Below are 288,358 nucleotides of genomic sequence, written 5' to 3' on the forward strand. Positions count from 1 at the left end.
GCAAATTAATAAATAAAGCATTACCTTCACCATTCTTTTCCCTTTCCTCTGGCACAGGAATGCCAGACACAACTGGACGATGTTTTGCTGGTAAAAATTTTGCAGGATAATACACAAACAGAAGTGGTGGCTTTCAGCAATACATCTGGTATAACATGAAATTTCCAGATTATACAGGGCATAACCACAAGGCCTTATCTGAGGTCTAAACCAACACAAAAATTGAAATCCATTTCTAAGGAAAATGGGTTGATACCAGCTCAACGTTAAAAAAGCAGTGGTGGACAGTCTGGAAGAAAAAGTTCACAGTGGGGGAAAAAAAAGCATCTGACAGCAGGATGACAAAAACTACCCTGTGTTCTGCTGGAAAATTTAAGAACTGTCAAGGAATGCTCTTCTGTGGCAGTGTGATTGGTGTCTGGATGATTCATGCTATTTGACAACTTGAAGGCAGAAGATGACTCTAATGCATAGAGAAAAAGGTAAAAAATTGTTAAGGATAGACCACACCCTTGACAGCTGGTGATACCATCCTGCTGAAGAGAAATTGGTATATCAGGTGTATAATGTGTGTGTGTTTAGTAGGACAAAATCAGGAGCCTCTGAGATTCACATGCCAGCTGATTATATATTGCCTGCTAAATAAAATAGTATTTATTGCCAGTTGATTAAAAAAACCCCTACAACCAAAACCTGAACACTTTCAGGAAAACTCGTGATAATGCAACTTTGTTGCATTAAACCGACATACTAAAATATAGTAAGTTTACAATGTTAGGATAAAAATCAGGGAGTAAGAGTATATTTCATTGATCAAGATTAGCAGTCACAAGAGTGGCCACTTGTGCTACCACAGAACATATTTTAATGGTGCCTTGGACTGTGAAAAATGCCACAGAATGGAACAAAATTTAGTGCCTGCAGTGGCCCCTGCCTGACCAGCAGGCGATGTCTATGGCACCAGGCTGGGCACCTAAAAGGATGCTGACAATTCAATGCTTCCTTTGAAAACTCCTGCTTGAAGTAGCATTCTAAGTGATGAAATTTGGGAAGAACCAACATCTTGATATCTGGGGGACTGTGATCTCACATGCCACATGCTGCCACACAAGATCAGACTCAGTTTTCTGTTTGGTTTCTGCATTCCTTTAACACATATATGACCTAAAAGCAGTTGTAAATTTTGTGTTCACTTCTTATTACCATCTTCTCTTGTGAAGGATCCAAAAGATCTCAGCTCACTGGGGCCACGTTTATGGTATCTACATCAGCCAAAGAGAACAGTGACTCTCTCTCTATTGCACTTATTGCACCCAGGAAGTTTTCCCCAAGACCCCACATAATTTCCTCTTCCACCTGACTTTGGAACCTTTAATTTTTCCTTCACTTCATCAGTGTTTACAGGGAGAAATAGCTGCTGAATTGAGCCCCACATGAATGGAGAACTGTCATTCATTGCGCAATTCAGAATATGCCTTTTATCCAGGGAAATTTCTTCAGACTATTTATCTCTAAAGGTATTTTTAAGAAACAATTAAGATCACAAAGGTAGTATATAAAATGTCACAGAATTTTTCTATTGCTTGAAAAATAATTATCAGCTTATTTGCATTGTTAAACGTTAATTAGTTATGAATGGTAATTTTTTCTCAACACTGCAATACTTCAATTTCTCATTACAAAATAGTTTCAGCTCTATTAATTAGTTCTAACAGTAACTCATAGTAATGGATGACACCTTAAGTGAGCTATTAAATGCACTTTACCACTGATTAGGAAGAAGACAACTAAAAACCTGGCTAGGTTTACATAAAGGCAGAATCTGAAACAATACATTGCAGATTGATTGACTTTTGTGAAAGCAACACACTCCCTCTAAGTCAGGCAGGCTCGGCAGAACCAGAGGTTTTGTCACACTTCTGTGAGGTTCACGGGATGGCCACATACCAAATGGCCCAGTATTTAACCACTGTTTCCATTATTTCATGTATGACATTGTTCTTCACAGAGATCTACACCTCTATGCATACACACGTGTTTGTTTGTGTAGACTCACGCAGGCAAATAATTTTCTCAATTACACAGTAAACTCCTTTTTTTTTTTTAATTTTTTTTTTCAATTTTGCTTTGTTTGATTTACCTGGTCCAAACACAGCAAAGGGATGGGGTTCTGGCCAAAAGTATTCAAAGATCCACTACCCTGGATGGTGACAAAAACCGTAACAGAATATTTCTCTTGCCAATACTTCTCTTGCAACCTTTTTGTCATGGGCCAGTATAATTAAGTCATGTAGTGATTTCTTTCTCAAACCACTGCCTAAAAATCTGCATGTATAACCAATCCTGCATTGAAGCGCATGAACCTCTCAGATGGCTGGTGAGATGGCAGCCTGTGCCTGGAACAAAATCCCACAGCAGTGGTTACAAACTCCCCGATCACCACGACCCTTCTGGGAAGCCCAAACCTGTACTTACATTCATTTACCAGGACATTACTGCTAACTCAGAATGCTTTCAGAAACAGAGATGTGCCGACCCTTCCTTAAACCTGCAGTGAAATTTGCCTTGGATGCTGTTCTTCATAGGACATTCCAACAATTCCAAAAGAAGCTAAGGAGTAAGAATGTGTTGTCCAAAACACACTTTATTGAGCTGATGCTCCTTGCTGTGTACTTGGAGCCTCTAGACCTGCCCAGTCAGCAGCTCCCCAGCAGGAAGCCTGGCCATCCCTGCCTCCCCAGCCTCCCCAAACGCATCTTCCTGAGCTGGAAGCATGGAAACTGCTGTAAGGGCAGCCTCCAATGATTGACCCATACTAGAACTACAAAAGCCACAAGGTGATTTCAGGTTTTGCAGTTCTGTGCTCTGTGGTGGGGAGCATTCAAGTTTGGAGAGACACTGGAAGACCTTCTCTACAGGGCCTGAATCCAGACGATTTCAGGGGCCTCAAACTGTCAAGGCTTCCAGGTTCTTTCATCTTCCAGAAGGGAGACTGTACCTGAGCCTATGGAGAAGGACTAGTAACGCAGAACTAGGTAATTTAGTTTCTGACTAACCCATGGAATACACTGTGTCTTGGCTGCAGTTTATTAGAAAATTTCACAGACCACTAGATTTTGCTGAATAAACATTATCTGGCACAAAAATTTTTACTTTTTTTTTGAAGAATATAGATGTAGATCTCATATAAGAATACCCTTATCCTAAGGAGCAGATCTTTTTCCTCTGAAGTCACAGATTTGGCTGATCATAGTGCAAATTCAGGTTTTATTCTATTGAAGGAAAGCCCAAGAGGAAGGCAGCACCTGAGGCACCCTACCCATTGCAAAGTGCCTCTATTGTCCTGGAGTGGTGTCCATTCACAGCCCTGCATGTTTGAGAGGGAACCCAGCTGCGGGAGGAACACTTCTAATGTTAGCAGTAACAGTGAAACAGGTATCAAATTCTGAGACTCCAGGTTGCAGGTCTTACTCCTGACACCATTACACTGTGAACCTTTACTAAGGAAGACCCAATGCTTACTGGGAAAACTGCAGGTAGGTACACTGTTGAGGTTGAAAAGTGATCTCTATTCCAACACTTTTGCCAGTGCTATCATTCCTGTCCATATCTGTGTTCTATAAAATTCCTGGTCAAGAGCTACTGTTTAGCAGCTGACCTATCTTCACGGGCAATGGATAGAAATTGCCTAAATTCAGTTAGTAAGAAATGTAATTCACATGCTCACTGACAACAGAAGATGAAAAATATATCAGCTTACACACCACAGTAAGTATAAAGGCAACTAGGTAATTGTGTTACTTATTATTTACATCACATTATGAAAACCCTTAAAATCATTACTAGTTCACTCTCAAAATCTCCTATTACAGTAATAAGGCATATAAAAAAGAAATCTGTAAACTGTTCTTCCAGACAGTGGAACTGTTTGAGTTTAATCCAAATTAACATACTGAGTATCACGGGCATTTTCATTAAACATTTTTTTGCATCTTGTATTTACATATGTATGGTTCATGTTGCAGATCATACTTGATACTAGGGGAAAAGTGAGCCAGTGCCACATTTACTGAGAATCTGGCATCTAGAAAATTTTAGATAAACATTACACTTTCTTCACAATAGGTAGAACATCTGGATAACCTGGAACTTTTGGGGAAAAAAAAAAAAAAGCAACATGTGGAATTCAAACTTAGTTCTGAGGACTTGAAACAAAAGGCACGAAATTGAAAATCTGCATACTTGCAAATGCAATCAGAAAAATTCTTGTACTCCACTACAATATTCTGTAAGAAAACAATCAAGTTTGAGCAAGAGAGAAAGAATTTGTGAATAGCAGTAGAAGTCTTCAAAGACATAAAAAAAAAGCAGAAACATTTTATGGGAGGAAAAACTAGAACCCATTTGTGCTGATTCTTCAAAGAATCTCCTTGAACTACTCAAATCTACCTTGTAGGATAGTGAGTTAAAACAACATTATAGGCAACTTCCAAGTAAGAGGATTAAAAAAATCACACCTCATTAAAAAAAGAAAACAAAACTCATGGGAATGGACATGCAGCGAGCAATCTGAGGTCCAGCACAAACAATAAAGCAGCTTGAGAAGATGGAGAAAGATTGAGTGTGGACAGGTGTAGAATAAGCTGACTTGCAGAGAAAGTTTGTAGGATTCAAAGTAGCAGATGCATGAGAAGTTTACCTCACCTCAGGCATTGAAACCTCCAGCATTCTTCAGTCGTGGGTCAAAATGTTGAGCCTGTTTTGCCAAACACTAACACCTTGTTTGTAAATTAAAGAAAATATTACTAGGAACATTAACGTTTTCTTTCTCTGTGTATCTGATGCATGACTTCCTTTACTCATCTGCCCCCAAATTTAAGAAATTTCAAACTTCTCACTGTATCACAGCTTCAGAAGTGATTTTTGTTCCCTTCCATTATCTGCAACTCTTACTTTCCTGCTACACTCTTTTTGAATTGACAAAAAAGACCCCATCACACCTACAAAATCATCTCCTGAATACTAAACTGACAACCCTATATGACTGGCTTGCTGTGCCTGATTTTGAACTCTGCAAAATTAAGCTATTCCAGGCTGACATGGCAGCCCGACTCCCCACAATGCTGGAATGTATTGCTGTGGACACTGCAAGGATAGACAGACTGACATTACCCACCAGCTAACCTGTACATTACCACAGCCAAAGAGCAGCTCTAGAAGAGCTCAGTGCTGAAGATGGGCCAGCACAATCCTGCAAACAGGCAGCTGGGACCTGAGGGAACTCTGATGCCATGGAAAATTTAGGACCTGTATCTTTTACAAGGAAGAAAGTCACAGCCACAGTCTGCAAATTCTCCCATGCTGCTTATTTTTAGACAGTACTTCACATTTGGAAGCCAATGGCAGATACATGCACAAAGTATTACAAATCTTTCACTGACTTGGGGACAGGAAGGAGAGGGACCAACACAACAGCCTTGTCAAGGACAAAGAAATCCCAAGTTCTCAGTGTAAAAATCTCTTAAAACTGATGAAGGCAGCAGGTGGCCCTTCAGGAAACTGGCTTAGGAAGGGGCTGGAAAAGCAACTTCTGTAGAGTAGCAGAAATGATAGAAAATCTTGAGTGGCATCACCTGCCACATACAAGAGATTATGCTTCAAGAGAGGAAACACTGAGTATTATCACTTAAAAACACACACAGGGCTGCAGTTTTTCAGAAAAACAGACAAGTATTAAGAAGGAAAGACAACATTATGGACAAGGCACAACTGAAATGAGCATATCTATGATGAAATATTCTGAATGACATTTTAATAAGCTCATATATTTACAACAACACATACATACCTCAGAGGCTAATGACTTATATTCACAGCTTCAGAAGTCAAAGTCCCCAATACTTAAATTCATCATAGCAATGACATCAACAGGCCAAAATAACAACCTTCTATAGATGGAATACCTCATATTAATTTAAACCACTTTTCATAGCTGTTATAAACCAGGTCTCATTGGTGAGGGAGATCAAGCTTACATAATCTATTACTTAATGACTGAATATTCAAATACAAGCAACATGGTCAAAATAGCAGCAATAGCTGTTTTGTTGTAGGACAGAAGAGAATCATGAGAAGCCCAAACAACTTAATGTGCTCAGTTGCAAGTAAATGTGTGCTAACCCTTTTGCAGCTACTCCACTGGTCCTGAAAACTCTGCTAGGGATGGAAGTCTAATTAGAAAGTTTCTTGATTAAGAGGGGAGGGATTCCCATTTCTGATATGCCTTTACTGAAAGTGCTCTGGGAGCAGGGGACAGGGAAAATAAAAGAAGGGTTGTGAGAGTTTTCCTTGGACGAACAATTCTGGAGAACTGTTTGAAGAGAAAGCACAAGGCCCTGTCACGGTTATCAAAGTATACACATACCTAAGGAGTGAAGGGAACTTGTACTTAGAAGTCTTAGAAGAATATGATAACAAAAGTACTGCAAACATCTTAAACGAGGCATTTCCTGATATTGTGGTGTAACCTCTTCAGCAGGATAATAATAACCTAGGAAAGAAGTAGTAGTAAAAAGGTACATAAAAGGCAGTGTAATAGCTTAACATAGTATGCATTTACTTGGTACATGATATTAGCCACTTTAATTATATTTCCAGAAACAGCATGTTTTTGTACTCACCCGTGCAATAACAACACTACTGAAAAGGGTAGTTTAGACAAAAGAACATACAAAGCCCATGAAGAATCGAGTATATTTATTTTATTCCATCTTGCATTTGTGTTGTTAAAGCAAAGCGTTCTATACATATTATTTAGCTACTTACTGCTGTTCTACACCCATTATTGACCTAACTGCAGAAAGACAAATGCAGGGACAAACTTGTTAAAACAAGCATATTGATAATGCTTCTCTGACTTTGACAAATATTCATTTAGAAATAAGATACTGCTCATGGGTTTCTTTTATTAACAGTTAATGGCTCAATTCACAGAACTTTGAGACACCATGGAACATGTAGCAAAATGTAGTGCTGATAATAGGCAATGTCTCTTCTCTTCACTACACATTCTTCAGAGGAAGAATATTATGGTAACAGCTGAGCTAATGATTCAAATACTTAAATGGAAAGAATCTGGCAAGTGATGGATGACAACTTTTAGATACAAGATGACCTCATATTTATTTATGTAGGCAAAAAACTTCAGTGTCACAGGCATAAAGAATTATTATTTGAAAAAACGGTATATGCATTTTAAAATAATGTGTTCCAGCTTTATAGCAGGTGCCATAGTATGATTACAGGTCAGATATAGGAAAGATCTCAAGAAAACGAACAGTAAATCCAAGTATTTTGACCTGTTTCAAAGCCAGGTAACATTGCAATGGCTTTAAAAAAAAACAAACCCGCAATTAATTTTTGTTTTGTTTCTTAACACTAGCTTTAACTGTATGAAATCACACTGCAGGAGTATCTTTAAAACCACTCCTGTGACATGTGGAAAAATGAAATCACACTGTGAGCCAGAATGGGAATTTTCCTGCACAACAAATATCTGAAAACACTACATTAAAACATTTTAATAAATCACTTTGTTCTACAGCTTCTAACAGATAAAGTGTACTGTCAGCTGTGCCTGGGGAAAACAAAGTGTATCTATCACTATATCAAAACCAGTTTAATCTTAATGTCTAATAGATGCTCACTAAAAGGCTGATTTAGAACAAAAAATTTTAAGATTTTCAATCTGATTACATAGTTCTTCCACTGTGACAGGCTACTAGGCTGTCTGCTTCACTGCACCTGTAGGAATGCATGAAAAAAGAGTTGAATGAACTAAAGATGTTTTTCCTCAACATTTATGCATTATTTCCCTCTTATCTTATAAAAACAGGAAACAGTTTCAAGTACTTTGGGGCTCTACACTTATTCCTTGAGAAACTACTGTTATGGTAAATGGCACAGAAATACTTCAAAGAAGTGTTATAGGTGCCATACTTCCAGTCCAAGACATGCAGGTGCTGGAACTAAAGCAAAACAGTGGAATTTTAACAGACTGAGTATTCTTTCACAGTTTTGCAGATAGAGCTACAACAAACCGAGCTTAAAAGATGCACTTTTGCAATTCACATGTTTTAATTATTTTAAGGGATTTCTGATTGCAATGTGCAAAACAAAGAGGCTGTCAGAGTTCACTTGCTCTCAGGAGCACATGGCACTGACAGAACAGGTGCAGGGCACAGAAATGCATTATTTGGAATAACACACAAGTGGGCACCTCTGCCAGCAGCAGAATTCCAGGCTCTTGGCCCTTTGTAACTATGTGGCCTTGAAATTCTTTGGATATGGAATGTATTTAACCAAGTTCAGTTGTGCAAGAGACATCTGAAGTGGCAAACTCACATTATGCTATGCCCCAAAACCTTACAATAAAAAGTATCTTTTGCTATATAAATCCCAATTCTGTTTAAAATTTCTTATAATTTTAAAAAGTAAAACCACACAATCATACAAAGTATTTAAACAGCAATAAATAGTCTTCCTGAAACTCAAAGAACATGTGCATTCAACTATTACACAAACAACATCAGGTACTAATCTGTAATCTCTACACTATGGTGGTATGCTGGAACAACATCCCCAAACTGACAGTAATCACACTAGAAAATATGAACATTTCTTTCAAGCAAATTTAATGCTATAATGCTGCTGGTTTTCCTCTTCCTGCTACTATTTTCCTGTAAAAATGGGTGAATCTGAGAGAAAAAGGAAAGTAATAAAAACACGTCTTAAAATTAATCACTATATTTCACAGCTGCATGAACAAAGCTGTGCTCTTTTTATCCTAAATAAATATCTTTGCAAGCATCTGGAACTAAATATTTTTCTCTGCAGCCTGGGAGCTGCGGAAGGGAGATACTCCTCTTGAAGAAAAAAAAGACTGGAGAATCAAATCCTGTTGCCTCTGCAATGAGGGTAAATATTGCCAGCTACTAGAGGCAAGGGTGGTGAGAGGGGAGATTTTCTCCTTAGTCCCTCTGAAAAACAGTTTCCTTCAGCCCTATCATTTAATTTTAAAGTGGAATTTGTTTTATCCTGCAGACTAATAAGTACCCTAGGAGCTTGATTGGTTGGTGCTTAATGAAATTGCTTCTGCTGACATTAGATACATTAGGATACTGATTAAAACACTTAATGATCTCTCTTGATTTTAAATTGCTAGCTTAGATTTGTGAGATGCCATCAAAGTATCTTTTTCCTTTCTCTCCTCCATCCTAATCCTGCTTCTCCTTCCCTTTTTCTGTTCATGATCCTTAAAGGTTGTGGCTCATTGGCAACAGCTCGGTCACAAACCAAACGTTAACACCATGTTGAACACTGCATTGTTTAAAATGTGCCAAACCCCAGAATAAACACTGAAACACAGTCATCTCTGAAATACAATTTCCTGTCTCAAAGCTCAAACTATTCTTAAATGTGGCAACACTGAGGAATATTAATATGAAGGGAAAGCCAAAGTTAGAGTAAACTTTAACTCTGTAAAATATTTGCTGAGGAAAAATAATTTTGTAAACGTAAAAACAAGTATAAAAGCATTACTTTTCAGCTTGAATGTGGAAGACAGCAATAAATTGCCAGAAAATGGTGTTGGAATGGGATTCCTATGACAACAAAGCTGCTTTTCATGTTCTTAGACAAAACTGCATACCATATCACCTTCCAGTGGGAAACATGTATGTATTATGGCCATAATGACAACTTATATCTAAATATCGTTAAACGCTATAAATACCAGGTTTGGAAACTTTGCCTGGAAAGGGGGAAGCCACAATAACTGTAAAAAGTTCCATTTTCCTCAACAAATCTTATCAGGGCTCTTGAGATGAAATTATACCTACAAAACAAAATTTACTTATATACTAAAACCTGCTGTGTCAGAAGCCTTTATCAAAAAAGGTGAGTATACTGAATTTTATGCTTAATACAAACATTAAGACCACAGAAAATAAAAAAGTAGAAGTTTTTGTACATTTTAGCACCATTATGAAGTTAGACTCGAATGCCGGTTGTGTCACTGTGGCTGTACCTTGCAGCTGGTGGAGCTTGTGTGAAGCTTGTTGACTTCAGCCAACTTTAAAAGAAGAAAAACTGGTTTGCCGATCACAACAAATAATATGTTTGCCATTTTTTCCTTTTTCTTTTTCTCTTTTTAAATTAATTTTGAGCTTTATTTTTATCTCTGTCAGCTAAATCCAAGTCCAAGTCCTTTGGGTCTCTGGATGGCTCGTATGGGCTCTGCTATCCCTTTGCCGTCTGGTCCGAGACCCGTGCCTGGGGTCCAGCCCATACTCTGAAGCATTCTGTTTCCAATGTTGTTTTCTGGGATTGGTTGGGTGTTTTCACCTACAAACCCTGAGATTAAAGAAATACACAGCATTAATCAGCACTGCCTGCCATGTGGAGAAGAGCAGGATTATCTCTCATAAAGCTTTAAACTGTCTTATTCTCCTAATTCATCTAACAGGTTTCTAGAACAGGCTGTCTTTGCACATGTTGACCTCTTGACTGCATATGATTCTAAATAACACAGTCTAATGCTTTTGTTTTTAATGCTTTTGAAGATTCATTCTGGTTTTATATATGACAAATAGTATCATATTATATTCCAATATGGTGGATTTCACATCAGCCTCAAAGAATATAAATCACCTGCAGATTGTCAAGATCACATTAATTTCTAGTCCTATGCAGTTACTAAGAAGAGACACATCATAGTAACACGACCATCACTCTGTTCTTAGCAATATTTATCATTGACCTTCCTCAAGAAAACCCAATAAAAACGTTCTGAATAAATAATTATAGCTCTTACAGAAACAGTACAGATAGGTGGTCAACCACTCTGAAATTCAGCTATACCTTTACTTACCGAGTAAGTATGTTCACAATGTTCTTTTATTGAACATTGTGAAATTTGATATGTCCAAGGTTACTTTTGGTGTTTTCAATTTTACTAAGTGTTGTTTACACTCTCTTCTCCTTAGCATTGAGATCTTTGAGAAATGCTGCATACATACCACAGAAAAGAGCACCAACATTGCAAGTATTAGTATATATTTGTTACAATAACAGATTAATTTTTAATAAGAAAGTGTTTTTTTTTTTCCTATGAATACGTCATTAAAAAAATAGTGAAGTCAAAATAATAAAGCTGTTTTTTCCCCTTCATCAACCAGATTCCCCAAGCCAGAGTTTAGAGACAATGCATGGATAAGCCTTCTAAATATAAGTATCTTGCACAAGGGATATTTATTTCAAGAATCTGTGTTAAAATTTATCAACTTCCAGCATGCAAACAATTTTAAAAAGGGCTGAAGGTTTTGAACACAAGCAGTTGCATGTAGACAGCTGGATATTGTTTTCAGCATTATTCAACATCCCCCTGCCCAACAACAACAACAACAACAAAAACCCCTCAATGTGCCCAGCTTCAAAACTGTTTGATTTTCTACCTACTTATTCTGCCTGCTACTTTTTCAAAAATACTGTAGTAGAAGCCTCTGATTTTGAGTTCTTGGAGACTATAAAATCTTTAGCCAAGAATTTACCATTGACAAGCAGCTGTCTTATCATTATATTAACTTACTAAATAAGAACACAAAAAAGTTGAATGTGAGCTTCTAAAAAGCCTAATTTATCACACACACACACACAAAAAAGCAAGGTTTCACAGTGGAAACTGCATACACAGACAGAAATTCCAAATGAGAGGTGCTCATTAAAAACTTCATGATGATTGTGATGATGAATTTATAGTACTCCAGCATTATCCACTACAGATTTGTTCATATTCAGTAAAACACAGGCTACATAAAAGGCAGAGTGCTTTCTAGTATCTCAGTTCCTGAGTCAAAGAAAAAAAGGAGTGCATTGAGGGAAGGCATCCTTTAATACTGGTTTGAAGTTATGCTTAATGCGAGGCTTAAAATAAAGGCTTTTAAGTCAGCAGTCTCCAGTCCCTGAGAGGGTTCTTCTTGAACTGACCAGCACAAAATTCAATGTCCAAGACTTCCTTTCTTTTCAGACCCCCACAGGCAGAGGCAATTTTCATACAAATGAGTCTCTGGCACTACCTGGCACATACAACACAGGCTTTGTAACCTTCCCATTTATACTTTTTAGCTCAAAAAAAAAAAAAAAAAAAAAAAAAAAAAAAAAAAAAAAAAAAAAAAAAAGGGAAAGAAGAAGGGGTACTGCTCAAGAAAAATTCTGTTAAGCCTCATAGGTAAAACCTTGGAACTGTGTTTTGGTCCACTTTTTGTAAAAAGTGATGGCAAAAAAATGAAGAATCATTCCAGTAAATGTTTGTGGAACAATTAAGGGGAAAACTTCAAGGGGAAGAGAGATCCAACAGACCTGCCAAGCAGGAAAGAGCAAGCACAAGGGTGTCTTTTATGACACCTAAAAACTGGAAACATGAAACCATTAATAATGCTGCCCAGGCAGAGGCAGCAATGCTGCTGGAACAGTATGCAAGGCATAGCCTGAGACAACATAAACAGCTTTTTTGTTTTAGTCTATTGAGGGTAAAAACCCACAGAGCTCTTCCTGTTACAGATGTACCTTTCTACATGAATTTCAATTCCTGAGACAGCCAGAGGAACCTCACAAAGAAGATATATGAAAGAACATTCTGTACCTTGACATGTTATTTAGTAAACTGGTGCTTCTATTTTTGATACCTTTTGAAGCAATTAAATGCTGTTTTTCCATGACAAGATAATTTGAATTGTTTTTAAAGACATATAAAAACTGCTAGATTGTGTACACAATACCTATTTTTCCCTCCAATGTACATACTTTTATATCTGCTATTAAAACACAAGCTCTCCTAAGAGTCCTGTTTTACTCTTAAAAAAAAAAAAGGAAAAAAAAGAAAAAGAAAGAAAAGAGAAGCCACCATAAACTTGGTTTCACAACCTACTTTTGGGCAAACAATCAAACATACACTGTCCAAAGGATAACGTGTTTGAAGGCTTTGTATTGCAGCAAGAATAAAGCAAAACCAAAACCACATCCATCTTGCCTATATTACTAATTGACTAATTACTCATTCTCATAAATGAGTAGAATACAGATTACTTTTATTTGAAATGTAAAAAATATTTAATATACCCATGTCATTCCATTGCTGTATAGTTAGTTTTTATATGAATACTATCTATGTCTGCCTTTAACATTCCTGCAATTTTTCACCCATCACTAGAAAAATTTATCTGTAATGCAACATATTTTACTTGAATCCAAAGAATGTGGATAGTGGTATTGCCCTCTTCCTCCATTTCATGTGCAATCAGCAGGTTGGAAAAAATCCCAACATTTGCATTGCTGATAGACTGCATGATGGGAGAGAGCTCTTAAAAATCATGCTACACTGTGTGCTATTCCCCTGACCCCCATTCCTGTGCTTTGGGCTTTTATTTTCTAATTAAAAGCAGCAATTGTCCTTGTAATATTCATCTTCAAGTTCAGTTTTTAATTCATGCCTATGGCACTTCTTGGACTAGCCAGTAGGGCCTGTTAGAGAGAATGGTCCAAGCACATGGCCTTGAAAAGGGCTGTGCTACCTCTGGGACGTGTTCAGTCTTGATCCACCCAGGAGCAAGAGCAAAAACAACCCATTGTGCTGTCCCACAAAAAAATAACTATGCAGAATCAGATTAAAAAAAAAAAAATTGGGGATACATTTTTCTAATTTTAATGCTGTATGAAGTTTCCAGGAGTTACAAGGAGTCTCTGCACTAATAATTTGTAGCAATCTTCTGTGCAGTACACCTTTTTTTCCACAGACAGAAAATGTTTTTAGCAACCCTAACAATGATTCCTGATCTACCAGATGAGTAGTCTGCATGTAAAAGTGGCTGCCGTTATATGAGGGAGGAGAAAACATTAAGGTATGTAACTTGTTTGGAAAGACAGCTCTGTAAAGTATCCTCAGCTTATGTTCCTTCTCTCTGCAGTACTGCCAGCTGAAAGAATGAAGGACAATTCTCAAATCTTTGTGTATATGAATAGATACACTTCAAGGTCTACATTTTTTATGCATATGACCTTACATACATGGAATATGAAATCAGTGAGAAGTAAGTGACAAAATTGGGAAGTGGAAAGCAAAAAACTCATCACATTTGTTTAATTTTGGTATGATACTTATGATGGCATTAAAGGCAGGCTTCAGTGAAAAATAAAAGTATGTAATTTTTTCTTAACAGCTGTTGAGACAGGTATGTCCTGGTTAAACAGTACACTAGCATTCAGTGCCATACCCTTGATTTTACAGTGATTGCCATGAATTAATTTAATTCCATCTGTAAGCTAAAATCAGATCAGAGGTCTAATGCTGCTGCAGGCTTCACATCTGTTTAATCATTTTTGGATACAGCAGCTTGCAAAAGTTCAGCTTTTAAATTTGCTTCATATTTAAGAAACAATGTTACACCAGTGTACAACACTGTCAGCAGGAAACAAATGAGCCTATGAACAGTTTTGATCTGACAGACCTATTTTATTTGCAAAATGCTTCTACAAATTCAAAGCTCAACACTGGAGTTATTGTTTATTAAAGAATAATAAAGGAGCTATGACCTCATAAACTACTATTGTCACAATATTTATTTGTATGGTCCAATTGCTGGATAAGACTAACATCAAGCATGTTTGGCTTATACTGGGCTGAATAAAACCAGAATACAGCTAGGATCAAGCTCTCAGATAACCCTTATTTAAGAAAATGTGTGGGTTTTTTATTGTGTTTCTTTTTTTTTCCTCTCAACCCCCCTCCCCCAAGCTGTAAGAAACAAATGAAGGCATAGTGAAGTAATTTCATCTGTGGCCACCACACTATTTCTGATGTTAAGAAAATGGGGTTTTAAACAGTTTTGAGAAAATGACACTGTACATAAATATAGTCTTGCCCTTTCATCTTTCTTTTGTGTGATTAAGACTTGTGAGCAGAACAGCAATGCCTTCACAGAGCACACCACAACTATTATTTCCTCTTCTATCGCTCCCAGCAGCCTTAAATCCTTTAAATCCTTTCCTAGAAGGATCTCTCTTTGCTTGGGTAATTTTTGCAATACATGGCCTGCTAACCCTTACCCCCTACCCTGGATCTCACTTATGTCTATCACAGCAGAGTCAGTCTTTCTACCTCAAATCTTCCAAGGAGCATTGTGGATGGTAATTCACTTGCGTAATTGGCTCAAGAGATGAAAATCTTGTATCTGCCTCTCTTAGCCACTAATCTATCCAGCTGACTGCAAGCCTAATTGGCAGCTTGTTTAGTAATTTGGCTCCTAAAGTGTTGTATTGATGTTGGATAAACAGCCAATGGAAGCAGAAATGATACATGCTGATTCTCTTTAAAAGCTGGTGCACTTTCCCCCTCATTTTCTGAAAGCATTTAATATTTCATCTATTCTTTTTCTTTTCTGACTCCTCACCAGACAGATGAGCTCAGAACAGTAGGGACAGATCCTGATACACAAGGAAACCAATCAGAAGAATACACTGCTGTATAGTCTGTCTTTTTATGCCAGCTCTCTCTAACTAGCAAAACGGGAATCAGACTGCCTAGATGTTTATGTTCTTAAAATTGTTTTGGGTAATTGCACAAACACAGCTTCAGAAGCACAGCTACCAGCTGCATGGTGATTTTAAAACTCAGTACCTGCAGTGATTTTCAAAATTCAGTACATATGGCTGTGTATCTACTAAAAAAACCACAAAACACCAAACCAAAACTAAAACAACTCAGCTATGAGAATGCTATGAAAATTATTTAGCTAATATTTGAGACTGCTTTATTTCACCAGACTTTAAAACATCCCTCACACTGAGCTATCTGAGATTGTCTAAAGAATTAAGAATTATTATGTTCAGGTAAGTCTGCTTGCATTGAATTTTATTCTAACACAGAGATCAGAACAGCAGAGAGGACATAGCTATGACTTTGGTAGGTGCTGGATGCCTCTGTATTTATCCCGTATCCACCGCAGAGTTTTTTTTTGATTTCTGCACTGTCATACTTTCATTCCTACTACTCCATCTCAAGGGGTATTAAATGTGGCCTGGGTAAACACACCCTATCTTGAAGCATAGACTCTAGATTTAAATCTATTTTCAACTGTCCTGAATATATAAACATAAATTCACACACCAATGAAGATTGTGACACTGAATTTTAGGTACAACTGGTTGTCCAGAAACACAGATCACTTGGAATCGGATTTGCAGGTGCTCTTCTCCTTCCATTCTTTACTGGATTACACTGTATGAGGAGTAAAACTTCATGCCCATTCAGTCTTTGCTGCTATAAAATTGGTTGGAAGAACTGGTATTTTTGTTTCTTTTATCCCTCTGTAAGGGGAATCTCTTGAATACCCAAGACTGTCTTTTCACTTCAGTCCAAAGAAGGTCTTTGTTTAATGCTTCGTCTTTGATGACAGAAACACTGTCACTGCATGGCACTTTGGAAGAAGCATTCTCTCTGGGGGATGTTGCAAAGTTCTGTTTAGCGCACCCCCCCCCCCCCCCCAAATTCAGCAAAATGAATCCCATCTGATAAGCATTCCTTCACTTTTACAGAAAGACTTGGAGCCTTACAATGAAACCCAGTGGAAATCCAAAGCAAAAATTGTCTTCGTGAAATCCAGAGTATGTACAACAGATTTTATTAGGAACTCTTCCACCAATTGCAAGGCTTTTACAAAAAGACAGAAATCTTGCCTGCATTGGAAACCTGATCAATGAATTTTATTTCTTCATATGGTAAACAGGTATTTTTATTCTTCCGTAGTGATAAAACTTTCTGCATAAAGCTATCAGGTTTATGCACAGACCTCCTTCCTTATTCAAAAAGTGAATCATATGCTGAAAAACATTTAAGAAAAGTGGTTTTCACATAATCTCTACCAGGGACTGTTTGCAGCAGTGCTCCCTATTCCCTCAGGAGAAAGAAAAACTAGTCACCAGCAACTGAGAGGTTGCTGTGGAGAGCTGGGATAAGAAATTATGCTGACCAAGGCAAAACTACACATTTTAACTGCCAAACCGTCTGTGTTTTAACAAAAATCCTTTGCAATTACCACCCTAAAACTGACTGACAGAAATATCAGGTACTTCTTTTATTGGTTGAGTTCTAGGAAAACTACAGGACATCCATTTGCCCATCTGAGAAAGGTGATGGTTCTAACAAACTGCACATAAAAAGGAGGTGGCTCCTCTCTGTGGGGAACCACTTTAATATGATATCTAGCAGAGAATGTGCAGAACTTGCAGAGCACATAACTGCCCTTGAGGATGAGTCTCCCTACTAACATCTCTGTTCATTGAAAGCCAGTCCTCAAGCGTACAACTGTTTAATGAAACATACCTTTGAAACTTGAAAATAATGGCTGGTTTAGCCTTCCCCCCCGCCCCGCCCCAGATTTCCACTATATTAAGGGTACTCTCTTTGGTTATATTCTCCAGTAAGCTGGTTTATGGTTCTTGAAGCCAAAAAATCCATGGAATCACAGAACATCTCAAGTTGGAAGGGACCCATAAGGACCAGAAACTTCAGCTCCCAGAAGAGGCAATTTGAATGGTTTCCATAACCAGAAACAGCTATCTTATGAAAGACTCCCAGAGTAATTCCGGGAATTATTCTAGAAGCTTCCACATTTCAGAAGATACAGCACTTAAAAAGACAGGTACATTCATCTTCTATGAATCTGAATGTTTCTTCTTGACTTTATAGTGGTAGTTTATACAGCCTGCAGAATATTTGTCTTCTCCCTAGATCACAAGAAACCCACCAGCAATTTTCCAGGATAAGCTTGTCCTGGTTGAATTGCAGGACTTCTGAAGTTTGTTACTGAACTTTCTGAACTTTGGTGCTTGTATGTAAGATGTCTTGCCTGAACCAGCCACCTCAAGCTCAACACAGAAAGCCTTTTGCTTTCAATACTGGATGGCACTCTGCAGTCTTTTAACTTCTAGTTTGGTCAGGCAATATGGCAGAAGAAACAAAGAAACAGAAAGAAGTCCCTAAAATTTAACTAGCTGCCAAGTTAGATACCAACCAAAGAAAAACGAGAGTCCATGGGATGCACAACCAAGCAGGCATGAAGTGCACGCCAGGAAGGATGTTGGCAGACTGAGGGTAACAAATGGTGCAATGCAATAAGGGAAAGGATTCACAACATGCCAATGTTGTATCGCCCTGTGATAAGGGATTTCTGCCTATAGAGTTGTACATTTGGTAGACAGAAAAGCCGTGAATCAAGTTAAAAGAAAATAGGCTTATTGTCTAGAGTTTTGGAAATTTATGGTCAGTTCATCCAAGTACCCCAAAGTTTACCTTTCCCCTGAAACTATCGCACTAAGTTGACCTTCACCACAAATTCAGCCTCAGCCACCTCTGCTTTCACACTGTAATCACAATCTTTTTCAAATCATCGTTTTGGTTCTGCAGATATTCAGGTCTGATTTTTAATCACTGACATATTAAGCATCAGCAAAATAGTTTGCTTAGCTGTTCCACTGGCAATTTTTAAAAAGGAATGAAAACATGTACCCTTTTGATTACCTTGTTAAAGTGAGTCAGAATGGCATTATATCAGTGCGCAGTATTTCTGCTGTAATTAAGAAACTGTCATATTTTTCATTAGAACACATTCTTTAAAAGGAAACTTTTAACTTGGTCATTTCAATCAGGACCAGCCTGAAGTGTAGCATGTGCATGCAACATGCCAACTAGAAAAAAAATATGACATCTGAATTGTTTTTGCAAAAGGTAAGTATTAAAGTGCCCATTACATGCATAAAAATTTACCTTTTTATATAAACATTTTCTATATTTTAAAAAATATTTTAAAAAATATTTTCTATATTTTAAAAAATAGCTTTCTCTTCTTATAATTAGTTTTTGCAGGTTTTTAACACTGCTCCAAACTGTAAACCACACTATGCAATATCAGAGTAAAAAGACTGTTTTGAAATAGAAATAAATGACTATTTACAAGGCATACAAATATGAGATGTGAAGCCGAATTTGATGATTTTTTCCCCAACATTTAAGACTTAAGAGGTTTGTTATTTTAAAAAAAAATATAAAATATCTCAGAGATTTAACAGGAGATGACAAAAATAAAAAATCTTGTACATAAGACACAATTAGAAAGAAACTGAGATAAATGCATATTCAGTGCATGGTATCTAAAATTCTGTAGCACCTATTGATTTGATATGAGACTTTACCTAGATAATCTAAGACTGAAATTGCTGCAAATATTCCCAGTGCATGTGTTTCAAGTAGTAACACTACCTTGCAAAGAATGTTCTTTCCCTGGCAAATTTTTGTTGTTGTTGTTGTTGCTATTTTATCATCACTTTCATTAAACTGGACCCAGTATTAGAAGGGCTATTTTCATGACAATGGATTAGTTTCTCTAAGGGTCCTTTTACAAACTTGAGAGTGCTGTATTGCTGCAGTGAAATATGTCAGGGTGTCACATGAAATAGCTCTACCACTCAGGTAGTCAGAGGGGAGAGAAGGTCATTGAGAATGACCTGTTCTCACATGAGAACAGAATCACTGGAATATTACTGGTTTCATGGAAGAAGTCATCCAAAAGAGTATTTAAAAGGTACAACACCTCATACTTCAGTTGTGGGATGTAATCAATTTTTACTAGTACCAGTTTTTTCTTGATTAATTAACTATCTAGGTTCAACAATACACATATGGGATATATGAAGCATCTACAAAATAGAAAATTTATCCTAGGAAAAAAGACAGAATATGATATTCCTATATCAGTACTGTCAGTTCCTAACCATCCATGCCTATATTATCTCCCATTTTCTTCACTGCTATTCAACACATCTTTTCTTCACCTTTACAAATGTCATTTTTGAAACTATAAAATGCTCTGTGCTGCTCACAAACTTTCTTGCTTCAATAGTTTCTCAATGCTGTACAAGTAAAGCTACATCCTTTGTTACTAATATACACAAACCTATTGGTATATGACTTTGCAGGCTGAGAACGGGCTATAAATTTAGAAATCAATATCTAACTCTATCAATATTCATTTTACTTTTTCAATACAAAATACAAAGGTGAAAGAGCAGTAAATAAGCTGGAGTACTGAAATAAATTGGGTGTTCTTGTCACAATTAATAAATGTTTAACCAATCACACTGCTTGCTACAGAAGTCTGTGGCTTTGTAAGGCATCTGAAAGTAGCAGGTGCTACCCTTGTGAGACTCAAACCCAGGGAATGCATTGCAATACCTCCTTAGGATCGTTCTCATCAGTACTACTGGACCTAAAGGCATAAATGACCATTTTCAGCACTGTGCAGATTTTTACAAGAGTTAATTTACCAATGTATTTTTTCCCAAATGCAAATGAGAATTTAGAAAACACTCTTACCAACACATGGACTCAGACCAAAGTTTGTCAATTTGCAGTCCATATAAAAACACTTGCAGCAAAGGAGTCATTTACAGACAGCCTTTCAAGTTTCACTATCATATTAAATGCAAACAATTAATAGGAGAATGTTCTTTTCATTTCATTTCAACTTCTGCTCATGTGAACAACTTCCATGATTTTTCATTCAAGAAAGAAGCTCACAAAATCTTCTACATAAAATCAAGCCCTCCTATTGCCGTATCTTAGCTAACTAAAACTACTGAAAGAAGAATAATCAAATAAGCAATCTCTTATTTTAATCCCAATTTCCAAACGTACATTCATTCTAAAAGAAAACCCCATTTCTTTCATAAAATCTTATGGAACACTGACAAAAAACAAGGCCTGTGACAGATTAACAATTATGTAGCTGTAGAAAGGTTAGCCTTTAAGAAAACGGTAATAATCTCTAGCATGCTATACATTACCTGTACACAGGTACAAGCTTATTCAATGTTTACCAAAGATTCTATTTGCTTAAAAACTTACAAGGATGAAGTGTAGAAAAACAACAACTTTTCTAAGACCATAAAAAAAATTTCTCAACCCTCCTGATACAAGAAAATTGAAAAGATTACCTTGAACTTGAAAAGACGGCACATCAGTTAAAAATTATCTCATATGATACCTTTACCACCCTTTATTCTCTGTCTGTCTTCATACAAAGGCAAAATTTGGGGCAAAACAATTTCTAAAATGGTGAGTTCATGGACACATAACATTGAATGACCACATATTTGCCTTAGTATAAAAATATTGGATTTGTAAAGTTACGCAGAGGACCCAGCTTGTAAAATAAAATTCTGAACACTGAAAGCCCAAAGTAAAGTGAATAATAAAATTAATTTCATGATACTTGATAACCTCTCAGTACAAAATGACATCCTCTAGTACTTGAAAGTTGTGAAGTGAAAATCACCTTGTAGAAATAATTACATTATTCTCTCTTCAGCCATTAAGTATTTTTCTTTCTTGGTTCACATATGTTCAGAGTCTTAGAAGCTGACCCACAGATTCTCTTTTTTTCATACTGCTGCCACTAAGGTGCTTTTATAACATTGTTAATATTATTCCTGGTCTGCTTCTGCCACTGAGGTTTGAAACAAAGAAGTTTCAGGAGGGGGAATTCAGTTAGAATACAAGTATTAGGCTTCTCTAAAGACATCTACTTAAAACATATTTGAAAATTCTATGTGTTGCAAATGTTGAAAATGTTGATGCTATAGTTTATGTATGACTAGGACATGCAGTCCAGATTTTTTGTATTAGAAATATATATATGAAGGCTCACATGGGCTTACATACAACCTAATCTTTCCAGTATGCACATATATAATTAATACAACAAACTGATGAGAGTCCTATAAATCACTGCAAAGTATTGAAAAAGTAATTTCACAGCTGTGACATCAGCAAAAGACATCCAATGGCTGTGACCCCACATCTGTAAAAATCTTTCAGAAATGTGCTTGCAAGCACTTCCTGTTTAATCTACAGCACTAATTTTAAAGCTGTGTTTCACAGCTTTATCACCACATTTTCGATTGTTTACCCAAGAATTCACATCCCAACTTTATGGTGCCGGGTATTTAGAGCATTCATATGCAGAAAACAAGAAGCCTCAGGTCTCTTCCCTCGTCATGTTTGAAGGGACATAAGCAGTAATCTTTGCTGTCTCAGTATATAAAAAAAGACTTATTGTCTTTAAAGAAATGCTGTGCTAAAAAGGACAGGAAACTGGCAATGATTGCAGGAGAGTGGAGGGAGCCTATTTATTTCTTAATCTTTATTAATAAATAAGAATAGAACATATCTGAAGTTATACAGGAAGTTATTGAATTTATCAAGCTTTTCCCCAGGTCACTGACCTACTGCTTTGTGTTTAGAGATTTAACATCTTGTGGTTTGTGCTCTGTCCCAGGGAAATTGCTTACCTGTGGGTCCTGGCAGGGGAGCAGCTTTCCTTCTCCGCTTGATGTCTCCCATGCACAATGATCCTAAATGCACACTGGTTTGCCTGCAAGTAATTATAGGAGAAAATTATTAACAGAGGAAGAAAACTGCCACATAAATACACAGCTTGTATAATCTGAACCTATATCAAAACATTCTCAACCAAGATGAAGCTGCACAGTCAAGCCACCAATCTTGTTTATATCGAAACATAATTATGTCTGTTGACAAGCGCTCAGTATCTAAATGCAGCATCATAAATTGTTACTGGAATGAATAAATATAAATATAAAGGGAATGCTTTTTAATTTTCAAAACTGGCAATCTGTCTAGCTCAACATAAAACAAAAACACTGTTGCTCCTGACAGGAAAATAGCTAAGATTAATTATCTAAAGAGATCACAATGCTGTTTGTAGGTTAGCAATTGGCTGGTAATGCTTTACTGTCAGAGAAGCATTTATTACATGGAAAATATTATAAATTTTTTTAAGGTAAGATGAAGAATGAATGAGAAAACATGAAACAGTAAACTCTTCAAAGGTGCATGAAATAAACTTGCAGCATAGTAATTTATCCTCTTCTAATTCACTGGCAAGTTGTGAGAATACCACGGAAGCACAATATCTGGTAGGCTTCTTGAACAATTATGAGCTTGCACTTGGAGACTGGAAAATTGATGGAGATGCAGAGGACGGCAAACAAGCAAATGCTATCGCATTAAACGCAGCTATTAGAAGTCAGTACCACAGAAAATGGTAAACTGGGAATTTTCAAGTGTTGACTTTTAGAATAGAATATCAAAGGACAGTTACAGTTATTATTTTTCTTAAAGTAATATAGAATGCCTGCAGAATTGGATATATGTAGCTTTTTTTTTTAAAAGAACAGAATGGGGGGGGTGGGGGGCATGTAGTAATTTCTGAACTGCACAATTTTAATATGTATCTATAAATGTTACTGAGAAATGTGTTTCTTACCACATAAGTGTAGTGAATTTTGATAAAGTTACAAGCTGAAAATTGCATCTTACAATCCACAGCAGCACAGTAGCACTCTATCACTCATGGGATCTGGTTTCAGTGTGGATATATGACTTACGCTTTATGGCATTTATAAACATTTTAAAGCTGGGCTACTTCTAAATGAATAACAAATGGTCATATAGTGTGGAGAGACCTCAGATCTGCTCAATAATGTAAAAGAATGACAACAAGGCCTTGATGAGTAAGATGACAATGTACAATCCTCTGCATATTTCTTCTAAGAAGATACAGTGGATTAACAAGTAGCACAGTGGTTGTATTTAAATAATAAAATATTCCAAGAAATTTATGTTTCACAGAGAAGTGCACTCTAGCTTCACCTAGTGAACCCTTATTTCAACACTTTTTTCCCTTTGTTTTAGGACATATTTTCCTTGCAATTCCAACATGAAATTTTATCCTATTTTAATATCCAGAAACTCAGCACAGTTGAACTAGTAAACTAACAGGATGGTAATTTTCAGTTCTGAATTTAGAAAGAAATCAAGAAATGTAAACCTTTCATAATTGATTGCATGATAAAGAAAATGAATGTTTAAATACAATATGGGGTAAAGGTAACTAAAGAAAATATATTTGGGATGTTTGATCACCAATGGATGAGTATTTATCAATGGTATCAAACATGAAGAATAAGTTGTGTGATAGTCGTAAATTATATGTTCTGCAATGTGAAACTCTTGTATTCTGAATGAAAAAGGGAGAAAGTCTGCAGGAATACAAGTAGGATGAAAGATAAAAATTAATAAAGTCAGGCAATTAAACCTGAAGACCTGAGCCACAGCAGTAACAGTGAGCAGCATTTGAGTTATTTTACCAGAATTGATTATCTGTTACACTACATTGAGATATCTAGATTATTGATTGGTAAGATTATGGTACTGGGGTCTCCCCACTCTTCCTCCAGGCACAGGGAATGGAGTTGCAACAAATAACACTAAGTAAGGACTACTTTGTTATTGTTGTCACCCTTCATGTAGAACACAGCAGTTACTTTTTAATTTAAAATCAATGAACGCCTGAAAGGCAGCCTTGTTCTTTCAGCATAAATGAATCATTTGCCTTTGCCGATCACAACAACCCCATCACCAGCCAAGGTGAGTGTGGGTATTTCGTGGTTGTTGTCAAAAATTCCCTACACCGCAAATAAATATCAATATGCTGGGGCACCAATTAAGCTTTGTCAAACCATATTTGATGGCCACAACCATCAAATGTTCAGCCAACTTGTGATTGTAAAGCTGCATTCGCCTTCACCAGGGCTTAACATTTGATATGCTCTGCCAGTGTAAAACACAGCAAAACAAAAAGCTCATATTTATTTATTAATTTATTTATTTAGAGAGGATCAGACAATAACTATTACTGCTCTGGAACTGGCAGGTTAGACAAAAAAGAAGCAGAGATGTGAAGCTGCACAGTACATTTTGAAATGGCTGTAATGGGGATATTATAAAGTAGGGAGAACTCTGACCCTCAATCAGGCTAGGTTCAGCATTATGTTTCTTAGCATTAAATCAGAAGAGCATGGATTACAGAAAGGAAGAAAGCTATTTGCCTGCCTTCTTTCTACTTACCCCTAGCTTGCTTTCAGCTATCATTTATAAATAGTGCTCTGGAGGGAAGCTAGGCATTTTATTAGGGAAAAAATAAAACTTGTTAAGACCACCTTGCCTGAAAACCTGGCTTTTGACGTGCTGGTGACAGGGACTGGAGCAAGCAGTGTCAAATGGAATAATTTTAAAGGAAAGACAACAGGAACTTGTCGCCTCATAGTATGCATTTACAAATAGAGGTTTTTCAGAGTATTAGGCCTAGTTAAAGCTGCCCTCTGGATAAAAAGTGTTCCCAAGCAGCCTCAGACAAGCTTGGGAGACAAACAGATGTGACTATGGTCCCTGGCGTTTGGCAAGAACACTCACTGTCAATAGGAAAAATATGAGCATGGACAGGGCATCAGCTGCACCACGGCCGAGCAGGCCTGCAAGTGTCATAGCAGCGGCAAAGTTGTAGCAGAGGGAAATAAGAGGGCTGCAAAAGCCAGGCTGGTGTGAACTTACACTAGCATGCCAAGAACTTTTGTTGTTTTTGTTGTGCCATGCCTCAACGTATTAAGCAAAACACTGGAAAAGCTGCTGTCAATTATTTTTCATTTTTCATTTTGCACACAGCATTTACATTCTCCTTTCTACAAAAATGAAGACAGACTGGGAAGGCAGCAATAACAAAAATAACTGAAAAAAGCTACTGAAATAGTAAATAAACCCCACAAAGTTTAGTTATTAAATCCCATAAATAAATCCCACAGATTTGATACAGCAAACATTTTATAGAAGCAATGACATGCAAAGAAATTCACAAGCATTTAGGCATTTTTGGGAAACATTCCCTCTGATGGAAATTTTGCTATTTCCTCCTTAACTAGCGGCAGTCTCTTTATAATTTCTTTTTCTCAAGGTAATTAAGGTAATTGCCCTTACCATGGTAACATATCTAGAACCGTCTCTTTAAGCTCCCCAAACATATCTGTGCCTACACAACACAATCCTTTTTTCCATAATTTTCATAGCTCCACAGGCAAATATTTTTGACGAATGCCTTTTCAGCAGTTACACACATTCACCTCTCCGAGACATTTGCAACAGGTCATGTCAGATTTTTGTCTACCCTGACCTCTGCAGTCCATGGACCATGTGGTTACATTTTCCAAATAAACATCTTGTTCTGTGGGGGAGCCTACAGTGAAGGTGCTTTAAATGCAATAAACCTATTGAGCAACTGAGGACCCAACCGAGTTCTTCACTCTTTGACTGGTAGTTTTCACTCTTGCCACTATCAGAGTTAAAAGTTCACCACTCACTAAGAACAGCACAATAAAATGGCTATAGGACAGCAGATACTCCTGAACACGTGTGTTCTAGTTCTCTGATTTATTACCTGCTTCTGTACTCACTATCATATCAGGTGTCAAAAAACAAAGCAAAATTTACTAATGAAGGCAGGTGTGGAAGAGTGTTTTTTATTTAACAGCATTTATCAAATTTCTGTACACTAACTTGGAAAATCTGATACAGCACATTATTATGATGTAATAATGTTTTCAGGAAGACTGACTTCTATTCCATAATTAGATGAATTGGTAAAGATCAATACATGCCTATCCATTATAATACTATTGACATCTCACACCTGAGGAAGAAACTCACAGTAAACAGTGACACCCCGTTCTGCCACAGTATCAGTGCATTCCTGCAGATGGCTGTAGAACTCTGCAAGTTTATCACCACTGGATGCTTCAGCTAATGGAGAGGCTTGATCAAAGTTTTTAAGCAAACTTTTTCACAAGACATCACAAAAAGGAAAAAGTTAACTGGTTTGTATTTTAGAAGGGACTTGAGAGAATTATTTTGAAGAGGAAAACTAACTGAAACTCTCAGTTTTCAGTCTTAAAATACGGATAAAAAATAGATATTCATATGGATATGATTGCAGAGAGAATGCAGTAGGGACAACTTAACTCACTTTAAGCTTGAAATTACCTGACAATTTCTTACAAGCCAAAACGAGCAGGGAGAGTGTGAAGCAATGTTCACAGCAGCAGTTAAGGATGGAGAAAACAGAACTCAATTGTGGAACCCAGAGAAATAAGCTAATAAAATGATTAAAAAAAAGGAATTTGTGGAACAGCTCAACTTTATGAAAATACAAAAATACCCTGAGCAATCCTCCCCTTATTTAAGTACCTTTCACGCAAAAATAACACATAAATTATTCTCCTTACACAGAATGGATCTGTAGTACAGCCTATCTTGTTTTTACATGGCTTAAAATGCAGGCACTGCTGTATCTGGTGGCCAGTGGAACACATACATTAGTGCTGCTTAAATAAGGGAGTCTGGAGGAACTTTAACTCTTACTGATCATTCTTAAATTATCACAAGTGGCAGACAATGCCTTCAAGAGCATGGGAGTCAATGGAACTGTTTATGGTAAGTTTAGAGGTAAACACCATTAAAGCCCTATTATATATGTCTTTCTAAACATCTCATAACACTAATACCTAATAAAAATAAGACTAACATAAAATTCTACATTTCCCTTTGACTGAGTCTCCAGAAGTATGGATTAAATTAAAATGTATCACTCAAAATACACGCACTAAGCAACTGGGGATGAAAATTTGGGAAGACTATTATGTATTATCCAGGTAAAATGAATACTTAATCTTTGCCTCTGGCATGTGTATCAATACAGCCACAGAAAAGATGCATGATGATTTCATAATATTACATTGAAATATGCAAGGCACATTTGTTTCTAAGGAAAAATATATGAAAAACAATGGCTAAGTAAATTTATAAGGAAAGATATCCTCTTTCCTTTGTGGTACAGAGCTTGTCAAAGCATGAATGCAGCCCCTGGTGTCTACTTGAACACCCAGAGAAGGGTGGCATGTTCAGTGATGCATGTGTCCCATGGACAGTTGGAGAGGGATGGTTCCTTCTTTTGCACTTTTGCTTTCTTTTTACTTTTCTCAGACAACATTCAGGTGAAATCAGTTCCATGCTTGATTCCTCCTCATCCTTTACAAACAGTAAAGCTTTTCCTCAAACTTGTCTAAAGAATGACATTATCTATATAATAGATTGCTTCACCTACTTCTGCAAGAATGAAAACCATTACATTAACCAGAAGAGCTATGCACTTTATTTCCCTTTTATTACATCTTAAAAAGATGGGATAAGCCCATGCAACTCTATCAAACACCTTTCATACAATGCCAATCTGTCCACAGCATAACTTCAAGCATAAGGGTGACATACCTGTATTATTGAAGGTCCTGGTGCAATTCCATTATGACCAGACTACAATCTTTCTCTGGCCCATGAGATTACCTCATCGCTTAATAAATACTATATCCTAACACACTCCTTGCTGTTATCTTTAGCAGCACTTTTGTCTTCAGACACAGTAGCTGTCCAAAATTTATCTGAACACTACAAATCAACACATTAAACTCCACACTGGCATAATTTTAATGCACATGATGGAAAATAAAAACCTGCATCACTCCACATGATTTGACACATACTCAAGTCACTTAAGCACTTTATTTGTGAAAAAATATGTAAAAATTTGTAAAAAAATAGTTCAGTAGTAGAGGCCTACTGCCCTCAGAAAGGATAATGCATTGTTTTTTCTTGGTTCTAATTAGTAATTTAAGCATATGTTCAGCATTTAACTCTAAATGTTTGCCTTTTCCCCAAGCTCTAAGACAGCTGTCCAAGATGTGAATGCCAGAAAACATTTAAATATCAACATCTGTTGAATTATGTTAATTTAGTGTAATATAATTGGGCATGAGTTGGAATTGATCAAAAGTATATGAATTACACAAAGGCAAATCCAAACCAATATCCTGGTGTACAAACAAGTCACCAAGGAACACTGAGGGAACAAACCCAAAAAATACACTTCTGTCAATAATTAGATAGCAAAAACTTTCAGTTTTCTTCAACAAATGACATGATTTCATATTTTCAATACAAGAAATTAATATTTACACTAGCTCAGAACATAAATTTCATATTAATTTAGAATATTTACAAATATTTTTGATAACAAGTTCCATTATTGTTTTGTGTGAAGAAATACATGATAACAACAAAACTCATATTCATGCAATGGTGAAATGTAGTTTGAAAATAGGTCTCGGTTACAGAGAGTCAACCTGTTACAGGACATCATTGTTTCACAAATTCTAAAGCAAATATTCTTTAATTTCTTCTTCATCTTGCAACAACATTGTTGCTGTTTGAAAGATATGGGCGTCAGTCCAGCTCTGAAGTGATTTAGAAAATATCTTTATGACTTGAGCAGCAAACATGGATCTGAACAGATACTTTAATGGAAGCACTTGCTAATGTACTCAGCTATGCTATTTCTTCCAGATATTTTTGGATACATATTTGTTTATCAAGAATGAAATTCCCTAAATAAACTAAGTATGGAACAAATGTATTTTTCCAGAAAGATTTAAAAATACACATTTTAAAGTTCTGGGTTACAGTAATATAGAGTTAGGTTAAATTATTGCAAGCATTAGTGTTGCATTCAACACATTTTAAAATAGGTAGGGAATAAGAAGCAACACTAAAAATTCAAGTATGTAATACAGTAGCACAAAAACGGAAGATGAAACATGGAAGTTTTATGTAATTTGAAGCAAACTATCTAAATTTTCTCCTAAACTCTTTCACTACTCAAAATCACAGTCTAAAAATAGAAGTCAGTGGGCTTATGCCCCAGAATTTTAGTTGACATGCACCAGGGGATACTGATTTACACATATGATATTCAAGGATCCTTTCAAGATTAGTAGGAACCTGATGTAAAAATTGCAGAACTTAATGTGTGATAAAACCAGAAAGAGGGAAACACACCCTTCCTTCATGCACCCATCCTTCAGGCTACTCATCTTCATCCTTACAATATCCAGCTTCCATGTGCCTTTCTGGAGAAATGCAGAGAGACAAAACCAAGTTTCTTGTGGTAGGGGAGACGATGGGACAAATGAGTGGTACAAAACCAGAGTGCAAAACAACCTCCTTCACTGCAGAGCTGCTTAACCACAAGTTAAACAGTTTGTGGAATGACAGTGCAAGCCCTTGTGCACAGCTCCTCCTCAGACCTTACACAGCAGGAAGAGTCTTTCAGACGTCTGAAGCACAAATTAACTTCATCCTTATGCCATTAATATTTTAACAGGTAAGATGAGAAAAACAAAGTTTGAGCCGCAGATCACAAACTTGTGCAACAGGAGAGCAAGACACAGCACTTAATGCAGCTGAACAAGAGAAACAAGCACACCATGTGCTAAAATTTGGTTACTTCAAAGTGAGAGATTTGCTATCAGTTAATTTAGGTGAAAAATTCAATCCAGATGGTACATCAGGAGGATCCAGAGGAATATAATTTCTAGAGGTTATCAGATTTTTCCTTTTATTTTACATGCTTTTAAAATCAGGAAAACATAACTTCCTATTAGTCAACGTACTCATATACCTGGAACTCCATTTTAAATGACAAATTTTCAGTACCATTTAGCAGCTTGTTTATGTACCTTATAATAAAGTATATTAGATTTTAGTGCAAGAACAACAAAATTCAGCTTGTAGTTTTATGTTAAAGATGGAAAAAAATCCGCTCAGATGACATGGAAAAATGCATTTGCAAAACAGAGCACAGTTCAGAATTTCTGCTATTTTTACAAAAGTTCTCATTATGTGAGTTAAAAGGTGATGCTTTCAAGACATTAGATGACTAATCAACATTTATGCAATAGATACTTTAAATCTATCCATGAACCACAACTGAAGCTTGAAGATTTCCATAAAATTAAAGCATCACACACTGGCTACATTTTGAAACAACAATTAAACTGTCATGGTTCTGTTCTCTTCTCCCATGTGAAAATCTTTTCAGCACCTTAAAAATAAGGCTACAGTAGAGAAAACTCAATCAGGAATTGCCCTCTCCCAAAACAGCACCATCCTTTATCCTTTCCAGGGAAGAAAAATACCAAACTGATGGAATAATGTTGTCCCTGAGGGTGACAGCAAGGGAGGGAAGCAATGTGTCCTCAAACATTCACATAATTTAATTTGGAACTGCAAATATTATTAAGCAGCAATCATAACAGCACAGTTACTGCTTCATGGCACTCCAAAGAGGAGATAAAACTGCTTAGTTGTTAATTTCTAATGATGTAAACACATTTGGATTTTAATGTTGTATCTGAATCTCCTGCATTATTAGCTCTGGGGTTATAAGACATTAACTTACTACCTTTGATAATTTTACACTTGAATTAAAAGGCATGTTTAAATATGACTTTAAAATAAAGTATTTTTGTTGAGAAAATGATGGCATAATATTCATGTAATGGCAGAAGCAAATCACCCAATAAAACAGCTATGCATTCCTTTGCTCTTCTGCAGTGTAAGTATGTGCAAATCTTGGTGTATAATTTCCAAAAACTGGCTGAATTTACCTCCTCTGGTATTGTAATTTCATTCCGCAAAAGCCACATTAAACAATTACAGTTCTTGTAATTAACCAGTAGTCTAATGTACAGTTTTCTTATCCCAATCCATTAACAGCTGCTCAAAAAACGTAGTAATTAATGGTTTCATTTATTTTTGGCAAACCTGCACCTTGACAAATAGTTTTGTATCTGCTGCAAATTAGGACTCTTTCCCGAACAACAGATGACACGATGGGAAAGAGGGAGCAGGCAGAATCCTTGCACATCTTTGTCTCTTTAGAAGATCAAATAAAGAGCAGCTGTAATGTTATTTGTCACATCTGTGTAAAAAAGTACCATGCTCCATATCATCAAATGGAGATGAACAAGTGCTGTACAAATGCACAAACAGAGTGTATTCTTTAAAACCAGGAAAGACAGAAAGTTGCAATTTTAACCAAAACAATGACACACTTTTGAAAAGCTCTCCTCAAGTTTGGTGCCATTTTTTCTCTTAGAAGCTTTCTTTAAATACTAATTCACAGAGAACACAGTTATAAGAAGTGAAATAATGTGAGAGTCATCCTCTTGTATCCGCACGAGGCACAAATTCAAACTGGACTGAGAACAACTAGGAAAAGGAGGGAAAGTGAGGGTTGCAAAAAATGTGGGGAATTTCAGACTGTGCTGTTCACCTTGGCAGGAGAAGATTTCAAAGACTTCTAGCCAGCTCAGGTAATCACTGCTGGACTGGCACACATTGATTAAATTCTCAAAACAGCCTCAGTTAGGTAGGTGAAACCTGACATGTAAAATTCTACTCCACCTTGAAACATTTCATGAGTATGACTTAGCCTTCTTTCAAGACAGTACTGAACTGTATAGGAACTAAAAGTTGATTTTTGCTTTCCTCTTTCAGAGGTTTTTTGGGGAACATTGGCATGTGGAAAGCCAATGCAGAATTATCAAGATTCAACCCCAAAAAATTACTAAGTGGTAAGAATTTGGGTGCTATTTTCCTTTCAGTTTCTCAATTCAAGCATGTATCAAATTATAGTTGCAATACAGTAAGAAAAAAATAAATATGTAGATGAAATAACTCATGGTACTTAACAGGAGCACACTACAAAAGAAATATGACACAAGACCTCTGTGTAAAGGAAATAATTACACGAGAGCATCTTATTCAGAGTCCGTGGTTTTCCCAACGTGCAATTCTCTTGCTTCCAGATTACAGCATAAATTACCTAGTTATCGCATCGACTGTATGACCAAAGGCAAAAATTGGTTAAGTAGTCTGGTTATTTTGTCAAATGAGGACAAAGGTACTTCCCCTCTTCATAAAGGTATTGTGAGGAAAAGTACATTATGTATTTAAAGACAGGGAGATAGTTGTGTGATGGAGGTCCACCCCCACAGTTAACAATGCAATCACATGTTCAAAATCATAATACAGCAGTTCAGCAAAATATCCCTGTCCCCACTGCTGATCAAAGGAATCTCTTAGCAATGGAAAAAAATCTCCTTTAAGTAAGTTTTTAGTTTTTTTTTTCTTTTGTAAAATTTTAAGGAAGTGACTTAAGAAAACATATTTTACCTCATGAGGGAAGAAGGCAAAGAGCCCATGACCAACTTTGGCAGTTCAGCTGCCAAGCAGCAACTTGTTAACTCCCCGTAACTCAATCATGCGCAATTGTTTGTTGTTTGCCCACTGCCTCGGGCTACAGACAGACATTTGGTCTGCTAACAACTGCGCCAGATGAAGACATTACTATCCCAAGCTATTTGTTATCACACATCTGCTGGAGATTATCATCTCCACAGCTCTGCTGGAGGAAAAAATCATGTGAGCAGGCCTTAATATGGTTTGTACAAAACCAGCCAATTTAATTTAAATAAGTGAGTTAAGCTAAGCAGGCTGGTTTTGCCCAAAGTGTATTAAAAAAAATCAGAAAAACCCCCCCTTTACTGGCAAAAGAATAGGGGGTAAAAAAAGGAGCCGGAAGAATTATCTATTGCCTTTAAGCAGTGTAGCTGCTTTGGGGAGGAGACTGTTCCCATCCTAATGTAGAGAGATAATGTAAACAGAGAAGTTTTTCAAGGCTCTACAGGAGAAGGAAATGCAGCTTTTAAAAGAGTATTTTTGGTACTGTTAATAACTTAAATAATGAATGGGAAAAGTATGTATTCACAGATTAAATCCTATCAGTACAGGTGCCATAAATAGATAGATATTTTGAATTGTATCAGTGTAATATAATCTATCCTGGTTGTAAGTTTCGTGGTTCAGGACTGTCCCCCTCCTTAACAAACATCTGGTCCATGGGTAGCCATATCACCAGTTCTCTACAACCTGATTATCTTGCCACTAGCGTAAGTTCACGTTAGTTTGTACAGGATTAGACAATTATCATTAATGTTGACAGAAGAAACCTAAGACATTAAAGCCAGTACAGTAAAGCTCATTCCAGGCAGTATGATTCCACCACAACGAGACAGCTGCAGACCACTGCCATGCTTAGAGCTCCGCACCTTTCTGATGTATTTACAGAGTAAATTACTCCACAAGTCACTGATCTAATGGAATAGGGGTATTTAAATATTGTCTACATGCTGACACAAGAGCTGTGTTCAGCTATCCAAAAGGCGTAAGAAAAGTCAAGGAAAGCACAGAAAAATGTGTGTATGTACATATCTGAATACACATATGAAAACCAGAAACAAGCTCTTCCAAAATGGCAAACAAAGAAGAAATACAGATACCTGAAAACTATACAAAAAAGATCCAGAGAAACTCAGTCTTGCTAAAAAAACCAGATTAGACTGTATTCTGTGTAAGTACAATAATTTTACAGAATGTCCAGAACTTTTCCACTGCTGCTGTTTCTCACTGCATTTAGCAACAAAGAGTAAGGCAATATAAGGTCACAGCCACTGCTTTTCGTATGCATCTTTTTAAGGGGATTACTCATCTGAATTAGCTTGAGGTGTTCATATATTTTTATTGTATATCTTGTAAACAAGAGTGCACGCTTTGAGGTTCTAAGACAGCATACAGCCTATTAAAAATAAGATTTTTGTAGTTTGAAATCTTTTTTATTAAGTCACTTCAAGTTTCTATGGCAGACAGAGAGAACTGTGGTTTTCTGAAAGAGCACAAATAATTATTTTTAAATAACCTGACTCATTTGGATGAATCTGGACTGTGGCTTTATGTACATTGTAATATTAGTTTTTTATGTAAGCTCTACTTGAACAATACAGATATTTTTTAGAAAATGCTAATCTTCAGTCTTGAATTTACCATCTATTACTTCTACACAAACCTACCACATATTTATTGGGATAAGAGTCTATTAAGGTACTGTTAACAGGATGTGAAGAGAGGTTGAAGATCACTTCAGGTTTTCAAGGCCATTTTACAAATCTCTATTCTAATTGCTTGTGCAGGTAAACATCAGTTCCCAAGAGCTTCACTGGTCAGGATAACAAACACATAAGTTATGATTCTGAATTCTTCAAACTCTGTTTTATTTTGCTACAGCATAAAAAAGATCCTAAAATGACTCTGAATATAATCTGTTTGTTACTGCTCACTTTATACCCACTTCAAACTCTCAGTTTTGCGTTAGCAGTCTGATAGTAAGACTGCATTTATGGTGAAAATTCTATCTAAAGTTAAGTCATTCTAAAATTCAGAGTGACAATATCATTTAACAAGTAAACTTGCCAGAAAACCTATGCAGAAATTTTCAGAATTTTAATATGAAAGGTTTGATAGACAAAGATAATAAAAATTTCAATAGATGAATGACTGACACTTCTGTAACCTATGTTTGAGTAACCTACTAACCAGGAGTAGTATACAATGAAACAGATTCTTATTTAATACCTATATTAAAAAAAAAAGGTATCCTTTTCCAGGTAATCAGCAAGGTAAGTACCTAAGAATATTAAAAAATTTGGTCTGGGTGACCACATATACACTAAAATTCAACTGCCTGACAGAAAATTGTCTCAGGTGATACCACAGAATTACATGCTGATATAAATTTATTACAACTTTTGACAAAAGTGATTTGATAGCACATTGCCATCTTTACAGGACAACATAAAAATTCTGTAAGGTGTTGTACATAGCAAGAGAAGCATTTCTGTAGTTTCTCATTTGAAAAAAGCTATAATTAAAATAATTATTTGGTAGAATAGATTCAGCAGGTGACTTGTACGCAAAAAAAAACCCCTCTAGAAACAGACTCCTAGACCAGTAAGTTCAGTCTTGAATTTTTTGTCTTTTGAGGGGAAGGAAAGAAGACGGAAAATAGAATTAGATTTGTTTTTATTAAGTCTTCACAATGAAATGTTTATTGTCAAAATAAAAGAACAATTTAAGTGTTATAGTATTTGAGTTATCTTCTTGATTTCAGATATGCATAATAGAATTTTATATCCAGTGCTTAACTTACATGCCAGAAGCACAAACCTTACTTTGGCATCCATTTAATTCTGATGTTCTAAAGCGATTAAGTTTGGTAGGTGCAGTTGCATAGTCAACAAAAAAGGTCGAATACTCATAAACAAGGCAAAGATTATGCCATGCAAAAAATTATTGAAAGTAAGTCACAAAAAACTCCAGAAGACCTTTGAATATACCCCCAAAGAACAGTGTAAGTTTTACATAATTATTTAAGGAATCAACAAATTCTTAAACTGTACTAAAGGCAAATACCACATTAGCTTACCTGCTGGCTGTTTTTACAGAGCTGCTCTTCTTGTGTCCCCTCTCTGAGCGGTTGTCTCGCAAGAGTTGAAGCTGTAAAAAAAAAAAAAAAACCATGTTCAGAAGACTCTCACAAACAATACCTTTATTTGCTTCTTAGAATTTCTATCTTGACAATGCAGTTATTTCCTCTCTTGAGTAATCTGTCAATAGCTTTCACCCATGACTTTTGAGATGAATATTAATAGAATTTTACAATAATAGTTAATATGCAAATATATATATCCACTAATTTAAAATGCCTAAGTAGTTGAAAATGTAAGAATCAAAGAATTTTCAAAGCATAATATAAAGTTACGTGATTCACAATTTCACAATAAACTTATGTATAAAATTTCAAATTTTTCACAATTTCAATTTAAATTTTTGAAGCTGTATAGTTAGAAGTGTTGGAGGACACTTAATTTACAAAAAACGAATCAAGTTAGCACTTGTGTCTAAGCAGTTATGAAACAGTTATAAATTTTTCTAAGCCCCAGGAGCTTTAGTAATTTGCAAGCTGCAGAATAAACAAAAACACCATATTAAAGCTTACTGCAATAGTGAGGAAGTAGGAGTAGCGAAGGATTTGTTTAACTGAAATGATGACTCAGCTTCTGAAACAAACTGTCTTTTATTTTTAGACAAGTAAGACTTTTCATTCAGATTATCTCCAAAACTCAACAGTCTATTTCCAGCATTATGATGTTTGTCAGATGAGTCAAGGTTCACTAAGTAAAAAACAACCATCAGAATACTGTCCTAAAGAAATTAAAACTGCACAGTATAAAACATCCACAAATGTTGCTTGAAATGTCTCATATACTGAAGAAAAAATAGAATGAAAGACTGTTGAGAAACAAAGTAGAGATAAATTGACCTAATATTCACAGCAAAGACACTTCAAAATCACGTGGAAATTAGGAAATTATCAACTTCAAGACTTGGCCAACCACACCTTATTGCTGTAAATGAGCACAGACTCCAAAAAATGCTAGCAATCTGAAAAACTGATTAATTTTTCCCCACTTTCCAGCGCTTCCATCTTGTACAAGGAATGCTTCTTGTCATTTCAACTATCTAGTTCTCAGATGCAGTAAAATAGTTTATTACTTAAATTTAGTGAGAATTTTATTGGTTGTCAAAATTACATTGCACCACCATTACACCATTTCTTTTCTTCATCTGTCTTATAAAAAAGCTCAAACCCCTTACGCACCAGTCACATCTATTATTCATGACATCAGCTTTAGTTCACAAGTCCTTGTTAATCTGCAAGTTACAAATTCAGTTAACTTCCAATAAGCTCTGACAACACAGCTTTTAGGAAAGATGAAAAAACCCCACACAAAATACAAAATTACCTAAAATTTACTATCATCTGAGAAAAATTGATTAATTCATTCTACACCAGCTAAGCAGACATTTCTCATCTTCTAGGCCGAAAATCAGTGCTGGCATGTATGATACACATGAATGTACTTCTCACTGTGTAAATTTCACAGCTTAGAATCTTTTAAGAAAGTAAACAGTACAACTTCAATTAACTCCGTTACATGAGATGATCAAGATTAAAAAAAAAAAAATTAAAATTACTCAAACTCATAGTAATCTAATTCTTTCTTAGGTGTTTCTTCAACTAGGAAAACTATTTCAAAATAACGACCATTAAATATGAATTATATAAAGCTGTCTACTTAGAGGTTAAGTGCCAGTCAGCTTATTGCAACATGCTGGAATCTCACAATTTACAGCTAAAACCATGTTTTATCTACTCTGGCAGTTTTGGGTAAGCAGTATTACTTGCTCTGGAGTTCAAAAGAAAGGGGAGGGAACAGGAAAGATTTAAACTGTGACTTACTGGAGCTACAAGTATTCATGATGGATCATCCTAAAATGAACCTTCCAAGGACTCTTCAGATTTTATTTCCTTTTGAAGTTTTAAATCTATTTAGATTTGTGAAAGTATCAGCAAACTGGGACAGATCTAAAGAAATCAACTGTTATATAGATCTTTTCCAACTTAAAAAATGGAACGTTTGTGTTAAATTTCAATGCATTGATGATATATTCAGTTACTTTTACTGAAAAGATGAAGTTAATTACACATTTATGAAATGAAAACAGATTTATTTTCACATTTGATAGTTTTGGACAGTAAGTTCTGTTTAGACCATTGTACCATTCCTAAGGAACATGTATTCCTCCATGTCTGAAGACAAGCTAATGAACTAAGTGCTATGCTAGCAATCAAGTATTAAATGCGGCTTCACATTCCTGCAACTACATCTCTAGGCTTGGATCTCCCAGGGACTGCACTGCAGGGGCTCAGCAGACAAACTAGTAAGGTATTTTCACCAATATCTGCACCACGATGGAGATTTAACAGCTCCTGGTTTTCTGCTGTAGTCATTGTAACCAATGAAATGCAGAAAAATAGAACTGAGGATCTTCCTGTAGAAGCCTCCTCACTTGTGTAACTGGTTCTGCATTTCTTGATTTTGGGAGCAAAATGTTTTGCTTTCCAGCATTTTGGAAAAGATACCACAATGAACAAAGTTATTTAAAAAATCAGAATTTTCATTTGAATGTTAAAACCTCAAGAATACTTAAGTGAAATTAAGTGACTAATTAAAGAGTTTTAATTAAGAGAATTGTGGAAATACACTGCTGTATATCTGCTCACAAGAAGATATGAAATTATACCTCTTTTGTTTACAATTTCTTAAAATATTAGCCCACTACCTCTGGAGTAGAGGTAGTTAAAGTTCTTCATACATCTCAAGTAAACCATTCTTGATCAAAGCAGTTCTTACCTGGCTATGTTCCTTCCTAGCCCCAGGGCTAAACCAGTGACTGTGGGAGAAAAAGAGAAGACAGGTTTAACAATATAACTAACAAAGCACATGCTGTCATATGACCAGTCTGTGCGTGCTTTTGGGTATTTTATTGCCTGCCAGGAAAATACAGCCTTTGGCAATGGTTTATTTTAATGGACTATTTTTATTGAACTCCCTAAGTTTGTAAGAGTTCTGAAAGAATGCAACACAGATTTCACTTCTGAGTAGCTGCTGGCTTTGTAGGTAATTATATTTTGTCAAATAAGCTAAAATAATACATAAATGATGGTACTTTAATATACTACAATGCACATGTCATAAATTAGAGTAATTCCGTATTTAGTACTGAAGTGGTACTTATTAATGATTATAGTTGAAAAGACTTTAAAGTAGTTTGGACTACCTGCTACCTGTTAATGTATTATTTCTCTGAGGTCTGAGACTGAATGTAAAGTGAAATGCCAAGTCTAAAAACCTAGTGGCTTTGTACCTCCATACAACTGCAAAACTGTGACTATTGGCAGCCTTATTTCACAGAGATGGAAATTCAGAGTAAGATTTTGACACACAGGGCTGCCACAATGTGCCTCTTCCCTCAACAACAGTGAAAGCATAATACTGGTTCACATACACACTGTGGTCACAAAGAATCAAATTACCATCTGAATGGAGCTGTAAGCAAGCATTATACAAACCTGCACATTTGCAAAATGAAAAGAAGACAGAAAAAAACCCCTACAACAAGGGGGATCTCAAGTTACATGTAGCATCTACATACTATTTGTGTTAAGCAAGCAATAGATTTTGGTCAAAGGATGAAATAATTCCATCCATCACAATATTGCACAAAAAAGAACATCCCCATTATCTGCTATTATGCTTGCGCGTTTCTCTAGAAGTGTAACCAAAGATTACAGCTTAACCTAGCCATGCTTCTTCTGAAACAGTTCCATTCAATATAATTTAGTCCAATTTTCTCCTCTAAGCAGCCATATAATGGCACTTAAATTTTTACTTTAATTAGTATACTGATACCAATTCCATGGAATTGTCTGGTTTAAATCTCTTTTCTTTTCAAGTCACAAATCTAAAAATTTTGTGGCTTTTGGTCACTCAGCTTTTCAGAGTTTGATAATGAGCAGTCAACTTTTATGCATTCCTGCATAAAAGACCAGCTGTCACCAGAACATTCATACTGCTTTTTCTACTTCTAAGGTGATTAATGAAAAGGAGTTGGAAATAAAAAAGGAATTACAGCAATAAAGTCAAAAGTATACCTCGAGAACAAGTAGACATCTATATATTTCGGACACAAAACATTCATTAACTGCATTCACTAGTTAAAAATCTGGTGAAAACTGGGAGATTTTATATACACACAACTTTGATGCTGGTAGTGGATGGAAAGTAAAAACATCACATGTGCAAGCGATTCAACAAATAAGGTCACAATTGTCCAGGGGCTGACAAAAATCAGAAATATAATGGGTTAGATTTAAATTCTACATAGACATTTGTCTTGTCTCTGACCAGTGTGAACAGCAAATGCTCAAGGAGGAGCAGCAAACTGGGGTATCCTCCACATAAACTCTTGTGGATTGTGCCAAACCAGTTGATTACAGACCAAATGATCAATAAAAGCATATTTCTAGTGAAAAAGTACATCAAAGTAATTGGAATGCACCTCATATTTAGGTATTAAAAACCCTTCAAAAAGATTAAGACCTTTTTTATAGGGAAAGTGATACATGACACTAATTTTTAATTTTTTGCCCATTCCCTTAATTACAATATTATTTGTCTGCTTGTTTCTTTTAAAATAAGCAAAAGTAAAGCCCAGTTGAATTACTACTTGGTAATAATAACTTATGGTAGAAATAACTTAGGAAATCAAAACTTCTTGAATTTACACACACTTTATCAAGTTATGAGATGAAACAGAGGTGGATTAGTGGTGTAAAACAGATGATACTGAGGAGCTCATGTCTGTAGTATCTCTGCTTCTGCAAGTTTTGTTTCAAACTGTGGATGATGTATTTAGTAGCAGTTAGAACATATAAATGTATCTCCAAATATACTATTTCCTCATGATGTATGTCTGTGTTTTAGAGTTTTGATTTGAAAAATAAAGGAAAATGTAATCCCCAAAATATTAAAAGATGTAATCAATAAACAATGCTGTTAAGTGTTGTCCGCTGAAGAGAATGAGAGTTTACAATAATGACACATTAGAGTAACTAAACGAAGTAAATTACCCTCCCTATTTACAGGTATTTAACCAATGAATTAAATATCTTTTTGTGAAAATTATGATAAACTTCTTCCTCACATGAAAGACTAGAAGATGTGATGCTTATGTATTTTCATACATCCCATTTTTGCTGTCCAGCCTTAAACAAGTTTGTATTTTAGGAAAGGATACTTAGAAAGCTAATTAAAACATACTTACAAAGCACTGAATTTCATGTTTCCTTAAGAAACACAAAAAATGAACTAAAAAGGACTGTAAGTACTCTTATCAAATAAAGACCATAACATAACTGAGCTGAGGCTCTCATCACAAGACATGTTTGTGCAGTTGTAAAATGTGGCTTTGGTGCAGAGGTACCATTGTAAAGCTAATAATAACAAAAAAAATTATAACTCCCATCACTGATACTCACTCATGGTGAAGAGAATCCTGGGACAAGTGAACTGTTTTCCTGCTACCTCCGGGTCCTGTAGTTATCTAATAGAAACATGAATGAAAAAAGAAGTCTTTGAATAATGGGGCAGCATATGCACAAAATTATTGCTTATTAAGAAAATACATCAAAAACATTAAATACAAAATAGAGACAGTATGCTAGATTTGGTAAATGCAATCAGAGATATCTGATTTTTCAGTAAAGCCTGAGTGCAGAAAGTACTAAATGAGATTAAGGAAAATCCTTTATGAACAATTTTGATTGGATGTCAGACATAAAGACATTTACAGATTTCAAGGACCTAAGCTACTTTTCTGTAAAGTCCATGAAGTACTTTACCTCCAAAAAAGGAAAGTTAGATGTTTTGAAAATCATAGGCAATATACTCCTTATTTATGGCTCACACTAAGCAATACACTTATTAAAAAAAACAGCCCTCCCAACACAAAGCTTTTGAAATTCAAGTGTACATGGCAAGGTAAAATAATTTTTACCAAAACGGTGCCGTAGTCCTTGTCTAGTGTTTTATACATACTGTAACCTGAAATATGTGATATCCTCAACTGAAGAATGATCTTCAGAATGCATGAGAGCACGTGCAGACTTTTGCAGGTGATGACATACTGATACTGCTCAAGAAAGGATTCAAACAGCTTTGCTTTTATTTTTGCAAAATGCTTAATTCATGTGCATATGTAGATAAGTAAAAGCAGAAGAATCAGAGACAACTTATGATACACATGCTCAAGGAACTAGAGCAGCAGGCAAACTATTCCTGATGGAAAGAATGAAGGAGCAAACTTTCCATTCCTTGGAGATAATTTTATAGTCAGGAGATAACCAGAGGAGGGAATGAAATCAGATGTTCTTGCAGGTTTGACAGGAGACCACAAAAACTCAATAGTAATACATTTATATGGCTTAGGCTTGCCAAAATTACGTAAGCTGGAGATTCATGGATAAAAGCAGCCCACTCATTATTGTAAGAACAATGAGCTCAACTCTTAAAGTAAAACCTCCCTATTAATCGGGTGTTGTAATGGAGAAAAGGCAGGGCAGCCAGAGCTCCAAATCTGGAAGACTTTCAAAGAATGCTCACTGAATAATCTGAGAGTTTCACATGGTTAAAGTATTTGACCAAAATCTGCTTCTTTGACCTGAAGAATGATGTCACTCTGGGCTGAATTGAGAAACAATAAAGTGCTGTCAACTTTTCTGGCTGAGGGGGATAAAGAAGCATTGGTAATACCTTACCTCTGAAGAATCTATGCAAACATACAAATCACAGTAGAGGAAATCACAACAGCTACACAGGAGAACAGCACCTACTTTTTGTAGGTGCTGCTTTATTCCCTTTTGGAATTTACTGTTTTACTAGACTGATCAAGGCCTTACACAGCCCCAGGATGATAATAAAGTACTGACCAAATGCTACTGTTTCAATGTCATAGTTCATCTAATAATAAAACTGAGAAATGGCCATTCACAAAGACAGACCAGGAAATATAAGCCAGTATTTTAATATGTAATTTCCAAATTTTAAGATTAATAACTAAACTGTTACTTTAAAACTACAGGTACACATGCAGCTCAGCTCTTGACAGTTATATCCTGCATTAATCTCAAAATGAGGTTTTCATGCTATTCCAGTGGGTATCCCTGGAATATAGTAATCCATTTTCTACACTGTGGCTATAAGAAAAGCGGACTGTGCCTATGTCATGCTTTGTTAGAGGTTCATGATCACATTATCTCATGGTGGACCTGACACTTTTATTCAGTTTACAGTATGTTCTGTGTACAGGCAACTTATTTCCTTTGCCAGGGCTGCTGACAACCTTTTCCACACTATATTAATCTTGTTTATGGACTTTATCTTGGTACAAATATCAGAAAACTGAACTTTTTATCTCAGGGAGAAAATAAACAACATGTTGACAGAAGCAAAAGCTATTTTCTGGACTAAAATTGGTTGCTTACCTGCAGCCATAGTTATGGAAACAAGTTTAAGTTTCCAGCTTACTCAAAATACATAATCTGAAATTTAATAAGCATGGAAATTTCAAGAAAATTCACTTGATAAATTGCCAGTTTTAAAATAATACAGAAACCACAGAAGTAGGTTTTTCCACGAATTTATATGAGAATATGAACTTGCTTGGAATACAGTTACAAGTGATCACCAAGTATAGTGTTCAGGTTTCTCCTGCACACTCCAGATGGCTTCAGCTACCCCAGAGCCACAGAATGTTTATAAAACTAAACCTACAATGTACACACATACAGATCTTTGCATAAAACTTGCTGCTAATTACTCTAAGATTCCCAATATGTTAATGCAAATTAATTCCTGTTTGCAAAACGTACCGAGGGTATAAAAAGCCAAAAGAAACCTCATTGCCCACCTTCATCTGCTACCTCACCATTACAAAAATCCTCAATATTAATAATGTTCAGGGTAATTTTTGAAACTTTTATTCTCTTCTGGCTACAAGTCCTTCCACCACTGCTTGAATAAGATGACACAGTGATGGCTGCATTCTGTTCATAAAATCCCTGAGACACAGTACTCCAACTCAGAGACAAAGTACTCCTGATTTGCAAAGATTTCTTTGCCTGAGAAACTATGACCTAAACTAATGGACACAATAAAAAGAAAAAGTATTCAACACTAAGGGGTTATGCCTCAGAATACACAACACCATCTACTGCTGCCCAAAATCACAGTTGGAAAAGTCCCCCAGGACGATCAAGTCCAACCTTCAACTGAGTACCAACATGCCCGCTAAGCTGTATCAAGAAGTGACACGTTTGTTCATTCTTTGAACACCTCTCAGGATGGCAATTCCACCACTTTCCTGGGCAGCCTGCTCTAATTCTTAACCACTATCAGTGAGGAAGTTTTTCCTAACATCCAACCTGATCCTCCCCTGGATTATACTACACATGACAAACTTCAGAAGTGATGTAAGGAAAGATGGTGGGATTAAAAAGGACAAGAAAGTCAGAGGACTTCACTCTGACTAAAATAGTATTAAGCACCTCAACTGTCATTTTAAAAGGCCAACAATAGAGAATAGAGCATTTTGGCTGGAAGGAACCTATAATGAACATCTTGATCAATTCAAGGCTGACCAATTTAGAGTAGGTTGTTAAGTGCATTGTCCAAAACCACTGACTGGTTTGGGGCATCAGCCACATCTCTCAGAATCCTGCTTTAGTGTTTGAACACACCTTTGGTAAAGAAATGCCTCCTGATGTCCAGTCTGAACCTTCCCTGGAGCAGCTCTGCACCAGGAGCAGCTCTGCACCTGGAGCAGCTCTGCACCATACCATATTGTATCACTGGGTCCCAGGGATAAGAGATCAGGCCATCAATACTTCCCCTCCTGAGGAAGCTGTAAGAGGTCACCCCTCAGTCTTCTTTCTTTCAATCCAGACAAGCGTGGAGCCCTCAGCCACAGCCCACAGGACATGCCTTCCAGTGCTGTCAACAGCCTTAGTCTCTCCTCTGGACACATTCAAGGACCTTCACATCCTTCTTCAACTGTGGAGCCCAGAACTGCACCCAGCACTGGAGGGGAGGCTGCACCAGAGCTGGATCCTGCAAGATCATCCCCCCTTGTGAGTGGCTCACACCACTGAGGGACAGAAAGCAAAGTGCCCACAGCTCAGTCACAGGGTGCTTGAACACCACCGCTTACTTTATATGAACAGCTAAGGGGTGTCCAAGATTGGAGAAATAAAAAAAAAATCAATTTAGTGGATCGATTAATGCATCTCCTAATTAAATATGACAGTGCTATTTTAATTTACATGTGCTGGAGTTTAAAGAAAAGCTACTACCATGCACCAAGAAAAACCCACAACACATTAATGCACAACAAAAATGTTATACTATCACTTAATAATTCTGCTTACTTTTCATTTGAAGTATATTTTAATGTTTAGTTACTGAATAGCCCATGAAAAAATCATAACTTATTTTTTAAAGACATCTATGATACAAAGCTCCCAAATAAGGATGTGTTCAAGACTCAATACTTTCTTAATATTTTCAATAGTATAAACAACCCTAATATGCATGCTCATCCATTCTTGTCCCTTATTATTTTGCATGTTACCACACAATCAAGCAAACAAATACATTCCCTCTTCATAATTTATGCTTATTTTAGGGCACAATATTTTTGAAAAAACACAGACTATGTCGTATTTATAATTGTTCCTCAGATACTTTTTCCATTACCGAAAAAGTAAGTTTCTTACAGATTAAGTAGTTTTTAAACACTGAAAGTGGTATTTTTGCCTTTTGAATTAGATTTTATGCCAAGCACTCCATAGCATGTGCAATGAAAAGACACTACTGAGCTCATTTTTTACAGGATGTTATTTCCTTGCCATGATTTGGTGGACTTGGCAGTGTTTGGTTTATGGCTGGACTTGATCTTTCTTACAGGTCCTTTCTAATCTAAATGACTCTATGATGTGCTTTAAAAAGTCACATAAATAATTATGAAAGTATTTGGCTTGAAAGCTTAGCTTAGTTGTCACAATATGTCACATTCATAGCACGCAAAACCAGTAAAATTTCAGTAAAATTTTGCTGGACACTAATTACACAAATAAGCTAGCTGCTTTCCTAAATGAAAGAACAAGTTGCCTTTTCTGCTCTGTAAATTAACTGCTATGATCAACTACAGCTTAAAAAGTTCCATAGCAAACCTAATTTTCTCAGGCAGGATTTTCTGCAAAGAAGGGTTTTTCCAAAATTAAATGCAACTAAAATCAAACTCTGGAGAATGGGATTTTGCAGGAAATTACAGCATGACAATGTCAAATTCATAATTTACATATCTGCAACTGTCACTTTATAGCAAATTAAATCAAACTATATCAAGGGAAGGAATAGAGTAAAACCTATTCTCCACATTTTATTGCACTGATTAAAAGCAATACCTTATTATTTTCAGTACCTATTTAGTATTACTCATTTTTTACCCCTTCTCCAGTAGGACACCTTGGAGAGTACATGCAATAAACAAAGTTCTGGATTTAAAATACATTTTCAAAAATATAGATGCACATTTGACTAGGAGCAATATAGAAAATCATGAAAACAAAAATAGCTTTCACAGTATACATTACTGAACATTGCTAAAATCCTTCCTTGACATTACCATTACACTGTTATTCCCTCTGAAAGCACACTCTTGCTGAAGGGCCCAAACTGACCATTCCAGAGAAGCATCTCTTTAATGTACAGATTACCTTTAAGTGATGCTCACTCAAACTCTATAAAGTCTCCATGAAGACATGGCTCGTCGGCAGAATAGTTCTATACCAGTTTCTTGCTACTCTAGTCATATTTCTTTAAAATTAACCTCTTATTAACACAGTGTTGCAAAAATCAATGGATCATTGCCATTTTGCTTGCAAAATACATGCAAGTGATAGGGAAAGGAAAAAAAAGAAAAAGAGGTCAAAAGACATGGATTTTTATCCTAAAGCAAATAGACACCTCCCTGTATATGTTTTACTGTTTTCTCTTAAGGCATTAAAAAAAAAAAAGTAAGAATTAGTAAGTTTCTTGGCATGACAGAATATGTCCCAGTTCCCCAATCTCTCCAGTGATTTCACACACTGTTTAGAGTTTTCTCTACATTTCTTTTCACACAACTGATCAAACTGCCTCTATCTATTGATATACAGCTTTCAACTGAATAATTAACAGATGGAAAGGAATACCATGAGAATATCAGAGAATAAAAGAAGAAAACTCTACTATTGAACCTAGCTACTTCATAGAAAAACGGGAAATTTAAATCCCATGTATAAAAGCAAAGAATGGAATTTCTTTGTAAACTTTTGCCATTTCACAGTTTTTCTCTACTACTTTTAAGATAGAACCTGAATTTGAAGTTAAATAAATGTAAGTTTAAAACAAAAAAGGTACTTTTTTGAAAATAGACTGGCTTGGGTGTAACATTTCTTGTTTATTTTAAATTGTAACATTAACAGAAAATATCAGACACCGTGTTTTGTCCTAAATCTTTGTCAAATGGACCAGTTTTTACCCACTATAGAATAGGCACAGTAAGTTTAATGATGCACTGTATATATAATGCACAATATATATTAGTGCATTCCTGCTGTCTTTAGGTGTGTAATACAGTAACACTGGAGGAGCTATAAGAGGAAATAATACTAATATATAATGTAACAGAAAAAAACTGGTCTATGAGGAAAGCATCAGGTAAACTGAGAATTGTAGGCCTCCCATCTGCAAGGAAGTCAGTAGGAGAGTTTCTTCTGAGATTCCTAATATTTAATATGACGTATTACTGTGTGGCACTATGCCTCCAATAACAGCTCACAAAACTGCAAAAAATAGACTGACTTAAAAGTCTCAAGAAGAAAATATAAACCAAAAATTTGTAGTTTTTATATTCAAATTAAACCAACTCTTTCTAAAAGGGCAAATGTAAGATTCTCCTGACTGCAAAAACACAATAGACAGCACAACTATTTCAGTATTTTATATCAGGAAAGGGGAAATATTCAGGGCAGCTGTGAAACAAAACAATGGCCAGAAGTTTGTTACTTCAGTACTCTGTAAATAGCTAATATAAACAAATTTAATCTTAAGTAAACCAGATTTACCTTATTTGGGAAATGGACCCGCTAATTAAATGCAGCAATAATATGCTGCAAAAAATATATATATATAAACATATATATACATAAACATATATGTGTATATATATATATATATAAAATCTTTATGGTGATATTCTAGCTGTCTGTTTAGATATAAAACTTATTCTTAGGTGAAATCTTCACTTAATCAACAGGATTTTGATTTCAGTAGTGTTGGGACTGTAACTTTATTAGTTAAGAATAATCTACAATGCTGAAATAATGTTCTACCTTGTAAAATTATCATCAATTAGTAAGTTACCCAAACAGTAATACAGGGAGGAGGAAGTAGCAGAGCAGCAATTAGGCAACTAGCCTTGATCTGGGAGATGCCGGCTACATTTGGAAAAAACAGGAAAAACATTTAAACAAGACCCTCCTTTCCCTTCCCCCAAAAGGGTTCTGTGACATTATTTCCTTACTTTGTTAAAGTGATATAATATAACGACAGTAACGATTGTACCAACAACAAAGGATGTCATCAAAGCATTTGCTTTGAGTCTGCTTGAAGTATAGAAGGTGATTTTTATTCCTGCTGCCATGGAACTTATTAGAGGAAACAGAAAAACATCACTATTTAATGCATTTCCATATCTGAACGGAATTCCTCCTAGCAGAGCCCTTTGCAGGTATCAGTTGTACAAAGCCAGTTCATGGCAGCCTGAGCTGGCTGGGTATGGATTCAAACCCCAAGCACACAACAAAACCCCCAGATCCAAGTGGCCGCCTGGCCTCAGTCGCAAGCTGTGAGTGGCCTCTACTGGCTGACCAAAGGCTACAGGAGTCACCAAGCTTCTGCTCTGAGTTACAGCTGAGGTTATCCAGTGTGGGGAGAAATGGAACAGAAGGAATATGTTCATCAGTGCTACATCATTCACTTAGGCTGGGGCTAAAAATGAATGGCAAACACAAGGTGAGTGATACAACAGACAGTGGGAAAAATGCCTGTAATACCAGTGCTCCCAAATCTGTCCAAATACATGCTGCAAAGAGATACATGCAGTAGTCCAGTTTCCAAAATGACAATGGAATTCAGCAGATGTACTGTGCTATCTCTTAAGGTTTACAAAAACCTGAAACTCAAGTAGTGTATAATTTGTAAGTTACATATTTTGTATGAAGAGCGAATTACTTCAATTGCAGTATCAACAGTTCGATTTAGATGCACAAATAGAAGGCTTGCTGCATCATCTGAAACATATGAAACCAGAGACTACATAATCATTCTCTTAATAAATGTGAAACAGATTTGGCCTTTTCTTTATATATAAAATTAAAATCAGTAAAATACAGCGTAATTAAAAAAAAAAATTAAAGATCTGAAGGATGAAAGTGTGTCAATTGCCACAAAGATGGCCTGCAATTTCCTCCAAGTACATAAAAGTTATATTTTGTGACGAAAAACAGGAGAATAAATGATAACTTTTTTTAAAACCACAATAATTGTGAACAACGCAGCTTGGAGAAAAGCAAGTTTGCCATGCAAAACATGGCAAAAATACTTATTAGATTATTGTGCAATGTCTGTATCAAAATTTTAAAAAACAGACAAATAAACATAGGGCCAGTAGCAAGGAAGTGGGTTTTAAACTTCATTTTCTTTTTCCTAGGAATATGTACCTGATTTGCCATTCTCCCACATTTTAATTGCAGGTTATCAAGGATTATTGTCAAACACAAGTGACTACTGATGCCAAAAGGTGATTGCCTTCACAAGCAGCCACACAGCGCTCACACGCAGCCCTGTATTTCCTGATATTTCCAGCTCCTGTTCTGAATTGTGCCCCAACTCAGAGTTCCACCTCATTTCAGAATTCAGTCCCATTATCTCCACTGCTCCAAATTGTTCACAGGGTTATCTAGCTGACACAGAAGATAACCCTCCATCTCACTAGACACCACTGGGATATGACATGCTGACCCACAGTAAGCCCTGATTATTAGCTTGAAACATACACCATATAAATGGAGCTTTGAGCCAAATAATTTGCTTTAAAGTCTTTTCATTCTACTTACACATTAAAACTCACTTTAAACATGACATGAGTTCCATTAATGTATACACACTCATGAACATATGTACACATAAATGCATTAATATTAGATTCTATCATCAGAAAACAGATGAAAAATACTGGTGGGAATGCAGCCTGCAAGTAACGCCTTTTTATTTACAAAAGAGACAAAGGATTTTGTCTTATAAATGAAATGAAAATCAAATGGCCAATCACTGTAATTGAACAGAACGCCTCACTGCCTGTTTTGAACTGAAGCCCAGTGCTCCAGAAAAAGGACTTGTTCCAAAAAGAAGAACAGTGAGATCCCATCTTTTCCACACCACTATACTTCCTATATTTCCACTGATTGGGAAACAGGTGAGGATTAGTAACCCCTGACAGATCACTAGGATAATTCTCCTCTTCTCTTCAGCCACCAAATCGTCTCCTGTCATAACACCTGCAGTCCTGCATGGGTTTTAAGTCTTGAACTGTTAAAGTTTCATTTGCATGAAAAACTTAATAGCTTTTGTTTTTTCCAAGGGGCACCCAATGAGCTGTATTACAACCTGGACAAGAAAAAACAGGCAGCACCTGAACTACTATCAGGAGAAGAACACGGTAAGAAGACCGAGCATGTGAGAATGTTGATAGCAGTGTGAAAGATTTCCCATGTGAATAAAACAATTCAGAAGATTGTGGATTAACAGGTTACACTTTGCAAAGATTTGGAATAAAACACTTTTCAAAATACATACAGTTTGATCAATAACAGATGTGAAATTTACACATCTAAACTGCAAAAACAAAAGCATGACCTTTTGCCCTTTACGTTAGATGACATTTAAATAATTAGTGCCCACAAAACTATTTTTCTTCATTTCAAGTGAAATTCTCACCAGAAGGGCTCACAACAATGGTAAAACAACAGGAAAAAGGCTGTAGGGGAGCCTCAGTCACAAACATGGACAGTTTCACTGCTCTATGTGGATGACATTTCTCATTATTTTGAACGGATCTGCACATAAATGTTTCACACTGCAAGCTTACATGACAAACAGATTTTAGAAATCCCTCTGTATTTGCCACTTTTTCTGCCATCTGAACTACTAACATACAACTATAACCATTTTTTCAGATTGTTAACGCCAGTAGAGATGAACAGGAGAAGCACACAGAATCTCAGAAATCAACTATTCATTGGGCATTTTTAAGGTCAAGCTAAATTCAGGCTTAAGATATATTTTCAAATTTTCTCTCCAAGCAAAATGACACAGAAATAAAACATTTTAAAACATACTACAATAAATATAATTCTTCTTAGCAAGACATTCTCTAGCTTTTCCACTACCTTGTCTTCAAATATAAACATTCCTAACTTTTACTATAGAAGAAATAGAAATAAGGAGGTTCTAATAGGAAAAAAAATCCAAAGTGGGAATTCCACTCATACATTTTAAAATAAACTCTCAAGCTTTTTAGGTTTAATAGCAGTGCCATACTAGGATATCAACACTTAAATAAAATTGCACTGCATCACTTGATTTCTAACATAATAATAGATCCCAAAAATCTATCCTGCTGATTGCTAAACTCATGAATGGATTGTGCAAAGTAATCATCAACTTTGATTTGAAGACTAAATTTTGTTATCTTACTCTCAAATTCCTCCTTATGAGTAAGAGTGTTCTGAAGTTCTCTTTGCATGGTATCAAGCCCTATATGATGGAAAACATCACACTATGATCTTAAGAGAGCCGAGTTCCTTACAGTAATTTAAACTTGTAATGCATTACGGTGATAACTATTCCAAAACATTAATTCACAAAGCAAGGGAAGTCTGTGTTCCAGGAGCAGAGTGTTGCTTCTATTTGCTATCCTCTCCTCCAGCACGATGAAGCAGCACTGCTGGTTTTGTGCTATCAAGGAAATGGAGTTTTAGACTGTTTCTGTCAGAAAGTTGTGTTCAGTATGTGAAAAACTTTTGCTCTCCTAGAAAATTAAAAAAAAAATGTACAGAAAACAGAATTTAAATACTCCCTAGATGTGTGTCTGTGTGAGTGAGGACAGTGGCTGCCTCCGTTGCAGGACAGAAAATCAGGGCACTGCTCTTATTTACAGGCTCTTCTGTTCCTGGAAATTACATGGGGGAAAGACAACTCTCTCTCCCTGATGACTCTGGCAGCATCACTTTTACTTTTCTGGCCAGATCCATAAAAATAGGTTTTGGTAACTCTACAACACAGCAGTTGCCTTAGGCTTCTGAAATTCCTGACCACATACAGGAAATATGTTCCAACCAAAATCATATCTTCTACTTAAAAAACATCACTGTAGAAACAAGAACAAAAGGAGTACCCAGATTGTTGTGTCCTGATCATATAGAGAATCAAGTAAAGAACATTTTTCTCTCTGTTTCAAGTGTTTAATGTGTTGCAGGGCACAAAGAACAACACTATTTTTCAGATACAAAGCTGTAAAGCACATTTTGCAGGTCCTGGATAGGGCTGCCTTTCTACCCACCTCAGGGCAGACATCATACATCATAGAATTCTGGCCTTTGGTTATCAGCAACTCCTAGCAAAACCTAGGAAAACTTAAATTGCTCTTGAGGAGTTGGAAGATTATTTGCTGTATGGTTAAGATATGAAAAAAGAATGAGAAAAGCCAAAGAGAGAGTCTTTACACAGAGAAGATTTTGAACCAAACCCCAACATTCAATGTTTTTATGGGGATGTTACAGAAACACCTATGTCGCTGTGCCCCTCCGAGTGTCCACTCGGAGTCACTCTGGTTTGCTCTGACACAGCCAGCGGTGGAGGACACTCTCCTCCTCCTCGGGAGGCCGGGAGGGCAGCTAAGGCTTTTGCCTTTCGTGGACAAGACACGAGAGTGACTGTGATAGGAGAAGGAGTGGACTTCTGTTGAGGGTTCAATCTGGGTTTATTGAAGAAAAGCAGCAAATACACCCACAACCCAGGCGGTCCACTCAACAGAAGACGTGGGACCGGCTTGTGTAACATATTATAAAGGAGGGAGTGAACAGGGGAGGGGCTCACCCATCCGCCAATGAGGTTACAGAAGGGCGTGGGGAGCAGGGAGACAGGCATATAGGGAAACCAATGGCGGTGATGCGGGGGAGGGGCCCCAACATCTGAACCAACCACTCGACGCCCCACTTAGAAGTCTCTGGAAGAAGGGGATGGGCTGTCGAGTGACGGGCAGGACACCGGGGGATTGACTAAGAGGAGGGAGACAACAGGGGCAGAACCATTACAACAGGGGGAAGCTGACATAGACCAAGGTGCAAACCATCACAACTGAAACGTACAAAAACACAACACAACACACCTAGAGCTAACTTAGTCCCTAATAAAGACAAATTGTCCTAAAAACTTACAACTTGTAAAACAGTATGACATGACTCACCAAAACAACATCCAAGACAGGGAAATACATTGTGTTCAGCAGCTATTTATGAGTGACAGCCCTGCTGCTTAAAATGCATACATGTCCAGAGGCTTTCATAGAGTATTCACGGTATAATCTGATTATCTCCATGATGCAAACTTTGCTTCCAGTCAAGGGGAAGTATTTTTACTATCACTACAAAAAAATACGCATTCTCCTATGGGATGCTGGAATACATATTTGATTTTAGTTTGGGAGGGAAGGAATAGGAAAACTAGCCAGAATAAAATTTGTGTGCAAATATTACTACGAAAAATGACAGTATGTGGAAAAGAACACATACACAGAAATCTTCAGTATTATAAAAACTAATAGACTGTCTAAAGATAACAATAACTATCTCTTTATAAATGGTGCTTGAGGAATTCTTTGAATCTCTCTGCTTTGTTCAAGGGTCAGAGACATCAGGCCATTATGATCAGATTCATGTTCTCTACCATCCCCAAGATGGCTGAGTAAATAGCACCAAGACAAGCCTTGCTGAATCCACCGCTTGCCATTCAAGTTGGTTGTGGTACAAAATTTTAGAAGTGAGTTATTAAGTTTTCATTTCATTTGCTGCCAAAGCATACTTGTGATGTTTGCTGACTAAATGCAACTTTCAGCATCAGTACCTTTAATTTAGCTAATGAAGCAATACTATCTTGATAGACTATTCCATTTCTTACCAAACACCTAAAAGTTTAAACAGCAGAATAGAGGCTGAATTGAGGTAACTTGGCACATTAGTAAGCCTGGTTTAGTTTGCAGGCAGGCTTAACAATAGAAAACATGGTATGCTCCAAACTATTGATATGATGCTTAGATTTCTCCAAATTAAAAAAAAATCAAAACTGATGGTCAAGATAAAGCTCACCTATTCACTCACGAACTGAACACCAACCATATAAATACTGCATTCCACAAAGCTAACTGGAAACTGTAACATTTACATAGATTTAGAAGAACTGCGAGTTTAAGAAGAATTTATAAACAGCTCAATTCAAGGGAAAAAAAACCCAGGCACATCCACAATTTTGGCTGAATCTCTTAGGAAATTACATTTGATGGCAGCATTCAGTAAATTGTATATATTGGCAGAAAACTATGTTGTATGTATCATATGCCTGATAGCATTAAATTGTGCAGGCTGCCAAGAAGAAAAATTTAGGGAAACAGTAATTTGAATTTGGCATATTTGACCCACAAATATTTAAGCAGCACAAAACAAAATAAACTTTGACATTTTATAAGCTATTATAAAAAATAAAAATACAGTGTTATATTAATTAAGAGGAATGCTGTTGGCAAGAAATAGATGTTCACTGAAAAGGTGCCATAAGCGCTATGAAGTATCTGGGAATATTTTCAACTTCTTCCGGCATATAGCCACGTACTGAGGAAAATACTGAATGAAAAAAAAAATTACAGAAAACTCTGGAAAGTTATCAAAGCTGTTCATATTCATAAGGAATCAAATATCTTCCTACTAAATTAGAGGTCATCTGCCCATCAAAAGATGGTGCATAGTGAGGGAGTGCCTGTTTTGTGGAGTGGGGGAAAATATGGCATTAGTTACATGGTTCAATGCACCTTCCTGAAAAAGCCACTTTAACACACAACAATCTTAAGGAAAAAAAAAATTAAAAAATCTTTCCAATTCTTAAATTGAGGGATGCAGATATACATCCTTTGCCTAGCTTATCATTCATAACATCAACTAAATGAGGTTCAGACATGATGAAGTATCCTGATCCCTGAAAATTTCATATTCATCTAACTCAGTATACAAAGAAATCCTTTGTTTTCTTTTTAAAGACACCATTAAAAATATATGCCTCATCTTACACAGCTAAATAGTTGATCTCTAGTACATGGTAAATTACTATTACCATGACACCTTTCCAGAAATGTATTTGCCTTCAGCCTACTATAGGAATGCAGAGTTATTTCCTGCTTTTACTTGCAGATCTGAGAGACCATGTCTGGAAGCTTCTGCTCTAACCAAATACCTACTTACTTCTATCATAAGATATGGGGATTGTACTATTGTTTTCTTTGATTCAAAGTGAAAGCCTATCAGCTACAGAAGCTTTCATATAAAACTATTAAAGAGACATTTTGTGGCTAAATTAGCAAGCATACATTTTCCAATTTTATCCTACCTTAAAATCTCTGATATTATTCCTATAATTTTGTATGATCCATCATTATAGCACCATTTTACTATGATGAAAAATTCCTCTTTTTTATAGTGGGCTTCTTCCATGCCCATGGAATTCTTTGAATAGGCTTCATCCATTTTCAGGTAAGATTATAGTTTATTATGTGAAAAACATATCTACTGAAATGCATAATAAATAAACAACACAATGCATGGCTCTGGACTGATTAGAAATTCTGTAGCATTGTGGTTTGTTAAACCTGAATATTTGTGTTATTTCTGCCATTTAAAAATATTTAGGAAGAATTCTATCTTCAAGTTTTAGTGTTTGAAGTTAAATGGTAAACACAGGAACAGAATAGCAGGGGAAAAACCCCTTGATTACATATAGACTGACACAGGACATCCTTCCAGAACATCCTCAGACAACTGGAGTATGTTTTTTTTATCATGCCAACAGGCTTACCATTTTACAATTTAAAAGACTAAGGGTTGGGAGGACCAAGGGGTTCTGTTTTGACTCTGTAGGTATATTTGTAGTAACACAGTTTTTCAAACTATGTTTGGAAATCACTGCAGTTTAAATGAAGGAGCCACTTTTAAAAGCCAAACATTTTAGTATTCTTCATCTGACAGAGTCAATCAATGAATGCCTTCATGACAAAATACTCGTCTCTGTATGAACAATATTTTCTCCCAGAATTGCTCTAGGATTCTGATCAACACAGAAATAAACACCCTTTTTTGCATCCTCTCAAAAGGCTATGGTTTCTAATATAAGATATTTATTTTTTAAACCAGGTAAAATACTGTGAGAGATCTATAGCAGAGTTACAAAATCCCTACTGATGAAATTAAGTAAAACATTACAAATATGGGGCCTCAGTAATGAAAGTGGACACTTGGGATAAGTTAGTTTCCCACTGCTCCCAGTCTAACAATTCTGGAAAAGAAGTTCCTAAAAGTTCAAGTTTGCACAGTTCTTCAGGAATCCTTATTAAATAAATGTCTATCAACATTTGAGCAGAATGAAATCTTACCCCTAATACAATGGTGCTTTCCTTTCAACTTTGGAATATATTTCCTCACATAGCAAAAATGTAAACCTGCAGACTATGGTGCAGATAACATGCAGTGTGGTAGACTAAAAAGACCTAGCAAACCCTTAACAAAAACCCCACTAATTTCCTCAAGCCATTTATTTTAATAGAGCACTCAGGCTTTCACTAGATGTCTAAAAGAGAATAGACACTGGAGATGAGAAAATAACCCTCACAATTGTTATTAAAGTTTGCTGAATTCAGAAACCGTAAAACTCGAGGCTGGTTAGGACAGAATGTACCTACAGACCTTTGCATGTATTAAAGCAATCCTCATTATCATTGGATCATCACTCAAATTTGGCTCTTAGAAGTGAAAATCTGAAGTTCAAAACATGAAGTTTTAAAGATGCCATGCAGAAAAAGAATTATAGGGTGGGTAATCTTTAAAGTACTTGAAAGTGGAAAGCCCTAGGAACCCTAAGCAGCAGTGTCACTTTTAGTTAACGTACGATATATGTATCTTAAAAGCTGGATTGTTCCTAATAGATAAAAAATGCAATTCCACTAAGAGTATTTAATTTCTCAGCCATACGACTCAGATCCATAAATAAAAATGCCTCCATTGAACAGTAATTTCCTAACACAGACTTGGTTAGGCAACTTAAACAGATCTGGATGTATTGTTTTAGGAGTGCAACAATTATTAACTTTATTTTCTCAAACCTACCCTTCCTGCTAGTTGTCTGGAGTGACTTTAGTCTAAAGTGTTGCAGCTCACATGTCAAGACAAGCCTCTTTTCATACCAAAAATGGTATTTCATCTCCACTTGTCTCTCCTTTTAACTGAATAGTTTGAAGAGAAAGGTGGGACATCAACATATTCCTGACATACTGAAGTTTCAACTAATGCACTTTCTGGCTAAATAATTGATTATAAAACATAGTTTCCTTAAGATTAAACTAAAAAAAAAAAACCCAAATAATTCCAGTGATTGGCATTATCACTGTGGCAATAATGCATTTATCAGCTTTTGAGTAAAAATGCAAGCATGCAAACAACAAATGTCTTGTTTTACAAACAACCTCATGCGTCATGGCACCCTGTCTGTCACCCGCTGTCACTACCTGATGAACAAGTAAGGACTTGCATTTTATCAAAATTTAATTACTTAAAGTTTACATTAAATATAACAAGTTTATTCCAAACCAGACGGGAGATATCTTTAAGTAGTAAATTATGTTTCTCACACATGAATACTTCAGACTGAGTCCACAAAACTGCCAACTCCAACGTTTTAATGAGTAAATTGCAGTTCTTTGACAAAATCCCCACATTTAGCAGTTCACTTCAGAAAGTGAACACTGCTACAGAGAGTCTGTGTGGATACACGATTTCCAGCTTTGTTAGTTCTAATTTCTTTCACTTATTTAGTTTTCTGAAGGGACTGGCCTTTCAGCTGATATAGATACGCACATTAAATGAGCTACAATTAATTAATTGATAAAGCTACCATCCTTCTACTAGCTGAGGAGTAGATTCTAAAATGTACGCTCATAAATATTTATATTTCCAGGACAGCGAACTTCACAGGGACTTGAAAAATAAAATGCCAAGATCTAGAATGCCACATCTCCTTCCACATTAGCTAGACTGTAGTATTTTTAGTATTTTTAACAGTTAATTCTTTCCTGAGGAGAAAAGGCTTATTGGCTTCCTTTTTTTGAAGCAGTTAAATGTATTTAAACTATAAATATCTGTTTGCTGTTCAGCGAAAACAAACTGCTAGATATTTGAAAAGGCCACATTGTTCCCTGGGTGCAACACAATGGCAGGTCAAACTTTCGTTCCTCTTGTCCTACAAACAATTTTCAAGCCCATGCTCAATAAATAAATTTGGTCTCAGCACTCCCAATCAGGGCTGCACAATCCCCTCAGTAGCAGACCTATGATAAATGGACTTATTTTCCCAAATCAAACACTTGAATTTAAATTCAGATGAGTTAATGCAAAGGTCAACATTGTAATCAGTTCTTTTGATCTTTATAGAATTTCTAGAGTAATACATAATAAATCTGAAACAAGGCAATTTGCAGCTCTGTATGTGTGGCTGGTAATAAAAATCTTAACGATTAGAGCCTTTATGTACTTAGGGAACGTTTTATAGTAATAGCTATAGTGAGAGCCTCAATGCATGGGGAATGATGGCAATAGATAACACTGAAAGACATGATTGCTTGATTCTTTATATAGTTTATACAGTATGTATAGATTATAAATTAAAGCACAACGTATCTGAAGAGTCTCCCAATGTTTTTTGCAACATTCTATTTCAGATTTGTATCCTCCACAAAACATGGCCTTGGTAAAAACTTGTGAATTTAACAACAATCTCATATATTGAGATTTTTATTCTTTCATATACTAGGATGTTACCTCAGTTAACTGTAAAAAAAATAAAATAAATATGTTGTTTGTGCATAAAGTGTGTATGTATGTCTTTGTCAATTTTCTCTAAAAAGGAAGACTGCTTTTTCTGAAGATATGTATTCAGATGTAAAGTATGTCATATTTCTTAGGAACAAAAGATTATTATTAGACAAAAATATTTCAGTTGAAAACTGGAACATGCAATCATAGAAACAAACTAAAATGTCAGCAGTGGTAAGAGGAAATACTTAAGGAACAAAACATTATTTTTTTTCCTGAAATCCCTTAAAGCTGTCTTGATAATAATCAGATAACTACCTAACCACTCAAAGCTGTAAAAACATCTTCCTTTACCACAAACTGAGACATTTAAGAATTGGTGTCAGAGAACACCTTCCATAAACATAAACTCATGTAGCAAAGTGAAAATAAGCTCTAGTTTAGGAACTGAAGAAAGAATACATTTTCAGAGAAACTAAGACTTAGCAGCTCTCAGCAATGACTGTACAGGAAAGACCAAGAATTCATGCATGGAAACTGTGACCAAGGATCTCACTATCAGGATATATCCTTTGTCTACATCCATTCAGTGAAACTGAGAGATAAATAAAACTGATCATTTGTTTACTTCCCCTACTCAGAAGTCTGTTCTCACAGAACACATACACATATCTCTGGAAAAAAACAAACAAACCTCTCCTTTATCCAACTCTGAATTCTCTTAGGTGTTAATTAAACAAATTAAGCAAATACACCATCAGACACAGCATTACTGAAACTAAATGGTATTGGTGGGAAAAAAAGTGAGGCTTATTGTTTAGTTTTGGAGCGAGATCTCATCTCTTAGGTAACAAACAGAGCTGTGACAGTGATCCTCCTGACATGCTTGGACGAATGTCTTAAGTCCCATCAACTGAGATAACGCAACTGTTTTAAGGTGACTACACTTGCTGCATCATATAGAGGTTACGAAGTACAGCTAAGCCTAAAGAATTCTCTAAAGAATCTGACTTGATACTCCATGACAGGTCTATTAAAAGTTATCATTAGTCAAAAATCAATACACCACGTAGTATATATAATGGATTAAAATCACAGATGATCATCTTCAGAAATAATTACAGATGGGGAATCTTTTTCCAATATATATATTCCTTGCAGCACTCCACAAAGAGAGCCTGATTAAGATACTGAAGAGCAAAAAGCTAAGAATGCAAAGCTTTGAAAAAAAACCCCATTAAGTTACAGCAACTAGCACATAGGCAATCTAACTCTGGCAAGTGCAGACAAATCAAGCTTTCACCGCTCTAAAGCTGTCCTTTTCAAAGAGGTTGCTGGGTTTTGCCGACTGAATTATTTTGTTAAACTCCCATCTACCCTCCTGAGAGAATACTGGTTTAACAAAACCCTGTTCAAGGGTATGGACTGACATTTGTAAAACTACCCCCATGAGGGCTTTCTCCAGCCTTTCACCGTTGTTTCTTATAAAAAGCAGTGGAAGCTGTGTGCTATGAAACAACTGATAAATTCACAAAGAGGGCATCATTCTAGGATGACTCTCCTTGAGCTGGGAGGTTGGACCAGATGACCCACTGTGGTCCCTTCCAGTCTGACCCACCCTGTGCTCTGGGAGCACACTGACTGAACCATGGTGAAAGGACTTTGGTTCCTCATATGACAACTTCCTCACACACCATATTGGTGACTCAGAATGAAAGAAACAGAGGGAAATAATGACATATAGGCCTTCAAAGACAGTAAGAAACCATGTATATTTTAATCTTTGACTATGTCCTGGTTTAGGGCAAATTTGGGAGAAAACCTCCAAAAGGGAGCTGCTCCAGAAAGCAAACCCACACAGACCCTCCCCCCAGCTGGTTTGGGAAGGATTCCTCAGAGAGAAGTGGAAAGAACCTGTTTATTTAACAGGCAAAGCACCTCCCAGCATACAAAATGAACAATACCAGATGACAAAATAACAACAAAACTCTTTCACCGCTCTGAAAAGGATGACAAATTCAGAAAGTCTCTCTTGGGAGTGGTCGCTCTGTTGTTGGTCCCTCCGGCACTGGGGATGGCTGCTGCAGGCCACAAGGTGTAAACTCTTGGTGTTTCCAGGTCCCAGTCCGGAGCAGGTTCAAGTATTCCAAAAAAGGGAAAGGAAAAACAGTCCAGGGAAAAATTCGGACTGCTTAGCTAAACTAACTAATGAGCAGAAGCAAAAAGCAAGAGCGAAGCAGGAGCAAAGCAGAAGCAAGAACAAAGCGAAAGGCCAAGCAAAAAGCAAAAGCCATACTATGTACCCCCTGTCTCTGTGTCCCACCAGCCGTGGGGGAGCAGGCTGATAACCTGAAACCAAAACAAAACATTCACTCTTCAGAGCCAGTCCCGAAGGTACAGAACATAATATCCAGCATAAACAGAACACACGACTGGGGATACAAGCATCACAATATCACCCTAGGACAGACTAATAATATAATAATTCAGGATTGCAAGAAGGTAGATTCAGATAATGAAAAACAACTTTCCTAGGATAAGATCATGGACCATGTGGCAAAATGCATAAGGGGACTGCAAGCATGGAAGTTTTTCAGCTTTATAGAAAAACACTCAAGAACTGTTTTATTTTGAAACCGAAGGTAAAGTGACAGTACAAGGAAGTATGACTGATATATCATCATACTGGAGAAATTAGTTTTGCTTTTGCTTTAAGGTGTCAGTTTGACTACATTCATTATTAAGGGTAACTGATGAAAAAAATGCAGGAAAATGAAATTATCATCTTAGTATCTTGTATATCGAGCGACACGGCACAATTGATAAGAAAACAGCAAAAGAAACAAAGCCCATACAAAAGCCCTAAAAGCAAGGTATGAATCGTAAACTACATTTTAAACTCAGAAGCCTTTCCATACTGGAGTGTTGCCTGCAACAAACCAACCTGAAATGATCTTATGAAAAAGAAAAGCACCTTAAATTTGAAAAAAAATTGGGAAAGGGAAAGCAGTGTTAGGATAATACTGGAAAGACATTCACCTAAGAAAACCATCTTTGTCACCACATTCTAAATGGATATAAACAGGCAAAAATGATTTTGTCAAGGCTAGACAAGAAACTATAACAGAAAATACAGAAAGATGGGAGCCTGAGCTAAAGATTAAAATTGTGTAGAAATACTGAAAAAGAAAGGTTGTTTCTTTAGCAAGACAGCCAAATAACATGATTTAGAAAGAAAGCTAAGTCAAGGCTGACACTCACTATTGACTCATATGACAAAGGCTCGGAGCATTCTCCACAGTGATTAAATGAGCAAGTGCCATATATATTAAGAAAAAATAAAATAAAATAATGACAGTAGATGGGATACTGAAATACTAGAGGTGAGAGTGAAGGACTGTGTGATGTGGGTATTGACAGTAGTTACAGATGACTTGTAAAAACTGGTTTTCTTTATTCTTTGCTATAATAATTAAAACACTAAACCAGCATACTAAATTCTTTCTATTATTCCATCTGCTGGTATATCCGTATTCTGTCTTCAGCTATAGAATTATGAATACTTCTCTCAGACAACCATTGGTTATTTCTGTTCAACCAGAGAACACCACAATAGTATACAATCTTTTTTTCCAACATATATTTAATTTAAACAAAACTTTGCTTGCAGTATACAAGCTACAAACTTGTTTTCAGGTGGCAGATTAGTCTCCCCCACGTGCAACTATAATTTAGTAATTAAACATTTTGGTAGCATAATTAGTGCAAATATATAACTTGTTAATTAAGAAATATAATAATTAAGACATGCAATTATACAATTATCCTGTAATTACACAGGCTTTCTAAAAATTTTCCTTGAAATGATGAATGACCATTTTCCAGAGATTCCAGAGTCTTTCAGAATTTATCTTGTGGATTACATCCAAATAATCAGTTCCTATCAAAGATTTAATTGATGGAATGTTTTTTCTCTAGAATAAACTGTCTGCAAATGCAAACAGTAGAAATGGCAGAACAGTTATGGAATAAAAAATATCATCATTGATATCTGAGTAAGGAGTCTGAGCTTTATAATAAAACTAGCTCAGATTTACAAGACAGTTCCCAGTGTAGAGCTATTACTCTACCATATTAAATAAAAGCTAAAGTGAGCTGCAATACATCTGTACAAACTGGGCCAAATGAGGTACTATCATAAGTCTTTCATTTATTCTTTGTTTAGAATTATTAGCTTTCTAAAGACAAACACTACTGGATCAAAGTAAACAAACAAAGCAAGAGTACATCTGTTTGAAATTTCCTGGATTGGCATGATGGTTATCACATTTCAAAACCCTAAGTATTTTTTTTTTTTACAGTATGATGATCATGCAGGGAACAGCTGAAAAAAACTGAGGCAATTGCTACAAGCTTGACAATATTTAAGTGTGTATCTTGTACTAGCAAGAACAGACTAAAAGGACTTTTGCTCCCACTGCAACTTTTGCTACACAGTGGGTGTCTATGAACAAAATTATGAATTCTTAAGGTTTTCTTGTACTAATTCTCTACACAATAAAAGACCTGCTGTGTAAAATGCCAGGTATCTGCAGCTGCAGAAGAGAGAAAAAAGCACCTTTCTAGTACAACAGGTGACAAACACATTGCTATAACCATCAGTATTGGGCTGATCCTGAGAATACTGACACTTTACACACAGGTTCTCAAATCCATCACTGTAGTATCTCAACTCCACTGAATTAACAAGACAATTTCACTACAAACTTAATACACTCACTGATTAAATTAATAAACAGTACTAAAGTTCAGTGCTCTGATGACAAATTAATTACAGTACTTTAGAAGTGCTTTCTCTGCAGGTTTTTGGGGTTTTTTACAGGCCTGTGTAATTGTTTCATTTTTTTAAATGAGAAAACCTAGCCAGATAACAAAAAGGTGCAGGGTTATCAGAGCACTAGCTATAGGAAAGCTTGCAACTCCTTTAAGGGTATTAATCCAGACTACTTTTATTTCTCAAATTTGACATGAAGTGTGCTCAAAGTCTGGTTGGAAAAGAACTTGGGAATTTCTTCCTATCACAAATTTTCATACCTTCATGATCATAAGCCAGATCTTTTGCTGCTACTCAGACCCTTTCCAGTTCTTGAATTAGTGTGCAAAAGTGCAATATTTATAAAAACATATTTCTTTCACCAAAGGATAAATTCAATACAAATTTATGTATATAACTGTACAGTCAGTGCACATTGCAATAAGAGAGTGATTGGAAATAAACACTGAAGTATTCATAGAAAGGAAATCTAAGAGTTTAAAGTTTACATCCTCCTTCGATTTGGTTCTTGCCCACAGGTCCTAATTTCCATTCTGCTCAGTGACACATTAACAGCAAGAGAGAGAACTTGCCTACAATTTTGAAATGTCTAAGCTCAGTACAAATTTTAGCTTTCAAACATCAGCAAATGTACTTGTATATTTGCTAATTCTGTATATTTCTGTATGTAACTTCTTTTTGACCTGGCATTGAAATGCCCAATGACCAACACATGCACTGAATATGACACTAGAGAACAGAAAAAATTATTTAATAGAAAACAGCATCGGTTTTCCTATAGCAAGCAAAAGCCAGTTAAGTTTTTACTGAAGTGTAGTTCATAGGTGTTGACATCTTTGGCTTGATATCCTCTTGGTAAATGAGTCTGTCTTTAGTTAAAAGAAAAATAAACTCATCTTGTTGAGACATACTGTTGATAAAAACCACCCATACTTCATCTTCTAATTAGTACCATTAATATTTACTAGATATGGAAAACAAAGAAGACACCAAGAAAAAAACTGAATGAAGAGAACTACCCTTCTGCAAATATAAGTTATTTTTAATCACAGTTCTTCTGTTTGGTTGGACACAGACTTTAAGAAGCACAAGTGTATGGAGCAAGATTTTTAAACAATTTTTAAAAGACAACTATTAGACAACAACAGTAAGCATTACTTTGTTAGTAGCATTTTTATCACTTCACAGTTCCCAGTTACTGTCAAGTCTCAGTATCAGCCATATCAGTTCCTACATGCAAGAATAGCAAAAGCACTTAAGACCTTCCCTTCTGTCTTTCAATTTATTTATATTCTGTGAGCTGTCTCCAAATTCTTGCCATTCTGTTTTACTGTCCTTCCTTTGTTTTTCCAACACCAATCCTTTACTGTCTTTCCTCCTCCTTTAATTTATGTTGTCCCATCCATAAAGCAATAGAAACCCCCCCCCACCCGTTACAAACACAATATTGTTTCAGTCACAAGGTATCAGTATTTGGAGTTAACATTTTTGCTTCCTGCTTCTACTGTTCTGGGTATTTAAAACAGCAAAGCTCCCTGGGTCTAGGACTGCTTTTGCTTTCTATTTCTGTATTGCCCAACCCAACAAGAACCTGAAGTTTTGGGGTCTCGTGATGCTTATGCTCATCAGGAATTAGCTTATTTGCTAAAAATTCCAAATTTATTGACAATTTGTAGATTAAATACACACAAGAAATTTTCTTACTACTGTTAAAAAGAAAGAGCACAAAACAACCCTGACAGCATGCCAGACACACTGATGAATTCAGCTTACACAAAACTAAATAGTACTCTAAAATACCTGCCTTGGGAGCCTGTGTATGGAGTTGCATCTGTGTCCAACGGAGGATTTCAGCTGGACAATGATGAAAAGTCCATATGTTACAGTGCCACCATAAATTATGTTAGAACGTATGGTCAGGCCACAGAGGGGCTCCAAAAATAGGTTAGAAACAGCTCTCTGACTGAAAACAAATTGCCTAAATTCCAATATGAGAAAACAGTGTTCTTGACATATATTTTCATGCGGCTACCGCTGTTTTGAGCTAAATTTACAGAGATGGAATACAATATGCCACTACTTCAAATTTGGAAGTTGTTATTCTGTCAAGACACTAAAATTCAGGGAAATCTGCATGGGTCTAATGCCTTCAGGCTCCAAGACTTATTACGAAATAAAGAAAAAAAATGAATGATGGTATGTCAGTCAGCCTGGACATCAGTTACTGAACTTGCATTATAGACTTTTAATCATCACAGACATTAAAATGTTTGTAAAACAACCACTATCATGCAGCTGAGGCTGTATAAAATTTAACACTTATGAAATATAAACAAAAACCATACAAGCTTGAAAAACACTTTCCCATCACACTTAATACTTTTAAAATTAAAAGATCACCTGATCTACATATCTATAATGTATCACTTCACAACTCTGAATCTTTTAAAGCCAGGATTAGGCTTTGTAAGAACTATCCTGAATGCAAAATAAGACAGCTTTACAGAACAAACTGATGTTAAGCAGCTTGCAATCTAGATACTATAAAATTTTAACCTCTAGTAAAATCACCTTCATTTTAAAATTATGACATCTGATGGGTTTTTTTCCTTGCAACTAAGTATCTTAAAACAAAAGTACAAAACAAATTTACAAAGTGCAATTATATTGACTTCATAAATTAATATTCAATAAACTAAGTTGTCTTCTGTTGAAGAAGTGTTATACCTCTAAGGCAGGGTGAATCAATCTGGGATTTGCTGATTAACATGTTATGTTGATTAATCCTATGATCTGATTGAAAAGTCTAAAGATCAAATGAATATTAGATTAGCTGCCATGTTAAACTAAGCAGTATTCAGTTTTCACATTTTATTTCTTGTGTACAACATTTTTGGGAATAATCCTTCATGCTTGTCTGATAAATTCATTTGAAAGCTACTCATGTGATGTAAACCCAGCAGAGTTGTACTTAGCAGAGAAAAGTATCAAGTTAAGATGCAGTAAGACAATTAGGATTTATAGTAATTACAAGAAACTTGCCAGGGGCTAAGCAACCCTGCTAGTTCTGTAAAAGCACTCAAGATGATTTTGCATTTCTGCCAGTTTCTATGTTCTATTTTGATATTTTCAGGTACTCTAAAGCATGTGACTGGGAAAACAAAGACAAAAAAAGTCCATTGTGCATGTATTTATAAGTCTTTTTGCATTATCACCTTTATGTTTTCAGTAACTTGGCATTGACTGGTCTCACTTGACTTCCTGAATCAAAGAAATAAAAAACTCTTCTAATGTAAATATCCCTTCTTAGGATCACCTTTGGCTAACATAAAATAAAAGCTTGAAATAAATAAAAAAACTTAGTTATTTTAATTGCCATTGCTGTACCAAACAGCACAAAGCCATATTGTCCCACAGCATGAAGTGATCAGATATCTGCCCAAAATGATGGACAGCTCTGGCCCAGTGAACAGGCAAAAAAATCCCATTTACTCTCTGCCAGATGGGACCTACTGGACGCTTCAGCGCAAACAACTCATCCTTCTTCAGACCTTCTTGTCCGACTTTTGAGCTAGCTCCAGCTGATAATGATGGATATCAAGGCTACAGTAAAGTGGGTGACAACAGCAGCCTTGTTATAACTGCCAGTCTTTCAGTCTTGTCATTATTACACATTGAAGATTTATTTGAGTTTATTGTTGTGCACCGGGTCTAGCCATTTACAATTCATCACCTACTACAGAAGGTTCAAGATAGTGGCCATAGCTATAATTGCCACCTCCACCTGCTTCTGGAAATTATGAGGTCACCAGGGAGGGCAGCCTCACATGCTCAGAGCTCTGCAAGTCCCCACGAGCATCTGCAGAGAGTACCACCAATGTTACTCTTGGTATATTAGGAACTATTATGAATGTTTTGCAACGTCAGACTTAGTTTGTGGTTATGGAATACTTGTGCCTCAGAGCATCCTTGAAGTTCCAGTTCTTTAACAGCATAGCAAAACTTTACACCTGCTTCAGAATCCAGTGAGTCAGTGCTGGAACTTGTCTGTATTTGTAAACTAATATTTACTTTATGTATCTGTAAAGGAATAATTTTATCCTAAGTACAGTGGGAGTGTACCTTTCAGACAGGCTACAAAAGACCACGATGAGTAATGTGTTAACATTAAGCAAATAAAAAATAAGTGGCTTAAGAAAATAAAGCCATACAAAGAATCATGTACTTTTACCACAGGTTCCTTATTACATAAATATTTTAGAAGGGGAAACTGGTTACTTACTGATGATGTTTTCTTCAGTACTGGTAAATATTCAAGTAGACAAATGCTGTCTAAAAATATTTCCCAGTTTTATTATAATACTCTCAATACTCCTTTTCCATTATTAAAACAATTGCCTTTATCTAAAGCGATAATCTTGTGAAGCATGGATATATTTTCTACTGGCAATCATGAATATATTATTAAGAAAATCTGACAATTTGTCTGATGTCCACAGTATTTAAAACCCCCTAGAATTCAATATATGGAAACCAAGAGTAATGCTTCTGCTGTTCATTACAGGCAGAAGGGAAAAATTCAAGCTTTTATTCAAGTGGTTTGATGAAGGAAAAAACCAGAAATTCTTTTCAGGCTTAAACTGGGCACCAGTAAAGAGAGTTAACCAGAAGTTCACAGTAAGTGCTACACAAACACAGCCGAAATGTTTTTACCTTGCAGTCATCCAAAAAGTGAAACTTAAAAAAAAAAAAAAAAAAAAAAAGTCGTTCTGACTTGGTAAATGGTTACTACATATGTTGCCTATACCCAATAAAAACTCAACTTGTCTGGTATTGTTAGACCAGCAGTATCCTTCAGTTCCTATGGTAGCTATACCAGATGAGGGAGAACTGTGCTATATTTATGAAGAATTTAATAAGTATAAATTTACTACACACTGAGATTTATAAAACCATCACATGAACATTGAGGTTATTAAAAAAACAGTTCAGGATTCAAGTCAGTCATTAAAAAGGTATTTTCTGACAAAGTCTCATACAGAAGTGCAAACATACACCAAATGATTAAATTATTCAGAACTCAACATGACCCAGCATTATTAAAATATCACTGATGGATTTGCACATTCCACTTTCAAGTAACTCCTTTCATCCAGGAGAAGCTCCCTGATTTTTTTTTTCCTCCTTTCCCCTGATGTCAGACAAGCAAGAGACAGAATTGTCTTGGAGTAAATTCTTTTTTTGAGCAGCATCATTTAATTTCCAAATGCAGAATGATCTAATAAAGTAAAATGATTTAACGTCTCAGTCATGAGGTTTCCAATAAAGAAGGGTATCTTTCCTATCTGGCAAGATACAAATAATCTGGAAAAGAGTGTCAGTATAAGAAAATATTTTTTTCATCTCAAAGCAAAGTTTTATTCTATTACTGTCTAGTATACAGTAAAATAAATTACTTTAGATAGTTTTGCATAATTATGTCACTTGTTTAAAAGCTAAGTAATGGCTGTACTTCATGTCCAATGAAGAAGTATCTCTACTTAAAACATCCACACCACATCTTTAATAAAAGATCTGAGAATAATAAGTACAGGGCCTTAGCAAATAAGAGAATCTCACATTATTAACCAGTTAGAAGTAACAAGGTTTTATTTTTGAGATTTATTTAATGCAACACAAACTGAGCCTATTTTTATATTTTACAAATTAAAATATTTTCCTGTTCTAAATTTGTTCTTAAATACTATTTAGACTACAAACAACCCCCTGGTAGGAGTCTGACTACTCTGAAACACAAGACAGTCATTACAAGGATATCAAACTTTCCAGGTCCCACCTCAATGCAAGTTGTGTGTACAAGGCAAAAATGAGCGAATATAGTAAAGATGATTTCAGACTCGCCTATTTTTCAGATATGTCATAAATACTTTATAAACAACATTTCCAAAAAATGCAAGAAGTTTGTGAAGGGTTGTGATAATTGTTTATTTTTCAGCACTAGTGCCAGATTTTGAGAGTTTTCTTTTCCCAAGCATGTTCTTAAGGCTCATTTCACATATTGCTTCTGTAGCTCAGCATTCCTGGGCAAGAACATGGAAATCCAGGCTGGTTCCTTTATATTTGTGGAATGCAAACTGTTTCTATTTTAGTTCTTGTGAATGTAGCTAGAGTCAAAAAACTTTACCATCTTGGAAAGAGACTGCACTGGATCTACAGGTAAAGCAGAGACTAAACAAACCAAGAAAAAAAATGCAGGGCAAATGATGTCAGGCTTTCATTCTGCACTGACAAAGTGAAGAGGCCTCTTGATCCTCATGAAGCTTGACCAATTTGATTGTCTTCTATAATGAAAACTACCTGGATGGATGAGGGAAGAGCAATGGATATTATCTACCTTGACCTCAAGGCTTTTAATTTTATCTCTCATATCATCCTTAGAGTCCTGCACATGGGGAGGAATAACTCCAGCACCAGCACAGGCTGGGGGCCGACCTGCTGGAAAGCAGCTCTGCAGAGAGGGACCTGGGGGTCCTGGCAGACAACAAACTATCCCTGAGCTAGCACTGCCCGTCTCCAAGGCCAGTGGCGTCCTGGGGTGCATCAGGAAGAGCATTGCCAGGAGATCAAATGAGGTGATCCTGCCCCTCTGCTAAGCCCTGATGAGGCCTGGAATGCTGTGTCCAGTTCTGGGCTCTTTGGTACATGACGAACATGGAGTGAGTCCAGTGGAGGGCTATGAAGATGATTAAGGGACTGGAGCATCTCTCTTATGAGGAAAGGCTGAGGGAGCTGGGTCTGTTCAGCCTTAGAAAGAGATGACTGAGAGGGGCTCTCACCAATGTCTGTCAGTATCTGAAGGGAGGGTACCAAAAAGATGAAGCCAGGCTCCTATTGATGGTTCCAAGCAACAGGACAAGAGGCAATGGGCAGAAACTGATGCACAGAAGTTCCACCTGAATATTAAGAACTTCCTCACAGTGGGTGACTGAGCACTGGAATAGATTGCCCAGAGAAGCTGTGGAGTCTCCCTCACTAAGGATATTCACGAACCATCTGGACACAATCCTGTGCCCCAGGCTATGGGATGATCCTGCTTAAGCAGGGAGGTTGGACCAGATGACCCACACAGGTCCCTTCCAGCCTGATGCACTCTGTGATTTCGCATCAAGGCAGGTCATGGTGCTGCTATTTGACACAGTATTGTTGGGCTTCTTTGGGCATAAGGAAAAAATATTTGTTAAGTCTGAAATTTTTTAACAAAAATTATTCAGCAGCATTTTCAATCAACAAGAAAACACAACAGAAAAGTTTAGGAAAACTTAATCTATTTGGGATTATGAGGTGCTCCTTCATTCATGATGATGACAAGGCATGAAAAAGTGACTAGCACATGTCCCTCTGCTTTAAATAAAGGGATAGTAAGTAAATGGATGTCAAGAATCTTGAAAGAAGAATTAAGTAATACTGAAAAATATAAATAAAATGGTGACAGAAATGCAATGCTACAAATTACTAAAATAGCTTTAAAAAGTTTTTAATGCCTTAATTTGACATGTGATAAAAATCATCACTTAAAAAAGATAACATTATTTGCAAATTGAGCAAGAGAACCTGATGATAGCTATATATAATCAGTTGTCACCTTGCAGCTCAATTAGCCCTCATGTAAAAATGAGGCATGTAAGGAGAAATGAGGTTTTGACATTATCTCTGCCAGCAAGATAATTACACAGCCTTCATTTAACAGTAGGGCAACACTACTGTAGCAACAAATTAACTCAGCTCCATTTGCAATTCATGGTGTGTTTTCTCATTTAATACCATTTGTCTTACCCCAAGTGAATGTTTCCATTAGTTTTCACCAGCATAGCAAAACAGTCTTTGACTTCATACATTACATCACCAACTACTTTAGTTCCAGTAACTTTCTGAAAGCTGTATAAATTTGATTAAGTGATTTCCCTGCTCCCCTCAGCTTTAACTAAACCATTCTTTTTTTGGTTTACAGCCAAATAATAATACAGCAGGTCCTTTTGAATTTAATGAGCAAGGACCTGATTCCTTTACATGTTCATTTTGCTACTGTAGTTGACACCAGAAGCATGAATTTCCTTTGTTTTATGAAAAATACATGAATTCACATGTATTGGTTTAGTCCAAATGAAACTTCAGCAGCACTAGTAGCTAAAATGTGACATATTACTAAATGGAAGTATTATTAAATATAACAAGTTTGTGCACAAAACTCAGACCCAAACACTTCAATCCAGACTGTCATGTCTATCTTTGGTTACTGTTCAGAAAACATGTACACACAATAATTTTTTTTAATGCATGCAGCTTCTTAATTGGCATTTAAGAAGGAACTGTGGGCCAGAACTAACTTTCCACAAAGTTAAATATGCACTAACTCAATTTCTGAACTTACCTTAATTATTGCCAACCTATAGGAAGGGGTAACATTTGAATGTAGCTCTGAAGAGCTCCTTAGCACACATACTAAACCTTCATGTACAAACCTAATACCCTTTCTGGCAGCAGTTAGCTCTACACGTGGTTTCTGTAAGTCTGGAGAATAATCAACAATCACCTGCTGGTGTCTTCACTGCCAACTAAGCAGAAGGTAGCATAAACGTCTGAAAATTGCCATACTTCACGGCCTAGGAAGGTGTTTACATACTACTACATGCCATTTTGTAAATACTTCAATTGCTAATCATCTTTATAAGGGACACAATTACTAAACTCTTTTCTGAAAGTAACATGAATAGTTTGAAGTATTTTCTAAATTTTCTTAAAAAAAGGTCCAATCTGCATCAGAATGTCAAATACACTGGAACTAGAAAATGCACAGACTGTCTATCCTGTTACTCAGAAGCAAGTGAAGAAATTAATTACACATTTCTAACGCAAATTTCTCAGCATCTTCATTTTCTTCCTCATAACCATGCCTTCATTGTAACAAAAGCTTTTTTATTAGTCATGCAAAACTCTAAAATGATTTGTAACTTCCTGATCTTCCCAAGAATTCTTACTATAAAAGCCTAAAACCTACTACAACTACAATTGTACTGACAAATACATAGAGGAGGTAGTAGAGGATCGTCCATCACAGTGACAATCCATCACAAAAATAACCCACCCAGAACATATAGGCCTAAAAACTTGAAATGGTCACTGCAGCTGGTACAAATTGTGGCAGCTTGGAATGGCCATGTTTCTCAAAAGTAAGGTCCTTCTTTGTCTACTATTCCCATCTGTATCAATAAACAAATTTTGAGAAGATATGCACTGGTTTTAATCACATACTGTAAAAGATTAGCTGTGTTTTGCATTAGTCTTAGGTCTGTTATCATTCCCATCATATTGAAAGCTTATCCAACAGATGCCCTCCTCTTATCCTCCAGTGGTTCTTTGTGTGCTCAAGATTAACACACCAACACAATGTTTTTTTCTGTATTAACCAGCATGAGATATTTGGAGGAGTCTTTGTTGCCATAAAATAAGGGAAGTTGCATTAAAGGCATCCAAATTGTATTCACTTGCAGGGGACAAGAGTAAAAGATGATGCCAGCACTTCAGGCAATGTATTCCATGCAAAAACTAATTAAAGGGGTTGAAAAACTGTATTATATGTAGTCTTTTGAAACTTCATTTAAAATTGGCTACCAATGATATGCTGAATGTCACCTTTTTCTAGTAAGAATGAACAACCTCTCTGATAATAATCTAAACCAATACAAAAAGCATACCCATTTTTAAAAACTATTTAACAAACAAGAACTTTCTGCTTGTCAAAGGAAAGCAACAACTATTTTCCAAATTAATTAAGTAGAATAACAAATAGAACTGACACACAGATGATTTATCTAACTGAAGTTCACAAGATATATTTAGCCTATAGTAAAAGAAAGGGTGTCACTTTTTGTTACATGATTCCAAGGTGACTGCTTATATTTTGAACTGCTAGGCTAATGCTAGCCTGAGCACAAATCTGTCTTTTATTTCATAATTAATTCTCAGTGTCAAAACCAGTAGATGTCTTTTTTTGTATCAACATACTCTGTCTGTTAATTATACCACCATAAAAATCAGGCTTGAAATCAGAAAAATGTTGTGACAGTATGAAAACCCATAAAGGGATTTCTGAAGGAAATACCAAATTCAGGCTCAAGCAAGCAAATAAGTGAACTCCTAAACTCACTTGATTGTAAGACGGCTTCACAGAAAACTGAAGTTTCTTCTAATAGAATAACTGAAAAATACGTGCACAGTGAAACTGCTCATGCTAGTATCTTAATATTGTAAACCAAATAGCATTGCTTCAAAAACCCAAGGGTTGTATTTTATGTCATTACTATCCACTTGTATAGAGAATGTAGAGTCCCTACCAACAGAGGCAAGTTTGTTTGGGGTAGAATGGTGACACAGAAAGGAAATTGCTGGAACATACAGTGCTGTGGGTCACTCTTAGAATCCCACTGCTTACCAAGTGCTTAAGGGTTGAGGTTTCAGAGTTGAATTCTTAAGAGTTAGACCCTATGAAACAGCTTCCCCAGATCCAACTCCTCCACTACTGTTGGATACCATCTCCAGTGCAGTTAAAGCTTGGCTGTGCACATCATACAACAATCTCAACTTCACTGTGATAGAGAGCTCCAAACACCCACTGTCTTTGAACTTCTCCAAAGGCAGAAAGCCTTGGAGAAACACTGTCTTCCCATGATCGGTCCTGTGCTCTGCCTGATTGAAATGGGAGGTAATCTCAACAACACACTCAAAATTCTCTCCAGTGTTCAGCTACTTTCTGTTGCAGTGTAATAAAATAGAGAAGTACTCCAAATACCTGCTGGCTTTACATCAAGCTAGGCCTGCATGCTGGAGGATGTTTAGCTCTGCAGCCTGAAAAACAGAGGAAGCTGAGGTTCTGCAGCACAGAGCATCCAGGTTGATGGTTCTCAAGTGTGCTCATCTTCCAGCTGACAGTTTTCATCTAACGCAGATCCCACCTCCTTTCCTGAAGCCTCACGCTGATGTCTCAGTATCAGTCTAACACTAATAGAGTTCTAAAAGAACAACCCAAACCCCAAATCACCTGCTTCTTGTTCCTGTTTCAGAAAGCTTTTAATAACCCTACAGAACTGTGACTAGCAGCAATAACAATGGCCCAGCTTTGCTTCTTTGCCTGCTATTCTCATCTTAGACAAAAGATTGCAGATGTGAAGATTACAGTATTAGTTGAATTCTACCACCAGTATCAAGAAATCTAATTCAAGCCTTCTGTCATTTTTCATGCCCCTCAGATATATTTATCCATTTTATTTCATGCCATGTCCTCCTTCCTTGTTAGAGAAACCAGATTCCACATTTTTTAAACTATTTTTAAAAATGTTTCTATCATTAGCATTGTCAGTCCTCAGTCAGTCCTCTGACTTCTTCCTGTTTCTTGTGCGCAGAACATTTTTCACAAACTCATCTGAACAGCTTTCACCCTTCCTCCAGTTAATTCCCTTTGGAAGACCCTCATCTGCTGTGCTGCCCATGGGAAATCCAGCTGATTTATACTGACAAGTTAATTAAAACCCCCAACAGAACAGCTTATTCTTATTTACCAGCCAACAGTCACATATCCTGCCATACTACTTCCCTCAATCTCCTTTGCATGTATGTTTTTATCTCCTTGTGGCAGGAACAGTGTTTTTTACATTTGGAAAGTACCTTTTACTTTGGGAGAATAACAGAAAACAAGTGTAAGTATGTGAGACTGAAGTCCATAAGGAACAAAACTCCCCAGTTGTTTATAATGATTTATAAACACCTATTAAAATAGTAAAAATTCAATCTGCCAATGTCTTTGCTATCTTTTATAGACTGTGCTTGGTCTAGTTTTGCAATTTTCAATATTTTTTACAGTGAAATGATTCAACACACCCAAATACTAAGAAGTGGTATGGAATGGTGCAAGCAAGTGGACAAATTCAAGTTGAGAAATTTCAGTGAAATGCTCAACTACTTCATTAGGTGGAAAAGACCAGGATCAACCAAGGACATGCATCCTCTTACCCTTCCCTCCTTTAGGGACTGCAAGCTGTTTTAAGCCAGTTTGGCTGTTCAATTTAACTTAGGATACTGAACAAATTATTAACCCTCAGGGTGCTGGTAGTGGGAGATTACAATATGAGAATGTTTCAAATTCTTTAATGAAACAAATCCTATGCCACTAACTTTACCTACTATTTTACCTCGAACAAAAAAAGATGGAACTAAAATCTAAAAGCCAACAAGCTTAACCACAAGAAAACCTAATATGTATCAGGGAAAAGAATCCAACAAAACATTTCCCCTAAGAATGACATTATAGATCAGTTTAGATGAATCATTATAGTGAAAATTTTAAATTATTTTACACTATTGGCATTAATAATTTGAAACTATATTTCAAAATAAATTTTTAAAGAACCTCATGCACATTAAATAGTTTTATAGAATACACTGACAGAAAGATGGTCATTTTAAGGGAAAACAAAGCTAAACTTTAAAAAATATTAATTTTTGACTTACTTGCAATGAGGAAAGACAAATAAATGATATGCATCAAAGACATGTTTGGTCACTTTATTGAAGCCCCACTTACATTCTCTTGTCCATCTCACAACCGGTTGGATGAAATTAATTTAACAAGGGCACTGAACGTGTATCAAGAAGAGGACAGAGCAAGGATGTGGCACTCGCCAGTACTTCCAAAAAATTTTGAAGTTCCATTTGCTCATACATTAAGAATATATGTTATTACACCTACTGTAGCTTTTCAGGGCGGCCAGGACAAGGGCAGAGACGCAGAATCTTGACTCCATCTTTCAGAAGGCTGGTTTACTATATTATGATATATATTATATTAAAATGCTAAACTAAAACTACATTAAAAGAATAGAGAGAAAGTAATCATCAGAAGGCGAGACAGGAATAGAATGGAATGAATAACAAAGTCTTGTGACTGACCAGAGAGTCTGAGACAGCTGCATCCTTGATTGGTTATTAAATAGAAACACCTAACATGGACCAATCAAAAATGCACCTCTTGCATTCCAAAGCAGCAGATAGTTATTGTTTACATTTTGTTCCTGAGGCCCCTCAGCTTCTCAGGAGAAGAAAATCCTGACAAAAGGATTTTCATAAAATATGTCTGTGACACACATACAACATTATGAAATGAAAATATTTCAGTCCAAGTGTAGGAGCGATGGTGGGTCGGACGGTTGGGATGGACAGAGATGAGAGATCTCTGAAGCCAGGTTGTGGAACTTGCAGTTTATTGCAAAGGGCCTGGGTGCAGGGACCCTGCTTGGAGCTGCCAGCCGCAGCTTGGAGCAGGCCCGAGAGAAGTAAAGAAAGTGGTAAAGAGGATGAGAGAGTGAGGAAGAGTAAAGTGGATAAGAGAGAGGATGAAAGAGTAAATGAGAGAGAAGTTCCTGTTATAATACCATAAATCTTCTTCTGTGTTGAATATTCTAATTCTCACTAACCAATCTAATACAAGGTACAAATCCTATAGCATTTACATACAGCCTATAAGAATCATTACATTACCATACTGTGTTACATTTTAAACCCTAAAAACTACTCTTTGAACCCCTTCTGCCAAGCTAGTAGGGTCTGCTCTGACCCTTGGACCTGCCTGCAAGCAGAGGGTTTTGTTTCATCAAAAGGGGATTACCTTCAGCCATACTGTTGTTTTCCAGTTGTTTAGTAACTAAGGTATCTCAAAGCTTGCTTTCATTTAAATCTCGCTTATAGTTTCTCGCTTATATTCTCAAAATCTTTTGCCAGGCAATCATATTTATAAGGCTTTCCTGTTTCATCTTCCCCAACATACAAGAATTTAGCATAACACAGTACCACTGTTTTTATGAGTTTAGAAATTGATGCAATTCATGTTTTTATAACTACAGATTAGCATCCTAAACTACTGCCTTTTGCTTCAGTTACAGATCAGGGGAAAACTTAATAAAACAAGTAGTTAAGTGTAGATTACTTTTATGTTTTCTGGGCTTTTTTTCCAGAAGCAGCAAATTGATATAATCAAGAATTCAAAAAATAATATGCATTTTTATCTACAGAAAAACACTCTTGTTTTTTTAGACTAAAGGACTATTTCCATAAGCACATTTAATATACTAGACCAGGTTCTTAGAAAGTGTTGTCATTTTGGGATCTTCCTTTACTTTAAAGTGGAAGTCAAACACCTGCACGGCTTGGCAACAAGAAGCCTTATACTGAAGATAACTTCCCTGCTAGACAGGAAATGCTCTGTTTGGGGGTATTTATTATCATCTTTGTTCTTTTCTGCTTTTTACCTATCACTCATACAGAAACATTAAGAGGCCAAACTAATACAACTAGACAGAGCCACTGTTAGTAGATGAGCTCCTTATAATTCATCAACAGCTTTACAGAATAAAGGTTTTGGACAGTGGATAAAAAGAGCAGCTTTGATAAGGCAGTCAAGCCAGGCTGTAGACTGTGGTTAATATTCCTTGCTGATTTAATAGTGGTAATTCCCAAGATAGGCATTGCTTCTGATGTAGGACTACCAAAGCACTTGAATTTAAATGTTTCCCTGTAAAATTTAAGCACTTGGTCAAGTGCATAAATCTCTATCAAGAGACTGCATGCACCCTTTCAATATTGAGTACTCTTCAGTTAGCCAAAAGACTAAGTGAGATTAAGTCTCTGCCAAAACTTGTTCTTAACCACTCAATTAAGTCTGACATGCTTTAAGAGACAAAAGGTGTTTAATCAGTTGTTACGGATTTTTCTGACAGCTTGAGTGTATGCACTCTACTCTGTTCTTACTCAAATCAATCCCCAAAACTTCTGCAATATTACTTCAAGTCCAAGGAAGACAACACAGCATACTTTCCATTTCCACACTGGATACACACTAGTGCCAAAAATAAATATAAAAGTTCAGATAAATAGGAAAGACAACATAAAGCTGGATGATGATGTGAAAGATGGTCATTAGCTGATCAAACCTAGACAGGTTTCCAAATAACTTGACAGTCTTATTCCTCAATTTTAACTTAATCAAAAACTAAAGTTGGAAACAGTTTGTCCTAAATAAGTAATTATGACTAAAATGGGCTGTCCTGCATACCCTCTTCCACATTCACATGCCAAAGGTGATGTTTCTCCCCTTGTCCAGATCACTTCCAGCTCACAAAGATGATGGCAAAATTAACCTCAAAAGAAAAGTCTGTGTTTTTTTAATGTTTGCTATGGTGGATCGAGGCAACTCAGAAGTCAGTTATAATTCAGAACTCTGGTAAAATGTAGGACAGAAATCACATGGCCTAGAGCAGGTAGGTTATGAGATAGGACAATTAAAGAAAGCAAGAAACTAAGCAAGCCTTTGCCTTCCAGTGGCAGGAGGCCACTAGATCAACTCAGCTACCCCAGCGACCTGACATTTCAAATTTTCAGACATGTTTTCCTTAAATATTAGAAAGCCACAGTACCCATTTCAAATCTCATTAACTGAAAGATTGAAATAACTTTGAAAACAAACAAGCAATATTTTGTTTCCTTCAAGCTTCCCATATAATTCAGATAATGCATCACACCTGGAAGAGGCTTACTGAGTTTGTGTGACCCACTACCATTCAGTAAACAATTCACATGCAGAACTGCCTCCTTTTGCATCAAACAAACTGTGTTATAATGGAATGTGTGATACTTGAAAGAATTGCTTACAATTGCACATACAAGAGAAAAAGATAGCTAAGTCTAAATTAAGATGTTGGCTATGAAGTTTCCAATAGGACCTTGACATGACTGTTGACCTACTCATGACATGATCACACCAGTAAGGATTTGGAATTCTATTAGTATTACCAGAGGAAAAAAGTCAAGGAGTCATCAGGAAAATAAATCTATATCTGCTACTCCATCAGCCAATTACTGTTGTTAAAGTGGAATTAGATGAGTATTGACAATGTGAAGGGGATAAGGATTAAGCAGATGACAGAGCATACAGCTAGCATTGCTCTTCTGGCTTTTTTTTTTCCCCTACAGAAAGCCTTAAAAAACCCTCAGATGGGAAAGGAATATAGTATACAGAATCCAGTGCTGCAGCTCTGATCATGTCCTGAAGTAGCAGTTATATACATTAGCCTTCCAGCCAATCACAAAACCAGGCCAAACCCCAAACCCAGTATTGGAGTCCACTAAGGCAAGAGTTTGACATGACATTAACTTGACAACTCACTTCAACCTCAATTATCTGAATGCCACATAGTAATGCAATTAAATTATGTTAGAGGTATTTTTCTTAGTTCTTAAGAACTGTTTCAGTTTAATAAATGAAACCATAAAAATTTCTCAGTTAAATGAAGCAGTCTTCATGAAGTCAGTGGACTTCTGACATTTAAGAAGCTAACTTCACAGCTGTTTTGTTAATCTTTTTAAATACTCCAAGTAATGGGAGAAAGAGCAGACTTGAAATTCACACTGATTACTTATTTTGGCTGATACACCTATCAGGCTGCAATTTGGCTTCAGTGTTGGCTACAATCCCCATTAATTTCTTTTAAAACACAGACACACATGTAAAGAGTGTATTTCTACATGGAACAAATATTACACAAAAACTTGGCAAACAATTTCCTCCTGTGCTCCAGATCGCCCAAATGCTCAATTTTTTAAAGTAATATAAAGGACATAAGTCAATCAGTGTGAATGAACAAACCTGTGTGAAGAGAATAAAAATTTTAGGTGTTTGCAATTCTTACTGAGGATGCTAGTAACACTGAAAAATATAGGGGGGAAAAACCCTCAGATTGTGTCAAGTTTTCTTTTGAGTAAACACCTTATTATCTCTGAATGTCATTACTGTTAAATAATGAAAAGCAATTATTTCCAGCAAAAGTGTTGAATTCCTGCAGAATTACACTGCTATAACATAGTCTTCCTTCACAATCAGAAGCACTGAACCATGAACTTTGTCTCTATGCAAACCAAAGGAAGAAATTTAGCATATTCAAGCAACTTTTTTGCATTTTAATAATTAGTTTGCTTATTTGGTCCAAATAAACATCAAGATAGGCAGCTGACATAGTTCAAGGGAAGAAGAAATTGGAAGGAATGAAATCACCAAACTTCTGAAGATTGAAATTCTAAGTGACACATGCACAGTATTTATTTATTTTATTAGTTATTAGTGCTCTTGGATGTGAATGTGCTTTACATACAGTACAAATTCAAAGAATCAGTCTGCTGTCATTTCTGTTCGTGCTTCACATGGCTAAACCTAGCAGAGACCCAATTCTTATTCTGGGCTACCAGAAAGCAAATGTCTGCTTCCACCTTGACCCATCATTCTTGGAACTCAAGGGACTTACCCTTCTTGAAAATTTGCCAAGAATTTTCTTGGCATTATCTTTTATCAGTACCTCAGGGAAATTTAACCTTAGACACTATTAAAACAGGAAAACACAACATTTTTAGAATATTCAGACAAAAGTTAAAGTAAGTCTTAGAGGTCACTACAGCCATAGCTCAAGACATTAAAAAAAAAAATCAGCACGGTTTCTGTTCAGAACAAAGCTTTGAGTATAATTAAGTGAATATAAATAACATTGTCTAAAATAATTAAGGATAACAGAGGATACTAATTACTAAACATAAATGACCTGGCCAACAAATCAATAAAATTAGTGCTTTTAAGTTTCTATTCTAACTATCTCTACCCGTTCATGATGAATTCTGAAGGTAGATAAAGCAAACTGAAAAAAAATCAACCAACTCTGCCTGGTTTCTTATAGCTTTACACCTGACATTTAAGTGACTTTGAGGGCTAACAAAGGCACAAACACTGATCAAATGTTGAAGCATTTATAAGGTTACTCCCATATGAGTTTCTCTCATGCTAATAACTAAGTTTATGCCAAAAGCCTTTCCCCAGGGAGTTAACAAATTTAGGTTTGTCACTTAAGCTGGCTACATCTTTTCACAAAACTTGAGGTATTTAATACTCATTTACATCTGAACGACTGTCACATTTAAGTGGATTGTCAAATTAACTTGGAATTTCCTGAAGGTATCGAATGAGGCAAGAAGGAAGAAAGAAAAGTCATGACAGCTCAGATCAGTTCCATAGAAAACCCAAGTAAAAAAAGGCAACAAAAAACTGGCTTTCCACTAGAGAATGACAATGGATAACACACCTCTCTCCCTCTTCCTGACAAAACAGATTTATTACACTGGATTAAATAGAGGTACCAACTCCACAGAATGTATCATCAACAACAGAGGTTATACAAATCAAGATGCACATTTCAATTATTAGAGAAAATAGAGGATAAAATGCCCAGAAGTTCAAAGTAATGTCATTTAGAGAGACAAAGAAAGTTGTTGGGGTTTTTTTTTTTTGTTTCGAAGTTATATTAACTCTACTGATATACAGCAGCTCTGGACAAACATTTTTTTTTTTGCCTGTGTACAGCGCAAACACTGGAGACCTCACAGCATGGACCTCACATGTTCCACTGCTATGAGGCTCTGGCAATCACTCTCAATTTAGCCCTAAACTCAGAAATTATATACCAAATTTTCCTAAGTGTCTCTACAACATGGCTGCCCAATGTCACTCAAATCAAGATTTTCTTAACAGTACCTGAAAATGTTTCTAAAACTTTCCTTTTCTTCCTTAACCTACCATTTCCACTTAAACCATCCGCTATCATAATCCATTCTTTCAACTTGCTGCAAGTATTCAGATTAAAAATTAGTACTGCATTTAAATAGGTATTTACTTCCTGAACTATATGCATGTTTAATACCAATAGATACACACCAGCCAGACCACATAGAGAGAATTTTGACCTTTTATAAGTGAGAAGAAAATTACTTCTGATTTCTTTTTCAGCACCCATCTTTTTCAGCAACCCCAAAAACAATCTCTTGGTGAATTCCTAGAGATCAAGCAACTGAAATGACAGTACTTACAACCAAAAAACATCATAACAGTTTTTATGAAACTGGTCAGTTTCCAGGTGGATCTACCTGGCATTAGGAAAGATTTTTATGAACTTAAGTATGAGACAGTCTACAGACAAACAGCCACGCAAATTTACAATGTTTCCTTAATCTGCACCAGACCGATGTTCCACTAGCAAGCTTATGCCCACTAGATGTTATTTCCATTTTTACACCTCAGCTGCTTTTCAGATCAGCAATCAGCAGGATAGGCTAAGCAGACAGAGAAATGGACAAAGTTTTAACGAAGTCGGTCAGAGAATGCTCCTATAGCCTATGAACTACTACACACTTGTCAATTTGCTTACTTAGAACAAATGAATAGTTTCACATTCAGGTGCAAGAGAACTGAGATAAGAGAGCAGCAGCAAGATTGTTTGCATTGGTACACATATTCTAAAAACAAATGACTATTGCACAAGCAGCTGGCTGATGACTAGAAGTGGACAAAAAAGGTGATTATATGGCCTTCTAAAAAAGATACAACTGAAACACTGCACTGAAGAGCACTTACAGTAAAAATAACCATTCTGACAATTCACTACTATTACACTGCCGTTAAGCTTAAGAACTTTGATTCTGTGTTAGGATCTTTTAGGCACTAGAAAAAACCCAACCTCAGGTAGAACCTTCATATTTAAGCACTTGTTAGGAGTTGAAAGCTTAAGAAGGGTCCCATTTAAATGACTGCAACTTTGTATGAATTCAGAGTGCAACTGGCAGCATCTCTTCCCAGTTAAGGGACATTACAAATATTTCTAACAGTGATTGAGAATAAAGGGCAAAAGAGCAAGAACACACAAACAAGTAATATGCAGAAATATAAACTTCAACCAATGCACTAAATGTAACCTGTCTTGCCAGATTTTAACTTATTGGAAAAGTTGTTCTACTTAATATTGACAAAGAGACGTGTAAATCAATACATTTGGAACAAGCAATATATTTTAATTTAAAAATGTTCAAACTGCAGCAGTAAATCTATGCACTTAGCACATACAAATCAGAGGGGTTTGCGTGTTGGGTACTTTTGACAAGATAAGACAAGATGGTATGCAAGGCTCAGATGCAAGTAACATCACAAACATTTTGAAAAATATACTAGCTAAAAGAAAGAACATGTTGAAATGAACTCTATAACTATTGGCTTGAATTTACCTAATGAAGTCAAGGAAAAGACATAATGGAAAAACTCTCAGTTTTCTGTTTCGCAATATATTCCAACTATTTGTTACTGTCACAAAGTTCAGACTCAGGCAGCTCTTAGTAAAATGAGTATCAGACTTAGAAAAGAAGAAGAGTTATAAAAAAAAAATCTAGACGTCTCAAATGTAAATAAAGATGCCTTATTTCCTTCCTATGGTATAATACTGCCCCCACACATTCTCCTCATGCTACTTCAAAATTGCCTCACCACCTTTCCTAATCATTGTCTCTTAGATGTACTAAGTTTAAAAAACTTTCAATACAAATACGCAAATCTAAAACCCATAACTCAATTTCACATTTTTACATGGACCTAAGTATGCCATACCGTGAAAAAAATATCCAGGTATTATTATTATTATTATTATAATCATTATTACAATTAAAAAACATACTACAGAAAATATGAGCTTGTTTTCAAGTCTGCAAAATACACTTTTAGCAAATTTCAAAATAAAAGTTTGGTAGGAAATCCTTAGTAAAAGGGGAAGAGGAAGAATTCTATTAGCTATGCATTGACAGAGTAATTATTTGAGAAGGAGCAGGCAAGCTGGGACACTCTCAAGTTTCCCAAGTTAAAGAAGTGTTAATGAATGTCTTCCATAATAGATATTTATGATTCTCATTTTATGTTCATCACGATGGAAAAGTAATAGTGATAAAGGCAGACAAACCACTCTTAAAAAAAGGAAAAAATTTTGAGATTATCTCAGATTAGTCTTAACTTTATAAAGTTATAATAGCATATATTAGAAACAATGATGTCACCTTCACTGCATACACTTGGACAGACCAAAATTTTCTTGGCAGTGCTACCGCTCTTCTTTGTGTTTGCCCTACTTGCTGTAGCCTAGAATATAATCAAGGTTTCAGCCATTTCTGCAAACGAATTCATCAAGTTGCTAGTAATTTGAAATTGGACTACAACTTTGATCATAACAAATTTGTGCTAATAAGGCCAACTGTTCATTCACCATGGTGATATGCTAAATTTGTGATGAATGGTAAAATACTGGTTATTATTTTACTTGTAACTACAGTCAGAGAAGATTAGAAGCAAGAGCCAACACAAATCATTCAAAGTGAATTTCAACAATTAGGATCTCAAAAAGAATGAGAAAATATTTCTCATTTCTCTTCCTTCCCATTTCCTATAAACACCAACCAGCAATACATGAATGTCTAATAGCTCATCCCTATCAAAATGTAAAATCTAAATTCATAAATGGCTTCTGGGAAATGGTTGTGGATAACAAAATGAAAAGGTGTTTTTAGAATACCTCTTAATTCCACTGGAATATGAGAACCCCCAAATAGACTTGTCAAGTAATAGAATTTCAGATTATTATAACTCCCCAGCAAGCCAGATTGATATTCCTGAGCAAGACAGTGAGAAGGGTGTTTAATATATCATGATTGTTCTTTAAAAAGATTTCTCATGACATTTTAAGTTGAATAGAGGATTAAATAATTCAGACAGAACATTTATCTTATCTTTTTCTTACCACTTGAAGTGAAAAGTACAAAATATAAAAAGTATATTGAAAACAACTGCACTGTTTTCCTGATTCTTTGGATTCTATCTTCAAAACCACATTTCTCTCTCAGCCTACATACCCATCCCACAACAAAGTTTTTGAAGCAATTTGAGTAGTGGGGGAAAAAAACCTGCCTTTTCCTGGAAAACTGCCAAGGATTTTTATCAAAGTATTAAGAATTTTCCCCTTTGAATAAGAGAGGGTTGTTGGTTACAATACTCAATCTCTTGCAATCCAAGTAAATTCCTTCTCCTGGAATGACTGCCTTGAATCAGTCTCTGGAAGGCCAGAGTTCATAATGCTCCCAAGCAGCTGTGGTCCTGTTTTCAGCATTGATGCACTGCCAAGCAAGGCCTGTTACTGCTTTTCGGTCTCTGCTGTCACCACTCTCCAATAGTAATGCAGAAGTAACCATCAGGCTTACTGTGAAAAATAAATTTATTTAAAATGACTACCAAAACCAGTACAAACCATGTGGTAAGGAAGGAAATTATGAATAAAGAATACTGTCAAAAAGATCCAAAGAGAAAATGCTATGATAATGCCAAAGGAAAAAAAAAAACCACAAAGAGAAAATGCCATGAAAAATTTCTGGGAAATGAGAGTCCAGGAAACAATGTATATGGCAATAGCAGGTGGTTTTCTCTGTATCCTTTTCCAGACCTGCCCTGGAAGTAACACTGAGTGGCAGTCCCAGGCAGGATTGATGCAAGAGAGAAGGGAGGTTCTGGTTTATTTTTTGCCTTAAATAAGACAATTACACAAGACATATTTAGCTTATATTTGGACAACACTGAACTCTTAACATTCTCATTAAATATATGAAGCTTAATGGTCTGGGGTGATCACTGCATGCAGTGAGTTACAGGAGGAACCAGACAGAGCACAATGGAGCCAGCAAGCTGCCACTTCATGCAGTGCCCCTGCCAACACTTGCTTCTACTCACACCTGTGTCCCCTGAGTCCTAAAGAATACTACAGACATCTCCTGTGGTATCTGGAATTCACACATCTAAGTCAGATAGAGAGAGGCCTAACTGGCCAAGTCTGGCAATTCAGACAGAACGCCAAGGACGGCAAGAAAGTGTAACAGCATATGTTGCAGTTGAGACAGCCATAATACACAGACAGTCACTATATAATTTGAGAAGGCTTTAAGCATCTCCAAACAGAGTAAAATCAAACCACATTAGAAGGCTTAAGGTATCTGCCTATACAGAGTAACATCACTTCAGAAGGCTGCAAGCATCTGCCCTTTTTGTTCTTTAGCCACACCTCTTATACCCCTCATGTTCATGCATTGCACCTGTGTGCCTTCTGTTCCCTTTGGTAGTTGGTCAGTGCACCTCAGCACTCCGTGTCTCGTTACCTTCAATGCTGTTCACCGGCTTTTCACAGCGGTAGTCCATTAGGGACGAGGCTCAGCCACAGCCCCACTCCCAATTACCACAAACTGTACCAACAAGAAAAGCACGACACCTTGCTAGAAACACAGGTGCTACTGACAGCACAGCACAAAGAACCAGACTCCTAGAAATGAGAGTCTCAGGCATTAAGATTTGAAAATCTCACATTGTTTCATAAAATAAATCTTTTACAATTTTAATTGTTTTAGTAAACCTACATAATAGTTATTTAATAAATACTTAAGCATAGAGAAACACTTAGCATTTATCTTTGGCAATGAACACTATCATCTGACTAGCACATTGGCAAGAACAACCTTTTCTTTTACCATACCCCCATTTAAAAATTCCTTTATTTAATAAATATGCATCTTTCTGCTACATGCTCTACATCAAAGATCCTTCCTTGTTCTTCTTAAAGACCATGCACTATAAACCCTATTCTGCGCCACCGATTTTAAATTTCATCTATAAAAGTCATTTTACATATACTACAAATAACAATACATGCCCCAGTTTGAATATTAAAACTGTAATTCAATTTCAAGGTTCTTCTGACAGTATTCCCGTATCACACTTTTTTTTTCCAAGATGCTACTTGAATCCATTTTAGTAAATTCACAAACTACCGCAAATCAAAGTTTAAAAGCTGATACATTTCATCTAGAACTTCAGCAGAGCTTGTTGCTATCCATGCAAACAGTACTAAAAGGTGGTCCTATAGTATATTACTAGAAATTAACAGAAGTAGTTGAAATTAATAAAAGAAGCTTCATTATTCCATATTTATACTCTATACCCTAACACACATTAATTTCAACTTGCTATGTATTTTCTTCTTGCATTCCTATCAAACAGAAGGGAGGGTGTTACTCGCTAATAAGACAGATATATGAAAAACCCACACAGAGATAAATCCAGATTTAATGAGTGTAAACTCACCCAAATCTCTGTTTCTTAAACTTCATTAGCATTAACTATTTAGGAGATACCTAACTATTAGACAACACTAGGCTTTGACTGTATGAAAAAAAATTAAATTTGGCTTCGATGAATCTGGTAAACAGTCTCAATAGAGTGTAGGTGATGGTCAGGGACTGGCCTGTGCCAGTCACATTTGGTGACCAGTTGGCTGTGTGATGGACAAAATCAACTCACTGTACACCAGAATGGAACCAGGAGTCCCTGCTGCTTCTGTGAAAAGAGTATTTAGGAATGGGAGGCAAAAGCCAAAAGGAGACACACACAAGAGGATGCAGAAAGGAGGTGCCAGAAGGGGACAAATGCTGAACAGAGGAGATGCAAGAGTGAGACCCACCGGTCTGTAGTTCCCCAGATCCTCCTTTCTCCCCTTTTTAAAAACGGGAGCAATGTTTCCCTTTTCCCAGTCATTAGGGACTTTGCCCGACAGCCATGGCTTTTCAAATATGATGGAGAGTGCATTGGCAACAATATCAGTCAGTTCCCACATCCCTGGGATGCATGTCATCAGGTCACTTGTGGCTGCTCAGCTTTATCAAGTGATCCTGAATCTACTCTTTGCTTAGAATGGGAGGGACTTTACTCCCTCCACATCCACACAGAAATAGGCACTTGAACCTGTGTTTTGGGAGAAATCAGCACAAACTCAGCCAACTCACACGTGGAGGCTGGAACAATTCATGTCACACACTGACATGAATTGTTCCCACATGTTCCCTTCTTCAAACAGGCAGTTCAGTTATCATGCTGTATGTATGTATGCAGGCTTAAATAGCTATGAAAAGACAACTGTGCGTATCATCAGAAACAGAAAAAAGACTTGAGTTAGGTAAAAAAAGGAAGGGGGAGTAAAAGTTCCTGCAACTAAAAAATTTTGTCAAAAGGCATAAAAAAAAAATCCTTAAGAAACTAAAGTTCTTTGAGATGGTCAAAAATAGTTGTATTTGCTAACTGCATTTTTGTATATTGCCAACAAGCAAACATGGCACTCAATGCAATCTTCAACCTGTTGAAAATGTCTGTTCAAAGTCTGCCATGTGAAATTTAGCACAGTAAACACTCCAACCCACAAAAACAAACCAGTGCTTCCCAACAGAAACAAAAATACATATGGAATTCAGAGACATCCAAAGCCAGGAGAGCACACAACACCTAGCCAGAACATCTCTTGGAAGACAAAGAAACACAAATATAACAAGCCAAGGATTGGTATAATCCATAGTTCTTATGTCAACCTGCTCCACTTGAAAGAGGCTGAACAAATTATAAAGAAAGCACATGGCAAGACACAGGAAAATCTCAAATGGGCTCTCCCCCGTCTCAACCTTTCACAATCTACCATCCTGCTGCACAAGACTAACTCATGGCAATGCCTGCCAAAACCCCCTCCTTATCTCACCCCTCTTTTGTTTGATACCTTTCAGATCAGCCATTGCTGCACAGTAGGTGAGACTCTGCCAAACATCAGGAGACCCTTGATCAGGAATATGCCTGGGGTTTGCCAGCCTTCTCCAAACTGCTCGTCAGACAAGTTGTGAAGTGTATAGGTGCTGCTGCTCAAACAACAAGTAATACAGCTTTCCAGGCCACACAACATTTAGATCAATACTAAACAACACTGGACACATGGCTCAAGAAGACTGATCTCTATAAATCATACAACCATAAAAACTTTAATGATGCACAAACCCAGACAAGTACCACCAGCTTCCTCAGAATGCTCAGTTAGAAGACGTATGCTAAGGAAAGCACACAAAGCTTTAAAAAGTCTGCTCTGAGAGAATTTGTGCCAGGCATTTTGCCAATGGACAGATCATTAATGGTTTTGATGATCTCCCCTTGGAGAGGGGGCTGCCAAGACAGATCCTCTTAGTTATACTAGAGAGGTTAAGTGAGGTCAAAAAGTCCCACCTCTCCCCAGCTGTGGGCACTTCACCAGTTTGATAATTTTGATAATGAAATAAATGAATGCTTTAGGTGTTTACATTTAATTAGTTTGATGCCAGCAGAGTTTCTAATAACAGTATTATACTTGGGTTTGTGTCTGCTTTGATTAGCTCTCTTAACGGCCAACCAGCTCTGTCACCCTACTGGAATAATCTATTTTGCGCAAGTCAAGGCCATTTGAGACCTCTGGGCTATGTGGAGGCTGACAGCACAACTGGCCACTTCCAGCTCCTCCAGCAAGACAGCAAGAATAAAGGGGACACCAGATGTACCTGAATCTCCAGGCACTCTTCTGTCTCCCTTTAGGTGAGGGTAGACACAAGAGCCTGTTTATTTTCCTCTGAAGGCGAAAGAAATAGTTGCGCTTGGTAACACATTTTGAAAGCCATAGTGTACAATACCTCAAGGATATTATTTACCTTCCAAAGCAAGAGTGTCTAAACATTCACCTGTTCCCTAAACACTTCTATGCACAGGAGGCAAGAATTAATCTCCTTTCAAGAATAATACTTGTACAGTTGATCTCCATGGCAACGAAGGTGAAACTTAAAAGCTGTTGGTGTAACAACACTCAGTATCCTATCAAAACAGTTAGCTACAACAAATACTATTTGTGGCTATTCATTCAAGAACATTCTCTACTATGTTGCTATGTTCCTGTTTCAGTTATTTTGAGATTAAGTTTCTTTGCTTTACTAATTTAATGGAAAAACTGTAGAAGAAACACATCCAAAAGAAACCCAAAGATTTTGAACAGAAAAAAATACACAATAATACTAACTGGAGGGTCACCAATTTCTCTCAAAGAACCAGCAACAAAGAATGTATCAATTGTCAGCAACAATATTGGATGATTTTACTGAAAGCTCCCTTGGGAAATATTTTCTACTCCCTGATCACTACAGGGTAAACTAGCAGACTATAGATACAATGGATGCAATAGACCAAAAATCGACAATCAAAATCTGTAAACAGCAGTTTCATATCTATTAAACTAGAATTAAAAGATCACTAAATAATTAAGGACCTGCTTCTCCAAGGTCCCACAACCACTCAATACATCACCACAACTAGACACAGATAGTCATAATGAAATTTTCTATGCTCATGACAGATTTTGGGCCCACTGCCCTCTAAGACTGCTGAAGAGCTCTGATCATACCACCTGCTGTAGTAACTCCCCTGAAATAAGCAACTGATGTGCAAACCTCCCTCCACAGAAAAAGAATAAAAAAACCCCAAAATAATCCCCCTGACCAAAATCTTGAAAGAACACTCAAGCAGATTGCTTTTTAGAAAGTACCTTTCCCCACCCCATAACATCTAAAAGGAAGAGAAGATTGTCATGGAACATCTGGACAACCACTGGAGTTCACTACTAATGGGTTATTATTGATACTGCTTATGTTTTTTTATTTTGTATTGCTTTACAGTACACATATCTCAATACTTTATTTTTTTTTACAAGTTGTGCTCACTCTTCTAATTCAGAAGAAAATACATTTCTTCTGAAAAGACATGAGCATTCTCTTCCATGCAACATACGCACTTTCTGAAATAACTAAAGCATTCTCAACTATAAACCCTGAGAAATGACAGCATGAATGTAGTTCTGAGAAAATCATGTTTTGAAGCTTGAAAGAGTTTATACAAATTAAAAATAATCACATGATTCTAATTTTACAATTGTTACATATCAGAGTTAATTTACAGCCTTGCATCAGTTTACACTATTAAATATTCACTCTAACAGTTACACTAACTGATGCTTGTTTGCTCATGTGCTTCTTCCAACCACAGAAACATGTGGCACAAAAAGAATTATTCTAATAGATCATGCATCTTCAGTTGCAAATGTTCCTTTCAAAGACCATGTTTTTCTGTATCTTGCCAATTATTAGCACTAGTTAAGTAATTTCCACTTCCCCAAGGCAGTGACAAATACACATTTAAAGCAATTAAAACAGTCAACATTTATAGTGATTGGCTAAAGCACAAAACAAGCATACACAAATCCTCTGTTAAGTTGTTTTTCTAATTCTATGGCAGCTTTCTCTGCCTTTCTCTTGTAGGCTGTAGTCCTACCCACTAAACAGCTCAGAATAAAAAGTCCTAAGGGGAGGTCACACAGATTTACATCACTGCTGGAAACTCTGCTGTGTTGCAAATGTTCTGGCTCTTTTTGTAACACATTATTACAATTAGAAATAGAATAGCACTAGGTGGTTCTGATTTTGACAATTTAAAGAGGCATTTTTCACCCATCTTACTCTTGAAGAATGTTAATATATGATTATGACATATGTATCCCTCGATAAGTACTCTAAATATTAGATTTGTGTTTGTACAAAATTAGAGTAAAGCTTAAAATGGGTAAAAAAATCATACTTCCATATAAAAATAAGAAATTAACTTTGAGAGAGAGACGTGAACATATTGACACTATTTTTAGATAAGCAGGTAAGACCTGTAATTAAAGCCTGATCTTTGCCTATCAAAACATCTGTTTTCTTCACTGTGTAATTAGTAAAATTAATGAATTCCAATCCATCCACACAAATGATTTTTTAAACTTTGAAATCAATCACTTTAAAGCCCAAGATGCTTTCAGCTACACAAATTTGCCAAAAAGTGATACTGTAGATCAAGTTCAAATTATGACTGTAATTTTATGTTTCGAACATTTTCTAGCCTTCTTCCTCTATTCTGCCAATGTTCACATTTCTATTATAAACAAAACATATTTGTGCCTTTAAGAAATTTGAGATGGCTACATACTAATTTAACCTTCTCATACATAATTCTTGTCAGAAATCTGATTAAGATCACATTTTTAACTGGATCGTAACAAGAAATATGCTTATTGGGAGATTTGTAAAAAAAATAAGACTATCTCCCCTGACACATGTTATTATATACAGAGCAGGAAACTGCTGAACAGTGAACACAATTTCACAATGCAGATTAGAATATCGACCATTAGAGAAATTTCTTTAAAAATACATTCTTAAAAATAGTGTTATTTCTGAGAACATTACATGGCAGGTGACCACACTTGTAGAGGTTAGCACTGGATAATTACAGACACTCCAAATAATGGAGCACAGAGCATGCTTTAGCAATCGCCACTATTGCCATTGTATTGCTGCAATAAAGGGACAACAAAAGGAGGCGTCTATCACACCATCTTTGGGTTCTCACTCACAAGGGCAATTCTGATTGCCCATATTAAAAACCTTTGACCAAAACTTATGTATGTATCTGTTCATCTGCTGTAATTGTTTCAATTTTCCTCTTGGACTCAGAGATACATGCAGGAAAAACCCGGCTAACAATCTCATAAGTACTTGTTTTATGAATCTGGCCCTCAGTCAAGAAGTTACAGTGAAAAGTCTTTTAATCACCTTCTGATCAGAATTTACAGGATTGGATCTAAGTTCAAGGGTATTAAAATGTGCAAAGGAGACTATGAAAAAAATGGCTGGGTTATAGATTTTAACTTCTTAACTAGAAAATTGACTCAAAATAGATTTTCTAATTTACAATGAATCAAAAGAAAAAACATTAGACCATAGCAAAAGTGGCACAAATGTATCAAAAAGCAAATGAATAAACATTTGAAAAGATTTATTATTAGAAATCGTAATAAATTTTGGAAAGATAAATCGATTTTAGTTAAAAGGTATAACTGACAATTTATTGGGCGGGAAGATGCATTATTTTCCAATTGTTATCCACCTACAGTAAAACTGATTTGTGTCCTATTGTATTTTATGGAAAAGGAGAGCGCAACTTTCAGTGATTTAGATTAAATGTATTAATCATAACCAGACACTGTGAACTATATATCTACTATTAAAGAAGATTTTTGACATTTAATTCTGTAGCAATATTTTGGCTCTGTACCACTCTTCCTAAATCCAATTCCTGCTACAGTTGGCAGATTTCTCCCTTTTAATTTTATGGGGCTTAAAGTAGCATTTAACCATCCATGCGGTAAATAATGCAGGATTAGAAATATTTAGTGTTTTGTTTCCCTTTGAAGAGAACCAATTCATTAACCCCCAAATATTTTAAAAATATTTTCCACATTCTAGTAATATTTAATATAAGATGCAGTAAAACATCCTATATAAATGAAGCTTTTTCCTGAAACAAAAAATACCCCACATTAAATGCTAAAGAAAAGATGCAGCTGCTTCACTGATATAGGGGAACTAATTTTATAATGATACTGCTTTGGGTACAAAGAAAACTTTAATAAAACCTTCAGAGTTTTTAAACTTTACAGTCACATAATATCTAATACTTACTCTCAATCCAAAAAAATACAGTTAAATGTTCTCCTGAACAAGGCATAACAATATATTTTATAATATTTATGCCCAACTTAACACTGAAATGGTAGCTCCTATTTATGCAAACCCCCCCCCTTCTATTATATGCAGTCATTGCCTTCATTTTGCTTTAATGCTATATTTTGCTGCATAGAAAAGTGAGATTAGAATAACTTTTAAGAAGCAATATTCTTAGAATTCTTTTAGGTAGTGCAAATAGTCTTAAATTGCCTTATAGCTACACCAAAATGCAGATCCAAGGTTTAAAAAAAAATCACAAATGAGGTGCAGTATGGCAACAAAATCTCAATGTGACATGTACAGTGTTTTCTTTTCCATAGCATAACAGTATGACAGAAAACAGGAAAAAGGGTTTTCTCCAGTTTGACCATATTCTTCAGGGAATAAAAATCCAACCTACTGTGAACATACTGTATGTATCTGTTTAGGTCTTTGTAAAAAAGGGCTTTTAGAAGCCTTGTCCAAAGCAAACAGGTCAGGGCAAAGGGAAAATGGGGCACATTTTCTCTAAATAGCTCTTTGAAGTGAACTACATGAGTGTTTAAAGAAATACCCATCTAAAGCAAGACAGTTGAAACAGAGTTTGCCCATCAGCTAACAGTAAGAAAACATGACTCCCTAAATAAACAACTTTCAGTTCTCTGAATTTAGAAGTTTCTTCCTTGACCTTTAAAACCAAGATCTACAGGAATACTTAGTCAAAGCTGAAAAATAACAAATGAGAAAGTCTTCTACTTGTGAATGCAGGTGCTTAAAACCACCTGTCAAATCTCCTAACCAAAGTCAGTAGTGAGAAAAACTATTCTCAGCAAAAATCAGATTAGGAGCAAGTATAAGAGTCTGCTGAGCCTAATTGCAAGGGGCTGAGTGGAACAGATTTTGAGCTGTTATCGAAACTGTTGGACTGGAAGTGTTCACTTGATCAGTTACAAGCATTTACGCTTCACTTCAAAAAGAAGCTAAAAAAGCACCTGTTATGTTGCAGCTGAAGGGACAGTAATTAACAGGCAAGGACTAATACACTCTTGAACCACTCCAGCTGCAACTGCTAATGTTAATAAATCTTTTCTTCTTGTCCTCTTTATTCCTAGATACTCTATGTAAATCAGCAACTGGACAAATGGTGTAAGTACACAAAAATCAATAATTATTATGCTTTTGAAAACATCATACCAATGTTTTATGCAGGGTTTTCCCACAACATCAAGAGCCCACAAAACTCAGGAGCTTTGAGTTTTTCTGTGACTCACCTCACAACTGACAGCTTTTTTAAGTACTGATTATCTGTGGGGAATGACCTTTCCAATCTAGGATTGCTTACCACCATTTTATTTAAAATTAGCACTGCTGTCTCTGATTCTGGAAAAACATGTTTTATTAAGTGCTCACTTCCAACAGGTCTTCGAATTGAACATGTTGCAGAAACATAAACAAAGCCTACATTTCTGTAAAGAAAAGATTCTGCATTCAGTTATGTGCTTACTTGCTGTAAATATCATGTGGCAAGTGTTGGAAGAGTTTTGAGCACTTTTGAGTAATTTTTGCCTCCTCAATATGCACATTTGATTTTCTTATTTCATGAAACCAAACAGTAGCAATCCAGCTGAGTCAAAAGTAAGGTAGGTACAACTTACTTTTGGTACAGGAGCAAACCAGGTACAACTCTGGTTTGCTCCTGTCTTTTCTGTTTGTGTTCAACATGTTACAGAACACTGTTTTTACATCCGACTGAAGTCAGAGCAATCAAAGAGAATGGCAGAGGAGGACCTCTCCATTCCTGTATAATCTCTCACATCAGAAAATAAGCTAAGCAATTTTCTTGGTTGACTCAACTTCAATACAATATATCATATATGTTTCCTACTTTATTTTCTGTCCTGCATTTTGAAGTAATTTAAGTAATTTGATATATGCACTGCCATGATGAATTGCTGGAGAGAATACTACAGATCCAGTTTAATTCACTATTTTTGCAATACTTCTTACTCTGGTTACAAGCCATATGAACTCAAACTGAACATATAACCTCCCCCCCCCCCCCAATTTAAATTGGGGTTTATATTTCTGCTTTTGTTAAAAATCAAACAACATTAAAATATTCTCATCATTGCCTTATAGTAATGATTAGAAAGATAAGCTGCTAATGCTATCTATCACTTCACACAAGATTTTTAGAATATGTATTACATAAACTAATTCTAACAGAATCAGTGAACAAAACAAATAAGTGCTCATATTAGAACAAATCTAGGTAGTCACTTAATAGGCTTAGTCTAGATATCTAACGGAAGTACTCTGCTTACCTCTAGACATCTAAAGTGGCTGTATTCATTACAGATGACCACCATGTAAAAGGCAATATAAAAAAAAAAATATTTTCAAGTTGTTCCATCTATCAGCAACCCTGATGGAAAAACCTATTCATGTGAATGAGTAACTATGGGTTGAATTAGCAAGAAACTTCCAAGTGTTTAGGAACTGTACTTGTTTTCTGTTAAAAAATGTTAAACAACCTGTTAGCTGAAATCACCGTCATGATTTTCATGCTTTACTTGATGTTTATGATGTTATTACAACATAAATGAGATGTTGCTTATCAGGTAAGCCATAGAATCTGTGCAGGTGTTCCTTGCCCATTACACGTGATTTTCTGTCTATTCTCAGCATTAAAGGATCAACTTTCCCCATCAAGCTCAACACAAGGAAGTCCAACTCCTAACTTGACTCTGGATACAAGATGGTGTTCTACCATTAATTGTTCAAAATGCTGCTCTTGAGACATTAAGAAGTTTCTAAAAGAGATACAACAGTAATATTCTTGCAGAAAAGATACTAAGTGTAATTACATTTAAAGGATTCATTTTTCCATTAGAATTGCACAAGAACATAAAACATCAAAGAAGAATCCATAGGCACTTGGGAAGTCAAAATAAGCAAATTCCAAATGTCTAGAGAAGAAACATTTTATGCAGCCACACACTAGAAAGTAGGATTTCTTTTAAAGCTGCAGAAAACAAGAGGAATAATCATGTTGCTTTGTATTTCGAGGTCAGAGGTTTTAAAAATCATTATTATTTGTAAAGACTGCTGTAAAACTGTATTAAATGTATTTTCAAGACAGGCACTAACTGAAGAATGAAAGGGATATCATAATGCTATTTGTCCTCCTTAAAAATAAACCTAAGTGAAATTGTAGATGACAATCATTGGAGCGGTTGGGTTGAGGTGAATTACAAGAAATACTGCTCAGCCTAACAGTTCATAGCACTTGTCACCATGAATAAACCACAGAATGCATCTAAAAAACTAAGCAGCACATTTGGCATTTCTGAGACTAATGCTGGAGGGCAACTGCTTTGCTGAAGTGGGATGCTGGTTCTGACACAATACTTGAGAGTCCAAGGAGAGACTAAGTCACCACATTCACTTCAGCTAGACAGAAGTTAATCTTTGATAGTTTAAGGGTATGCTTTTGATTGTCACTGCAGGTCAACTATACCAATTCAAAAAACATCGTGAGCTTTGTGACACAATATCTTTTTGTGGTTATACCTAAAAGGTACTTAAATTTTGTTGATAAAGTACAATTGTTATCTCCACAAGCTAGTAATTGGCTGATGCATCTGAACTTTTTTTTTTCTTGGTAGTCATGGATTTTGTAAGAATCAAGGCAGGACACAACTCAAGACTCTACACTCTTAATTTACAAGGAAGTGGTACAGAAAAATGAATGAAAAACACATGGCTCACCTTCACCAGTAACTATTTTCTGGCTAATGAACTGCAGCTTCAAGTGAGACAAATGCTGTGGTATTATTTGTGCCTCTTTACTGATTTGATGACACCATGATAATTGAAGATTTATATTAGACAATTTCAGGTGACACAAAAATCACTGTCACTTAATGCGAACAGTTTGTGAGGCAGACTTTATTTAACCACAAATCTCATGATAGGTAGAAATCACAACCCTTCATAACAATGACATCAACACTGACAAACCCGACTTATTAATTGCAGTGCTCTGCCTTGAACAATCACAGACAAACCAACTGTGCAATACATACGGATACCACTGCTGGTGCTATGACAACTGACCTACCATGAAAAATGATACAGGTGCAATTAGGATCCTTTCAATGAGGAAGTACACTAAGCCATTATGAAAGTCACTAAGCAGCTTTAGGCCCTCCATCAGGTGCTTCCCATGGCAGATGGAAGTTACATTAGGCTTGCAGTGGTGTAAGTGAAAGCTTTAGCAAAAATGCACTGGAAAATTAATTTGTGGAAAAAAAGAAGCTCTTGCTATGTGGAATACATGGTGAGGATTAAAGGTGTAAGAACAGTGAGTAGTTCCTCCAAAAATGTATACATACATGAAGTTAAAAACATCACAGATACATCAACATTTTCCACAATATTTACATTTCATTTTGAAAGGTACATTGTTTATGATGAGGTTTTGAAACTTGATTGAAGCTTTTTTTCCCCCTTTGGTTCATAGGTTTGGGTTGGAAAGGAAAGATCATCTAGTCCAACCCTCCTGCCATGGGAAGGGACATCATCTGCTAGGTGTGAAACTATTGTTTTCAATGTGACTAAGTTTTGAAGTCTAGAAGTGTGCTGCTTGACTCATTCCTCAGGAAAATTGTAGTATTTTTGCCAATAGCTACTGAACACTAGAAGAATCGAAGGCAGGGCTTACACTGACATCACAGCTGCATCTCCTCTCCTATCAATCTGAATTTTTCCGCCTGAAAAAAACGTATCTGCAGGAAGCACACAGGTGCAGGAAACCACCCACTCCTTAAGAAAGTTTTACAATGCAGAGGGATAAAACTAAGGTATTGAGTTAAAGAGAGGATTAAAAGAGCATGACATTGACTAGATTTTGGCATAAGTAGGTAAAAATTTAAGGTAATTACAAACAAACAAAAAAAAAAGCAAAAGCATACTGAGAAATGCTTTCAGTAGCTGAGAGTATTTTTGATGACAGGAAATATTAATAAAACCATTACAAAACCAGAAAAAACCTACCTTCTTGCTTGTTTAAAGGTAAATTCATTTGCAGTTTTAGCAGCATAAGGTTTTAAAAACGTTACCCTCAGGCAGAGGCCTACTATTCCTCATCATGAATGAATCAAAGTGTGAAATTCAACAAGAGTTTAGTTTTGTTATAATCCAATACAATCACATTTCCACAGAATTTGATATAGAGACTATCGCTCCAAATGACAGAAAATCATTAACTAAAGAAAATAATTAATACACCACAGATAAATTCCTTCAGGCATCTTGCTGATACTGTATTGTTTTATCCGACTCTATACCACTCATCCAACATAAACAAATTCTCCACACCACCAAATACACTTCAACTTGAGAAGCAGTGTTCTTCCAAAAGTTGCAGAGTATCCACAAAAAGGCTTATGACCAATAGCGTAAAAACAGTGCCCAAATTATTCTTTAAGGAAATATTGCTTGGATCTATAGCAGGGTTTCTTACCCAGTAATATTTCATTTTATTTCCAAAATATTTTGACAAGAAAAAAGCTCCTGAAAACACCTGGCTGTTTCTTCAGTTAGAAAGAACTTAGAAGCAGAAATGTTTGATTTGATTTTACATTTTGAAAGCTGTTTAAAACAGCACAAATGCTCAATGCATCTTTTCTCCTAACGTCAATAGACTGTTAATCTGTCAACAATTTTTTTGAGAAAAGCTTTTATCTTTGAACTTTAAAAAAAAAAAAATCATAGGATTTGAGAGAAATACCCAAACACCTTCAGATAATGGGTCCTGGCAATGTAGCTTTCATCCTTTAAACACATTTTGAATAATTTCAACTGTGTATAGTCAAGCTCAGTAGCACAGCTGTGAAAAAAAATAAATCAATCCAGGAGTACAAGACTTAATACAAGCTGTCTTTAATATAATGAAACCAAGCCCCACAACACAAAGGTGATGGATAGAAAAATTGGCAGAGTCAAAAGAAAGTATCTTTTTTTTATTGGTCATGTTTTTTGCACTTTAGCTCTGTGAAATCACTTACCAGCTTCCAGCCAGACAGGGAATACAGGCAGGAAGAGGCAACACAGAAGAGTCTTAAACAAAACCCTGCAATGTTTCTCTCTGTCTCAGAGAAGAAACAGTGCCTAGAACCACATAAGGAGTAGCTAAAACAACAGCACTCATTTTAAAAACTTATTAAAAGTATTTCCATTTATTTGTATGAAGGAGTTGTGAATGAAAGTCAACATTTTCAGTCAAATACTAAGTTGGGCAAAACATTTTGAAGAAAATGAGAAAATAGTCATGTTATGTTTTTGCTATCTATAATTAACTCTCATTTTCTTTAAAAAGGGTTTTATGCTCTCCCCAGTAATCCATCTGAGAAAAAAATGACAACCTTAACCATTTTAGGTAAAGAGGTATTTATCATAGAAACAAACCTGTACCCTTCCAACACATCTGAAGTGTTAGAATTCGGATTTTATTCTATGAAATACCAAAGCTTCACATACAATTTGCTAGAATAAACACAGATACAGTACTAGAAAAGTGACATGTATATAAACTATATGTCACTAGATAAGTGCCAAGTACACAAACATACAAAGACCAGAAGAAAAAAGCATTCCTTCTAAGAAATCAGTGTTTCATTCATGGAACACTACTTCTAAATTGCAGGATTTCTGCCTTTTCCTAACATAATGCAATGTGAGGCTTGGGGCTACTTCATCAGGTCATATGTAACTTCAGAATTCAACCAATTCAACTCAACCACAATAAGATTTGATGCAATATACACCTTATAAAAGAGTACATTAAATATGAAAGCAAATGTACAATTTTCCTCATTTTAACTACAAAGCTACTACTATCAACTTGGCATGGTATTAGAGAAACCACATGCTTTTCTAATTCTTTTCAAGTATAGTTACAGTTGATGCTATCACAAAACAAAGCAATGAAGACATAAAAAGCCACCATTATAGTTGCAACCTAAAATATATACATGACAAACTACTTAATTACAGATTCCACTAAAAACTTGCCTATCTTAAATGAATTGGACAGTTGAAAGGCTATAAGCCCTAAGTTGTACTGAACATTTTATTTTTTTCCATTTTCTTGCTCAGCCTTTTCAGTTGTCATTGGCTGTTAACTCATTCAACCTGCACATTGGAGTAGTTAAGGATTTTCAAAGTACATGCACGCTAGGATTTTAACTACTCTCTTTCTTGTCCAGTGTTGTGTGATTATTAAAAAAGTGTTTTGACTCAAAGGCAGTACACCTGATAAAAGAAAGACCCATGAGTTTGCTCAAATAAGCAACTCATCCATGAAACACAGGAAGAGCTTCTGGAGAGACTCTTAAGTGCTAGCTGTGGCTACCTCAATTTCAAGTTTACTGCCTGGTCCATAAAGAGCAGCTTTCTTCCTCTGATCCTCAGCTCCCACTGTGCTGTGAACATGATGTGAGCTGTAGCAGGCCCAGGGCCTGCAAGGCCTCCCTGGCATTCAACAGCCTAAGATAGGGAATGCCAAGTCACGATGACTTGACCTTAGAAGCCCCTCTCTTCCGCCTCCAGACCTTTGTTTATCTCTCTGTAAGACTATAGGTCACTTTCCTTTAACCCTTACGAGTGGACAATTTCCAATTCCTCCATACCCTATATAAACCCCTACTTCTGCCCAGTTTGGCAGAAGAGTTGTCCCTGAGACCTTCGCAGAAGATCAATAAAGACATGGCTGCGGAACCTCACATGGCTTTTCTCCTCTGTCACCCTGCGTCTGCCTGTGGCACCTTGCAAGTTAAGAGCTGAAATTACAAATGAACTGATAATCACTAAAGAGCTGATATCACTGAAGCTTGCTAAGGTAGCCTGTGGCTGGGAGCTGCTTGGGAACTTGGACAGGCAGTTCCGTACAGGACTGAGCTATCTGGTTTCTAATGCAGCCTGTCTGGGGATCCCCGTAACCCAAAGAGCAGCGTTAGTGAGGAGGCAGTTTCCTTGGTCCGCAGCAAGCGATACTCACACTCTCAGCCTGTCATTTCTCTTACAAGAAAACACCTAAACAGTTGGGCATGAATCGCTTTCTGAGAGAGGATGAGGGTATATCCAGCCATTATCATAGCTCTTCTCTCTGCCTTCCCCAAACCTGTGATGTCACCCAGGCTTTGCTGGCTGCTACAATTGTGAGCCTTCAACCAAGCTTTTCAAAAAAGCTTAAGCCTTGACTGCATGCAAAAGGCCAACTGTATGTTCACATTCCTTGGATACAAATTACAAACCCTTAGACTAAAGAGAAGATATAATGTGTATCTTTTAGGTAGTGTATCTCTTTTTTTAAACATGTCTCCCTTTCAGGTCCCTGTAAAAGCAGTGATACAGATGTCAGACTCATTGCTGCTAGAAGAAAATTCATTCACCCCACAATTCCGTTCAATAACTTGAGTCTGCAGCGTTCTTTCCTCAGGATATTAATCTTTCTTAAAGCATTCTTCACTGTTACCATCTAATAGCAGTAATTACTTCTTGTTCTGTGTTATCAGATGTCACAGGTATTAAATGACTTTTTTTTGTCATTGAATTTAAGTATCTAAAGACGATTTTCTTTAGGAAGCAATCACTGACAAAAGGAAGCACATGAGCTCTGGTTTATACTTGCAAAGACAGATGCAGCAGATGTGCCCACAAACATAAATAGTCATTAAGGAGGTCAGAAAACTGCATCTGCAGAGCTAACAGCACATCCCCTCTATTTGTGACTCCTGCCTAAACATAGTGACTCAGAAGCCACATTCACATGCCAACCTTCTTCCACAACATCATGCAAATGACATATTTAATAACTGGAAGTAACTGAATTATCAGTCTTTAGTAGATTGGCTTGGATTTTTGTTATAAAGGGAACTACATTACCATCATTATATATGGGATATCATGACTGGAAGACAAAATGGACTCCTAAGGACAATCCAGAAAGCGTAGCAGAAAATAAACATTAGGATTTTTATTATATATATGCATTCACAGTATATCTTCATCAACTGAAATTTAATCACCTTTTTACAATTTAGAGGAAAAGGAAGGTTTTAGGGTAGTTAGGTCATGTATCATCAGTACCATGAAGCTAACCTATCAGTTATAATAGCTCCTATAAAATACCAGAGTGAAATTGCAATAAGCCTAGAAAATGGGCTACAAATCCCAGATATGCTCAAGCAAGCACTGAACCAAAAATAAAAATAGGTAGATAAGAAACCAAGAACTAGATAGCATTCATCTAATTCACGACCACTAACAGCAGAGATCACAGGCCAAGGTTTTAAAGCACCTTATTCAGCTCCAAATGGCAATTATTGGACAGGAACCTCAATTAAAAAACCTTGCTTTTTCCAAATGAATTAAATTTCTAGCAGTTCCTTTCTATTTGCTCCACATATAATAACTCTTACATTTCTCAGAAGCAACTTATGTTGTTTAGGCAGTTTAAATCTGAAAACATTTAATGTTGTCAAATAATAAAGAATATCCATGTTGCAGTATTTATTGTCCTGGCCTATGTTTATTACGCCTGATAAAGGATCTCCCACATCCTCTTACAAACATTTTTCTTATATGAAAGAAATAGACTGGGTTATACTTAATAATTTTAGCATTTAAATTTAAGAAGTCAAATTTCTCTTCTCATCATGCCCTTCTCCAAAGAAAAATTTAAAAAAAAAAAATTAGAAACTTATTTTGGACAAAAGCTGTAGGAAAATCCAAGTATTAGATTGCACAGAAACGCAAAGACAAGTGAATTATTTCCCTCCACTTATAAACATTGCTCCTAGGGCTGTAAAAAGCCCCAAACATCCCATTTGTAGTGCCAGCTTTAGAACAGGCTCAATACAAAGAAATGCACGATCTCTATGGCAGGCACTTTGATAACCTGTTCTAATTTTTTTTGTATATACCCTTTTTGCCTGACCACGCAGGTGTAAACCGAACAAAAGAAAACAGGGACATACTTTTCAAAACAGATTTTTTGGGATAAAAAATGACCCAAATTGTACCACAATGCATCCTGAAAGTTTTTTTATTATCAGAAAAGAAATTGATTTGATTTTCATCACAAAAGTGAAACATGTTTTCATATAGACACAAGATATTTACAGAAAATAGTAACTTATACACAGATACACACACACCTGCACTGAAAACTTTTTCCTTTGCTTAGTTCAAAACAAGTACTGAGAAACAGTATCATACTCTTTCTTCTGCAGCGGGATGTCAGAATATTTAGAAAGAGTAAACATACACTCAGGAAGCAGTGGCACCAAGTCTTTCAGTTCCATTATCCATCCATAATGTCAGGGAACAAGCATAAGAACAATATGCTTTTCTAAAATCCTCTCAGAACAGTGCACATGAGCTTACAAAAACAAAAACACCTACCAGCGCATTCTGGTTTCCTGAAGCCTTTTTTATGTTTCTTGCTGGCATTCCATGAAGATGACTACATCTACTCTGGAAACCTACAAAAAAGTACAAGTACAAGTTTAAGACTATTTTCTCTACCATAGAACCAATAAAATTCACCATTACACACGAACCTATCAATATGAACTCTGTCAAACAAAACCATCTTATTGGCAAACATTTTACTGATGGAAACACAGAGCACAGAATGGGAAAACTAAGAGAAAGAATAAATTGTCATGAAAATTGAAAATTCTGCAGCTATTCTTACTGCCATCCTGGATCTATGCACAGTTGGCAGCACATAGCACAAGCAAAACATAGCAGAACTACAGTAGAAAAGTGATTTCTACACCACTTACAACTTCCTTATCACTAGGAAACATTAAATCTGGCCAATCTGCAGAGAGAAAGTCCTCCAAAGCAATCCAAGCGTCTAGAGAATAATCCTCACAGAAGGAATCAATACATTCAGCGTAGTAGTTTAAAAGTGATTTGACCACTGCTCAGATTTGTATTTGAATGGGAAAGAAGATCCTTGTGGCAAAGGAAGGTACAACAAAATTCTTTGGCAGCAAGCTGAGGCCTGACAACTTCAATCTGTGGACAAGAGTGCGTTCCTAGCTGTAAATACAATCCAACACTGGTAGAGCTTACCGTTGGTTACACTGGATCCACAGTGGTTGGAAGTATTTTAGAAATAAAGAAAAAGGGTATTTTCTAAGTCACAATCTCAATCCATGCTCTAGAAGAACCCTTCCCTCTCCTATACAAACAACATGGCCATAAAGCAAAGCAGATGGTCACATTAGTCTTTCCAGCCTTTAAACTAATGAATTTCTATAGAATTCTATACATTACAGCAGAAGCCAGGAGCAAAATGAAACATCAGGTTTCATATCAAATAATGTTGAAAAATTCTCAATGCAAACATTGAGAGAAATAAAAACAGCAGGCCATCAAAATGAGCCTTCTGACTTTTCTAATAACTGAGTTTGAGTTATTTCTCTCTAATGATATCTTAAAAATTTAACAGTTCAAGGAAACAAACAGGTAACTCCAAGACTTGTCCACATTTTACATATTTAATACAATCCACAGATATCCTTCTACTGTACCCAAGTGATTCTACAGCTTGCATTTGCTTGATTTGCTACTTACCTCTCCTCCCTGAGCGGGACATAAGAGGAAAAGTACCAGTTAAGATACTTTCAAAGACTGGATCAGGCAATTCTCTCTCCAGTTCTGTGGAGTCTTCTTGTTCCCACCATGGAATGACCCCTGTAATTCCACACGCTCCACCAGATTCATTTTCGTGAAACCAATCACTCTGCTCATCATCACCTGTGTGAGGGCAAGGTGCCCAAATCCCCAAAAAAGAGGGAGGAGCAGAGAAGATAAAAATCAGATGTTACCATCAATAAATACTCTGACAGGATTATTATTTCTTTCACTTTATAGCTGTATAACAATTACTCCTATATAGCAGTTTTATTTGGAAAATGTTTCTCAATAGCACGACAAACATTGCCATCAATGAAACATCATAAAATGTAATGCTTTAAAACCAATTTACAATAGTGAAAACAATAATAAACTAGTTAATCCTTTTGGCAATAACTGTGGGGAAATCCATTTAAGTTACTGCACTTTACATATTAACAAAAAAACAAGCCTTAATCTCCTGCAGGGAATTAAAAGGTATAAAACTGAAACTGGTTCTTTGCAGCTGATAATGGTATATAATTAGCTTAATTTCATGATTTGTATGGCTAGTAAAAAGGGAAAACAATCAAGAACAGATGTGACTAAATGAAGTTAATCTGATTAAGTTCATTTAGAAATAAGTTTTGAAAAAGTTGATTTTAAATGAAAACTGACAGCATCACATGATTGAGAATTATACTGCATTATAACACAAAGTTGTTAATTTTTACTGACAATATTTATCTATGTAGAATTTAAATACCTGGATTTAAATTAAGAAATAAGGCAAGACTGAAAATACAAGACTGAAAATTTGATCTTAAAATTAGCTCATAACCACACTGGCAACTAAAAATAAATGTTTACGTTTCTTTTAAAACATGTTCTTTCATACACACCATCTAGTTTCAGAAGAACAGAAAATAGGTTCAAAAGACATGGGAAATTTCCTTTCCTCTACCCAAAACTTAGATTAGGTATGTGCTGTACATGTTATTCTACTTCCAAACCAGGTTTCATTATTTCTGCACATAATTTATTTGTTTGACATTTTCATTTTTATTTGGAAATAAATTAAGCAAGATACAAATGTAAGATTTGTGAGACACAGATTTCAAGAATAAAAATGCATTTGTGCAAAGTTTCATTGTCACTCAATGCCATAGTGGGGAAACACAAATGATGAAAACCAAAGCCAAAATTTAATGAAAAATAAAATCCAACACACTTTCTCCAAATAAACTGTTGCAATGTGAAGAATATTTGAGATCAAGGACAAGTGAAAATGTCTGTAAACATTCAATCAGAACAAGTACTACTAGAAAATATAGAATAATTAACTACTAGAAAATACAGAATAACTAAAGTCCTTCACTGGTTACTTACAGGTGAAATGGGATCTTTACACCTTTAATGATCACTACTAAAAGCAAAATTAGCAGAGGCTACAGAACACGAACTTTTAGATGGAGGAAGGGGAAAACAAAGGTGAGAAGAGATACATAGGTCAAAAAAAGATTTAAATTTCTTTGCATTCCTGAAGCATTTCTGCCTGCTCTCCCTATTCACTCTAATCCTCATTTATAGCTATGACATTTCACAGAGGCATTCACCATCCTCATTTTGTTACAGCCAGGTATGGGCTTTGGAGGAACTCTAAGAACACTTAATAGGGACACTGGTGGTGGTGGAAGGACAACCATACCTTTTAATTAGATTGGTCTGTGGTTCAGAGCTAAGGCTGAAATCCTTTGTTTCAGTTTTCCAAACCTTTATGTTTGGAACCACTTTCCAAACTTTTGTTTGTTAAACTTCGTCTCTATATTTTGTCATGAGAGCTCCAGATGCCTTCACTAACAAGAAATACTGTCAGGAGTTCAAAAGTTGTCTTCTTACACATAATTCATCCATGGAGGTAAACACAGAATTCTGAAATGGGGGTTCCATGATGAGTTCAGGGACAGAGGCTGTAAGAGGCAGGCAGTGCAGTCTTGGAAGAAAGCTACAATTTCAGACTGGGTTGGTGGAATGTGCAATAGGGCAAAGAGCAGTTATGGAAGGAAACTGATATCTTGCTATATACCGAATAGCAGTTCTTGGGGAAAAAAATATCAAATTACTTTTCCTTTTTGTGCAACAGGAATATTAGTATGTCAAGCAATCTTCTGTTAAGATAGCTTAATTTTTATGCCATTATACACTTCCCTAAGCACTTCTGTTGCTTACAGCCAAAGGCGGACTTCAGATCTGAACCTCTTAGTCTTTTTCCACATGACAGCAGCATCCAGATATACTTGGTTTTTAGCTTCCTTGTCTGTGAAATTAAACAACTCTGAATCCTCTGAATATTTTAAATCATATTATCACCTTGAGGCAAATATAAGCCTATTACTACTATTCTTAACCAGGCGACACCACTTACAGGTATTTTGCTTACCAGTTGCTCCACCTTGAAGCAAGGAGACCTCTTCCCTTCAGAGCCAGGGAAGACCACTGCATTTAATTAATTCTCTACCTCATACATGTAGGCAATAAAACACAGAGGCCTCCCCACTCAAAAGTTTGGTAACCAAACACTCAGATTTTATCCTACTTTAATTTGCAGCTCTCAAAGGCAGCACAGTTTTCATAGCAAATGTGATCTTAGGAATACTAAAAGCTGAAAACAATATTGTTGACTTCCACAGATTCACTACATTGTCCTTTCATCCTAGGATGCTGATTCAGCACAGTACTACAGCAAATTATGATGTTTTTCCAAGGTACAGGAAAGGTAGCAAAACCACCAGATCTCCAAAAATAGAGCCCATGCACCCTCCTAAACACATTTTTAAAATACATCAAACTTGTTTATGTGTAAGGTTAATGCTTGAAGGAATTACTTCAAAGTAATTTACATTGAATTATAACTGCGCTGATCAGTACAATAAAGTCAATTTGAGGCTCAGAAATGTCAACTTAAATCCTAAAATTTCCAGGCCAGTTTCTGGCTTAATACATTTTTTTAGTTATTTTTAGGCCATTCCCTCCCTCGAATAACTGTTTACCTAAATTTCACTCCATATTAGTACGTCTACATATTTATCCAACTACTGCTCCCATGTTAAATTCCTTGCCTTCTTCTTTAAAAAGTCTAGAATTTTTTTTTATTTGAGCTTGTGGTGGTTCTTCTATGGACAAAGACACCTTCTGCATCACCATCACTTTCATGTTCAGAAAAGCTATATCTGAATCTTACTTTATCTAAAGCAGTGCAGTTTTACAACAAACTTTCCACCACACACTAAGAGAGAGTTTTACCTCCCTTTCTTTCTTATTACTAAATGGCCAGATCAGGCTCACCAGCAGCCAATATAAGTGCTTGCCTAGAACAATCACAACATACTTGAGAGGTTAGTGTGAGAAGTTTGGCATCAGTGTCCTACAAACACCACGTATACTGCACTGCTCCGTAATCCACCAATCCGCACACAGAGAACAAGAGCACAGGGTCTGTGAATACCCCAGGATTTCAGTTTCGTTTCCAGGACCAGTGTATCTCTTTCTAGGTAAAAAAAAACCCACTGCTAACAGCTGTAATAATCATTTGGAATTAACAGGATATTCACTGTAACACATCCCAGAAGTTTCAGGAAAGCAGAAGTTGAAGTTACCCCTTCCCAGAGGATCACTCCATCTTGCTCTTTGTGCTTCACAGAGCTACCTTGACAAAAGATATACATATAAAAGATACACTATATAAATATTTAGGATTTCAACTATTAGGTCATATGCAACAACTTCATCTTATTTCTTTTCCATCTGCGAAGACTATAAACTTATTTGCCACAGCAGTTCAAACCTGGTGTGATTTCACTTTGCATTGCACACTCCAATTCTTTTCTATATGGAGAAACACACGCTGTCACGTGCAGCTACTGACATGCTGTACAAGGTCCAAATTCGTTCCTCACTAGAATTCTTCTACTGAATCAGTACTGGGTCATCTTCATATAGGACACAGTAATGAATATATGTTTAATGGTAAAATAATGAACAGCTATCTTTAAACGCTTAGCCACATTCACAGTGGAACTCTGACATTTTCTGACCTTCTCCAATTTTAACTGTTTAACACTTTATTAACATACTATTCCTTCCTACTTGCTTATATCTTAAAGGACATTTCAAGTGCTGCATGCCATGACTTAAGAAGTCTTAAGTCAACTTGGAATTTCCCCAAGTGTACAAGTATAGATAAACCAGGAATATACAGTATGTTTTCTTTGCTATACCCAAGCAATAAAGCTCATTAAAGAAAATCCTTGCAATTTAACTATTTCTTCGCACAAAACAGGTTATCATCCCCTAGTGTCTAATAACAATAGTTTTGTTAACATTGTGTTGAAATCTTAACTTGTAAAGTACCTTTGACCTGTGCAGTGCCTTGAAACTGCAGGAGATCCTGCTAGTTGAGCCTATCACAGAGTTGCTATTTTATGCTGCAATGCAAAACTAGACATTTTGGTTCAAGATTTTTGTAAAATTTTCCTACACCAGGCATACCACTGTTTATTGTTAAAGTTTTTAATAATTGCAAAACAGCCAAGAAAATACAACCTGGAACAAAAGGAAAAAAGGAAGAAAAAAAAAGGGAAGTCATGAGGATTTCTCATACATAAGCTTCAGCTGCTGTTCAGGTGTTTCAATTACTTTGTTGGCAGATTTTTCTACCTCCATACTTGAGAGCTTGATAGAATCACAGTATTTTTCCTATCTATTAAATCTTACCCCTAAAATGCCCATTTTGAAAACCTCTGCACAAAATACAACCCATAAAAAGTCACTTGAGGATTGTTAATAGTTCAGCAGCTACTTTCTTCCCTGACAGTACTATCACAAAACATTTTCCATTATCTTTAAGCTTTTGCTGACTAACTCTTCAGGGTTTGCAATGTTTCACAGAATAAAAACATTTGCCACATTGGGCCTGCCAAAACTGAGCATCAATTACTTCTGCCAGAAGGAATTACCACAGTGGACAGAGCACAACAAGAGAGCTGCTTGTGTCCTCTCACATGACCTAATCTAAGCACTTGGGTAACTTGGAAAAGGAGGGCAAACAAGGCTGGGCAAACAAGATGAGGACTCCATGGGAACCAAACAAATCAAACAAAACTGTAAGACTGGAACAGAGAAAGGAAAAGAATACAGAAGTCTTAAAAAATGTTAGATGGTACAGCACATATTTGGAGTTGAAGAGAGGATTTTCAAGTCTTAACAATTTTATCATAGCAACTGATGAGAATTAAAATGTATTTAGAACTATCCCAATTAAAGCTACATCTGGTTTTCCTTAATAAAATTATAAAAATTGGAACTCTTCTGAGATTCTGTCCACAGAAGATTAGGTACTGTAACAAAATTGATTTCCATATAGTTTCTGAAAAAATTTGGAAAATATTAAAGGTCAAAAGATCAGGCACCCCAAAGGTCATAACTAAATACTCAACTATTTATTTAACTGGACAAATGCACCAAGAAATTGCTGCTTTAGTCACCTTCCTAGAATGTGTGTCCCAAACAATGAATTTGGGAATTAATTAAAGTTTTATAGATATTATTTGTCTGCAATAAATGAGATGCGGCTCTTGATCTCAGAAACACAAAACAAACAAATGTTGCCCAGAAGAAAAGGAACCTCTTGTCCTTTGCTACCCAAACTTCTAAGTGATGGCAGGCACATCATTTAAACCAAGTATTTCACCAGGCAACATTAATCAATCTCTGTTTCTCCACTTGACTTAGCAGAAACCTGAAGTCAAGCACAGAAAATTTGAACTACAAATGAGGTCAAGATGCTGATGCTCTGAACACAGATATAGATATTTAGAGATGTTAAAGATTAGATATAGATTAGATACATAGATATCCTGAAGGAGGGACACTGGTTGGACAGAAATTAGAGTCTAGCTTTAAAAGTATAAAATAAAACCAGCAATTTCTTCCCTTAATACATTTTCATCCTGTCCTCTTCTAGCTTTATTTATCACCCCTATGCTTTTCCTTTGCTTCTATCATATTGACTTTCTCCTTCCTTCATTCTTGTCAATTTTGTGTGTCCCAGTTCAGCTACAAATTAACTCACAGAGATAAAATAACCTCACCTCAATTAAGGAGAGTACAAATTACTAGTATTTACTATTGGGGGGAATAAGCATTATTAGAAAATCAATAATTTTGGTTTTGAAGTAGGATCTCTGATAGTACTTTCACAGAAAAGTCTCACAAAACCAAAGCTATAATGCAGATTTAAAAGTGTCTGAGTTCCACGGTGAAGCTAACAGTCTTCTGATCACACTCACAAAATTATTAGTTCAAAGGAGAGATTGAAAAAATAATGCCTTGTCATGACAATATCCTTTTCAGGTTTATTTATTGTTTTTCTTCTTGTTTGTGTTTCAGAATACATTTTCAGGTCTAATGCTTTCTGCTTGAAAATTGAAAACTGAAACAAGATTCAAATATTAGACAAAACTAAGAACTACAACTTTAAAGAACCAACGCTAAAAAAGGTAACACCATACCACTGAAAAAACACAGCTGGTCACTGATCCCTCCTGTTTTCTCTTCCCACAAAATATATAAGAAAACCAGAAAGCAATGTTTTCAGTCATATTATTCAAAGATTTAAATAATATGGTTCAGAATTTAAGGATAAAAATATTTATACAAATATATCAGAAAGGTACTGGAAAACATATGCAACTAGGAAGTGTGATAGATCATCTTACATATAAATGTAGAGAACAAATGCTTTAAAAATTCCAAGTCAGAAGAGAAATTCAAATAGGGAAGTAAAAGCAAATCTGTTTGACTCACCTCATACTTAAAGACTTAATGCATTGTAGCACTGAACATAATCTAAATCAATCTAAATTTTCTAAGAGAACCTAAACTCTTAAAAAAACATGAGTTAGCACAATCCAAATCAGATACCCAGGCTGGGAGGTACAGTTTGTGTAGCACAAGTTACCATTGAACAAGGAAGGTAACACTTCTGTTTTAAGTAGGAAAAATCCTCTCCCTACTGAAGATAAGCCCAACCCCCACAAAACCAAATGGAATTAGAAATTTTAAAAAAAGAAAAAAAAAATCCAAATGTTCCTTTAACCTAGTTTTGTGGAATAGGTCGGGATTTAATTTCTTGCACACATTCAAATAGTCTTTGGCAAACTGTGTAAGAAAATACCGTCTGTTACCACTAACTTAAAATTTCCAACAGAAAAGCATGTCTTAAATACTTGAGAGACTATTTCTTGTCTCATTTTTGTATCTGTCAAAGATAGTGAGTTTCTACTCCATCATAGCATAATATAGGTAAATATGTTGCAATAAAGACTAAAGCTGATAAAAATACCAAGCTTTTACTTCAATCCTCAATAGTTTTATCACAGAAAAACATGTGAAAACATTACATGTACTAAAAGAAAAGTTTCAATCTTCACTGCATTTCAGATTAAAGAATTTTTTTTCAGAGGGAAGATGTTAAACAGCTCAAATCTCAGTATTAGACTGCAGAAAAAGTAGTTTGTTTGAAATTACTTTGAAATTAATTTTCAAACAAACTAGTGAATGAAAAAGAACTATTAAAAACCCTATCAGTTTGGAGGAAAAGAAAGAAAAAAGCCATCTCAAGAATAGCATGAGAAGCAGTCCTGTCAGAAAATTGGAGGAACTAAGCAATTAATATAGATGATTTTTAGGAGATGCTCAAGTTTTTAGTAACTTTATCATATTACAGAGGCTGTTTCTCAACATAGCTTTTGACTAAGTCATGTAGTCAAGACATCCTCTGTTAACATTAAAATAAAAAAACCCAGAAAGCAAGCTATACTTCCACTCAGTAAAACAGTAGTAGAAACTGAAATACAATAATTAACCTATGAAATAACTTGTAATGCTCACAGAATTTCAACTGATGTGGTTTGAGGGGTAGAGAAGGGAAAGATTGTTTCAATACCTTGTCTTCCCTCATCATTGGTAAACAAACCAGCATCACTGCTGCTCAGACTGCTGGATTCACTGTAATAAGAGAAAGAGAGAAACAGATCAAAAGAACAATTGATCTTTCAGTCGTAAAATTTTAAGGAGACAAGGCTGGGCTCAGATTGAACTTAAGCCCAACAGAGATCAGAGAGAAAATAGGATGATTTTTTTTAATCAAACTGCAAATATCCCAGTTCCATTAACTACAAAGTGTATTTATTATTTTTGGCACATAAAACCATGGGAATCTAATGGTATCCTGACAGTAAGCCAGATGTGACTGCAACGAGGTGCTGATACAATTGATGCATTTTATTATCTCCTTCCATCAAATGCTCACTGTTCCCTTCTTACACTGTGCAATTCAGCTTGATCCTGGAACACCACTGCTCAATAAAATAGGGAAAGTCTCAATCAAAAGCAGCCTAAGCCTTCCTTCAGCACATGAAATATAAGAGTCTGAAAATCGAATTACCTTTTGGAACATCATTTGCAAATATGCTGGAAAAGATACTCCTTAAGATTTCATGACGTACTACTCGGGGAGAACAGAAAAAGTTTATAACAAAGGTAGTCAATTAAATCAAAATAAAGGTCACCCTGAAGAAAATAAGTATGATTCAGGATCACAACATCAACAACAAAAAAAACAAGGCACAGTTTACTTTGCTATGACTTCCAGCATGGCCTTAAAATTAGAATGTGTGTATACAACATGCACACACATCTCTAAATTTAAAAGACATGAGTAGGTATTTAGTTCTTTGCTGTATGCACATTGTTACATACAATAATCCATGTGTCCCTAAATAGTAAATCACACTGGTCTTTTAGTAACACAGATAGCACTTCATTGAGTTTCACATGAAAGGATTTTTCTGTAAACCGTTTATTTAACTTTTTATCACAAGAGTAGCTATGTTATGGTGGTAATATTCCCACCTAAATTTTTATCACATTTTACTTAGTTTGAGATGTAGAGCAACTTAAAAAAAACCCCAAACGCTTCAGTTCAGCACAAAAATTCAAGTACATTTTATAAATACTATGGCTATGCTTGATGTGCCCCTACAAGTCAATCACAAGAACTTTATGTCTATTTACCTTTGTATACTCATTCATCTTACAATTTGCATGCTGTCCTAAACTTGAAATCAACTGTTTCCAATTAGTTTAATTTTTTAATACTAAATTATTTTTATATCAAATAACTAGTACATTTGAGGAAATTATTTCCTTTTAAATTCTAATTTCTTACAAAAGCAAGTCTCTGTTTTTTAAATTATATTAATTATTCATATGAACATATGAACTATATAAAATTCATCTAATTCATATTTAATTATAAGCATATATATTTGTTTTTAGTATCTTCCTTTGGGAGGCATCCCAACAGGATTTGAAACACAATATGGTAACAAAGCAGTCAGGGTTTTTTAAAACACATATATATCTATCTATACATACATAGCTCTGTATCTGAAGATAAAGTTGCCTTAATCTTTGCTGTGGCTTATCCAAACTCTTGATGCATAAGCAACACTCACACTGTATCTTATACATAATAGAATCAGAACAGACTTAGCACTTGCACAATTGCCCTAAGCAGAAGTAAGGTGATATTTATGCAAGGAGAATGGAACCATCTTTTTTGAGGGACACCAAGACTTGAACTTTCTAATATTGCAAGTCCTAGTAAATCCCTTTTAGCAAACATCCCAGCCTCACTTTAATTATAACACAGATGGCTTTACTGTCCGTAGATTTCATTGTGCACAATTTTACAACATCCATTTCAAAGGAAACAACATCCCTTCTTCATAGAGTCTTCTTGTGGACTTATTGTTTAATTTCATGTTTTAAAATAAAGTCAGGAAATCTTCCAACCCTGGTATTTCAGCCCAATTCCCAACCAAAATTTCCAGTTTTGAGAACAGTCTATTTCTGAAAAAATTCTTAAAAATTAGGAATTCAAACTAACACTGGCATATCCATGGCAGCCACAGTGTTCACTCTCCTCAGACCACAGTCTCACTGGGCAGGGATTACAGTTGAGATAATTGCTACATGGCAGTCATTTCACTGAATAAATTCAAAACCTCTGGAATTAATACACTAATAGCTAAGTACATGAACCTACTATGATGGAATATATTTCCAGTTTTAATATAATTTTGCAGAGTATACTGCTTATTCCTTTGTTTTGTAATGAGAATTCCACTCCCAGTAAGACTTCAATGAAAACGGAAAAACCCACAGACTCCTTTTAGTCCTAGAAAATAGTGTGTGCAAGCAAAAATTTGGAAGAACAGCTAAGCTATCCAAAAAGCTTTCACACCCTTATTTCTATATTTCTGGAAACAAAGAAGAAATACTTATCATTTGCAGTTCCTATGACTAATGAGCTGTCTGGTGCCTTGGTTATATATGAGACATGGGAGCTTTGTGCAGTCCCCAGGACCTGACCAGCTCCTGTTTTCCCCCTAGCCACAGTGGGTGGTGCCTCCGAGCTTCACTGCTGCTTCTTTTTCAAAACAGGTAATTGAGATTTCACCTCTCTTCAGTCACTTCAAACACAAACAAGTGCCAAAGCCTGTGGGAATTAAATAGCACCCAGAACACCACACACTGCTGAATTTGGCTGAAACTGACCAAAAGTTGTACATTGAGGATAAGGATGGATAAGCTCTGATCACAAAAATCTAATTTCCAGTGCTTAAAACAATCCTCACAGGAATTAATCTTTGGGATCATTTAGATGCTGAGTTTGAAGTTGCTGAAGAACTCTTCAAGAGTTTGAAGACTCCAACTTCAGAATCATGCATTTAAAATCTGGTTATTGGTGTTTGGTGTTTGAACACTCACATACAGAGATAAAAGACTACCAAAGAAGTGTCATTTAACATTTTTAATGTGCACGTCCAAAACACGTTATTTTCAAATAATGTCACATATACACTGAAAACTTCTGACTGGTTTTAGAGCCAAGCAATTTACCTCTCATTAAAAATTATCAGCTTTGTTTCGTTTCTACAAAACAAACTTCTAAAAACTAGTCCTATTTTTAAGAATTACTGAACAATTGCACTGAATACTACTGCACACATTATTGCACACAAAACAAAAGCAACTTTGTATACTTTTTATTCTTCCTCTTCCAGCAACTGCTGCTGAAGTGCAAGTGTTATCCAAGATGCTTTGTTAGCTCTTTGTATCTTGTACAATCGCATTTCCCCTTTTAAAATCTAAGCTTTCATTTTCAGAACAGACTTTTCTTAAAGAGTTTGCTGGTTCTTTCAAATTCTTCTAGCTAAATGATCTCTAATAAAGGCACCATTGCATCTAAGTAAAGTTAGATTAAAACAAGTTAAAATTATGCACGTACAAAATATTCTGATACTGTATCACCTGAGAGCATTAGATATGGCAGATTTCTAATCACACTATGAAATGCAAGTTTTCTAATTCAGTGATTTCAAAACTTTCTGGTACAGCTGACCATTGAAAGAAATTCAATAGAATGACAGACCATCTCAATTATGTGCATGAGCAGAAAACCCTATGAAGATGAGAATGGTTTTAAAGACTATTTACTGGGGCCATATACAAGCACTTGGAATATGACTTGAGCAAAAGCAGCATTTGGGGTAAAAAAACATCAAGCATTTTGAAGAGGAAGATCAACTTTTAAAACAATAATGTTTCTTTTGAGAAGGAAGATTCAGACTGACCTGATTAGTGGTTCTGGGAGTCTACAAGAGAATATCCTTATTGATCACTCTTCTCTCCACTCAAAAATTAGCTACAGAACTTTTGAGTTGAAGAATTGTTACCCTTGTAGCACAACAGAAAGTCTTTCATATATAAGACATCCGTAAATAAAAAATGCAACAAGACTATGGAGATATGCAATGGTTCCTAGTGTGAGAGAAATTTTTAAACATCTATCCCAGACTTGAAGGAACAGACTCCAAGTATTGTCAAAGAAAAGACTAATTTTCTAAAGGCTTCCTGACAACAGACTCCTAACTTGCATGTCAAAGGGAGATGTCTACACTGACCGCCATGAAGGATGAGTTCTGCTCTAGTAATTAACATGTAAGGAAAAATGTTTAAGGTTTGGGATTTATTCAGCTCTTCCAGCTACTTCTTGTTCACAGGTGAGGGACAGAGCTAGTACATAACGAAAAGACTTAGGACTTTTCTGACCATAACTGGAGTTAGGCACTTACCAATGCTGTTATTATTAGAGTAACCAATCTGACTGCTCTGGTCAAAATCACTCTCTGCACCTCAATTCTACCTGTCCAGTAAGAAAAAGGCTCAACAGTTTATAGATAAATCCTACAAACAAAACCAGGGATATCCGTGCCATCAAGGAACTGATCAAAATTATATCTTTCAAGATGTGTCTATCTTGCTGACACTTCTGCATTCAGAATCTGGCATGTGGAATAAACAAAACCAGCCTTACCAGGCCCTGCAATAAACATCCTCTGTGTACAGTGGAAAAATGACTTACACCTTACTGTGTTGTCAAAATAGTACTTTGGAAACAATTACCACTGTAGAATGACTGTTGTCTGAAATGGATGGATGAGGTGTACTGCCAAAGGGTCATCATTCCTTCATTTTTCTAATGGTAAGCTCAGGTGTTTCTGAACTGTAAATTGGTTTTTGCATTTCGTAAATGATGTATATCCTTGGCAACTTGCAGACTTTTTATGCCCATGACACACCAGAACATACTGTCTAAATGGTGACTCTAAACACTGACAACCCTTCTGACAGAGATAACAATCAAAGCACCAATGTCTAGAAATTGGAAAACCACTAAATTCTTATCTGACAACTGTTACCAGTCGAAATATCCAGAAAAACCTGTGTCATTCATATGTGTATTTTGTTATTCTTGATCTTTAAACAATTATAACATTATTTCACTAAACAGTTTTCTTGGTTATTCCTCTGCTACATCACTCTCTATTTTATGATGAATTCCTTAACCTGAACAACTAACACATAAAAATAGTAGATGTAAAAAAAATAAGAGTAACTTGTTAAAACAGATACTAATGATGCTAGAATTTAAACTCTGGAATCAAGAAAAAAAATCTAAAGATTCTCAATACAAGCAACAGTAATAAATGCAAACAAATATTATCCAAGGTTTCTGTAAAAAGAAAAAGGAAGAATAACCTGTCACTCATGTTCTCATCTGAGCCTTTTTGCTCCTCATATTCCATTTTGTCCTTATTTGGTTGATTCACTTCTTCATTTTCTATAACTACTCCTTCATCCAAGATTTCTGGACCTTGTCGAGCTGCAGATACTTTTCTTTTTTTCACTTTGCTCTTGGAAAACTCCTGGTGCTGGTATGATTTATTGTTATTGTCCATTTCTTGATCTCTGCTGTTATCGTGCTGTTGAGTTTTTGTCAGTGCATTAGAGACTTCTGATGGCAGATCTATTGCCATGCGTTTTACCTTTCTCCTCCTGCGCAAAGTTCTGTTTCCCAAACTGTCCACAGCCAAATCTGGTTCATGCCACAGAGGTCTTTTCCCCCTGATGTTATTTAAGTTTGAGGAAGGCCTACGTTTAGCAACCAACAGCTGGTCATCAGAATCACTGTGGTCTTTCTTGGTAGCATGATTGTCCCTGTAGTCTTTGTTTGATTCCTCCAAACTGGAATCGGAGCCTTCACTTAGGCAGTGACCAGTCTCCCAGGGGTGATGGGTGGTAAATGAACGTCTTTTCCGTCCCCTCCTTTTCCTTGCCTGTCTCTTTAGAAGACAAGACACGCTCCGAGAATGATCTCCAGTATCAGCAAAACCTCCTCTGGCTTGCTCTGAACTTTCTTCCAGTGCCGACACCAGATCATGAACCAGCTCCTCCATAGTCCTACTGAAATGCCTATAGATTTCAAAGGAAAAAAACCACACAAGAAAACAGCAAATGAATTAAAAAAGTGCTAAGCATAAACTACAACAACTTCATAGGGCAAAATCATTTTAGACACCTTAGGCAAGGTAAAGTAATCTTTATAGGATGGCCATTGACTCCTTCTGCCAAGAGACAAAACCTTGCCAACCAGTCCTACAGAAGCATACCAGCATAAGTTCCTTTTAAAAGATATCTTCCCAAACATCTGTCTTGGAAAGAAGAGGCAGCCAGGGAGTTCCTCCATTGGTTTGTGGCCTCACTGTTGTTGTTTGGTTTTAATTAATTTCATCACGCTTATATGACTGTCAGGAAGTCCACATGGCAAGAGCATCAACAGTGAGCATTCACTCTAACTGCAGGTAAGGAGCACATTTTAAATTTAAGAATGGGAAATGGAATATATGATATTCTCCTTGATGTATATTAATGAGTTCTGCTTAAGACTTTCATTATGATAAAATATTTTTAAGGACGATTATCTCTTAATGCTGGCTAAATGCTAAAATGAAGTTAAGACAGCAATTCTTGGATAATATGACTTTTTTCCTACTAGCAAATAATAGTCTTTGAAATAGTCTTTCCCAATGGCTGACCTCTGTTTGATTTTTTAAAAATAACAATTCAATGAAGTTATATTGGGTTGAGAGAATACCCAACTACAGATAATTCTAGAGTATTGAATGCAAGGTTTCCTATCACATGTAGGCACTTGCATCCATTGAATCCCATGCTTGCATAAGGAAAAAAATTCTAAACACACAGTGTCAAATTAACTCCTTAATGTTTTGCTTCTTCCTCTTCAAATTTCACTAGCATTTAGCATGTCTTTGCCTCAGTATGCCTCAGTAACTTCACCATGCATTACATGAATGTAATTACAAAAACATTAAATGATTGCTGCTGAACTCTAATCCTTCTCTGAAGGCTTAGAACCTTCTCCATATACACAGCAATCAGACTCTCATGTCAAAATATGAGAAGACCCCTTTCCTCGAGGTAAAGCAAAGAATAATTTTCATGCTTGCTACTACATTGCACAAACTGATATATATGGAAGACATTGTACATTCAGTAAATTATGCAGAGGACATTCAACAGCAAGACTCTCAACTTGTTTTACAATATAAATGGCTGGAGGAACCTATAATAACAAGTTTTTCACACATACTCAGTGGTGCTGTGGAGAAAACCTAGACAGATCACAGACAGCTTCCCTCTGCCACTTAGCACAAACTCCAACATCAAAGGTACTAACATCAAAGGTGATGGCTGAATGAGCAGTGTTAAATATTAGTGGAAGAAATGAAGAACATGTTTAAGAAGAAATCCAAATGCTCATGAAATATCTTACCTAAAGAAGTTACATATTCTCCTTTTAAACCATTTTCAGAAATACTTACTTTAAACATTTCAATTGCAGGAACAATAAAAATACAGAAAGTGGTAGAAATATAAGTTTATTTTGGATTCTTGAAACTGCTGTATCACTTGCATCATTTCCCATACCTCTTTTCCTGTCCTGATGTAACCTCTAGTCATATTACTCCCTCTTAATGTTTTCTTTGGCTCTTAGTACAGCAGAATTATATCATCTTGTAAATGGTGAGACAGCTCTGGAAAAGTGCAACATTTTCTCCTTAATCCATTTGGTTCACAACATGCTTAAACAGATCCACTACCCCATGTTTCTCCATGGCTGTAGCTGCAGTGGGAGGGCACTCACCCCTTTAGCCCTCTTGTTAAATCCCCATGAGGACAGGAAATCCCCAGAGGCGCACGTATCACAAATTACATGCCCTAGAGATGTAAGGGGCTTTTCTGCAGTCATTTTACAGAAGCCATAACACTTCAACAGACAAATGGCAGCACATTTGGGTTAATTTGAGACACCAATTCCCTCAAACACCTGCCCAGCCCTTCCTGCTACACACTTTTGCATCTATGGCAAACTGACAGAAGTGGAGGTGCACTAAAACATGAGCTTATAGTCTTAAACTCAGATTTAACTCTCCAAATGAACAGATTTCTGCTAACCTGCCAGAATATGAACTAGCTTATATAAATCTCTTGCAGCCCATTCTCTTAGTGATCTTGCAGCACAAAGCAAAAAGGAAAGAGAAGACAGGGACACTAATGCCTTGCACCGTAATTTATGATTAATTGCTTCAATTCAGTATCCCTAATCTGTATGGATAACTATGTCACTAAAATCAATGCAGCTCCTACAGTGGACGTACCAATTTACTCCTGTTAATGGCACGAGTATGGTGGTAAAATTGCCTTAGTTCCAAAATACTTCAAGATTAAAAACAATATATCCAGCTCTGAGTTCTATATCTGAATGAAACTTGCCCTGAATTCCTCCCAAAATACTGCAACACAGATGGTTCCAGATCAAAAGACGAAACTCAAGAAAAGTGAACATCCTCAAGTGTTTTGAAGTAAAGGGATAAAAAGATTCTTAAATGACCGGAGTAGTAAAACGACTTAACTTCCATCAGACTTTGACTTTGAATATTATGCATTCTGGCAATTAATCTTTTCTACTAATTTTCTACTGAATATCAAGTATCTTCATTGAAACTCCTGAATGAAGATTTGTACAGAGCAGTGACCTTATTTGCCCTAAAAACTGCAGCCATGGCCCAATGTATAATATAACTTTATCATAACTGCATCATCTCCTACACAGATCAGACAAATTAATATTTTAATTATTTCAACATGCTTCCTTAGGGTGATTACGATAATTACTAGATCGATTTGGGACAGTGCAAGCTTCTTTGCAATAGATTGAGAATGCAAACACAAACCACTTCAGCTTTCTATTCACATTCCACTTTCAACATGCCAGTGGTCCACATTAAAACTCCTTTTCCTAAAAACCCAAAAAATCTTTTTTACTTAATTTTATTGGTGCTCCTGCTATAATTGAAGGAAAAAAACCCCAAACAAATGTAGTTGCAGCCAGATAGATTTTAGAGTAACTGTTCTATCTCCAAAAATTCAGGAGCTCGTTTCTATTATAGCATTATTTATCAGACAAACTCAGTTTTGAAACTTTCTCTATTGTTCACAACCAGCTGTCAAGCCTATGAAGCAATTTTAATCACTGCTGCAGATGGGACTGTAACAAAAATATTTGCATTTGAAAAAAGTTGAAAAATAACTACAAGAAGTATTGAGGACATTACCAGTGAATATCAGCAGTGTTCAGTAAGATAAGAAATTTCAAAGGTTATAACAACGAATGTAGAACAATATATTGAGGTACATAAAATATTAAGATGAGCACGACTCACATAAGGCTATAAAAATGCTGTTACAGCAAGAGCCCACAGCTAGCAATAAACTGTAATGTCCTCACTAGGAGAGGATCCTACTTTACTACAAGAAAATCTAGTTTGTCTACACTGACCTTTACATTTATCTGAAGCAATTTTAATGTAGTTCACCAAAGACTGACCCCTTTCCTCTGTAACCCTTGCCAGAACAGACCATGTAAGTCCTGCTTGCAGGGAACAGCATAACTGCTTTCACCTGCTCCAAAACAGATCACATAGCTTCTGTTCAGTATAAATACTTAAACTGAAAATCCTAATGGAAATAATGGGCACTCACTTCTTCAGTGAAAATTAAGAATCATTTGTGTTCACCTCACACCTAAAGCACATAACAATGGAGAGCTCTGATTGCTCACAAAATATTTAACAAACACACACTAATGGAAAAGTTAATTTAGTTGCACCACTCTTAAGAGGCATTACATCTTGCCAAACCAACAGATGCATTTACATTTACTTTCTAGTTCTATACCTTTTCTGTTAAACATGACTGGGGCTTCTTGCAGCTAAATTCATGCTGCATCTGTGCTTCATCAATTCCAAAAAGAACCATGAGTTTTGCTTCCTTCACAAACCACCTTGATCACAAGCTAAAAGCACAAGAGAAATCAAATAGTTCCTTCAACCTCGGGATTAAAAAACCTGACTTCCAATAATCTTTTCCCACACAGATTTTCTGATGTCTCAGCTGTACCCACAGAGTACCTTTATCTTCAGATAGGTACTAATTTGAATCCCATTTCTCCACCTCAGAAGTTATTTCAAAAAGCCTTAGAAGCACTGATTTTGAGAGCTCTGCTTTATTAATGAATGTGACTGAAATTTGGATTGAAGAGGTGCAAGTATTTGGGAGAGAGCAGCACGTGATAAATCTCACTGCTTTACTTGAAGAATTTACAGATTCAAAAAAGAGAACTATTCATGGTTCTTGGGACACACAAAGGGGAAAGCAACATAATTAAGTAAAAATTATTAAAAAGCTGGCAAGAGACTATGGTAGATTATGAAATCATTGATAAACCTCTGTTACAGAGAAGTTTATGTTTCCCTTCTTCCTAGGTAACAGATGAGGAAATGGGCTCAAGCTGCACCAGGGGAAGCTTAGAAAAATTTAATATTAGGAAAAATTTCTTCATTACACAGAAAAAAAATGGGAAAGAATGGTCAGAGTCTGAGGTAACAGACTCTGCCTCAGAGGTCTTTCCAAACTTAACGATTCTATGAGCACAAAACTGAAGCTGTGCCTAGACTATTTAAACTCCCCGTCATTAAAAAGCCATCACTAAGAGGTGGACAAAGCATCCAGTTCCACATCCACACCTAGTTATATCCTTTGGCACATACCTGGACCAGGTATGCAAAGCTACAGCACAAGCCATGCTTTCCATCCTATATCAACCACCACTGCAGGGCAAAAGAACTACCTGTATTTACTTGCCACACCAGGTGCAGAAGCAAGACGTGGAAAAGTTGGGAGGGTGTGTTTCAAATGCTCCTGGTTGTTAGGAAGGGTTAAGTTAATAATAACTAGAGTTTGTGAAGACAAACTGAGAAATAAGAAGAGGAGGGGTTGAGAGGAAAGCTGATGTCTTTACAAACAATTTCATGGGTGAAGGTGTGGGTGTCAACATCTTTGAAAGGGGGCTTAATGTCTCTTCTTCTAACTGTGGGGAGCAGGTTCCTTGCACAGCCCAGACAGCTTGGCTCCTGAAACAAACAAGTGGCAATCTGCACAAGCCTGAGTTTCTGAACTTCGGGGTAAAATAGTAGGTTCAAGGGGGGACTATGTGGTCGGTAGTTCGGGAAGGCTGTACCTTCCTAGTGCCTCAGACAACGGGGAAAGGAAGGGGGCAAGGGAGTTGAGGATAAAAGGAGGCTGCACCCTCCAAAACCCCTAGAAAATGCCACGGGTGTGTGCCCTGGTGGACACATTTTTTTTCTCTCTCCCTTTAGTCTAATAAAGTTGCAGGACTCCTCTGTCTCCTTTTTGGACATAAGCATTTGTGAATTTTCCAGACACGAGGAAGAACCTCCTTACTGTACAGGGCACCAAGCACTGGAACAGGCTGACCACAGAGAGTGTAGAGTCTTCCTCACTGGGGATACTGAAGAACCATCTGGATGCAATCCTGTGCCCTGTGCTCTGGAATGACCCTGCTTGAGCAGGGAGGTTGGACCAAATGACCCACTGCGGCCCCTTCCAGCCTGACCATTTCTGTAATTCTGTCTTATACAATACCAAGTACTTCAGGAATGATGTAATTTCGTCACCTGTTATACTGCTTATCCCGCTAAAAATTAGGACCAGGCTAATTTGCAGTAAGTCCATCTGACTCTTCTGAAACTGCTGCTTATCTCAGAAGGCACAACAATAAATACTATCAGTCTACCCATATTAACAGTGAGAAAGTGTAAAAGTGTTCAGTACAGAGCAATAGCATACAGTCAGAAAGATGCTGACATGAACTACATTCAACAAGGCTCTAACACAAATGAATTGGTCAGCCAGAAATGAGATTTGGAGCAATTTATCATGAGAAGGAGCAATTCTTGCAATCCCATTGCTGCCATTTACTGATATGCTTGCCCTTTTCAGAAGTATGACTTCATTAATTAATTGCCAAGGTGCCAAATCACATGACCTGTCAAATCATGGTAATAGGCTAAAGCACCACAGTCATTATCAAAAGATTCAGAATGCCCAGCAAGTATCCAAACTGCAAACTATTCTTAAATTGCCACGTGAACTCACAATTAAAAAAACATTCTGCTTTGGAGGAGCTTTACCACCTAAAGTGAAAAATTTTACTCTGTGGCTGTTCTGAACCTGCTCACCTATTCAGGCTCTTTTAATGTTTTTAGAAAGCACAAGTTCTTAATTTTCTACATGAAGTATTAGACACTGTAAAAAGTAATTTCCTGCATCCCACTCAAACAGGCCTCCTTTAGCAGACAGTTTCTGGAATAACTTGTGTAGAAAAATAAGAGAGCAGCTCTGAGGAGTGGTCAGATTTTTAATGGGCAAAATTTCAATCTTTTCCTCTGTATTGAACGCCTCTGAGCAGTGTACTAGCATAAGTAATATCATTACTGTATGATGACAATTACAGAAAAATATGCCTACACCTCATGCTCCTGAGGGCCACTCTAGAAGCCTCTGGAACTAAATTACTAAATGTAGACACAAAATAATAAAATTTGAAGACAAATGACAGGTCAAATAAATAGTGAAGACTTTGACAGAACACACATATGTGTTTGGAATGTCTTGGGCAATGTTTCCATAGTATGCAGCATTAATACTCAAATAAAAATACTTGTGCCACTGGAGTATACCCCGTTCTCTGAAACATTCTGAATTACACCAACAGAAGTTGTTATATTTACACCAGGCAAATTTGGATGCTTAGCAACACCAGAAAACTTGTTCTAGCAAATAATTAGCATCTGGGCAAATAAAATCTCTCTTTGAGTTTTTTCATTTAGAAAAGCATAGAGAAAAAAATACCCACGGGGAAAAAAATGGTGGTATCAGCAAAAGTGGAGGAGAAATGAAGCACTAAACCTTTCCCTTCCCCTTCCTCCCCATCCTCAGAAAAGAACAAAGAAAAAGATGAAAGGAAATCTATTTCAAGTCTATTTCAGCAGGGAAATCTACCAGCAGGTCTCTGTATAGGTAACATAGCCTCAACAAGATGTTATCAACCTTTGGAAAAAAAACCCACAAACAAAACCCCATCACAATCCTCCTTGCTTCCATTAATAAGTGAAACAAGAGAGAAGCTACATACACCAGTTGATACCAAACATATCACAGGATACCAAAGATTTCAGGAAAAAAATGAAATGTTCTCAGCTGGTTGCTTGGAACACCTTGCTTCCATTAAGTCTCTCTACTACCAGTCTTTATATCTGCATGGCCTACTAACAGAACTGAGCTTTTCTATTTTGTTACTCAGCCTTCCCTCCTTACAGTGCTACAATAAAAAAATTATGGCTTTTGAGGTCACTATGCTAGCATAAGGAGTTACATAAAACAGTAAATCTATGAACTTCTTTAGCAGGAGAACTACCCATACTTTCCCTGCTCGATGGCTGTAGCAGCACTTGTTGATTCCTGGTTTGCAGCAGAAAAGCTTTAGAGGAGGAAACACACACCGCACTGGATGCTCAGCTGCAGGCGCTGCAAGGGCTTTAGGCCTTAGAGAGTCTACCACTACTGGAAAAACACAAACAGACAGGAAAACCTAACTAAGCTTGGGACAAAAGTTTTGATTTATCTTTCGCCCACTGTCCTTTTTTCAATAAGGCGGGGAAGTTTCTTCCTCCAGCCCACTGCTCGCTCACAAACACTTCCAGCCGCCGAGACACGGCGGTGGCACTTCTCGGACCTCAGCGCCTCGTCCCCCGGGGGCCTGGGGCGAGCTCCATCAACTTCCCCCCAGCGCAAGGGCCAGCAGCGGGGAGGGGAGGCCCGGCCGCAGCAGGGCCACCACTCGCCCCCACGTTCCCACGCCCCGCCCGTGGCGCGGAGACGGTGTCCGGACCCCCTCCCGCAGAGAGCGGCCCCGCGGCCGGGCAGGGGCGGCGCACACGTGTGTCCCCCCCGGGCTTACCAGCTCTGCCTCGCCGCCTGAGCTCGGGTCGGGGTAGGTTCAGCGACCCGGAACATGAACCCGGCGCCTCCCCCGGCCGCTCCCCGAGGAGGCTGGCGCCGCTTCGCAGAGACTGGGCGAGGGGAGGCGGGGGGGGGGGGGGGGGGGGGGGGGCGAGGGCGGGAGGGCTCGGGCCGGGCCGGGCGGGGAGGACGCGGGCGGCCGGCGCTGCTCCTCAGTCCCCCATGATGAGAGCCCGGAAGCAGCCGCGGTACCGGAGGAAGCCGGACGCGACCACCTCGCCTCTTCCCTTCCCTCGCCCGGCCGCTGCCCAGGGGCGCCGCGTGCCCTCCAGTATCCCCGTCTGGGTTCGGTACAGCTCCGCGGAGCTTTCGCTGTCCCCGGAGCACTGGTCGTGCCGGGCTGCGGGGCCGCCGGGAGCAGCGACACCCCCGCGCCCGAGCGCACTGGGACGGTCCCGTTGCCATGGCGGCAGCGTCTTGCGGACGGGAGGAGGGAGCGAGCATGGCCGCCCTGGCCCGGCTTCAGGAGAGGCTGGCGGGACTCCGGGAGGAGTATTTCCTTACGAACAGGTACTTGGGCCGTGCCGGAGGTGGGGCGGGATACACCGCCTTATGCTGGGCTGGGGCGGACGGGCCCCGCTCTCCGCCGGCAACGAGATGGAGGCAGCCCCCCTGGAAACTGTCCGGTTCTGGGCTCCTCAGTGTGAGGGTGACACGGACCTCCTGCAGAAGATCCAGTGGAAGGCTATGAAGATGATTATAGAACTGGAGCATCCCTCTTACGAGCAAAGGCTGAGAAAGCTGGGCCTACTGAGCTTCGAAAACAGACGAGTGAAAGAGAACCTCATCCCTGTCTCTAAGTATGTGAAGGGAGAGTGTGACGAGGATGGACCAGGCTCTTCTCGGCGGTGCCAAGCAATAGGACAAATGGCAATGGGTAGAAACTGGATGCACTGCAAGTTCAATCTGAGTAAGAACTTTTTTTGAGCTGGTGACCAAGCTCTGGAACAGGTTGACCACAGAGAGTGTGGAGTCTTCCTCACTGGAATTATTCAAGAACCGTCTGGGCACATTCCTGTGCCGTGTGCTCTGGGATGACCCTGCTTGAGCAGGGGGGTTGGACCAGATGACCCACTGTGGTCCCTCCCAGCCTGACCCACTCTGTGATTACACGATTCTGTGAAAATATTTCGCTTTAAAATCCCTCCCGAGAGCACCAACCCATCGCCTTTCCCCCAATATTTCTACAGCGACCTGGTGGCCGCAGCGCAACGTCTTTAAGGGGCCCGTTTATACACAGAAAATACTGAGTGTCCCACTCTTCCCCCTCCCCCTGATAATTTTGAGGGAAAATTAGCATCTGTAAACTCCTGAAACGCGAGGAGCCTCGCAAGTTCCGCCCTCTCCCGCCTCGGGAGCCGACCTCCTTCCCCCGGTCCTGCCTCTGGAGCCTCCTGCCTCTGTCCTGCCCTAGAGGTGCTGTTCTTCCCTGAGCATCCCTCGCGATGATCTGTGACTGTGGCTGAACGTTTGTCCTCTTGCAGACACTGCTTATTTTAATTTTTTTTTTTTAAGTTAATTGAAAGATACCCGATCAGATCTGTTACCCTTGTCCTCACCAACTGGGATGCTTTGTGCCGAGTTTTCTGACTCCCAGAATGGTGGTGGCCAACTTTTTCCAGACCAGATTTTTGGAAATTGACAGTTGTAAGACTCACTTAAACATTGCAGAGATTTGTCTTATAAATCCTTTCATTCAGCTGCGCTATTCCTGTATGTGTAATGAAAAAGCTCAAACATAAAAAAACACCAAACATGTTTAGCACAGTTGAGGTTTTTTTCTTCACTAATTAATGAATAATTTATTTTTGAATCTAATTACAACATCATTAGCATGAATAACAAAGCTCCTGAACATCCCTAAAAGTTACAGAGATCAAGTCCTGCCTGCATGTACAGTGTTGTGTTTTTCTGTTCTTTGCCTGAACTTTCACTCATACTCTTGTGGCTGTACACACAGCAGTTCACTAAACAAACGTCAGTTGCAGGAGGCTATACTTGTATTTCACATATTTCAGGTTAGAAAGAGCAGTCTGAGCCAGACTTGGAAATCCATTGGAGGGCAGCTTGCTTGTTGTTTGGGGATTTCTTTTTTGGCAGAGCTCTCCAAAAATGAATTGTTTCCCTTTTAAGAATAGGCTATTGTCCATTAGTTTCAGAATATTCAGATTTGCAGCTGGGAATGCAAATGAGAGGATTCAAAGAGTCCAGCGCAGCATCAAGTCTTAGTAATGTTTTTCTGATCTTAATAACATTCCTGTTGTGCTTTATGCTGAACTCTGTTTATGTGAGAGATATGAGGTGTCCTAATCTGACTTTTTAGGGAAAGCACCTTTCTAGGGAAGAACTTGCCCAATGATGCCACAGTGCAAGAATACCATGAGCCTGCATTTTGAGAAATACCCTTAGCATAAGGATAAAGATATACAAGATCCATTAATTCATTCCCTTAAATGTTATGCAATTTTACCACTCTACTCATTCAAGAACCTACTTTTATTTACTGTAGTATCTATATGTCAGGTGCTTGAGTAGGCCTTTTTAAGTTTTTAACTTTCAGTACAGCCTTTGTGAATCTGTGACTCTCAAGAGCTTAATTCAAGCGGTATGACAGCTGGACAATCTGATCAAAAGGGCAGATGCAGATACCTGCTTGAGAAACTTACACCTTGAAACACTTCTGCTGGCAAGGGCAGCTGGAAGTGTTTGTGGAACTATCCTGTAAGAAAAACAACTCTGTTGTTGGTTTGCTTCAATAAACTTTACAAGGACCTCTCTCCCATCCTGGCCAGGCAAGGCTGAATGCCAACTAGGAAAAATCTATCAGGGAGTAAGAGAGGAGTCTGCGCTTCCAGAAGACTCTTGTTACTGCCAAGTGGATAGGACTGGGATTGGAGCTGGCACCTCTGACACAGCCAGTCTCATATCCCCCTCATTTCCAAGCTGTAATTGTGGCTGCCTGTCCAGGGCCAAATCACTCATACTCTTTCGATAAAAATAATTTTCCTCTAAGGAAAAGTATTCTGGAGGTGTCTGCTTCCTGTTGAAGACTGGGAAGCTGCACAGGAAAGGAACAAGAAAACTCTCTAGCCATTTTGAAAACGATTCATTTTTAGGTAAAAAAGCTTGTTTCCCAGAGTTTTCCCAGACACTGAGAATGTCTGATGCACATCAGACAGTGAAAATTTGTGCCCATTTAATATGATTTGAGAGCACAGGCTGTACCAGATGATATAAAATGAGTGGAGCTAATGTTTCTTGATCTCTGGTAGTAAATCTGCAATTCATTTCATTTTCAGACATATAATGAGGATAATCCTAATTTATCAGATAAACAATAATCTTGTTGGTATTTACTGAGGCAATTAACGTTGACATGAAACTTTGTTAGGAGAGCTAATTAAGAAAACTAATAGTAACCTACATGTTATTTTTTAATAGGTGTAACAAATTAAAGAATTTGGTGACTGTGTTCGTAATAAAAATGGGAAAGAATAAAAATCAATGAAAATTAAAACTTAATTTTAATTTCAAAGACTTGTCAGTTACTGACATTTTGAAACAAGCAAAAGAAGAATAAAAGCTAGAGGACATCTCATGGCTGAATTCTACCCCTCAGCATTAAATCTCATAATTTCTTCCTGAACTCTCTGAAAAGTCTTCTCCAGACTAACAATATGTTTCTTTAATCTCTTTTAGTTTCATGGTCTTCCTTACATGACTTTTAGCTTTGTCACAAACACTTTAGATTTGCAGTTTTATACAGTTATGTGATTTTTGTTGTAACTCAGGCCTAACTATCATTAAAGCATTATCCACATATTTCACCTACAATGGAAGAAGTCCATGTGACATGCTGACATGTATCTAAGTATTGTATGGGAATAAGAAATACCCACTCCCGAAACACACATCCTCTACGAGCTGCAATATTCTTTGTTACCTGCATACTATGCTGTTGCCACATTCTCTTCATAGAGAAAAGCAAGGCAGAGTTCTTCCCAGGAATATTTCTTGGTTTCACATTCCCTGAACATCAGAGAAAGAGAAAACACAATTCTTATCACTTGCTGTGCCTGTGTTGTGCCAAAGTGGAATGCAATATGGAGATTGTTTACCCAAAGTGAGGATGATTTGTTCCCTTGGCCTATCAGGGCCAGGAGAGTGTGCGTGTGTTCGGTCTGTCACGAGACAGTCACGGGCCAATCAGATGCTGAGTGGAGTTCTGTGCAGTTGTGTGCGTGGCAGATTCAGTTTTAGGTGTATAGAATAATATAGTGTAATAAAGTACTTAATTAGCCTTCTGATAAGATGGAGTCTACCTCATCATTCTCTCCCCTTGTCAGGGCCATTGCAGCATTGCTATACCATGTAACTAATGTAAATTAAATTCTTCTGCTCTAGCACTGAATTATGTAGTATTAAAGGTGAAAAACTTGGTAAAAAGGATCCCAAGCTGCAACAATAAAGTGTATTTAGAATAATATTTTTGCTTTGATTCTACGTTACCATGCTGAGAAATATTACTACTTTTATATTTTTTCAGAGCTATAGATGAAGACAGAAAAACAAACTACAAAGCTGCTGTCAAGATCCAGCGCTGGTTTCGAGCATGTGTTGTCCGAGCCTATCTGAGGTAGTATATCAAGCTTATCTTAATCCATGTTTTAGCACTGAATTTTCCATCTAAATTTCTTGTGGTATTACTTGATGTTAATAAAACTGGAGCATTTTGAAAAAAAAAAGGCAATAACTGTTACCCAGTTTTTTAACAGAATTAAATATATGCTGTGTCATTGTAAGAAATAACAATTTTTGACTTTCAGAACTGTATACAATTAAAAAGTCATGATGCTAGAAAGCATGGAAATTATCTTCAGAATAGATACACAGTATTGTTTAAGAAATCCTGTTATGAGTGGGAGAAAAAGAAATATCTAGATGTCCCTTGGATATGCTGTTTCAAAGACTTTTCATGTAGAAACATAGACTATCCTGAGTTGCAAGGGACTACAAGTGCCTTCAAAGTCCAACTCCTGGCTCTACCCGGGACAATCCCAAGAGTCATACCATGTGCATGAGAGCAGTGTACAAATGCTTTTTGAACTCTGGCAGAATTGGGCTGTGACTGCTTCTCTGGGAAGCCAGTTCCAAAGCCCAACCACCCTCTGAGTGAAAAACTTTTTCTAATATCCAATGTAAATCTTCCCAACACAGCTTCAGCCCACTCCCTCTTTGTCACTGGTCACCAAAGAGAAATTAGTGCCTGCCTCTCTGCTTCCACTTGTGGGGAAGGTGTGGACTGCACTGGTCTCTCCTCAGTCTCCTTCAGGCTGAACAGAAGTGACCTCAGCCATTCCTCATGTGGCTTCCCCTTCAAGACCCTTCAACAGCTTTTTTTCTGGGAAATGCCATATCAACACTGGACTTGATCTTGGAGGTAGTTTCCAACCTCAGTGATTCTATGATTTTATAACATTGTTACAAATTTCCTGGAAACTGTGGTTGGTCCATTCTCCCAGAAAGCCCTCTTCCGTTTTTTAGGTCATAAGCCCAGCTGGCCAAACTCATCTGCTCAAACTTCTGTATCTTCATAAAACTGGGCGGTTGAGGGAGAGGGATTGTTACATCTTCTAGTTTAACCTCTTGCCTGTTGGAATTAATTGTACATCATCCGGATCGACTGTATGAAACCTAAAGAATTATTAGCTTAAATAACATTTGCTACTTAATGGCCAATATTTCCCTCATAGGAAGATAGGCTGCAGTCATTATGTGCACTTAAAAGAAATGTACTTAAGCTGCATCAGAGGAGGTTCAGATGAGATATTAGGAAAAAAAATCAATACAAGAACTATTAGGCATTGGAATGGGTTGCCTGGGAAGATGGCAGAGTCACCATCACCTGAAGTTCAAGATGTGTCTGAATATGGCACTTGGGAATATGATTTAGGGGTGATTATGGTGCTGTTGGGTGGAAAGTTGGACTAGATCATCTTGAAGGTTTCTTCCAACCTTGATTGAGTCTATAATTCTGTGATTGTCTCTGGCTTACTTAGGATCACAGGCTCAATGTAGCCAATTCTCAGTGTTTTGAAATTGTCTTCACTGAGTGGAGTGCAGGCTTATAAGTTTAATGTCCATAGTTAGGTGGTATGAATGATCCCCTGTACAGCTTTTTCTATGTCCCAAAGTAATGATTCAATCATTTTCCGCAAAAATTTATGTGACATCAATTATGAAATTTTTAGTAGCAACATGTATGTCTATATATAAATTAGTTAATTAAGGACAAAGTAAACATTCACAATTAAGCTAGGTGAAATTTTATAAAAGCAAAAAGGTGTCTAAAAGTGAAAAAAGTATCTAAAAATTCAAGTGTCAGTAGGTTTTGTCAAATATGTCAAAAAATGGTGTAGCTGTGAAAATGTTGCATGTGACAGAAAAAAATCTGAACTGGTCAGATTCGTTGGTTAAAACCATGAAAATGAAACAATTTATTATGCAAATTAAATTTGTAAGGCTTTTTCATTAAACTTTTCTAATAGTATACAGGTAAGTTTGCAGTAACCCATGTTTTCCAAAAACAAAAGTATGTGTGTATGAATAAACACACATATATAATGGTCTATATGTGTATGTGCGTGGGTGTGTGTGCATATGTATATATGTATATGTGTATATATACATGTATATGTATAAAGTATGCTTGTAGTGGTCATTTGTATGATGCATAATACACTGTATGTTATTTTTATTATTATGAAAAGTTAATAGGTCTGAAGTCTGAAAAACTAATTACTTTGTTAATATGTTTCATTTTAGACATCTGAGCAAAATGGCGACTTTGATACAGAAGTGGTGGAGAGGTTATCTAAGAAGAAAATACTTCAGAGAAGCAGTGGAGGTAGAAAAGTACTTTTTAAAATTTTGTTTGGTTTTTTGTAGAATGCATATGAATAATTCATTCTCTCATAATGAAATTAAAAAGCTGAAACTCCATCTTTTATACACACAGACACTCTTTACTGAAATGAAAAGCACCATTAATTTCAGCAAGCCTACTCTTAACAGTCAAGTTAAGTCAGTATTTCAGTGTTTGCCGCTCTGGAGTACTGGTCCCCAAACCAGCAATGAGATCTGCTCATGCAGAAGTCTGCCCACATGATGCTAATTGCAAGATTGGAGCTTAACAAGATGCTGCTTTTTTGCCTTTTTTTTTTTTTCCACTGGCAGAACTTTTAATTTTGAAAATAAAATAAGCCAATGTGTCTACACATTGCTATTTTATGTTTTAGTGGTTTAAATTTCTTACTTAATGAACCTAGAAGTATTTGAGGTTTTGCCTTAAGGCACACAGCAGATTGTAGTCAATGTAATTCCTGTGATGGACCCGAAGAGAGCGAATGTGTGTGATAGCACACAAGCTAAAACCTCTGCTATCAAGTTTGGGGGACTAACAAGAAAATAATTTTACATAAAATATGTGATTTACTCCACTAATTTATCAATTTATATTTATGTTTTACAATAGTGTTAAACTTGTTAGTCATTTATTCTTGATTAATTTTGTTAAATTGTTGCTTTTAAGTCAAAACAGATTATTAAAGAAGTAAAAAAAGAGCTAAAATAAACCATATATTACCAAACAAAGTTCATGCTCCCTACTAAACTATGTTTTCAAGGATCAGAACTCGTGTAGCTGAAAGATCATTTATTTTTTCCTCATGTTTATCAATAATCTATGTAAATATTTTCTCTCTTCCAACTTACTAACTGGCTTAACTAATAAATGATGAGCCATCCTTTCAGTCTGTAGTTTTCACTCATCTTCTAAAAGTAATTCTTGAATACGGAGCAGATAGCTGCATGGTTGCATTGACTTCAGCTGAATATTATTCCTGAGTATAAGGAAGGTTTGTTTAATCTAGGAAAACTTCTGTAGAAGAGAGACATTATAATCTATATTAAAATTTGTTAATGAAAAGAAAGGATCCATGCATTCACTGGGACAAGGGAAGGAAGAAATCAATGTGATCAAACAGATTGCCTGTAATTACAGATGTGAGAGAGCTAACATCATAAGGCTCTCCTCAGCTTTCTGTTTTTGACTATAATTCTGAAAAGTAAAATAAATAAGTCTTTAATCAATAAAGCGTTATGAATATTTCGTTTTTCAAACAGACATAACTGAAATTATTGCCAAATCTGAAGTCCATGGAACAACATAGGACAAAAAATTCTGCAACTTAATACACACACTCTAAATCAGATTATGAATTCATCCAGTTTCTGGATTCCAGTACTTATCCAGTGCTAGCCAATGCTCTAGAGGAAGAGAATCTCATTAGAAAGCTTACAAATTTCACAGCAATCAGCACAGGAAATTATCTTTTCCCCTCAAACGCTAGTTTGTTTTTGCCATCACTTTGATTGGAGAAGACTAAATAGAACAGCTTGATTGGTAGCCAACCTGAGTGCCACACAAGTATAAGGTAAAAAAGCACATTCTACTCCCTTTAGACTGCTGTATTCGGTGTGTTTTGGGGTGGGCTTAAATATATAGTATGAGTTAATACCTTATATTTGTTATATTACTACCTTTACTCAATTGACGGCTGAACTTGGAATATGTAAAAAGCAAAATCTGAGCAGCTTAACATAACTTTCAAGTTAAAGGATCAGGCAATGTTTGCAATGAACATTGCTAGTAACTGTAGTAATGACTCCTGACTATGAAAGACAATGATGCATTTGGCATGATAGTTCCTTAAATACACTGGTCACTTTAAAATTTGTCTGCTGATAATGATTGGATTGGTATCTGCTGCCAGCAAACAAGGCAAAGCATATGCACAAAATACCCATGATTGCTTGATAATAAATCATTTTAATGATTATATTAAAAATTGTAAAATGTGAATGGTACTGATGCAGAAAATAACAAAGGCTGAGGCTCATCAGATTGGCTGTCCATATGTGCATCACTACTAGTATTTAATTTGCTTCTCCTCTAGTGCCTTTTCCTTTGAATGTTAAGAGATATATTTGGTAAAAAAACCCTAAAAATACTTACAACTATTGATGGCATTTATATTATTAAATTTAAATGCCTTTCTATTTTAAATATTAGTGATTTGATATAAAGCTTTGTTTCCTAATTAATCTCAAGCTAAAATTAAGAACTGCTCTCCTACAGTTTTCTTAATAACTTGGTTACATTGATTGTGTTGAATTCTGAAAGTTTGCATGACCTGCAGGAAGGTATGAATTTTAGAACCAGGCAAACACCAGAACATGAAACAAACTATGCATTGTTTTTTTGTTTTTTTTTTTTTTTACTATTTTCTCAAAGCCAATGAATCATTTGCTAAAGCAAGGGAAATTGTAACATTTCATTATTATATGAAGCTGGTATGCATGATGGCCATATTTTCAATTTACTTTGGAAGGAGATGCAGTTGAGAAAAGTGAATATTTTATGTTATATAGTTTGGCACCACTCTAAGTGATTTAGATTCAAGTCAACAACCAGTTTTAAATAGTTCCAGTCCGATAGGAACTAGGCAAATACCTATTTGCTCTACAAAATCCCTGAAAATAAACCATGACCACATTCGCCATTCAGACCATGTGTTGCTTCCTTCTCTTAACCTCGATCTCACTCTCAAAGTCAGATTCCTGATTCTTCAAATTCTTTGAATTTGTCATTTTATATTAACTCTTTAAAGCAAAAGAAGATACCGGGCAGAGCACATTTGTAGATGACCCCAAAGAATGTTTTTAAATACAAAATTATAAACTATAAAAAAGTTTGTATATACAAGGCTTCAAATATATTTTGAAAACCTACATTTAAGGTAAGCTGGCAGGACGGCCTGTATATTAATGTCAGAATTCATGACAAAGACATCCTGGCTAAGAAGTAGAGGTTGTACATGGATGAGATGGGAAAGTAATTCTTTCCAGAGAGTCAGCCTGGCAGTGCCACTTTTGAATTGGCACTTACTGAAAAATGAGGGGCAATCCAATGGGCATGGGCTGAACTGCATGAAATTCCACTGAAACATAAGAAAAGAGTCTTCTGGACAAGCAGGCCCCAGTTCTGGAAAGAATCTTTTGTTTATTAGGAGAGCACATAAATGTAGACTTGGGTTGAAGCAGTAAATTATGACACTAAATTATGACACAATTTTTTTGTGAATAGTAATGAACACCTTCTCCATCATTTGTAAGAGCAGAATTTTCGAATCAGGATTAGAAAACAGAGGGCAAATACATTTGCAAAAGAACCTAGATGGTGACACAGCCTTTAAATTTGGTGCAAGAATAAAGTTTTAAGACAGTTGCATGAGCAGTTCTGCATTGGAGAGACTTATGATTTAGAGCAAGAGTTGAGTAAAAGCAGGAATGTGTAACTTCCTTCTTGTTTTGCATGAACCTCTTAAGTGGTGGTAGAGTAAGGCCTGGATTCCTCACACCTTAGTGGGGTGTGCAAGATCAGACCTCAGCTGCCAAACAGGACGCCCCCAGTGGCAGGGAGAAATGATGAAGAGGACTACATCTTATCAGCAGGCTAATTAATTACTTTATTATACTATATTATTCTATATTATATTTCACTATGTTACCTTACATCTAAACTGAATCTGCCAAGCACTCAACTCTGCACTCCAACTGCACCGAGTCTCGTGACTGTCAGCCGACAGTCCCGATACACACACACGCTTGGCCTCAATAGGGCAAGGAAACAAACCACCATCACTTTGGGCAAACAATCTCCATATTGCATTCTACTTTGGCACAACACAGACACAGCAAATGAGATAAGAATTGTTTTGATCATTCTCTGAGGTTCAGAGAATGTGAATCCCAGAAATCCTCTTGGGAAGATTGCCTTGCTTTTCTCTATGAGGAGATATGTGGCTACAGCCATTGACTGTTTTTGTAAATAGTAGACAGAGTTCTTCAATACTTGGCCAAGCTCAGAGTCAAAGTGGTCCCACATTGTCTCTCAGTATGTAAGATATAAAAAGCATTAATGATGTAAGGTGTCCAATTTATGTTCCTCAATGAGATGGGATGCATTCAGACTTAAGTGCTCACAGCTTTCAAATATGAGAAGAATAAACAAAAAGGTGTAAAATTTTTTAGTTTAATCACTGATGGACAGAAATCTGACGAATATTTTTAAGCTTAGGAACATTTTAAGTTTCCATTAAAACGTATTTTATTGATTTGGTGGTGTGGTAACTCTTACGTTCCCTTCCAAAGAAAGAAAAGATGAGCTGCACCCCAAAATTGTATCAATTTAATCAAGCAGTTTAGGGATATACTTAAGTCAGGCAACCATTATTTCAATCCATTATTAGCTATCTACTGTTAGTATCACTCAGTAAATACTGATGGAAAATAAAGGGGGGAGAGACAGTCCATTATTTATTCTAATTTTTACATTTGGGGTAGCTTTTCCCTTGAATATATATATATGTATATATCTATGTATATGTGTGCACATCCGCACGTACACGTGAAACTACTTTGAACTTTAACAATTCTGCAATTTTCTTTCATATAAGAAATATCTTTTGTACTGTTTCCATTATTAGTAGATTGGTATGATATTAAAGTGAGCATTTTAAATGCACCTTAATTAAACTGCAGGAATTATGCCTTGCTTAATGTAATGAAGAAAGAGAATTTAAAATGAAGTAGCATCATTGTGTTCATTTGTAAATAACATATTGCAGCCAACTGTTTCTTAATTGCCCAGACTGTTGATAAATAATCCAGTCCTGCTGCTCTCCACAGACAATTTGCTTTGGATCAGACTAGGCAATTCAAATAACACTAATTACAGTGAAACCCTTTTATAGTGAATTCCTGTTTGCCATGGGGGAGAAAATCACTATATCAGGGGAAAGCACTTTTGCCTTTGATTTGTGTCTAAAACATGAGAAACACATAAAAGCTGCATGTTGTGCTAAATAAAGGACATACTCTTGCATTCCAAGTACTTATATTTTACTTTTTATGATACAATTGTGAATTATGTTCATTTTGCATTTGTAATTAGAGGGCGGAACAGATGTGAAAGCTTAGTTTAAAGTGATGTATCCATTAAAATAACCTATGCTACCAAGTGATTGCTTGGTATAATAGGGGATTTGTTCACTATGAGAGGAATTCTACTTTATTGGAAGGAAACCAGGACTTCAGGAAATGTTTTCTATATCAGGGGATTCACTATAACATGGCATCATTGTATTTATGATTTTATGATGTTAAAATGTATATTAAATGAAACAAAATTCCCAACAATTACTCGGGAGGCAGCTAAGTACATAACATTTAGTACAGATGGTTGGAAGGCACAATTTTGCTCCATCACTGCATCCGTATCCTTGAACGATTTCGACTGAAGACAGCATTTCTCTGAATTTTTCATTAAACCAGACATCTTGAAATATGAATTCCTTTTATGTTTCTGTGAGTTTTGGCTAAAAGAACCCCAGTGAATAAATCATACAATACTACATGTCACCAGCACTTGTGAATATTTCTGCTTTGTTATTCTACTCTCAGTAGAGCACCATTGATTATCAAACTCAGCGGAGAGCATTTTATGATCATATATCTCCATTAGCTCCTAGTTTGACTACCATAGATTTTTCTGGTTAAGCCTGCATTATGTATTAGGAAGCCTATCTCTTCAATACAAAGTTTGATTTTATTCTCTCTTAGCCTAGAACTCTTATTATGTATTATGTATAAAGATTCTTATCTTTTATATGTAAAAATAGCAGGACTGTCTTTGTGTAGCTGAAATATGTGCCATCTTTTTTTCTTTTTTTTTTTTTTTTTTTGATTCACAGAGAGCATATTTTATTAAGAAGAAGAAATTCTACAATGAAATGGCTGTCAGGGTAAATATTTCTTCACTTGTTAAACAAATGAAAAGTCAATTGTGCTCCGAATTTGCTTTTAATAAAATGAGCAAAGCAGAATAATATACACTTGATTGATATGCTGATGGCAACAGCAGGAAATAGTACATAGTAAAAATTAAAGTTTCACTGAGTAGTTAGGGTTGTATTTGAAAACTGTAGCTGAATTTGAGGTACCTGAATGTGTCTTGCCCCATTTAAATGTCCATTGGACCTTATCATGTATGATACTGCTAAAACCCCCAAACAATCTATCTGCCAGTGTTCTTACAAATGTAAGAACATTTGTTCTGCAAAAGTAGACATATATTTGCAATTCTGACAAACTACAGGGCTTTTAAACTTGTTGATGTAGCTGCGCCTTTTCTCTTGTTAGTGTATGACATTTGCTGTATTGTATCTCAAGAGTTAGAGAGCACAGGGCAATTTCATTGCTTAAACACAGAGGTGGAACTGAACTGATCTCATTGATGATATTAAGAGTGAATTTTGCTACATGAAGAAGTGTATAAACAGACCTTGAACTTCAATGAATCTACAGCAAATGAAGTTTGTTGCGGGTGAAACTGGAAAACATATTTAACTAGAAACTAGCTTTCTTCCCTGAACTTTGAAAACTGTACTTGAACAAATATATAAAACAAATATGGGGAAAACATAAAATAACTTTTGTGATTAAGTCTTTTTATGTTGCTTATTTCTTTCATTTTGTGATATAAAACTGCTTTACTTTAGAAGCCTGTATCTTTTTAAGCTAGGCACCTTACCTTTTGAATTCTACCAAATGTAGGAATATGGTGAGAATGGAGATTAACCCAGGGATTAATGCAGGGAAACTTGTGAAGAATAAGAAGATTCTCAGAATGGATTTTAATTTTGTGGCCTCTCTGAGTCCAGAATGACTCAAACTCAAGAGACCTGTACTCATCAGGTGTTTTGCTTAGTTCTAGTTCTCTCAAAGGCACAAAGTAGAATCTTATATTTGGTGCATGTTAAAGAACTGAAGGTGTTTAACAGCAGTTTAATACCTCACAAATGTACCTTTTTGTTGTTGTTATAGTTCATTCCTTACTTAGCTAGTTTGAAAGTATTCTGCAGTGGATAAATGCTATTTACTCATGCAGCTGAGATCTGTGAGAAAATATAAGATGTAAGCAACCTCTTAAAAGTTGCCTCTGTACTTCCAGATGATATTTGAAGACCAAATTTCAGAGGTAATTATGTATTCTAGTCAAATGGAGCTTTGCATTTGGTCTTTCATTTTTAAAAGAAATGGAATGTGTTCCCATTCATTTGTAATGGAAATATAATGTTGAATCATTAGGTGATATAAATCTTCAAAGTACCATTTTTTCAGTCATGTCCTTTTCTTTAATGGAAATTTAAATCAGTAGAAAACAATAGAACAGATCTTTATTTAGTTGCAAATGTCAGAATCTGATTCTCCTCCATCTAAATCTTGTGTAGCCATATCTGCAGAGGAGACTTTAAATGCTACCAGTATGAAACACTGAATGCTTTTGTGGTTTTTTCTGTCCTGTGTTTCTTGAAGATCTAACCAAGATCCAATAGCAAATCAGGCCTGTTGAGTTTCTGCACAGATCATGTGTGCTCAAACGTCAGGTTTCCTAAGCCAGCAGTTCCTTATATTCACTCATCATGAGCTTGATTCATGATTAATATAACTCAGTGTTTTAAAAATATAACAGTAACTGTGTACGTTTTTCTATTTAACCACTTTGTTTTGTCTCATGGTAATATTAACTATTTATTTCAGTTTCTAGTCACTCTTTAGAAAGGCAGTTTCAATTTTGGCATTTGAAGTATTGAGGGCATACGCATGCTCATAGTTTTGAAGCCAGTCTACATATCTTGTCCTTCTGGATTGCATTTTATTATAATCAGAGCTATCAGTTTAACCTTTTAAAATGAATCCAGAGATCTTGTTTAAATCAGTTTCAGTTTCAAGGCAAAATATGATTCTCTCTCTTAAAAGACTTAAGATTCCTGTAAATTTTCAGTAACAAAAGTAATCCTATGGCAAAAAGAAATACCATGAGCAGATGGCTTTTGATATATCAAGGTTTTGCCATTTGTTTTAGTGCTTAAAATAAACATTATTTATAAGACCACTTACATTTTGATGTTACTTAATGAGGAATATGCATCATTGATTTGACTAGCTTAAGAGGTCATTTAGAACTTGCCCGTTAACAAGCTGTAATCTGCTGAGCACACAATGACTTTGTTTAAAATTATCTGTTCAGTGCTGATCAATGACAATAATTGTTTTGTACCAATCACTGTTGAAACTTGCTAATTACTTTGAAGGGCATACACACACTTGTCTCTTCTTTTTCAAGAATTTTTTAAATGTTCACCTTGGAATTAAAAAGAAATACAGTCATAACATTATGCTTCTTTATAAAAGCAAACATTTAGAACTTTCACATTGGAAATATGAGAATCATCAGAAGCTTTTTAGAAATGGTCTTTCCTAAAAAGATTAATCTTCAGTTTTGGGGTCACTGACATACAGTATTAGGGAAACAGAAATCAGACATAAAATAATTTGAGACACAAAGCAGTTTTTCTTACTTAGGTTTCATTCAATTGAAATCAGTGAGTTCATTCTAAATAGAATGTGGTGTAAATAAAGGTAGAGTGCAGCATTTCATTGGTACACTGAGCCCATTGGAGGTAATTATAGCTTTTATACTATTTGAGCCTTTTGTCTTTCAGTTTGAGTTTTGATCCTTTAACCCAGAAATATCCAGTTCTGCATTTATAACTGTGAGGTGAAGACTGTCAGAAAGTTTCAAAGGGACCATAATCCTGCATTAATGAGCACATGGCTATATGGGAGCCAAGTTGCTCTTGTTGAGAAATTTTGAAGCCAGACAGAAAAATAAAGCTAAGATCCTTATTCACATGCAAAGGATTTTGCTTAATCCCAGATCTCTGAAGGCATACTCATTCTCTGCTCTTTCTCTATTCCTTTTTAACCCAATAAGCTTGTGTATGAGAAAGTAGTGTTGCAAAGAATATAAAATTTACTATCACCTAGTGCAAAGCAGCATGTCTAGAACCTTTTTTGTTCCGAGAACTCTTATTTGTTCATATTATAACAATATGTAGAGTTCCAAACTCCTTTCACTTAAAAACCCCCCAAAAACCCAAAAACCATAAAACCCCAAAACCAACCAACCAACCAACCAACCAAAAAACCCCAAAAAATTCAAAAAACCCAGAAAACCCCAGAAACAAAATGAAACAAAACAATAACAACAACAACAAAACCAAACCAAAACAAAACAAAAAACCCAAAAACAAACCCAAAACCAAACAAAGCAAAACACCAACAAATAACAACATGTAGGTAAAAAAGAAGTACAACTTTTGAAATTTGTTTCAAGTCTTATTTGGGAAGGGAGGAAAATTCATTCTGATGCACAAAGGGGAAATAGAGGAACATATTAACAGTGGAAGTTAATATCTTATTCTTAATAACTAACACATACCTCAAAGAATTACTGAAAGCTTTTCTGTGATTCTTATTCTCTTGTTAAATCTCACATAAAAGGATAACTGTACCCCAAGGTGCCATCAGTTGAGGCCAAATGTTGGTTTTTACTTTGAAGAATAGTGTTTGGGGGTTTGAGAATGCAAAATGGTGCCAAAGTATGACATTTTCAGCCCTGCGTTAGTTGGTGTCATTTTAGATGGTTCCAGTAAATGTCTGGAGGTGGAGAAATTGCATGCTTTTGTCAGTTGTCACAGTGGTACAGAATTGGAACTGGTAGGAGTTGAGAGAGTTTTGCCTGTTACTGAAGAGCACTCCCAAGATTTAATAATAAAGATTCTGAAATTACTGAGTGCAATGGTTACTGATAATATGGGCAATTGGCAACTTTTTATAATTTGCCTTCTCCCTGAACCAAACACAAAACACAAAAGCCATGACATTCTTTTTCTTCCCCCCCCCCCACCTTTTTTTTTTCTAAAAAAAAGGTGCTTACTTAGAAAGAGGTAGGCTAAGAAAAAAAGCCGAATGGCACAAACATGGGTTTCACTCCACTTGAAAAGTCATCCCTTGATTCTGGAAGGAGAAAGGTTGATGTAAAGAGAAAAAAAATGTTCCTTATAGATACACTGAAGTGTATAAGTTCTTGAAAAGTCTGGTAGCTAAAGGCCCACAGCAAAAGGAGAGCTCTTAAAATGTCACAAAAATTTACTTTTCTGTGCATTTAGATAAGGGTATACTGAGGATACTTGCTCCTGAATAGTAAAACCTCCAACTTCTTGCTTTTTAAATGTAGATTCTGCCTTTCAGCTGTTATGTATTTTAAGACATCTAAACTATAAAGGTTGAAGAGATGGATGTTGTAGCAAATGAAGCTACTGCAGACTAGAAGATAGAAATTGGGTTATTAAAGTAGAAAAATATTGAGAAAAAAGGAGACAAAATGCAATGAAGGAAGTAAAGAATATTTTGCAGGAAAATTAATAATAAGTTCAAGGATGGAAGGATTTAAATATGGAGGAGGTAGACCCTGAGAAGAGAGGAAAAGATGGTTACTTTGTTTTTCAGATGTAGACATCCAGAGTACACTGACCTCTTATGGCAAAGAAAAACAGGAGCAAGAGCAGCCCTCAGCCTGACTGGATAGAGCAAGTTTCATCTTTCAGCTCTACATGCCGTGGCATAGGGATAAATGAAAAATGAAACTCACCAAATGGCAGTCCTGCTAGCTTTTTTAACTTATTACAGAATAACAGAACCATTTAGGTTATGAAAAGCCTCTAAAGTCATTGAGTCCAACCTTTGATCACCACCTTGTCAACTAGACTGTGGCACTAAGTGCCATGTTCATTTGTTTCTCAAACTCTTTCAGGGATGGTAGCTCCACCACCTCCCTGGGCAACCTGTTCCAATGCTTAATTGTCCATTCTTAATGCTCACTTTGCCATGCCAAAAAGCAGATAGATGGTAAACAGGTAATGATTTCAGAAACATCATGATTAGAATTTTCAAGTATCAGAAGGTTTAAACAAATTTGTTGAAATCAGTTCTTGGGGAAAGTTGGGTAGACTAAGGGGGTTTTTTTTCTCCTCTTTTATTTTTTTCTTTGTAATTTTTTTTTCAAATGATGCTTTTCAAAATGCATCAAGATATTAACCCTTTTTGTTGGAGGACACTACCTAATTTCTATTCATAATACAACTTTATAACTAGCTACAGATAAAGAGCTTTTCTTCTCCAGGTCAAGCTTTTTCTGTTATGCAACAGAATAGTATTTCTTGAGAAAAATGAAACTAATGTGGAACAAATAGATATGAATCATTTTACATTGGAGATGAAAGAACTGCAATTTATAAATGAACTTTCCAGAAAGTCTGATTCATTGAGTTCCTGGGAAGGCTTTTATTCAGTTAAGACCTTTGCAGAACACAAATGTGAAAGTGTCCCAGTAGATCTTGGTGAAGGGGTGACTCAGTGCTACAATATTTTACAACCTACACTAATTTTTTCACTGAAACTTATCAATGCTTCTACTTGCTATCACTTTTAAGGAAGGAAGTACTTGGGATCTAGTACATATATCTGATATGCATGCAAACTTTTGATTTGAAATATACTAAGCAAGCATTTATTTCCTCCAGATCCAGAAAATGTGGCGAGGCTATTACGTTCGGAAGTATATCCATAATTTTTATGCACGGAAGAACTACCTGGAAGCTGTTTGTGTGAATAACGAGCTTGTCAGGTAAAGATAAAAGCTCCATGTGGTAAAGCATTCATTTGCTCTTCTTTTATTTGTAGAAAGTTTGTGGCACTAATTAAACTATTTCTTTGAGTGTAGGTTCCCCTCCATTATTAAATATGTACATATCTATCAGTTATCATTCTCTTTATCCTATGCCTATTCATGTTGCACCACATTCTGTTCTCATTTACACTGTTATGAATTCAGAATTTTTTTTTTAAATTCATTAGGTGTGCTCTGGGTTTGTACTAGTTTAAGAAAAATGAATTTGGCTCTTCACCTATGCTCAGAACTTGTAGGTTATTATGCCTTAAATAGGGTTTGTTGAACTAGATTCTTTTTCCCCAGTATACACAAGCTAACCCAAATTTTCTTTTTATAATTTGTTTTTAGTATGGATTGTTGACAATGAATGCAAGGGCAAATTTGGATTTAAGTTTCATGCATGAGCCATACTATGAATATTAATTGGGAAAGATACTGGTGTGGATACAGTAAAGCAGATCCTTTTCATAGTTACAGAAAAGAACAAATAGCCTGTCAGATTTCTGTCTAGAACTTTTCTTGCTCTATGTTCTTACTCTATTTCTCCTATACCATCTGTTGTCTTTCCCTGTATTTAAGCTAAAACTTCTCTAAAATAGAGGAAATTATTTCCCTCTAGTGGATTTTATATCCTGATCCACGACCATTACTCAGATAATAGTGGAAACAAACATGAAATGCTGGATGACCATGATCATTACTCTCTCAGTGTAAATGAAAGCTCTTGGACAAAATCCATGCAGTGTTTGCCTTTCAGAATGTTTGAGACAAATCTTTGCTTTCTCAAGCACAGAAATATAATGAAGTCAAGTAACCAATATTTCTAGAAATCTTGTCTAAATCACATGGCAAAGACTGTTACATAAAGCAGCATATGCAAGTTATTAATGAAAAACTCCAGGATTATCTAGCTTCTTTTATGCTGGTTCATAATAATATTATTCTTCCACAGTACAGCTGGTGCTACATCCTCTTTTTCATAACATTATTTCTTGTGCATTACATTGTTACCTATAATGAACCATACTGATAATCACCTACCTCTGATCTCAATATTATTTATTTATGTGTACTCTGTGCAGAAAGTTATGTCACAACTCAGCAAAGCCAGACTTAAGCATTCTGTTATAGCTTCAGTGGTATCTTGATCTGAAATCCTTGAAATATTCTCTCTTCTTGAAAAGGTAGAATCCTAGGAAGACTAGACTAAATCTTGGGAAACAAGTAAAGCCATAAATTCTCTGGTTTAAAATCCATATCACTGGATGAACTGCAAAACCAGAACCTGCTTCTCTGTTCATAATTGTTCTATCACTCTTCTCCATTCCCTGCCTAAACCTAGACCATGGCTCATAACTTGTTGCTTAGATGGACCTTTGATGTGTGCCAACAAAACAAGATAGCAAGTGGTATTCCTGCATTGCTGTGAACATGGGTTGGTTGGAGCTTTGTATTTTATTTCCCCATACCCAGTATAGATCTCTTCTGGTTATACCTTACTTTGGAAGACTATAAAAATATTTGGTTTTCAGTACTTTGTCATGTTGATCAAATTCCCTAGTATTTAGTTTAGGTTAAAAACCATTGAAAGCCATAAAGCCTATGCACTGCATAGATATTTTAACCAAGAAATACTTTTGTGCTCTTTAACAGGTAAGATGAACAGTATGACTTCAGGTACATCAAAATGTGTCAAAGTTGGTCTGTGTGAGCTCTTATCTGGCAACTGATATATTGACATTTTGCTGATTTGAGTCCTATATTCCAGAGTTCACAGAAATGCATGTCTTTCAGGTGAAAAAAAAAATCCATCTTTTCAGTTTAAAAAAGTTAAAAATTAATTGTTGAGCTAATTTGGACAAATGGATCTTATTATTGTTTCGATTCTTTAAATGCATGAGTAGCCAAGTGCAATCAAAAATCACTGCAGTAATCCCTTTACTGGGGTACATTTGAAAACTAATATGTATATAACCTTCAACATTCTTCTTATGAAATCTAACAGATGTTTAGTGAGGATTAGGTGTAGGCCCTCAGCCAAACAGATTTTTCCTGTCATTGGGCTAGGTTGCTGCCAACTACGTTGGCCCCAAGGTGGCCCACTGTGTTTCTTATGTTGAATATTGAGTCAGGTGGAAAAAAGATTCTCCTCATATTTTCATTAGCCATCATTGGCTCTGGACAAGTATAACCTCACTGTTCATAAACATTTTTGGATATAAAATTATTGCAACTGTGCACTGTAAAAACACAAGGAATTGTCAGAAATAGAAAGAATGCATTTATGAAATGATGGGTTTTATTAAAACATCAATGTTATGGAAATTTACTTGTTGGTGGACAGAGAGACTGATACACTTGTGCCCTTAGATTAGACTGCCTTTGAGTGTTTCACATCTCTAGAACTCCATAAAGCAGCACAACTTGGAACATGACATAATGCAGATGACTATGTGAAACTGGCCCCTGCCTCCCACACAAAGAAAGCTGAATATATTTTTAATTTCAAAATATTGTTTACAATTTGTTCTTTCTATAATTATGATGTAATTCTGAGTTGAACTACACTGTACAGTTCTCAGTTTTATCTATCCTAGAGTAACACTGGCAGAATTTTTATTTGTCAACACCTATCTAAAATCACATTGCAAGTCCTTCCATCTTATGGACTCCAGAGCCAGGATTTGTACCTAATTTTCTCCTCTTTCATTAAGGAGGAGCCTATATCAAATCATCCCTCACTCATTTCTAGGAGAAACTTCAGAGGAAGTTCTCATGAAACTTTGGACATTCTGTTAAGTTTCTTGTAAGAATATCTTAAAAGAGTTATTGACCAAAGTTTGGTTTCTTCTCATTCCTTCTTTATGCTATTTTTTTTAAAAATAAAGGACACTTGTTGTACTAAGTAGTTTTCTCAACCAGTAGCCACATCTTTACCATTCAGCTTTAATACAAACTGTCCTTATTTAATAGCTGCCCTCATTTAGTAGCCAGACCTTTATCATTTGTCTTTAGTGTGAAAACCCCAGGAGAAAGTAAACTTAATAGAAGCTGTCCCAGTTTAAAGCCATAGAGGAATGTAATTAAGTTTAACAGAAATTGATTCAACAGAAATTGACCTAAAATATAATTAAATAATAATAGTCATATTATGTGTGAGTTTCCACTCAACAGACTGGTTGCGACACTGTTAGACGTGACAGACTTAAGGCACTGCCTTTGTACAAACTGAAGATAACTCTTGGCTTTGTCTCCCAGACTGGCTAAATTCCTCCAGCATTCCTATTACTTCCCACTGCTACAGAACTACCAGGTCTGATGGGTGCTGGTGTCCCCAGTAGAGTCCTTAAGATACATTGAGAAGTGCCCGAAACAATCCCTTCAGAAATGAAAAAGAACAAATTTGAACCCTAAACTCTGTCTACATATGGACATACTCAGACTTTTAACATTTGTACAGTTTAGCTTCAGTGTAGTGATGAAATGGCTTCATTAGTCCTGAGTTCTTTTTGCCTAAAAGATATAGGAAGTTCTTAATGAAGCAAGAAAGAACCTTGTTCTTAAATATTTATTTTACTATATTTTGTTATTTAGATTTTAGTAGTAAATGCTCATCTGTAGCACCCATTTTTATTTAAGTACCAATATATACTGTATTGTATCTCAATATAGATTAGTTGGATGGTTTCATTTATAAATATATGCATGAAAGTAAATTTCATTACTTCTCAGTGCAGTTAGTGTACGTAATTTTAAGGAAAAATACTTTCTTTTGAAACATTCTTAAAGCTGCATTTACCATCTCCAAGAGCTGGCTAAATGGTTACAAGGGGAAATATGCCAGAAGCAATTAGCATAGGCTATAACTCCATATGATGCATTAGAATTTTGTTTTATGTGAAACAGTTTCCAGTCCATGATAAGCAAATGGACATCAGTTCACATAAATTAGCATGCTGGTGCCATTATATCTGAAGAATTTATGGATGATGTCAGTCGCCCAACTGTGTGATTAACTTGCAGTTTTTTGCCTAAGGTTATCTACACACTGGCCTTTAAACTATAGTAAAGGAACTTTGCTACATGTCAGGTGTGCAAGTAGAGATAAGATTTTGTGACGTATTGGTCCATTTACTGATGAATGGCACCACTTAAATTTTTCCCTAGGCACAGAACTGGGTAAAGAAAGCAGTATCAGAAAACTAACAAGGCAGTGGCAAAGTACTGGCATTGAGGTTCTTATGTAATTGAGGCAGGTAGTTCAGCTTTCTTGGCTACTGAATAAACACTGACTTAAAAGTAGCAAACTAAGGGCTGAGCCTACCTTTAATAAGAATCATAGTTTATGTAAACATTGTTGAGTTTATAAATCAGGAATTTCACACACTTGCAGGATCAACACCAAATTCTTTTTTTCATTGTTGGCATTAGTAGTGAGTAGCCCTGCAGAGTATGGCTTTGATACAAGTTTGACTAGCTGTTCTATCAGCAGATTTAGTTTCATACTCATCATTAAAACCTCCAGGTCTTCAAGACATGTCAGGGAAATAGATAATACAAAGCGATAAAAATCACTTCTTTGGCAATATGTGTATTCACGAATCATTTGTGCAGCTTGATTTTTTATAACCCTAATGAAGAGTGAAATGAAAGAGTACTTACTGCTGGTGATTTAATCCAATGTTTAGCTATTCTGTAAATATGCCTGAGAATACAGTATGGAAAAAAGTAAGATTATCTATCTTATTCTAGGTTACTGTACCATTTCTGAAGTGTATTTTCTAACATGGCAAGTACTTGGCTTCTTAAAACTTTTAAGGTATATCTATTTTCCATGGAGTGGGCTTGAAATAAATTGTTCTTTGTCACAATCATATGAGGAGAACTCGCTCAGCCTCCACCTGTCAGTTCCTTTTTGATAATGGTAAGTCCAGGTGCTGGTCATTTTCTCAAGTGTCAAAGTGTTTTGAAGAACGTATATTTTGTCTGATAATTCAAATAAAGTGTTCCTCATCATTAACTGCAGAAACAATTGATTCTGTAGTCTATTTTCTATTAGTGCCAAAGCCTTTCAGACAGCTCCTTAGAATTCTTGCAACAATAAAACCCTCATTTTTGTAATGTTGTCTTTCACTTGATGTTTAATTAACTACGTTATCTTCAACCCATCTTTTTTTACTTGTCTTCAAAGATATGGAGAGGAAATACATTATGCTTTTTAACTTACTTACCTGTAATATGAATTTTCTGGATGTAAACTTACCCTGTCAGCTTTCTCTGTGAGCCTCAGAAAGAGAGACAAGTACCAAGTATACTTTCTCATATTTAAATATTAATTTGGATTGGTAGGTCACATAATTTAAGACATCCATGCCTTTTCCAGAGGATTTTAGGCATAACTACTAGATTTCTAGGAATCTTAAAACTGCAACTTTTTGAGGATCCTGAGTACTTCCATAGCCGAAAACCTGATGCTGTTAGGATAGGTAAGATATAAAAAATGAGCTTTTGGAGTTGATAATGAAATTGAAATGAAGTGTCTAAAGTTATAGAGCAGTCAACAGCCTGCTTTAACTCCATGGGAAAACACTTTCTGAATACAGTGAGGTTAAGGTAGGAACCATTATGTTTACGCAGGAAGCTGAATTTTCAACAGAAATTCAGCTCACATCCCTCATGAGCTTTATTCTGTCCATGTCTCTTTTGAGCAAGGAGCGGAAGCAGCTTTTACCATGTTTTTAGCTAGTTCTGTGTAAATAGTTGAAGTTTTGCAGTAAACATGAACACTGTCAGTAACGTAAGTAGATGTTTTCAGACTGAAGTCTTCAATGACATGAAGGCAGAATTTTCTCATGTATTTTTATATAGCACTAAACACACCATTAGGATCAAGAGATTAAATATGAAGCTTTATTTCATTTGTATCCAAAGAATTTTTTTGTTTTTTAATCTGAATATATAGAAAGAAATTTGAGGTCACTGTGTACACTCATTGGACCAAATAGTCTGTGGTGTAAATGATTAGTTTTGATGAATAAAACAGGTGTGACAACACAGTATTGTAGGATAACAATAGTTCTGTACCTGTGAGCTTTGAAGGTGCTGTAGATTTTTTATTTGTAAGAGGTCTGTTAGAATTACTGACAGCTCATAAAACATTTTCTGTGGACAAAGACTAACTAATCATAGCCTTTTAAACTGTCTCATAGAGACAGACTTCACAGTCTTCTGTTTTCTCTGAAGAAGAATCTTCACTGTAAAATAAGTAGAAAAGGGGAAGAGGTACAGTTTCATTAAGCTTTAACATATCATTGACTGTCAGGTAGGTCTTGTTATGCTGTCCATCCTCATTTAACTATCCCACAAGATCTCTTAATGAAGTTAAGCCCCAAGTTCACTCCAGTAATTCTGTGGCAAGAGTTTGTGCAATGTAACAATTCATCACTTGTCAGGAAGGCACTTTTAGTTTATACATTTAATAAGGGCATCCTCTAGCTTGGTTAATTAGAAATGAACAGTTTGCATATTTACTAAATGCGGAGTGTCATTGCCACCACGGCCTATTGCCTACATGAATTATTTCTCTATCTGCAATAAACAGCTGGGTAATTATTACTGCCATAATCAGATAAATTCCCTCTGTAAGGCTATTCTTACATGGCAATTCTTTGAACTCATCCAAAGCTGAACAAAATTTATGAACTCCAGCAGCTAGATCACTTTTTCATAGTGTAGTGTCCCTGTTCCCTGTTTCAAGGACATGTAGACTATCATAAATATTGTGTAAATTAGGAGGATAAATATGATTACCTAAAGATTACATATTAATAAACCTGATTTTCAAAATATAATTTTCAGGTTGTAAATGATTACATTATAGCAGTTCTGGTTTATCTAATTGTAGAGACATGACAGGCCATCTATATACAGGCTATACACATTTATCAGGCAAGGGCTCTACCACTTGAAGACTAAAGACTCCTGAAGAAGTATATAAATATTTCTCATGTGCCATAGTCACTTCCGCTGTTTAGGTCATTAGAAGTATGACAAATATTATGGGCCATTTACTTAACTCACTTAAGCAGTGCTATTGTTATTAAAATAAGGTGATGGCTCTTTTTGTTGTGCTATTTTCAGTTTAATACTGAACCATAAAATTTAAATGCATTCATTTATATGTTACATAAGAAAATTGGATATTTAATTTATTTGTAGGAGCACTTTATATACAATTATATAACTAAGTTTGTTCTGTGCTATCCAAGGATTCCAGCTCATATGTGAGTTTATCTGTACATCAGTGGTACATTATATAAGTACATCAGTAAGTACTTAATTTACACATGTGTATTTTCCAGAGCATGTTATGATGTAGCTTATCTTTGAGATCACCAAAGAAACAAAAAAAAAACCAAAAACCAAAACCAAAAACCAAAACCAAAACCAAAATCAATATCAAAAGACAGGAATGTTTTTTTCCTTAGTTGGCACACAACAGCCTATTTGATCTAACATCACTATTTTGTTTTAATTATAATGTAAGATCCTGTGTCTGAGGGCTGCTAGAAAGTTGCTAGTTACTGTTCCCATACTTCATAACTCTTTATCAAACAAGTAGCTTTACTCACAATTCAGCAAAATGCTCAGAGATATCACAATGTTAAGGAAGGCCAAACAAAATAAAGTGTTCTTTGGCACTGCTGTACCCAGTGAAAGGCTTTTGAGATTAGACTTCCTTTATAATTTCCCATTTATGTCAGAGAGATAGAAACTACAGCAGTGAACACCTTTAAAATGAGCCACATCTCAGTGGTTTTTGTTATTGGAAGTGTGGTGACTATGCACTGCTTTTTTCCAAGTTTGTGATTTAGTTTTTGTCTGAGGATGTGAAGGCTTATTGATTTTTCTTTGGCATTTCAGATTTTTTTACAGTGGAAAATTACAGTCCTTTGCTTTATATTGCTGTATCCTATAATGTCCCATGAGATATCATAGAAATGCATGAGATGAAAAGCAGTATACAGTATCCTGTGAGCACATTTTTGTTTTGTTTTAAAGAAAAAGTGTCCAAAATGGAGAAAAAAGGGGATTAAAAAAATTGTGTTAGTTGTTTTTGATTCTCTAAATCAATATATATAGACTTTTCTGTTATCTAAGGAGAGTTAAGTCTCTGAAGTGTTTACTCAGAGAAGAAAACAGAAAGACTATTTGTCTTCTATTTTTACAGTCTAGAACAGTCATGAGTAATTACAAAAAAGTGGGTTTTTTTCCCTAGTAATAATGAAAACAATCTTATTTGGAATCAGATGATTTTTCCTGACTTCAGATCTATCACCAATATGATGTCTATCAATATCCAGTTTATAGCAGTATCTATAAAAAGCCCATTTAGCTTCATCTGAACAATCTAGTTTTGATTTAATAACATCAAAAGATATCAAAATTTAGTAAATACCCTTTTAAGTCCAATCTAGGAGTTAATTACCTTTGGTGTTCAATGTAGGTCCCATAGTTCCCCACTGAAACAGTTTCATTTTATCTTTGAACCATTATTTCTTGTTATATTCAGCTCAGCTAGACTGAAAAGTGTGCTAGACATAAACAGCAGAGATCATTGAAAAATGCTGTCTCTGCTTAAAATAATTGTTACCATTTTGGACAGACCCTCAAATGTCCTTTAAAATACTAAGCATCAGAACTCAGCATAGTTTTGATGACTAGGAAATTAAAAATTTTTTTTTCTTCTGTCAGTTTATGCATTCGTTTGTATGAATGCTTTCTATCATGTGAAAGAGCTTCTTCACATCTTTGTAATCCTTCATGAAATACCTCCTTTAAAAGCCATAATTCTTCACATTGTGAGCATGACTTTCCTTAAACTTTGAGAAAATTTTACTTATTATTATACCCCTTTCAAATTCCTCAGACTCTTCACCTTGTAGGGATAATTGCAGGAGTCCATTAACTGGTTTGTCCTTGACTCTGAAGCTAAATCCCAATGTTTTACCTTGAACTTCACAATTCCTGCTACCTTCAAACCAAATCAAGAAACAATGTGTTTCAAGAAAGCAACATTTTCCCCCTCTCTTCTCCAAGTAAGCTATTCTATTCTTTTCCAATTAATGAACTGTTTGCTAAAAAGCCGATTTGGTCTTTCAGCTTGCATGGCACCCAAATACATGCAGCACTCATTTGCCTACTTGTACTTGATGGAGAGGCCTCACAACCATCTACAGCTTTGTGTTTGGCCCCTCAGAAAAGATTTAGTACTCTGACCTGAAGTTTATGTGCTTGATTGTAGACTATAGAATATATTGGATGTACTCTTTAGACATGTAAAATTGGATGTTGAAATATATAATTAAGTGTAGACTCATTTATTAAGTAGAACCAAAATTTCAGAGAACAGACTTCAATTCCTAGTGTAATTTCTTGCATGGCATACTAAAAATGCCTGTTGTTTTTTGTTTGTTTGTTTCTTTGGTTTTTGGTTGTTTGTTTTTTTTTTCTGGTGTTGATTACTTTGAAATTTTCAAGACAGTAAGAGATAAGATTTCCTAACACTTCTGAAAATTGGAAAATTGGGATCTAGTTGATATTTCAGTTTGGCAATGAGCCATTGCTGTGAAATCACATACTAACAAGTAGTACTGCTGTATTAAAAAAAAGTGTCAGACCTCTCCCAAAATAATTACAATTGCTATATAATAAAACTATTCCTTTACTATGTCTTTCATAATGTTTTATGCTTTAATAAAAAATGACATCATAGATGCTCAAGTGGTAACACCATTCCGTGAATACGAAATTAAGAAAACCGTGAGGTACCACAAAAATCACTATGAAGTTGTGAGTCTTGGCATTGCTGCTCTGCCATACATAATAGGTCATTACATAAAAGCTCTCTCAGCCTTGCTGTTGTAAAACCTTTTTAATATAGACAAAGTGTACCATTTTATTTATCAATGTATGCAGACTTTTATGTGAAAGTAAGTGAGGGATGTGAGTTAGTGAGTAGACCTCAGTCAAATTGTTTCATAATACTCTGAGAAGGAAAATTAACTTAGCTGATGACCTTTAGAAGCTATAACGGCATGTTTGCTTTCTAAATCACATAATGTTGAATATTGTAAATGTTGCCAAGTACCATATATTAGAGTAAAAGAAGTACAGATATGTCTACATTGTACTGCACTGCAGCAGAGAGATAACAGTTAGCTTAAATGAGTTCATTCCAGTACTGGGAACAGCTTAACTGTAGCAAAACATAGCAGTGAGCTTTCCTCTAGTTATTACTGTGCAGATGGTAGCATATATAGTCTTCTGGGAATTGCAGTGCCAAAAGATAACAGATACTTTCACATGACATTCACTAGAAAACTTCCAGTGGTATTTGGCTGTGGTTAGACATCCTCTTTTATATGTTGCAGGAAAAATTAGGAGCATGACTGCTCTCTTAGCAGCTTAGAACTGACACTGTGCTAGAAATGACCACTGCTGCTAAACTGCTGTCAGAAAAAATTGTGTTGGGGCTTTGTTATCCATTCTGGGCCAGATCGGCTTTGTTACCCTCAAATACTAATTTCACTGTTTAAGCTAATCACCAAATACTAATTTCACTATTAAAGCTAATCAATCAGGCTGATTTTTTATGAAGGGGTCAATAGCAAACAAACTATTTTCACTAGTTTCACTTTTGAGTGGAAATATTTTTTCTGTTAGGTTTTTCGGTATAGACCTGGGCATAAATAAAGTTGAACCAGTATACCCAGATCTGGTTCCTCTGCCAGCAGAAGCTTTGGTGATTAGTTGCTCTTATGCTACATCCATAATAGGTGGGGTTTGTAGTTTAATTAAATCGAAATAATTAAGCTGAAAAATCATTGTTTAGATTGGACATTTTACAAAATTTTTTTTAACTTCACAGCATTTTCTACTGCCAATGAGGATAAAATAAATTTGCCTTAAGGATATATATATACAAGGGAAAAACATTTAAGCCAAGAAGTTTGCACATTTTGAGGAAATAGAATAATCTTAAGAGATTAAATATGAAAAAAATTAGGTTTTTAGTATATGTGAGGAAAAAATTCTGTATGAGTTGTTATTGAAACCTTAATTAGAAGATTCAGTGTAGTGGGTTAGGAAAATACTCTGGTTTTAGTTCTAAGCTGCCTCTGCAATCAGTCGCTTGAAAGGCTGTTGCACTCTCTTGAGTAACTGTGCAGCAGTGGAAATTGGAGGGATAAGAAGGATGCATCCGTCTGTTCTTCCCTATCGCCTGGTACATGCTGTGCCCTGATCTCCTGATCTGCACAAGGTATTCATTCACTGTGTGCCCTTCACCACCATGTTCATCACATTTCCAATGTCGTGTATTGATCACACTGTGGACCTTGACAGTGGAACTGGTGTGTCACTTAATACCATTGGCACTGTACACTATGTGACTAGGGGAGATAGATAGATGTGCTACGATGCACACATTATAGTGGGATTTTAAGTTGTTATGAATTTCTTTCTGTAAAATTAATACTAATAGGAGATACAGGGTGTTTTCATATGTCTACAAATTGGCTTTATTTATTTTGAATTTTTCATATTAAGGAATCATATTTCCTGGTCACTGCACTGCAGGGACATCCACTGCAGAGCAATAATATTCCTCCAGATCTTGAAGAGAGTGTCATGATTAATTTGTTGAATGAATTCATGCAAACATTCAGAATTAAAATTAGTAAGAATTTTGGACATCTATTTGTGGTAGATCTCATAGGCAGTAAGATATCTTGTACCACTAATAATTGACTGCTGCTTCGAGCATCTATCAAACTGCAACTTGAGATCAAATATTTTGGTCAAGAAATGCTGTCAGGATACACACAAGACTATACATCATGATAGAGAGGAAAAGAGAGTTTTGCTTGCTAAATCTGAAGGGGTTCATTTAAAAAATAAGAGAAATGTTGAGGATGAGCAAGCTGACTGATGGTACATAGCTAACTTAACTATGTAGTATGTGTATTCTGTTAAAACTTTGCCTTCAAAGTACAGAGTTCTCTAAACTATTCTTACATCCTAGGCTGGTCTATAGATATATTTCATTGTTTTCCCAAATTTAATCGATTAAGTCAAACAACATTATCATGGCAAGTTATATTCCATTCTCACCTACACCAACGTGACGTTAAATCAAGTGGCATGCAGTGGTATACCAAAAATTATTGTCTCACTAATTTTATTTTACCTTCCATATTCTGTATTTGAGCAGGGAGAATGATGTATAGTCAGGAAGATTAAATACATTTAGGTTATCTCCTCGTATGCTAAGGTTGCCTATTGCTTCTGTTGCAGGAATTTTATGATTTGGTGTCTGAACTGTTTAAAATCACAATAACTTAATACTTTTTCTGGATACTCTAGGCAACTATACTGATTACTGGTTTTTATTGGATGCCCTTTCCTTTAGTTAATATAATAATTTTGTAATATTATTTGGCCAAAGGACCACAGAATGCCAATGGAAATGCAAACAGAATGCAATAGTTTGATAAACTTAAAAAATAAAGGTCAGTGTGAATTTGTAAAATGATGAAGTTCCATGCAGAATTATTAAAATCTGTATATTACTGAAATAATCACTCGAAGACCTTTCCAAAAGTGCCAGGAACAATATTATATGTGTATTTTTAACCTTTATACAGACAGCAGGAGCACTGTCAACTGAATTTGCATCTCATAGCAGGAACCAACACCATTGCCTACTGCATAATGAAGAATCAGAATAACAATAAGTTACCTTGTCAGATGAATTTTTTTTATTTGCAAACTATATGGAGCAAGTAATTTTATCATTAACAATTCAGTAGGTATTTAACAGATTTGTTACACAAGATCATTTTTAACCGTGGGTTTTGAGCACATGTGTTGATAATAATATGCCTATTTTCAAAAGCATGAAACATTCCCTATGACAAGGACAACACACTTTGTGTTAGCCAGTATATTCATGTTTTTGGTAAAAAAAAATGCATCCTGAACTTGCTGTAGTAAACACTGATATTCTTCTGATTTGTTTAATAATTTTCAGATCATGATAAAACATTATATTTGTTAAAATATCCACATACTTCTCCTACAAAGGTATTCCATAAAAATATGTGTGGAAGAAAGTCTGATTAGACTGAACTTATATGGAAAGCCAGGTTTGTAGGAAAATGCAATAGATTCTGTTAATATATTGAGATAGGCTTTAAGATAAAGAGAAGATTATGTGCTAAAATAATTACCCAATTTTTGAGTTTTCTTAATAAGCAGTACTTTTCCAGCTAGGAACTATGAAACAGATGGATTGCTTACAAAAAGAGAAAGATTATCAAATACCCCAAAACATGTTTTGTATTTACAGAACTCTTTTTCTCCTGCAAAATTTGTTGAAGCTTTAAAAAAGTAGTTCAAACAATTTACCTTCTTCCACTTCACACTGAACCAGGAAAGGTTCATCCTGATGCGAAATTGGTCCAGAATCCACAGTGTCATGCATCACAGCTAGTATTCATAATGTCACAGAGATGATACACATATATCCCAAGAAAAGATTGCTCAATGAACCCATCATATTTGCAAACAAAGAGAAGACCAGCAGGAAGTGTACTGATTTAATCCAAAAATCATTTAATTTACACTGATTTCCTATTGACTTTAATAGAATTTGGATTTATTTTCTCTGGGAAGGCATACATGTAGAAGAGCCCAAGCATGAAATTTCCCAGTGAACACATTTCCATGTAGGGTGTGTGGAACTCTACCTGCATTTGGAAGGTTAAGTTTATGTTGTTAGTATCACCTCTCCTTCTACACGTTATTTTGTAGGGCAACAGTGAAACCCCTGCACAGTGCATGGCATGTTAGTATTAATCTGCTAATGTGTGAGATAGTATATTCATATCTAGCTGCTTTAGATTCTCTGCTTTTGTTGCTCCTTTTCAAATGCTTGAAAGTATGGTAAAAGAGATGAAAGTTTCAGGTTCAAATAGCCTGAAAATAAATCTATACTTATGCTAAAATAGCTGTGTCTCCAGTCAAGAAATGTTTGGACTGCTACATACCCCTTATTTTGTACTGCCTCTCAGGAGGGAATCATCCTGGGAGCTATTATCCCTGTGACAGAATTGTCTGCATGTTCTGTACAACTGTACAGGGCAGTATAATGCCTGATAGAGATATTTTAGAGCAACTGACAAAATGTGTCTGCTGCAAAAGTATGCTGAAAATTATTTGTAACTGCTTAAAAAATCTCAAACTTTTACATGGATTATGGTGCAAATATACTGAGGGTATGTGATAATCAGGAATGATCATGATAGCACTGTCTAAAAAGATCATGAATTACATGGAACTTCAACAAGTGTTTTAGACTTCATTTAATTACAGAAAGTAATGACTATTAATAATTCATTCAAAGCAATCTGATAAATTCCCACTGATGACAGCGGGAAACATTTTGCATCCCGTTGTCATTATTTCTGCAATACAAATCTATATCTTTGACATTATTTGTGGGTTTTTATCACCAGTTGAGTTCTAAATCAAAAAGTTTCCATATTCACTGTTAGGAAGAAGTACCTCAGTATATAAGTATGTTGATTATTATTTCACCAGTTGTAGATAGGGGTACTAAAGCTGAATAGAAGGGTCTGTAATAAAAAAAGGAATAGTAATAAATATGTAAACCACAGATCATGCACTCTGATATTGAAGGTAAAGAGGAATAAAATAAAAGAACAATGTTGATACTATATGTATTGTCTATTTATTCAATTTTTTTTGTGATTGATAGATATAGAACAAAGAGTTTCCTGGTAAAAAAATGCTTATGTACCTCCATGTAGTGACTCTGAAATCTGTACCTTGAGGACAAAGAAAGGTCGCCAATCTCTCCAACTCCTAGTTCTTTGTCAAAAATGGACACAGTTAATGAGGTTTGTTTGGTACAGCACAAATTCTCAGACACAGATAGAGATCCTTTCAATGGAAACAAATTTGTTTGGCTTTACCAGGTTACTTAGCGATTAATAATAGCCTTGAGATGCAGGTCAGAAAGGTCATCGTCCCCGCTTGCCAACACAATCTAAAATGTGCAGCTACTCCGGCTCTGCAGGCTTTGAGGCCCCAGAATGCTATGCATAAAGTAAAACAGGCTATTTTCCAACTTCTTTTTTCATTTTAATAAGCAATTTTCAAGAGAAGGGTGGCAAAATGGGGGCCATGCCACTCTAAGTAATTCATTTATTTTGCAATTTAATCTTATGTTGGAAAAAAATTACACTGCTGCAAAAGCATAGCATGGTGATTTTTAAACGTCAGTGTGCTTCATAAGTAACCTTGTATGAAATATTGTATTAGCAGCCTTTAACAGTAAACTGCAACAAAAAATGTTTTCAGAGATTCAAAAATACCAGTGCATCTTTTCTGATCTGTATTTCCTTTTAATTCTATTTTTCTTTTACAGTTGAAATAAAATGTTTAATTACTTAATATTTTATTTATTTTAATTTATAAAATCTTGAAAGATAGCATGAAACAAATATAAGTTCTACACTGCAACTTGTATTTAAGGATGTGATTTCAAAGTGTTCATATTTATAAACCAATTATTGCTCTTTCATATATTTGGATGAACTAATTTAAACATAATTAAAATATTAAGAGTAAGTCTGAGTCACAATCTTAAAAAACACTTTTGGGAGCAATATTACTTTTCCATAGGATTATTCATATCAGCAAACTTACCCATGTGCATATTTTGACATTATTTGACCCATGTCCTCACAGTGTCTTATTTGGTACTCATTGAAACAACTGAGACTAATAATGTGGACCTCTCCAAATAATCTGTTTTGCAGGAATATTTGAATTATAAATATTTAGTTATGTGACTAGTATTTTTTTCTTTTTATTTTATTGTATATATACATACTCAAAAACATAAGGACTAGAGTTTACTCACCTAATTAAACTTTTTAGCAATCTAAATGCTTGACTGAATATGCTTGGTTTCTTTTGGCACACAGGTTAATTTGAACTAGCCATTTTCTAATAACAAAATTAGCAAATGTTAATCAAACTAACCTTTTTTAACTGGGTCAAAAAATTCTATACACATGCACTGTGCACAATAGCACAGAATTTTGTTTCTTATAGAACATTCATTCACTCTCCTCTTTGCATAATTTATGGCAAACCTGGCTCTGTGAAAAAAAAAACCAACATCAATTTGTAAATCTATGCCCATTCTCTGTTCAAGTTTTCCTGTAAACATTTAGCTGGAATCATGTTTTCTCCATTCTTTGAAACCTGGTGTTAGGTATAGTTCCATATTTCTTTTACAATGAAAAGATTTTCTGCACAGACTCACACATTTAGATGGCTCTGTGTGTTTGCACACCTCTGTTGTGCAGTGCTTCATGAAGCAGTTCATTTCCTGGCTCTTGTGGTGGCCTCTACAGCTCTCATCAAACCAGAGCAGAAATGACCTGTGCAAGGAGACCAATGCCACAGAAACTCTTCCTAAGGACAATGTATGCATGAAAGGTTCCCATCCTGTTTTCCTCTGTGCCTATTTTTTCAGCCTTACTCAAGGATCCAGGAGTGAATATCATCTCCTATCCCATGTCTGTTATCCTCTCTCATTCTGTAAAATCTCCCCTGCAGATCTGGAGGTGTTGCAAGGCACTAGCTGAAACATAAGTGAACAATCCATATTTATATTATAATAGCTTCCACTTAGAGAAATTAAAAGTAAAATGACTCTTAAAGGCAAATAAAAGGACTTACATGAATACTATTTTATCAAGCTGTAAGCAATGTGAACCTCCTAATTTTGATCCTTTTAATTCTGTTTCTTCTTAGTTATATCTATGTAATATCCTACTGCTGTGGAACTGAAAGAACACTAATTTTACATTCTCGTGGTGTCAGTACACTGCCAATATATAAGAACAAAACACTGTGAAGCTGTGAAAGGGTTAAGAAAAATAGAAGACTAGCATGTCTTTTGTTGTTATAATATAGTTTGCGGACTTATTTTATTACAGGCACGAACTTCAAGAGTATGCAGAAATGAAGGAAGATGAAGAGAAAATGAAAGACCTGGAAAAGAAAGAAAAGGAAAAGAAATACCAAGCCCGAAAGATGCATTACCTCCTTAGCACTGAGCAGGTTGGTAGACCTGTCCCTGACAGCTCATGCAAACCACTTGGGCCCCCAGCCTGACAGAGATAAACTAGCAGGCTGAATGGGACATGACTTGTTGAAAAGATATCACAAAGACACTACTTTGAGTTCAATTTAGTGCTTTTCTATAGGCAAGAGCAGGTACCATGACTATTCTGTGACAGTAGCTCATAGAGGCAGCATCAGCACTGCTGACAGAAAGAGTCCAAGTCAGCAGTTTGATCTGCCACTGTGATAACACAACATGAAGGGCATAACCTCGCTTTAAAAACTCATTTTGACTGGCTTATTGTTGTGTTGTTGCACTTGTCAAGAACTAACAAGTTATTAAGCTGAGAAGGGATTTCATTTTTTGCCCCCTTTTTTAATTGAGCTAATGCTTAGGCTGGTGCAGTGTTCTGCTTGTTTTTAGGAGAGATTATAAATGTGGGTTTTCAGTTAAAGCTTTTCTTAGAACTTCCTGAATCAGCTTATTCAGCATGATTGTTTTCACTCAAAAATGCTGAATACATCTTAAATATTATTATTATTAATTCATTTTGTATCAGTATTACTGGTACATTATTCCAAACTTTCTTATGGAAGCTGCTTTAAACAGACAGGTAAACATGCCAGTAGATATACCTAATATGAATTTGATATGATTGGTAAAGCTTGTGGGTTTGCCTTTTTTTTAGTTCCCTATTGTAAACTTTCATTAAAAAAAAAAAAGGATTTTGTCTCCATAAGTGTTTGGTGGCTTATTGTTCTTTGTACAGATATGGAATTAACATGAAATATTAGTACTAACTTAATGCTTGCTTTTTTAAAGTTGTTAATCACAATCTGTGTTTAAGAACTGCTAATCCTAAAGAATGCAGGAAAAATACTATTACACTTAATGACAAAATATTTAATCTTCCCTTAATCTGATTGTGAATTATTTGTGATATATCCTGAGGATAGAAATGTGGTTTGATTAACTAGATCTCATTTATGAAAACTCGATGTGCAAATTACGTTGAAGTATTTTTTTTAAAGCATAGTATAATATAAGTAAAAAATAGCATAAAAAGTTTTCTCAATGCCTATTAGACAAGGAAGTTAGTTAATGACTGAAATTAGCTCACTATAATTTATTTTTCCACGTGTAGATCTAGGATATTAAGAATAATCTGCACAGTGTTTTACATTGTTTTAAACTGTAGAAAATTGGGAATTCTTGTTTTAAACAGTGCAATTTATAGAAACACATGCATTTAATATACTTACCTGGAGTAGAAAAATTGTCAGGATAGAGACATGGAGTGACTTGTGGTCTAGTAAGATTTTAGTAAGCTCAGTTCACCTCCAATGATACAGGCTTAGCAAGCTGTAACACTTTTTAAGGAGTGGCAATTAGTTCCTCCTTTCAGTCACAGAGGACTGCTGGTAGAGGGCAGCAGTAATTGTTATGTTCTGATGAATTTCGGTTACTAATTTTACAGAATTATAATTTAGCTAGCAGTGTTTTTAGCTAGCAGAACAAAAAAAATTCCTGGTTTTGCTTGCTGAGATGGTTTGTGAATACTGAGACTCAGAGCCCACAAAAGTTTTTCTTTCTGAGAGAACTGAGCTCCAAGACCTGTCTTCTTTTGCAGGTGGTATTTCAAAACATAAGTAAATGTAAAACAATGCAAAACCTACAGACGACTTGAAAGCCATCGAAGATATATTTGAAGTTAACTGCTTACTGTGAAGTCTGTATTCTACAAGTCCACATAGTTGTAGAATTTGCTGTCTTGATAAGATACAGGGCAAATTATTTCCATGCAGAATTTACTGTTTTGATGCTTTGTGCCTGACATTTTGCTCTCTAATTGTCTGGTCTTCTGACCTGGCTACAGCTACATCTTGCTGCTTTCAAATAACAGTTAATTGGATTACTGAGCAAGGATCATTCATGTCTCAGTAGAAATAGGCAGCAAAAGTCAACACTTTTGAGTGAGTTAAGAAAACATATCATTTGTGAGCAGGATACATAGCAAATGAAAAGAGGACATTGATAAGCTGGATTTATTGCAGAGTCATGCATTACCTAAAGCACAGTAAGTTATGGAGATGACCTGCCAAAGTTTGGTTCTCTTCCCCTTCCTGCCATATGCACTGAGATTCAGTGATGGAGCTGAGCCACCTCATGCATCAAGGCTGCAGGTGTTCAGGCAGCTTGTATGGACAGCATTGAAAAATCTCTGTTTGCAATAATTGTTTCAAATATGTCTTATAGTTTGGAATATTTTTGTTTTAATAGAGGGGAAAAGGATGGAAAAAGGGTGTTTACTTATTGACAGAAAAGAATTAAGGAATTGTTGCTCCTCAATTTTTGTTAAGAAAGGCATGTCAATTTTCATTCTTCTCTTCTGAGGTGAAGCCCACAACAACATTTTAGAAGTGTGTTTATATATCTATATATCTATATCTATATCTATAGCTATATCTTTATCTATATCTATGTCTATATCTTTATCTATATACAAGGTGTGCCCATTCCTAATTGCTAACATAATTTTACTTTCAACAAGTAAAGCTGAAGAATGTGAGTGTCAGGAATGTACAGGGGTGTCTGGAAAGGATGTAATAGCATGGCCTATGATTAATTTAGTGTTTTGTAATTTTCATGAGTTCACTTGTTATTCAAGCATTTATTTCTTTCATAAACTGTTACTTTATTAAAAAAATTAAAAAAACACTTTTGGGTTGCTAAGTGCAAGAGATTCCTATGTAAAATACAGCAATAATTCTATGAGGTGGCAACTTTGTGACTTCCAAACCACATTCAATTTTAAAAATAAGATTCTCTGTATTTCCGGTTTTAATTTTTTTTATATAAAACAATCCTTTTCTTACGTGTTTTTTTACCTTATCAGGCTGATAAATTTTGATTTTATGATGAACATAATAAAAAAAGTTTTTGTTAAGAACATTTCTCATAATTTCCTACTGGTAAAAAATTTGTTTTCATAGTTTTTACGTGTTTTATCATGAACTGAATTGTGATTTCTTATTGACACATGAAACTTAAAACAACTAAGTTTTTCTTACTAGTCCAGAATCACAGTATGCTATTTCCACTACAGTGGTAATGATCCTTTTTTTTTTCCAAACTGTCATTAATAAATGAACTACTTATTAAATGTGGTTTTCCATTATAAATATATTTACCTATGCAGATTATTATTCTATATCCCTGTAGTTCCTCTTTCTGCATTAACAACCTTTACTATAATTGAACAGGTTCTTTCTTCTGCTCCTTGTCGTATTTTCAAGGCCAGCATTTGTAGAGAGGGCCATCGTCTGCCAAGTGCTGACAAATGACCTTTAAAGTCAACAATGGAGAAAAGCACTGAATACGTTCATGGCACTTTGCAGAAGTAGGAATGAAGAGCCCGCTTGTGTTGAAATATGTGGTGGTGTGATTCCTGTCACTGGTATTTGCAGCCTTTCAAGAAATTTTGTAGTTGGTTTTTGTCTTACAATGATGATGAGAGTCAGGAGTATGACAGTCTAAATCCAGAGATCCAGTATCAGGCTAGAATGCAGACCTGTGTTGTTTTCAGTATTTGCTGACAGAGCAAGCAGCAATGCTGAGGTGATTCTGTGAGTGGGAGCAGGTGCATCAGCACCTGCAAGTCCACAGTGGGATGCGGAGCAGAAGCCAGTGGTCACCAAAATATAGAGCAGAAGTGGTCTCCTGTAGAGTATTAAGGTCAGGAGAAGAGCCCTGTGGAAACAGTGTTCCAAGTGCCAGAGCTGTAAAGGCCTTCTGCTATTACATTTTCTCCTGTCACTGAGGAGAGGATTGGAGAATCAGCAGTGCAACATATTTTTCCCCTTTATAGTTTTTTACTGTATAGTAAACAGTGCTGGGTGAGGTAAAAGAGAGTTTTAATTCTCTTTTCTCATTTCTTTTGTTTCTAAACAGATGAACACAATTACTTTTTGTCACACAAAATAAATATTAAATTACTCCAGGAAGCCAAATTTCTTTTGATCTGCAAAATCTTGAGAGCTTTTTCACACAATTGAAGAACATACTTGTACATTGTTAATAGTGTGGTGTTATAAGTGCCTCGCTTAAGCTTATCATTGCTGTGGCTGGTGGACTGAGTCACAGCCTCTCTTCTACAGCTTTATCTTCTTCTGTGATAAATCATGCTGAGAGTAGATGAACTAATGCTGCTTCTCCATTCTCTGGGAGCTTCTGTTCTATCTGAATGCTTTAACTATTGAGACCTTAGAAAATTAATTATGCTGTTATGTGTGTATGTCTACTCTTGACTTTTGTATAGAATCTTCTTTCTGTTAGCCCCCAGTTAGAAGACCTGACTGGGTCAGACTTAAGGCTACTCTGCCAAACATCCGATCTTTGACAGTGGCCAACAGCATGGCCTAGGGTAGAGGAATAAAATGGAGCAATGTGGCAATATAATTACTGTCAAGAATACTCTCTCAGTTTCCAGGAAACAGTAGTTGAAGGACTTGTAGTCTTAGCTGTGAAACTTTCTATTTTTGTAATATTTAGATGTTCATTTTTGTCTCCATATTCCTTCAATTCCTGCCTCTCTTAATACCCAGAGAAGGAATGACCTAGACAGGGAGAGTGGGTTGAGAAATCTGGCACTAACACTAGCTCTCAAGTTGTGCTTCCTTGGAAAATCAGGTTCACTCATTCTCCTTGCAGTATTGTTTTGCTCATGCATGTTCATTTCACAGCTTTGCTGTCTCTGATATTCTGTCACAGGAGAATATGCAACTGTAAAGTGCTTTATTCTTTCTCCACAATTTCATCTGGTTCTGGGGATTGCCTCTGCCACTGTGAGCAACACTGAAGTCCATCACTTTTCAGCCCTCTTTAGCAAGGTGACAGTTTTTCCTGACGTCCTTGGGCAGTTTGTGAACAGATACTGCACATAAGATCCTGGTAATTTAGACCTGCAAGGGAAGAACAAAGTCCGTGTGTAATAATAGGCCCTTTTCATTGTGAAAGTTTTAGAAACTATGGCATTCCTTTTAGCAGCAAGATACGAGTTCTCTTTTTGGATCACAGTAATTTAGTTTTCAGTGCCTGCTTGAGTGTGTCACCATCTGTCTGTTGAGTCAAGGCTAATAAGTGGATGATATTGGCCCACATTTATTCCCATTGAAATAATGCTTTGTAAAGAATTACTCGTAAGGATATTATAGCTGATGCTGTAAAATAAGAAAGTATTTTTGAATTGAACTAGTCTTGACTGAGATGATCCTTTCCAGGGACATATGTGAGAAAGTAACCCTTTAATAAATTAGCACTATAGCCCAAAACTCCACCTTAAGAATAATGTTCTGTGAGGAGGAAGGAAATGTTTACCATGAGTAACTCTCAAGTGAGTAACAGTGAAAAGTTCTAATATCAGCAATGACAACCAAGTTTTTCCATTTTTACTCTCTCTGTGTACCTCCATAAGCAATTCCATTTTAGCTTAATGGGAACCATTTAGCAAACTTCTGGATTCTGTATTAGGGCTTTTGAATATAAAGGAAATAAAAACCTTTTTTTCTAAGAACAATTTCATTTTGATTTTCTGTATTTTTTGTATATCTCAAAATATCACTTCTAGCAATTGTTTCCATATTTATTTATAATTTTTCCATATTTATTTAGCATTTGTCAGTTCCTAGAGTAAAATATTTTAAATTCAAATTCTATTCAGTGCTAAAGTAGTCATATATTGACTTTTTCCTCTCTACAGAGATGGCAATTCATAAACATTATGCTGACTGCCTTTGTCCCCTTTTCACATTATTGGAAATCAGGAGTTAATTCTGTTGAAGTTACTGCACTTATCCAGGTCTATGTGTCTAATGTTCTAAGTGAGACAGAAAAAAGGCCACAAAATCCTTCCTGGAGCAGGTTAATGAATATTCAGGAGACACAGCTGATTAATATGCCTCTAACCTAATGTGCTGTCCTGTAAGAACTTGAAAAACAATTGGTCTAAAATGACACTGTTTGACATCCACTCTGTCTCTGGACAGCTGGCAGTTTTATTCTTATAAAGGTGAGGACTCAGTGGATAAAGCCCTAGCCTTTGATCTTCAGATCCACAGTTTAAGAGACAAGGCTGCAAGTTTGGTCATTTGAGCTTAGTCCCGAGTGAACAGTCCACATCACAAAATGATTATACATAATTTGTTACTATTGGCAGTGTCTGTTCAGGAAAGGCCAAGGACTGAGCTAGCATGAAGAATGAATTAGCTCTTACCTTTTATGTTTTATTTCCTCCCTCTTTACTGTTGTAATTTTATTATCCTGTCTCTAAAACATTCAAGGGATGAAATTATCATTCATTATAAGTACTAGTACTTCTTGAAGATGAACTAAAATAGTAATTTTTTTTTTATTCTAGGTACCCCAATCAATGAACATCCCCACCTATCCATGGGTGTTTAATATCCACTCATCATTTCTCTGCCAAGTAGTCAGATGTTTCTGAGTACTTTCCAAAGCTTGTACCCTGAAAAATCCTATTTAAATTAAAGAAAAGAGGGTGAGCTTTCTTAGTTCTCAGGCAGGCTTGCAGCTACATTTAAATTGGACTTGTATGTGAAGCACTTTCATGCTGCAGTGTTCTGTTTTTATAAAATATGGTTTCCAAAGGGTTCACAATTTGCATTATATCCTTCTGACAGTACTTGTGACAGGTATGTTCAATCAGCAAGCTTTCCTTGTGTATTCACTTCCCATTGGAAGCCAGATGTATCAGTCTATTCACAGGCATTCACTCTAGGAAAATCATTCCAATCTTGTGCCTCATGGGGCACTGTCCACACCATCTCAGTTCACTTGGAAGAGATCTGAGTTCATGTTGCTTAATGTTTCTGTCAGAAAGAAGGACAAAGGTAAGGTAAACTGAAAGAGGCCAGTAACTGAGCTGTTTGTGATTCTGAAAGATATTGTACCTGAACTCCAGCTCAAAATTCCAAAAACGACCTTTAAGTGAAATTGCACACACAATCAAAAATCTCTAGTTCTCTTAGAATCTGAGTCCAGATCTTGCTCTTTGGGATAACTAATCTTGAGGACACAGAACTGTAATTCTGCTATTCAACACACTATCATGGTGATGTAAAAAAAGAGGGAAAGAGCTGAAAGCCAAAATACGCCTCCAGAATATATTTGGTGCACCTACTGCCAAAATAATTTAGTGAAAAACTTTACAGCTTCCATAGATTTTCCAGTTTTGCTCATATTCTTTTCAATCAGACATTTTTGTTCTCTAGGAAATAATGGTTGTCTCCCAAGGGAGGACAAGTACAGTCAAAGCAAAAACTAAGATCATAAGCATGGTGATCTTTATGCCCAGAAATGGGTAACTGTGGTTAAAGGATGGAAGAAGTGCTATCTGCTGACACCATAACCTATTTCCTATGCAAAAAGGATGGATGTGAACTATTTCAGATGTGCTTCTTCCTGGTGTCAGTGAACAGTACTTCCCTCCCATTCACTCTTCTCTGAAGTCTCAGCCTAGCACAAGTGGTAAGTGAAAGTATTTCCAACAGAAATCAATAATTTCTCCTTTTGTTGCATTACCTAGAAAACAAGATACTCACTTCCTATTCCTTAAAGATAGTCAGCGAATGAACTTTTAAGCATTATCTGTGACAGTAGTGTAAACTCTATTTTTCCTAAAGGCTGCCTGCTATAAAATATTTTCGTTTTTTTTTTGATAACTGGTTAACTGTTCACAGAAATGAGAGTTTACAACTCTCATTAACAAAAAGTTAATCTCTCACTACAAAGAGCTTAACACACACACAAAAATGTAAAGTTTGAGTGCTGTTTTCTGATTGATCCTATGCAAGCTTAGTTTTTAAAGACATGTCCCAGTAGATATGGTAATATTTCTCAGAGTTCTCAGTGTTTCTTCTAAATAGCTTGTTGCTAGTCATATCACACAAAGCTTGATATTATAGCATAGTGACATCTCTGTATCTACCATGTATTATAACATTGAGCATTTCAGCCTTAGTAATTTAAAAAATCCACTAGCTAGAAGGTCCCTGCATTTAAACTGTCTTTTTTGGCATCTGAATTGCATAATCCCTATTTGTGTGGATTTTTTCTAGACAACAAACTTTGTACTCAATTCCTGTGGGTAGGATTAATGGCAGAGTTTAAAGGACAAGCTGTGTGATCTATCAAAAAGTGTACATGCTGAGATCTTAGAAAAACATGACCACCTTTTGTGTATTACTCTCAGTTGGGATGGCAGAAGGGTTGGATTGCTGCAGAGCCAGAAAGCTGGTAAGAATGAGTTATATATTGAATGCTGGTTGTTTGTAGGATATGGTAAAAACGTTTAAGAAAAAATCTATACTGCAAGGAAATCACAGCACAACATCAGCTAAATAGTTCACAAAGCTACATTCAGAAATGATGGAACTCCACTGACATTCTTGAATTAGTTACTGGTTTAAATTTGGTTGATGCATAGTAGTCCATCTGGTATTTAACCAAGTTGGTGTGAGCTATGGTCTTGCTCAGGTAATTTTTTTCTCCTGTTATATTAGGAGAAGTACATGCTAAGTAAGAGATAATTGCATAAGAGAGAGGGTAGGAATGGTGTGGGAGAAGTCATGAAGATAAAATACCATGCATGTCTCAACAGCAAACCTTCCTGTTGATTAAGAAGTGGCACCTTGCTTTAATGAGACTTCAAGATAAGTGATGCACACACCAGTTCTTTTGTTTTCCAGCTCTTAGGCAACAGAATGGCATAATGGTAAAGTTCTTTCATTAACTTCCACAATTTATTCAATATTCCGTGCTTTTGTTTGGCATCTAATATATAGTGTTAATTTGGGAATTTGTCTGTCCTGCAAGGGACATCATAAACATGATGCTTTGCTTTCAGTTTTTCCATTGCAACAGTCTTTTAATGAAGTCCTCATCTTTGGGGTTTTTTTCTCATTATTTCACTCTTTTCTACTGATTTCTGACTACCTTTAGTAATCAGACTAACATGCTTCTGTGCTCTGATTATTCTTTCCCTATACAATACTACAACTGTTCATCAATCCTTCCCCTCACTGTTTATTGGTCTGATTGCAGGCTGCTTTGTTAAACATTCTGCCACATTCTGAGGTTTTACTCATTGCTTAATCCCATAGGTTTACTGTTTAATAAATCTGTCAGCATATATGTCTGTGAGGGAATACTCACATGTAAGCGCAATGCAACAGACATAAGACAAAAGGAAAAGAATGTTACATTGTTTTGGTTGCACCTGTGCAGTTTTGAGGAGTAAAACAATTCTCTGTTTAGCAATTATGTCCTTGACAAAGGAAATCTACATATGATCTCCATCTTTACCTGATACAAAGAGCTTCTCCTCTCTTCTGATATGTTGTTGCAGGTAACTTCTGATGTTACAAATTAGAAGAGTCTAAGTGGTATAATTACAAGGATTTTTCTCAATCCAGTTAGAAAAGGAGTGAATTGCAAGTAGATTTTCTTTTGTAGAAAGCTATTCTTTTCCATTATGACAATTGATAGAATTTGAATTTTAAAGATGCAAGTAAGTAATAAAGATGTGTTTTAAGGCTCTGAAAACTTCTCACAAGATAAATAATTGTAGCCTCAATACTGTTTGTGTGTTTACAGGCAGTTATTGAGACACTGAAGAATAAATTCACCTTCAGAGACTATTTTTTAGACTAAGGTCTTTAATTCCCACTTACTCAAGGTGGTTGTAGAAGCAAGTTTCTTTTCAGAGATTCTTATAATTTGTATGTTATACCATATTCAGCCTAGCACTTCTTAAAGAGAAAATTTTAACAATAATGGAATTTCCCTGTTTTTAAAATAAAGCCATTCAGCAATTAAATTGTATTTTTCTGCTTGATTTTAAATCAGAAGTCAAATGAGAAGACAGTAAGAGAACTTTGAATGTGCTGTCCCTGTATTGTGTCTTCATCATAGGAGTATTGTTTCCCATGCCGTCACTTACTCATTCAAGTTATTATCCCTGATCTAGTCAAGTCATCAAGAGCCTGCATTAGAATTAGATTTGACAGAGTAAACCTCAGTCAGAGAGACAATCAATGGAAGGTGGATGCATTTTTGGGATGCCTCTGCATCTGCTGGGCTACTGTGTTTCAGATATTGTGCCACAATATTTCATGCAGTAAACTAAGATTATGTTTCTCTTTTGTCTCGATGCCTAAATGACCAAGCAGTTGGTACCTGTTTGGAGACTCAATTGAAGTGTTGTTTCCTGCAATGAACTTAGTGCCTTGCATGTTTTGGTTTTATGGTCTGTGGTCAGGATACTGGACTTGAGTATTTCCTTAACACCTCATTGTACAGTCCATAAAATTGCTGCTTGGTTTACTTATACAAGTGCATTTAAACTGTAATTGCACTATTATTTTGATATCAACCAGAATTTCACAGATGAAAAGGACTGAACCAAGCTTTTCTGAAGGCAGAATAACAATAATTAATGTTTCTATTACTCTGTTTAAACAGAATATATATTAAGCAGAAGACGGGTAATTAATCCCACTTGAAAGAAAATATGCTACTTATCACTCATTTATGAATTCTTCAGTCTCTTCATAAAAGCAGTATCTCAAAGAAAGGTAAAATATATTAGGTGCAATAACAGGCTAGGTCCTCTGGTTCTTATTTAGATGAAATTCCTGAGAGTATATTTTTCAGGGATTAGAGGATCAGGCCTGAGGAGTAGCATTAGCTCAGTGAGAACTGAACCTACATTTATAAAGCTGGGTGAAATTCTTCCTATTGTCAGGCATGGTAAAGAACTTCTATCTCAAACTAAAATGTTAAACCATACTATGGTATTTTTCCAACATCTGCATAAATTTTGCAATGTATTTCTTAATTGTTAATACAAAAATCTGTTCACATTAGTTAAAGAATTTCAGATTGTTGTTAGTTAGTAGAATACATTCCATTGAAGCTTAAATATTTTGATGTTTCAAATTTGAATTCATGGACATAGTCTTATTATACTTGTTGCTAGAACAGTGTTTACAGATTTTTTAATAGATATTCTTTCTAAAACAAATCTGATATAAAGTCTTGGCATTTTATTTTCACTAAATACGAAATATTCTGAAATTCTGTAAAAACGTAGTTATTTAGAAATTTAAAATTCCTTTTCTTTTACAGTCATGTTTGCAGCATTATATAAATACTTATTTCCTTGTGAATCATTAATGTTTTAAGATATTTCTTTTCTCTGCTAGAGAAACTGTATCTGGGGATTAACAGGATTGTTCACTGGAATTCATGTGGAAGCATAACTGCAGTAGCTGAGAAATGATCATGTTTCCTTTTAGTTCTCAGCAAGAGTAATTGAATGTTGAATATCTTACTAAACGCTGGACTGTGACAGTGTGTTAACACTCCAACTATCTCCTAACAGCAGGGCAATTATTTGCTGAGTGGGATTTTTATAAATCCCCTGGCAGTAGTATGTCCTGATAATTATGATGAAGTGCACTGGTCAGTGTTGATTCAGCAGTCCCATCTCTAGCAAATATTTCATTCACAGCTCTCCTTCATGCTTTTACTTTTATGGCTTTTAAAGATCTCTTACCTCTCCTCTCAGCTTGCTTAGGTTTTTTACAAATTACAATGGAGCAAGAAAGGATTTTCAAGTTAAGTCCCTATTTTATTGAAGTCTTTTCTTTCTCATTTAACTCCCCATTAAAAGACCAGAGTGAGAAAGTAGCACTTTATTTAGGTTCTTACTGTGGCAACCACTTGCACAAGCTTCCTCCCTCAAAGCTATTTTGTTCAAGATTAAATGACTGTTAAATTAAACATTTATATTCATGATAAGTGTTGATTATTTCAGTCATTCAGAGTTGATATGAAAAAAGTAATTAAAACAGAGCATGTCTTTATTATTGCTTAGTTAAGTTACAGTAAAAATATGTAAATATATCAGAATACACTTTCTATTGATTTAATCCTTGCAATGTATCTTCAGCTCAACTTTGTCAATTTTTAATTTTGCATGTGTATTATTATTTGCAGCACAATAGCTATGCTGTATCTTAGAACATATTTGGTTTGCAATTTTTTACATAGACTTCAAAAGCTCAGCCAAGAAGTTGGAAAGAAGACTAATAAATAATTAATTATTAAATTGAAGTTGAAGAATCTAAACTGCCCAGGATTTATTGTACTACTTGGGATCATCTATCTTTCCAAAGAACTGTCCAGCATAGTCAACACAGCCTTGTTTTTCCCCTTCTACCTGCACCTTTTTCTTTCCTTTCTTTCTTCCTTCTTTCAATTTCTTTTGCTGCTGTCTTGATTCGTAGTTTAGCTTTCAAGGCAACTCCTTAATAATTTTCTTCTTTTATTCTGGGAAAAAAAAAATTAGACAGAAAGAGTTAACTCTTGCTCTCTGTACTGAAATGATAAACAGGAAAAGACAAAACTGGATATTCTTTAGCACTGAGTAAATACAGCATTAGCAGTGGAAGAAATTCAGACTATAAAATCCCTCAATATTTTCCTTGCTAATGTTTATTAAATTAATATTTGTTTCCTTATGATTTTTTCTTAGTTTATATTTGAGCATTAATTATGAAGATAAGGAAATGATTGGGAAGAAACTAAATGATAGAATGTTAGAAATGCAGAAGGATCCAAAATATTAATGTAATGCTAAGGATGACTGCGTAACAAATGGTACATTTGCCAGTATGCTTGACCTGACGCAATTAATATTCCAGGTCACGCTTGGGTTTCCATGATGGAAGGTTTGAGGCAGAGAATTCTAGGGGAAAATATATCTATTGTATAACTAATTTCTCTCTCTCAATCTTTCTTTCTTTTTTTTAATTTTTTTTTGTATTTTCCCTGACGAGTCAGCACCATCATCTTAAAAAAAATACATCTCTGCTTTTACACCTCATTTGCCATATTCACCACTGGGCCACTGTTCCCCAGAAGGGGCTGATGTAAGGAGGTCAGTAAGATGCTATTAGCAGAGTCCCCTCCTGAGATTTCTTTGGTCTTATCGAGGTGGAAGTTAGCATGACAGTACTGCAAATAACTCATCTGTAAGTTTTTTTTAACAGTTAGCACTGATTTCCCCATAGCGTTTGTCACTTTAGAAAATTGTTCCTGGAAATGAAGTCCTGAAAGTTGGCTTTGACAGAGACCATTCTTAGTGTTGAAAAGCATGGGTACAGAAAAATGTGTCATTCTCCCTCCAGACCAGAGGTACTTTTTGTAATCTATGGTAATATTTTGGAGCGTTACATATTTTCTTATTGACTAAAGGTGGGGAAAATATTGAAATCACAGTATGGGGTAACATCTAAGACAGATACTTTTCTACCATTGAAAAAGCAATATTAAGTACAATGGTTTTGGGGTTGAGAGAATATTTTATTAAAGTAGGGAAAGAAATTTGAATAATGCTTTTAATATGTTGTGTTTGTCTCCAGAAGATATGCAAATGTATTAAATACCAAAGGCTTTGATCCACCAAATTCTTAGATTTCTGTAGACTGCCAGCTCTCTGCAGAGGACAAAATGAATAGGGTATTCATCACCACATTGCACAGTGCAAGAAATTCCAAAAACAAGACTAAAACTTGCAGAGGTATTTTTAAAAAAGAATGGAAGCAATTTTTCCAGTGATTGATCTAAACTGGAAAGTAGAAACAAACTCATCCCCTTGTCTCTCTTACCAAACTTTACCAATTTTAAATCTAGGCCTAACCTTACCACAAACCCTGGGGAATTTAGAGTAAATTAGTATTAATTTTATCTGTCTAGATACTAACTCTGTTGATTGCTTTGTTATGTATCTTGTTGAATACTTCAACATATATAATTAAAGTGTCAAGTGATTAACAAAGATTGCTTGAAAAATCATTATTTAAATATGCACTTTGTAATCAATTTTGACCCAGATCTTACAAAGAGTTTCACCTGTAGAAGAAGCAAAAACTTTTAAAGTGTCTAGTTGGGCTCTCTAAACTACAAATCCATTTTCATGGTTGATATAATATCTGTATGCATTTAACCTGGGAGTATGTAAAAAAAGGGCAACAAAAGATGATTCTTTGTTAAGACACCTTTTCGGCAATAATAATTCCAAAGACATTGAATCAATAGATTTCCACATTTATTATGGCTAATTTTGGTTTCATTAAAAGTGCTAAAAGCCAATTTTATTAGTGCTCTTGGCGATATTCAGTAGCATTTCACAGTGTTTGAACCCTTTATGAACTATAGTTTTTTATTACTGCCAAAAATTTAATCAAACAAAGACAAAATAGAATATACACAGTATTTTAATAGAGATTGCAAAATGCAGTTTCAGAAAGCCATTTTACTGATGGAGACATTTACAGTGTCTCTCAGTGTGACTAAAAGGAGTACCTAGACAGAACATCGATTTAAAGTTATTCTTGCATTTCATTCTCCAGAGGAAGAACATTAAAATTATTTCAGATACTGTATTTTTACACTTTGGAGTAACAAATCCAACGCCCAAACCTGTGTTATGTAGATTGAAATAATCTAATAATTAATTTATTTTTTCAGTTACAAAAACTAAAAGATTTTCTCCTCAATTTGCTCTCAGCATATTTTTTTTAAGAAAAGGCTTAAAAAGGGGCGTAAATTTTGGGAAGACTCAGCCCTGGTCAGGATTTGTTACCAATCAACAAATCCACGCCTGTCAACTTTAGAGAGTTGTTATTATGCCTTAGTGTTTGCTTCCAGATCACCCTGATTCTCAGTGATGAGCATGGAGATGTTTCTCTTCTGGATAATATTTAAATTTTCCGTGCCATTGTCACTTTCTATAAAATATGTTTCACAGACATACCATGAGAGAAGGGTCTCTCCCCATGGCTGGGAACCTCTGCACGCTCATGTCATGGCTAGAGCACAATCTCCACAGCTGAGTATGGATGGTGTAGGAAGGGGTGGAAAAATGAAACAACACCACTGTGTTTTCATTCATGTTGTTTTCATATTTCATTGAATATAAAAAACATATTTCACAAGTCCAGTGAAATATGTAAAAAAGGTTATTACTTTTCTATTTACTGTCATCAACATAATGAAGGCAAAAAATTAATTTGTCATCATGTCGACTGATCCAAAGGCTGTGGTAGGACTAATGCATGAAGTGGTATAATGACCATGGCATAGAGATGGTTTGTGTATCTCCAGCAAGGGATCTTATTTGTGTGATTCTAATGTATTCCATTTGTATGGAATTTGCGTTGACTGTGGCATTTTATATTTGAGAGAAGTTGTGTAAAAAGTATATGGTATAACTGCATTCAACAAGTGTGCGAGAGTGCAATAAATTCCAAAACAGCACATGGAACTTGTCTTTATGTAGCACCAAGTGGTCACCGGCAAACCTCTACTGGGCTGATAAGAAAATTGAAATATAACAATGCATGAAGTACTATGAAAATAATAACAGCATGAGGAGAATCTGTGACTTTATGAGATGTTTATGTGAGTACCAGTCAGATCTGCAAAACAAAAGATTAAGTTGCAGCTGGACTTTACAGATCACAGAGATGGACCTGGAGTTTCTCATTCACTCCAGTGATTCTGCTTGCCTGATGTTTCAAGCATGGATCCCTGCCATTCTAATTTGGCATGCTGGGGAGCTGAAGGAACAGCCAGTGGTTTTTTGGCATGCATATGTTTCTACCACTTACCTCTATTCAAGTTCTCTTTCTCACTGTACATTTCACCCATTAGTGAAACAGTTTATAGGGTATGCTCTAAGAGGGGAACAGAGGACCAAAATCAATTGTCATTAGACTTATACAACTTAGAGATGAAGAAGACAGCTTTTAAAATTTTGAATAGCCCAACACTATTTTCAAAAAGCTGAATACTTTTTAAAAAAAGTATCTGTTAGACTGTATGTTTTATAAGTACCTTATTTAATTTTTTTGACACAAGAAACTGGAACTTCCCAGTAGCATATGTTAATGAAAAATGCATTAGAGCTCATTGGGGAGAGTTCTGTCCTCTCAGCCCCAAGAGTTTAATACTTTATGAGGAAGCTGAAGCCCTACACAGTTTTCTCATGGGTCCTCAGTAGTGCTCCAAACGAGCAATACAAGATTTTAAACATTTGCTCTTTTCCTTAACTTTCCCCTCATCTTGAAAACAATTCCTTTCCCTACTACTTTTATTCAAAGTTTATTAGTAATTAGAATGATGATAAATGCTAAGGACAATATATTTTAGCTGAGCGAGTCTGCTTTAAAAATTTTAGTATACCTTTGTAGAAAATATAATTATCTTTAAAGCAATTCAGTACCTTTAAATTAATTTTGGTATATTTTAATCACGTCATCTGTTTTATGAGAAATTTAGAGGCTCCGTGCAATATGGAAAAGGAATTATCATATTTAACAGTTTGTAATTAATTCAGTAAACTCACATATGTCTATTTGGGAATTGTTTATATACCACTCCTAAAATGCCTACATATATAGGTATGATTTGGGAACAGTCTGTCACATAATTTTCACTTGCCAGGTATTCACAGATTGTTAATGATGTAGATTGCTAAAACAGAATTTGAAATATGGGTTTTATATCAGTAATTGTTATATTATACCACACTAGTCATACAATTAGTGATGTAAAAAAAATCAAATTCAGTGGCAAATGAACCTTTCTATTTTAGTCACAATTTAGAAATCATTGTGCTAAATTTTTGTTTTTCACATGTTTTCTGCTGTAGAGTCTAAACACATTGTAATAGCTATTCAGGAATTTATTGTGGACAGTTTGTTGGGAAAAAAGCAATTATTGGGTTTTGATATTCCAAAAATTCTCTTCTATTTTTCCTAAACTATTTCTCCTAACTTGACTGATTTACTTTTAAAAGTGCAGCAGGTGCTACTGTCTGATTTTGATCATAGTTTATGCAGAAATTTAAATGAGTTGAAGTCAAAGATGATCCCGTTTTCTACTCAGATTCCAGGCATCTACAATTCACCATTCAGGAAATCCCCAGAACCGATGGAACTGCTGCTACGGCAGTCAAAGCCACTGACCCACAGAAAGCAGCAAGTGAAGAGTCCCTTTGCTGATGAGCTCTATGGCTGGCCAACCTGTAAAGAGCCTCCAACTTTTGTCACATCATTGCCTCTGCTACCTGCTGACAGACAGAAACCTCAGGTAACATGTTCCAGTGTCTCTGTGGCAGCTTTTGCTCACATCTTTTATCAGAGATTATCACAGAATATCTTGAGTGGGATCATCAAGTCTGAAAATACCCCTTGTGAATGTTTTTTTAAAATATGAATCTAGTGGTTGCATTGAAGATATAAAGTCTTTGACACAGATTTGACTTGAAGAAAAACAAAATCTAGGTGTTACATAGAAATAGGGAAATATTAATTCTTTATATGTTGTTTTTGTTCTTTGGGAAGAAAAGTGTAATTTATGATATTTCAAATGTATGAACTGATCTAATTGAGTATCAATATTATGATTAATTAGAGCTAGAATTCTTAATTTCCAATCTTAAATAATTCAAAAAAAGGAGAAATGAAAGGTGATAGGAAAAATTAAGCAGTTGTGATAACTTTGTCCTCAGTTTGCAATTGTTCTCCATACGAATATTGAGGCATCCTCTCAGTTCAGAATAGTTCCTGCTCTCTTGTGTCGACTAGATGTGTGAAAGCTGTAATAGCAAAGATTTCTACATGTTCTGCTCCATCACAACCAATTTGCCCAGTTTCCATGATTAACTGTCATAGTCTAAATTTTAACTTCAGTTGATGTCACCGTATCTGGCAGGTAGATTTTTTCCTTTTCTGTAGAGTTATGGGCATCTGTGAGATAATGTATCAAAGCAATTGTCTCACAAGATGACAAAACAGCTTTTGCCCACTTATTATCAAAACCTGCTGGGAATGTGACCAATACATACAGCAGAAAAACTTCTGAGAACTTTGTATTCCACACTTGTAGCTTTTGTCAGTAGGTGCCTTATACAAGTACTTTAGGGATAGAAATATTTTGAGTTTCCCTCTATTCTGAAGTTTTCATTTTGCCCAATTCTACTGAATCTTCTACTTAGCTCACACATACACTTTTCATCCTGGTTTCACTTTGAGTGACACAACACCTTCAGAACCTCTGTCACTGTTCCATTTTGTACTCCATTCTATACTTAAATTTCCTTATTTGTATCTTGCTTAGAAAGGCAATACTTCTAAACGAGTCCTTCTTAGCAACTGAGAGTGAAACTATCACCTATCTGCAGAAATGTAACAACTTGAGCAATAAGCAATGTATATATATATATACATATATATATTTATATATATATTTATATATATATATTTATATATATATTTATATATTTATATATATATATTTAATGGTGTTTTACTGCTCTGAATCAATATTACTCTCTACAACTCTGAAAGGAGGCTGGAAGCCAAGTGGGGGCTGATCTCTTTTCCCAGGCAACAGGACAAGAGGACACAACATCAAACTGTACCAGGGAAGGTTCAGGTTCCCAAATCTTCATCAGGAAGAATTTTTTCACTTAAAGGTGGTCAGGCATTAGAAAAGGCATACCAAGGAGCTGGTGGAGTCACCATCCCCAGAAATGTTCAAGAAATGAGTGCACATGGCACTTAGTGTTACAGTTTAGTTTGACAAGGTGGTGTTTGGTCAAAGATTGGACTCAATGATCTTGGAGGTCTTTTCCAAGCTTTATGATTCTATGATTCTAAGAAGGGCTGTGATTCTGTGATTCTATGAAGGCCTGTGAGAATGCCTCTGGAGAAGTAGAGGTGAGCCCACTGCTTAAAACAGTAAGAATAAACTTCAGGGCAGTTCTCCATCTTTGTCCTTCCTTCCTTGTGTTGTCCCTATCCTGGCTGCTTTGAGATTCCTCATAGAACGACCTCATTGACTCACATTAGAATTGAGACAAAGTGTGAGCCAACAGGCAGTTTGGGTGATCAGGGAGTTTGGAGTTGACATAAACATGACATTATAGCTTTACCTTCTGGGACCAAGGCGGGCTATGACAGTCCTTGAGCAGGATGTGACTGGTTGCATTGTCTCTCAGGAAAGAGGAAAGCTTTTGCCTTGTGAACATGGTGCAGGAATCAGGCTTTTTAATAAATAGGGAACTCACAGGTCTTCCATTGTTAAGGTGCTCTTGCAAAATTGCTTTACTATATACAAAGTATCTTACATGCTTCTGCTTGGATTTGGAATATTTTATAGTCTTTTCTAAGTTCAGACTCACACACAGCAGTCATGCACAGATAGCCTTTTAGAACAAACCATAAGAGTTCTGTTTATTTTCTGCACCTCAAAGAGGGAATTTACTATATAATACTTTAATCCTTTCAGCACCCTGGGATGTACACTGTGGGGTAAATTTTCAAAGCACAGCGCGTGGATTTAGCCGCCTGACTCTTATTGATGTTAATGGGAGTCACACGGCTAAATCCCTGCACAACACTTTGACAATTTAGGGTTGTATGTCTAAGAAAAGGACACTGGTTTGAGCTGATGAAACAGCTGGGACTGAAAACCCACCAGAACACATCATCCTGAAAGTTGTCTGGTGTGACCATAAGAAATTTAATTACTAGATATGCTTATGTCCTCGTTCTTTGTGGTAAAACTTTTTGGCACCAAACTTCCTTTTCTAATATCTGGCTAGCTCACTTGTTACTTTTTTTAAGGTATCTAAAATTTTTATTGTCCCTAAGTTTGGATGTTTTATATGAGGATGTCAATTATATATGTTTAAAAGAAAAAAAAAAAATCTTTCAGTTTTCTCTTAGGGAAATGGGTATTTAGCATTTAATAGGTAAGGTCTGTGTGTGTAAGATAGTGTATTTAAAAGAAAGGTTTTAATGATGCTTCTACATCAGTTAGATCCATCATTTTTATTACTAAGTTAACTAGAATTATAGTTTGATAGAAACATGGATATTGCTAAAATTAGTCATCTATTCATTAAAAGGCATTAATAACAGTATGCACATTACCATTTAGATATTTTGCATGCTGTTATCTGTTGTGGAATGGGGACAGAGAGGAATGCATAATTTAATGCCGATCACATTTTTTTATCATGAGTTTCTGATGTTATGATAAAGTAGTAAGAATGCTGATCTGCTAACCTTTATTTGGCAAACCAGTTGGTATCAAGAAGACTTCTGTTACTCAGTACAAATTCCAAACATAGAGCATAGAGCTGTGTGAGTTTCCTTCAGGGTAAACATTGTTGGTTGACTCCTACCATTCTTTTCCAAGCCTGACCTCCCCATAAAGATTTCCATTTTGAAGCAGGATGCCTGAAACACTTCCAAGCATTGTCAATTTGAAAATGTTTTTTAAGCACCAATCTACCAGAGTTTCCGGAAGACTTAATCTTGTAAAATGGAAATAGACACATAGACTTTGTAGAGGTCTTCGTATAAGATACATTCCTGAGGTCCCTATTACTAACCAAATGTCTTCAAATAAGTGATTCAGAGGAACGGAAAAATTTTCAGGGAATGTTTAGAATTATCTCAGTATTCTAATGTATATACTCTGCTTTCATTAGTGATGTCATAGCCTTATTTTGAGGGACCTTTGCTTAGTTACATCCTTTCCCCCTCTCCTTTTATTAGTAGTCATAATTTTATTTAAACTATAGACTGGGGTTTTTTTTCTGTATCTACCTCCTAGTTAGGTCTCAGAAATTAAAGATGGAGAAAACCCCTAGCTTGGATATCTGATATCCTCCCTTATCCTGGAGAATATGAGTCAATACTTTTCAGTGAAGAAATAATACCATATTCTGACAGACTACTTTTAAAACTAAACATATTTTTCTTGGTATTATTTGGTAATAGTACTTGTCTTTCTTCCTTCCTCTATATGTCCACTTAATGCAAGCATCTTGTAACAGAATATTCAAATTTTATTATGAATTTTAAACTTTTTTTATAACTTGATCATAAGATTATGTATTACAAGAACAGTGTGGACTAGTTTCAGTGACCTGTTCTAATAGTAAGTAGTCTCTCAAGGGCGGTAGCACTTTTCATTCTGTTCTAAGACTTTTGTGTTCTTTTAGAATGAACATATTTTTCATGCCGACTTGAAAACAGAAGCAAGAAAATATCTGCAAGAAGTGTAAATATTATGCTCATTTGCTTACTGAGACCTTTAAAAATATCTCCAAATCTTGGTTCTGTGCCTTTAAAAAATAAAGTTCCAATAAAAATCCATTAACTACTTTTAAATAAAGCAATCCTCCTGTCCAGCTGTGAAAAGCACTAGATGATACTTATTTGCCATTTGTGTTATTTACGGTCCATGACTTTTATGGTAACTGGTTCCTATTATTGGTTTCTATTAATGTAAAACATAAGTGAACATAAATGAGGCGTGAATCATTTCTTTTTATTAGCCCCACAGTCTTCACTCAGTGCTTGCAGTAACTCCAGCTGTGACTTGTTAGTGATAACCTATTTAAAAAAGGATATCTTTAAGAATAAAGGCTGTGATTAGGATTCTTTGTCTGTTCAAAGTCTCAAAAGGTTTCATTAGTTCATTGTGAGATCAACAATGATGAAAATAAAAATTAATTTTAATACTTCTAAGTCCAGGCTTGCCATTAAACTGCCATGAGTGACATGGGCACTAATTATATTCCAGGTAAGTTCTTAAGGGTTAATACTAGAAGTGAGACATATAGGATATGTCACTTCAGTAGCACAGGAGAGGACTTCCTGCTATTTATCCATGTTGTTAAATGGTAGATACTGATACAATCAGTTATTAAACAATATACTCTGGGGAAAAAAAAGACATATGTGTATTTTTTAAGAATTACAAAGTTCATGTGAAATTAGACCTTTCAGAAATGGACTATCTACCTATAGTACTGAAGTCATGTTTGAATTCTGTTTGAAGAATTGCATCTTAAGCCATGCATTAAGTTCCCTTCCAGGTAGGTTTATAGTTACATTGAAAAGAGCATGTTCTTTAAAGTTTGTTCTATGCAAAGTAAAATACTTAAGTTTTCTGCTTAAGCAGAGGTTAGATATAGTTAATGCTTTTTTTTTATTTTGCCAATACTTTTTTCTAAGTAAAAACAAAGTTTTCCCAATCAGTTCTAACAATATATTTGTTTAAAATTTTAATTATTTATTAGTAGGTAAATAAATTTGGAGTGCACTCTCTTTGAAGCTTTATAGTATGTTATCAACCTTTATGTTATTGGTAAGTCTCTATCAAAATGAACAGCTTTAATTATTTTGGGAGAAGAGTCTTGCTATACTTCCCAAACATTCTGTGTCCTGTTTCATCAGTGATATGCCATGAATAAAAGAGGGGGGAAAAAAGAACTGTAACCCCAAACAGAGCACTTGTATTATCCCACACCTTTCAGGGGCCATTCCGTGATCCCGCTGAAGTGTTGCAGCAGCGCTACAAGCCTGTGGAACCAACCCTACGAGTGAGAGAATCAATGTTTTCGTCTCCAGCCAAGGCCAGAGAGCCAACACGAAGGGAGGAATGGAGAAATCCCATCCATGACAATGAGTGAGTTCTTTGGCTCTTCTCATACTGTTGTGAGAATGTTTTCTTTATTCCATTGCTTTCAGAAACCTTTCATGCCTGACAAAATGAAATGTCAAACCTGACAGCTTACTTGAAAACATTTTATGTATATACTTCTAAATTCTGTGTCCTCAGATTATAAACTTCTCAGGGCAGAGACCCTATCTTGTAACTGTGTGACATGTGCCATCCATATCTATGAGTGTCTAACAAAACTTGTAATAATATGTGATGCAACAGATGGCTTTAATGGGGAATAAGAAAACAAATGCTAATTCTGTCTTGCCACATGCACCTTGCCAAGGAAGAAACACTGTTTCAGTCTTCATATTCTGGAAGCTTACTGGTTATGGGAGGAAAAAATGGTGTTGCATGGCAATGAGACTTGTTTTCTCTACCACAGCTCATTTGGAAAGGGAGGGAGCATATGTTGCATGTTAGAACATGATATAAAAACTAGAATAATCTTTGAAGCAGTTTGATTTCCTAAGCCATGGCAGCTGTAATAGTGCCAGACAGGCCAGTCCTTTCCATAAAATCTCAAATACAGGCATAATCCATCACAAAAGATTAAGGCTTCTATCCCAAAAGATTTAAGGCTGTTGCCAAAATATTTCCTTTAATTTTTTTTTTTAGCATGATGACTGTTAAACGCTGTTTTATGCAATCATAATAAAAGCCTGCTAAGTCACTTTCTCTGCCTTTGTAGTTAACTAGAAAAAGAATTATGTTTTGCCAACTTTTTTCTTGAATTCACTGCTCTTGGCAATCCTTTGGCCCTTCAGTACAGAATTCAGGACAGAAGGGAATCACTTTTCCTTGTGAGCAGCCTGTGATCACTGGCACATGATGTTTTGCTATCTTTGATCTGTTTCATCCCTTTTTATCAGCTCCATATTGCTATGTGTCAGCTTCAGGACTGGGACTTTAGAGTGCCAGAATCAACTGTGTTTACATGGTTTAACTTACATGTTTTTATTGTTGGATCATTTTCCCCAATTTAATATTAATAGTAACTTTGAATGAAAATTCTATTCAGAAACAGTTTTGAAATTAAAAAAATGTTTTATTTAGACTACCTTTTCACTTTTGGACAACATTTTTGGTGGGGGTTTTTTTGTTTGGTTGGTTTTTTGTGGGTTTTTTCATTTGTTTGTTTAGTGAGAGATAACACTTTTTTTTTCCTTTCATACCAAAATCATGAGTTCAGTTACAAGTACAAATATACTCCCCTTTTCTATTTCTCTCTATATTCTTTCATGTATTGGTGTGCAGAGGAGGAAACAGCTTAATTTTCACATCTCAGCATAAATTTCTTCTTTTTAATTTTAATTTTTTTATAAAATTTCTGCTGGTGAAGTTTAAAAGAAACCCTATTACTAGGTAGTAATTAATACTCTACCTCTCATTTAAAGTGTTTTCTTCACTGAATTAGGTGTGATTGATGCATTCCAACTGAGGATAGATGATGTCTTTCATTTATAGGCATGACTACATTGCCCAGTCTTTATTTGATGAAGTTTACCCCAGACATGACTTTGTCAACATTTTCAGAAGGTCAGACCTTGCAATAAATGATTCACTGAGTCTTCAGTGAGGGAATTGTGGAGATGTGGTCTTGTACAGTTTAAATTTGAAGCTCCCAGCTTTGGTAGATATTATTTCATGTTGGTCTTTATTTACCTTATAGGTAAGGAAGCATTTAATGCCATCCTTAATGCACAGAGGCAATGTCCCAACAATCAATGATTCTCAGCTTCATGCAGAGTGTATTATACATTTTCAGGCTGTGATCATTCCATTTGTGCTTCTTATTCAACCAGCCATGCAAGGGTCACATCTGTAACCTTGAAAAGGTGATGACAGAGCTGCAGGTCATCACCAGGACTAATGCTCACTGGTAATACCGCAGCTTCAGCTTGGGATGTTGGTCTCCAGTGAGTAGCCAGCCAAGGGTTACTCTGATTCTACGGTAGTTTTTTTCTCAGCAGTGTCTGTTAGGAATTGACAAATTTCTGTTTCTTGCTATGTAATTGTGTACTTTGGGACTTCATTTCTTCCCGGTAGTGCTTCCTACGCTGATTATTCTTCTGTTTTAGAAAATAAAGAGAGAATGAGCAGTGGAAGTATGTGGCATTTGTTGAGAAAGCTTGCGTTTGCATGAATGACATTCGCATTGATATATATATTTCCAGAGTATGTATTGTGTTGGGTCTCAAGACAGAAAGATTGTTGGCGTGTACCTGAAATTTTCAGCAACATTCGGAATTCTCACGTGCCTCTCGTTATCAGTGGGTGTTTACAGGATGACAGGATGAGTGTTACAAGCTCTGAGAATGTTCTTGCTTTTGATAAAATGCACAAAAAATTTGGAAAAGCTGTGAGAGAGTTTGAGGCAGGTAGAAGCAGTACAAATTAAACCAAAAGAGAATATACTGTGCTCACTTAAAGCAACTGCTGGAATTTCTTTTTTGTAATGGAAAAGCAACTAGGTAATCCAGCCTAATAAGAATGATTACTTTTTCTCATGTAATTGAAGCTGTTACTACCTTATTGTGCTATTTTTCATATAAATGAAGTGATTTCTTCCTCCACTTGGATAAGAAGGACAATTGCATTCCTTTGGGATGGCCGCTTAATATAGTGTCTAGTTTGAGACAACAACTGCTGGATCCAGCAGATTTAAATGAAGCATAAAAAGTTCTTTCCTCAATTGTGTGCAGGCGCATGCTGGCCTAATTTTCCAGAGAACAAAAACGTAAATTATTTTCATTAACTTTGATGAAATCTGTCTCATATAATATGCCTCATACTTCGAAGTATACTACTGAACATCTTTATGAAGTCAGCAAACATCAGAATGAGATTCAGTGTGATGATAGCAATAGTGTAAGGCTTATGTTTCCTAATTTATTGTAGGCTTCTGGTGTGACATCAGAAACATCTCAGCTTCTGGCCATGTCTGTGCTCAGTGCTGTGCTGAGGATGCACAGCCTGGCCCTGGTCACACTGGTTTGCTGGTATGCAGCAATGTTTGAACATCCTGCCTCTCCTGTGCTGTGTGAATACAGCAGCACCCAGCTCCTCATGGACTTACTTCCCGCAAGATTGTGTTTTTCTTTTAGAGCAGCTGAGGTGCTGCTGTGCTGTCCTATGCTGGGCAGGACAAATACACTTGCAGAGAAATTAATGACTTAAATAAGCTCTGTACTTGGAGAGCACCGATGTTATGAGCTACCTGGTGTTAATTGTGAGAAAAGTTAAAATGCAAGTCACTTTAAGGTTTAGAGTTTTTAAAATATCTTTTAATTTCTAGAGTTATAAAATCTTTTACTGTATCTCCGACTTAGCTGCAGTGAAAATGGCTACTACTTTTTTTGTCATACAAACACATCTGAAAACTTTTTTCAAATTATACTTAGTTTGTCATATGCTTTGCAACTTCAGCAATTTGCATATTTTCCGGACTGTTATTGTATTATGATAAACAGGGATTATCATATATTTTCAGATAATGTTTTCTTAACAATTCAACTTCTATTTGTAACTCTTCCATTTATTTTAATTACTAGCACAGTGCGCAACATTTATTAATCAGCAGAGTCTTTTTAAGTTAAAATACAAAATTAGCTAACCCCATTAACACAGAATACTCCAAACATGCAGTAATGGGAGAGGTAGTTACTGTGCAAATCGTATTATACATGCGGGTGCTCTAGGGCACAGTTAAGCATGATTACCCTCTTTTGATCCAGTATTCCTCTGCTTCTTCCAGCTAATTTCCACTGGAAATTTACAAAGTAGAGCCTTCATTTTTCCATCTTAATTTTTCTAATGAAGTTCTGGTACTTTATAACACTGGGAATGCAGATAATAAGTCTGTGAATAATTAAGAAGTTCTGGAATTCGCTGCAGGAGAGATATCTTTTTCTTCCTACAGGAACTAGGCTGTGCTTTTATTTGCCACATTACATTATGGCAGACATGGGTTAAATAAAAATGGCCAGAGAATTTTTAGATTTACTGATGTTACAATCAAAGTGATTGATACTTTTTCAATAAACCGTGTATTTAGTATATTACCAGAAACAATATTTGTACTAATGCACCCAAGTAGGCTTCTCATGGCAAAACCAGTGCACTAAAGATAACATCACTAGATACGCTAAATAAAATATTCCATCTTTATTCTTGTATCTAACACTTTGCTTTTAATATACATGCATTATAAACTAAATAATGTCTGCCCTGCTGCAGTTGTTTTGCTATGGAAAACCATTATGCTTCCTTCTTTGTTCCCCAAGTGACAAGATGGGATTTGATGAAAAAATTACTTCAGGTATAATACAAATTTGAAAGCTTAAAATTAATGTCATGTTTTATTAAAGAAAAAAAAAGAAGATAAAATATTCACAGATTCTTGATAGAGAAGCTTGGCTTGTTTGGAGCTAATTGTTCATGGAGTTCTTCAAAGTGAGATGAATTTGAATTAAATCAAGACAACAAAGAATTGAATTGCTACTGTATAAAACCACTTTAGATAAAAATGAACAATGTCATGGAGTTAATATTTTTCTGGCATTTTTCCTACTAAATTACAAAGATGTACAGTACATACAAATGTAAAAGTTTGAAAAGTCGTGTAACAGTACTCTGTTTTATATTTCTAACTGTGTGCTGGCAGTGCAGCATGTGTGGCAGTCCAGCAGTAGATCTGGCAGTTCTTTCTCAGACACCTGGGTATGTTTTGAAGCTTTTCTGGGATCAGGATTACCTGCTTGCTCTGCTAGACTAATGGGATTTTGCCTCTTGGGCAGATTCAGAGAACACACTGAGGGACAATTCCGGTTTTTTGTGGCCATTTAAATTTCAGTAAAAAGTCACTGCCTCTGTCCTGTGTCCTATTGGTAGGTTCCATTAGGCATTGGGACACTGTTGCCCAGCAGTCAGTGATGGACCTGGGAAATTCTCCTTCCTGCTTGTGTTGCTGTGCTCCTCTCACACTGCCATAGACACCAGAAACCAGTTCCTGCTGCTGCTTCTGTCATCTCTGTCAACCTAGTTCAAAACCTTCAGCGTGTAAAAGGCCTTTTCCATCTTCTGTCAAAGTAGTAAGAGAGATTGCAATAAAAGAGGCAGACTAAAGGGAAGAAATGGTAGGTGAGGAATGTAGGAACAAAAATCATGGAGGGGGAGTGTAAACATGTGAGGGGTAAAAAGTTTAGAAAGATGAAATTAATAGTAGAAGGAAGGTCCAGGACAGGATGAGAGATAAAACCATTTTTATTTTTGTTAGCAACAAATATCTGTAGTGTCTTTGAAATTTAAATACCTCTAGCAGCTGTCAGGTCCTGGTTTGGCTACTAAGTAGCTTCTAAGTCTTTTTAGGCTAATTAGGTTGGGGTCCTGGCAGCAGTGCCGCTGGCCTTCATCACCAGTGACGCAACCAGCCTTAGTCCTGATCCTTCTCAGGTTATGTATGAGAAATACTGCCATTTGTATCTTCCCATTTTTGGTTCCAACCCTTTCCTCATTTTGATTGTATTCTTTGACATATTTCTCATTTGGGCTAATATGAAATAATTTTTCATTTTTCAATATATTTATTTAGGGAAAGTTCACCTTCTGTTAAGTCATCTTTTGGGAAGTCTCAGCTTATACTGACTTTTTCCTATAGCCCAATAAAACATCAATACAGAATTTAATTCTTCTTTGACTGGTACGTCTGTCCTTTGTCATGTTTACTGAAAACATTTAAGAATTTCTGAATTTACATTTAAATCACAAGGAAAAGCTGAAAACTAAATGTAGGAATAATGAGTGAATGTTTTGAAGTCTGAACTATTGAAATCTAAACTTGTGCAGTTGATAATGGTATCCTAGCACTGTCTGAATTGAATGTTCTTCTTCCATCACTCTCTTATGTCACTTTCAGAGCACATACTGTCATTAATTTTGGGACAAACTGTGTCATGAGTATACAAAGAGGTACAGAAGATAATAACATTACTGAAGTGCTTTGCAGTGCTATTACTTCTTCTTATTATTATTGGTTGGGGGGATATAATGACTTTGGTATTACTCCCATTAATTTGGTTACCCTACTTAACACGAAAAATTGTTGTAATTCTTTTAATTACTTATTCACATAACATAAATTCTCACTTACTTTAGGCAGACAGTGAATTTACAAGCATGTTATCCTTTCTGGTTGTTAGAGAATCATCACTTTAAGGATCTGCCCCCTGACTCTGAGAGCAGAATTGTAAACAGAGGAAAAAGCTTCTATTTGATACCATTATCCCCTACTATAGATGTATTTTTTCATTTAAAAGAAAATACTGCTAGTTATGTCTCAAAGTGTTATTCTTGGGGTGTTTTTCTTGAATCATAGTAGAACCTACGTTACTCTGACAATTTGTTTGCCAAAAACACAAAGATTAATTGATCCACAGTAAAATCAAAACCTCTATGTAGAATTTTTTTTAAGGAAAGTGATAATAATTTACTTCTACTTTCCTCAAGATTTTTAATAATTTTTTCTGTAATGCATTTTACAGACGTGGTATTCATACTAAATTATGAATGCTCTGGCTCAACTAAATTCTGTGCATATATGGGTAAATCCCAAAACTGCAAGCCTTGTCTTCTCAGCTATCCAATCCCCTGAGAAAGCCAATTTTCTTTCATGTCTGAACAAAAGAAAAATGTACTATTAAAATGCAATTCAGAAGTGATAAAAACTGCAAGTGGAGCAGCCAGCTCACAGCACCTTCGATGTATTCTCTGGGACACTGGGGCCACATTAATTTTTTTGTGTGTGTGATGTCCATCCCATGTGCAAATTAGCATTACAAGTACCCTAATCTATCTTGTGTGAGGGTGTCCTTTCCCATGGGTATGCACATGCTACTGTAGCTTTTTATTATTTAAAGGTCTGCTAACTCAGGGTTTTCCTTTCGCTAACTTTACATGGCATTTGTTTGTGGCATGTGATAGAAGAAGTTGATACAGCTGGAAAGGTTCTAAAACCATTTCTTTTTAAGTGGTGGAAAGAAGGAAAAATAATTTAAAAAAAACACTCAAACAATTGTTGATAAATCAGTTAATCAAAATAAATAGTTCTCTGCATCTGTATCAGCTGAGAGACAGAAAGAAGAGTATTTTAATCCTAATTTTTATAACAACTTTGTTTGCCTAACTCTTATGGGGACTCTGGATTCTGAAAAGCTTTCAGCTAAGAAAGGGTTCTAATTAACTACACTTCTTGTCATAGGATTTAAAAGTGATGTTTTTGACTTCTGAAGCATATCTTTCTAATTTTACTGAGTAATATTTTTTCCCACACTTCTAGAATTAAGAACACATGTTGATTTTTTTCAGAATACCAGCAATGATAAACTTAATTCCCAGTGTTTTACTTTATAGTAAAATATATTTGTTTGCTCTCATGAGTCTCCTGGAAACTGAAATAGATGGAACAAAGATTTGTTTGTAGGGTGTTTTGCGGATCTTCTATATACAAGATGTTTTTCACTTTCCTTCATACAGTTTGCTGTGGAACCTCCCCAAAAAACCTATGGTTGTTCCTGGCAGTTAGGGACATCCATCTGAAAACCCCTTCCAGCAGGTAGCTGGAGCTTCACTGCTTGCTGGCACTATCTAAAAAGCAAGTCCATCATCATTATCACCAAAAATGAAAGAACCTGGCTCAAAATGATTGCTAATTAGGAAATAATTATAACTTAAGAGTGAAGTACACACTTTGTGAATTCTGAAGAAACAATTTCTCTGTTTTGTGGTTTACAAATATGTGCAAGTTTCTGTTCTGTTTAATGAGAACATGGTTTATTTAGCTTTGGCTATGACGAAGCAAAGGATGCCTATCTCCAGAGGTGATGTCTGTTCTTGTGCATTGGGAGTGCCTGCCACTGGCAACTGGCACAGGCCACACTCTCTGCTAGGACCTGAGGTATCAGCAGGCACTTCCCAGCAAAGGGGCCCCTGATCGTCCTGCACATCCCACCAGTTGTCAGTGCAGACACACACAAAGTAATTATCTACTAATTTGCAGTGAACCAAGTTAGATCCTTGTGAACAGAGTCTTCATTTTGTCCTGTTGAAGCTCACTGCCTCTTTGCTCCAAATTTAATCTGAAAAAGGCTGCAGGAGAAATTGCAGTAATCCTCTCACAATACTGAGAGGGAACATTAAGAAGGTAGTGAAAAATATCAGGAACATGTGTACACATCATATCCTGCAGCATTGATTTACATCAATCCTGTGGCATCTATAGAAGAGCATAACTAATTCTAAAATATTCTTGAATTTCAGATTTCTGCCATTTTCTTCATATCATAAAAATTATGAGAAGTATGAGCCATCACTTTTTAAGTCAGGCAAATATGGCCAAGAAGCTTATGGAACTAAATATTTCAGAGAAGTATATCCTAAGAAGTGGATAGCAGACAAGGTAAGTCACTGCAAAATCACGAATTTATTTACATTTTTAGATTGCTGTTTTATTAGAACTAAGGGAATTTCAGTATAATCCAGAGATCATGCAATCCAACAGGATTCTTTCTAGCATGTTGTAAAATCGCATAGTTAGAGCTGTGATGAGATGTGAAATTTCCTTGACTCTCTGGTAAGTTCAATTGGAGGAAATTCAACACCTGTTGGTAATACAGGATCAGGATGTAATACCCTGATTAAGTGAAGCTTTAGTTATATGCATTTTCCTAAGTTTCATTCTGTTTGGATTGCCTTTTCTGATGTAAGAGAGGTTGTATATTTACTATTACATGTTAGGATAAACTTCAGAAAATTATAGGAAAACCTGATTAAACAACACAATATTTTAGTACTTGCATTCTTTGGAAAAATCTTAAAACTAGTGAATAGTTGTTTTTTATTTTAAGACCTCATTAAATTGCCTACTTTGTCAGGAGCATCTCATATATGTCTGGTTTTGTAGTGCTGTAAGAGTTAATTTTTCTAAGAACATGAGTTTGTGTAGTGTATGCATTACTTTTAATTGTATTAGATATCTTAATCACTTTAAAATTTCTGAGTACAAAAAGGATAATGGACTTTGACTCTGTGTTGCATTCTCTACCAATACAATTAGGGGACTGAAGCATCTTTTGTAGGAGGAGAGGCTGAGACAGCTGGAACACTTGTGTCTGGAAAAGAGAAGGCACAGGGGAGATCTTATTGAAGTGCATAAACACCTGATAGGAGCAAAGGAAGAACAGGACCCCAAACTTCTCTCAGACTCTATAGTGTCCAGTGACAAGAGTCAATGAACACAAGTGAAGTGCATGAAATTCTATCTGAACACAAGAAAACACTACTTTTTAAATTCTTCTTTTTCTTTTTCTGTGAGAATGACAGAGCACTGGCACAAGTTGCCCAAAGAGGTTGTATAATATTTATTCTTGGATATACCCATGGTTTAGGCAACCTGCTCTAGCTGAGTAGGGGGGCTGTAGAGGGTGATCTCAAGAGGTCTCTTCCTACCTAAACAATAATGGAATTTTGTAAGATATAATAAATTATTTCCTTGAGAGCAGTTTAACCTTTGTAAATATACAGCAAGTTCCAAGATCTTAGTTTGAGAAACAACATTTTTAAAGGATTTTCCTCAAAACTTTAAGCTCAGAGTAAAGTTTTGGTATTTCAACATGCATCAACTGTATCTCCTTGCAAATAAAACATCAAAAATCAAACAAAAATATTTCTGAATTTCAAAGGCAAGCAGTGGAAGATATGACTGGCTGAAGTCCCACAGCATAAGTATGATATATAAAAAGGACCTAAATGTCTTATTTCTGGTACTTGTCTTGTCCTGCAAAGACTTTGTTTTCCAGTTCTTAGCAGTTCTTGCTCAGGCTCAAGTGATGATATCAAAAACCTAAAGGCATTTATACTGTATATCATATCACACATATATAAACTGTGGGCTTAGCTAAAAAATACACTTTACTTGTGATCTTGGATAGATACCAAACTAAATCTCTGGTGGTGAATAGCTGTATACATTAACCCAACATGACACAGTGTCTTCCAACCCCAATTCTAAATCAGTATGAAGCTTCCATTAGGAGCCCCTTACCCCAGCAGAGAGATAAGAGGAGAAAAGGGCTATTTATGACATACCTACTGCTTTAATGGATCATTATTATGAGGAAAAAGCCCAAAAAGAATCACAAAACCTCAAGCTCCTCATGGCAGTTTAATGGAAAAAAGGCCTATAGGCAGGTGTGAGGTCATACTTTCCTAACTGTTAAATTTGATAGAACTCTATGTCACTTTCTTATTTCTAAACTCTATTAAAACTTTGCATATATCAATGCAATGAACAAAATTATCTGTTCTAATGAATGCCAAGACAGATGGGCATGTAAAATATATTAGAAAACAAAAAAGATTTTTGCTTAATACCTTGTCTGCTGAACATAACCCTCTTTTGAGTTTACCACAAGGTTATATCTTTGTGGATGCAACCTCTATTACAACCTGAATAACTGATAACACTGCCATGATCTCTGTTCAGTTTCTGATGGTCTTATGCTAAACAAGTTCCTTGTGTTGTTGCTGGTAAGGCTGTGTAAGTTCTTCCAAGGAGTCAAATCAGTGGTCAGTTGATCAGTGACCTGTCTGAGCTGCTGAGGTATTATTCAATGTTAGTTGATATTAGGTGGCTTTTTAAAATATTAAATACAAAAAGGTTTCTTTGCGTGTGTGTCTGTGTGTGTCTGTGTGTGTGTGTGTGTGTGTGTGTGTGTGTGTGTGTGTGTGTGTGTGTGTACGAGTGTACGATCATGTCCTAGTTGTATTTTCCGGAGGTTTTCATGTGTTTATTACTGTGCAATTCAATTCAAGTCACAAAAAGATTAGTATGTAAATTATATAATTACTTTAGAAGCAAAATGAACAACAATGAAAAATATTACCTTGTTACATTTCTTCAGGAAAATGAAAGGATATTAGCATAGGCTTCCTCTAAACATAATAATTACCATATATCTATGTGAGGAAAAGTTAGTAGTTCTTTTTTCATCTAGTTATAATCTGAAAATTTTTATCACACTGTGTTTACATTTCAAAGAAGTTTGAGTTAAGGGAAAAAGTGTTCTGTTCTAATCCTTCATGATAAATAAACAAGGAATGGAAATACTATACCTTTAGTGAAACTGAATCTAGTTAGTTTACTCAGTAAATCAGTATAAAACATAAAACTGCTTACATATTTTAAGTTTTACACCATCTATCTAAATACTTTGGAATGCCTTTGATAGAATTAATGCAAGAAGTTTCAATATATAAAATTTGCTAGTAACCAGGAATTTAATCTACAATGATAGGTTCCAGTGTAGAGGGACAGCCAAGGGATCAAATACACTAACTATAGTCTTTCAGCTGTCAAAACACTCACATATGTTCATATGTGCTGAGGCAGAAATAATAGCTTACAGTCTTTAATCGGTATTGGAATTAGTTTGCATATGCATTTTAGAAAACTGACTTTAATGACAGCATTTAATGTTTTCTTATTTGTAAAATTCAGGAAGTGATAGTTTAAGGTGTTCCATTCTGATAGATTCTTCCCTCTGATGCCTTATTATAGGTGAATTACAGTACAACTGAATCACAGTTTCATTATTTGCACAGGCATTTTGGCCCGAAACAGGATTTTATTATCTACAAAGCATAAAAATACCCAGGACTGCAAAGAATTAATTTAGAGAGCCTAAGCATATTGCACAGAACATAAAGTTGACCTTTACTGTCTACAGCTTTTGGAATGGAGTGGGATGTGGAACACATCGTAGATTTAATGTGGCACAACGCTGTCTGCAGAAACTTGGGTGGGACTGTGACTGCCTGCCCATTGCATCCGATGATTGAATCTGCTGTCACCAGCATCCTGATAATAATGAACATTCAGCTTAACGACCGTGATTATGATTATCATAATTGATGTGCAAGTGCAGCGTGTGGGGATCATTACAGCTGAACTGTACAGCAGAGAAACATGCCTTAGTTATAGATAATTTTACTTTTATGCATTGATTGGGATAAAATACACCTTTCAAGTTCAACAGGCCAACTTGATATAATTTTAGTGAGATTTCTACATGTATGAATTGATGTTTATGAGCTTCCTGCAAAGCATTCATTCTAGCTGTTTGTTTTGAATTGTTTCATTCCATTAATAATGGGAAATAATTAAATAATTAGATGTTGGCTAGTGGAAATCACTTATAGAATATTGCCAGCATTAATCAAATATCAACTTCAAATAATTCTGATTATCATGGCCTTGCCTGGGCTAAGAAACATAGCTTGTAATTCACCACCAGCACAATTCTACTTCTGGTGGAGTGATGGAAGCAGGGGTGTGGTCAACACTGCTGGCATTTTCACATTGTACTGTGTAGCCAGTACATTAGAGCAGGCAATATTTCTTCCATGTATAAATTATATCACTTCCATCTTTGTCACCAGAGGCAGAGAATTACAGGCTCAGATTCTGTCAGGGTAGATAAAGGCACAATCAACATCTTCTGTCAATTTTGTTGAACAGTGATTGCCTTCAACTGTGATTGCATGAAGTTGCAGAAGTATTTAATTAAATCATGACACATATAACAGATAAAAATGAGTATATATTCCAAGCTAGAATTTATATAAACAATGTTACAACATAAGTATAATGAAAAGTATAGTTTCATTGCTTTACACTAGGCATAAATTTGGCTCTTTGTACAAGAACTGACAGGTTTTCAATCTGGGTTAAAAGAGAAAACAGAAAAAATTCTTGTAGTGGGGGAAAGAGGTTTTGTCTGTTTGAAAATGAGTTTCATCTCTTGTAAGGCCAATACATAAAACAGTCATGTGTAGTGGATGATGTTATTATGAGGCAGAATTTTTGATACACTATTTGTACTTTCCCATCCCTGTCTATACTGAAATTTAAATTTAAATTTAATTTCCACCTTAACTCCATTTTTCTAACCTTCTAGTTAGAAAGTGATTTGACTTGAGATCGTAGGTATGATCTGTATGAAGTCTTAAATTCTTTCTTGCTCAGACTGTGACTTCATTTTTATCAAAGGAATTTGCTTGTTTTCATTTTAATTCAAAAAAAAGATTATCCAAGAACATTTTCTAGTACAGTATGATACTGACTAATGAATGTGCAGCTGAACTGTCAGCTTTATTACCTTTTAAAACTTTAAAGGCCATATTTACCAGTGTGCTTTGTTACAGAAGTTACTAATGTACGTGACAAGTGCTAGCACATATTTGGTATATAAGATTCTTAGCTCCCCAACCAACCTCAATGTGTTTTCCTAGGCAATACAGATCTCACACAATGTGGCAGCCAGAAGGGAATTTTTAGATGGGCTGTAAGAGTTTGCTTGTTCCAGTCCTGGTTTCCTCATGAGCCATGTCAGGGATAATAAGGGTTGTTGCCAGAGTAGTGTGCACTCCAGTGACCCCCAGCCTATGACATGGCTCCTGTATGGTTATTATTGCTAGCATGACTTGATGTATCTCTTCAGATGCTCCAAGTGGACCCTTAGTTTGAGTTATCAGCTATCTGCTTCCAACAAAACACTGCTTTCTCTCACTTTTTTTTTTTGGTATTCTGAGTTCTGAACCAAAACAAATAATTTAAATCCAAGGATCTGGTCCTATAACAACATATACTGTACTATTCATGAAAAATCTGTCTGTTCTATCCTGTAACATATATTTTCTGCTCCTAGAAGAACCACTTGGATCCTGCTGTAAATAGTGATTACCTTCCTCCGTAGAGGTTGATTCCCTCAACAGTATTACTCTTCAGATCCGTGAGCTCTGTGGAGCTCAGGTGTTTGGCTCCCTGATTAGATAGTACAGAAAAAGAGAAGTGTTGCCCAATTTAATATCACAGAAGAACTTAATAAGCAGGCGGTCTCTGAAACTGGGTAACAAAAAGTCTCTATAAAGTCAGTTTTGCAACTTCTACTTCTGATCTCTTTCTCTTTTTTTTTTTTTTTTTTTTTTCTTCTTTTTTGGTAAATGTCATAATGTACTATTGAGAAGAAAAGGTATTGAGGAAAGCAGGAGTGTGCCATGTCCTAAAATGGGAATACCAAACATTACCTCTAATTCACGGGACTAGAATGAAGTCTCTCTTATTATAAGATGCACCCATTTCATTTTCCAGGAAAGCAAATGACAATTCCTACTTCTGACAATTTTCATAATGATCTTTCCAGGTTCCTTGCGACTTATTTACAGAATTACATTTTGTTATGAAGATCACTTTCAGTGCTCTCACTGGAAAGGTTCTGAGTTGTGTGTCCTTTGAGAAAATCCTTAAGGTCACCACTGTTGGCTTGCTTTTGAAAAATGCTATTGTTGATATACAATTATTAATTATTATTAACTATCATTGAGCTTTCAAATGATTTTCTTGGTTGTAGAAAGATGGTAAACGCTATGAAGCAAATTAAAACATGGAAAATGTACCCTTGGCTAATGTTCAACTAAATGCAGAAGAGAATCTGTGCATAACTGGAAGGCTGAAAAAACTTTCTAGTGGTTACCGATGAGTCACAGGGTCTGATTTTGAAGTCATGCTACAAAGTAGTATCTGAGAAGAGTCAAACCATTCAATTATTTGCATAAGAAGAGATACTGTCACCACTAGTCTAATCAAATCCATTCTAGTGGTTATTTGTAGGGTTTGTGGGCAACTAGTTGAATATTTTATAAAACCTGATTTTCAGTTCTGTAATTTCTCAGTGGGAAAATGCAGTCCCTTGATGATGATCCGAGGCTTTGAAGAATAAATTGATTCGAAGGAGAAAATTAGATGGCACTTATTATACTGTCTAACTAGCAATCCTCTGTCATTTGTCTGTTGGATGATAAATGTCTTGCTTTGCCTACCTTCCTCATTTAATAATGTAACTTTCATCTTAGTGGTATAAAAGAAAACATTGCTTTTTTAGTAAGAGTTAACTTTAACCAGTATTTCTGTGAGTGAGGTGTATGTATGTTTAAGCTTTCTAAATAATTCCTATTGTACACATTGCTTAAACATTTTAAGGCCTCTTATTTAATCAGAAACACTTTAGAAATAGAGTATCTTGCCCAATTCCTTCAATACGTGCTTAGTGTGCATTACAGTAATTTATGGCACAGCTTTAAATTGCAAAAAAATCAGTTAATCTAGAAACAGTAGATACTGGAGTTACACCTAATTTGTTTATATTGGTTTTAGGCGTTGACTATTTGGATATGATTTTGTTTGTTGGAATTCAAACTCCATACACTAAACTGGGAAATCCATGGCCTTGCCTTTTCATAACAGTTTTGGATAGACTGTACTTGGAATTAAATAGATTTTTATATGTATGTCAAACATAATGTATTTCAACTCAATTCAATTTGTCACAATATTGAATTAAAAAGGCTATATTTCGAAGTCACTTAAAATTCTTTATGGAACTTATCTGCAAAAGCAAGCTACTTATTATTTGATAATACTCACCGAGACCTTGTTTGTGCTTGTTAAATAGAGTTGAAATTAAAGTAACCAAAAGCTTTTCACAATCCTTTGAGAATTATGTGGGCCATACATCTGTTGAAAGCTGCAGGTTTGAGAGCTGGTCCTCAGCCCTAGCATAACTGAGATACATCCATTGAGCTGGGAGGATTGGCATGAGATAAGGATCCAACCCATAATAAATATAATCAATATGTAAATTCATGCCATTCAGACAGAATGTTGTAGGAAAAATGGTGTAACCTATTTTCTCAGAAAAGTAGACTAGTAAAATCTCATATTTAAACATACATTGCTCATGAGTTTGCAAAATTGAGGTCTAAGATGAGAGACACATTTTGATGACTTTCTTGCAACAGGTTCACATAGGACTGCAGACTTTTGCATCTTGAAATGATGTCTGAATTAGAGATTTTGCTACACTGACTCATTATGATTGTATAGTTTTATAATTTAAATGCTAATAACACCTACAGGTGTTCTAAGATATTATGCCAGGTATGAGCCCAGGTTGAAAGAAGGTCTGTAAGTTTGCAGGTTTTTTGTTTGTTTTGATGCTGTCTCCAGGGAGCAAAAGTACATTATTCTCAGAGCGGTAGGACTTCAGCGCATAAAAATGGATGTTAGAATAACCTGCATTCCTTGAATAGGAAAAACCACAGTAAAAGCTTTGTGCAGTTATGTTGGAATGAATGAGACATGGAAAGTAGTACAGACTGCTGGTTGTCTTAATGGCTTGATGTAAGATTCTACTGCTTCTTTCTTCAAAATTTATGTTATGAATCAATTCTGGACTAATTTGCCCCATTTTAAATCATGGTATGATACCCACTTTGGAGTATACTTCAGTGTTTATTCATGTAATGCAATGAAGAGCTGATTTCAACATGCCTTTTTTACAAACCCAGGTTAAAAGGATGTTCCATGATAAACTGTATTATTTCTTCTCTTACAGTTTTTGTTCATAATACTTGTAGGGAAAGTGAGAGGCATATCCACATGAGGAGTGTTTTTATGAGTAGGTGATTTGCCATGTGTTAATGTTCTAGAATGAAAGTTATGGAATTTTTCAGGGCTAACCTATACACTTCAAATTTAAACTTCACTTCCATATAAACAACCTTACAAGGTTTGATGAGTTAATGTATAGACATAACCACACCTGAGGTAAAGGGGTAGGGTACAAAGGCTGAAGCACACAGTACCAGTTTCACAACTTTATTGGTTTTGTTTCTCATAATGAGATTATTTGAGAAGAAATTTACATTTTGATTCCGATAATAGAAAGTAATAATATTCCTGGCTTGTAGCTTTGAGACATGCCAGGATTTCTCACCTGTAGTCATGTGAAGGAATGGCAGCATGTATAATAAGTGCTTGTCTTACCAACCAAACGCCCTGCTCTTTTAAAGAATAACTTGTTAGGTGTGAGAGCCTTAAACTTAGGGGAGTTAAAAGGAAAAAGAGAAACAAAGAAAATATTGCATATTAACAGACTTTGTGCACTAGTGCAAAGCTGCTTGATTGAGCAATGTAGTGTCAACTATGTCTTTCTTCTAATGCTAAAAGTAATGCACATAGACAGAGTGACAATCAGAATACAGCCTCCCATCAGCTGTAATTAATCTTTTAGTTAACAAAGACCAGAAAAGCTTCTCATCAGCCTCTTCTGAAGTCTGAGGCACCCTGTTTTTTGATGTTTGCATTCTGAGTAAAATTGTCCCCACCAGTTCTAACAAATTGAAACACCAGGCTAATTATGGCAACTAATGAAGTGTGTGGAATGGTCACAGCTTGTCGTGAAACTGTTCCTTCAGCTCAGATTAGAGTTTCATCAATCACTTTTTTAAACTGATCCAGAATTGCTTCTGCCCAGTGCTTGGCATTTTTAATGCTGTTTCTGTAATTGGTTTTTTCCCCAAAGCTTAGGCTGTTTTTTGAAATATTACATTCTCAGGACAGGACTTACAAACTCCAGTTTATAAAAAAACATTTCATTATTGCCTCTATCAGCTGATCAAGTGCTAGAAAGCTAATAAAAGAAGCAGAAATATAAAATTTGATATATTGCTTTTAATCCAGCTAAAGGTAGCAATAAAGCATATACACATATATGTATATGAATCATTATTACTGTGGGCTGGATGTACGCTGCAGTCTCCTGAGACATGGTTTGTGGGCTGGATGGTTCAAATCCCACTGAAAGACCTAAATGAAATGAATGACTTAGTCTTAGCTTATTTCCTAGTGGATTGTGGTCCTCTATATATCACTCAAAGAGTTTGGCATGATTTGTAGTTTTTGCAGATGCCCAAGCCTTTGGCAAAAGGAAGACTAAAATGTATTGCTATTTAAAGAATTTCCACAGTTCAGTTCAAATCTGAAGTCCTCAGAGAAGTATGGGAAAGTTTACAGTATAACTTCCATTGCTACTACACTGTCAATGAATAAATTTCACATAAAACATTGTAAAAATTCCCAGTTCCTCTTCATTTGTAAGATATAATCATACACAGCTATACATTGAAAGTTGTGTGTAGATGTTAAAGTCTCAGGCTAAATTCTTTCGTCAGCATGGCCAGCAGTGTTGAATCTAGTTCATAAGTTATCCAGCTGAAAAATGAAACAAACTTTTGCTTATGCACAACCACAGACTATCGCTGCACAAGTTGTTTCATTTAATATATATGTAACATGTATTCATATCAGAACCAATGCAGCATGGTTTTAGTTTTTGAGTTGCTCAGCAATCTATTTTTAAAATTTGTGCTAATAAGTGTAATCCATATAATTTTTTTCTGAAGAATATTGAATCTGTAACAATGTTTGGCTATAAATACCAGCTGTTCCTCTCCCCAAAGCTTCTAATCAGCAAATTTGTCAGAGCTAACTTCATGCCAATGCCAAAACAAATCTGTGGAACCTGAGTGAGTAATCGCTGTACTGATGCTATTCCTGACCTCTATCAAAGAACTGGTGGATTTACCCAGGAGAAAAGGTGCCACTGAAAACATGACACATAAAGGAGATATGTTACCATATATGAGTAAATACAGACAGAAGAAATAACAATAGGTATTAGTCTAAAATCTTTTGTTCCCATTTTATTGATTATTGAGAGCATTTGTAAACACTGGATGGGAAATGAGTAGTTTCTCTAGTGTTAGCCCATCTTTAAAGTAAGCTGCCTGCAAAATGAGGAAATATTTGTGTTTGATCATTTCTGTCTCTTCTGAAGGTAACTTGTATTTCTGGAGAAGGAAAGCTGGTTTTCTCTTTAGCTTTCATCTTTAGCGTTTCACACATTGCTGACTCATGTTTAGCCAGTTGCCCACAAGGACCAGCAGCTCCTCTTCTGCAGAGCTGCTGCCCAGCCTGTTAGCCTCCAGCCTGCTTTCCTAGGATGAGTCTGTGTCAGGTGAATTTGTCCATCCTGTGTTTTGTAAGGTTCTGTAAGGCCATTCCTCCAGCCTGTCTGCATCACTCTGAGTGACAGCCCTCCAGTGTCTCCATGGTACCCATTACTTTGGTGTGATCCAAGAACCTGAGGAGAGTGCATTCCATCTCCACCTCCAAGTCACTGAGGAAGATATTAAGATAGGCCCCAAGACAGCACCTGAGGAAATATGTTGGTACCCAGGTTCCAGTTGAGGAGAAGCCATTCATTGCTACCCTTTGAACCTGAGACTCCAGGCAGCTATTACATCTATTAGTCTGCACATCTAGACTATAATTTACCAGCTTGGTTAAAAGGATTCTCTGGGAGATTGTGTTGAAAGCCTTGTTAAAGCTCAGCCAGACAGCATCATCCACTGTTCTCCTTTGATCTGCATATCTAGTAATTTCATCACAGAGAAACAATCAGGTTAGGAAGTGTTATCCAGAACCATGTGAAACCAGATGAAGTCTAAATGAAGTACTGGTTTGCAGGTTTTGCTGCATATCAAAAGCCAAATAAGATAAAAAATACTTTCATTTGAGGATTTCAACTCAGAATTTTTCCTCCTTAACTCCTGGTGGCATGACTTTGGCAAGTTACAGAGAGTTGCAACTTGATCTTGGCAGGTTAAACATTTTCTGGCTTTAGTCTAGCAGGTTAAAAGTGGTTCTGAGTTTTTCTTGGCAGTGAGCACTTGGCACTGGCTTATTTTCAGCTGGAAAGATAATGTGGTAGTTGAACAAATTAGACAATGAAGGGGGCAGCTTACAAATGGCCTAAGTCACGATGTTTGTCCCTAAGTGCAGTAGTTTCTAATGCAAGTCCTGTTGCTAGGGGAGCGTGTGTGATGGACAGGACAAGACGCTACTTTAAAAATAATGTCATAAAAATATGTCCTTTACTTTTTTCATCAGATGCTTTTTAAGTCTGTGGGTTTTTTATACACAGGAAAGTGTGTTAGGCTCCACCTCAGACTTAATAACTTCTTTAAAGGCCTATACACTCTCATTAGAGTGTTTTTGTTCTTGACAATGTTATTTATAAATCTTAAATAGATTAAGATGAACTTCTACTCTCCTCTTCAAAGATATTTTGTTAAAATACACTGTAAGAGGCAGATATTTGCATGGCAATAGCAAATAATCACCTCTTGGGATTCTGAATACTTACTGAACTATTTCAACAGCACATTTGTTTTTTTAGCCCAGATTCAGTAAAGTTCAAGGGTAGCCAAGTATGAAATAGCTTGCAGAGAAATTCACATTGGTTTATAAATTTAAGTTACTTGTAAAAAATTTTTTAACTATATAGTGAAAAAATGGAGTATTGTCTTTGCCAATTTTGGTTCATATACAGACATTCAGAAGAGAATTTGGGTGATATTGTTTCATGACATTGCCCAAAGTATGGTAGAGCAGGCACTGTAACTTTGTGCAGGAAACTATACTTGTAATGTTGATATTGACTCTGAACAGGTCTTAAACTACCTGGAAAATGTCTACATCAAGGTGACTTATTCTTCTTCGGTAGGTTAGCTTTAAACACTTATAGAAATTAATTAAGTGAACAGTTATTTTTAAGGGAGACTGCATTTCTTTCTAAAGCATTGCAAAGCTAGTCCATGTTTGAGAGGAAGGACCAGACAGTGCCTCAGCTTGCAGATCATTAATAAATGGAATAAATGAATGTAGAGGCTACAGCTGGGAATTCTACCCTTCCTTCCCCTTGGGCAACCACAATGACTGCAGGATACTAAGTAAATGTAACAAATGCAAATTTGGACCACAAATCTTCATTGCTGGTTATATTACACATGACAAAAAAGACAGCCTAGTTTCAGATCCCAGGTTAATTTTACAGAGGCAATATTTACAGGAAAAAATAATTCACTGGACCAAGTCCTTCCCCTTTTTTCCTTTGTCCTTCCTTTCACAAAACTCCCATCAAAACCCAGAGATAATTTGCTTGTGAGAAAGGACATTGAGGGTTGACACATTTGTAATACTTAATGAACACGGCTATCAAGAATATCTTACTTGTTTAGGAATAGTTGTGCTTTTCTTGTACAGTGGCTCAAACTATTGCATTTTGAAGAGCATCATTATTTTCTGTGATGTCATAGCTTAATTTGTGCAGCTATGAAAGGGGATATGCTTTTGTCCCTTTCTCCAAACTGCTTCTAACCATGCAGGAGCTAAAATAGGCTCTTTTCAAGTCTAGAACACATCCTCTCCTGTGGCATTGCTGGGCACGCAGGACTCGGGAAGAGACGCAGAATCTTGACTCCATGTTTCAGAAGGCTGGTTTATTATGTTATGATATATATTATATTAAAAATGATATATTAAAACTATACTAAAAGAACAGAGAGAAAGGAATCATCAGAAGGCAAGACAGGAATCGAATGGAATGAATAACAAAGTCTTGTGACAGACCAGAGAGTCTGAACCAGCTTCATCCTTGATTGGTTATTAATTAGAAACAGCACATGAGACCAGCACAGCTCTACCTGTTGCATTCCACAGCAGCAGATAGTAGTTGTTTACATTTTGTTCCTGAGGCCCCCTCAGCTTTTCTGGAGAAGAAAATCCTGGCAAAAGGATTTTCATAAAATATGTCTGTGACAATCTCCTACCTTGCACAGATCCGGACAAGAAGTTTTAGAGCTTGATTGCTAGTTGCCTCCAACTAGCTCCAAAGCACAAATTAGCACAATTTAGATGCAGAACAATGAAAGGAAACTTCAGTGAGGACAGATGAGTAGTAGAACACTCCTTTCTCCAATACTCCAGAAAGGGAGGAATGGAGTTATGATTTCCATGTTTGGCTGTCCCAAGGGTGCACATGTGGCTGTGCTGCTCATACTTGACACATCACACAGAAAGTATCTAAACCTATGTGATTATCAAGTCAGTGGTTTTTCAAACTCATGAGCCATCATTAGAAATCTTTCACAACTTCTAGCAAGCACTGTTTGAGTTTGGCTTCCTCATTTTTAATTAATAAAAAATAAAACATGTAACAATAAAAAATAAATAATAAACAGTGATAGTTATAAATATCCATGAAAAATTAAGTGTAAAAATAATGAAATGTTTTTTACATAACTTAAGTAGCAATTAATGTTTTCTCTTTCTGTTTGGAAGATACGATATTAAAATAGTGTTGTTAAATTTCCTACTGTGAACATAATTTCCTGATTCTTTTTTACAACACATTATCATAATGTCAATAAAAGACTAAAACTAACAAATAGAAAGAAACTTGCCTGATGTAAGCATAACACAGAAGGTTATAAAGTTGCATTTTATGATGGCTATACAATATAATTTTATTTTAAGATCTAATAGATAGTTGATTCAAAGGGTAAGACTTACAAAGTCATTAAAGCAAGTAGAAAATTGCCTTTTACCATACTCACACAGTCTTTTTAAATCAAAGAGTTTTATTGTTGGTGATGTTTGCATTTGCAGGAGGTAATTAGGGAATGAGTTAGGCATCACACTCAGAGCCCTCAAGCTTGTCAACAAGAACCAAAAAACTTCACTTGAAAAAAAGAAAAGTCGGTTTAGAAGGCAAATTGCAGAGACTAGAGGGAAACAGGATCATAACATTTTGAGTCAGTTTGACCTCTGCTGTGTCTATCCACAATATGGAGAAACTCATGTATACTTCCCTGAAAACTTTATTGCTCTGACCAGAAAGAACAAAATGTAGAGATTTTCATACTGGTAGCAGAAGTAGACAGTTGAAGGAGGAGACAGAGGTTAGTTCCTCCTTCTCCTCCTCTGCATCGTGTTGGTAAGCTGAACAGGGAAAGGTGCAATTCTACTCCCTTCGTCACAGCAGTGGTCACTTGTGAGCTGTAGGGCAGGGAGCTCTGATGAGGCACGCTTTTCCCTGGGAGTCAATACCTCTGTGCTGTCACAATGAGATCCAGGCTTTTGTTATTATCTCTTATATGAAGGGGCTGGTTGACCCAATTGGTTAACACAATAGCTTTTCAATTTTATGGCCTCGAGTCATGGAAGACCTCTTCCTAGATTTTTTTTTTTTCCACAGCAGAAAGTAAACTTGGCAGTCTGTGCCCACCAGCCACAGAAACAGAGTTATGCCAAACAACTGAGTCCTAAACTTTATAGCTAATTATCTGTTTAAGCTGTACCCAAGAAATAGGTTCTGTTGCCCATGGGAAGTAGTGTGAAGCTGTTATTAATGTCCCAGCTCATATCTCTTAGTAAGGCTTATGAGCAGTGCTGCTTAAAGAGACTAAATGTACAACAGGGAATTAAAAATTGTAGTACCCCTTTCAGTGACTGAAATATTGTAAACTTGTAACACTAGGGCCAGGATTGGTGTCAATGTACTTTGTGTGAAAAGTGCAATAGAAGCATTAGTATTTGACAGCCCTGGTTGAAATAAGTGAAATTAATGGAGCTCTTTTCATATACGACAAGGCCATGGCACCCCTTTCATGCTGCTTACAGACAGAGAAAAGTCAATACTTTTTTATTACTTGATGCTGACCTACATTTTGCACTACAAGTGCCAGGCCCACTAATTGGTTTCAGTTGTGAGAAAAGTTTGCCCCAAAGAAACACTGGAGCCAATAAATCAATGTTTTTTAGGGTAGCTTAGTGGGTTTTGAGTACTTGAAATGACATTTGTTTTGTATTGACAGAATGGGTTGTTACACTCATTTTGTCATGTCAGAAGACCCTGTAATAGTTGGAAGTATTGTTAACCAGTATTGATAAATTTGCTGAGAATAAAAGTTAGCTGGATCAACATTTTACTTGTCCAAAGGCTTTCTGTTTCTGGTTTGCTTACTTGTTGGAGAAATCTGTGGCTATTAACAGGTCAGGAGGCTTACTATGGCAGCTCAATTGGAAACTTTATTTTACTATTACAAGCATTAGGATCATAGGAAACTTTTAAGTATGACCACTTAGTGTAGAACAGGTGGGGTTGTGGACGAGAGCTATGCAGTGACACTTGGCAGTACTGCCTGGTCTCCAAAGGAGCTGTGCACATGGGATGTCTCTCGACTTTGTGGGAAAGCAGGATTGCTCAGTGGCTTACCCTACACTAAGAACATTCCTTCTGCGGGGACATTTGTACAGAATTTCCCACTGCATCCTCTAAGATCTTGGTGTGTACCTGTGGATATTACTTTCAAAGTATTGATTCCTGGTTTTATTACTCAGTAGCATGAAGATTGAATTATCATTCCAGCAACTGTGCTCATTTTTCAGTTATTCCTTCTGCCATTAATTCCTAACAGAGTTCACATCCAGAATAGGTATTCTATAAAGAGAAGAACAGAAGAGGCCTTATGTCTCTATAGGAACAACAGATACAATTCCAGCACTACAAAAGAGTTTTTCTAAGATGCAAACTTTTGGATTTGGTTTACCTTTTACACAGGTAAAAGGATGGATTGGTTTACCTTTTACACAGCACACAGTGTCATGGTTGAAATAATGCATTTATACACTGTTTTTAGTATTTTTATTGACTTTTTATTGAGAAGAGGAATCACTGCTCTTAATATCTGCTATTGATGGAATGCTTTACATTTCAGAGAATGCTTTTCATTATACAATTTATATTTGAAACTTCTGCACAAGTTTCTTCTACTAACCAATGGAGGAAATCTATATTTGTACAGCCTAACACAAATTTAGTCTCAATTCATGCAACCAAATCTTCACTTATTCGGCAAACACAAGTTCTGTCATTACAGAGAAAGGAAAAACCAGCCTCTCCTGTAAATGAGATAATGTGAGTTTATTGTATGCTTATTGTTCCAAGTTTATTACATGCTTAACAGTTTCATAATTATTATGGACATGAGAGATTTGATATATAAAATTACCCTGAAGTGTGTATGCAGGAGCTGAGAATAAATGGTAATAATAGTGCTCTCTGGCCTTAGAATCTGAGAGTCAATATGCTGCTGCTGTTTGTCTGTTCTTGTTTTGGTCTGAGGCAGCTGACTTTCTACTTCATTAAATTTCCAAGAAGATACTCAATGGTAATTCCTATCTCATTTTTAACTGCAATTTTATATTATGGGATATTGTACAGTACTCTCAAAATTGCTTGGAAAGAAACACTGTTAGTACAAATTTGTTTCTAGAATATCAGAGAAGTCATTTTCAAGGGCCTCCAAACCAATTTGAAGGTCTACAAGGTCTTGTTCATTTGCCAGCATTTGTACATGATCTGTATTTATGTAAGTCTGCATAGTCAGATGAAAAATGTCTTTGGAATTTGCTTTAATAACATTCCAAATATAGACTATGTAACCATTTGGCAAGTCTAATCTATGACATCAGAGTGCTGAGTGAGACAAATCTTTGGTGGCTTTATGCCACCTTTCCTAACTCCATTGTTTCGAGCTGATGAGCTCACAAGCTCAAGTATATAATATATTGAAAGGGTGCATAGGTCTTGTGAAACTCTGTCACTTGAACTTGAGTCACTTACAATTTACTAGAGTGAAAGGAGTCAAAGCTGGACTAGTTTAAAAAGGAAGCATTATATCAACTTTGTCTGAGAATTTCCCAGTAGTTCTCAGTGCTGAGAATAACAGATCTCTGATGCTGAGAGTTATATGGCATGATTTAAGAATGTATTGTGGAAAAATTCCATAAAGCTTAGGTCCATGCTCCTGTGGTCCCAAGAGTGCAAAACTATAGACCAAGCTCACTAATATGTGTGAATTCATATTTGTAAGTCTATTCATTCCAGCTACCAACAGAGAGGAGCTGATGGTGAAAATAATTTTGAAGAAGCCTGTTTTTCTCCACTCACAACCTATCTTCTTCAAAAGGATTATTTACATAACTTCATAACTTCTATGCTATGTACCAGACAGCCTAAATTCAAGCTGATTCCCATCAGAATCAATGATCAGTGCATCGCTATGCTTCTCTTCATGTTTTGAGTGGTCATTTCACCATCACATTAAATGGATGTGAGAACCTGGCCTCCAATTCCTTTCCCTTTGTGTTGTGAGGTAGATCTTGCAAGGCCAGGTAGTGTTTTCAGGCCTTATTTTATCTCTCTGTTGAAATCTGATTTAAATCTTTATCTTCAAGTACAGAAAAAATAGAGACAAGATCTGTTTCCCAAAAAGATATTTAAATTTTATATGCGTGCTATGCAATTTTTACCTAGTATACATCCTAAACTTCTTTAATTAATGTAACTCTAAAGCCAGCAATGCTTTTATTTATTCATCAGACTCTGTAATGTTTCCTAAATGTGGTCAAACATAACTGCTGTCGTCATAATCAGAGCCAGTTGTTTAAATGCTCAGTTGTGAGTATCTAGTGGAATAGTTTTAAATAACAAGATAAACAGTACAGCTGCCAAACCAAAGTAATCTTACACTGAGGGAGCGTGTGGCACAAAATATTTCCTCTTTGTCATTTTAACTTGAGTTTGAAGCTGGACCTGGGCTTAGTTCCAGCTCAAAAACACTGTTCACTTCAAAGGCTCCTAAATTGTCCCGAGGAGCTAATTTTGGCAGCCAATTGTTTTTGTTTGGCCAGGAATCCTAATAACAAAAGCCGTCTGCTCCAGCAAATAAAGATCTCTGCAACACTCAACCTTCCTATCTTCCTATTCCTGATTTTATCCTGATAGGGGGGCTGCACAGGTTTCACTTGTTTCCCTGTCTCACCCAAAGTTCACCACTTGTTAAGCTGTTCACAATTTGTTAAGCTGTACGTAACTGTCCTGCATGTAAATTAATGAGATACTTTCTGTTTTAATAGTAATAGATACCATGTTCTGCTCTGAATTACAACTTAATCCTAAATTATTGCTGGATTATCTACTTGCTTTCTCAGCAGCTAGAGCTGGTTTGTTGATTTTTCCGTTCCCATGAACAGAATTAGTCTGGTTAATTTACTGAATTAAATATAACTAGCTTCGCTTTAGAAGGAAACCATTTGCAGTTGGGTTGGAGATACTACAATATTTATTATAATAATTATATGGACAAAGTTTCCTATGGTAAGAAGGTGCTTGTGATGCTGAAAATTTAGAATATTGTGCCACTCTAAAAGTTTAATATCAAAATATACAAATAGGCTGTTTCTGTTAATAAGAAATTGGCCAGTATAAGGCATAGGGAAACATTAAAAAGTAAATCTTGTGAATCATTTAGGAATAAGATAGTACTCACTTTTACATCACACATGGATTATTTAATTTTGAATATATTTCCACCTTGCTATTTTAAGACTTATGCACCAGAAATTTAGAGGAACCATAGTAAACAAATTTAAGTATGACATGTAAGAAATTATATGGTCTCAGTTTGGCAAAATGCAATTCAGATGAAAGGCCAGTGGGTCCAATCAGTGTTTGCATGAAGCTTACTTGAAGTCAGAGGTGCTCTGTTGATAGAGGTACAGCTGAACTGTGCTCTGTGAAGTAGCTAAATCCAAATTGTCCATGGAATGATAATTCTGTTTCATGTCCTTAAAAAAATTTTTTTTATTCTCTTTTAAAGAGGAAATTAAACCTTTCAGATTGGGAAATATGTTGAAAAGATAAAACTTTTCCCCTTCTTTAACTCATGGCCTCAGACATTCCATGAAGATGTTTCAATTTCCTCCACTTTCGCAGAGTTACTTGTTAGCAATAGAAAACACTACAAAGTATTCAGAACAACTTCTTAAAAATGAATAATCAGATCCCAGAAAGGTGGGAGTTCATCTGCGGCATGTTACTTTTTAAAAGTAAAAACCATTTTAAAGAAACCAAGTATTTTCTATTGTTATACTGTCCTCAATACTTCAGGTTCAAGGAAATAATTTTATTAAAAAGGTTTTAAAAACTTGATCTTAAATAACATGGACTTGCTAATAATTTACTATGAGTATTTATTAGTAAGTAGACAAATCAAAATATGGTTTAGAACACTTTGTTTTACTTTCTTGTTTGTTGGCTGAATTGATGTTGTACTCTTAAGGCACAGCTTTACTTGTATTTCCCTTATTCAATTTAGATTTTTAAGCATTTGCACTTAAAAAACTGAATGTAATAAGCAAGAAATTTACCTTGGGGAAAAACATGTTCAGGAATCACTCTGCTTCTCCTAATCAATTTGTTGCCATGAGTACCTAATTAATATATATTAATTTTGAAAAAATATTTCTTATGGAGCTGTTTTAATACCTCTATTTCAATGTTAACCAGGGTAGAAAAGTTTAAGTATAGAAAGGCTATTGTGTTTTCTTTAACTTGCGTGGTTGCTAGGGAGGAGAATAAACTTTTGTATACCATGACTTGCAAAATACAATTTCTAGAGCAGGAAATTTCTGCAGTTCTTCTAGTTGCTGACTGTTTGAAATACATATTTGTTTTCAATTAAATCCAATTTTTTTCTCCTCTTCAAGGGAATATTCATATAATGTAAAAATGTATATTTAATATTCACTATTTTGCATAATTTGCATTCTATCTATATAATGAAATGTAACTAGAAGACAGTATTTAGAACTTAAAAAAAAGCCAAACCCACTTAAGCCTAACATTTTTTTTCTCTCTTTTCTTTAGGACTTTGAAACCCTGTTTTCATCAATTGCTCTCTTCGAAAAGTTTGGAAAAACTTACTCCAGCACTGGCCAAATAGTGTAATTGTTCTGGAGACTAAAAACCATGAGACACATGAAAAGTAGTCAATAAATGTATTTCAGCAAATACATTTAGCAAATACATTTAGCAGCATGTTAACTAAATGTCCCATAAAATACTCTTTTTGTGATGTGTACTGTGTCTGAAGTAATTTTAATTGATTTTGCTTGAAATTTAGGCAATGTGGCTTCCAAGATTTATCAAAAATGATTTTTTTTAAAAAAGTATTATCTTAAAGAAATAAATTCTAAAAAAGCTGTATTTTATTTAATATAAACAATTTAAAGTACAAAATCAGCGTCATCAAGTAAAATACTGAGCATCACATTTATTCATTACACATTTGTAAGTGGGGTCAACACTAAAAAAGGAAAAAAGTGTAAAATTTATGTCTCTTTTTTTTCCCTCACAACTTTAAATGTATCTGGTTCATCACTGTTCTTCATCATCTTCAGTGTTAGGTATCCTTGACTGATGCGTGACTTCAGAAGTGCAGGATAGGCATTAAATGGAAGAGAACATATTTTAAATCCTGTTAGAATTTCTGTGGGTGAAAGAACTTCAGTTTTGAAAAAAATAAAGTTCTGATTACATATATACCTTATTACTAGGTCAGTTTTTCTATTTCCATTTAATTTTCTTTATCAGTACCTGTGCATTAACTCCTTGTCCCGTATACTGTGAGTACAAAATCGTGTGATGCTTGGTCAGAACACATTTGATGACATGAAACTTATGCTTGTTTCCTCTCTTCATTAGCAAACAGTCATGCAAAATATTGAGTATCCTCAGAGCCCATCCAGTTCAAAAGGCTCAAAGAAGTCAGTGGCTTAGGGGCCCCTGGTAACTCCCCAGGGGTCCCCCAAATGAACAGCAACATTCAGCATCATGGGAAGATCTCAGCATATCTGAAGATCAAATTACAAGCTGATTCTTAAAATCATGTGAGTGGATTTTTTACAGGGATTTTAGTCTGAATTTGCTATGATACCATATTTGCTTTTCATATCATTTGACTATGTTTGAATCAAATATTGATTATCTGTTACTCAATGGTAGGCTTTTTAGTACTATTTTTTAAAATGTGGTTCTTATGGCCGCTATAAATGTGAAGAAAACTTCAATGTCTGTTTGTATGAAAACTTTCTGAACCTGGTCTAGTGGAAGGTGTGCCTGCTCACGGCATGGGCGTAGGATCTGGATGATCTTTAAGGTCCCTTGCAACCCCAGCTATTCTCTGATTCTATAAACTAGGAGTCACACATTTCCTTTCTATAGGTTTTCACCTGTCAGGCTATGTGAAAAAGTTTTACTGCTACCACACCCCAGAGTAAAAGCCCTTCCAATTCCATTCCAGCAGGTTGCAAGAGCAGGCACTGTGCTGTACTGGTATTACTTTTTGGAGTTTGTTATTCTCAAGCTTTAAAAGTTTTATTTCTGTAATGAGAAATTAGGTCTGGGAAGTGGGAAGCAGCAACCCCAGTGGCTGAGTTTCCCAGATAAGATTTAATCTGATCCAATGTATCAGAGTGCTTTAGTTGTTCCTGGAAGGGATTGAACATGAGACACTTGTGCAAAACTGTTGATGAATAAAGATGGCAGAGTAATTTTTATATGTGAGAGCTATCTATTTGATTGCTTCAGCTTTAAGGTAGTTCATCACAGTAATTCACCCTGCGTTGCTTCTTTAACTTCATACCACAGTTTCCCATCAGTCCGATTAGAAATGGCAATGCCTTTATCAGATTAATCTTTCTTTTTCTTTCTTCCTTTCAGTATCTCTGCTCCCAGGACAAAGCACAGCCTCCCATGCAGTCTGTATTGCAGGGTGGTAGTGGTCATGGCTAAGGGGCTGGAGCACAGAGGGAGGTTAATCCCAACACTTCCCATGGGAATTGTTTGATACATACATACCTTTCCTCCTCTTGCCAAAAAAAAACCCCAAAACTTTTCTGTTTCTAAGCAGATAACCAGAAATGTTCTTACACAAAACCAGATCTCTTTACTTTATTAGACAACTAAACATCCACGAAGTGAGGTTTGGATTTTGGGCATCTTTTTCAAATTTCATTTCACAAGGAATCCAATATTCTTTATCTGGAGTTCAAACAGAATTTATGTCATTCATGGGCATATAGCATCCAGACTATTTTGTGTAGGCACAGTATAATCCCAGAGTCCTTTTATTTCTCATTAAGTACATCAAGCACTTCTTTACATTTACACAAACTATTTGATAATTTTTCTAGAGGGACCATTTTTTTCTGCTGTCTTGCGTAAATCAAAATGTTTGCATATGGAAAACTTACAGTTTCAACTAAAGCCCATTAAAGCTGAAATTTTGATATTTCTATTCACTGCAGTAATATATTGAACAAGACAGGAAGAATTTTGATGCTATCATTGTGTAACCAACTGTCAGTAAAAATACTGATTGTGTAAGTGGTTTTACTTTATTCCTGGATAACTTTCTTCCTGGTATAGTTTATCCTTCTGTTTTAATTACCAAATTGCTTTTTCTAGTATATTTGACTATTATATTTTTAACATTTTATATACTCTGTTTTTTCTTATAATTAAAATTGTTGATTTATAGCATGCTATGTGTTTCAGAGAAGACATTTCTGCCTTTTGAGGGATGTTAATATCTATTCTCACTGTACAAAATCTTGACACACAGAATGGCACCAGGAAATAAGGCACCAGGAAATAAGGCACCAGGAAATGAGCTGAGCGCTCTGCAAATTTGTAAGGGACTCCTGGACCTTGAAGAGTCTGCAAGACTTGTAGCCTCTTAGGAATGTAGTTGGCTATGATATTTAGTAGAACTCTCACAGTGGTACCTGAAAATCAAAAAGAATCACTGTGATGGTAGGGAAAATAGATAAATACCAGTCTTCAGAAAAAGAAGAATGTACTGAATGTATTTCAGTTAATTGTAGTTGAACAAATGTGAATAGTTAAACATCCATAGCCAAACTATAGCAAAGGACCTGATTGCTGTTCTCTGCCATGACAAAATATTGCCTTCAGTGTGCAACAAGACAAGAATGTTCCTTGGTTTTCAGCAGCAGAAAAGTAGTTTTTGTAATTTGATTGATTTAGTTCATGTGTACAGAGGAGAAACAAAAAAAATTGTTTGGATTTTTCCTACTGCATGTCTGCAGAGGCTTAATAAGACCTGTAGAAAACAGCCCATACTGGGAAGAGCCTGTCCTACCAGCTCACTACCATCTCATGATGTGTCACTTAGATATTTTTGTCTTACATACAAAAAGCCTGGAACATAATGCTTTGATGTCACTTATATCTGAGAATTTTTTACAGATAGAGAGAGTCAAATAATAATGTTATTTGGTTTTTATCAGATGCACTGGCCTACATTCCAGGTGCTAAGCATTCAAAGCCTCTTTGCACCACCTTGCTAATGACCAGTGAATCATCTTTGGATTCAGCCACCTATGGGGATGGCAGCGCTCATAGAAGAATGAAAGCAAAGTCATTAAAAGGGAACAGTTATGTGCAAAAATTGGCTCACAATCTGTCTCGTCCCGAGAAGCTTCAGGTCATATTAGAAAATGTATGGTAACATCTATTCTTACCAAAAATATTTTCTATTGCTCAGTGGATTGAAGATCCTTCAGTGTTGCTGCCCAATAGTTTTTTTGACCGCTACATAGCAGATATTGTAAACACGGCAAAATCTCTTAATTTAGGCAATTTAAGGACTGCCTTCTGGGCTGATCCAAGATGTTCTCAACACTTGTCAGGGAAAACATTTAGCTTGCAATGCCCTCTAGAGGCAGATTTCCCGTAGCAGTGATAGTGCCTGCGGACGGGCTCTTCACTTTTTTTTCTTTTTTTTCTTTTTTTTTTTTTTTTTTTTTTTTTTTTTTTTTTTACGTTAGCCACATGTCACATTTCTATAGGAGCAAAGATCTAGAAACATTATGGGCATAAGTGATCTACATGCCTTACTCTGGACTTGTACTGCAGGTGCTTCCAGCTGAGATGGGGCCATATTTAAACTGCAAAGCAGCATGGTAATGCTTGCAAACAATAATGGATTTTTATACATCAGTGCTTGACATTGAATAATACTCTGAAAATATCCAAATTTAAAATATTTCTAACAGATTATTGTTATTGCAGAGGATGTGTTTGCCACATGCCTTCCATAAATCTGTGTCGGTCAGTTTAGTGAATTTAGATGTTGTGCTTAGTTGAATGAGATTCTCTCTCTTTTCCTGGCAGCCATGGGCTCCTATACACAGAATAGCAGAGGCTGAAAAGCAAAGGAGGAGCGTAATTCCTTAAAATCAAAATCTGGATTGTCCTATACTAAAACAGAAACACTGCAACTACAAGGGAGTCACATCCACGTAATCCGAAACAGAATTTGAGCCTTGAAGCTTTTATTTGTTCATTCATAAAATATTTTTGGGATAAATTTTCCTTCACTGGTTGGCAAAGCTTTCTGGTAGGCCTGGAAAAATGTCAGCAGAGAGGCTCAGGCAATGCTGGCTTGGCTTCATATTCTTCCATCTTTTAATAGTTCAGCTCATTAATGAGAAAATCATCTGGCTGCTGGCACAATCAGATGCAGTCACTTATCAGTACATTGAGTTCAGTTTATAGTACTCCAATTCATATTCATGATCAGAGGATGCAGTGGAGCAATTCATTTGTGCACTGCTGCATTAAGCAATCACTGCCAAAATGTGACATATTGAGCGTTTGCATTAAACTGCTTCCTTTGAGCATCTTTGAGTAAAGAAAATCCCAAGTGCAGAAATCTGTTGAGATAAATCACTCAGCCACTTCGAGAAAAATGTTGAGATTCCATGTATACATCATTTAGTTTAAAAAATCCATTTACTGGTGCTATTTTACATGTGGCATGGTCCCATTCTCAAATGCAAGTTTAGATTATTTTAACAGTTAATACATGTACAAACTAGATCAGAATTACCCCAAACTGAACCCTGTTTCTTACACTTAATTTATTTTTGCTGTCTAATGAAAATTAAGGTTGTTCTTGTTTTGGCTGACTCAACAATCTCAAAACCCCAGCGTTTTACATTCTGTATGTCATGGTAGAAATAAGGGGTACTTGCAGTCTGGACATGCTCACAATGACTCAGTTTTTATGAAGGGACAGTGCTTATAAATTTGAGAGAAATACATCTTGTGTGCTGTTGTGAGAAGAAGGTGAGGCCAAGTTTAGTCACCTTTTCACTAATTCAAAGTTTGTAGCATGCTATAGTGGTGATTCCTCATCCACATGCTTCACTTGATTCCATCAGATCATTTTCTACTGTCAACTTCTATTAACTGTTCTTCAGATTTAAAAAGTCTGAGCTACTCGGTAGTAAGAAAGAGAGATAGAGAGAGAGAAAGAAAGAGCAAGAGAGAAAGAGAAAGAAAGAAAGAAAGAAAGAAAGAAAGAAAGAAAGAAAGAAAGAAAGAAAGAAAGAAAGAAAGAAAGAAAGAAAGAAAGAAAGAAAGAAAGAAAGAAAGAAAGAAGAAAGAAAGAAAGAAAGAAAGAAAGAAAAGCAAGCTGTGATCACTCATACATAAGCAAAAACAGGAGCTAATTTTCTTTTGAATGTGCCCTTAATGTAGTTTCTTTTGCTCAAGTAGGATTGTTCTTGCTTTTTCTCATTGGTATTTTTACCAAAATCTGGGCCAGTGAATCATTGGTAAGAGGAAGAAATAGGCACAGCATGTAAAAAAACCAAAAAACACAACCACATGGGCTGCTCATGCTTTATGTTTTTGCAGCAATAATAATCTCACTTATGCCTAGTAGTCACCTGTGTTTTGGCAGTGACCAAACAGTTGCTGACATGGGTCTCTCTTTAGTTCAGAAGGCAATTGCTGGCTTCATTTTTCCTATTTTTCAAATCCATGTCAAATAGGTAAGATTCCTGCGTACCTGCTCAGGATCATTCACCCTCATGGTTTTCTTTCTTTGTTTGAGATTTGCTTTTATCATCCTGCTGCATCCATTTCCCCTGCATCATAGGATACTTCTACTACATGCTAATAATGGCATAAAAAATGTTCTACAGAAATTAGTTAAAATCAATTGGGAGTAAAAAGCTCAAATTTTTAAAATATTTGTGTTCGCAATATTTCTCTCCCTCTTAAGATCCTGTATCTCCTCCACCACCAAGTGTTGCCATCTGCGGATGAGAGGAGAATTGGTTTGCCATCAATCTTTTGCTCTCGACAGCAGAGCAAATGGAGTAGTCTGAAGCAGTCTGTGTGGCTCTTAAAAAAACCCTGGACATTTATTTTGAACAGAAGGGGCTTTCTGACTTCCCCCAGTCTCCTGAAAAAAACCTTTGACAGTGCCATAAACATTATCATTGTGGAACTCTTAGTCTAAGTTTATATCTTAATCTCAATCAGAATATATCAACGTATGTTATATTTTCTAAAATTTAGAATAATCCTAAATTCTTCTTAGTCCAGATGATTATTTTTATTTTTCAAGTACCTTAGTTATCTAAGTAAGTTAGACCTGTAGGTAAGTTAAATTTAAGTTACGTTAAATCCTGTTAAGTGTTGTTTCTTTGCTAAACAGTTAAATTTAAGTTATAAGTCAAGTTTAAGTACTTTTGAGTGCCATTAAGCCTTTAGGCCATATTCCTTTTTGTCCTTGGCCTTTTTATCCTTTTGTGACATGCACCCAAACACACCCACACCCACACCCACACCCCACCCACACCCACAAAGAGTTCTCAGTTTATTTCTGTTTTGGCTGACTGGATTTTCTTTGTTGCTTTTTTTCCCTCTGAGTGCCTAAACCATCTTATAAGTAGCAGAGTGAACCTTTGCCAATAAGCTCCATTGTGCTGTCGCTTAATATTAAATCAGGTTTTTACCAATCCCCTCATTGATAATTCTTTAAATGAGCTCAAACACTCTTTTGTAACACTGGGACCATACTGGGGGCTACTGGGAGCAACTGGTATATACTGGGAGTGAAAGAGATCATACTGGGAGCAACTGGGATGATTGGGAATGAGCATGCTGAGAGCATCTGGGATATACTGGGAGTTAGGGCTAGGGTTAAGGGTTTGGTTAGGTGTTACATATATGTGTGTTTATATACAGTTATATCCATACATGCTAGTCCAGCTCTCTGCCCATTACATTTTTGCAGGGATCTGTTCTAGGGATAGACATTGCTACAGTTTCACAAATGTTCATGTATTATTCAGAATATTCTTGCTTGCTGCTCCTGTTTCTGATATTAAAAGAAAAAGGAAAGTAATTCAAAGGGAAAAGAGAGTAGAAATTTGAGAGCCATTGCAAAGGAGCAAAGCAAGTAGTGACTGGAAGAACTGTAGAAACCATCCTGCTCACGTAGACCCAGCTAGTGACATTTATTGGAAATACTGGGAACACTTTATCCAGGCTTTAAACTGAAAAATGGAAGAGAAAGGACTGCTCTGGCCAATGGTATGAGTCACTGAGTGCTTGGTGCAAGGCAGTAATGCAGTAGTTCTTATTATATGCATAATCACTCAAAGCCAGATCTCTGTAGTAAGGAATTCACTGTAAAGTCATGCTACCCATGAGAAGGCAGGAATTCTGACTGAGACCACTTTCCATTGCCTGGTACCACAGCTCCTGCAACTTGTTAGTTTGTCACTTGCAGTCTAATGACAGTTGAGGAGGATGACCGTGACAGACAGCTGTGTCTGTTAGCATCAAGAGAGAGCTTATGTCTGACCTACTTCTGGCAATGATTAACACATGATTTAGCTCTCATTCATTTCTATTTATGGTCATATATCTCACAGCTGTTGCTGAACACCAAGAATCGGGAAAGGCTTTTGATGACTCTATAAAAATGCATCATCAAACGGTGAGATCTAGTCATTTACAATAACAAGTTCTGATTCTTGTTAAAAAATAGGAATACTTTCTCCTGTTGCTCTGAAGTTTTTATTTCTTTTTAACCACCAGCACATTCCAGAAATGTTAAAACACTGATGGTGTATTTAATTTCTCATAAAAACTGTCAATATGCTTATTTAATTTCTCACAGCGCCTATGTATTGAGAAGAAATTGATGCCTAAATAGGTTTCCTGGTGTCGGAACCCAGGACACCCCTCTGGGTGCCCTGGATGGCCCGAGCCCCTGGCAGGGGGCTCTGAAACCCTGGCATGCAGCCAAAGACACGTGGGGTTTCAATCTTAGCCTATGGAGCAAATAACCAACTTCGTATGAAGAATTACAAGTCACAAAAGTTGAAGTAGCATAATAGTAGTTGTCACAGGGTGAAAAATGGAATTTTGGGGATTTTAGAATGGAGGTTTGAGGTCCTAAGATGGAGGGAATTGGGCGTGCCCTGTCCTTCTTCTTTCTTCCTTCTAGCCTCCATGATTTGGGTGATGTTGGCACTTTTAGATTGGTTCAGAATAGAAACTGACTGTCTAACATAGGTGATAGCTATTGGAACATAAGTATAAATATAGTACATGTAGTTTTTAGTGTGAAAGATAACACCAGCCCGGGAGGCTGGCAGCGTGTCTCGGACTGACCTGCTGAACAGATCTGCGGCAGGCCAGAGAAAGAATGTAAGAGATAAGAAATAATAAACAACCTTGAGAACTACAACCAAAGACTTCTGACTCCTTCTTCAACAGCCAGGTTGGGAAAAAGAGACTTTTAACACATCTCGGGGTCATCCTGTCCAGAGGAGACTCCGAGGCCCTGGAACAGAGGCTAGACAGTGTTAAAGGAATAAAGTAGGTATTTATTAAAAGGCCTTCAAAGGACACACCCTGGGCAGTACAAGAGCCCTACCCAAGATGGATGCAAGATGAACAACCAGTCAGGAGTTTTCACACTTTTATAAGTTTTGCTCCATTTACATATTTGGGTTAATTGTCCAGTTACAGCTTCAGGTTATGAATTCCCATCCTCCCAGATTGCTCTCCTCAATTCTCCATTGTTTATACTTTTTGAGCCCAAAGCTGCAACAGTGCCCTTGGTTCTTGGGCTGGAAAAGGATTGTTTTGTCTAACTAAACTGTGAAGAGAACTTGCTAACACTTTATATGAAGTTCAGAGTTACATACTAATGCAGAATCTGGAATGTATGAAAACTAAAACTTAAGGCATGAAAATCACCTAATAATAATCAGTCTAATAATTGTCTTTGAGATGTTTGAAAGATGTCCAATTTTACGTATTCTTGTTCAACATTTTATTTTTACAGTGGAAACTGCATGATTCCTTCTCCAGTATAATTGTTCCAAAAGGCAAGGTACTTTTGCTGCATCAAAATTTAACATATTTACATCTCTGTGATGATAACAAAGAAAAAATTATAAATCTGTGGCCAACTGGGAGCTGGCAGTGCTGCAATAGTTCCACATGCATGGACTTAAAAATTCATAGCTTTGTTAGGGATAGCATGTGGAAGTTCAATTGATGTTCAGTAGCAGCCTAGTAGCTGACCACATCTGGACTGGGAGAGTATCTCCACTGACTGAAAATGTTTCTGGCAGGTTTACTTATCTATTATCTAAAAATGCAAAGAAGCACATTGTGCAAGCACAGCCATTTTGTGGGAGGTTTTAGAAGCTCTGAGTAAGGGCAAGCATATGTGAGGAGGGTTTGAACACCAACAATTTGCTTGAATTCAGACAGTATAACAATTTTTGAAAATCTCTCCCTTGATACCATCTTGAGATCCCCACAAATGACAAATGTACAATCTGGCTCCTTTGAGTATCTTTATTTCTGTCCACTATAATTTTCTTTCACTTGTTCTGTTCTTCTTCAATAATGATTTCTCCAAATATCAAAAGATTTCGACAGTACCTGCTCAACTCTCACATGTGTTTGCTTCTTCTCTGCAGAAATCTGACTGATACAGATGAACTTGTAAAGGTGGTCAGATACAAAAGATTTTCACAGCTGTTCTTGTTGAGGGCATTCAAGCTGGAAAAATGTGTTCTTAGATCATAGGGTTTTTTTAAGAGCAGATGCAGAATTGGCAAAGAAAGTACAAATATTTATTTACAAAGCTGATTGTATTAACAGGTGAAAAAATTGTTCTGATAATTTAAGGAATTAGAACAAAGTGAAACTTGTGTTTCAGTCTTGTGAATGTTTGGTATAGTTTTGTTATTCATAGATTTTTCTCAGAGCCCAGCAGCTAGGCAGAAATAATAATTTACTTTTTTTTCATATAATTGTAGGTTTATGTCCACTTGGGAAGAAAATAACAATGTCTGTGGCAATGATTCTTGATAATTCTTTCTTCTGGGCAATCTCAGGTTCTATTATAAATATGAAGAGCTCATATAAACAGCTGAAATTCGGAAGACTCAGATTTTGTCCTCATTATATGTACATAAAGATAGATAGAGAGAAGATTCACCTTGAACAAGTCACTGCTAACCTTCTTCTGAGTTTGAGAACTAGTAGGCTGCCCCAGTTCTTACACTGATAAAAGGAGTCTGGCCATGCTGTTTTCTCAAAATCTGTTGATAAACTGTCTCTTCACAGCAAGAACACATTTAGCTGATACATCTGTTACTCAGATTGTCACATAGAATTAGCAAATCAATTCAAATATTAAGAATTTTATTGCTATCTAGGAGTTAGAAGCAAGGACTAGAGGGATCAGTCTTGGCACTTGCTATGCAGAATTTTTTAAATGAATATTCTTAAAAACAACTGAGTAATATTCTCTAACAAGAGAAAGTAGTTAAAGACGACAAAAGTATTTTGCTCAAAATTAATTTTTATTCTACTCAAAATTTTATAGTAGGAAAAAAGTGGCTTTACAAGAGAGATTTAAAATCCATCTGAGAAGGGATGTCAGAGTGATGGGGCTAACCCTGGTCAGGGTCCTGTCTGTGGCTCCAATCCAGTGGTTGCCCTGGTTTACTGGGCTATTCGGACACTGTTTGCCACCCCTTGCTATGAACGACACCTTGGACCTCAGAGGGAGCAGGTGTGTGTTTTATAGCTCTCCATAATAATACTTTAATGGATTGCTGAAAGTGTTGGCAAAATTAGATATTCTTAACACTTTGCAATTTTTGACAGAGCTAACTTTAAAAAAGGTACACCTACCCCCCCCCCGCCATTATAGAAAGGAAAATGTTATTCTATGTCAACTGTAATCAGAAGCTGAAAATACTTTATTCATCCTTGAGATTCCAGTGATGCCCCTTCTGATAATGAAGCCTGCTTGTATTTGTTACTCAGTGAAGGATTCCAAGACAGACAGCCCCTCTATTTTTATGCATCAAAGATAATAATCATGTTGATTTTTTCCAAAATACAAAATACCAGTATTGATGCCCAGATAATCCAAATCTTTACTTGGGGACTTGAAGTAGAACCTATCAGAAAAGAGTTACATCCAGAGCAGAGCAAATATTTGTGTGGATCTCTGTCTGTTCCATGGAAAAACTATAGCAGGGAGCCTCAAGAAAAAAAAAATCTAGTGTTCCCTTGGCCACAATTTATATCTTTTCTCAAAAAAAAAAAAAAAAAAACCAACAACAACAACAACAAAAAAAAACCAAAAAAAAAAAAAACCAACCAAAAAAACAAGAACAGGCAGGAAAAGTAGTGATGCATGTCTGATATTGATGGAAAGCAAGTATGTACCTCATCCATTGAAAACATTGATCAAGGCCACTTTGCTCTTTTTTAATGATGGCCCCATAAATCTGCCAGTATCAATGAAAGTCACTGTTATCTGCTGAGGTTCTAAATGGCCGTGCTAAGGAAGGTAAGCCATAGCTAATGGTTCTTTGCATCCAGGAGCTAGATTGCCATACTCTCCCCTTTCAAAACTCTTCTGCTTCTTGTTTGGTTTTTGTTTGCTTCTATGGCTGTGTATTTTGGTAAATTGCACATGAAGAAAACCAGGACATGCTAAAAAAGAGGAAGAAATTCCACATACTCTTAGCAATTTTTAATGAAGTGGTTTTATTGTAAAAAGCTCTTCTCTGAGTGGGTTTCAGTCAAGAAGGATGACAATCCAACTGCATGGGCATTTTTCTGACAATACAGGGTATAGAATATGGCAAACAAATTTGAATAAAAAACACCTGGAAAAGTGATAGTCCTGTTGCATATCAATGTATGGTCTGTGGTTCAATACCAAATCAGATATAGGATTAGCTTAGTAAACCAAGGCATTTGATTTGGCTGTTTAAAAATACCAGACACTATATATGGGTGCTAAGAAGATTTGAAGGAATGAAGAAGGATGTGGGATCAGGCTCATCCTAGCTCACAAACTGTGTTTAAATATATGGGCTTGATCTGCACTGCTGTACTGTTGGCCAGGAGAACAGTTCTGCAGGCAGCTTTCAGTATGTCAGGGACTCCTCAGTGACACCAGGGTAGGCTGAGGAATCTTTCCTGGGACCCCCAGTGATTACCAAACAGGGTTTACCATTTAATTTTGCTACATATGTTCAGGATTGAAATATATCCTCAGTGGAGGACTTCACCTCACACAATGGGAAGCAAATAAATAACCCTTCTCTGAAGAGATGCTGAGAACATTTTGAAAAGGAAGTTTGCTTATTTTTTGCATCAAGAGTATCAAAGAGATTCTCTAGACAGATCTGACTGTATCTTAGTTATCTTTGCAATGAAATCCCTCCTTAGCCTTTCCCCAACACACATTCCTGTGTAATATGTACGTGAATCTCAGAAACAGCTGGAGTATGCCTTACCCAGAATCTAATCCTAGTGAGGTAGAGAGGCCAGATGGTCTCACTTTCCAAATGAAAACTTTCAGACAATCTTTAAACTAAGCAAAGATTTTATTAACATTGATGGCTGGATGTAGTATAATACACAGAGAAGATTAATTAGAAACCGTAATTAAATGTAACAGTGTAAAAGAACCAGAGCACTATTTGGCATCAAACCACCTTTTAAGATTCTTGTTGGAATCTGGAGTCCTCAGCATGGCTGAGCTGCAAAGCGAACAACAGAAAAGCAGAAACAATGAGATTTACTAGAAGGTGCCAAACTCAATTCTACATGCAATCGTTTCCTATATTTTTTTATAGAATCATAAGAGGGCTGAAAGGAACCTTTAGAGGTCATCTAGTTCAACCCCCTACCCCAAGGCAAGATCAACTATACCTAAATCATTCCTGACAGATGTTTGTCTAACCTGTTCTTATAAAGCTCCAATCACAGAGATTCTAAAACATCCCTAGGCAATCTATTCTGGTGTTTAACTATTCTTGTTGTTTGAAAGTTTTTCCTAATGGTTAACTCTGAACCAACACTGCTCCAGTCTAATCTTGCTACTTTTTTCTTCTATAGACCAAGGACATGGAGAAAAGTTAATTTTCTTTTTTTTTTTGTTTCCAATCAGATGCCTTTTACAAATGGAAAGATTACTCCTATGTATCCCTGCAATTAAAAAAAAAATTAGACTGAAGAACCTCAGTTCTTTCATTCTGTTGCCATTTAGACTTCTGACCCTTTGGTTTCCCTTTGTTAGGACCACATCTCTCTCAAGCACGGCAGTGGAAACCGAACATTGCAGCTGCTCCCTTAGCACCTGCAGAATGAAAGGCCTGTTATCACATGTGTTAAGGACAGCATTTCTTGTTTTGTGCTAAATTCACATTTTTTTCTACACAGCTCATTTCCAGTTTGCTTTTAATAAAAGTTGACTGACTATATGGAAGAAGGGATTTCTTCGTTGTTTTTACTGCAGACAATTGCAGAAAAAGAGTATTTATTTGCATGAAGATGTGATCATGTCCCCCAAGCAAATGAGGTGAAAGAGTCAGTTTTCTTCAGCCTGTTAGAGGAACGCACATCTGGAAGGAATATTTTAATTCTCAGACATATGGAGTGGGGAGCTTGAGGATATGAGCGTCACACATCACTTCTCCCTTTAAATTCTGTGCTCGTATCTCTGGTGCACAGCAGGAATTCTTGCAGATCGTGGACAGTAACCAAGGAAGTGTTGCCCTGTTTTTACAACATCCTGACCTCTAGGCTGTTACTTGGTTGATTAGTTGGCAATACAACCCTACAAGTTTGTACCATCTTACTGAAACCACTTTGGATCATAGAGGTGAACAGCATACTGAGGAAAAGCAACTGCAGGTGGCCTATGGCACAGAGAAGGACTTCCAGGAGCCTTCTCCTGATCCCATGGATCAAGTAGGCTCCCATTCCAGCTCCATTGGAAAATGCTGTAGTGAAGCGTTGTAGAGAAGCACAGGAAGAGGCATCTGGACCCCCTCTGTTGTGAAGGTTTGCTGAGACAAACACACACATGCTTATGGCTCACAGAAAGGGGAACAGATGTGCAGATTCAAGGAAATTTATCCCCCCCAAATGCTGCAGTCACAACTAAAGAAGAAGTAAAAATAGATGCAGTTGTGGGAGCAGCAGCGATGGCAAGGACTAATGCTGAGAGGGTGCAGAGAGAGAGAGGAAAGGACAACTTATCACAGAAACAAGGATAAGCGAGGAGGGCATTAATTATGGACTGCCCTGAATAGTGACAGCACCCAAACTGCCTCCCTTAACAAGTTTCCTCTTTTGTAGTTTCCCAGCATCAGCTGCATACCACCCTTTCCCACTACCAGTGTGCAGCACATATGGCTGCCTTGCAAGAATCACACAAATCATCCAGTAAGTTCATTTTTATAAGTAGCTTCTGCTTAATTAAGGGATGCATCATGCTTCATCAATCAGCTTCTGTGCGTGCAAGTTGGTCTCAGCCACTCTGCTGATGCAAACTCCAAGCAGTTCTTGTGCTGTAGGCAAGAGGCTGGTTAGCCTGAATTTGGGCAGCCAGGGGCAGAGCTCTATCCCTGATCATGAGAGGGAAGTTTCATACCACAGCTAAGGCAATAGGAGATCCACAGTGACTTTCTGCTGTTATGCACTGACAGATTGAAGCACAAATGGGAAGAAAAATATTAGAGTTAAGACAGTGAAAAGCGTAACTACAGATTGAAAGCTTTGGTTTGTTTATAAATACAAAGCATTTTTAGCTTTCTGTTTTTTAAGAAGCCAGGTAAAGCAGTTTCTAGAGTCACCACTGATTTATGCTGGTGCATTTTAGTGCTGTAGAAGAAATTCCTGAAGATGAACAAATCAGGCAGGTGTGTCCAAGAAAGCACAGTGCAGTGCAGTGCCAAACAGAGATGTCATGGACAGAGTATGGCTTTGATCCCCAGATTAGGCACATGAACCTACACTGGAGTATATGCACCTAAAAGTGCTAGGTCCAACTAGCCTGGGGTTGGCTTGGGACCTCTTCCTGGAGCTGCACAGTGAGATGTGTGTGTAATTACAGATAATCACATTCTCCAGTCTCTCTGTTAATGCTAAAAAGGGCTGCCTGTTATCACCAGGCCATTACTGGCTCTGGGATAATGCTCATAGCAGCAACTCAGTGAATTGCTTTTAATTTGCTTAATAACAGTAAAGGCGTAATTGGTTAGATTGCAGTTCAGCTTTTCCATTGCAACCTCATTCATGGCCTCAGGTACACTTGCCTTGGATTTCTCCTGTGCAGGAAAGATAAATTCTGATGAATTATACCAAACTCCATCATAGTTTTGCTGCTTGAAAGATTCATTAAGAAGTGGAACCTACCAAAACCCAAATCACTTACAGCCAAAATCAAATTTGGCTTCAGTATTCTGATATGAAAACCTGTGCATTAACCCACCTGGTTACCTAACTCTCAAATGCCTCCTTTCAATAACATGTTTAGTGAATGTAAGTAACACCATAACATACATGTAAGATGCTTCACATCAAGAGACACGGGTCATCATTTTCCTCTGCAATTTTCGTGGTAGCTTATCCTTTACATATATTATTATTATTTTTATGATAGCTATTAAAAGCCCTCTGATGCTCTATGGATTGCTAGTGAAATAGTCTATGGACAGTATATATGTTTTTTAATAGTGCAATTAAGGTCGATCAGACAGTTCTACTATATTATTATATACATCTCTGCAATTAGTATATTGTAAGTGCCCACAAAAGGTTTATGTGATTTTTACACCTGCAATCCCCCACTACACACCTCTGTAAGTAGATTTTCCAGTGGCTATGAATTTCCAGTGGCTGTTCTAGCTGCCTGATAAAAGCAAACCTGTGTGAAACATACAATTATATCTCATACTATTCCACGTCCTCAAGCTCAAGTGAAAGAGCTTTTAAAGCTATATTAAAGAAAATAAAAGAAAAAGATCAATAAGCACATGATTGTTTCATCATCTGTAAGTTACAAAACTGGGACCATTCAACAATCTTTAGGAATAGCTTGGCACTACACAGACTTGACCTGAGCACACTTCCCAAATGTGTGATTACAAGGGACCCTTCCCACAAGCTTGTTGCAGTCAAAAGCGAAGATACACTTTCCACCCTAGTTCTCTTCCTTAAATTTCCTAACCTATGAGGTGGAGGAAAAGCAGAGAAATGAAGTTACAGACTGCGGAAGACAGGCCAAAAATACCTCATGTAAGTTCCTTCCATCTGCTTGATTCACTTATCACAGTGGGCGTGGGAAAACAACTAGGGGATTTATAAGCAATCCTGCCCAAGTGCAGCCAGGTTTCTGGGAAGTAGGTGAGGTTTCAATGGCATCAAAAAACTTTCACAGAGAGTATTCTGACCTTGCAGAAATTTTTGGGAGTTTTGGGAGTGGATTGGTACTGTGGCAAACGTACAGAACAGAAATTTCAGGAAGATTTTTTTTTCTCCTTATACCTCTCCTGTACATGTCTCCTTGAACGCCCTATAAGTCACTTTATTGATTTTGTTACAAATGCATGCTCAGAAGAAAACTAAAGCTCTCAGAGGGGCTCCCCCAAAATATGCATGAATTCTGATTTTGACCAAGTACTGTACCTGAAATGCATCTCCCCCTTATCAACAAACAGATCATTAGGTAAATCCTGCAAAGGAATCATTCACAACTCCATGATGTCAGTGCACATTAAGGACTCTACTTTCACGTAGTTTTTCATTATTAGGCCTTTCTGCTGAAACATGACTAATCTAATCCAGGGAAAAGAGGAAACCTCTGGCGTCAAATCTATGTTCCCAAATGACTGACTGATGCATTTTGCCAGGGAATCATGCTCGACATGTAGGGATGGAGAACAAGTCCCTGTAATCTATGGCTTACTAGCTGTTTCTAAGTGATTCTGGCTGTGTCGATAGATTTGTTCACAGCTCTAATTGTGTTAATGAATTGAACATAATTAAACTTACAGCATGTCACAAGCTTCCTCTGGCAACTCTTGTAGGTTTCTTAAGTACCAGTTCATCAGCAACCATACTGCAACTGATTAGGTAACTACAGAACCAGCCAGAACAGTTAAGTAACAAAACAGGAAATAAATATAAGACCAGACCTTAATATCACTGTTCATTCAATTTATTGCATGAGAAGCAAGGAACTTGGATTGTAAAGGTAGAATTGCCCAGGGTTTTTTTTTTTGGGGGGGGTACCTCTTGAGAAGCATCCAGCTCAAGCTGTACCAATATTAATAAAAAGTGCTTTCATAAAAGAATCTATATTTTTGTTTATGCAGAAACCTCAAGTCAAATCCGGTTATGGTGACTAGCATACATCATTTTCATAACATTCCACAAAGCAAAACTCATCTGAATTCTGAATTTTTTTCTTAAAATCCAACTTTCCCGTGGCTTGCAAAATTGAATATGAGGATTATGCAAAATGTACTTCCTTCAAAATAGTATGAGGTGCAGCAATTTAGCTGGGATGATAAATAACTTATTGCTCATGTATACACAGCTGGGAGTAACAAATCCTGTTGTCGGCCTCCACTGAGGTTTTGGGAGTCATTCTCTTTTTGGCTACTGTACTTCTAAATATTTAAAGAATTGTAATAATTCATGCATTTTTCAAGCTATTTTGTTTTGATCTGTCTTGGGTATTAGCCCTTTAGTCAAATCTCAGACAGTAAAAATATTTTATATTTTTCATCCTAGAACTTCTATTTCCTCCTTGCTGCACATAGAAACATTTACAATCAATAATCGGGCAATGTTAACAAATAGCAAAATATTATTAATTCCTTTCAAAGTTATGTCATCAATAAAAATCTATCATTAAACTTGTATCTTATCATGTTTTTCTTTATGTGAACACAGCTGCTGAACACAGCATGTAGAGAATCTATTTTTCATTTAAAATGTAAGTAAGAAGCAGTGACTATTCACAATTTACTGGTAATATTCTCATTGTTGAAGGAGCTATATGGAATCTATAATACTAGTAGAAAAAAAAAAGAGCATACATGTGTTATTTTTTTAAACAATAGGCTCTCTCTATGAAATAATTGATTCTGGTTCAGTGTTTTTATAATAACACAAAGTGTTGTAGGAATTACTGATGGTGCAGAACATTATCAGGTGCACACAGCATGATGCCTTGCACTGTTTTCACGATGTAATTTTTGAAGAAACTCCAGCAAACTAAACCCTTTTGATGCAGCACTAGATAACAATATGGAACAAATAAAATGATCTAGGAGAAATGTTGCCTCCAGCACAAATGACTGAATCTCATTAATATCCATGCACTTATCTGCAGACCACGAAAAATGCATCTCTATGCATTAGCTAGCACAGATTCCTCTATGCAGTGTTGCCTTTAGGTTGTGTAGACATCCATAGAGTATTTTCTGATTAAATTAACCTATGTCAGGTTCTTAAGGCAATGTTTTTCTTTCTTGTGCATTTGTATCCAACCTGAGGGTGAGCCTTATTTTCAGCGTCTGTCTTAATATAAATTTTGTGGTGATCCTCAGCAAAAAGAATTTCTGCTTTAAAAATTTTCTTTATTGCATTTAATTGCTTTGTAGACCACATAGTGGCAAACTTCCAATGCATCTTAGCCTTTTTCCCAGGACTGGGAGAAGGCTGGCTAACATCTTAAGTAAGTAGATAAGCACAACACAATCAAACCTGTAGGATACACATGTACCATGTATGTGTCAGAGATGTTTGTGTGATAAATTACACAGACCATGTGGTAAATTGCAGTTTGTGCTTTTGACTGCCTCATCTACCCTCTGCTTACTAATCCATCTCCACTGAGACCACTTCTATCATTTAAAAGATCTGATCAACATCAAATAGCTCCCTTAAAAAAACCACAAAACAACTTGACACTGTACATAAAGCAGGTTTGTCTAACCGTAGTAAATGCTGGATATGTCAGCAACCTTCAGCTAACCTATTAAATGTCATTTTAAAGGACCATAAATGGCAAAAAAGAGTGGAACAATACAAGAAAAAGGCCTTCCCATAGCTCTTAACAGGGATCTTACTGTCCCTGGAAAAATCTGTATGATGGGACTGAGAGGAGAGGTAAGGCTTGCAGCATAATCCAAAAATAGTACTCTGTACTAAAAAAGAAAATCCAAAGCCTAAACAAAAAAGAATGACAACAAAAACAGAAAAAAGGGGGGGAAACCCCTTCCCTACTCACCAGAACAGTTCTATGAACTCTCCAAGCTCTAAACCAGAAAAATAATCTGACATCTGATGCAATATTGAGACTAATACACTAATTTCATATGGTTAGATTAATCCATTAATCACTGCTAAAGATAATTGTGTAGGTACCTAAATTAGCTGAATCTTTTTTTATGAGAAGCAAAGAAGAATAAAAGGCTTTATGACACTAAAAGTAATTCCTGTGGCTGATAATTAGCATTGTGTTTAAACACTCATCCCTACGCTGCTACTTCCCTTGAAAAAAGCAGAGCAACGTCCCCATCTTCACTGAACACGGTATTAGCACCTCGGAATTGCACCGCTCCAGAGCCCAGACTTAATTAAATAACAAGGTTAGGATCAGACAATATATCAAGGTTATAAACTGGAGCACTAACCTTCTGGAGGGGAGATATTCTCAGCTTTCTGAAGGAAACAGGGGCTCATGTCTATATTTGGAAGATCCTGAGAGAACAAACTTTAGCATCAGCATAAATAAAGTACAGAGAAGGTAATTTAGGTACTGTTAGTCTCTTTCTGCCTGTGCCGTGGCTCAGGACTGGAGTTCCTGTGCTGCCACAGATAATAAGAGCATCAAAATGAAATAAGGCTGATTTCCAGAAGTTTTGGGTCAGGCCCTGAACAACATAGGTTCCCTAGGAAGGAACTTCACCTGAGCTTCAGCTTCTGCTCAGAGTCCTTTCTGCCTTCTCTCTGCTCAACACTGCATTTCATTGAGTTCTGTGGAGCTGACAGCATCTGGCTCCAGAGACCAAGGACTTCTCTTAGATGTACTGCAGATACTCTAAAAATGTGCATCTCCACAAGAAAGAAGATGAATGTAGGCCAATACTAAACAGGAAGGGAGAACTGTCTTTTCTCCAAAATATCTATACCAGCAGCACATTGCCTTTTAGGGCAGTGAGGTCTGTTCTTAGAGGAAGGTGCTGTATAGAGCCGGCAGAGGCTTTCTCTGCATGGAGAGACTCAAAGGATTAGACTGTAAGTGCTTAACTGTAAGAGGGGAGATTGTCCGGAGTACTAACCCTGTTGGTCTGATAAGAACCAGGAAATACTACAAATTAGACAAGTAATCAATAGCAATCAGACTTTGAAGAGAACAAAATAGAATAAAACCCTCAAACTCATTTAATTGTCTTCCTGGAAAGCTTCACTCTGTTCCAAATTATGAAACAGCTTGTTAAAGTTTGGTAAAAAATATTCTTTGACTGTGATGGTTTTTCTAAATAGAAGATAAAGCATCATTATTAAATTTTCATGCAAACTGCTATGCATGGAGTAACTCACTCTGAAAGAACTAATATATTTTCAAAGTCAATATTTGAAAGGTTAGTAGCACTTCACTGAAACAAAGGTTGAAAGGTCTGAAGACACAAAGTGAAAGCTTGGCTAAACAACAAGTAAGGATGAGCTAATGGTGTGCAATGGTCGGCAGGGTGGATAAACCAGAAGGAATAAAGAATTATAGATAAGTACAGTAAAGTGCAGCAAGGACTACTGGAATGAAAATAAGAAATGGAAAATTTAGACCAGGCACATCAGGAAAAAAAAAAAAATTGGAAAAATCTGTTACATGGCCACACAGCCTCTCAAGAGTTAGGATGGAATTGCTGAAATTCTCTGAAATAGCTAAAATGAACCTTCATACAATAGAATAGACCATGGTGGCAAAAGCAAAGTGAGGATTGATGCTGAGGAGTGGTGTCAACCTATGGTCACCTGCTTACATGACTTCATTGCAATGTCCAGACACTGCAGTGAAAGCCCCAAAATGTAGGTGGGAGGTACAGAACAAGAAGATGAAAGAAAAAAATCCTAATTTATGTAGTTTTTGTGCCTGTATACATATTAAAAAAACCCCAAAATTGAAATTCCTTCATAATCCTCTGAACAATATGTGAATTATACAAATGTGGCCCCTAACTAGCCCATAGGGGCAGAAATTCCACAAATAACTGCTTTTAGTTCTACATCAGTAAGTTTCCAGGCTGAAACTGGGTCTCTGGCAAACCAAATTTCATGACATTCAGATCAATTTTTTTCTTTTCTGAAAGATCTCATATTCTTTATGTGCACCCAGGCTGAGGTAACTGCCTCATGTCATTTTTTGTTGGGAAAAAGGTCTTGTCAACGTAGGATTCCTTTATAACCAAACTTTAGAAAACACTTTTTCAATGCGTACATATAGTAAGTTTGCTTTATGACCAAAGCTTTTTCCCTTTTGCTAGTAACATTTGCTCATTCCAATTTACTCATTCAAGTTCTGCCACTGAAAACCATATGCCAATAAATAGAATACCTGTGGATACCTCAGCTAATAGTGCTGCTAGCCATGCACAGCATTGTAACTTTTTAAGAATAGCCATTTGGGCTCAGACACACAGAATAGCTGCTAAGAAAGAACTCCGCTGGACCCAGAGATTGCAGTTATTGGGGAGCTGATTGAAAGAACTGAAACTGTTTTGAGCCTGGCACAGTAGTAAGAGCTGAAGATATGAAGGAGGAAGGATAATACTGTAAGGGATGACTTTTCAGCTCTGTGGTGGCTTTATGTGGGGTTACGTGCAGGAGCATCTTATTCCTTTTGCAAATAGGGAAATACTTCGAGTTGAGACTTCCATCACCTGAGTCTAACACTCAGGACATGTTCCCAAGGAACATGCTCACATATCTACACACACAGCTATGGAAGCTGCTGAGGAAAACTTGTCCCTGCCCAGTTCAAGAAGCCTTATAGGCAAAATGCAGAACAGGCAGAACTGCAGTTTGCCCTTTTGACTACCTGAAAAAGAAGTCACCAGCATTTTTGAGAAGACGTCTCCAGCATTGTTTATTGAAGAAGAGTCACCAGCATTGTTCTTCAGTCAGGAGGCCAACCCCATTTGAACAACATCTTGGAACTGGAAACAAAAACAAAAACAAAAACAAGGTCAAAAGGGACTGACAGTGCTGCCAGCCAAGGTGGTTCTTTGATTTCTGCTTCTCCTGTGGAGACAGAAAAATGTGGCTTTGAACCGGTATGGAGCTAGAAATCATAGGCATCTGATGACTGGCTATTTTCATATCTGCCAACAGGATTTTAATACTGAATTTTTATTTAATACCCCTTTCTTAGTAACTGGAACTCTAATACCACTGCTATTTTGATATCAGGGTACTTTATGATCTCACATAATGATTGAATCAGTCTGAAGTTAACTATAATTCCTGATTCTAGCTCCTTATGTGCCCTGATGTTATAATCTGTGAACAGCAGTATAGTTGTATTTCTTGTCCAAGGTTTTTAAAGTATTGTATGGTCTTTCTTTGGTTGAAAAAAGAATCAAACACCAATATATAAGTCAAGCAAGTTACCATATAAGAAAAAAACCTAGTAATTAATATTATTTAAAAAATTGTATTTAATTAGTTTGAAAAGGTACACATTTATGGCAAAATCACCCTGCTTCTTTTCAAACAGTAATACTTGATCTAATATTGAGTACATTATTATTACTAGACTGGAACTAACAGCATCACATCACTTTTGGGTAATTGTGGGACTGGTATTACGTATTCCATTGCACTTTGAGAATAGAAACACTCCCAGCTTGTTTGCACCAAAGTATATTTATCCTTTATACTGCTGTTCAGGAAGGATCTCTTCATAGAGACTGGTGATTATCCTTCAACTTAAAAATTATTATCCCTTACTTTTATGGAACCGAACGCACATCTGAAATGAACCTGACACCTCTCTGCTCTTTAATGATCTTTCTCAATTATTTTAAGAATGAAGTCTACCACTAGAAAAATTACAAAATATAGAATTCTCCCACTCCCAGGTTTACTTTGATTCTGTGCAAATTTACCAGAATGAAAAGATTACATCTTTAGCAATCAGTTGAAAAAAAAGTACATTGAGGTTTTTAAAATTAAAATATTTCTTTTGACGAAGGGATTAGCCTAAGTTTGCACACTCAGTGTAATTAGTGCATATGGTCCAGCTGTGAAGAAATAGCTGAGGACTTCTAACTTATTATTAATTAGGCTCATTAAAATGCAAGTAAGAGAACGATGCCTAGATAAACAATACCTTATGTCATAAAGTCATTACTTGACAAGAGCTAGTCTTGCTAACAGAAGTCATTACTGATATTTTAAAGGAGGATATTTTTTTTTTAGACTCCATGGGTGCCAGTTAACTACTTTTGACTGACATCAAGGACAGACATGCAAAGCTGTAAGGAGCCAGCCGTACAGCACAGCAATTCTTTTCACATCATTTCAAAATATGTCTGGCTGAGGTCAAAGGTTGACAACCAAATGACAGGCCTTCTTCAATTGCTGTGGTGTCACAGCAGGAGTGTGTCAGAGAAATTTTCCTTGGCCCCTCTGTGAATTTTTACATGTTCACATTTCTTTCCTTGTCTTGTAAGTGGGACAGGATTGGCAGATTTGTGATTAACACCTCAGAAGAAGCGTAGACACCATCCCAGGTTGGGAGCTCATGGTAACTGCAGCTAATAATCAAAAGGTTCTCCTTCCACATTAGCAAAGTACAAGAGACCAGCCTTTTATTTGTGTTAATTTGTGTTGGAAAAGGGATGTGAGATTAGCAAGGGCTTTAGCTGTGCACATTAGTAGGACTTGCTGCATTTCTCACTATCAGCACATCTCCCAATGATATTGGTGTAATGAGAATTGTCCTTCAGACAAAGACAAAAAGAAGATCTATGCATTAAATACCAATAAACCAGACACCAAACTGCTTTCACAGTTTTATCAATGCTTCCCTTTCTTTAAAGTCCATAGATGCTAACTTACAAATAGCTCCACGGAAGCAGCCTCCGCTGAAAATGCATCAAAAGCTGCTATTGACGGGTGTTGAAATGAGGGCCTGCCTTTAACACAGGGTCAATTGATAAGTGACTGACCCAGACTTTTGACTGACATGAAGAGCTGTCAGGCAAGGTGCATCATTCTAAGTGGTGAGCAAGCACTGAAGAGATCTGAGCCACTGCTATGTTTGGTAAAATAACTTGTGATAGAAGAAGAGGTGAGAACCAGACTACAATAAAGTAAGAAATCAAGGAAGGTTATTTTACTTGGATCTGGACAAGACTGACGTAATAGAGACTTCCCATTGTCTGTTTACCAGCCTTGTAAAACATTCTGTCTGATGAATAAGTAAAAAAAAATTATCTGAGAACCACTGTAGATGCACTCTTGGCAAGAGTTATGCTGTATTTCAAAAGCAAAACCTGCTTTGCTCTAACCACTGGAAACTCCCATGAACTTGAAAATATTTCGTCCCAGTTTGATGGCATCTGTTTTCACTTCAGAGTAAAGGGAAAGCAACAAAATCTAGACAAGACCATATTGGCTCATTCTGCCTTTGTTTACTTTTTAAGTGCAGGTGGAGAAAAGTGATAGGACAGAACAGATAACAAAGTACAATATGCTTGAAGATTAAAGCAAGGAATTAGCTAAAGCTGAAGATATCCTAAAACCTGGCAATTAGTGAAAAGCAAGTGAAATTATACTCAAACCACATAATACATGTTTATGTTTAAATTCTCAACATATGAGGGAAAATCTTAATCTGATCAACTGTAATTGAGTATCTTCTCCCCACTCTAACTTTAGTACATATTTCCATTGCCTACAGAGTACAGGTAAGATTTACATATGAACAAAGTGGGAAAAGCACCTTCATCCTCAAGAACCTAGAAAAATGCCACAAACCTGACAGTTCCTGAAATGTACCCTCTTTTTCAAGCTGGTCCATTGTATGGCCAGACCCTCCCGCTGTCTCTTTGACAATGCGAGCATGCAACCTGATAGCACATAACATGTGGCTGCTATAAAATCTGTGGTCTAATAGGTGTCTATAGGTCACAACCTGTATGCTGACAAAGCACAGGCAGTTGCTCATGGAATTATTACCTAATGGGTGTACCCCGGCTCACATTAGACCACGTGCAGAACACTCTGTCTTGTCTTGGTGGCCCTCAGCTCAAGACTCCATGACCTGTAAACCAGCCTTGGGTGGAAAACCTAGATTGTTGCTATGTATATGAAACAGATGACAAAAATACCTGTGAGGAAACTCAGTCTTTCAATGGGGTCAAGAGAAAGTGCAGCTTCACTGGCTGCTCACCAGCCACCTGGCCTGAAGATGCCATGAGTGACCAAATCAGTTCTGGTAGATGGGACTTTTTTTTTTTTTGCATAGCTAATCCTGTGTTTTCATGAAGAGTTTAATGTGAGCATTTGGTTTGGTGTAAGTCTGTAATAGAGTCCAGTTGTGACTAATATTTTAGAAAAAAAATCTACTTTCCAAGACTATTCCACAATATTGTCTCAAAAGAAGTTATTTACATACACAAGCTAATTCATAATCTTACCTGAGAAAATATGTGCATGCATAAAGTAAATATACTTTAAATTTTCTCTTTCGGAATGCCTTTTTTCTAAGTATTTTAACTCTTCATCTAGGTAGTGCTGTTCTGGAATTGTCTTAAAGAGCTGTGTTAAAGATCCAAGGACCCTTTGTCATTGGAGAGTAATTAAGACAAAGAAACTACACTAGAGTGTGAAAAGCCAGCTTCCCTGTATGCTTTAGAAACAATTGTATTCTATATAAACATAAATGCAGTAAATAATTGTTTACCTGAATGAACAACAGTAAAAAGAAAAGAAGCAGTGACTGGCCTCAGAACAACACTCCAGCATGTTCAGATGTGTTCCCTGTACTGTGGGAAACACTTCAGCAAATACTTTGAAACACATTCAGGAAGGTTAAGAGGAGATGAGGATCGCTGAGCACCTGGGACGAGCCCTGACTGAGCAAACACCGGAATAATTAGGAACAGTTGTGCTGTGGCAAAGGCGCGATGGGCGACCAGGCCAGCCTGGCCAGACACGGCCATCATGCAGCTCCTGCACGCTGCAGCAGCGCCCGGCTGCACCCCAAGCTGGCTGCTGGCCCTGGGCAGCTCAACCACCCTTGTGTCCTCTCCCGGTGTCTGCAGGGACACAGGCCGGATGTCTTGGCTTGGTGAGGCGGTGGTGGTGTGGGCTGAGGGGCCCAGGAGAGCCAGATGCCCGTCAGGCCTCTGCCCGGGTCGCGAGGCCCCAGCAGCCGGCAGGAGATGCCTTGCCCTCCATTTCAATGCTGCGAGCATCCTCCGTGACCTTCCCTCTCCCTACCCAGCACACGCTGACACATCCAGCCTAAATTTGCGTCTCACATCACCTCAGGATACTCATGGCTAATTTCATTATTTTGGAGAGAAAATGCAAATGAAGCCAGACAGCTGGTGCTTTCCTTGTGGCGAGGAGTGATGGAGGGGCCTGAGGCCTACCTCATCAGAGGCTCTCATACCCGTCTGCTCAGACAGGCCCTGGCGGGAGGAGAGCGGGGAGGCTGTGGGAGCAGCGGGAACAGATGGCAGGGAAGGTAGGAAGATGGAGAAGCGAGGCCAGAGCCATTCGGTGGAAGAGGCAGTGTCAGTTACCTGTGGGCTGAGGCAGCCTCACAGGACACTTCGGCATCTTGTTTTCAATTTGGCGGGGATATGAAAGGTGGTGGCCGGTAAGGTGTTGCACAGTGGCCTTGGATCCAGGATATTTTAAGGTCTGCTTTAAACCAGCAAGGACCTCAGTTTGCAGCTAGCCCTGGCCAATTGACTGATAACTCCTCCTGAAAACACCGTATCTAAACCCAGCAGGTCAGAGGTTGTTTTTTAATTCCCTTTTCAAAAGTAGGCAAAGACTTAGATAATATATTATATTCCCTAATACACAAGAAGAGGCAATTTAAAATCAATTCCTCCAATTATTCATGGAAGAAGGAAGGGAAAACAAAATCATGCCTGTAAAAAATCTGTCAGAACATTGTCTGATAAAGTACCTATACAAGAGGCCTGCAAGAGCAATGCAGCTCAGCACAGACTGCTCAGTGTTTCTCAGCAGTTCAGCCCAGCTTGTACCAACACATTCCACAGAAATATTCCCTGACACCTAAAAAGGAAATGACACCAGGGGCATCTTAGTTGGTAGGAGTTTTTATGTTATTTATTATTATTATTATTACTATTATTATTATTATTATTATTAATAGTAGTAGTAGTAGTAGTAGTAGTGGTGGTGGTGGTGGTGGTGGTGAAGTTGTTTCTGGAGAGGTCTGAAATCTTTCATTTGACATATCTGCAGCAAGTGTAGAATTTTTTAATACATTAATTGGAGAGGTAAGTGCTTTCCAGGGAGCAGATCTCTCCCACTCACTTTCTCTCCCTCTTTAGGTGGTATAGGTAGATCTTTTAAACGAAAGAATAGAAGAAAAATGGATTTGAAGAGGTTAAGTTGAATGAGCAGCATTTTCAAGCCTTAAGAAGGAGCTAGAAAATGCATGAAAATTAATTTCCTGAACATACATAGCCCTGTCCTCTGAAACATTTTAACAAATTAATTCCCAAGACTTCACATGTATCCTATGTCATAAACCTCCCCAACTACAAACCCCCTCTACATCTGTAACAGAATTCTCTCAGATTCTTCTGTGTAATAATTACTCAGATCTGGCTAGAAACTGTAATAAAATACCAATTGATTATAAAAGCAAATCACTGATTCATTAGGTGAGTAAGCAGAGGGTCATTATTATCACTGAAGCAGATTCACAGACTTCAGAGAAGATGACTGATGCTCTCCTCACAGACTCAATAACTGGTGTCTGCCACCACAACTAATAACACAGGATTCAAGAGACTTGGTTCCCAGTACTTTTAAGATACAGATCTGAAGTTATACTGCTACTGTAAATCTTGTGGCCATCAGTTCAGAGATACCCAGGCAAACACAAGCTTTAGATTCCATTCTGTGCAGGGTGCAAAGGGCTGTTAAGGGCTGCTGCTGTGGAACACCCTTCTTCCCTCCCTGTTCCTGACCCCTGATGTTCACTGACATCCATACAAAGCCTGTCAGCTTTACATCTACCTAATTTGTATTACTTGTCCATCTCTCCGATGGGAATATTCTTGTGGGTTATGTGTATCCTCCACTCCTCCAAGTCTCTTCCTCTATTTCTTTCCACACAAAGTTATCCAATACCTTTCCAACTTTCCTTCCTTCCAGTCAGCAATGTCGATAGGCACAAGGGCTCCTCCCCAGGACTCTGCCCACATTGTTTTCCTCTTAGATGCTGCGTCCCATGAATGTAAAAGGCTTTTCCTATTCCTCTCCAACCTTTCCAGTGTCCCTTCTTTTTTTCATACAAGGCTACAGTAAATCTTTCTCTCCTTCTCAGTCCCCATCTAAGTCTGCTGCCACCAGTTGTTCCACTCAGTTCTTCCCCTTGGTTCACTCTGATTCTGACTGACAGCCCCTTCTCTCTTCTCCTGCCATCTTTCTTCCTCTCACATTGCAGCATCCATGATGAAGGATCAGCTGAACAGCAGCTGTGTTTCCCTGTCTTAACATCTCCCATTTGCACATGTATTCTCCTCTCACCTCCCTCAGCATAAGGCTTGGGAGTTATCTTAATCCTTGCCTAACTTTTGCAGAAATTTAGGTTGATTCTCAGTCACAACAGAAGTTTTGTCTATGCCTTTTATATTTGCCAGTGGTTTGTCACATGGGCCCTTAGCCCAGTGTGACAGAATAAACCAAACTTTGTTATGTTTTCTGACATATGACTTCCTACCCAGACTTCCTTGTTTTCTCCCATTTGCTATTATCAGTTGTTCTATTGCATATCTTTGGCTTTATCTTCCACACAGCATAGATAGAAGACTGTGCCTAAGCCTTCGAGATACTTATTGCATAACATCTTCATGATATAGATTTTCATGTCAATCTATATAAAGATAACTTTTGGATGGTATCTGCTCACTTCATATACTGATTATTGCAACATTATTTTCTCTGTTGTGTCAGATTCATCACTTATGCTCACTTCCAGAATTTCTCCACAAATTATCCATCATCTCCTGATAAGTGGAAAGCTGAATCCCACATCTGATCAGTCTGAACTCCTGTCTTTCCTTACATATGCATATTTCACTGTCTATATATTTCTCATTTGCAGCAAGGACAGAAACACAATTAATAGATTTTGGATGTATGTACGCCATAAGCTCTTCTATGGGTTAAAAATGCTTTGTCCTTCAGGCTGTATTTCCATTTTGCTTTGTTTGTATCCACATTTTGTCTCTGCTTCCTATGTTGAGACTGAGATGCAAGAATTGGGAGAAGACTGTTTTAATCCATGCGTTCATGGATTAATGGATTCACAGCTCTTAAGTAAAACCAGCTCATACAAGCTATGCTAATGTAAAAATCAACCCCAAAAGGTGAACTCAGAGAAATTAGCAATTTTGCTCATGCATCTGTTTGTTGATAGAAGAAAAGTGTGGAAAATGTCAGAATCAGCCTCATCTTCTGGGTGGGTCACCCTCCACCATCTTAAAGACAAGTCCTTTGCATGAAATGCTACAAGTCTGCCTGAGAAACGGAGTGGGATTTTACATCTCAGATATAAGGGTCATCTTTGAGTCCCCCTTTCAGGAGCAATTATGAGTTACAATTCCATAGTCACTAAAAAAAGAGGAAGAACGACCAGCAAACAGTCTAAGGAATATATCTGGCAGGATTTAGTTATTTCATAGTATACTGACATGTTAAAATCATGTGAAACTGGAAGCAGTTTTGGGCAGAAGCATCAACAGAGTGGTAAATACTGCGGGAACTCTACTTGTAGACACAGGGGCATGTCATCTCCAAGCAGAAATGAGCTGCATTAGCAATCTCTCTGCCAGCTCCCAGTGAGGCTGGGGCACAGCTCAGCAAAGCCCTGTGCAAGAGACATTAGCTGAGGACTAGAAGTTTTTTAATCTGATCTGCTCTACACTTCCAGCTGTGCAAATAACACTCACACAGGACCATGCTGACAGATTTCCACTGCTTCTTGTTCTGGAGATAGCTTAACAGACTTGCTGTGACTGCACAGCCCTGAGTTGCAAGATGTAGCATAATATTGGACACTGAAGATTACAGCTCCCTAAGGAGTTGAGAAATTTTTTTTTTTTCCCAACAAAAGACAGCATGGCTACAAAATATTTTCTCTCTAAATGCCCTTGTTCAGGAATAGGGTCAAAATCACACTTGATAATCAAACAGGATTTTATTACTTGAGCAAAAAAATTATCTGTTAACATTCCTAAAATACATAGAATCTTCTTTTGTTTGGTTGGGGTTTTTTTTTGTTTTTTGTTTTTTTTTTTTTTTTTTTTTTTTTTTTGTTTTGGTTTTTTGTTTTTTTTTTTTTGTTTTTTTTTTTTTGTTTTTGTTTTTTGGGGTTTTTTGTTTGGTTTTTTTTGTTTGTTTGGTTAGTTGGTTTTTTGGGGTTTTTTTAAGTCGCAGAGACACTCTGACCATCAGCATTTACAACAACAGCAGTGCAGACATGTCAAGTTCAACATGTTTTCATTCTGTGTTCCTGAGCTCAGCAGTTAGACCATTCATTAATTTCCCCTTTCCTTCCACACACCGTCTGTGCACCTTATTTATATTCACCTGCTGCCACTTTAACACCCTGAAGAGGCACGCTTGCAGTGGCAGCAGCTTCACATTACTGCTGCTGGACCCCATGCTTTAGTCCCTTCTAGGACAACTCTTTCTGCCTAAGCCCTGACTTCTTTGAATCCCACACTGGCTGCACAGCCAACTTATATGACTTGCTTGAAATCTTCACCCTGCCCTGAGCTGGCTCCTCCAGTTTCTCCAGCACTGCACATCATTTTACCTTCTGATTTCACAGACCTGTCTTTATGTCAGGAAACAAACTATCCTGGCAGAGTCTTAGATAAAGGGTGCTATCTGTGAAATAGAAAATGGCCCTTCTCTTGAATCACAGAGCTGGTAACATTGTTTTCAAATCATGTTTCTTGCAGTCCCTCTTCTCCAGGCAGTGCTAAACATGCTGTTGACCATACAAAGAGCCTTTTAACTTGAAAAGAGAGGGGAAAAGAGGAGCTGATACACTGATCAGCTCTTGTTCTGTTTCCTTGAAGGTTCAGTAGAATCTACAGGCTCTGGAAAGATAGCTCTCCTCTTTCAAGAAAAGCCAAGTTTCAGTTTCTTTGACACTATGTGTAGCTAAAGCTCCAAAGGTAAAAGTCCAGCAATCTCACTGTTTTGGAGCAGGAGCACATGACATAAAATTAGAAAAGGGAACGGGCTGATCATGTATCTGCTGGTGCTTCTTAGCAGCAGCAGTCACTCCTGCTTGAGCCTGGGCTCAAATCCAGTTGGCAAGAATTATTGTTAGCAAATTCATGGACTTGAATATCACCCAAATGTTCAAAGATCAGGATAACATAACAATTTCTAGACATAATTTATTTTGTCAACAAGCCCCACCTTCAGAGAAGAGGCTGCAAACCCTATATGCAGCAGAAATACACAAATGGCAGTGTTTATTCATGTCAGCACTTTGGGATGCAGAAGAAGGAAATACATCATACATCCATGGCCACAGCCCCTTGGGCAGAAACTAGAAGTAATGGATTTAATGCATCACATATGACTACCCTCTTTGTTAGACTGTTGGGTATTCAGAGGGGGGGTCAGGCTGTTCTCAGCCTTCCCAGTGGTATATGAAGAGTGGTGAAAGCACACCAGGAGAGTAAATAATGTGTTGTTGTAGCCACATGTGTGCTGTGAGGTCTAGCTCAAAGTTCTGGCCTTTTTGCACCAGGAGACTGTGCAGACGGACTCCCCTAGTCAGTGAAGTAGAAATAAAAAGCCCATTCTCTTAAATGAAATAACTATTACTCCAGGCTCTGATATAGTAGTGTGCAATCAAAAGACTTCTTAAAATTGATGAAGTCCACAGATTAGATTGTATAGGTCACAGAAAAAAAGATTTCTTGTTAAAGGGCTCACAGTTATGAACATGATCAGAGTGTTACCTTCTATATAATAATTTAAATTTTGAAATTTAATTATGAAAGGGTGAAGCAGCACCACACAGTGTTATCTGTCACAGGATATTTGTGAAGAACAGAGAAAAAGTTTTTAAATACTTAGCTATTAAATAGCAGCTATAAGAATAGGTTCTGGTATTGCTTCCAGCTAAAGAGAAGAAAATCTTTGCCATTTAGGCAAGAGTGTATATACTGCAGGCACATGAGAGAGATCTAAATAGTAACAATGCTATGTTGGTTCTGAGTTTTGTGACATTTAAATTTTTATTTAAGTCAGAGATTGAATATTAATTTCTATTTTAATTATTTCTTTTGAGCTGCTTTGTAAGGAGGGTGTAATACATTGCAATGACTCATGCAGTATGGTATTGACTTACCTACAAAAGATTCCTGTGTATTGCTCATCTACCTGTACAAGTAACCAGTGAAGGAAGCAGAGAATTCAGACTACTTGAACAGTTTCCTTCTTCTCTAACTGTGGACCACAATGCACATACCATCTAGCAAAGAGTGAACTAACTTTAGCTGTATTAGAAACCCCACAGAATTTGGTTGAACCACTTGTATGCTAATCACTTAGCCATGTTTTAATACCAGGTTGTAATGAGACATCAGTTATTACCCTCATACACGGGGCTCAAGGAAAGGAAAATACAATGGAAGACAAGCATCTTAATTTACAAGGCAATTAGTTGGTTTTCACCTAAACCAACTAAGAATTCCTAGTGTTAGATGCAAACTTTGTGTATCAAGTCATACACATTGAACTCATCCACCTGTCCAGAGCCATAGTACATCAAGAGTCAAGACAGAGATGCTTTCCTACAGAGGAAAGAGGTTACTGACTCTGGACATAATTTTGTCTCCCCTGTCAGAGATCATTTTCACAGAGAAGCCAATGGTCTGCAGAGGGGAAAGGAGGACTTTGAGAACCTGCTGCTGTTTGAACTGATAACAGCATTGAAATGCTGAAAAAGAGAGAATGGATGGGTGACATTGGTCACAGAAGGTGAAATAGTGAGGTCACTTGAGTTAGATGGATCATGGAGAGTAGATCTGCACTTTGTCCTTTGTCCTCTCCAAGGTATTATTCAAATATAATTCCTCTGTACATTGTGTCACATTTGTTAAGATTTTAAAAGTGGTGCTTTTGAGCATTAGCCTAGGAGAAATTATCCTGACCAATACAGACAGGTATTTCCATAAGACATATTGTTATTTTAATATAATGTAAATACTGGCAATTGTGAATTATCCACTAGAGTGACTTTTATTGTATTTTACAATTTATGCCCAATATACAGATGATTTAGGTAACAGCTTTGCTAACTGGACTAAGACTGTATTCTCAAAATATTAATTTTAGAATATTAAATCTGCTCCTTTAATCAGGACTGTGCTTTCCCATTTTTGACAAAAATACAGCCAGAAACAGACTCCTTCATATCTGTAGAGTTTAGCACAAGCTCAGATACCTTACAGTGGTTTCAGTTTAATTTCCACTATATTACTTTATGTCATGTCAAAATTTACAGAACGTACTATAAGAGACTATTTAGACACTGTAAGGATTCAGCATTACTTCCATAGAAGTAAATAACAAGAAAGCAACAGACCACTAATTAATTTCCCAAATGTACAGCATACAAATGCTTAAAAATAAAATAACAGAGAAGAATAAAGAACAGGAGATCAGGTGTATCTTACCATATATATCAAATCTTTCTTTGGAGATGAAGGATGATTCAATTGAAGGATTCAATAAAAGACTAAAATAATATCAATTTTTAAAAGCATTTAAAATACATCTAGAAACACAAGATTTCATCCAGAAACCCCTCAAGCATTGCTCTGTGTTCAGCATATACAGCAACAAAACAATATTAATATCTATTTGAAATTAAATTTCTCTGAATTCCTTTCACCACAACTCTGGTCTCTAAAAATCTTCATTCTGATCTGACTGCTGTACAAAAACTGTGATTTGATATCTCATTCATAGCCCAGCTGTGCAGGAGCTCTGTTTAGTGCAAAGCTTTGCAAAAAGGAAAAAAAAATATCTTATTTGACCATGAACTTTAGATGATCTAGTTAGCGTTACTGTCAAGCATCCCGCGGTCTTTTTGAAAAGCAGGACTTGTCCATGTTGCCCTCTGGCCAACTTCAGTGGGATTGAAGCACTAGCGAGAGCCATCAAACTGCCTGACAGCTTGTCACCAGTGAGACTCCATTAATTTACACACATTTTCCACTGTTTGGCATTTACCATGATAACTCTTTTCTTTCCAAGCAGCTCCTGTTTGCATTTAACACTCGGGTTAATTTTCATCAGAGTTTAAATTTAGCCATCAGTTATTTCAGGGGAGCTGTCAGCCAACATATGGAGGAAAAAAAATCCGTCTGAATTTATAATAAAGTGAAATCTGTTGAATGTGAAACAAAAAGCAACTGCAATATACTGCAAGGCCCCGATGGGGGGACCAGGGTCAGCAAAGAATAGCAGAGTGGATTAGTTGCTCTATTCACCAGAGTGGCACCTGAGCACCTCAGGAGCTTCTTGATATATCAAAAAATGATGGAAAGACACAGTTCAATTTGTCCCCTTTTTATAAAGGGTAATTAACCTGTCAGTCTTGCTACTTTAACAACTTCATTTAATTGGAGTAGAAATGGGTACAGGGAGACCCTGTCTTTTTCCAAAATGAGCACAGGGCACTTGTTTAAATCATTGAACAACCACCTTCTTCCATCTTCTTCTCCCTTAGAATAACATGATGTTATTTTAGGGTTTTTTAGGTGAAATTGAGCACTCTTCCTTAAAATATAGCACTAAGCTTGCTTTCACGTGGCCAACACTAGGAATCATCTTAATTCCAAAGGATGAAAATAATCAGGCATGTAAACAAGGAAAACTGCACCAGTTAAAGTTGGTGCTTACAGGGTTGCTGTAACAGTTCCAGCATACCATGATCCTTCTCAAAGGCGAGATGACTTTCCCAGGTAAGAAGGAAAGAAACAAAGTCCCCCTTTCTTCTGGAAAATTATAAACTTTACAATTTGTCTTCTGAGCTGGACAAAAGTGCTGTCTGTAAACTGAAAAGTCTGCAGGCAAGTTTATATTGAAAAGATGAAAAATCAAATAAATGTGTACATCTTTGTAAGACACATTTAGGATTTCATAAATAATAATCCTTATAAATAATTAACTGAATACAGGCTAAGTTACTGGTTAGTCCAAAATCTTCATCTGGGATTTAAGTGTACTACACCATTCTGCAAGGTGCATTTTTTCGCACACTATATTTTCCTCTCCAGAGCCATTTTATGTGCACAAAAGATTTAAAGACATTAGAGGGAGGGAAATTATTTCTCAGATTATCAGCTTTCATAACAACAGGAAGAGTGAATACTCTCATATACTGCACTGTAATCTTGCATTTTAGAAATCACACATTTTCTTGATGATTATTCAGAAAATCCTGCTGGTATACAAAAAAACCAAAAGAAAGAAAAAAACAAAACAAAACAAACCCTCACCCTTTGCGCCTAGCTCTATGCAAAGAATGTCATAAATTTTATTCAGAAAAAAAATTATGTAACCTGGCCAAATCTTCAGATGAAAACAATTATATAGATTCATTTATTGCAGGGGTGACACGAATAAATAAGTCTGCCATAATATAATTATATGTTGAAATTATAAATTAATCAAGTTAAAATAATTATCTATTATTGGCTTTTCCTTGCTTGCTTGTTTGGTTTTAAATGTTGATATACATCCCACCACATCAATAAACTCCATGGTCAACAAGAACGGAATTTCAGGACCTGAACAAACCAAAAGGAACATAATGGGAAGTTATTGCCACCACAAACTTCCTGTAAGAATAATACAACTTGCTCTATTTGTAGGAATTATTTTTATGGACTGTTTTTGTATCATTTAATTGTAAGTGACCTACAAATGAAATAATGGGATTACCTTCTAATTCTTTACCTACAGACCCATAATTGCATCTTCATTTTAAAATTAACAAGAATTGTATACAGATTTGTAACTACATTTAGAAGTCACTTTAAGTTTAGTATTTTAATTTTACTTTTAAAATTCAAGCACAGAGACTGAAGATATTAATGTGCCAGAAAAGATTAATGCACCACACTGGACTTGCACTTCACCTAGATACATATGCACGACTGGTTTACCACACACATGAAAAAACGCATTAAAAAAAATTAAAATATGATATTGTCATTCCCAGTCTTATGAAACAAACTAAATACCTGCTAATTTGAAGCTGTGGGGAGTGTTCATCCACACAACAATATTAGAAAGTTCTTTGTATTTCAATTAATGGAGAAGCTTAATTTACAATTATTTACTGATATCTGTTCCTTAGTAAAAAAGCAGCTGCATGCTGATAAACTGAAGACTGAATTTAAACACTGCATCATCAGGAATCTATTTCACAAAACATATGCTTGATGTACACTTTTAATTCAACACTTGTAATACAAAATTTTCCAAACTGATAAAAGTCTAAATTTTTCCTTCCGGCATTAGCTAATTTTTCTGGTTTTATTTATAACATATTTTTAAAGAAGATATCTGGTGGGCTTATAGTCTTCATTATATAGATAAAAGATGTGCAGCCCCAAATTTAACATAGTAATTGATTTGGCATACTTTGTATCATTCCAACATGGACCTCTGTCTACCTGCATTTGTAAAGAGAAATTAAAAGCCAGATAGTCTCTTCCACGGCGTTACTGGGAGAGTCAGAGTGAAATTCAAAATGGCAACTGCTCTTGCCACTGGTGGTTTTCCAACTTGTACACTGCCTCAAAAATTGGGGTTGCAGACATGGAATGTCATTATTTCACCAGAGAACTGACATCCCACTTTTTTATACAACTTGGCATGTTTGTTGGCTTTTTCTTTTAAAGAAAAGCCTAGGGGCCAGAAAGAGAGGAAGAATCCTGTGGTCTGTTAGATACACAAACAGGGATAGCAGGAGAGGCATAGCAGTGAGGAAAGGAAATGGCTCAAATTCTTTGTGAAATATTGTTAGAAATGTTACAAAGGCAACAGAAGGGAAGAGCTATCAGTCAAAACTTATTGGACATTCACTAAAAGGAGATGAGTACAGTAGGTGTACAGTTTGAGAAATGATTACACAGATCTTGCACTGTATTTGAAGCATAGAGGAGAGCCTCATGGTAAGGTTTCTGTAATGAAAATGTATCCATTTGGTGCCTAACTGTTCCAAAAAGTATGGATATATATGAATATATGGAAGTATGTTTGTGCATGTGCATATAAAGCATTGTATGTGGGAACCCAGGACATCCCTCTGGGTGCCCTGGATGGCCAGAGCCACTGGCAGGGGGCTCTGAGACCCTGGCATGCAGCCAAAGACATGTGGGGTTTTGATCTTAGCCCATGGAGCAAATTACCAACTCCGTATGAAGAATTACAAGCCACACGAAAATTTAGGTAGTATAGTAGAGATAATCACGAAGTGAAGGGTAGGATTTTTGAGTGCTGTACAAGGGGGTTTTAAGCCTTGTACGCAGGGGTCCAAGTTTTGTACATGGGGGTCAGGAGTTTTAAGATGGAGGGATTTGGGTGTGCCCTGTCCTCCTTCTTTCTCCTTCCTAACCTCCATGTCTTTGGTGATGTTGGCACTCACAGATTGGTTTAGAGTAGAAAGTCACCATTTAATATAGATAATAGGCATTGGGGAAAAAGTATAAATACATAACACGTAATGTATGATATAAAAGATGGCACCAGCCCCCTGGGAGGGCAGTAATTTAGTAATGTCATGTATTTTAGTGTCCACTAAAATAAGTATTTATGAAAGTCTAAACTAGGGGAATTATGACTACTATGACTGGTGGTACGAAAGCAAGAAAGTTCAGCTAGCTGTGGATAGAAAACACACATGGATACCAGAATGGACCTTCATGTCTAGAGAAATGTTTAAATTGTCTTAGATTTAATCATTATAATTTATACACTTTAAAATCATGGGTCAGCTGTTCAGTAGCTGCAGTAAAAGTAGTAGCTTTATAAAACACCAGAAGATTTTTCCTTTAATAATTGTATTTAAATTGCAATTGGTTTGTTCCAGCCTTAAAGTAAGAAATGCAATTAAAAGAGAATGAGAAATGTAGCATTTGCTGTCCCATGTTTTGAATGGGTATTAAGATTCACTAGCTGTCCTCATATAACCATATAAAACTGACACCAAATTAACATGGGGAGGATTAGGAGCTGTGTTAACATCCTAACTACAGGCCAAGTCAGGGTCAAAATTGAAGAATCTTAGTTGATTTTATTTTTAATTGTGGGCACTGCAAGATAAGATAAAAATTTAGGAGTACTTAGTGCAGTTGGGCTTGCAGAACTGGATCTGAAATCACATCAATGCTTTGGCCATTATTCCTTCTCTGGAGAGAGTAAAAAAGCCCAATTTATTCTCTCTCAGATAGTTCAACTGGTGCTATAAAATTCCTGCCTAAGGAAAATTACTGGAAAATCTCAAAAAATACAATAGTGTGGGAATACTTGATATTGTTTCATCCTACATTGCATGGAAGTTTTTCATAAAGCAAATACCAAACAGTGTGTTCCAACCTGATCCTCAGTGTAAATGATGCCTAACTCTAGTGAAATGCCAGGTCCAAATATTGGTACCTTTTCTCTTTTAGAGCCCTTTCATACTCATGCTGCAAGTTTCTAGGCTCCCTCCTAAAGCAAGTTGCATCTGGTGAGCCATCCAGCAGAAACTCAATCAAGTTTGATGGAATTATAAATCAGTAAGTTCAATACACAGAAGTGAGGAGATACTCAAGAGCTGTAGTAACTATGATAACCATCCTTTTCCATCACAATACCAAACTTAAAAACATTTTTTCCAGAATGGTTTAAAAAGACCTATTACATAATTTCCACCACTTCACTTTTACATATTTAAACTAAACTTTCTTCTTAATTTTTCCCTGTGATATTTAGACCAACTTTATCACACTATTGGGCTTTAATCCCTTTTTCTTCTGCTTTGGTTGGTGTTCATGGCTACTGCTTGAAAGGTATTAAGAGGACGAGACTAGTGATGTTTTACATTAATGAGTCAGGGTCTGAGAGAGGCTTAATCCTGGAAGATACTGCAGAGGAGGGAAGAGAGGGATTCCTCTGGGCTTGCAGTGTCAAAAAATCCACAAGAGTTATACTGGTTTTTTGTGAGGAGCACATAATTTAGATAACATATATGTAAGGCACCTCAAGGACTCCAGAGAATGAAAAATGGATTTAGAGTAGTTAGTGAGATGCAGTGACAGATAAGAAGGTTAACAGCCTGTCTGTAGGCTTTGCTTTTTTTGGGGACTTTTGATTTTGATTGGACAGTGCACCAGAACAAACACTTGAGAGAGCTGACAACTCCCCATTGTTTTGGAAAAGCACTATGAGCAATTTTGAAACAGATTTTTGACATAATCTTTTAAGGGTGTGAAGAGGAAATATTTGATTAGATTGTGGTCCTCTGACCCTCTTACTTTTAATGGGCATAGAGAAGTTCGAACTAATTATTTGGTAACTGTCAGATTTTTGTCCACTGTAGCATGAAATCCTGTTGTCATGAGCGTGTGATAACTGACAAAAAATAATCATCTGCTATCAAGCCTGAGGTTCTGCAGCTGCAAAACAGAGCAGTCTCATGAAATGAGCAGTCCTATAAAATGTCAGTGATGCTACTCACTGGAGAAAGATTGCAGCATCACAACCTTACACAGCCATCTAAAGCAATAATGTGATGCTATAACAAAACAAAGTAGACAGTATAGATGGGAATGACAGCCACAGTATAAATCCAATCCCTTACTTCTGAGAATAAAACTGAATTTCTCATTGATCTTCTTTTTGAACACATTAATGTTTGCTTTTATTATTTTGTGGATGTATATGCATGTACTGTGTACAGTACCTTTGCTAGTAAGCACTACAGAAGGGTCTTTTATATTTTTAAAGTATTAATTTTTCATTTTGAATGCTTTTTCAATGTTTGGAACTTTCCTTTTTGCCAATATCTCTCCATAAATTCTAGTTGTTGGGGTGTGACACCTACTCTGGCACACGCAGTCTATTAGTTATAGTTAAGGAAAAGTAACTTTTTATTGACATGTTAATTCCTAACCACATAGCAAATAAAACCTCTCCTTTCATAAAATAATCTTTCATGGCAGATATTTTATTAAAAGTGCTGTTTGCAGCTGTGATTTATTGTACATGGTAAAAAATTTAAAAAGCAACTGTATATTTATGCAGAAAAAAAGGATTTCTGTCTCAAAATGCAGTTGGGATTCAACGGGTATTTCAATGGCTGATGTATCTGCATGCATGTAATATGGGTCCTTTGGTCAAAATGCTGAATATAGGGAGACCACAGCCTAATTGTCTAGCTAACCAAAATAAGCAATTCCCCTCAAATCTAATTTTATCTGACTCTGTATCCTAACTCTGGATAGGCAAAATTAATACCAGGTTTTGGAACAGTTCACTCAGTGGAGTTTTAGCAGCAGGGATGAAAGGAGTTTAGATAAATAAAAGAACCACATGGGCCACTGACAAACGTGGAAAGATAGTGATGATGTTTTTCTCACTGGTCATGTGATTAGAAGGAAGCAACAATTCATTTCTCTTGCCCAGATTGCTGCAGAAGCCCATCCACTGAACTCTCTGACCTCCAGACTGAGCCCTTGTGTTTCTTGTCTGGTAAATATGAAAGTTTACTGTGTAAATAAACAAGTTTTGTTGAGAAAGAGGAACCCATTGTAGATTTGTCACTGAACTCTGGGTCTGTGTTCAACCAAGGAGACACAGCTGACTTGCCTTTGTTCAGATTATTTTAGGGATGGTCTGCTGATAATACTCAGAAGGCAGTGGTTGTCTTGAATACAGATGGGAGTGTCTGTTAAACTCTTCATCACAGAATGAAGTTAGTGAGGCTAAATTGCAATTGAAGTTTTCAGCTCAGGTGCTTTGCTTGTAGCTACTTCCACCAATATATGTATTCAGGGTTAGGAGTCTATGACATGGGCCAAAATAAAATCATGAAACAGCTCTTCAGAGGTCAGAGATAACCTAGCAATGTACATTTTCAGAAGCTTTGAAACTGCAGGGGGCAGACACACCAAAAGTAATTTGACACTTACTATCTGCTTTGTTATGTCAAACCTATCATTCTGCTTAGAAATGAGCATTTCTTTAGCTTTATACAGGTAAAGGAACTCCTGAGCAGCTATCAAAACAGGTTCAAGTTGCTGATGAAGTGGAGCTCATTGCTGTGCTAGGCTCTTTGTATACCCAACATACTACATGCTTTTAAGGCAGGGAACATCTGAGTCGCTACTGTGTATTTGTACCCCAATTTGTATGCAAAAAAATTAGCAACCTGATATAAGTGCCGAAGTTGAACCATTCCCTATCCCTGAGTACCCCATGTAGCTGTGACATGTTATTTCTTGCAGATCATTAATAAACTCTATCACTTGCATAAACCCAACCTTCTAGCTCCTTTTAGGAGGATGCTCAATGCTCAAAGCTATTTTCAGGTAATTCAGTATTTATTTCTATTTTTAAACACATTATGAAATTGGAAATCTATGTAAAAATATATGCATTCGGAGAGGATAAAATCAAGCAACTCTAGAAAGCTCTCCTGGGAATTCAGATACAAAGGCTCTTCTAATTCCTGTATCCCAGTTGTGTTCAACAGATCAGCCTGTGTGAAGTGCTCTCCTTCTCAGAGAGCCCTCTGGTCTGGCTTCAGAAAACCACTGTAAAAACAGAAGTTAGATAAATGAATCTCCCATTAATTAACACATCAAATGTCTTTATTTCCTCTGCCAAAATAAGTCTGTGAGCCCTGTAATTATTTTATTTGTTTGTAACAAAGAGCTAACAGATCAATTTTGAGTTTCTTCACTGCATTTCTTGTATGAGTTAATACAAGACAGGCAATTTACAAATAGTATTACTATAACTTATTCTTTTGCTATTACACTTGTAAGCACTACAAGGCAATACATACTTGATGTATTTGTATTCCACTGCATCAGATGCCTCTCTTCAGCCACTGGTACCTGGATATTTATGCTGTGCACTGATTTTTTTAACTGTGAGTACATCTAAATGTAATGAGTAGAGCATATTTTAATGGTATTCATAACTCTGTGAACACACTGTTACAGTTACAGTTAACTGTGTGTGCAAGTTAAAATTATTAATACTATTAAAATTTATTCAACTCCTTATATTTAGATGCGAGCCTATTAAAAACCTACTCCTGCAAACAAAAGCTGTGTTCCAGGTAACCTGATGCTTCGTATTTCCCAATATTGTTGCTGTCTCCATTGGCTGACAGAAGTAATCTATACGCAATAGATTAAGTCACATATTTCAGCAACCACCTCTGTCTTTCCAAGTGAGCAACCCACTATGCCTGTGTATGGGGAGGCTCTGGGAAAGGCACCTGTGGTGAGGAATGAATATTCTGATGTTTCTGAACCTTTTGGTGAAGGTGAAGGGGGCTTGTTGAAAACATTGCTGTGAGCAGATGGACCCCTGAAACCATCTGCTATCGAAGCAACTAAATGTTCAATGATGCATTACGAAATTATTTAGCTCTCAAAGAGCCTGAAAGTAGTTAGTAATGATGGCATCTGTACTGAGAGCAAACAACCTATTTATATATGATCTATCACTTCATAAATCGTTTAGAGACCATCTTTCCTTAAAGCAGCAGTAGTCTTGACTATGTACCAGAATAAAATACCGAGTTGCGTGCATGAACTTGCAAAATCTTATCTAGTTCTTTTTTTCTTCTTGTAAGAGCACACTCTTTGCTGGCATGTGCTGGAGTGCAAGCTTGGTTTTTTTGGTAGAAAGGATTGCACTGTATTCTAGAGCTGTATTCTATGCAGTGCACAAGCATAACAAGTGCAAAAAAAGTCCCACAAAACACCAGTGTTTTAACTCAGTCTTAATCTAATAAGGATCTTATGGTTTTCTTTCCTGTGAAAAATTTCATCCTATTTAGTTGTAGTAAAGTAATAGGTATTTAGGAATTAAGTCTTCTAAATATGAATTCATTTTTTTATCTACTTAGGTGATTCTTATACATTATATAGTTACCATGGGAACTATTAAAACTTGTTTGTGTGGATTTAGTTATGTCCCATGTATGTAGTCAATTGCTTACTAAATATATAAGATATTATACATTGTATTATAGATGTTTTTGCACCTGAAAATAAAAGTAATTTTAACTATTATTTTGTTTCACATATTTCTACAAGAAATGAGCTTTAGATGAAAATCTATTCCAGCCTAAGTGATATTGCATTATTTTTCTACTCCAGATAATCAGAACAGAGGAAGTTATTTCTTTTGTTTATTTTCTCTCCAAATTACTAAGCATATTTAGAAACTTTCTTTAAAAATGATTTCTCATCTGAAAGCTCTTTCAGCTATATTAGAAACCTGAATTTCAGTAAAATCTCTGTATATAAATATGAGGAAATGCAGCTCCAAGTTTTAAACAGAAATCCCCATTAATATCAACAGCGACATATCAACATTAATCTCAATCAGCTTTTCTGGTCCAATATCTTTGTTGAGGTTTTACAAGTTATTTTAATTCTTTGTTTGGGAGCAACAGACCTGGTGCAGAAAGCAAAGAAGATTTTGCCCAAGGAAACACATCAGACTAATGTGTAAACTGTAACTAAGTGGACCTGACTTGGGCCTAACTTGGGCATGGTCAAGTCACTTCACAAGCACAGACTGCCCATTCCCTAACCCTTCACTGGGGCAAAATTTATCCCCCTGCAGAGGAAAAGACGCATTGCTAATCTCTGAAAATTTAGGAACCGTCAGCTAGAACCACTGATCATCCTGACCTGCATTCCCATTTCTTACTCTACTTGCTCATTTATGGACCTTACAGTCTTCCTCAGAGGCTGCTCCACCCATGCAGCTCAGAGCAGCCTCTACTGCAACCACCACCTCCCCTGGGATGCTTTCCAGCCTCAGGATGGCACTGTCCAGACTGCAAGCTCAGTCTCTAGCAGAGATCCCATAAACCTGAGCAATTTGGAGCTTGGCAGTGATAGTCTGTGTGAGTGCTATGGAGAGGCAGAGCAGCTCCCACCCACTGCCGTGGCACACACTCCTTGTAGAGGCTGCACCCAGACTGTTCATGATCCAGCTTTGAATAAAGCCTTTGCCATGTGCTTACACTCCCAGAAACCAGTTAATCTATGTATATTTAACAATCAAACCTTGCTCAGAACAGCATAGGCCTAAGTCACTTAATTTTCAGGGGGAAACAAATACTTCAGTCCCAAATATTTTGTTGTGGATCACTGCAAGTTAATTTGACTATATTTTTCTGTGTCCTACCAGTTAAGCTTCAGTTTTTCAAATTAACATATAGAAAAGGTGTTATTAAACTGTTAAAATGTTTAAAGTTGTTATAAACATAATGTGACACAGCATAAATTTATTCCTTACAGGCTTTGGAAATGTGAGCATGTGGGAAAGGAAAGATAGGACCAAATATCTTCTTTAAATCAGACCTTTTTGATAGAATTAAACTGTGAAGCTTTGCAGGAGTCTATGTGTTTGGTGGAATAGTCTCCCTACTCTCCTGTTCTTCTCTACAGACTTCAGGTCTACTTGACATGGAGGCTGCAATGCGAGTAGGACTGAAGGAAAAATTGCCCCCCTGATAGCTACAGATACCACAAAAATTAGAGGACTGAAACAAAAGGCTGGTGGGTCTGGCTGACACACTATATCCCTTTCCTCTCTACCACCTGTCAATCAATCACCAGTCAATCACAGAAAGCCACAATCAGCCACTTAATGACAGCCAGATGGCATCTACTTCTCATGAACTGTACTCCTGAAGTCATACTCGCTCCCTGTAACTAGCAGCATTCCCCATCCCGGTAATAATGAGGTGTTTTTTGTATTCAGACACAGCTGTAGTGCCTCGCACCTCTGACAGGATGCCCCTGTGAGCATAATACGTGCTCTGCCACACACGTTGTTTTGCTTTGGAGGAAGAATCAATGTTGCTTCATCCCTCAAACTTTGATCAGGGACAGGCTCGCTGGTTTGTGAATAAGAATTGAGAATAACTTGGAAATTGTAGCTGGTGTTCCTTCTGCCTCCCTTATTTCTCTGCAGTCCTGACACAGGGAAGGAATCCATATGGAGACCAATGTGATCTTCTTCACATCGCTTTACCAATGATTTCAACCTTGACCCAAAGGGAACACTTCTTCTGGAAGTGACAGGTAATTTAGCTTTCTTGCTTAGTTCTGGGGCTCTCTTGTGGTGAATTATGTATAGTGCTTCTGTGATATGGACCTTTGTCCATGAAGGAACCAGACGAGGCTGCTAAACTGCTTTTAAAGGCATTTTATCCATAAACACTCAGCAGTCATGAGGGTCCTTTTTTAACAAAAAAATTTCTTCCTCAGGACAAAGTGGCAAACTCAGTTTTCAAATGACCAAGTTTGAGCCCATCAAGCAGGCCTTGCTGGCAGTGCTTTTCACTGAATTGAGGGGAGGTGTGAGGTATTCCTCTGTTAGGGGACAGTTATTTTGTTACTGCATTTCAGCAGATACATTTCAGCGACATAATTGAAGTTACAATTTGGCCTCTAAGGAAAGTAAAAATCTTCTGTGATCACCATAAACTCTCTGAGCAAGACTCAGAGAGTGTAGGGTGGTCATAGATCTTTGTTTTCTAATATGCATTCAATCCAGTGTAGCAGGGGAGGCTTATTTGAGACCAAACTGTAGAAACACGGTTCTGGTATGTGAATTAGCCTGGGATGGCCCCATTACTGACCAGCTCTGAAATATTCAGCAGCTCCCACTTTCTATATTAAAAACTGCTTGGAAATGGTTCTGTACAGCTGAGAAAGATAAGAACTGTGTTTTTTTAGTGAGGATTAACAATGGATTGCATGACTTGCATGACCACATTTCATGGGACCTTTTAAAAGTGTACAAGCTCCCTACTCACAAGAAAGTAACTATGTTTGCTGCTCAACAACACAAAATTACTTTGTTCAGAGTTCTTTCCAGAGTTTATTCAGTTCTTCCTGGCAATTTCGGCTCAGGTGCATCCCTCCAACTCACTCTCACTTCAAGAAATCTTCCAGCTTTATCAGGCAGGTGCACAAGACTTTCCCAAGAAGATTCCTCCCTGCATTTCTCCTGTGCTTATGTTTGTTGCCATACCAAAGACATATTAGTGTTAAATGTATAATTTTTTTTCCTTGGTAATTTTAAAAGCTTCTCCCTCAAGAAATCTTGCAGGCAGCTTCCTTGCAACTCAAGGACGGGCAGATTCTATCCATTAAAGATGGGATGTAAATGGAGGCAACCTTCCACAACATCCCCCCCTCTCCACATATACATACATTTCCAGCCTGGTTTCTGGAGTGCAGACAGAGAATCTCATTAGGAATCTAATATAATAAGGGCATGTAGATACTGGAGTTGGGGGTTGGAAATCAGATTAGCTTCATTACTTTATTCTGCACCTCACAGCGCTTCTGCCAGTGGACAATTGCATTAGATCAGAGAGGAGATCAAAAGGCAAAAACTCCCCAGAAATGCTGCTGCTCATTGTCTGAGACAGGAATGGGAAAAGTGCACTGTTGGAGGACGCAGACCCATGGTAGATACCAGACACATTTTGGAAGGGCAGTAATTTTTTTCTTTGAATGTTGCCTATTGAGCTTATGGTGTTTGCAAGGCCAGTCTAGGTTTCAATGCAAAAAGACATGATGGAAACTGAGCAACTTGTTCAAGTGTAAGCAAGTGGGCACCCAAAGAACCATGGGGGAAATGATACTCTAAGTGCCAGACTGGTCCTACTTACAGGGCTCTAGTGCTTCAGACACCATTATCTTTACCATAGGCACTTATTTTCTGGAAACCTTTCAGCTTGGACGCAACAGCTCAATTGAGTTCTCTGCTTCAGCAGGGATAACCTGGGAAAGGAACACAAGAGTATGTGCCACTTGCCTTATAAAACAGTAACAGCCTAGTCCAGTTCAACCCTCCAGGAGCAGTCTTCCTTTACTGCTTCTATGGGGACACAGTGACCACAGAGGCAGCTTAAATGGCTGTTCTCAGTTACTTCAATCCACACAGACTGATGTAGTTCCTTCAGTCCTGAGAGTGAAGCCTAGACTCTCATCTCATCTCATCATCTCATCTCATCTCATCTCATCTCATCTCATCTCATCTCATCTCATCTCATCTCACGCCTTGTCTGGCAGTTGTGGAAAGTGGGCTGAATAGGACCTCTTGGCACAAGAAATGCCAACATCCTCTGTAAAACACTTTAACATGCTCCTGAGTTGGACTGAGGAACCAGTCACTGTGGATTGTTGCTGTAGTCAGCAGAGAACAGGGAAGATGATGTTCAGCAACTTCTACTCCACATCTCTAGCTTCCCTTTAAAGAAGTCCAGACATCTGAATCTTGATCAGAGAGCAAATTTGAAAGACTGATTTGGATGAAAGCAGAGTAAGGAGTCCCTGGAGCTCAGTCAGGGCAGGTAGGCCATGCTAGTTGTATCCAAGAATGTTGAATGCACTGTCAAATCCCAAAGCATTACTTCCATTCTTTTTCATTTGCTAGCATTGTGCATATATTTTATGCACAGCTGGTGCTTTTTTTCTTCCACTGCCATTTTCTTCTTCATTACTACTCATGGAAGTTCTGTAATTTAAGCAAGAAAAATAAATGCTGCATGCTAAATGCTACTCCTATGACAAAAATTCTACCTTCTACATATCACGGAAAGAGAAATAAAAGGGAAAAAGAACACAGGTGATTAAATCAGAAATATAAAGTGCAAATACAGCTTATGTTAGAAACTAAGTATTGCTTATGAAAACATCTTGTAAGAAAATAAAAATACTGTCAACCGCATAATGCTCACAGGATCAGCTTACTCACACTTCCATACACTTGGTGGAAGTGTTACGAAGTCCTGAATTCTATTATTGTTATTACTTCAATATTTAATTAAATGTCAAATTCAAAAACATCTAGTCCTAGAAATAGAGAATTTTTAACACTCAATTTTTGTGGTTCATAATCTAACAATCTTCAGTTTGTAAACAAAATGATCACAATCTAAATCTATAAAAACCTAAAAGTGCTGTTTACATGAATAAAGAGGTCATACTCCTTATCATTTCTATTTACAGAGACTATAACATTCTCTAGAATGCAAAAGGAATACAAGTTTTCACAGGTCATGCCAAGTTCACATACGCTGCAAAATTGCTTGGTAATTTAGTAACACAAGTGAACATGTACTATAGTACAGAAGTGCCCTCTTGCCTCATATTCTATACCTTTCAATAAAATTTTTCCTAGTCTGAAATTTTTTCCCTAATTTCAAAATGAATATACTCATTTAGAAGTTTTATCCATCCAGCAAGTACTCAAAAAGATAATTTGTTTCCCCTAGCCCTTACATTTATTTCTGTCAAATTCCTTTTCTATTGAGAAATTAAGAGTTCAGTTCTACAGTTGTATGTTATTGCCATTAAAGATACACCAGTAAAGATTTTATTACCACAGGTGAAAAATACATCTGCTTCTTCAGAAACACATTTGCAGATGACAGAGAAACAGAAGGTATTACAAAAAATACAACAAGAAAAACCCTGAGTACTCAGGGGTAAGAAAAGACTAAACAAAGACAAGTTGCTTGAGGCAGTCAATAACACAAATACTCCAATAATAATGACAGCAATAGGAAGGTTTTCAAGCTGCTTTTTCACAAGTTTATACAGAAAGATCTATACTGCAACTTTTACTGTCAGAGGCATCTCTTTATATATTATTCCATATTTTCAAAGGTCTAATAAAAAGTATGCTTTAGGGTTTCCACAGACACCATGTACTTTATCCCAACCCTACCAATACCAATCAAATAGAAAATATTTTCCCGGGATTCCTCTCATGCTCTCTTCTCTCCTTGCTTCCACGAGCATGTTGGAAATATTGCAATTTGCCTGTGTGTTAAATTCTGAAGTGCCAGAAAGGGCTTGAAGGCAAGATGTACTGATAAGGAGAATGCCTTCCTTAAAAGCTCAAGTCATTGGGCAGCTTTAATTAAAAATTGTATTGATTTTTTTCCATTTCTTTTAATGACAGGCACTAGTCTGTGACTTCCATTGTTAGCCATTGACAGTTTAAGTAGTGAAACAAAGGGCACTTATACAGCACTTAGTGCAAAATTATGACTGATTAAAAAGTCATTTGTCATGGTAACAGCATCTGCTTAGACCTCGAAAATTTTTGAATGCAGTCTTGCATGTGGTGTGTGGGAAGGTGTGGTACATGCAAGTCTTTACAACTATGTCCCTCAGCAATTTCAATGCATTATTGAAGTGCCATGTGAGTCACGTTTTTTGAGCAGATGTTAGTTTCTCACAACATTTGCTTGAAGAAGCTGGAGCTCTGATAAAGCTTCAGCGTTTGACCACACAGGGAAACGTAGTAGCAACCTGTGGTCAAACTTTACAAACATCTTACTAGTCTCAGAAAATAATCCAGTATTTAACTGTGATTTTAAAATAATTAATTCACAGTTCCAATTCCTCTATTTTCCTGTCTTTCCCAAGGCAGAGACCTGCCTCCAGATGTGCCAAGGGTGCTTAGCAAACCAAGGGTGATATAGCAAACCAACGTGCAGAAAGCCAGCTTAGTTAAAACAATGTTTCTCAATTGCTCTCAGTACAGCACAGTTACCAGCATCCTAATGCCAGTCCAAAGGAGATACAAGCAGAAATAAAAAAAATTATATATCTATATTTATTAGTGATACTTACTTCCTAATACCAGTAATGTTGTAATTCACATACAAACATCTACAGAAATGGCACTGACAGTAACTGTGCAGGGCAAAGCTGAAAGAGATTTGAGAAATTTGAAGGACATTGAGCACAGAAATGACAGTGGGTGGAATTTGAATATTGCCCTCAGGCCAGTGTCAAATTCTGGGGCAAACAGGCAGTCTGCAGTCTTATTCTTCTGCATGAGTACACAGAGGGTTTTATATTTGTTAATTCCTTTAAAAGAAGCTCCAATTGCATATTCTAGACCATTTCCTTTGCATCATACACATGTTAGAAGCTTCAATCATTTCCTGGAGGCATTTACCCGCTATAAGGTGAATCTAAACATTATTTCCAGAGACGGTTGGTGTGCTTTGCACTATTTCCTCTTCCTTTGTCCTGAAATTACTGTGAAACCTTTTTTTTTTTTTTTTCCAGAAAGATCCACTGTGTTTGTTGTTCCTGGCTTCTTGACTGCTGTTTCTAAGCTGTCATTTTAAAGGGGCTTCAGATCAAGCTTCAGAAAGTACTTTGTCCATAAATATATGCATATGTATATATTTCATAAACTTGCATCAAGTTTACTCTAGACATGGTAAAAATGTGCTCCTACTTCTATTTTCTTGTGCCTTTTTCCCAGGTTTCACCTTTTCCTCTCTTCAGAGGTCTACTGTAGTATTGGGCCACTTCTCAACCTTCAGTTAAGAACAACTTCTCCAATAACCTAAGTTTTGAGGAAGGAGAGAGTCTTGTAGCTCAAGAATTTGAAAAACATAGGAGGAAGGAACATTATGACTCATAAAGCACAATTATTCTTGTGCTAGTAGGGATATAACAGAGTACATACAGTCAGTATAGCTTTTGATAAGACAATATTCACCCTCTAAAATAATGTTAAAATGAATTTGAGCCAACAGGGAATACTTCTACTCAGCTAGCACTTTATGCCATGCTAACAACAAGGTTTTGATTTCTAGTTAATCACTTTAGAGTCAGTCTTATTCTACAGAATTTTTTTTAGAAATTCATATTCATTAGTGTGGAGATACATAGGCCGAAGAGGAGGTGTTTTCTCCCTACAGTCACAGACCTTGATTAATATTATTTATAAAAATATTGTACTTCTCCTTCCTCACTAAGGTTAGATAGGAATTAGTTCAGCTCCTTCATTTGCTGCTTTATTTTTAAAAAATCAAACTGCCTCATGCTCAATAGTAAGTTGTTAATAACTCCAAATCCATAAAAAGAGGGGAGATGAAAATTCCAAATGACCAGTGAACATCACATTAATTTGTTAGCTGCAAAGACATGGTCAGACTCAGGAATATTTGGGTCTGTTGAAACACCTGGGAATGTTTTCTTACTGTTTTTTTCCCCATATCTAATTCCTGGGAACATTTTTATTGTGCTCTGGTCCTCAGACAATTTACCTTTTAGAGGCTCTACAGATTAAAAAAGAACAAGAAGTTCTTAAATGGGGGTGCATTCCCATTCCTGATAAGAAGACTGGTCTTAAAAATTCCAGTTTGGTACAGTTTCTCAGTGGCATGATTTTAATATTTTAATAATTTAAATAATTTCCAATATATAAAAGATATTTTCTTTATTAATGTGCATTAAAATAGCTGAATTATTTTGATTAAGGTTTTCTGAAGCCTTTTCTGAGCTTTTAACATGTATAAGAAGTGTCAAAATTTGTTTGTAACTAAGTCAAATGAACAACAATCTCAATATTTGATGTAGTTATAAATAACTAAACACTGAGTTTTAGAAGGATTAGTGACTGTAATACCAAGCAGTCATAGCTGATTCTGCTGCAATCTACAACAGATTGTTGCTTGGAAGTTTTATAGAAATTTTGGCCTAGATTTTAACTTAATGTTTACTGACTTATGTGCCATAAAAATTCATAAGACATGGAAAACCACAAATGAATCCTTTGTAAGTGAACTGTAATTATGTATATTTTGTATGTGGTGAAGAAACTAACCATGTAAATGATGACAGCTAATTATATACAGCTCTCCTGGGCATCAGTATCACTCTCCCTGACAGCATACTCCTCTTTAAGGGTTTTCCTTCTTTGTATATAGGCCACTGTTTCTGAACATTCCTTAAGGGAATTGTGCTGTTACCTTTGCACTGGTTAAATGAAAACTAAATGTTTTTTATCAAAGAAATCCTTGGTGTAATCTAACTAATTTCTCCCTTATTGTGCTAATGAGTCAAATCCAGCTCTTCTTCTTACTGGTGGCAAGCCAAACTAATTCCAGTGATTTCAATGAAGTTGCTATGGATTTATGCATGCAAAGCTGTCAGTAGATATTTGGCTGCTGGTTTTGTTCCCCGGGAGAGCTGGAGACTACAGCCTGCAGAAGGAACAGTGAATCATATTGGGTCAGACCAGGGTCTGCCATGGAGGGGATGGGGGAATGCTACATGTGAGGAATTTGTGGGAAGAAAACCTTTTAAAATCTCCTGTGGCAGAATTCCTTCCAACTTCTTCCAGCTTGAAGGAAGGGGGAAGTGTGTGGAAGTGGGTGAAGGAATGGTGAGAAGTGGAAAGGAGGGCAATGCAGGGATGCAGGAGGTCTCCTCACAAAAATCTAACTTACAAGATTTATTGCAGAATTGATCAGTAGTTTGGAACACATTTGAAAAGGTGTCTGGAGACACTGTCTGTGGGTGGCCACAGCCATTCTGACCTCCCCACATCTTTGGAGCACTGTTAATTTCCAAAGCTGTTCTGACTTTTCACAGACAGCTTTCTCTAGACTTTCTCTAGGTTGAAAGTACGCAGAAGAATCTACACTATCAGGGATTACAGGAGGACTAAAGACAGTACAACGTGCAATGCTTGTGTGTAGATTTGTTGTGAACTTCAAAGATAAAGGCTGAGATTATACTCTCTCCCTTCTGCCCTGATCCTCTTGAATTTATGGAACTGGACTGAGAGAAGGAGATAGGGATGATACTCATCTGTATTACTTAATGCTTATTACAAATTGCTCATGCTGATCCTGGTAGGCAATTTCCTCTCATTGTTATTTTTGTGATCCACAAGGAGAAGATCTGCTTTGGAGAATTTGCTGAAAAGTCCTAACTGGAAATATACTGGGCATGCAGTGCAGGTAGTTCTTTAACAACTCTGAACCTTGTCATGTTGCAGTAACACATCTGATATAACTCTCACTAGTACCACATGAGATAAGAATTGAAAGGATATGAATATACATAAATACATGTCAATGGTGCCTCTTGGAGGCCTTGCAATTTCTGAGATTGTTTGTCAGAGACCCTTCATTGCTAATAGATTTTTTGTTTCTTGGTGTTCCTCCAAATTCTCTCCTTGAGCCCCAGAGGCCTGTAGGGAACCCAGACACGTTATCTTATTCTTGCTAGAAATTCAACAAAGTACATTTCCTTCTTAATGAATCCCCATGGTAAAACCAAAGCAACAAGTTTGTATCTCTGCATAAAATTGTTTCAGTATTTCTCGTATTGTAAAGGATCAATGATTGAACTTCGCTTTCTCCCCTCCTGTCAAAGCCACTTCTGTGCTGCCCAGGCAGCCTGTTCTCTTCTTATATGCAAGAACAAATCCAGCATTAAATGTGGTTTCATTGCAAACTGCCTCCTGACCCTGTCACTTTCCATAAGGCAAGTCTTGTGACATACTTCTTCCATTTGCTCTTGTTCCTGCAGTCTTGATAATTTCAGACTGTATGTAAGATGTCTCAAGATCTTTGAAAATACTGGCCCAATTAAAAAATTATTTGCCTCAGAAGAATCCTCTTCTTCTCATGAGCACACATATGTTCTTACCTGATACCCCTACCCCCATTTTTCTAGCAGATTATCTCATTAAGCAGCCATCAGTCCTATGAGTCCTAAGATGTTTTCCAAGGTCACACAGGTAGTTTTCAGCCGAGTCAGTAGTTCCCATCTCCCAATTCCCAGCCCTATGGTCTGGCTGCAATTTCTTTGGTGTAATTTGTACATTCCAACAAACAAACAGATTCACAGAACATACTGTGCATCTTGAAAAAATGAATACAACCAATTGTGCTCAATAGCAAGATGTTTATTTTATATTTTTATATATGTCTTATGATTTACAGACTGACTTCTTCATACTTTATTTCAGCCTACACATGATTGGCTTTTACAGTGAAGATAGAAATTGCTTCTCAATTTCAGAAGAAATATCTAAACTCAGATTTCTCCTTTCTGTTATCTGAAACAGTGATAAGGATTTGTTACTGTTGTTGTTTTTTAATAAATAGAGAGGTTCAGCAATCTCAGTGGGTGCAAATCAGCATTGTTGCTCATATACCAGTGGAGTTACACCATTGGTTCAGATCTATCCAGAATTCTAATGTGGCAATGTCTCTTGAAAAAAATAAAATTAGAAAATTACTTAAAGACATCAGTTAATCATAGATTTGGGGTACAATGCACATTTAGGGAAGATTAGAAAAGATACTTAAAGGAAATCTGAGAATGGCAGGATCTGAACTCCCTGTAGATAATAAAATATGATGGAGAGAGATCCATTATTCTTATAGTAGGTGCTTTGTTTTGTGTATAATGATATCTCAGATTTATTTTCTTTGATGTCTGCATCTTTTTTTGTTTCATGTGAAAGAAGATTTGTTGGGTTTCTGGCACTCACTGTAAACACAGGTGTGTTGGGAGAGCTGCAGGTGTTCACCCTCCTCAGCTTATTCTAGTCCCTATGGGTATGGGGGAGGGTAGGAGGGCAACTTGCCTCACCAGAAAAATATTTTCTGCATGACCTTGAAAATAATGTGTAAAGCTCTGAAGCATGTGATTATGCCTTGGCATGTGAGCCGTACTTGGCCAATATATGACCTAAATGTGATTATCAAGTGCAGATGCTGGGCTTTTTCTTTAGTATTGGTGTTTATTTCTTATGTTTTTTGCTTTACTTATGGTAGAAAAGGGATTTGCAAATGTGTCAGTATTCACTGATATCTCCCTTCTCTAATCAGGAAGATTTTCTATACCAGCTCATCCCTTAGATATTACAGAATAATTTAATACAGACATAGAAGATGAAGCCTGGAAACTTGGCCTGTTTTACTTCCTTTGGCACATCTTCATTCTGTCTTGATGTCCCTATGCAGACAGAAAAGGAAATTTTGCACAGAAAGAGAGAAAAGCACCCTTTCTCTTCTCCATTCATCAAAGCCCTTTGGCCAAGTGGAAACAGAATAAGCAGTTTTGCTGCTAGAACACTGAATTAGGATGATTTCTTAGCTGAGAAGGCAGCTAGGCCATGCAACAGATGAAAAAATCCATCTGATTTTTTTTGTAATGTCTCTCTTGCACATTCTTCTACCAGGCACTGGGTCTCCCTCTGAGCACTGCATCATTCAGGAGACGTAGGTGCTGGCAGCAGGTGAGGAGCAGGGTCACAGAGACCTAGGCCACTCCTGGGATGTGGACACCCCAGAGAGCAATGCCCGTTTGGGGCAGAAAGAGGAAGATTCCTTTCAGAGCGTTGCTAATGATCTGCAGAGGAGTTGCACAGCAGTCATTTCACAGATACGATGGCAGGTCACTGCGACAGATGTTCCCAACATATGTGGAGAATTAATTACCCACTAGTAAACAAAATCTGTGATGCGGAGAGTCATTTTGTCCAAATTTCTTTCGATTTTGCTGTTATTAGGAGCTTAATTTTTCTTGATCAGCCAGACCCTCTTGAATTAAAGTGTTCCTTAATGGGCTGTACTGAACATTTTCTGAAGTGAAGTGCAGAGGAAAGTGGCGAGGAGTGGGTCAGGAGAGATGAGTTTAGTTGGAAGAGTTGATTGTGAAGCTGTACCATAGCGTGTGATTAGTCAATTATTTGATTAAAAGGTTGGATGCCAGTCATATGTTTTTTTTAGGAAAAAAATCTAATTGTTAACTCGCCTTCAACAGTGTCTATGCTTACTTTTAAAACATCCAGTAGAATTCCTCAACATCTAAGGAAAGAATAATATTTTGAGAGAAAGAGCTTTTGACAAAAGGTTTTATTTTCTTTTTCTGTCAATATTCTGAATGCGTTAATGTCTCAGGGCCATATTGTGCCATTGATTTTTAAGCAGAACTCCCCATTTAAATCAATGGCAAAATCTGCTTTAAAAAAAAATCAATGGCATGATATGGCTCCAGGACATTAGAATGAAATTCTTATATTCATGACCCAGATAACAAATCAGAAGGCCATAAATCCCCTGCTGTTTCTTAAAACTCATTCAGTCCATCAATACTTGTAAACTAAATAGTGCATGGAAATGAACATACTTTAATAGAAGGATATCGAAGATCAAAATATTTAGCTATTTTTGGTTGATTGTACTCTCATAAATTATCTCCAGTGTCTCAGTTCTTGACACATTGCTTAGGATTTGAGTTCACCTCTCTCCTTTGATGCACAAAAAGTAAATTGATATCACTGTCCTGCTGCTTATTCTATGACACTTACTGTTTCTCCATTTTCCACAATCTGAAATTAATTATTTTCATGTCTGTCAAATTTTATATTACTGGTTTTTAAATGGACGTGATGAAACACATCTTTCTGACACACCAAAGCTGGCGTACTTTGTAAAATCCTGGGCCCAGAAACAAAATGTGTTTAGCTACATTTTTTATTTTAATCCACAACATAAAAGTTCATCACACCACCACTGACAGATGAAAAAAAAAAAAGAAATTGTATCAGAACAGTAAAATCCCTTCCTTTTGGCATTGAGCATTAATAGGGATTTTAGCACCACTAATTCCTCAGTTTGGAAAATCCGAAAACTTTATGAGACCCATGAACTGCTGCTGAATACATCAAGATGCCTGAATTTCTCCGCCACACTAACAAACTTCAGGTGCAAAAAGAAGCTCAGGTTCCAGCAATAGTGAGAAGTTAATCTGCCAGAAATTTGCCAGAATAGAATAAATGCTCAAGTGAAATCGAGGAGCACTAACATCATTATTATCAGAGTGACTGAGTTGTAGCATCAAGTCTTGATTCTGCTGTTAATTTCAGTTTTATTAAATAACTTAGCATATCTTTGACTTTCCTCCTTTATAAATTTTTCTTTACAAATAACATTTTTCTATCTCATTGCTATTTGGAAAGGACTTTGAGAACTTGCTACAAAATTCCCCATAGAAATCTAAATTGTGTTTATCAATCAATTCAGAATAATAAATCACACAATAAATTGTACCCACACTCTCCTTCTTAAGCGCCATTTGTGTACATGCAATTTTTAAATCCTTTCTGGTCCTTAGACTACTCCACACAAATCCCTCCACACACACAAATCTCTTAGATACAAGGGCCCACACAGAAAGGCACAGACTGAAGGTGGATAAGCCTGTGATGATGTGTGGGCTGAAGCTCCATGTTTGTAGGGTACAGATGAGAACTCACTTCAGCAGAGTTCCCATGCAGGACTGGTAAACTACTGTGCTGGACCAGTCATTCCAAGAAGTTGGACAGCTGCTTCACACCCTGGTTATCCACACTTGGTTTAGGACATCTGGGATGCAGTACATCTAAGAGACAACTAATAGAGGGGAGGAATTAATTTAACAGTTTCAGAGATTAGTGTGGCAGTGGATTTCCCCTCTCTGCAGAGAGAGATTTCAGCTGAGCATTGCTTATGCACAGAACATGGCTAAAAATGGTTCAAGTGTGTAAATCAGAGAATGTTTGTGTCACAAATTAATAGAAGATTCATGAGCCATGCTAACCCCCAAGTCTGTACTCCTCTATAATATGGAAATGCAAGTTTTACTCAGATCATTCTCACGTTCTGATAGATCTTACATGTAAAAGCATGCAAAACCTCTATGAAGTATCATTGGTTCAGAATAACCTTGCAATGAATTCTGTACTCTGCTTCCTCTTCTTAGATCGAAAGTCTTCACACTACATGCAGAAAACATATTTAACAGCAAGCAGAAAGGTGTAAGTCAAAAAATGCTTACATGTGTCAATGATGAAGACAGAAAACACCCTACCTAAAAAATATCTACTTTTTATTTCATTTCTTACTCTACTTATTGATTTTCTGACTAGTTTTTCTACAAAGCTGACCCATCACAGGAAGTACAGAACTCTGAATAAAGGTACATGACATATGACTACAGTCGGTATTAGTTTTCTGTGACCGGTACTCACATATTGACAGCTGACTTTTATCTAGGTAAGAGCTCTATGTGTTACGTGTTTCCTTTCTTCAATACACCTAACTTTCCAAAGAGCTGAAGTCCATCTGCAGAGAACTGCACTGAGAGTAAATGAGAAATCTGTTTTCTGTTTGAAAGGGAGCTTGCATGTGTGTGTATGTGTGTGTATATGTGTATGTGTGTGTATGTGCTTGTGTGTGTGTATGTGTGTGTGTATATGTGTATGTGTGTGTATATGTGTATGTGTGTGTATATGTGTATGTGTGTGTGTGTGTGTGTGTGTGTGTGTGTGTGTGTGTCTGTGGTGTGTGTGTGTGTGTGTGTGTGTGTGTGTGTGTGTGTAAACGTATTAGTTTTAAATAAGAAAGGACCCAGCAGTACTTGCATTACTGATACGAAATACTGGCTCATTAATTAAAAATGAGAGTACACACACATCTAAAGAGTATGTCTAAGCTTGTCATTTGCATTCACATGAAACCACAGGACTACTGGAGTGAGGAGGGTCTACTCACCTGACTACAGGTTATAGGTGTGATCTGCCAGTAATCAGTTTGATCTGCAAGGTAAAATGACCCTAAGAGAATTTTGAGTACAATTCACAATCTATCACAACTACAGCTTCACATCCTAGCTCTCATATTTTTAGAAAATAAATGTTTGATGCATCCAAAAACCTAATTATTAGTTGGACACTCTTCAAATCGCACCACATTAAGACCTCAGAACTTACCAAGCACCACCACTACTGCTGCCTGCAAAACCCTCTTCACCCCTGAAAGTCTTCCCTTGTGAAGAGTATTGTCTCTGTGTGTTTACTTTTTCAGCCTGCCTTCTGCCTTATTAGGTATGCAGTAAATAAAGGTTCAATGTTTTATGGTCTAGTAAGCATATAAGTGATATTTAGTGCATAATGAAAAAAGTGCAACATCAGTGAAATCCTGCTTTCTGCTGATAGTTTTATTTGAAGTAGCCTAACCTTGCTATGATGACATCCAACATATAATTGTCAAATAATTATTAAAGCACGGATTTCAGAGTTATTATCTAAGTAAGAAAGTCATAATATATTGGAATAAAGTTTGTAGACAATTGATTATCTTGTTTCAGAGTCCCTCTCCATTGTAGAATTTCATCATGACTCCATTATTCCAAATGCCAGCTAATACTATTAATGTGCCTTGCCACATTAGTTCCAAATATTTGTTTACTGTCTGCGAATATGAAAAGAAATTAAATGTTAGATACAACTGGACAGCATCTCAAATACTTAAAATAGAGCAGTGAGGACTTAAAGACCAAGCATACAGCTAATTATTCTTACTCATATAAGTAGTTCCTCTGAATTTTCCATGTTTTGAATGTCTGTGATATCACACTCACATTTCAACTGATAGCAGTATGGACTTCATCTGCATCAATTTATTATTCCAAGCAACAAATGTTTAAAACAATTTTCTGGTTAATCAAAACTGTGCTTTGTAACCATCTGTGTGAGATCAGAATTTTTAATCACTCTGCACGGGTTGCAGCAATATGAAGAACAAGATTGAAAAATCTAATTTATAAGAAATATTTAGCAAATAAAATCTAAATCTCATTCAGAGCTAGAATCACTGTGAAGTATCAGTTATTCCATAATTGCACATCTGAAATTTTTTGCTACTCTCTTTGAAGTCTTTTCTTAGCAACCGAGAAAACTGACTTAAAATTACTACTGTCCTAATCAGTGTGGCTGTTTCTACGATGTCAAGAGCACATAGAAAGTGATCATCCTGTCCAGACTGGAGCTATGAAAGGAGGAGTTGGACACAACAGAAAGGTTGAGAGGATCAGGTTAGATCTCAGACACCACAGGTATGCTGTGAACCAGTCACTCTCCAATGCGGTTCAGGGCTCTGGCCTCATGATCATTCACACTGCAAAAGTAATTTGCAGTTACTCAAGCTGTGATTAAAACACACTTCCACATATGCATTCTGTTCATGGTATGAACATAGTGGGATACCACCTAAAGATGATGAGGCCTAAGATGATGTCTATCACTCCTTACGTGGTTCTTTTGCCAGGGAATTTTCCCAGCAGCAGTGTGATGAAGCAGCAGCAGAGCTGGCACAAGCTGGCTTCATAAGAAATGGCAAATGAGCTAGCCCAGATTTAAACCACAGGTCCTGCAAGACTGTCTTAGTGATTTCAGGTTTGTGATGTGGGTGGTGTTTGACAGCTGCTGGCTAGAAGCGTGTCATCAAGACGGGAAGAAGGAAACACCTCACCTTGTTATTCTCAGTGTTCCTACCTGTGCCATGTCTACTTGCAGAGCAGCAATGACTCTTTTGGAAGCCCCATAACCTACATTTTTGATAACATTATCAAGAGTCACATGGCATATATGGTAGGGCAGCAACTGGCAACTCCAGACTGACATAACCCCACAGGAGTGCCTATCCTAAGGTTATGGAGCCAAAAACTGTGCTTGCGTTTTGACACCTGCTTCTTTTAAAGGAGCAGAAAATACAGAGAAGGGACCCTTTGGGATATCTAAATCCCGGTGCACATCTTGTCAGTGTCACAGTTAAAGTGATTGAATGACCAGCTGCCTCCTCACCAAGACTTGGTGCTACAGGGGTGCTTTGAGGCTGGGGATAGTGCAAAAACCTGCTGTCTTGGATTAAAGCACTGGAAAAAGGTCTATTTGCATTTGCAGTATTCAAAGTGCAATGTTTAGGTGAACTTGGTTGGGAATGGTTGTGGAATTAAATAAGCTAAGAGTAATAGATCTCAAGGATTCCTGATAAAAGGGAAAATGTATTTCATTCCATCACCTGAAAAATGTGCAAGTACTGCTACTGCAGGTCTTACTTCTTTAGTTAGGTACTGTATAATTAATCGATATGAAAACCTGCAACTGTATCTAAAGTCCACTGGAATTTAACCACTGTTCCTGCAGAAAGGGATATTATTTAGTAGCATTACTGTGCTAATATTCTTTTATAAGGTTGAACTGTTAAATCATAATCAAAATTCCTGATCAAATTTCAGAATTACTGTAAGAAATCATTCTTAAAGAATCTCTTAAAAAAATTCCATAAAGAAATTACAGGCAGAAGAGAGTCTGTCTTTACTGTACAGTACAAGATGACCCTTTACGGTACTCGATCAATGACATTGTCTAGTCCCATTTAAAAGTGTACAAGAAAAGATTATTCAATAAAACACTCTGTTTAGTTGCCTGAAAGCTCTACTCCCAGATTTTACCTGCAGGTGTCCGTGTCTTTGAGTTTTTCTGCTATGGAAGCAGACAATATAAATTTGTAGGTAACACATTTGCTTCTTACTTTCTACTTTCAGTTATTTCAGATTGAGGTTCTGGAGCATGTCCAGAGAAGGACAATGGAGGTGGTGAAGGGTCTGGAGCACAAGTCTTTTAAAAAGTATCTGGGGGAGTTGGAGTAATTCAGTCTGAAGAAAGGAGGGTCAGGAGTGACCTTGTTGCTCTCTACAACTGCCTGAAGGAAGGCTGCAGGCAAGTGGGGGGTCAGTCTCTTCTTCCAAGTATTAAGTAAAGGACAAGAAGAAAAAGCTTCAAGTTTCACAGTGCCAGGTTTAGATTGGATATTGGGAAAGATGTTTTCACCATAAAGGTTGTCAAGCATTTGAACAGGCTGCCCAGAGGATGTGGCAGAGTCACCATCATTTAGAGGCATTTAAAAGACATCTTGATGGGACATTTCAGGACAGGGTTTAGTGGTGGACTTGACAGTGTTTGGTCAATGGTTGGACTTGGATGATCCTAAAGGTCTTTTCCAACCTAACCAATTCTATGATCCAATGATTTTAGCTCAGTCTATTTTCTTATTGCTGGTAAAAATTTGGTTGTGAAACAAGCCCATGAAAAACCTTGATGTATCAAACTTCAAAGGAATTAATCATGATTGTCTGTCTTCTCTGCTCATAATTAAAAAAAAAAAAAAAAAAAAAAAAAAGCTTAGGTTACCTGAAAGGATGAAATAATTTACGGAACAAGTTACCTAATGGTAGTACAATTTTCTAATTAGTTGCAAGTTCAAATTATATTATTGGTTTATGCTTCAGGGCATGAACAGCACTGAATTAACTGAATAAACTTATTATAAAGTGGTAATTAATGATAATTATAAAATGGAAAGATGAAGAGTGATATGATTGGCTACTAAGAGAGGAGAATGCTGAAATTAATACAACATAATTTTCTGCTCAGTACATGTTAGCCTTGTAACTAAATTAACATAAGTAATTTTAAAGCATTTTATAGAAAACTTTATAACTGCAAAAAGGCATTATGGTGCATTAGTTCATGCCTTGTTGAATTGATGGTAATCAGCTGTGGTATTAGTTTATGCTTTGAATAGCTTTGATATTCAAATATGCTTTGATATGGTTGAATATCACTAATAAATCTAAGTGTGAATGAATGCACACAAAAATCATATTTAAGGTATAAATATTCTTTTTTCCCATGTATCAAAAATCTGAAAAATTAAATTTTGCAAATATGGGTAGGCCTTCTGAGCTAGAAATCAGACAGAAGAGGACAGCAGCAAACTAATCAAGGTCGAAGGCTAAGTACTGTGCCTTCACTAACTGAAACTGGGCAAACATGGTGACATTCCTACCAAATCCTTTCAGAAGAGTGACAATTTGGCAGAAGCCGGAAAGTGGAAAAACGTTTTGCACACATTTGATTGTAGATTGTATATCTCAAATCATTACAAAAACATGCATTTCAAGTAGCAAGAGCGTGTATTTAATGGACTCTAAATGACTTATTTGCATATACTTTTCAGAAGTATAAAGATATTGTTTACTTGCTGCTGACCAGTCACCTGAGGTGAGTAGGAGAGAATTCTTGACTTGCTGGGTCACTGGGCAGTTCTCATAATGGTGTTTTTTGCCTTAGTGCTTCATTGCAATATTGCATTGACTGCAGGTTCATGTTCCACTATAGTGCTTGAGTCGTGTCTTTTCTGCTGTAGAACAAGAAGAACCATTTGGTTTTCTTCTGTGGATATACCTTCTCCTCAAGGTTTGTCATGGTTCAAGGAAGCTCAGGGAGAGCAGAACAACAATCAGAACATTTGCTATACTGAAAAACATCTCTTTTTGGTGCCAGGAACATTTAGTCAGTTTGTACCAATTTCTGACCATTGCTACTACTAAAAAATGAAGACTAATAAGAAACCTCTCTTTAAAATGAAGGGTCAAAATAGTCCATTTCAGTATCAGAAACAGATGTTTCAAAGCACATAAATTTATTTCAATGCATTCTATACGAAGCTGTTCAGTTTGAAGCAGTGTTTCATATAGGAACAAACTTGAACTTTATTTGAAAAAAAAGCAAAACAGTCGGAAATGAAGTGGTCTATTAATCATAAATTGATAATTTCCCACTTTTTGATTCACCGTTATTATTTTTGAGAAACAATTTATGCAAATGACACAAAATTATTATTTACACGGTTCTAACTCTCAGATTAAGAGATGCAGAAAACAACAGCACTTTGAATATACATCACATTACTGCTAAGGTGGCTTTATTATCTCCATTTCACTCAGCAGAGGAGAGGCACAGACATTCAAAAAATTGTGGTTTTTCACTCTTTAACACCCTGACCTCCAAACCTCAATGGAGTTACTTGGAAATCAGTATATAAATGTAGACAACTTAGCAAATGCCACACAAGAAACCTCAGGAAACCTCCTGTGGTCTATCTCCTCTGAAAAAAAAAAGCTGGCATTCTTACAGGAAAGGTTTTTCTTAACAACATTCTGATTCATCCCCAGAGCAGGTTCCCCATGAAATGGATGAAAACTTTATTGCATTAAAGAATTATTATTAGAGGACTTAAATAAAAGGCATTGAAGTTAGGTTGCAAGAAATCTTATTTCTGCTTTTCTGAGTTCAGCTGATTCACCAGCTTTCTGCAACATTTTTATAGGGCTTGGTATTGCACTTCCTGTGTAAGGTATACACTAAAGGTCTGCTGTTTCTCTAGTGAACTTTCAAGCAAGTCTTACACATAGGATCTGCAGGTGAGTATGGAAATTCAAGGTAACTCTGCAATATTCTGTGTTTAACTGTGTTCAGTGCTTGGGTTTCCTGTGCTCATTCAGTTGTGAATGTGCAGATCCTGCACAAACCATTTTAGAGACTGGGAACCTGGCTTCTACTTCACAACTAATTAATCTCCCCAGGGGCTCCCACCGCTGCACAACATTGTGATTTCAAAGAATTTATTGCAAGTAAATGCATATTGAGACACTGAATCTTCATGGTTTTAAAGACTTTTTGAAATCTGTTGCAGAAGGAAAGACACTTTGGGGTTGAGCAGTGAAAAAAGCCGCACTGAGAATATAGGTCAAGACATTAATATAAATTTGATCTCTTCCTTTTTATTCACCAACATTCCTCACAATAAATCAGATCACCTCCTCACCCACACACCCCCCACACACTTCACCCTTCCTGTCTTGATTTCGGATCACCGAATGTAAATCTGTGACAAGGGTATCTATATATAATATTAATGGTGCTGAGGAGTGTTGGTGTGAAGCGTGAGTACTTGCCAAGTAAGGAGTGATCAGAGCAGAGCTGTTCATCCTCTGCAGCATGCTCTACATCATCTGCAGGACAAATGTAACATCATTAGGCAAAAAAAGGCAGCCATTCTGCAAGGAAATGGCTAAGTTGGAGGTACCAATCAATCTCACCAAGCGAGGTTCCGCGTGATACTGTCAGAAGCAACGGACAAAACAGATTGCAGTGTAGATCACAGGGTGGCTAAAAAAAAAGAAAAAAAAAGAAAAAAAAAAAAAAAAAGAAAAAAAAGCCCACAAAACCCCAACCCAAAATCCTGTTCTCATCTACCCCTTTCCGTAATCCTCGCCCCATTTTTTTGTTTATTAACTCATGTAACTAGTTGTGCCTGATCACAATCCATTTACCAGATAGTCCAGACTTGGTTTCTTTATGCTTAAAAGCAAAGGACTAAGAACTGATGTTTAGCTGTTAATTTAGCAAGCTATAAAGCAACTGCTGAAGGCAGGATCTATCAGTACAGCAATGGGTTTTATTAAAGTCAATAGACATTAATTGTGATTTTAAAAGAGTCATTAACAGGCTCCTGAAAAGAAGTCACAATAAATAAATATAAAGTAACCTAAAGTAGTTCAAGTTATGATTATTTAAATCCAAATTGTAATTAAATAATTTTCTCAGATATTTACAAGACTTATTGACGTTCTACCTTGATAAATATCTGCTTTTTAGTTACAGTTTTCTTCATATCTGTGCCTGTACTTGAACAAACTGAAGGGGAATATTTGTACTGTCTGCAGTGGACGTTGAATGAGCTCAATTATAAAACCGAAAGGAGACAATAACAATCTTTGTATGATACACACTCAGCCTGCTTTGCTCATGAATGGAAAGTGACTGTACAGATTATACAATAAAATGACCCACTAAGCCTTCTGTATGGCCTAAAAAGATATTTCTTAGTAAACAACAAGGGAGATAGAGGACATTAATTAATTTCCCATGAATAGCCTCATTAAAAAAAACCAAACCAAGTGAGAAGGACTTGCATTAATATTCATGGTTTGAAGTTCTGCTGTTTAACCATAACTGATGTTTCTTTTATCAGGAATTTATTTTAGAATCAGCAAGGGTTAAATCTACCATTTGCTGTTTCTGTTCTTGTATCAAGGTCAGAATGAGCAGGTAGCCCAGTTCACAGTTTGCAGGACTAATAAATCTTTCCAAAGGTCAGCATCTGCAGTCATTATCAACTAATCAGTTTTAATTTGGTTTTTAATATATAAACACTTGGGATCATGTAGAAAACATTGTGCATGTTGTTTAAATCTAATATTTTTTTTAAAAAAAATCACTTATTTTAGCCAGTTCATTAATATTTTTAAAAAAGGAAATCAATCGGCTCATTAAAGCTGCTTACCTTCAAGTCTTTCTTGTTTTCACAAAATATTAAAGATAGCAATAAGTAGGTGCACTATTTTTTTCCAGTGAGGCTTTTACTAGATCTGCTGCCTCTCTTATGAGACTAATGAGATCAACTGTGGTATAAATCAGGATACATCTATTCACTTGAGAACTGACTTGATCCAACTGACTTTCAACTATTGCAAACACACTGTTTACTGTTTAGGCTATTTAAATCTAGAGGGGTAAGAGCAGCAATGCAAAATGCCATTGTACAACATTTCCAAAAAACTGTTTGAAAGTCTTTTGAGAAACATATTTTTAAGTGCCAAATTAACTTTGTTTGTGATGTTATATTATTACTGCTGGTCATGCTTTCTGATCAGAACTAACCTCTAAGGATTCAGAAAATGTCGCTGTGTGACTCTTCACAGCCAACAGGATTGCCAGTGTTAAATTGGAAAAGGCTATCACTCTGGTATGCCACTTCATTACCATGTTATGCACCTAAATCTGAAACTTAATTTTAAAAAAATCTGTCTAGGTGCTAAGGTCCTAGAGGTTCTTGGATTTGATGTTTCTGTTTAAATGTTAAGCTGTCTTTTCACTTGCAGTAGTTGTGCCTGCACTCACGCACCCCCTTGGAGTGCCAGGTCTAGGTGAGAGTGGGTGTGCAGCTGATTTCAGCTGCTGAAGACAGATATTTCTTGCTATAGCTGTGGCAGATCTTGCACTCATTGGCAGCTACTTTAGATAATGATATTTTGTGTTCTTTGAGTCCACATCCACCCCTGTGTCTTGCCTGTTTTCTCATGCCTGCCTTACCTTTCAGGGAGAGGTCTTCTCTGTGTAGGCTGTGCGAGGTGATGGTGCCATCTCCCTGGAGGAAAAGTTGGGGTTGCCAGGTAGCACAGCTTTTCTGTCTTCTAAAGTTGTAGGATGATTTGTAAATGGACACACAGAACAGCAAATTAGTTTTCTGAGCACAGATTGTTCCGAAAGTATGGTGGCTTGCCATGTCCTAGTACTATATAAACATTGTAAAATTCAATAATTATCAATGGAAATATTCAATATTAATCTTCTTCTGATATTTCCCAGAATAGAATAAGACTTCTAAATGAACTCATGCATTTTACTTCTTTTCCAAATTTTTTTAGTGAGAACAATGGATTTTTGAAATATAACATTTCTACAGTATGCCTGAATATTTTAAAGAGCAGGGTTTTTTTTTTTTTTAGCTTTGCATTGATCCTAGATTGTGCTGAGATATAAAGCACACTGGATAATCTACCTCCATAATTCTAACTTTTCTAATATTTTTCCAACTGAAAATACTTCATATAAGCATTGTCATCACAACATTTTATGGTGGGTTACCCTCTATTGAAGAAACAGTGGATGTAGCACCTTTAAGCTTATATAGTAAGAGTGATGAAAATCCTGAACCTATTGAAGTAGATAGTGGTTAAGGGACTATGCTTGTAGGATCTGAACCACTACATATGAAAAATAGAAAATATTGCCTTTTGAAGTAAATACAAAAATTGATCACAATGTAAGATTTTCTTAAAGTTTAATTTACTGTTTGTATTGCAATAGTCCGTGGATTCTGGGGATATTAAGGGGTGCTCTGTTGGATGGTATATGATCAGAAATTTCTGTATTAGTGAAATATCAATTAAAGTCCCTATTTAGAACAAAGAAAAACAGCAGAGGCAGTGAATATTAAAAAGACTACAAACAGATTATAATGGCAGAATAATAAGAATATTAGTAAGAAAATAATAAAGAGGCTTTTAAAAGAGCTCTGCAGCTACCCAGGTAAGACCAACACTTCCAGAGAATGCTGGAGCCTTCTAGGGCTAAAGCTGATTGGGAATTTGGTTGATGAACACATGGAAAAACTGGTGTCCTCAGCTGCACAATACCGTTCCCTTCAATCATGGCATGGTAACAGCTTTGGAGGAAAAGCAGCAGCATCTGAATTTCTGGGACCATTTTCTGGGTTAGCCGAGGACTTTTGCAGCGGTGTCTAGTCTAAGTGTTAAACTTTACAGATTCATAGCTTGCCAAGTATAATCAAATAAAATATCCAGAGATGCTACAGCTTCAGAAAACTGTCATGCTTTCCCAACTTGTATCATTCATATTTTCCCAGTTTGCATTGCTCATATCTGTCGGGGTAAAATACTTCTTACATGTTATTTAGACAACACGTGTCATGAATGGGCAGCAGATGAACACTCACTGGGGAACTTAATACTCAGGAAACTATAGGTCTGTAACATCCAGAGGAAGCCTTAAGTTTCTTTGGTAAACTGGATATTTACTGGCTCTTTATATGTCCCAGGTATAAGGCAATATGACAAATTCAGTTCAAATAGTATATGAGTCAATAGGCTTTTGAATGAGTTGCATGTGTCACAAAAGTAATGATAAACCTTGAACCAGTAATAAGTGAGGTTTTATCATGGTGGAAAAATTAATGGAGGAACATGTTAGAGGAAGTGAGCAGACATGGAAATTACTCGTGTGAAACTTATTCCTTCTCTTCAGACAGAAGAACACTGTGTATATTTTATACAGGGAAGAATTTCCAAGGTTGATTTTGAGTAATTTATTCAGAGGAATGGACTTCCTTTCTTTTTTCTAAGTCATTGAAGGCAGAATACTTGACTCTGAAAAATTATAAGCAAAGATTAAAGTACCATGGGCCCAACCTTGCTCTCAACCAACAGGAAAATTTCCATTGATTTCAGGGAATGGATCAAGCTCTTTAGCCTGTGTGTTTGTGACCTTTTCCTTAATGCTATCCCATCAATTTGAATATCTCTTTGAGAACAAATGAAGGGAAATCCCTAGTGTTGACTGGAGAAAAAACAAGTGCTGTTTTTGCTTTCCAGTGGAGGAGCAAAAAATATTTCACGTTACCCTTTTTTGGCCATAAATACAGTCATACAGATTATGAATTAAAGTTTATTGATGTCAGAAAATTACTTATCTTCACTTGACTTTGGAAAGTTGTGGGGGATCATTTGTTAAAGGATACAAAGCTATTAAAATGCACTTCTACCACATCTTTTGGTCAATTTTACTCAAAGGCCCATACTAAAAACAGTAAGAGCAAAAGAAGCAGACCCAACAGACTTCTGAACAAAAAGAAGGCAGGAAAACTCAAGAAGGTTGCTCTAGTTCAGCTTTGGACTCAGAGCTGTAACCTCAACTTTGGTAATCAACCATAGTCAGTTCCTTCATCAATGAGGGCTTTCACCTGCTTTCTTCTCCATTTTCCTGCTTGGGGATAATTTTGATTCTAATTACTCAGTCTTTTCCATCATTGTATATTTCACTGTAAATTGCTGTGTTACTTAAATTATTAAAACTGCACAACCACACAAGTCCTTGAAAATGGGTGCTACATTACGTGTAGGGGTTATCTCTTACTGTACAGTTTAGAGATAATAAATCTAATTGATTCTCCTTTCTGTTATCTAAACACCAGAGTCCGGCACAAACTGTGCAGCAATATTTAAATGACCACAACACAAAGTCAACATGATGCTGTGGAAAAGAATAGAGCAATATTCTTAATTCTGAAAACCTGTATTGGTAATCAATTGAAATGTTGGAGCAATTGAAGAGCTGTCCAATTTTCAATTGCAGTATAAGTTGGGAAACAATTTGAAAATAATGGCTCATACAAAGGGTTTTTGAAACAGTCAATATGGTCTTCATGTGAAGGACAAATAAGAATTTGGCAGTCTACCCATTGTTTGGACTTTGTGCATTAGACGTTATCTGCAGGACTCACCGCAGTGGCCCAGCTGAGATCAGAGCTTGCAATCTTTCAGTGACTCCCATGAAAATGTACTTAGAAGGATATTCATTATAGCCAAAGAATTGTTGTAGCCTTACTTTGAGCATTGCTGCTTACATACATTCAACAAATACTTGCTTTAGTAAGCTGATGCACATTTGAAATGTTTAATATGTGTGGTATGTCATTCTCATATTACTGTGTTGCATGCTATCAAAAGTAAGAGGTTTAACACAGTGTAGTTCACTGATGTCAAAATAAATTTTCTTTCATAAAATATTATGATTTGGGGGCAACATATATGCATCTTTTCTTTGATGTAAATTATTAATTCCAAATGAATTCACATGAGTGAAGACACAAATATGTCTTTCCATCTCTGCATTTTCTTTAAAACATTGTAGAGGTTTAGACCAGCAGTATTTCAGTCTGGGTTAATTTCCAAGGGAACTACTGGCTGCAAGCTAGATATTTTTCACATCACATCCTTCAGATGGTTGTCTCTGGTGTGACTGAGGACTCACTTGACACCTTCAGCTTCTTATCCTTCTCTGAGATAGTCAGCGTCCATCACCATGAGAACTGGGTTCTTTGACACAGAAACTCCAAAGGCAAGGACCAATATGGTGAGGTAGATAGAGCAGGACTGAGAATTCAGGAAAGTAATGTTGCACTCATTAATCCCTCTTGGTGTTTTATGGAGTCTGTCCCATGAAAAGGACATTTTTAGAAATGAAGATGAGGATCTAAACTTTGGCAGATGCATTTTGGTAGTCAGGCAATTCTTTAATTTTCACTACATAAAAGAGAACTCCAAGAATACTGTCTTTTCCTTTGCAAAACAAGAATTTAAAATAAAAATGCTAATGAGTTACAAAAAACCCATGAAACAGTTATTTTCTGGACCTGAGAAAAACCCTGAAATACTCTGAATTTGGAAAAGATACTGGTGTAACTAGAGTCTTTGAATTTTTTGCAGAAGGATGTTATATGGATGTACAAATACAAATACTGTGTGCCTACATCTGGAAAATGTGTGTATTTTTACAGCAATAGAATCTATAAGATCTAGCTAAGTGTTCTTCATATTCACTCTATGCATTTTTCTAATTGTGTGTTGGTGATGATAGTACATTTATGATTGGACTATTTTAAAAATTTCAGCTTAAAAGACTGTACCTTGACATATTCTGCCTTCTCAATATTTCCCCATGGCATTAGTTGAGGTTTTCTTTTCCCTGTTCAATGCAAGGCTGCTGTGCAGTCTTGCCTGAATCTGAAAGAAAAGGGTTTACTAATGCAACTCAAAATAAGGAAAGGAAAATAAAATGTTCAATTCTCTTATGATGCATTTGTCCATAAAAGATTGTTGGTTGCTCTCTAATGGGGAAAGGTCTTGACTGATGCAAATAAATATATATTTTTGGTACTCAGAAGAGTACAAGAACAATGTAGATCTTGCAGGGATGCCTTTCTGTGTGTTCATGGGTCCCCCAGTAGCAGCATGGTGCTACTCACAAAGGGGCAGGGGAAAAAAAAGCAGATTAATGCTCTGGGTTTGACACTGCTGGGTTTTTATTCAGGCTTTCAACTTCTGGCTACAATGGCAAACTTACAAAACCTGACAGTCAGGTAGAACTCCTGGCAGTAAGATGGCTAGACCATACAAAGCCTTTGCACTTTCAGTGTCACAGTACTGTGCTCAAATTCAGCAAAGTCTGTTAATTCATTTTTGTGAGGCATTGAAACATGTGGTCCATGACTGCTGGCATAGACTCTGCAAGGACGTTCACGTAGTTAAAGTTAGCATGCATTTCTAATCTTTCCTAGATCAGCTGTTATTTACCTATCTATTATGGGTATTCTTCAAAATATAATAACTCTGGGTACTCCACCTTTAGATTCAAGAACATGTTTGAGTTTGCAAAACTCCCTTCCTTACTCCATTTTTGAAAAAGTTTTTT

The 288,358-nt window shown here is 36.5% G+C and overlaps 2 protein-coding genes across 4 annotated transcripts; one reads left to right on the forward strand and one right to left on the reverse strand.

Moving 5' to 3' along the window:
• Window positions 1-1,605: 1,605 nt before the first annotated feature.
• GPATCH2 (G-patch domain containing 2) lies at window positions 1,606-129,051 on the reverse strand. Its single transcript, XM_038130426.1, has 10 exons — window positions 128,531-129,051; window positions 119,827-120,540; window positions 114,602-114,663; window positions 106,555-106,737; window positions 105,370-105,449; window positions 41,811-41,875; window positions 39,124-39,163; window positions 36,291-36,361; window positions 22,459-22,541; window positions 1,606-10,413 (listed from the first exon to the last, which is right to left on the reverse strand). Exons 1-10 carry the CDS (start codon window positions 129,034-129,036, stop codon window positions 10,244-10,246), a joined length of 1,974 nt encoding a protein of 657 aa, XP_037986354.1. The 5' UTR covers window positions 129,037-129,051; the 3' UTR covers window positions 1,606-10,243.
• SPATA17 (spermatogenesis associated 17) lies at window positions 128,966-218,242 on the forward strand. 3 transcript variants are annotated; one of them, XM_038130427.1, is made up of 10 exons: window positions 128,966-129,102; window positions 133,139-133,228; window positions 135,418-135,499; window positions 141,468-141,518; window positions 147,204-147,307; window positions 164,452-164,575; window positions 181,614-181,817; window positions 187,066-187,217; window positions 195,570-195,708; window positions 215,825-218,242. In XM_038130427.1, the coding sequence occupies exons 1-10, from the start codon at window positions 128,996-128,998 to the stop codon at window positions 215,903-215,905; spliced, it is 1,134 nt and encodes a 377-aa protein (XP_037986355.1). In that variant the 5' UTR covers window positions 128,966-128,995; the 3' UTR covers window positions 215,906-218,242. The 3 variants fall into 3 exon arrangements, with proteins under 3 accessions (XP_037986355.1, XP_037986356.1, XP_037986357.1); XM_038130429.1 differs by lacking the exon at window positions 128,966-129,102 and adding an exon at window positions 129,116-130,008; XM_038130428.1 differs by lacking the exon at window positions 141,468-141,518.
• The last annotated feature ends 70,116 nt before the right edge of the window (window positions 218,243-288,358 follow it).

The sequence above is a fragment of the Motacilla alba genome, chromosome 3 (genome assembly GCF_015832195.1).
Source record: "Motacilla alba alba isolate MOTALB_02 chromosome 3, Motacilla_alba_V1.0_pri, whole genome shotgun sequence".
NCBI lineage: Eukaryota > Metazoa > Chordata > Aves > Passeriformes > Motacillidae > Motacilla > Motacilla alba.

What these genes read in the sequence shown, in the direction of transcription:
- SPATA17 (XM_038130427.1), top strand. Translation starts at nt 128,996, where the DNA reads ATGGCGGCAGCGTCTTGCGGACGGGAGGAGGGAGCGAGCATGGCCGCC. An exon ending in ACTTCAGAGAAGCAGTGGAG is followed by an intron (nt 135,500 to 141,467) that starts GTAGAAAAGTAC and finishes TTTGATTCACAG; the next exon opens with AGAGCATATTTTATTAAGAA. An exon ending in CTGACAGACAGAAACCTCAG is followed by an intron (nt 181,818 to 187,065) that starts GTAACATGTTCC and finishes CACACCTTTCAG; the next exon opens with GGGCCATTCCGTGATCCCGC.
- GPATCH2 (XM_038130426.1), bottom strand. Translation starts at nt 129,036, where the DNA reads ATGCTCGCTCCCTCCTCCCGTCCGCAAGACGCTGCCGCCATGGCAACG. An exon ending in CTAGGAAGGAACATAGCCAG is followed by an intron (nt 36,362 to 39,123) that starts GTAAGAACTGCT and finishes TTTTTTTTACAG; the next exon opens with CTTCAACTCTTGCGAGACAA. An exon ending in TCCCCTGCCAGGACCCACAG is followed by an intron (nt 10,414 to 22,458) that starts GTAAGCAATTTC and finishes CTTTAATCTCAG; the next exon opens with GGTTTGTAGGTGAAAACACC.